The sequence below is a fragment of the Trichosurus vulpecula genome, chromosome 2 (assembly GCF_011100635.1).
Source record: "Trichosurus vulpecula isolate mTriVul1 chromosome 2, mTriVul1.pri, whole genome shotgun sequence".
In the NCBI taxonomy this organism is placed as follows: Eukaryota; Metazoa; Chordata; class Mammalia; order Diprotodontia; family Phalangeridae; genus Trichosurus; species Trichosurus vulpecula.
This window is the reverse complement of record NC_050574.1, coordinates 435,409,930-435,619,929: the sequence shown is the minus strand read 5'-3', so window position 1 is coordinate 435,619,929 and position 210,000 is coordinate 435,409,930. Positions and strand designations below refer to the sequence as shown.

At 38.3% G+C, this 210,000-nt stretch overlaps 4 protein-coding genes and 1 pseudogene across 5 annotated transcripts; 3 read left to right on the top strand and 2 right to left on the bottom strand.

Annotated features, from left to right (window-relative positions):
- Window positions 1–2,947, top strand: part of LOC118837317 — a 5,320-nt pseudogene extending 2,373 nt beyond the window's left edge.
- A 28,797-nt stretch (window positions 2,948–31,744) lies between these two features.
- Window positions 31,745–96,228, top strand: MED14 (mediator complex subunit 14). Its single transcript, XM_036744787.1, has 31 exons — window positions 31,745–31,957; window positions 37,500–37,526; window positions 42,070–42,175; window positions 45,686–45,859; window positions 46,621–46,750; window positions 48,557–48,685; window positions 50,307–50,414; window positions 51,237–51,369; window positions 52,208–52,358; window positions 54,448–54,559; window positions 57,211–57,336; window positions 59,115–59,193; window positions 60,315–60,474; window positions 61,840–62,034; window positions 62,380–62,514; window positions 65,611–65,687; window positions 73,664–73,824; window positions 73,917–74,063; window positions 74,152–74,243; window positions 75,951–76,103; window positions 76,434–76,703; window positions 78,192–78,338; window positions 81,801–81,912; window positions 82,421–82,552; window positions 84,086–84,268; window positions 85,455–85,690; window positions 86,548–86,727; window positions 86,821–86,928; window positions 91,063–91,188; window positions 91,989–92,181; window positions 94,569–96,228. Exons 1-31 carry the CDS (start codon window positions 31,752–31,754, stop codon window positions 94,640–94,642), a joined length of 4,362 nt encoding a protein of 1,453 aa, XP_036600682.1. The 5' UTR covers window positions 31,745–31,751; the 3' UTR covers window positions 94,643–96,228.
- Window positions 96,229–102,664: 6,436 nt separating this feature from the next.
- C2HXorf38 (chromosome 2 CXorf38 homolog) lies at window positions 102,665–126,903 on the top strand. 2 transcript variants are annotated; one of them, XM_036745914.1, is made up of 7 exons: window positions 102,665–102,948; window positions 104,883–105,017; window positions 112,243–112,362; window positions 115,891–116,040; window positions 116,353–116,532; window positions 120,791–120,956; window positions 121,452–126,903. In XM_036745914.1, exons 1-6 carry the CDS (start codon window positions 102,733–102,735, stop codon window positions 120,929–120,931), a joined length of 942 nt encoding a protein of 313 aa, XP_036601809.1. In that variant the 5' UTR covers window positions 102,665–102,732; the 3' UTR covers window positions 120,932–120,956; window positions 121,452–126,903. The 2 variants fall into 2 exon arrangements, with proteins under 2 accessions (XP_036601809.1, XP_036601810.1); XM_036745915.1 differs by having other exon boundaries at window positions 102,694–102,948; window positions 104,889–105,017; window positions 121,452–121,619.
- A 4,315-nt stretch (window positions 126,904–131,218) lies between these two features.
- Window positions 131,219–132,172, bottom strand: MPC1L (mitochondrial pyruvate carrier 1 like). The gene has a single exon (XM_036742529.1). The coding sequence runs from the start codon at window positions 131,872–131,874 to the stop codon at window positions 131,446–131,448; it is 429 nt and encodes a 142-aa protein (XP_036598424.1). The 5' UTR covers window positions 131,875–132,172; the 3' UTR covers window positions 131,219–131,445.
- Window positions 132,173–150,150: 17,978 nt separating this feature from the next.
- On the bottom strand, window positions 150,151–177,357 carry ATP6AP2 (ATPase H+ transporting accessory protein 2). The gene is made up of 9 exons (XM_036745832.1): window positions 177,235–177,357; window positions 167,960–168,090; window positions 163,062–163,193; window positions 161,449–161,544; window positions 160,999–161,136; window positions 159,934–159,987; window positions 157,700–157,849; window positions 152,760–152,879; window positions 150,151–151,406 (listed from the first exon to the last, which is right to left on the bottom strand). Exons 1-9 carry the CDS (start codon window positions 177,269–177,271, stop codon window positions 151,212–151,214), a joined length of 1,053 nt encoding a protein of 350 aa, XP_036601727.1. The 5' UTR covers window positions 177,272–177,357; the 3' UTR covers window positions 150,151–151,211.
- Window positions 177,358–210,000: the final 32,643 nt, after the last annotated feature.

Here is a 210,000-nt window from a genome sequence, read left to right as displayed (position 1 = left end):
CCATTTCAAAGTTTTATAAAAAGAATCATATTTTTAATTCCATTTTTCTTATTATGTGCTTCCTGGCACTTTCCATTAGTTTTACTGCACTTTGGAGAAAAATAAGCCATAAATCCAATTCTGCCTCATTTGCGAACTCTCATCTTAACATTTTTGTGATCCTTTTTCTTTTTAGCAACGAGTGTCAACAGTTACACATGCCATATGCATAAACCTCATGTTAAGAAAAATGGGCAGTCTAAATCTGTTTACCTGGGTGCCCTGGTGAAGAGTGGGGAAAGGGAATAGAGTCTTATATAATCATACTTGAAAGATTTAGGCTAGAAGGGATCACAAAGAGCATTTAGTCTAACCCTCACATTTTAAAAGTGAGGAAACAAGCCCATATACATTAAATGACCCATCTAAGGTCAAACATGCAGCACAGTTGGTACTTGAATTGAGGTCCTCTGATTTCAAAATCTATACTTTTTCTATTGCGGGACATGAATTGGCACATGAATGTCATAGCTTGTCAGCATATATTTCAAGAAATAGGAAGTGAAATCATATCACAAATGATACAAAAGTGCTGCTTCTTGCATTCTTGTTGAAAATAGAAATTACCATTATATCTAGATGCTTCAGTCAGAGGCTGATGATCTGCCCGAGGATCAGTGACCACAAACAAGCAAGGCTCCCTGAATGCTGCCTGGATCCGGTTAGTGAGGGTACTTGGTGTCAAGCGTCCAGCAATAGGTGTGGTGCCAGTGGCAGTGGCAAATTTCAGAACAGCTCGTTGGCCAGTGTTCCTGGATGAGGTGACACTAACATCGGCTGGGTTTTCAATGACAACAATGGCACGAGCTGCCAGCAGAAGTTTTTCCCAAGTTCTATTCAAGTTAATGATGTAGATGTGTTTTAAAAACCTCTCCTACAGAGGCTGTAGAGACTGTTACTGTCTCTTTTAGAGAGAGAACTACTAAGAGATAAAAGTTATCTGTCATTCTTTGTGATACTTCTCCTTATAGAGTCAGTAGTTTTATCTGGAGTCTATAAGGATCTATGAAGAATTTGTGGAGAAGACATACAAAGATGGTGGAGAAAAACTTCTTTCTTGTTAGAATTATAATCACTGTTATTTAGGAAGAAACACTAAAAAATATATTTTTAGGAAAAGTGAGTTTGGACAGAGACTACTAAACCAGAGAATTCTGGGAAGATGGCAGAATAAAACAGGAAATACTGACTCTCCAAAATTCTCTCACAAACAAGATAAAATATCACCTCAAAGGGAACTTTGAGTGGCAGAAATAATTAAAAGTCAGGGTAAAGCAGTTGTCCTCCTAAAGTAACTTGGTAGGACCTTAGGAAAGAGTGGACCTCCAGAAATGGAGGTTTGGCCTGACTGAAATGCAAACACCTTTGGATAGATATTGAAATACAAACACCTCCAGGTGGACAGGGCCGAATCAACAAAAAACCAGCCCCAGATGAGGCTGGGTCTAGCCTCTGCTTCAGGAACTTTCACCTCACTGTCTGTGTGGGGGTCAGACTGCTGAGTAGGGGAAGATTGAAGGACCCTCCCCTATTCCAGAATACCAGACCCAGTTGTGCTGACCAGATGTCCCAGCTATGGGTGAGGAGAAAAAATAAGCCCATTGAAAGCAGTAGCAGAGGGACAGGGAACCTGCTGATTGTTGGCAATTGCAGGAGAGCAGAGTTCCTGGTTTTGGTTCCAGGGCAGAAGGGTAAGCTTAAGTTTGCAGTTCTGGGAGGTATAAAATGGATAATTTTGATTCCATTAAATTAAAAAGGTTTTGTACAAATAAAACCAATGTAGCCAAGACTAGAAGGGAAACAGAAAATTGGGAGAAATTTTTTATAGACGGTTTCTCAGTAAAGGTTTCAAACCTCAAATATATGAAGAACTTAGTCAAATTTATAAGCATATGAGTCATTCCCCAATTGATAAATGGTCAAAGGATATGAACAGGCAGCTTTCCGATGAAGAAATCAAAACAATTGCCTTCTGTGCTGCCCAGAAGAGGGTTCCGTACTGCATTGTTCTCAGTTTATGTTGTAACTTTGAAGGAAAACTTTCACAATCTTCAGAGCCCTAGATGTCTTGCAGATGAAGGAAGAGGATGTCCTCAAATTCCTTGCTGCAGGAACCCATTTGGGTGGCACCAATTTGGACTTCTAGATGAAATAGTATATCTACAAAAGAAAGAGTGATGGCATCTACATCATTAACTTGAATAGAACTTGGGAAAAACTTCTGCTGGCAGCTCGTGCCATTGTTGCCGTTGAAAACCCAGCCGACGTTAGTGTCACCTCATGCAGAAACACTGGCCAGCGAGCTGTTCTGAAATTTGCCACTGCCAGTGGCGCCACATCTATTGCTGGACACTTGACACCAAGTACCCTCACTAACCAGATCCAGGCAGCATTCAGGGAGCCTTGCTTGTTTGTGGTCACCGATCCTCGGGCAGATCATCAGCCTCTAACTGAAGCATCATATGTTAACCTCCCAACTATTGCATTGTGCAACACGGACTCCCCACTTTGCTATGTGGACATTGCCATTCCATGTAACAACAAGGGAGCTCACTCAGTGGGTCTGATGTGGTGGATGCTGGCCCATGAAGTCCTACATATGCATGGTACCATTTCCCGTGAACACCCATGGAAGTTATGCCTGATCTTTACTTCTACAAGGATCCAGAGGAGATTAAAAAGGAAGAGCAGGCCTCAGCTGAAAAGTCAATTTTAAGGTGAATGGACTACACCCGCCCCAGAATTCACCACTACTCAACTGGAGGTAGCTGATTGGTCCAAGGGAGTACAAATGGCATCTGTGCCCATTCATCAGTTCCCTACCAAAGATTGGCCTGTTCAGCCAGCTACCAAGGATCCTAAAGCTCAGGCCACTGAGTGGGTAGGAATTGCCCCAGAATGGTCTTAAGTTTTACCCCAGATGCTCTAAAAGTGTTGGAAAAAATGCTGATGGAAAATAAGCATTGATTTCTTACCAAAAAAAAGAAAACAAAACAATTTATAGTCATAGGAAAAAAGCTCTAAATCATTATTGATTAGAGAAATACAAATTAAAACAACTTTGAGATATCATCTTACACCTATCAGATTAGCTAGAATGATAGAAGGGGAAAGTGACAAATGTTGGAGGGAATGTAGAAAAACTTGCTCACTGTTGGTGGAACGGTGAGCTGATTCAACCATTTTGGAGAACAATCTGGAATTATGCCCAAAGAGTTATAAATCTCTGTATACCCTGTGACCCAGCAATACTGCTTTTAGGTCTGTTTCCCAAGACCATTAGGGAAAAAAGAAAAGAACCTATACGTTCTAAAATGTTTATAGCAGTTCTCTTTATGGTAGCAAAGAACTGGAAATCAAGGGGATGCTTGTCAATTGGAGAATGGCTGAACAAGTTGTGGTATATGATCGTCATGTTATACTACTGTACTATAAGAAATTATGAGCTTGATTATCTTAGAAAAACATGGATAGATTTGAATGAAATAATGAAGAGTGAAATGAGAAGAACCAAGAGAACGCTGTACACAGTAACAGCAATGTTGTTCTAAGAACAACTTTGAACAACTTAGTCATTTTGAGTATTATCAATCTACTACAAAGGACCTATGAAGGAAGATGCTATCCATATCCAGAGAAAGAACTGATAAATAGAAGTATGTATAGAATGGTTTTACACACACACACATACACACACACACACAAACTATGTATATACACACATATGCACATATTTGTGTCTAATGGTAGCCTTCTCTAGGGTGGATTGTTGAGGGAGGGAGAAAAAAAAGTGTATGGCAGAGAACAAAATAAAACTTAGAAGGAAACACAGAAAAGCAGGTTAGCTTTGAAAATGATGTATAGTGTATATTACGTAGTTTTTTTAAGTAAACAGTGTGAAATGGAAATTCATAGTTTTTATTGATTTCTCTTTTTATGTTGTGCTTTGTATAGGAAATGTTCTCTTTTTTGCCTTTTTATATTTAAGTTCAAATGCATATTTTTTTTAAAAGAATGATAGCTTGAAAGAGAAGATGAAAAGATAAGCTGGAGAGAAAGAAGTTGGGAATATTTCTTTATGAGACTATTGTGACCTTTATCTTGTTAAGAGAATAATGAGGATACTTATGAAGAGGTTTTGTTACCCTAAATGAACTGACTGGTGTGGGACTGAGGAAAAGTAATCTGCAGTTACAATGATGGTTTTCAGTGCCTTTTTGTACAGCTAAAATATTCTTAAAATATTATTTAATATTTAATAATTATTTCGTTGTTAATAAATTGTGTATTCAGTAACTTTAATGTTTGTTTAGTCAGTTGGTCAATAACCATTTATTAAGTGCCTACTATGTGCCAGGCACTGTAAGATACAAAAAAATGAAAAAGACAATTTCTTCTCCCAAAGAGCTCACAGTCTAATAGAGGGGATAATATGCAAGCAACTATGTGTAAACAAGCTACATATAGGATAAAGCAGAAATACTCAACAGAGGGAAGGCACTAGAATTAAGGGGCATGGGGAAAGGCTTCCTGTATAAAGTGGGATTTTAATTGGGACTTGAAAGAAGTCAAGGAAGCAAAGAGGTGTAGATGAGGAGGGAGAGCATTTCAAACATGGGGGACAGCCAGTGAAAATGCATGAATCTGGGTGGTGGAGCGCTTTGTTTGAAGAACAGTAAAGAATATAGTATCACTTTATCAAGGGGTACATAGGAGAGATTAGGGTTTCTAATATAGAGATATAAGTAACTCCTTACGGGAAAGGAGGTTTCTTCGGTTTATTAAATAAATATCTGATGTCCTGAGTTGGGGGCTCTGAGCTTAACTGAACAATTTAGACTGATATTGAAACTGTGTTAATTATTAAGGAAATATCACAATATAACTTTACCCTAGAATTAAGGATGATGAGATTAAATGTGGGAGCAAGTTAAGTAGCGGGCTGAGGAATAACCTATAACTGAGGTTGAAAGACTCCACAATCCTTGCTACTACACAAACAAAACAAGTGAAAGAGCTATTTGTAATAATTTGACATATAGTTCTTGAAGAATGCCTCTTGGTAAGTTCTATTTTCTTTTTCTTGTTTGATTTTCCAGTAATTCCTTTCACTTTTTCTATCATGGAAGAATGCATGCACACAAAGTGAAAAATCTTACTACAGGAAATCATTAAAAACAATTCTTTGAAATGTAGCAAAGGAACTTTGGGAGAAATAATTGTCTTTCTACTTGAAATGGTTTGTTTCTCTCCATTCCTCCAGTCAATCAAACAACAAGATGTATTGAGTATATTGTATACCCAGTACTGTTGTGACATAATAGAACACTGTATAAATTATAACAAATAAGAGCATATTACCCATCATTCAAATATCATGGTTTGTGTGCTTAGTTTCCAAATTTTTTATACCCATTTTAGGGAGTTCCACTTCTCTTTGAACCTCTTTGACTCTTCCTTCAACTTCCATATCCAATCAATTGTCAAGGCTTATTGACCCTACCTCCATATTTCTTGTATTCATTTCCTTCCTCCCACTTACGCATCCTCTGCTCTACTTCAGGCCCTGATCACCCTTCATCTGGGCTATTTTAATAGCCTTCTAATTGGTCTCCCTGACCCCAACCGCTTCCTCCCCTGATCTATCCTCCACAGGATAGATTGGCCAAATTGATATTACTAAAATACAGATCTAACTACAGCACCCCACTACTTAGACTTATTCTGACAGCTTCTTATTGCCTCTAAGATAAAAGACAAGTCCCTATGTCTGGCATTTAAAGCCCTCCATAACTTGACTCCTGTTTGATTTTCTAGTCTCATTTCATATTTCACACCTTCAAACACTCTCTCCTATCATCAAACTGGGCTACTAGCTCTTTCCTAAACATAATATCTCCCACCTCAGTGCCCATGTCCTTCATGTCTGGAATGCATTTTCTTCCCACCTTCACCACTTAGAATCTTAAGCTTTCTTCTAAGTGCAGCTCAGGGACCTCCTTCCTACACTAGGCCTTTCCTGAGTCTTCAGTTGTTAGCATTCTCTGCCTCTTGAAAATGCTTCTCTAATAATAAAACTGTTGCTGATCTTGAGTGGGGGCACTCTCTCCCTTTTTCATTAAAGGGTCCATCTATTTTAGATTCACACACACGAGTCAGGTTTAATCTTGGGGGAGTCTGATCACCTAGAAGAGTGATGCTCCATTTATCTCACACTTTGGGTCATCACATTTATCAACTCAGAGCCCAAAATAAAAACTTACTTAAAGCTTAGGATTGGTTCATGTATAAAGGTCTCCTTAAACGACAGAAAGGGAGTACAAAGGAACTCCCTTTGAATTGATGTGCAGCATTAGTCATATGTGGGACAGGTATTTATTTCCTGGTATAATAGGGTTGTCTCATAACACTCACTCCCAATTAATGAAACAAAATGTTCTAAGTTGCAATACCTTCATCAGGTGATTGAGGTGGTTGAGTTTTAGAATCAAAGATTTAAACTAGTTGTGAACAATTCCTAGCATCCTCTTTAATTGATTAATCAAAGGTGCAAACTTGAATGGAAACAGATGACTCAACAGAGTTTTTTCTTGTTGGTTGAAGACAAACGTGCCCTATGGGGATTAAATAAAACAGCATTTTAATAGCAAGTCAACCTAGTTGATGAAGCAGGAGAAGGAATGCCTTGGGGGATGAAGAGAGAGTTTCTGACTGTCCCTGCCTCACTTGACAAGGGAATGGCCTTGCTAACTTCAAAAGGTCAGAAGACTTGGACTTTCCGTCAGCACAGGTAGCTGTGTCCCCAGAAGAGCAATGGCTGATGGTAAAATCTGTAGGTAGATTCACTATGAAAAGGCAGCTTTAGAACTTTGCCAGAGCATCAGCCCTTAGATGAGAGCAGAGAGCCTGTAGCCTGCAAGAGGGAATTTCATGAGGACTCCACAAAAAAAAAGGCTTCCTGTGAGAAACGTGGTTTTGGGGATCACTGGACTTCCTAGGCAGGGCCAAAGTCCTGAGGAAGAATCCTGTGATAATCCCTAGGGAAGGCTGTACAGACCACAGGACTCCCAGAGGAAGACCAAGTGGTAGCCATCCCTTAATCTATGGGGATCACAGAGCCTCCTAGGGGTCAGACCCTAAGGAGGACCCAAGTGACGGCCCCTTAGGATGGCATGAAGAATACAATGCTCCCAAGACAGGGCCGGAAGTCCCATGTGATGTTCCCTTAAGAAGGCCGTGCAGACCACAGGGTTCCCCAAGGGAATCCAGAGTGGTAGCCCTCTTAACACCGCAGTGGGGATCACAGGACACCCCAAGACAAGATCCAGGCGTAAGCCCAGCGAGCTTCCGCTGCCTGTTGCTTCCCTTCACTTGACCCTAGGAAAATCCATGTGATTTGCCCATTCACACCCAAAGAACTCAGGACCAGAGTGGGCAGAGGAAGGCATTTTATTACGCTCCCCGGGAGAGCGGGTGCTCGCGGGAACACTCACACTGATACAGCTGCAGGAGCAGGGGTAATTGTTCCCTCCACTCCTGCTAGAGTCATTGTTAGTTTACAATCTTTGTTTTTTTACATAGTTTTCCTAGGTTATACAGTTTATATAAATAGGATAATAAGGATACAGAAGCAAAAGTGAAGTTAATTAGATTTTCCTTGTCTTAGTTTAGGATTAAACTATATTCTTTTACTTCCCCTACTTTCCCTCTTTAACATATGCAAATGATGCAAATCAGTAGGCCTGGATTCTTGACCAAGACCAGACCCTAGATAAGCTTGAACAGGTTCAAGTGGGTTTGGCCTCTCTAATTCCCTAGACTGCCTTCTCAAAAAGTATGCACATGCGTGCAAGCCTCTGACCTCTCACCTGACCGACCTTGAGGCCTGGTCTCTGCTAAAGCTGGGGTGGGGGAGGGCAGGGAAGCACACCTTTGGTTCTATGGAAACAAAACTCCTCCTCCCATTTCTTACACTTCCAAAACCCGGAGTGGCACATTACCCCTTTACTCCATATGTTCTCTTAGCTTCAGCACAGTCTCTCCAGGGACCTAACATGTGCAAGGGAAGAGTATAGCCCAGGCTTTGGGGAGTATTGAATGTACTTAGGATGCCACATTAGTAAATATTCCTTTCTAGAAGCTAATTGACTCTGACTAATTACTATCAAGTAGTTAATGAACCTTGGGGAGCAGATCAGATGTGAGTTTATGAACAATAGTATTAGACAAACCCAACACTCAGTGTCACTCCTATGCTGAGGAAGAAGTAGTCAGACAATCTCTAGGGACCCCACCTTCTAGCCCAATGGGGGTTGAGAAAGTAGCCCAGAGATTTATGAGGCTTGTCTGTGATAAACATTTAGTGCTTCACACTTGTGGGAACCCACTGGAGAGATTCTCTACCTAGTACTTTTATTACTGGATACACTAATTTTCAGAATCCGCAGCATTTTTTCCTTTTCCTCTTTTAAAGACTGAAATTAAACAATCTATTTTCCAGTGTGTTTCCTTACACATCAGGCCAGTTTCTTCATGGTAATTTTTGCTTGTTTGAATGCTGATATTGATGTATCATTCCACCCATTTGTACATGATCACTCTGTCCCTAGCAGTTCACCTAGGGGACAGTATGGTAACTTGTAAGTATTCAATTTTTTCTTTTTGTTTCTAAACCAACCAAGACTGCTTGTCTGATTGTGAGATACTTCAGGCCCTTAGGATAAGATTTACCTGCTGCCCTAGAGACCTCAAGTAGTCAATCGCAAATCTTTAATTCCACTTGGGATGGGATTTTGGGAATGCTCACATATGCTTGGGACTTACCTAGTCTATTTTCTCTTTTCTTCAATGAGCCTTCTCTTATTGTTGGATGTGCTTGGAATTCCATTCAGATTGTCTTTGCACTGGCAGGGATCAATTAGAGTTATTTCAGATGTCTTTTGAGTAGGAACCTAGAGGAAATCTGCCTGGATTGCCAAGAGGATTTCTTATTATACACGGACCCCTGGAGAAATTTTGGTGTATCCCAAATGACTAGTTCTATGAACTAAGGGAATCATGGGAGAATTTTCACCCAGGATAATTTGGTTTCTTATCAGGTCTTGAATCCCTGAAGGGAAAACTCCATGTGGGAAATTTTGTAGGGACAAGATTTCTTTTTGAGAGAGGAAACTATATTTTATTCTTTTTTTCTCTTCTTTTATTAAGTTTGGTTTGGGGAAGGTCATTTTAAACATGAAGACATACCTTTATTAAGTAATAGGCAACTAGTAGCCATTGACAGACATTGTAAAATGTCCTTTGTTGAGTCTGCATAACTTTGTCTTTGGGGACAAATGTGATTTCTGCATATACATGTGAAATATATAATATCTGCACCAATATATAGTATATATTATACAGTATCAATATGTGTATACCAATATATAATACGTAATATCTGTGTCAATATCAGTGTAACATCTATACTATACTATTTTGAGATTCTTTCCTACGTGACAGTAGGAAACTAAGTAAATATCAAATACTTGAAACTCCCTGGGACTCCAGAAGACTTTTCTGAGAGATTGGAGGAATCCAATCCTGTTCAAAATATACCCTAGACCATTTGTCACAATTTTAATTGGATGTTGGAGAGAGGGGGGAGGAAGGGAGCAATAGGAAACTGGCCAGTGAGGATCTGGTCCTTAGATCATGCAAAGGTATGCTCTTCCTGGCGGGTTATACAGAAGGTGTTAAATATTCTTTGCTGGTTGCCAATCTGACATGACTAGCACCAGCTTCCAGCCATGAGAGACTGAAAGTCTAGTGCTATGTGGTGACAAGGAGTTTTCCAACTGATTTCAGAGCCAGAAAGACAAATGATAGTGTTAGAACAGAATTCACATACAAAAGGATCTGTGTGACCGTCCCACAGCCATTTTTTTTTTTTTTTGGTGATTTTTCCTTCTTGGTGGCAGGCAAATAAAAACCGCTTTGGGCCTCCAAGTTGGGGAAGGAGCAGTGATAGAGGCTGCAACTGCTTTATCTCTCTACTGGGCCATGAACCCCCAATTCAGGTCATCATATCTATAGATACATGGTGTCTCAGTTCCCTTTGTCTTTTGGGTTTATTCTCTCCTAATCTTAGGTGAATTGGTGTCTAGAGATAGCATGGGCCAGGTCATAAGCTTCTGATCTTCAAAAACTTGGGAGAGCCATCAGAAATCCAGAAACTGGGGCTGATAGCAGAGCCTGCTGATAGCCTCACCTGTCAAGTCTGATAAGGAGACAGTCCTAATGAATTAACCCAGTTCAGTAATGAATTGACCCAGAAGCTAAGATGCTGTATTCTACAAGCAAGGAAGCAAATTATCCATTAGCTATGCCACACCCAGAAGTAAAATTGATGAGGATTCCACAAAAAAAAAGGGAAAGGACTCCAGGGCCCAGGAGGTACTTCTTGGCCACATGTGCTCCAATATTATGTGTTTTTCAATATCTTTGTGCTTCAAGCTTGAACCCACTTTCCCCAGGAGACTTGCATATATACAGGTGGGAGAGTGCTCTGCACTGGCAGGTGGGAGGCACACGTTTTGTACCTGCCACCTTAAGTTTCAGCCCATTCTCTACACGTATGAAATATATAATATCTGTGCTAGAAAGGGTATACCTTCAATTTGGAGAGATGTTTTTGTAATGCCTATCTTTGCAATACAGTCTCAGTAAATATCCCTTTGTAAGAGCTAATTGAGGTGTTAGGAAATATCAACTGGTTAATTTATATTGGGGGGCACACGAGATAGGACTCACAAATGATAGTATTAGAAATTATCGTCTCAGCATTGCTCCTAGACTTCTGAGGGGATTAGAAGTAGTCACTACTTTCTGGTCACCCAAGCTGACAGTGGGAATTGGGACCAAGAGCGTGAACCCAGAGGAGATGCTACACTACCCAGAATAAAAATACTTAACACAAAAGGCATAACAGAATAAAAAAATAAGATATAATACCTTATAACTACTATTAGCCTCACCTCAGAGATGAGATTTAAACATCAGAATATGAAGTATTTTGAAGGACTGTTGAATATATAGTTAAGTTTTACTTTGCTCTCTACTGCCTCCCTCAAAGTTCATGCTTTTTGGCAAGCCAAGCCAAGCCACGAATTGGGCTCATTCCTTTGTGACTAGTAATCTCCTTCAATGCAGGAATTCCCCCTTCCACAAGTTCAGCTAGGATCTCCAACTTTGCTATGCTGTACTGCCTTTCTTCATTTATAAACCCCCCAAATGTGATATATTAAAGGAAAATATGTTGATACAAACTACTATCCTTTTCTCTAGAATTTTACCTGATAAGAAGCACTTACCATAGTGAACAGATCAAAAGAGCCCGTGAACCATCTCAGACAGCAAATATTTGATCTCCTTGTCAAGCAGAGAAATATATCAATCAAAGACAATGATCCAGAGAAACAATGAATTCATCTGCAAAACATGACAAAGGGAGATGGCAGAAGATTAGAAACAATATTGCCTTTAAAAAAAACAATAAAGCTTGTATCTAAGGCACTAAAAAAGGCATAAAGTAATACAAAGAAACTTTAAAAAAAGAGATTATGAAGGTAAAAGCAAAAATAAATAGAATGGGAAATGAAATTGAATTGATAAACAAAACCAGGAGTTGACAAATTGAAAAGACCAATACAATTGGCAAATCAAATAAAAAAAATTAAAGAGAAAATACAAATCAGCAAAATTATAAATGAAAGAATAGAGATCACAATACAGAGGAAGAAAAAATGTATTATTAGGAGATAACCCACATAGCTATATTATAACAAATTAGAAAATTTAAAGGAAATAGATGATTAGGTAGTAAAATATAAGCTGCCAAAACTGACAACAGGAAATGAATAATATCAGTAGACCAAATTCAAAGGAAGAATTAAGATGAGTCATGAAAGAATCCAGATGGCTTCATAATGGAATTCATCCAAACATTCAAAAACAAATAATTTCTTTGTTACACAATTTTTTTTGGCAAATATGGATGTAGGTAGTCGTTATTAAATTCTGGCAATTCTTATCATAACTCACACTTGCAGTGATGAATTAGGTCCCAGAGGAAGGGACTCAACTAAATCATGCCCTCAAGATTCTTGGGGTAGTCCTGAGGGGTCGAAGATAGCTTAACACTTCCACACAGGAGACAGCGACAGAGAGAATCTTTCTTTTATAAGTGATGGTGTAGGGAAGAGGAATGATCAAAAGACTACCTAAGGTTTATTGTGTAATTCTAAAGTATCAAGTCCTGTCAGTCCTGAGCTGCATGTTGTCAGTAGGAAGCAAGCAGGGCAACTCTGTGCATGCTTTTTCCCCATCATGCTCATGTAACCCCTTACTGGCAAATGGGGCTGATGGCAAGTAGAGTTTTCTTTCTAGCTGGAAGGACAGACTGAAAAATCACAGGAGATGAAAACCATGTTAGATAGGATGCCACCATGGCCACTGGGGAATTATAAGGAAGGATACTACTACCCCAAACTAAATATAGGCTTGAGTCACTGACCAGCTTAAAGAGTGACCTTCTTGGACAGAATTTGCTGCTGCACTGGGGCCAGGTGAATTTATCCCATTCTACACTTCTCCTCTTACCCCTGACTCATCAATGACTGGCAAACTGGTATTGCTTACCCTTGAGTGTTACTTATTTGCTGTCTGTACTTTTAAAATAGGTTTTGTCTCCAGATAAAGATGAGCTAATTTTCACCGCATGCTGAGGAAATGTTTGCTTTAAATAAGTGTGCCACTTCGTGGGGTCAAGGACAAAGGGGAACCTATGAACAAATAGCCAAATAAGCCAGACTTAACTATGAACTATATTGAAGCTCTCTCTCAATCTCTCTCTCTCTCTCTCTCTCTTTCTCGGTCTCTGTCTCTCTCTGTCTCTCTCCCCTCTAATAAATAATAACACAAATGAATTATTATAGGGCTAATCTTATATCCTGGAACTCTTGAACTCATTGATCATCTCCTTTACTTTCTTGGTTGAGACAAGTTGTATTTTCTAAATATACTATCATTTTACCTGCAAATAATAATGTTTTGGCTTCATTCCCAATGTTAAATCCCCTATTATCTTTTTCTTGTCTTATTTCAATGGCTAGAAGTTTTAGTACTATTATAACTCATACTCATTGTGAGTGTCCTTTATGAAAGTGTGAAAAGGGAACAGGCAGGTTTTCATAAATGATACTCTCCAGTAGGCCACACCCTTATAGTTACATAAATCAATTCCACAAACATTTACTGAACATCTCCTATATCTGTCAGGCATCGTGCTAAGTGACACAGATAAAATGACCAAACAAACACATTTCTGCCCTCAAGGAGCTTATTCTAGTGGTTAAAAACAACAATGATGACATTTATACATATGAATAAATAGTAATGTCTAGGATAGAACACAGGTATAACATGAGAGTATGTCAACAATAGAACAAGGTTTCTAGAGGGCAAAATGGAAGACTACGGAAGAAGGGAAAGATATATTGGGGCAATGGGGTTCACACTCATGAGTGTAAAGGAGCAGGTAGAAGTAGTTTGGGAAGGGAGCTTTGTCCTAGGAAGGCTACAACTCAGAGATTCTGAGCTGAGTCTTAAGGATTCTGTATGGAGCTATTAGAAGGCAAAGAAATGCAATGCCCATCATAGGAACAAAGACGATGTTGACTTGAATATCAATCTCTGAGAAAGAGGTGAATGAAACTTGCCAAAAAATAAGATCCCACCATGTTTACAATTTGTTGACTATAAAACTATTTCATTCAGTAGAACTAAGTGCCACCTTAAAGGCTCTCCTCCAACAAGCTATCTCCCACTCACTTGTAAAAATCATACAAGATTCCTTCAAAGATTCAACAATAGAGGGAAACTTTATTCAACAATTCTCTGATTATGAATATTAAATGGGGCATAATAGTAGGAGACATATGCTCACCAAAGTATTTTGCTACTGTCATAGAGGAGGTATAGTATACAGTACAATGTAAGGATGGATTCCTACGGATGGGGAGGACTTCCTGATGTTCCCACTTGAGAATGATATTATAATAATTGCACCAGTCCCTAGAACATTGCTGAGCCCCTTAAATGAGATCCATAATCATACAAAAAGTTCAGGCTAACAAAAAAAATGAAGTGGAAGAAAAATACTTATTGTCCAGACTTAAATATACAGCTAAATCAATAACGCGTGAATCTGATCAATATAGATCTTAGGCAGATACTACCTAGATGGACAATGAACTGGGACCAAAATTGAATAGGAGGGCTGAGAGTGGGCTGGTTTGTCTTTGAAAAATTACTGAGTGGTTTTTTAAAAAGATAATCTCAAGATTTTCCATGAAACAAAGATCTATCTTTCTAACATCGATATTCTTCCAGCAATAATGCATAGCTATAAGCCTTGAAATATTACAGTCTCCAAAGAATTAAAGTTATAGATCACTCAAAGGACAATGAAGATGTGTATGATGGGCATAACAGACAAAAATATGTCATCAATGAACAATTGTGCCAGAGAAATAACATAAAAGACACCATCAGAGAACTGGGGCCAGTCATGTAGAAAGAATGATGACTAACTTCATTCTTGGAGCACAACAGTATGAAGAAAAGTAGAGGAAGCCCCATAATGGAGGATTTTTGAGTGGATAAGGAAAAAAGAGTCAAATGGTAAGACCTCTGGATTAATTTCTGTCTACACCAGTGGCCACTAAACCATATATAAGGATCCCTGCTGGCCCCATATTGACTTAGAAAATTACATATAACATCTATGCTCTATTAAATATAATTTATTTTATCAAATATTTCTTAATTATATTTTAACCTGGTTCAGCAGCACCATGGCCACCAGGCTGCCTCAGACCTCATGTTTGACACCTCCGGTCTACATCAACAGAGGGAGTATTCCCATTAATGATATTGTGGCTTCATCAAATATCAAGTTACTTGTTAGTGGAAGTGAAAATAAAATTTATACTTAAAACATATGTGTGAAAAAGGAAGCTATAAAACCAATAGCAGTTTACATCAAATGACAACATGAACGCTACATATTAATACCAAGGTAAGGTCGTAGTGCAAAATGTCTATATCAATAATAAAGAGAAAGAGATGATTAATAAACTGAGTCTGTACTTAGAAAACTTTGAAAATGAAGCAACAAGCCAAAAGAAGAAAGAAAAGGAGAAATCATCAAAACCAGAGCAGAATTTAGTGTGTCTGAAAATAAGACATAAAGGAGTTATTAAGTACTTTTCCTACAAACCAAGATGTAAAGAAATCCCTCAGTCAGCTTGATAGAATTATAGGGCATCAGCCAACGGAAGAAGGCAACAGACACCAAAATGGCTACATGAGAAAGGCATCCATTCCCCTTAGGCCAATATAAAAAAGTAAGCTTTCTCCCCTCCTAAGCTCTCCCTCTTCCCAACCATGTTGTGTGAGCTGTGGCCATTCACAAGAGAGCAGGGAGCAGCTCTGAAGTTAAATCTTCACCCTTGCCCTTCTATAGAATATAGAATGTGGGTGAGAAATTCTTCTTCCTACTTCCTCAGTGGTAAGGGCATCTTACATGTAGCCTAAAAGAGCACTGCATCATGAATCCCAATCTTCTGTATAGAAGATGGGGAATTTTGAACTTAAGAGAGAGTACCTTGAATCTGTAGTACTGTTCCCCTGGGGAATCTAACCTATATATGAGAGTTGAAGAGGGCATAGTCCTAAAGAAACATTATCTCCCAAAATTGAAATGGTAAATAAATCTAAGAGCTGTTTTTTTTAAAAAAAATTCTAACAAAATTGATAATAAGCAAACTTAAGTTTTAAAAAGGAAATACCCAAATGGAAATCAATCAGAGATCAAATGAAATCATGACAACTATCAGAGATTTCTATATATAATATTTCTATGTCAATGATTTTAAGAGACAAATTTAGGCTTAACATCAATAAAAACTTCTTAACCATTGGAGCTGTCCAAAAGCAGAATGGGTTATCTCAGGAAATAACGAGTTCCCCTTCAAATGAGATCTTCAAACAGGTCTTAGATAACTGATGACTTGTCAGGATCAAGATCCTTTCATGTAGGGATTGAAAAAGCTGGCAAATGAACACCCTTCCCCCTTTCAACTTCTGAGATTCTGTGTTTGTCTCTCATTCTGGTCCTCAAACTACTATTGCCTTGGGGCAAGTAATAATTTTGAAGAGAAAGATAGAAGGGCATACATCACACATAACATTTAAAAACTTTTCTACAAAAAAAAATACATTTGGAATTAGAAGAGAAATAGTAGCATGAGAAAAAAAATCATCAAAGCAAACAATTCATATGTCCAAGTCTGATATCTAAGATACACAGACAAATGATTCAAATATATAAGAAAGTGGTCAAATGATATGAATAAGCAATTTTTTAAAAAAGGAAATGCAAGCTATCCACCACCAGAAGATAGAATGCTTCAGATGGCCAATAATCATTGAAATGCAAATTCAAGCAACTCTGTGATCTTAACTCACATCTATCAGATTGGCAAAGATGACAAAAGATGAAAATGGAAATGTTGGAAGTACTGTTAGGGGTGCTGCAAATCCATCCAACCATTCTGGAAAACAATTTAGATTATACTAAAAAAAGTCACTAGATTATACATAACTTTGGCCCAAGTATTAATTTCATTACTTCTGCTAAGCACACATCTCAAGGAAATCAAAGACAGGGAAAGGTCCCCTATATACAAAAATATTTATAGCAGCATGTTTTTGTAGCAGCAAAGAACTAGAAGGAAAATGGTTCTTATTGATTGGCCAATGGCTGAATAAAATTATTATTTATGATTATAATGTAATATTATTATACCATGAATAACAAATTTGAAGGATTCGTAAAAACTTGTGAAGATTTATATGACTTGATCCAGAAGCAAGCAAAACCATAACATTTCCCATGATGACCACAATAATATAAAAGAAAGGAACAATGAGAACTCTAGTCAGTGAAGTGAACAGTTGAGACTTCAGAGGACTGATGATTAAGTATATCTTTTGCCTCTTAGCCAAGAAGAAATATTCAATCGATACAGCATCAGTGTCAATTTTCTTTGCTTGACTGTACTTATTCTTTGCAAGGAAGAGTTTTGTTGGCAGGAGAGCATTATCATTAGGAAATGACAGTGTTGCTTTTAAAAAGAACATCAACAAAATATTTTTAAAAATAAAAACGCAAATGTCATATATAATAATATAATGCATGTGCTTAAAATAATAGTTCACCTAGCAAGACCAAAGCAAGCTATATAACAAACATATAAGTGATATACAACATAACACAGATGCAAAGTACCCTTTATGTACACTGAGCACCTTTTGGTCACATGTGTAACCACTTCACCCAACGTACCTTGAGCCTTCTAAGTCAGCATCTCTTTCTAAACCCTCTCCATGCATTTTACAAGTCAAAAAATTGGACTGCTTGCTGTTATTTGAATAAAAGCCTTCATCTCCTGTCTTAGCCTTGCACAGCTTGTCCCCCAAGTCTGAGACTCCCTCCCTCCTCACTTCGGTCTCCTAGAATGCCTGGTGGCCTCCAAAACTCAGCTCAAGCACCACCTCCTAATGAGGCTTTTCCTGCTCTCCCTGGTGCTAGTACCTCCCCACTCTGAAATTACATTTTATTTAGTTAATATGTATTTTGTGCTTTTATGTACATGTCATTTTCCCAGATAGAATGTAATTTCCTCAAGAGAACAAAGTTTCATTTTATTTTTATATCCCCAGTGCCCACCATAATGCCTGGCAAATAGTAGCTGCCAAATAAATGCTTACTGATCTACTGATTGCTTTGGGTTAGTCCTGGGATTATCTTCAAGTGATCTAATATCAATTATGTACAAGTGCTATCCTCAGACTTATTAGCCTATAGTCATATTTTTGGGTTTGGAATTGACTGCAGCTATCTTGTTTTTCTTTTTAAAATTAATTTATTTTTAACATTCATTTTTTAAAAATTATGAGTTCAAATTTTCTCCCTCCCCCACCCTTTTAGAAGGCAAGCAATATATCAATTATACACACGAAGTCATGTAAAAATATTTCCGCATTAAGCACGTTGCCAAAAAATAAAAATAAAAAGCAAGAAACATAAAGTGAAAAAAAAGTACGCTTCAAATTGCAATCAGACTTCATCTCTCTCTGGAGGTGGACAGCATTTGGTATCATGGGTCCTTAGGAATTGTCTTGGATCATTGTATGGATCGGAGTAGCTAAGTCTTTCACAGTTGATCATTCTTACAAAATTGCCATTACTATGTACAATATTCTGGTTCTGCTCACTTCACTTTGCATCAGTTCATGTAAGTATTCCTAGGTTTTTCTGAAATTATCCTGCTCATCATTTCTCATAGCACAACAGTATTCCATCACAATCATACACCACAACTTGTTTAGCCATTCCTTAATTGATGGGCATCCCCTCAATTTCCAATTCTTTGCCACCACAAAAAGAGCTACTATAAATATTTTTGTACATATAGGTCCTTTTCCCATTTCTTTTATCTTTTTGAGATACAGTCTAGTAGTGGCATTGCTGGGTTAAAAGGTAATCATAGTTTTATAGCCCTTTGGGCATTTGTTCTCCGTAATGACTGGAGAACTCCCCCACAACTCCAATAGTGCATTAATGTGGCTGTCATCCTTCTTAAGCTCACTGACTTACAGTCCCAGTCTTGACCTTGTAGATAGAGCAGGCTGGATATTTATATCTCCAGTCTCTGTAGCTAACCTCTGTTCCCTAGGGCTCTCTCTACAACTGAAGCATTAAGCACAATAGAGAACTGGATTCAGCCTTCCTCTCTGTCTAGGCAAACATTCTCTCTACCTTGGTCTGGAACACCTATTTGACTTCCTTAGGTCCTGGGTGAGTAAGGACATAGAGTTTCTTCCTCATATGACTTGTCCCCTTCTAAGCTTTAATCCAGCTCTGACTGTTTCACTACAACTGGTGAATAGGTTCTTTTGGGAGCCAATTTGGCTGACTCTCCATCTGTCTTGTCTTTCTTTTTGCCAGGGAGTCTGACCAACTCCCCTATGAGCAACAGATGGCTGCAACGTATTGTTTTTGGAAGACTCTAATTGTTCTCTGGGGATATTTTATATGCTGGCAAGTTGCCCAGTCTTTCAACTACTTAAGATCAAATGGCTTTCCATTAGGTTTTTACCTTCTGTGTCCTCCTTCCCTCCCCCTCCAACACCAAGATTTTTTTTGGCAGGACTATCCCTATCTATGCTGGAGTTCTTAACAGCCAACTCAAACATTATAACATTGCTTATTCCTCTGAGATTTTCTGAGCTAAAGACATATCTAGACAGTAGGCTTCCTTCAGGCAGTTTTTCAGCCAAAATATGAACTTATTGTGAGTCATCATATCTTTTTCATATTCTAAGACTCCAAACACACATAAACAGGTTAACATTGGACTTAGGAGTTTCCCCCTTCCCTGTGGTCCACTTTTTCACTCTACTCCTCTCAGAATGCAATAAAAATAGCGTATCTGTTACATAACAAATTATGGATTATAAAAAATACAGACATCAAATAAATAAGGAATAAAAAGAGTCACAAGCTCCCAGGGGTAAATGATACCAGTTTGCTAGGCAGCAATAAGGCAGGGAAGGAGAGGAAGTGGAAACTGTATAAATTTACCAGCTCCCATCAGCAGTAAGGGAGGCATAGTCAGGGACACAGCAAGATTCTGGCTAGGTAGATCGCTCTTTACATGGGCCACTGAGACAGACCTGGCTCTGACTGCTCAATATTGTATTAAATGCAGAACAGTAGTGCCCTTCATTTGCAATTGACTCACCACTTGTATATCCACTCCTTAGACCCTTTCCTTTCCTTGGATCTCAAAAGTCCCTGGGTTTCCCTCATCTTATGTTGTTTACACCTAATGATGCACTGGAATCAGCTCATACCAGCTCTCTTGAGAGACAGACTATTAAACTTTCAGTGTATTTATACCTCTGAAATTGGCTAATGCTACAAGCAAGGACTTGATTTATTGTTTTGTCAACCATCTAGAATTAATGGAGAATTATTGGAAAAAATGCTAACAGTGCAAATAAAAGTGTGCCAAGCATACATTCTTTTAGAGCTGGTTTTACCAGTATACCCATGCCAAAGTAATCACTATATTAATTAGTTTAGTCTTGAAATTTCAGCCTTGGTCAGAATAGATCCTTTCAGGGAAGTCTTGAGGTATCACCTCCCTGATGTCATGGTCCTCTTCCAGAATGAAGGACAAACAGAAACCTCTGTGAGTAGAGAAGGAGCTGCCCACTGGGGCCCAAACTTCCAGTTGGGCAACATAATTTTCTTCCTTCCTTCCTTCCTTTTTTCCTTCCTTCCTTCCTTCTTTTCTTCTTTCCTTCCTTCCTTCCTTCCTTTTCTTCCTTTCTCCTTCCTTCCTTCCTTCCTTCCTTCCTTCCTTCCTTCTTTCCTTCCTTCCTTCCTTCCTTCCCTCCTTCCCTCCTTCCTTCCTTCCTCTCTTTCTCTCTGTCCACATAGGGAATCACATCTTTACCTGCTCTGCCCAAAGGGAATGCAGATTTTAATCTCTGAAACTTTTTTCTTCTCTTAAAGACCAGCCTTAACCCAAATCACTCTGGCTCTCATTGTTTGGCCAACAAATAGGTTCTTGGCCAAGCCCTATTTGGTCATTGTTTGGACCCTGATTAGCTCAGAATGAATGTATATAGCGATTGTTTCCATTTTGGCCAGAAACCCTGAGGGTCTTCCCCTCCCAGATCGATGGGTCTATCTATCCATCTATCCATCCATCCATCTATCTGTCTGTCTGTCTGTCTGTCTGTCTATCTATGTATCTGTCTATCAATCTGTCTATCTAGCTATATCTTTTAAGAGGCTATTCTTTGCCTCATTTCTTATTAAGCTTTGATCACTGAATGGGTGTTGCCTTCAGTCAAACTGAGACCTGCTAAAAACCTTAGCTTGAAAAGGCCCAGGTCCCCACTGCATCCTCAGCCATCTCTAGTTGTCCTGATCTATATCTGGCCACTGAACTCAGATGTCTCCAGAAGAGAAAATGAGGCTGGTGACTTTGCACAGCCTTCCCTCACTTAAATCCAATTCACTTGCATATCGTGGCATCACCTCCCTAATGTCATGGTCCTATTTGAGAACAACGGACAAACTGCAGCAGCAATCTACAAAGAAACTCTTCTCTTACAATACCTTAGTAACTGTCTAAGTTTTCTGGTTCTTGTTTGGATATACCTCTACATACCAAGGAAAACTAGGACATTGCTTACATTCTTTCTACTGCTTTCCAGAGATAAAAAAGTAAAAACAAAAAAAAAAGCCCCAAAGCAGTACAAGTTAGTAACACTTACCTTTGAATATATTGAACACAAATCTCATACTTCTTACAGACATCTACTGACACCTTTAACCAATACAATCTATTTCTTACTAGCTTTAGTGAAATCTTGACCTAAGAGTTCAAAATTATCATGCAGTACTTTTATGGCTGTAAGACAAAATACCTTGTTTCCTGGAACCATGGTGTGTGGGATGAGACCACCCCCCAGCAATTAATTAAAAGAGTCAGAGGTCTCTCAAGGTAGAAATAGAAAACTTCTTTATTACGATCTCGTGAGAAAGGGCGTCATCACCACTAGAAGCGAGCTAGTAGGAGAGGCGCAGAACAGGAAGCAGAGCATGATCATATATTCTAGCGCCATGCAGCCCCCTCCCACCACTGACCTTCACTCTCATTGGTGGAGTTCAGGCTCACAATCTCACAAGAAATCTAAACCAGAAACAAGGAAGTGCTAGTTTAGCCAATGCAAGCTCATAAAAACATCTTTATCCTTATTTGGCAAGGCTCATGCTGTGGTGGTAGTGGGGAAGGAGTCGGTCCAGCTACTCTAAGTTCCAGATTCCTGTAAGTCAGGTGATTTCTTAGGCCTAGCTATCAATCAGAAGCCCTGAGCCATGCTGATCCCATTCAATTTACAGAAAGGTTGAGATTTAGATTTCATGAGAGGTCCCCACTATCCCACTCAATGGGATGGATCAGTTACAGTCTGGTACAATACTCTACTATATAGGTCAAAGTGCAATTACTATCTCAAAAATTTTTTTCTCTTTTATTCATTTATTTGTTTGTTTATTTTCAAAAAAAGCTGGGGCAATTTACTTTTTGTCCTGCACAGTTTTCATTTACGATTTCTTGAAATATAGCTCTGAAAAATCGGGCTTTTAAAAGCCCATTGTGATTCAAATGAAGTTACTTGACTAAGCCTTTAAGCCCAAATTACTTTGGCTTTCACTGAGTGGCCAATAATAGCCCCCAGCCCAAGCCTCCAGGGGCTCATTGTTTAGCTTTCCATACCTTATGACGAGTGTAAGTAGCAATTTTTTTCTGTTCTGGCCAGGAACTCTGAAGGTCTTTTCCTCCCAGACTGATACTTTTTACCTTGCCCTTAGTCATTCAATGGAAGTTACCTTGGACAAATGGAGACCTCAGAAAGACCTTAACCTAGAAAGGCCTAGGTTGTCCATTGCATCCCAGGCCATAGCCAGTCATCTTGACTTTTGTCTTGTATCTGGAGGATGACTCTGGAGGAGAGAGGGAGCCTGACAATTTTGTGTAGCTCTGCCTCACTTAAATTGAATTCATGAGCAAGTCAAGACATCACCTTCATGGTGTGCTCTTTTAGAAAGAAGTATGAACAAAAACGACTCTCTCAAACATGGGGTGCCATATGAGGAATTAAGATGGAATCCCCAAGGGTCACACCCTTGTTTCTAGCCCTATATTACTTCTCATAATTCTTTATCATGAAGTTGTTCCCTCTGTCAGTCATGCAAGGAAAATTGAGATGACGACAATTTATTTAGTGTAACAGGTTCACATCTAAGTGCACACTCAGACTCTTATAACTTTGCTTTCGTATGATAGGGGCCTGACCTCTTACATGTCAGAGATTACTTTCATCCTTCTTATAGGAGTCACGCTAATGGGCACCCATGGTACCTCTGTGTCAGAGCTTCTGTATCCGCATTAGTTGGCCCTGGATAACAATGCACGCTGAATCCATGTTTGGTTAGGGCTGCAATCCAGGGTGCTGGTTTTGTCTTTGTATTATCTTAAATTGCAAGGTAGAAACTGGTACCTTAATGCACCACCTGGTGGAGCTGTGAATTTGTCCAACCATTCTGGAAAGCAATCTGGTAGTATGCTCAAAAGCTCTTAAACTGTGGATACCCTTTGACCTTGTGTTATTGCTACTAGGTCTGTGCTCCAAAGAGATCAAGGAAAGAGGAAAAGGACTCATAGGTACAAAAATATTTATAGCAGCTGGTTTTTATGTTGGCAAGGAACTGGAAACTGAGGGGACGCCTAACAACTGGAGAATGGCTGAATGAGTTATGGTACATGAATATGATGGAATACTATTGTGTTGTAAAAAATGAAGGGGATGATGTCAGAGCAAGCTGGGAAGACTTGTATGAAAAATGAAGCAATCAGAATCAAGGGAACAATTTATATGATAGCAACAAGACTGTAAGGATAATCAGCTCTGAAAGACTTAGAAACTAGGATCAATACAACTTTTGTTGTTCAATCATGTCTGACTCTTCATGCCCATTTGGGGTTTTCTTGACAAAGATGCTGGAGTGGTTTGCCATTTCCTTCTTTAGCTCATTTTATAGATGAGGAAACTGGGGCAAACAGGTTAAGTGACTTGCCCAGGATCATATGGCTAGTAAGTGACCGAGGCCCGATTTCAACCCAGGAAGATGATTCCAGGCCCAACTGCCCACAATCAACACCATGATAGTTCCAAAGGACTCCTGATGAAACATGCTACATACCTTCAGACAGAGAGCTGATGAATTCCAAGCATAGACTGAAGCCTCTTTTCTTTTTTTTTTCTTTCTCTCCCTTTTTTTGGTTATGGCTAATGTGGAAGTTTGTTTTACATTTACATATATGTACTCAATGAATTTTGTTTTTCTTGCCTTCTCAGTAAGTGGAGGAAAGATAAGAAGGAGGGAGAGAATTCACAACTGAAAATAAAATAAAACTGAATTAATTTTTTTTTAATTTCAAGATAAAATGGAGTATTTGTAAGTTTTGATAGAGATCCTAAAAGGGTTTTCTTGAACAAGGGTGCTCTGTGTGAAGTTAAAGATGTGCTATTGAGACTTTTTATGGCATGGGCTGATCTGACAGTCACCTTTTGGACCTTGATAAGTCACTCCAATATAGGGCCAATCTAATGTTTATTATTTATCACATACAACAGGCCTTTTGAAGTTTTAATGTACCTTCTGTGTTTTGGGCTACCCTGAATATTCTACATTTCCTTCACATCTTCAATTTGTTGAATATTGCTTCATTCCATTAATGAATCTGTGGCCTCCCCTGTGTGAGTCCTCCTTCTATCGGTTGCATATTCCAATATATCGATGCCCTTTCATCCTTTGTTATTCTTGTTTACCTCTTTACGAAAATTCTCCATAGAGGATCTATCTACCACACAAGAGACCTTCCTCCTGTTTTCTTAGTATTTTATGGATACCAGTGAATACCCACCCAACGTGTCAATCTGTTACCTCTTATTCTTGACACATGACAACCCGACTTCCTTTTTCTGGTCACACACATCATCATTATGTGGCAATTTACCACTTTACATATGTTAATTCATTTGATCACATCTTCGATTTTATACTACCTCTCATACAAGTCACACCTGATAACACGCTGTAGCCTGTTGCCACCCAACTTGCATTTGTCTATTGCCCTTTGAATCATTTGTGGTTATGATTTTTCTAAGCTAGTAGAATCCCATGATTCATAGCCATTGACCATGACTGGGAGAATATTACTGTTAAAAAAGTAGGATTATCTGTCCACTGAAGAATAGCTAAACAAATTGTAATACTCGAATATAATATAATATAATATTTTAGTGCTATAAGAAGGTTTATGTGGATTGATTAAGAATGAAATAAGCAGAATCAGGAAAACAACATACACAATGACTACAATGATGTATATGGAGAGAACAACTAAAACCAGCATTTAAAACTGAATATATTGACCAAGTATGTTCCGGGAGAAAGTTGAGAAACCATATCCTCATAACCTCTTTGCTGAATTGGTAGACCATAAGCTTGAAATGTTGGTTATGTTGCCAGGCAAGACTAGTTTTGCTGATCTGTTTTTCCCTCTTTTATTAATGTTTGTTACAGGTGTTGGGGGAAGAGATAAAGTAATGATATCTTCTGAAATATATTCTGTAAAAATAAAAGATACAAATAAAAATAAGACCCCCCCCCAAAAGACTCTGTGTGTGTGTGTAGTAATGATGGGGTTAGCACAAGATAGGCAAGCCAGCTTAACTCAAGGAGCAAGCCACTCTGAGGGAGAGTCAAACAGTAGCATGTCCCTACTATAAGCAATCTGGGAAAGCAAGGAATAGTTTACCTGTCAAATTTATGGAGAATGGAAGAATTTATGACCAAACAAGCAATAGAGAACATTACAAAATGCAAAGTGGATAATTTTGATTACGTTGAATTGAAAAGTTTTTGTACAGACAAAGCCAATGCAACCAAGATTAGGAGGGAAGCAGAAAACTGGGGAAGAATTTTTACAACCAGTGTCTCTGATAAAGACCTTATTTCTAAAATATATAGAGAACTGAGTTAAATTTATAAGAATACAAGTCATTCCCCAATTGATAAATGGTCAAAGGATATTAAAAAGCAGTTTTCAGAGGAAGAAATTAAAGATATCTATAGTCATACGAAAAAATGCTCTAAATCACTATTGATTTATCAAAACAACTCTTAGGTACCACATCACACCTGTCAGATTAGCTAATATGACAAGAGAGGAAAATTATAAATGCTGGAGAAAATGTGGGACAATTAGAAAAATAACGCATTTTTGGTGGAGTTGTGAACTGATCCAACCATTCTGGAGACCAATTTGGAACTATGCCCAAAAGGCTATAAAACTGTGCATACCCTTTGACCCAGCAATACCACTTCTAGGGCTATATCCCAAAGAGATCATACAAACAGAAAAAGGACCCACATGTACAAAAATGTTTATAGCAGCTCTTTTTATGGTGGCAAAGAACTGAAATTGAAGGGATGCCCATCCATTGGGAAATGGCTGAACAAGTTGTGGTATATGTATGTAATGGAATACTATTGTGCTATAAGAAATGATGAGAAGACAGACTTCAGAAAAACCTGGAAATACTTACATGAACTGATGCTGAGTGAGGAGAGCAGAACTAGGAGAGCATTGTACACAGTTACAGACACATTGTACGATGACTAATGTTGATAGACTTGACTCTTCTCAGCAATGCAAGGTTGTAAGACAACTTCAAAGGACTCATGAAAATGCTTTCCACATCCAAAGTATTACAGATCCTGAATGGAGATTGAAGTGCACTATTTTCTCTCTCTTTTTTGTTTTGTTTCTTCTTTCTCGTGGTTCATTCCATTGGTTACAATTCTTCTTTGCCACATGACTAATGTGAAAATACGTTTAATGTAAATGTATATGTATAGCCTATACTAGATTGCATGACATCTTGGGGAGGGGGGAGGTGGGAGGAGAGGAAGGCAGAGAAAATTGGGAACTCGAAAGCTTGTGGAACTGAATGTTGTAAACTAAAAATAAATTAATCTAATTTTTTTTTTTAAAAGTACCATGTCCCAAGACAGTCAAATCACTAGCACTGCCTCCCCTCAGACCTGGATGGAGATAGTCCAGAAGTCTAAGCCCAAGAGTGCTGGATGAAGCAACACTCTATCCTGTTCTTCTAGCCTGGACCCTACAGCCAACATCAAAGGGAGAAATCTTTGTGGAGAATTCACCCACCATCCTTGCCGTCACCATCATCAACCACTGACCAAGTGCTATCAATGGGGAGATAAGTCCGATCATCAAAGTAAAAGCAATGCCCTCTGCTCTGGCCCTGCCTCCAGCTCAGCTCCCATAGTCATCATTCAGAAGACCAAATCCTGTAGGGAAGAGGCCATGAATCTTCACCAATTACCTATAACTGCCACGCACAGATCAGACAAGCCAGCCTGGCTGAAGCAGCAAAGGCACCCTGAGAGACAGATGGAAAGTGAAATTTTCCAAGGAAGTCAAACACATTTACTACCTCTCCTCAGACCTCAATAAATACAGCCTAGGACCCAGAACTCATGAGAGTAGTTGTCTAAGGGAACTAATTCTTGAGGCGATGCAATCTGGCTGCTTTTTCCAGGGTGTTGCAGCTCCTGCCCCCAAAGCAACCATAACTACTGAAGATCTGGTAAAGACAGTTCTTGCTACCAAAGGCATTGGCATTGTCAAATGGTTCAACATCAGAAACAGACATGATTCTATTACTAAACTTAACTTTGAAGATGATACATTTTTACCATTTGCTTTATTTCTGTGCCCTGAGGGCCATGGCATTTTTCCATGTATCTCTCTTGTTTCTTCCTATTAGAAAGTTAGCTCCTTGAGATCAGGGATTGCCTCACTTTTCTATTTCTTTGCCCAGTGGCCTACATGTGAAATCCAGTCCAACATTCTCCTCCTAGTCTATTTTGATTCCTTTTAAGTTCTCGACCTTTCTATAAAGTAACCTCTAGGTAGCACGAAAATAGAAAAATTGAATCAAAAATAATTTGCAGCTAAATGAAAGAATACAGATATTCTTTAGAGAAAAAAGAAAAGACTTGTAAGAGTTAATTTTGTGATATGCTTCAAACCTGGGAGGATTCATATGTAGTGAGGCAGAGCGAAATGAGAAGAGCCTTGAGAACAATTTATACTATGACTACAACTTATAAAGAGAAACAATGTAGAAAAACTTAAGAACTGATAAATTCAACTATCAACCATGGCTCTGAAGACCTGATAATGAAATATGCTTCCCATCTTTTGACAGAGAAGGGATGGACTAGAAGTGAAGAGTGAGGCATACATTTTCAGAGCTGGCTGATGTGTGGATTTGTTTTGCTTGACCTTAATTATTGATTACCTTTCAGGGTTCTTGTGGGGATTAAAGAGATAATCACTGTAAAGCCCCTAGCACAGTGTTTGACACACAGTGAGCGCTATATAAATGTTAAATGTTATTATCATTATTTTTGTAAGAGGTTTTTATTGGACAGTGGGGAAAGATGAGGGGATGATAATATTGATGAAAAATATCCATAAAGCATTTTTAAAAGTGTATAGAATAGAACAGAAGGAAACAAAGGGAAATAGACAAGTAGGATGTCTCTGGAACTAAGATGCTTAATGTACTATATACTTTTTTTTTTTAAGCCAAGTAGTGTGCAATGGAGATTCACAGCTTCATGTACAATCTTTTCAGTCACTCTCCAATTAATGGTCCTCCTCTTAGTTCTGTGATACAACAAAAAGTGCAGCTATAAATATTTTTGTATGTGTGGGTACTTTCTCTCTCTTAATCTTTTTGAGGTATAAGCCTAATAGTGGTATAAATAGGTCAGAGTGTATGGGCAGGTTAAGGATTTCTTGCGAATAGTTCCAAATTGTTGTCCAGAGCAGCTTGTCCAATCATAGCTCTACCAACAACACATCTTGTACCTGTTCTACCACATCCCTTCTAAAATTGTCACTGTCCCTTTTTGTCATCTTTGCCAGTCTGATGGTATGAAGTAGAAACTCCGAGTTGTTTCCTCTTATTATTAATGATGTGGAGCATTTTTCATATGGTTGTTGATAATTTGCTTTTCCTCTTTTGAGAATTGCCTGTTCAGATCCTTTACCTACTAGAAAATGGTTATTTTTAAAAATATATTTAAATTAGTTCCCTAATGTATCTTGGATATTAGACTTTTGCCAGAGCAATCCCAGCTATTTCCCTTTTGATTTTTAACTACATTGATTTTGTCGTGCAAAAGCTTTTTAACTTTATGCGGTCAAAATTGTCTATTTTGTCTCCCATGATCCTCTCAGTCCTTGATTTGGTCGAGGTTTTTTTCCCTGCCCATAGCTGTGGAAGGTATCTTCTTTTCTGCTCTTCTGATTTGTTTATGACATGACCTTTTAGGTCTGAGTCACATATCCACTTGGGACTTATTATAGGGTATGGTGGGACTAGTTTCTGCCTAACGGCTTTCTAGCAGTTTTTGTCCAACAGTGAGTCTTTACCCCAGTTATTGGGGTACTTCGGTTTATTGGATGGTTTGCTTCAAGATCTTGTGTACCCAATCTGCCCAGCTGATCACCTTCTCTGTGTTTTAGGCAGTACCAGTCTGTTTCGGTGATTACTATCTTGTAAGTATAAATTGAGATGTACCCCCACTTTTCTTATTGTTTCCTTTCAAATATTTGACTGTTTGTTCTTCCAGATGAATTGTCACTTTTTTTCTATTTCTATAAAGTAACTACTTGGCAGCTTGATTGGCATGGTACTGAATAGCTACATTAATTTAGCTAACCCTCAGAATCTCTACATAGTTCTAAGATCCTTTTATACAATTTTCTTAGGGAATGAACAAATCTCTCACATAATGCCTTTGATTAATTCAAGGAAGTGTTGATTGGTTCAACTAAGAAGTGTTCTTACCTAACAATGGTAATTACTTAAAAGTAATACTTAAATTATTTATTATAGCAATTACTTAAAAGTGGTACTTAACAGAAGGAGGTGGAATAATCAATCAGTAAAGTACAAGCCTTTCGCTGAAGTCAATTTGGTTTAATTTTTAACCTCACCTAACTGTACATCTTCCATCAACACAAAACAGTATCCAAACGTGTTTGGCATTTTACAAGTTTATTTGTATGATTAGGCATATCATTTGGATCTACAACGTGCTTCACTTTTTACTGACCGTCCCCAGGCCTGGATTTCTCTACCTCCTCGTTTCTGCCCCGGGCGTCCTTCCAAACCCACCTAAACACCTTAGTGCTAGCACTTCTCCTCTATTGAGGATTATCTTCATTTTGTCTCTCTTGTTTGTACATAGCTGTTTTCATATTGTCTCCCCACTTGAGAGCCCCTTGGAAAAGGGGCTACATTTTGTCTTTCTTTATGTCCCCCAGTTTAGCAAGGTGCTTGGCACACAGGCAGATTGGTAAATGCTTGTTAAGTAACTTGCTTGATTGCTTCTGGGAATGGATCTTTCTCCTTGCTGTCATTAGTTATTAACCATTTTCTGTGACATAGACCACTTTGTAAGTCAGGTGAAGCCTATGAACCCCTTCTCAGAATAACGTTTTTAAATATATTAAAATCAAACACATAGGAAACCAATTAAAGTGAAATGACATCAAAATATTTTTCTTTGTAATGTTTTTTCTCCAATTACACGTGAAAAACAATTTTAACATGTTTTTAAAATTTTTAACTTCCAAATTCTCCCCGGGCGCCCCCCCCCCCCCATTGAGAAAGCAAGCAATTTATCAAAATATTTTTTGAAATTCATGAACCCTTTCGGCAGTCCGGTGAAGCCTACAAACTACTTCTCAGAATAGCGTTTTCAAATGCATAAAATGACATGATACAAAAGAAATCAATTATATTGAAATAAAATTATCAAAATAATTTTGAAAAAAAAAAAAGATCAAGAATCCTTTGAAACGTATGCAGGGACCCAGGTTCTAGGTGAAGTCCAGACCCTCCGGGTCTTTAACAACAATAACGATGCTAGACTTAAGTGGATAGAGGATTTCTTCCTCGGGGTAGGAGAGGCGAGGATGCTAATTCCCCAGAAGGTATCCCCAAAGCCCCGGAGCCAGGGGTCGACACTGCGATACAAAGCACGTCGCGGAGAGGGCTGCCGCAGCGTAGCGGACGGCGGGTCTGCGGCTCTGCGGGAGAAGAGCCGAGCCTGGCTGGCGCTGGCGCTGGCGCTGGCGCTGGCGCACGGGCAGCAGCATCAGACCGCACCTCGGCGTCTTCCGCCGCTTGTCGTCGGGGAGAATAAGAGGGGGAAGGGGAAGGGAGGATGGGGCCATGCGCACTGGGGCTCCGCCAGTTTATTAGCCCAGCTCCAAACCCGCCCCCTTCCCCACCCCCCCCCTTCCCGAAAGGACGCTAGCCAAGCAGCGGCCGCCAAAGAACAGCAGCCCCACGCCCGCCAGACATCCCCTCCCTCCCCGCGCGAGCCCCAGCGCTCAGGCCCCGCCCCCGGCGCCAAGAGAAGACGGACCGCGGGGAAAGCGAGCGCAGGTTGCTGTCGGATGTCTTCCACGAGTTTCCCTTCCGCTCTACAAACCACTTCCGGTTTGCTCCGCCAACATGGAGGCTGAGGCCTCTCGGGCGAGCGGCTTCTGATCGGCGGCGGTGCAACTTCTTCTTCCCGGCTTCTTTTCTCCCCATCCCATCCCCTTTCCGGCTCCCGGGCTCGCTGAATGGGGTCGGAGCCCCCCGCTGTCCGCCCCGGTTCCCACTCGGTTGCCGGGTCGCGTTAGGTAGAAGCGGGGTGGCGACAGGCCGAGCCGAGGCAGCGGCGGCTGCTGCCCCAGCTCCGGGTTCCGAGCGGCGGCGGCGGGCGGGGGAGGGAGGCGGGTCTCCCGAACCTCGTTCTACGGCGCCGCCGCGCGCGAGCCTCCCCCGCGCGAGCCGCCATGGCCCCCGTGCAGCTGGAGAGTCACCAGCTGGTCCCGCCTGGAGGCGGCGGAGGCCCCGCGTCCGCGCCCGCGCCTCCTCCTCCGGGGGCCGCGGTGGCTGCGGCGGCCGCGGCGGCGGCGGCCAGCCCGGGCTACCGGCTCAGCACCCTCATCGAGTTCCTGCTCCACCGGGCCTACGCCGAGCTCATGGTGCTGACGGACTTGTAAGTGCCCCCGCCGTCCCCGGCAGACTCGGGCCGATCTCTGCGGTTGTGATGCTGGGGCTGGAGGGTCTGGGATAGTGCCCGCGCGTGTGCACGGGACCGTCACCGTGGTGCGGGACACGGCAGAAGCATCTCAGATACGTGCTTTGTTATAACTGTAGCGCAGTCGTTTTGCTCCCCCTGCCCAGGCGCCCTGGACCAGAAAGGCGGTCCATCTGTCAGAAGGGTGAGCCTGTCATCTTCTGCCTGATCCATCAGGTACCTGATGTTTTTCAGCACCAGGGTGGAGAAGGAGAAAGAATCTTTCTGACTTTTTCCTTTAAAAAAAATGAGCTTTAAGTTTAGGTAATAGGTATGTTTGTTTACTCAGTGTAGCGGTGTCTAATTATTCAACTTAGAAAATCATAGATTGCGAGCTGGAAGAGACCTTGGAGGTAGGCTATCCCTTTTACAAATGAGGGTCAGAGGTTAAATGACTTGCCCTGAATCACTCATCTAGTAGTCGTTGGAGTTCAGATTTGAACTAAGTACTTCAGGACTGTCCAAGCCCAACTCTTTATCCAAGTACCTGCCTTATGTGCTGGGGGGAAATTTTTTTGAGCGTTTGAGAAGATTCTTGAAGTTTTCCTGAGTTTCACCTACTGAAATTTTATAAAGTAGAGAGCTTAATACTGCCCAACTAGTTATAAAGTAACTTATGCTATAATTTGGGGGATGCAAACAGATTCTGGAATCATAGCATATATTTTAGACTTTTTTTTTCTCTGCACTAATATTCATCTTTATAGGATGGATTTTTAAAAGCTCACTTCTCTTTGGAGATGGCAGAACCGCATTTTATATATCTCTGAATTTTGATTAAGGGTTTTACTCTCTTGTGCATTAGTGGTTTTCGAATTTTATTACATGAGGCATGTGTAAAAATTCTCGAAAGAAAGTTTTGAAATTCCTAAGCAGTGTAGTCCTTGTTGATTTAACCAGAGGTGAAGGACCAGAACTTAGAACAAATATTCCTTCTTAGGTGCCTTACTACTTAGAGGATAAGGTGGTTATGTTCTTGCTTCTGTCTGACACATTAAGGCCCTAGGCAAAATTATGAATTAAAAAGTCTTTGTATTTTAGCTTTCCCTTTAACCCTTATTCTCCTTTTGCCCTGTAACACTTCTTAAAAATTTGATTGGTTGATGATCCTTTATTTGACTCTTTCCTTCCATTACTTTTACCACAGCTTACATTTAAGTGCTCTGTCTCAAGTTGCACAGTGGATGGATGGAAGGTCCTGGGGTCCAGGAAGTCTGAGTTATCTTTGACTCTTAGTGACCCTGAGAAGGTCATATTACTTCCCAAGACCCCAGGAAACTCCTTCCAGACTGTAGAGTGTTAAACGATTGTTGGTTCTCTTAGAAGAGGAAGCTCCCCACAGCCATGAAATTACAAGCCTGGACCAAAAAAAGAATCTCAAATTGTGGAATGAAAAGTTTGGCTTCACATAAAGAACTTTGAGCTATCTGTCATAATCTATTTATAAGGCCATTTGTGAATCCCAGCCTAATACTTTTATTAGGATAAAGGGTCAGAAGGGATTGTTCATAGTCTCTATCTGAGGAAGAGGGCAGTGAATGAATTGATATATCTACGGATACAAGAATGGGTCACTTGGCTGCTTTCAGTCTTTGTCCTGTGGTAAAAAGGGCATTGGATTTGGAGTACAAAGACCTGTCTTTGAATCCCAGGTTTGTTTACTATTTGTATGATCTTTGACAAGTCACTTAACTTCTTTAGGCTTCCATATTTTCACCTATAAAATGACTTGAGGTGATCTTGAGTCCCATTGGGCTCTAATCCTGTGAACGTTTGAGTCCTGAAACTACTTGAATCACAGATTTGGCCTTCTGAACTCCTTTTTCTCCACATCTTTTTGCCAAAGCCCTTCTGAACTCCCTCCTTTCTGCAAATATCCTTGTCAATTTCCTATTCATAATTGCATTTAAATGCTTCAACAGATCTGTGATGTCAGTGTATACTCTTTCTACCAACATAGATCAAATTTGCTCCTCAACATGGCAGATGGCTCTGTAAATTGTTATGACAGAAAGACATTACCTAGTGGCCAGTCTTCTGATGATAAAGCTGTCCAAATTAAATTAGGTTAGTTCTTGAACAGAACTTCTCTCACTTGGCTCTCCTGGAAGACTTTTCAGCTTGATAGGACCTGACTGACAGAGCTCATGCCCTCTGGGAGCAAAGCATAGTTTTAAAGGACCCAGAATCAGCACCATAGTACAATGAAGCATTGCTGGAAGAATAATCCTACTGTGTGTTTCTACAATACTTATCTGCTATCGTGTAAATCATCTCATTTAAAACATCTTGTGATCCAGACCTGTAAAATATTATCTGTATGTAACAGATATGATAATTGAGCCTTAAAGAAGTTAAGTGAGTTGTGTAAAGTCATATGGATAGTCAGAAGATAGTAAAGTCAGAACTAGAACCTATGTCTTTTAATTTAGATATGGAGAGTCTGAATAAGAAGGTGCCTTAGAGGTCATCTAATCCAGTTTCTGCCTAAACAACTCTCCACAGTATCCCTGAAAAGTGGTCATGCAGTTTCCACTTGATGACCTCCAGTGATAGGAAACCTGCTACCGCCCAAGGTTCTAATTTTTAGGGAGTTTTTCTTTAAAATCTACTGTTGCAACATCTATCTATTACTATGTAGTTTTTTCTTCTGGAGAAAAGCAAAATGTCTCATCTTTTTCCAATTGATAATTCATATACTTGGACAGCTATCATATCACCTAACCCTTCTCCAGATTAAGCCTCCCGGTTATTTAAAACTCTTGGTCCTCATATGTAGTCTCCAGTTCCCTCACTGTTCCACATTGTTAATGTCCTTCCTAAAATTTAACACCTAGAACTGAATAAAGTCCTCCATGTGTGGTCTGACCAGGGCAAAATATAGGATGATCATCACATCCTCAGTCAGAACAGTAAGCCTCTCTCGATGTAGGTTACGTTAGTTCTTTTGGCTCCAATGACACCATATTTGCTCTTATTGAGGTCTTTTTAATCTTGGACCTTTTCTTTTCATAGTTTTTCCATATTTCTGTTCTCATTGAAACCTGACTGCCTGTAGAAGATACTGCGCCCTTGACCACTTTTTCTAGTACCAAATGCTCACTGTCATGTTCCCTTGCACCCTGGTTCACAAGTAGTTTAATTTGCTTGTTCCTTACTACCACTCCCAAACCCCTCTCTCTGCCCCCATCTTTCAGCAGCCTCTCCTTTTTGGAGGTGTTCAGTCCATCTTTTATCACCTGATCCAAATCTTTCTCAAAGTCATCTACTGGAGGTTTATTCTCCCTCCTTTCTCAAGTAGTTCAGTACTTGGATCCCAGTCTTCTTCATACTAACCCCTGTCCTCACACTCAGGAGCTGAAACATTGATGTCCTTTAGGATAAACTTTGTAGCGTCATGTTCAACCCCCAGTTTAAGAAGGGCTGAAGGGATCTTAAGTGGAAAAAGTTTAAGAAGCCCTGCAGTTTCGATTTTTACCTTGGCCTCCCATTTCACTAACTTCTTCAAATCCTGTAGTCTACATTTTCACCGTACCTCAGCCATCCTAGCTCTTACGCACTCCATAACTCTTTTCCTCTATTAGCTTGAATTATTAAATTTACTTCTCTGATCATAACTACTGTCGTTCCATCCATTCCATCTCACTCTTCTTAAAAGCCTTGCTCTCAACATCATCCCATCTTTTCTTCCAGTCACTCTAACTTTGGCCTCACATTTTCCCCTTCACAGCTTAGTTAACCATTTTAACTGTATATTCTCTGCTACCTTGAATTCCTTTCCCTTTTGCCCTGTCTCCGATCATGTATTGTCCAAACCCTAATCTTCTCTTGTGCTGTTGGATGCCACTGTCTATTACAGTCCCACCTTAACCCTTTATAAGTCTTTTTATTCTTCTCTGACTCTCTCTGTTATATCCTGCAGTGGCTTTCCCAAACTTTTCTTAAGCTCCTCATATCATCCCTTTTTTCTCTCTCTTTCTCAAAAGGGACCTCATTTTCTACTTTACTGAGAAAATCGAGGCCATCTCCTCCCCCTTTGTTGAAGATGACTTTACCGTTCATCTGCTTCCAGTCCTTGCTTGTGTTTCATAATTAAAAAAAAAAAAGGATGACTTAGTGTGTCTCAATAACAGTTGTCAGTTCTTTCAGTACTGGGATATAGTTCAACCTAATCTGGTAATTCATTTAAGATAGCTAGTTGGTCCCTTATTACCTTGTTCCCAGTCAGTACTTGTGCCATACTGCCTCTTGCCTCAGCTTAAGACTCCATTCCTTGGAACCTGGAGCTCATTTTTTTCACTGTACTTGTTTTCTATATCACCATCCTCTAGGTCTTCCCCATCTCATTTTTCAGTGTGGTTAGCATTCCGTAATTCTGGGACAGGCCATCCCACAACCATAGAAGCATAGAAATTCTATGTCCCTCAGCCTTTGGGCACCTAGGACTTCCTGGGATGTGTGCATGTTGGGGAGGGGAGTAAGAGATGCTGTTGGACAGTGCAATATTGAGACGCAGTATTCTGGCTCTTTCAGATGAATGGCCATGTATGTAAGGAAATAGCAGTCTCAGGCCTAGACCATTGCAGGGAGGGGAAAATACAGAGTGAAAGGAACCTACTGTTGGAGCATCAAATGCAGGATTTAGGGGATTGCCCATGGATTTATCAGATAGGGATTAAATTATATGTGGTTGAGGAGAAAGGGGGGGCGGGGCAGTGATGCTTTTGCTGATTATAGATACTAGAGAGCTACTAAGAAAATCTTAACAAGTTTGGTTTATGTATACATAGTTCTAATTAGTCATTTCTCAGCTGCTTTCATGCCTAATCACTACGAAATACAATAAGTTTTGTAACTGTGTATTAATTAACTTGTCTACCTCCAATTTTATTACAGGAATAAAGTACATTCATAAGCCTTCAGCCTTTTGTGCATTGCGTTTAATAGTCAGTTGACAATATGAATCTGTTCAAAAGTTTAAGAAAATTAGTGGTAACATTACTAAAATCTTTTTCTAGTGAGTGTATTTGTAGTTCCCTTGATGAATTTGGTTCTTGTTCCTATGGGCCTGTTGTTCTTGAGCCTTTGAGCGCTTCAGTGCTGAAAGAAATGTCACACTTTGCAGAGCTTGTGCCACAATGCCTCGCACATAATAGGTGTATTTAATAAATGCTTGTAGATTGATTACTAGCATAAAAAGTGCTTTATGAAGTACTTCGAGTAGAGAAAACAGTCGTTTTTCCTTGGTTTCATACTTGTAAAAATGCTTTTATTGCATGCAGTTTTTTATCTTTGAAAATAAAATCAGGTTATTAGTTAAATTGGACTTTGCAGTGTATAATGACAAGTATTATACTGATGTTTTCTGAAACTTTCAATAATGATATACAATGCTATATTTAAAAGAGTGGAATGTTTGGATTCAAATGTGATATTTATATAATTATTTTTGTTTCCTTAGACTGCCAAGGAAGTCGGACGTGGAAAGGTGAGTTTTAAAGACATCCTTATCTCTATCTCAACTTCAATATACATAGGAATTTGTAAGAATATGTTATGTGAAGAGGAAACCTCAAGAAATGAAACTTTTTTAGCTTCTAGTGTACTCTGTATTGGCTTAGAACTTTCATTCTTTTAACAAATACTTATTGAGTGCCTATAAAATGCTAGAACCTTTGGGACCATGCAAAGATGTGGTACTTTCAGATCACCTTTGTGGAATTATCCGTCACTGTTGAACATGCATCACTTGCTCTGTACTCATTAGATGTCTTCATGGATTGGTAGCTGCTGCTTATTTCTGTGGTTCCTCTGCAGAAAACTTGATTCTTGTAAAGGAATGAAGTTTGAGATGGACATAAATAAGTATTAGCATATGGTCCATTGGTAAAGAATTTAAAATAAATTAGCCCATTTTAAAATCATATTGTAGAATTTCAAATTATCTCCACAGAGAGATTTTAATGAGAGACTTTAGTGACTTCTTAAGGCCCTTCCTCTGAAGTACTGGGGGAATCTTGGAAAACTTTGTCGTAATCGGGGAGTCTTGGAAAGGCACAATTTTAACAGATACTCAGGATTGTTGTTTTGTGGCATATTTTACTGCGAAGCCCTTTGCCACAGCCTATCTCTTACTCATGATGGCTTGTCATTTTGGACCTTTCTGTGCCATAAGTAGTTCTTTCAGACTCTGAACTGGCAGAGAAGGGGCTGCTGACCTGCATTGGTAGACAGAGTTTCCTCACCTGGTGCTCCCTGCACAAATGAAAAGTCTAGGCTAAAAAAAAAATTTACTTCTGGTATACAAGTTGTATCCTTCAGTAGATTGTAAGCTCTTTGAGGGTAGAGACAGCTTTCAGAAATACTGTATTTTAAAATTAGAAGGAACTCCAGCAACCATCATATACACCTCACACCTGAGAGGAATTCCCATTATTCCCAACAAGTAGTCATCCAGCTTCTGCTTAGTGTTTGCGTATTCCCAGCACAATAAATGCCTTTTCAGTCTTTGTTGAATTGAATTTTTAAATTTAAGAATAGAGATTTTGTTTACAGAGGTGCTTTCAGTTACAAGTTATGTCTGTATCCCTTTTACCTTGTGGTTGGTACCCAGCAGGAAAAATAACTTTCCTTGTTTCTGTTAGACACCTGAGCACTGACTTTAATTACAAATGTTTACCTGAATTTGACTCCCCTAAGGAGCTAATCTTGGCATAAAGTCAGGAAAGTCTAGGGCTTTGTATGGGGAGTTGTGAATCGTCTAGTTGTACTAGAGTATGTGGAGGGGGTTGGCATGAGAGAATGGTGGAAAGGGAAGGTGTTGCTATATTATTATGAAAGGCCTTGAATGCCAAGCAAAGGAGTTTTAACTTAGCTTAGACAAAAGAGAGCCCTACCAAAGGATTTTCAGTAGACTTGTTATATAGTCTGACAGTGGTATGAAGGATGGATGAAAATTGATTAAGGAAGCTATTGAAGTAGTTCACATGGGTAATGTGTAATAAAGGTCCTTCTTCTTTAGCAGGACTGAGAAAGTATAAGTAGAAATGAAAAGAGAAATAAAAATATTTTAGAAGTAGAATCAGGGTTCAGTAACTAAAATATTTCTTTCACACTAAAAGGAAACTTTTAGACATTGGCTGGCACCTCCTGTAGAGGCCTTTATAAAAGTTTTATGAGTTGGTAGGAAATCCAAGATGATTAGTTGACTATATTAAATGAATCTGGATTGATCAACTATGATAAATAAGTTAATTCATTTCCAGATGCCTTAGATGAACATTAGTGGACAAGGTCAGCAAGTAAATATAGTGGGGGAATAATGTGTGATGCCTGGAAACCTCTTGAATGGTTTGATCATAAATGTAGCTCAGATTGTTCATTCAGCTGTGCCCGTGCCCATTCCATAAGAACAAGATGTGCACCTAAGTAAACAAACATTCCTTTTGTAGGGTTGGATTTACTTTAGCCACTCATCTTCAGGACATCTCTAAATGACCTTTAGAAGAAAACTTTACATAGTATTATGACTATTTTTTTAAGTTTCTTCAAATTAAGACCCCTTCTCTTTTTGTAGTCTGTTTTTGTAGAACTTTACTTTTAAATATTTGTAAACCCTATTGCAAATACGGATGAATTAGGAGGGTCAGGAACCAACCTTTTTATTAATATGCTTTCCTTCACTCTTGAATCCTTACTCCTTGACCTTCTTAAAAGGGGTCATGAGACAGAAATTGGTTTCTCTGCTTCTCCATTTTTCTGCCTATAGAATTTACAGTACATTACATGTACAGTACTTTATACATATGCAGTATATACTATATATAGCTATTCAACACATATAATCTACTATGTCTGCCAAGTTGATATGTTGGGTATCGTGATATAATCTGTTTATTGATCCAGTCCAATAAATCTGTGTTAAGCACTGACTACTTGCCAGGTACTATGCTGAGCACTGGAAATACAATTAATAAAAAGAAAGACGAATTATGGGTAAAGAGTTACGTGGTAATTTTAAGGTCCCTCTGGTTTAGCCATTGTTGGATTTCCCTAGCAGTGTCACCTTAAAGGGGCGATGTGAGTACAGGATTACCTGGCTTCATGTTTTCGAAAGACTTTGTGGAAAGGTCCAGGTTTTCATGCATTGGAAAGATCCTTTTCATTCTCTTCTTTAGTCTCTTATGAAAAGGTGGCTATTCTCTTCAAGGCCTACCCCCTCTACAGGTATCCTCTTCTCCAGCAAATTTTCCTCATGATTATTTCATAATCCCTTTCCTTCTGCCTACAAACATACCCAAGGTTTCCTCTTCCTTAAAAAGCTCCCAGTAGACCGTCTTATCCCTTTGAGTTGTCTGTCTTTGCTCTCTCTCAACCAGACTCCTAGAAAACACTGTCTACGCTTGTCTCCACTTCCTCCTCTCACTCACTTCTCAGCCCTTTGCAGTCTGACTACTGACCTCATCACTCAAAACTGCCCTCTCAAAGTTATCAGTTGTCTTTTATTTGTTAAATGTAATAGCCTCTTCTCAGTCCTCATCCGTGTTCTTAATAATTCTCAGTTACTCATTTACTCTCAGGCACTACATTCTTGATGAATAATTTCTCCTTTCTGGATTGTTACGACAGTGTTTTCTCTTTGTTGTCCTCTTTGTGGTCTGACTGCTCCTTCTCCTTGGGAGGATCATCATTCATATCTTACTCCTTTGCTGTAGGGGTACTCCAGGGCTCTTGTCTGGGTACTCCTCTCTCCACACTCAGTCTTATCAGGTCCCATGGGTTGATTTATCATTTCTATCCATATGACTCTCAAATCTATATATACTACCCCAGTTGCTTTCTTAAGATGCCTTATTCTTCCATTTCTACCTGCATAATGTCTATAGCAAACTTCCCCTTCTCTGCTCAGACAGCTGCCACCTTAGTTCAGACCTTGATCACCTCTTAACCTGGACTGTTGCTATAATCTTCTAATTGCTCTCACCAAGGCTCTCCTCCACTTCAAACTGTCTTCCTCGAAGCTGCCAAAGTGATTGATTTTCTCAGTGCTCCACCCCCACCCCATGTGTTGAACTTCAGTGGTTCCCTGTCAACTCTAGAATCAGCTAGAAACTCCTGTTTGACATTCTAAGCTCTTCAGGTTCTAGCCCCAACTTGCCTTTTCAGTTCTCTTATATGTTACTCCTCTTCATACACTGTATGGGCCAGTCAAACTGGCCTTTTTATTATTCTTCACATGTCACCCTTGTTCATGACTTTTGCAGGGCTTAGTTGCATGTTTGCATGGGCTTAATTCCCTTCAAGATTCAACTCAAATGCTGCCTTCTAAATGAGACCTTTCCTTAATCCCTCGATTGCTAATAATTCACCTCTATTGTTGATTTGGATCTATTTTGTATATCCTTTGTATATATGTATATGTGTACATGTTTGTCTTTCCCTTTAAACTCCTGGAGGTCAGAGTCTGTTTTTATCTTTGTATCTTTATGGCCTAGTTACATGTAGTAGACATTTAATAAATGTTCAATTGATTGAATCTTTAACTTTAAATAACAAATAAATTAATTAATTAATAATTAACAATAAATTAATAAATAAATAATAATGTTTTGAAAAAGTTATATATAGTTCTGCATTTTTAAATATGGGCTTTTGTTTAGCTAAATTAAACTATTAACAGCTGATTTCACATGTCATTCTATAAAAAAGTTTTTAAAAATTTTAAGCTAAAACTATAACCTGTATTAAAAACAAACATGAAATAATTCTTTAATATGTTTTTTGATTTATTATTTTATTATCTTGTGGTAGAAATTGAGCTTATTGAGGTGATTGTGCTTATGGAAATATGAAATGATAATTGATTGTAGATTTAGACTGAAATGATTATTTACAATCTTTTTGCAAAAGAAATTTTTTTTCTTATGGCTTTAAATGAGGGTGGTGAGATGTTCACACTCAAACCAAACAAGCTATAAAATATCCTTTCTGATAGTTTTTTATTTACTTAGAATTATGCTTTATTTTTATAGGAAAATAGAAATTGTGCAGTTTGCTAGCCGGACCCGTCAACTCTTTGTTCGATTGTTAGCTTTAGTAAAATGGGCTAATAATGCTGGGAAGGTGGAAAAATGTGCGGTAAGTCTTTTTTTCAGAATTTGGTAAAACATTGATTTATGGTATGTTTAAACTAGCTTTAATTTACTTTCTAATTTAAGCTTACCTTTTCATCTTCTGATTAGTTGCAAGAGTCCATGTAATTATTTGAAAAATCTTTTCTGTATTGTAGCATTTAATGCATTCCAATGGAATTTTAACAATTTTTCATGTGTTAATACACATCACTAATAATCATGTCTCATTTCTGCACCAGTGGTGAGCATTATGAATATGTTTGCTTTTTGGATTGAGGTATGATCCTATATTTAGAGACTCTTAAGAGCAATATGATTCAAGGGATGGGAAGTTCTAAAAGAATAGTTTCTAACCTTATAGCTGCTGATAATTCTGATGAGGAAGAATGAGACTGGAGATACAAAGGTGGAATGTAAGAAGAGAGATGGAAAAATAGACCAAGAATAAATACAAAAGGATGTCAGGAACCTCTGAAAAAAGGATTCAAGGGCTGAGTGCTAGAAGGAACTGAGGCCTGGGAGGAAATTGCTTTTAAAAAAATCCCAGCAAAAAATTTTTGAAAACTAGAATAGTAAGGAAGGAGAAATCCCTCTCCTTGAAAGCTAAAAGGCAGAGCTATTCAGATCATTTGTTTATTTTCTGTTTTCAAGAATAATGGTCTTTAAAGTGAAAAGATATTATGAGAGGGTGATTAAAGCCCAAGGTTGGTGAAGAGATAATAAGAGAAGATCTGGTTACTTTGAATGAATTGAAATTTCTTGCCCAAATAAAGATTCAAGACTACCAAAAAAGTGTCCTTCCCCCCTGGGAAATGTGGTCCTGGAGCCCTTTTCAGTAATTGAGAAATTGTGGAGAATTAATAAGAGTTGCCAGAAGCCCAGTGACAGACGAATATTGTCCTGGTTTCCAGAAATTTTAGATAAGTAAACATAACATCAAGCACTGGTAAAATTCTAGAATGGACTATTAAGCATATTTATGAGCACTTAGAAGAGATTATAGTGCCAGTCAAGCATGAGTTCTCTTAAAAACTGTAATGCCAAACTATTGGGAAATTAAGGGAATACCTCAGGTATGGTATATCTTGAGGTAAGAAAAATTTATCAGGTGTCTTATTTTATCCTTGTAAATAAGTTGGAGAAATATGGAATAGCTAGAACAGTTAGACCTGTTTACAGCTGGTTGAAAATAAAAAATATAGAGTAAATAGTGTCTACCTGGAGAGAATCCTGCATTGTAGTGTCATAGTACTGAAAAAGTCAACATTTTTATCTACTTAAAAGAAGCATAGAAAATATGCTAATTATATTTGTGAAGGCCACAAAGCAGGGAAAGTAACTGATCCGATGGATGAACAAATGAAGATTCAAAATGTAAATTGGAACTGGAATCAGAACTATGAAAATTAACAAGGATAAATGCAAACTTTTATATCTAGGCTTTTAAAACATCATTTATAGTAAGTGCAGGGAATACCTGACCTAATAATTCTTTTATTTTTGTTTTGTTTTTATTTTTTTATGACTTAATAATTCTTATGGGAGGAAAAGAACCTGACAGGTTTCCGTTGACATGTCATCACTCCCAGCCCCTCCCAATAAACTCCAGTGGCTCCTGGTTGCTTTTAGAAGCAAATAGGAAATATTTTATCTGGCTTCAAAGCCTTTTATACCCTAGCTCCCTCCTACCTTTCCAGTCTTCTTACACTTTACTTCCTTCCAGGTACTCTTTGATCCAGTGACACTGGCCTCCTGTGTGTTCCAGGAACAAGACACTCCATATCTCTGCCTCCGGTGTTTTCTCTGGCTGTCTCCTGTTCCTGGGACTCTCTTTCCCTCTGCTCTAACTACTCACCTCCCTGGCTTCCTTTAAGTCCCAACTAAAATCTCATCTTCTACAGGAAGCCTCTTTATGCTGTATATAGCTTGGCTTTGTATATATTTGTGTGCTTGTTGTCTCCCCCATGAAATTGTAAGATTTGTGAGAGGAGAGACTATCTTTTGCCTCTTTTTGTATCCCCAGTACTTGGCACAGTGCCTGCCACGTAGTAGGTGCCTAATAAATAACCTCACCCTGTAGTGTTCATGCAGTACTTTACTGTGCTAAAAGTGTTAGAAAGGCCAGAGTCATAATAATGGTCTGTCTGCTGGTCAGACCATACAGCAATAGACCAGAAGTCTCATGATATGGGTTCTAGATCTGTGGTCATGGGCAAATCGTTTAACCTCTGCAAGCCTTCATTTTTTCCAGACTTTAGAAAGGTGATAATACTTGCTTAACTTTAGATTTTTTTGTAAGGTTCAAATAAGGTCACATATGAAAACTTTTTTTAAATTATAAAACACTAAGTGAACTAGAGTGATGGCAACTATAATTCCAGACAGTATTTCAAGAAGGAACTTAAATGTACATCCACAATACAGGGAAGCTTGGTGGAGAAGTAATGGAACTACCGTATTCGAGGAGAGTTTGAAGTAATTAGAGAAGAAATGAAGGAGAGACACTCGTCTTCACAGATCTACAGGGTTTCATGCTGAAGGAGTGATAAGATGTCAAAGAATCAATGGATAGAAGTTGCCAAAAAGGAAGATTTTGGCTCACCATAAGACTGGTCTTAATAGTGGAACATAACCTTTCTTATGAAGTCACAAATTCTTCATCACTAAGTTTAAGTAAAGGCTGGATGACTCTTATCATGAAAGATGTGGAAGGGATTCATTGATTCATAGACTCAAACTTGGAAATGACCCTACATGCCGTTTGGCTCAACCTCTCATCCCATGTAGTCATCCCCAAGATTTTGTTCTTAAATTCTCTTTATCCTTTCCTTGGTGATCTCATTCATTCCAGTGGCTACAGTCATCACTTCTGTGGCTGTTACTCTTTTATCTCTTGTCTTGCTGTTTCTCCTAACTTCAGTCTCATAATCCCTTAAGTTCTCTTGTAACTCTAAAGTACATGAGTTTGGTCCAGATCTACAGAGCAGTGACCAGAAAGTGGCATCAGAGGCAGTAAGTCATGGGCTCAGGTCCCACTCTTCTTCTATACTGACTGTATGACTGTGGGCAAGTCATTTAACTTCTCAGTGCCCTAGACCACAGGCTGGAGAGAAGATAGCACTCTATTGCCAGAGGAAGGTTCTTACCAGGAGCTCCCTCCACTAAAAAAATTACAGGTGAAGTTAAAATAGTATATATTAGCACATATTTTCACCCCCTCAGTATGTGAGAGTAAAAAGTACTAAATTTTATTTAGCATTCTTAACATGGGCATTATTTTTTCTTGTGCGTGTGGTTAAGGAAGGGAAACCAAATGGGAAAGATTTTAAAAGGGTAAGGTAGTGTTAAATGACCTTTCTGTCAACTGTTTTTCCTTTTTTTGTCTTTAAGTTTTGTTGCATTAGAAATATTTTTAATTTCAAGTTTTCATTTATTTTACCTTTAACTTAAGAATGAGTAAATGGTGTGAAGACCAAATTTCCAAGAAGCATAACGTTTATATTTTCCTTTAAAGATGATATCAAGTTTTTTAGATCAACAAGCCATCCTCTTTGTTGACACTGCTGATCGTCTGGCATCATTGGCTAGAGATGCATTGGTCCATGCACGTCTACCCAGTTTTGCTATCCCTTACGCCATTGATGTATTGACCACTGGATCTTATCCACGTCTACCAACATGCATTAGGGTAAGGGTTTTTTAGTGTATTTTTTAAAATATTTTTTCTATAGTGTTTGTTATTTGGTGTTATTGTATTTTGCCAGTACAAATACATTTTTATGTTAAATTAATTGGAACTAAAATATTATAAGTACTTTAAAAATCAGTTATTTTGTGTTGTAGCCTTTTGGGGAGGAGGTGAGGAAATCAAGCATTGGACTGAAAAATAAATACTTAAAATGAAAATGCCGTAAGCTAATTATGTCCATGATTTTTAATGGAATTATCACTTGAGGATATAGTGTTAAAGTATAACTAGAGCATTCACTTTGAAGTAGCTCCAAGAATAGAGTAAGATAAAGCTTGTTTAGGTAAAGTCATACCTCGCTCTTCTTCATTAAAGCTCTAAACCATAGGAGGGTTGGCTCGCATTGGCTTAGATAGCCAGCCAAGAAAACCTGGATTCAAGTCCCCCTTCTTGACTCATACTGGTTATGTGGCCCTGGGCAAATTCTTTCACTATCTCCGGAGGCGACTGCAAGATTCTTAAGTTACAGAGAAGGTGCTGATCTACATTTTAGTTAGTTTCCTCACTTGGAAGTTCCTGACTTTAATGAAAATACCAGTCTAGTTTCTATCTTTATCCCTAACATTAAGCCATAAATTGAGTGTTGATTCTTTTAAAAAAAATAAATTCAAACTAAGAAAACAGTTGGGTTTTTTCAGGTGCATGTAAAAAATAACCCCCAATTTGTGTCTTTCTAAACATGGCTTTTAAATTTTTTTTAGGATAAAATCATTCCTCCTGACCCTATTACCAAAAGTGAGAAACAGACCACTCTTCATCAGCTGAATCAGATTCTTAGACATCGACTAGTAACTACAGATCTCCCTCCTCAGCTGGCAAATCTTACAGTGGGTATGGATCTGATTGTATCTCTTAAAGAGTAGTTTTGTTTAAATGATTTGTTTTTCTCTCCAGCTTGATTTTGAAGTATTTAAAATATTAACATACATTTCATGTACTTATGTGCAATCTGTAAAATTAAAACCAGAGTAGTTTTCTGTTCTAGCCTGGAGTAGCCACTTAAGACTTTCTCACTTTCAAAGTAGTAGAGAATTGTGGAGGGGTGGCAGAAGAAAAAGAGATTGGAGAGACACAGTGTAGGAGAAAACGGGGAATGAGAACAAAGGAGATTCACATAGAAAAAGTATTCTTTTTTCTTGTTTTTCATCAGTAAACAAATACATATTGAATATGTGCTAGATCCTAGGGATATAATGGCAGAATTGTAGCAGCCCCGGCCCTTAAGTTGGAGGAGTTGACACACATGTGCAGCTAAACATAAAGAGAGCAAATACACAGTGACTTGGGAGGGGAATACACTCAAAGCTGAAGTTGAGTGGATGTAGAGAGCAGTGTAGGATACACTAAGAAGGAAGCACGTGAACTGCATCTTCAAGAAAACCACTGGGTCCAAGGCGTGGAGGTGAGTAGGAAGAACATTTCTGTCATGGAGGAGACATCAAGCGCAAAAAGATGAATATATGTGTGAGGAATAGTCAGAAAGCCAGTGTGGCTGAACTGTAGAGTGCATGGAGGAGAGTAATATGGAAAAAGGCTAAAAAAGGTAGGATGGGAGCCAGGTTGAGAAGAAATTTAAATGCCAAGTGGAGGAGTTTTATATTTGATCCCAGAAGAAATAGTCACTGGAATATATCAAGTAAGCTGTAACATGGTCAGATTTGTACACTATGCAGCGCAACAGAAATAAGTGTAAGGTAGAGTCCTTGCCCATTGACCTTTGCAGTCGATTTGGAGAAATGAGACAAAAAACATGAAACAATTAGCATATGCCTATTTGTGTTTTGTTGTCTCATGTGCTCCTTGAGGGCAGAAACTGGTTTTGTGTTTTTGCCTTTGTGGCCTTAGCAGTTAGCATGTACCTGGAACATAGTAAGACCTTATTAATAGCTAGTTGCTTTCTTGCTTAATGAGGCTCTAATATGTGAATGCTGCAAAATTGTAAGTTATGGACTTGATCAGGATGCCTGTCATCTCTCTTTTTTTTGTTTTAGTTTACTGACCTTTGATAAACCCTTTAATCAGTTTTTTCATATACAAAAGGCATGTTCTTATGTACTGGTTTTGAGGTTTAAATTTTTGATCTTCTGATTAATATTATAGACATTTGGAATTACTGTCAAGTCACAGAAATGCATGACATAAAAATAATTAAAAACACACACAAACCCTTTACTTAAAGCTAACTTTAAATTTGGCGTGGAAATATACATAGGTTAAGTAGATGAAAAAATATTTAGCTACTAGAACCAAAATTTAGGCAGGAAATTCCCTACTTCGTTTCTTCGTCTCATCTCTTTATTATTGGTAGAACAGATTTGTCGATTAGAATCCTTTCTCAGATGTCTACTCAGCTTCAGAGTCAACTGATTGACTAATAAATATTGTTTGGTACTACTAAGATATTTACTATTACCTAAGAGCAGAAGCTGACTACTTCTCACACATAACACATGTACCTGAATGAAAAACTAGCCGAAATAGGTGGTATTAGGGTGACATTGGATTCTTTTCAAACAGTTCTCAACTGTATTTTCATTCTTCTCTTGCTTAAATTAAAAAAAAAGTCTAGTCAGCAGCAAGCTAAGGATAATTCTTTTTTTCTTTTATTCTTCTTAAACTGTGACAAAAACTATCCAGCAAATGGTCGGGTAAAGTTTCGAGTGGAAGGAGAATTTGAAGCCACCTTGACAGTAATGGGAGATGATCCTGATGTCCCTTGGCGTCTTCTCAAACTGGAGATTCTGGTTGAGGATAAGGAGACTGGAGGTAAAACCAGAAAAGCTGTTGTTTTGTTAAAGTATTTCATCATTTTTGAGAGAAATATCTTCACTTTTTGAGTTCATGTACTAGGTGACTGCTTCCACAGTATATTTTCCAGAATGCGGAAATTATAGAGGTAAAGCCTCTATAGGTTTTATTCTTATGCTCAACCATGAGTTTAGGCTTCAGAAAACCTGAACCTTCATTAGGATTTTAACCAGGCTTCATTTAGGCAGAAGTACTTCAGTGACAGAGAAATAATTCTTTAATGTATTGCAATCTTGTACATTTCTCCTAGGCTATAAGAGTTAGAGAAAAGGTAGATTCATAATAGCATATTTCTACCAGTGTCTAAAATTTGAACAAATTTAGACAGTCCTAATCTCATACATCCTCTAAGGAAACAAACTTTGTCAAATAAACTCTATAAGCAAACTAAGATTACAGATTAAACTACATTTAGGGGATTCACAAATAGGCTGATTGAGGGGGAAGATTTATATGTCGACAGGGAGTTGGGGACAGTTGCGTCTTCCTCTGCCTCCTTATTTAAGGAATATTTAAGGCTTTAAGTAAATTTTCACATCCCATGGGTCATGTTTTGGTCCCACTAAATAACCTCCCACCTAAGAGAAATGGCACTGACCCTCCTTTAATGTTATTATTTCATGAGTCAAGTTTTGGTCAGGTGAGGTAGATAAATCAAGAATCAGAAATTCCCATTACACCTCAAACATGTACCTTTTTTTTTTTTTTTTTTGGTCTGGACCTATAATTTTCACATCTACACATCAGTAACATGTCGGTAACTTAATCATAGAAAGTTGCTTGGGTCACTTAACTCCGTGACTTACCCATGAGGATATTTCAGTGCCTTTCAGAAGCAGGACTTAGACTCTGGTCTTCCAAGCACCACTGCTGACTTTCTATCTACAGACTACATTGGCATTACTTTTCGTAGAAATATGTTCTATGGAACAATAAAAATTCCTTAGTTCTTTTTTCTGTTTAAACATTTTTGAAGAGTATCATAATTAACTCTTAATGATTCAAATCAAGTGAGAAGATGTATTTTTCTTTTTGGTCTTTCTTGAATTAAAGTACACTGGTTTCCATTGACCATAGATTTAATTTTTGTTCATTTTATTTCATTTCATATAGCATTTATTTCTGTGTCGAGTGTCTATATATTTTTATCACATAGGGTATAGGATGGGGACTGTAGTCTTGTGACTTTATTGGTATAAGGAACTCTCTTTTATTGAAAGAAAAATCTGTAAAGGTTTGGAGACATCATTCTCGTCGACTTTGATGAGAGCAAGTGGATGGTGTGAGGGAAGACAGTTCCATTCTCTTTATTGGTATAAGGAACTCAGATCTTTTACTGTACATAATTCCCTGCAGCTTAGTCCTTGAGTTGCTGAGAGCAGTGAGGGTTTAAGTGACTTGCCCAATGTTGCCTAGCCAGTATGCATGAAAGTCAGGATTTGAACCCAGATCTTTCCAAATCTTCTAAGGCCAGCTTTCTAGCCTCTCTTTTTATCATATACTTGTAAAAATATGCTTTCGCATTTCCATGATTTGTAAAATTGTGATTAATTTTTCTTGTTTCTTCTTCCTAATATAGACGGCCGAGCTTTGGTCCATAGTATGCAGATCAGCTTTATTCATCAGTTGGTCCAGTCTAGGCTCTTTGCTGATGAGAAGCCTCTTCAGGACATGTACAATTGCCTACGTATCCTTTTGAAAATAGAGGCTGGTAGTTCTTGATACAGCTTTCCCGTTCCCTTTTTTTTTCTTAATTTTTAACCATGGTTGGCTATTTACTGTTTTGGTTTTTTTTTTTTCATGCTCAAACATACTGTTATCCCACTATTAAACTAAGATTATACTGGCTTGACAAATATAAAAAAAACCTGTTAATAGAGAATAATGAAAAGTGGCATTAGTGAGTCTGTCTACAATGCATAAATTTCTGTACATTTTTATAGCATAAAAATTGAAATTCTAACATTTTCATAAGGGGGTTAAATGACTTATTGCTATTTAAAGTAAATTCTTATTTAAATTTGTATTGAAATTAGTTTCTCTAATTTCTCAAACTTTTGAAAAGGTAGGAAAAATGGTGACAGTCCTTTCCTGACAGGATAGAGAACAAAGTTGCCAATTTGGTAAAAGGCCAAATAAATGCAAAAGAGTGGCTCTTTCTCAGAGATCTATCTCAAGGGAATGCATTTTCTGCTATCATATTTTATAACTTTTCCTTTGTATACCTGATTTTTTAGATTTGGTGGGGTGGATTGACTCCCATTACTAGGTTGGTTGGTTGGTTTGTTTGTTTTGAGTTACAGGAACAAAAATAGACCCAAGATTTTTCTTCTCTAGTTTTATAATGTAAATCAATGGGATGACGTGATTGAGGCAATGTAAATTGTTTTCTAGCCAGCTTTTCTGTCAGGTGTTTTAAAAATAAGGTTCACCTGTACTTGATAGAAACAAGTAGCGAATGATTTTTGAACAAGAGAGTGTTGCTTACGTTCTTAACTTTGTTTATCAGATTCTTTCTGCTTGTCACTTCAGTTAGAAGTGTTACACTCACAAACTCTAATGCTAATTCGAGAACGTTGGGGTGACCTTGTTCAAGTGGAGAAGTATCATGCTGGAAAGTGCCTCTCGCTCACGGTTTGGAAGTAAGTGAAACTCTTCCCAGCTGCCTTTTGCTATTACTTAGATCACCTTTTTCTACTTCTCATTTCTATTAGATATGTTGCAAAGTGCTGTTCTCACTGTTAAGTGACATTGGATCTCTTCTAGCTCGTGATGCTGTGACTGAGAGCCTGCTGCAAGAGAAATACTTATTACTCGATCATATTTGGCTTGTTCATTTTTCTCAAAAATTTGAGAAACAAAATAATTCTCTTCTCAAACTGGTTTCTTAAAAAGGGGCCATCTTATTTCAACTTGTTATTATTTGACAAGTTTCCTGTCAGTTAATTTTGTTAGTTTGCTGAGCTTTCCTATCTTTAAATACAGGTGTCCCAAAAAACTTAGTGAAGTTTTAAGCTTTAGTAGCTTTTAGTTCTTTTTAATTGCTTAAAACTGCACTAAGGGTTTTGGGACACCCTGTATACCTTTTACAAACGCATAATTAAAATGAATTGTTGTATATGTACATTTGAAATGTTGACATAACTCTAAAACTGCTGTCTCTCACAGAAGGTTGTATGCTGGCAGAGCTTTCCCTTTTTTAGGATTTTGGAACAAGCATCCATTAGACTGCCACTAGCCTTACATCCTTTATCATAATATATAACTGATATTACCCTTTTATTACAAAAGGATGAAAAATGTTAACACAGAGTTTATTTTTTATGTACTTTAAATCATATCTCCATGCTATCCAGAAAAGTCAAGCAAATGCAAATGTAACACGAAACATAGCTTCCAAAAATGCATTGTAATATTGAAGGTTTGTTTCTCAAAACTAACATTAAATTAACATAGTTAACACTTGAGTTTTCTGTTAAGCCAACAGGTTCTTGGAAGAAAAACAGGGATTGCCTCTGTCCACAAGGTCACAATCAAAATTGATGAGAATGATGTCTCCAAACCTTTACAGATTTTTCATGATCCTCCTCTGCCAGCTTCTGACTCCAAATTAGTAGAAAGAGCTACGAAGGTAAGTGTCTGTAACAGGTATTTGTAAGTGAGTATCATTTAACTTATTTTTAGCCTGTTAGCCTTTATCAGAAACTCTTCAACATACCTTTCATAAAGCCATTTAGGAAACTTGCTGCATACTTACTATGTGGGAGACATTGGGAATCTGAAGATGAGAAGTGGCAGTTTTAGATCTCAGGGAATTTGCAGCCTAGAAGGAAGGAGACATGTATAATAGCAATGCCAGGTAGAAATTGCCATTTTGTTTTTTTCTTGTTGAAAACTAATCATTTCAGATTCATTAAAATATCATTTTAAGTATACAAAGATTTTCGTTTCCATTTAACACAAGAAAGAAGGCCCAAGGAAGTGAGTGTCTTACCCACAGTCCTTCAGAGAGGAGGGAGGAGCCTCAACCATCCCCTAAGAAAAAGCAAAAGATAAGGGGAGGGAGAGGGAAAAGGAAACGGAAAGGAGGAGGGGAGAGCAAGTGGATGGTGTGAGGGAAGACAGTTCCATTCAAGCACAGAGCAGAGGCCTAGGATGGCTCACAGGCCTGAGCCCTGCTAGGAAAGGGTCATGCTGCTGGATATGTATGTACACTACCTCCCCCTCAGGAATACTTGTAGAAGGGGAACAGGGAGGGAGGCAGGTGGGTGGGCACCAGTCCCTGAAAAGAGATGGGTTTCCCTGGAACAGATGGGTTTCACAGTAAGTTAAGATGTTTCAGGATTGTAAGAATCTTTGGCCTTGGCCACAACTGAAGATATACTCCTTTGGGGTTTGTGAGCTATGGCCATGACGCTCTTGGAGGTTTCAAGCAGGCTGTCATGGGGGGCTCCCTCAGGCCTGGACACTGACCACAAGGTTGCTGGTGATTAAATTCACACCATCATCCCAGGACTCTTCTTCCATGGTGACATCTGTGGCCTCCCAAGCTGGCAACATTGATGGCTGGGGGCAAGAGGAAAGCATCAGCAGGACGCAGTGCCATGAAGCTGGGGTGCTAGAGGTGGCGGGGAGGAGAGAGGGGGTCAGGGTGGAGAGCAAAGGACTAGAGGTAAATTCCTGTTCTTACAGCTCCCGAGGACCTGAAATTGCCATTTTAAAAAAGGTTTTATAGTTTAAAAAGACAAAAGAGAAGTCACAGAGTATAATGCATAGCTAGTCTTGGAATTAGAAAGATTTAGGTTCAAGTCCACCTGTGACACATAATTGGCTGTGTGATCCTGTACAGGGCACTTAATCTCAGGGCTGCAGACAGTTCTTGAATATAAGTTGCTGGACAGTCACTGATCTGCATTGGTAGGGTCAGTTTTCTCATGGTGAGTTCCTTACAAAGATGAAATCACAGGTCTGGACCAAACATGGTTTAAAAGGCACTCTACAGAAAATGATTTCAGTGTATCCTGACAAGAGCATCCAGGAGCTATATAGGGTCTAGAGTTTCGTCTTTGTGGCTGCTTACTCACACTAATTAAGATGAAACATGGAAAGTAGTCGTAACCAGTTTCCGTGGGCCCCCAATGCTTCATGTTTGGGCCAAACTGGTTGCTAAACTTTAGCAGGGAAGGGACTTACTTCCCTGGAATGACCTCCAGGATTCCACAGCTGTTTCTAACCCACAGTGAGGCAGTGGATGCAAATTCTAGTACAAGTTTAACGTGAGGATTAGTGTCTCCATTTTACAAACAAGAAAACTAAGGTTTGAAAAGGTTGGGCCTTGCTACTATCCTACATTACAGTAGAGCTGGAACTTGAAAGCCTCTTCATACTGATATTTTGTAAGTTCATCTTTTTTATTATATTCTGTAACTGATCATGTTATAAAGTTTTAGATATAATTCATAAACTGAATCTAATTTGCAAATTAAGTTAGCCTTTTCATGTAAGGTGCTTTTATATTCATAGAAATTCGGCTAATTTGCTTCTTTAAAAAATTCTCAAGGAACTCTATAATATTACCTATCAAATGTATTCATTTCAAGGTGGTTATGAGGCTTTAAAAATAAAGATGTAAATAGTTAACTTCAGTGTTTTAAATTCTTTGGGCTTAAGTCCTTTTGTTAACAGAAACCTAGAAAGATGTGTTTTTCTTCTTTTTGCAGATTGATCATTTATCCATAGAAAAACTGTTAATTGACAGTGTACATGCAAGATCTCATCAGAAACTCCAGGAGCTCAAGTCCATTCTTAAAGGTTTCAATGCCAATGAAAATTGTATGTCCTTTTTATTAATATTTGCTCATTCTTTAAAATAAGCCCTTATTTTATGAAACTTCGCATTAAAATGTGACTTCACTTACTTGACTATTTGTATATAGAAGGGTCTGGGCTTTCTTCAAGTAGAAATTTTGTTTTTTGTATATTGGTATCATTTTTATTTAATCAGATATGTTCATAGGCAAAGGGAACTCCTGGATAAGGAGCAGGGCAGGTTGGGACCTTCTTTGCAACATCCAGTCTTAGAGAGTTGCTGAGAACATTCAGAGGCCAAATGTCTTAGCTGGGGTTACCCTGCCCGGCTCGACCAGTGGAGGGACTTGGCCCTGAACTGTACTGGAGACTGTTACAACAGAGACCTGTTTAAAGACCAGTAAACTGGCAGATTAACTCTTGAGTTTTGAGGATAGGGACCATGCCTTGATAATCATTGCGTGCCTCCTTAAGCGCAGTGTCTGGCATATATTTGAATTGAAGCTTTGAGTGTATTTTATTAGATTTTTAAAGGTTCATGAATTTAGATAATATGTAGAGGAAGCTAGCCTGATTTATGATATCTAATTTATTATAAAATACATTTTGTTTTATTGCTTTCAATTACATATAATAACACCAAGTAGAATCCTTAGCTTCCTTCAAGGCTGAGCTCATGGTCAACTTCCTGTAGGAAACCTTTGCTGATATCCATAGTTACTAGTACTCCCTCTCTTCTTATATTATCTTCTGTTTACTTTTTTGCATGTTGGTATCCCCCAGTAGAACACAAGGTTCTTAAGGGCAGGAACTATTTCATATTTGTCTTGGTACTTTAGTGCCCAGGATAGTGCTTTCCATGTAGTAGGCACTTAATAAATGCTTGCTAATAAATAAAATATAATTGAAAGTAGGAGGCTGCATGGTATATTGGAAGAAACACTGGATTTATATATCACAGGACCTGGATTCAGATTTTACCTCTAATAACCTCTCTGGGCCTTAGTTTCCTCAGCTGTAAAATGAAGGGAGATAATCTAGGTGAGCTCCAATGTCCCTTCCAATTCTTGGTCTATGATCTGATGATCCTATAATGAAAAGATTTTATTTAATTTCTTACATCAGATATTTCTTCTGAAGTCCTATTTCCCATTAATTTACTTAGTAAATCCTGTTTTCCTGGTTATCTTGAAAGGATACTACATTCCAGCTGTGTCTGAACTGTCAGCATTTTTTAACTAAATGAGATTTTGATGTTTGTTTCTGATAATAGGAATAGGGAACAATAATAATATGATAATAAGGAAGAGAAGTGGTATTTTGAATCATGTTGAACCAAACTCATTTTTCAAAGCATTTCATATACATTATCTCGTTTCAGTTCATAAACATTTATTAAGTGCCTACTGTATGCAAATGCTTATTGTTGCCCTCAAGGAGCTTAAACTCTAATAGGACAACTACATTATAAATGTTTTATCCTCACAGTTCCCCTCTGAGATAGGTAGCAGATTGCTGTTCCTTTCTGAGGGCCCTGTAGTACAGTGGGCAGAGTGCTGATTAGAGTTAGAGGTCCTTGGTTCAAAGCCCACCTCTCATGGATACTTACCTCTGTATGACCTTGGGCAAGTTATTTAATCTCCCCGGGGGTTTTACTGGATGACCTCTGAGATTGCTTCCAGCTCTAGTTCTGTGATTTTTGCAGTAATTGGTACACAGAAGTACCCAACTTGCCTGTCATCATATAGTTGATTAATTAGTGGCACAACCAGAACTAGAACTCGATCCTCCTGAGACAGGTGTTCTCTCCACTGTACCATGGTTCTAGAGGGCTTAGATCACTAGAACTGTCATTTCATAATATTTTTGCCTATAGTATCTTGGTCTGGCTGGCACTTGGTTTGCATCTGCTTCCTGCCAATATCTCAGAATTTTTGCTATGTCTGATTGGGAGTTAAGGGAAAAGTTAATTGGCCTTTTAGAAACACATTGGATAAGATAGGTAAAGCCTCAGCTCTGGAATATGCATGTAGCTATTGCCTGCATTCCAGTCTCATCTGTGACTTTGAAATGAAGTGTACGTTTAAATTTGAATGTATTTAAAATGAAAGGTTTTGTTTTTAATTGGACTCTTTGAATGTGTACCTGCATCCAGTGACTTCCGATAATTTAGTTTTTATATAGTGTGTTAATATGTAGGCACTATTTAGTTGAGAATGGTGTTATAAAACTTTAGTCCATAAATTAAGGTGTTTAGCTTCTCCTAAATCTCTCTTCTCTGTTCTTCCCTTTGTAATTGGAAGGTGAAGGTAGAAATAGAGAGAAATAACCTCAAAGAGAGAATCTTTTCAAAATTAATATTGTAATAACCACTGAGTGAAGGCTCACTATTATTATTAGGAATATTCAGTTCCTACAAAAGATATTCTTTTCTGTATCTTTTTTTGCTGCAGATTTTGAGACAGTTACATTTAATCACTACTTGAAAATTGCATTCTTCCTATTTATACTAATACTAGCATCCCAAGTTTAACAAATCTTCCTGCTTTGTCCTGGACGTGCATTGTAGACATTAGTTTGTTTTATTATTTTAGACATGGTTTATTTTATTATTTTAGGGTTGAACTTTAATTAAAAATATAGACAGATGTAAATTTTAACCTTTGACTGTTTAGCGTTCATAGAGACTGCCCTTCCAACTCTTGTTGTTCCCGTCTTGGAGCCCTGTAGCCGCTCGGAATGTCTGCATATTTTTGTAGACTTGCACTCTGGAATGTTCCAACTGATGCTTTATGGACTAGGTAGGTTAATAAAATATTACAACCACTCAGCATATAGTTGTTTAACCCATGTCTATTAAAAATGGAAAAGATATGTACATTTTCACAGGTATTTGGTCTTGAGAAAAGTGCCAGCAGTGAAAGAATATGATATATGACAGAAAGAACAACCATGTCTAAATTTTATAGGAGCTGTTGCTTCTGATAATATATTACCACTATGTTTGTTCGGGGTGTCCCTGAAGTATGGACACATAGGAAATCTCATTAACTGTTTCACTGAAGACTCCGTGTTGTTCAGTGACTTCTTTTTCTGGGCTATGTTAAAGGAGAAGCTGTACTCAATGAAAATCACAGATGCAACACACTTGATTGAACACATAAAGAGTGAATGTGCTAAAGTTGACAGCAGTGTGGAGTTTTTGCATTGAGTTCATGTGAATCTTGCAAAGCGCATCAACCTTTGCATCACAAATGATAGAAATCATATTGAAGATGTTATTTGTTAATATTCCAATTAAATAAAATGTTGAAAATTTCATTTCATTTCTTGAAAATATGCATTTTTGCCTATGTGTCCAGACTTTAGGAACACCCTGTAGCGTTTCAGGTTTATTGAAATATTTTAGAAGTTAACATTTTGCTTTAGCATTTATGATTCAAAGTAAGAAGCTAATTGTTTACCTAACAGGTCCTGCCTACAAGCTGTTGGTGATTTTTAAAGAGGGAAATTGTGCTGGAACTGCAGAAGCCTTATTTTATAATTAAACCAAATTCATATCATTTTGATATGAAAATATCTGTGGTAAAACAGTTTAATAATTTTAGGAACTGAAATGTTGCAAAAAAAAAATTAATGAATTTGCTGCTTGCTTTTCCCTTCTGTATAAAATAAGTTTTAGCTTTATAGTCTTTATCCTTAGATCCTCTTAATATAACAGATCAAATTATGTCCTCCAAACAGAGCCAGTGTATTGAATTAAAAGTTGTTGTTTATGTTCACTCATAATGTTCCTTGCCTTGTGACACTAGTGTTATAAAAAAGTTACATTGCATTGATTTTCATAATTTGTAAATGTTAATAATCTTGGAGCCCCAATTTGTTTGTTTTTTTGGGGGGGGGGGGAAGGCAGGGCAGTTTGGGTTAAGTGACTTGCCCAAGGTCACACAGCTAGTACGTGTGTCAAGTGTCTGAGCCTGGATTTGAACTCAGGTCCTCCTGGCTCCAAGGCCCGTGCTCTACTCACTGCGCCATCTAGCTGCCCCATGGAGCCCCAATTTGAATGATCCATGTGTTGTTTTTTAGTGTTAATAGTCCACTTATCAAAAATTTTGAAAATTTTTGTTATGTTGCTGACTTTCAAGATATTATGTGTGCTGGCTAATATATTTAGTACACTAACATTTCCTTGAAAAGATTTCCCCCAAATTAAATTTAACTTGGTGTATAGTTTTACTGAGAGTTAATTTAAGCCTTCTCCACCATTGTTTCCATTCATCACTGTTCCTGCTGCTATTGCAGGGGTAACCTGGGGAAGGAGAACTTTGCTGATTTCTAATCATTGTGGATAGAATTTTACTTGGTTTTAATACTGGCAAAAATTAGACAAACATATTCTGTGATATATGGTCATTTAAACTCTGTGGTTTCTTAATGTTTATTTGAGCTCTTGGTGATTTAAAAAGAAGAGTCTTTTTAAAAATCTATTTTACCTTTTTTTTACTCCATTCTTTTGAAAGGTTTGTGTATAAAAGATTTTATTCATTTAAGCAATTAATGAAAAGCTTCATCCTTTTAGACCAGGCAACTCTGGATGATATAGAGAAATCTGTGAATGATGATATGAAAAGAATCATCCCTTGGATTCAGCAGCTCAAGTAAGTTTATATTTTTAAGACAAATGTGAACTAGCTTTAACTTGATGAGTTGCCTTTTCACATTCTTTTCATTCAGTTTAATCTAAGTGCTTGAAAATATGCTTTTTAATTTATGTTGATGTTGACTAGTATTTTAGCATTTTAATCCAGAATTTTTAAAATTTTATTTAAATGACGTATGTGAATATATTTTTAATATATTGTTGACTTGATACAGTAATTGATAACAAGGTTTTTACTTTGTAGGAGAAAAATTTAGCTAAAATCTCACACGTCTCTCATTATTGAAAAATCTCTTTTTAGAATTTTGACCAAAAAATCAAGTAGCAGAGCCTATTCTTCTAGAAGTAACTTGCTTGTGAATTCATACCGTGGATGGTATCTTGGAACATTCGATGAATTCAGAAGACGTAGACAATGATAAGAATCTATCACATTGAGCAGTCACTAGATAGAAACTTGCTGGATAAGTGGTCATTTGTGAGATGTTTATTCAGAAAAAAACCTCACTTCGTGGAAAAGTCAGCTTTTTTGGTCAAGATGTTATTTACTTGGAAAATCATTTATATGGAATAAGTTCTTGACAATGTCAAGAATTATATATGGGTTCCTTTATGTACACACATACAAATATACCCATTGTATCATTTTGTAAGTCCTTTAGGGAATGCGTGATTGAATTAGAACGATGTTGGAGACCCCTTTGGCAGTCTGGTGAAGCCCTGGACTCCTCAGAGTAATACTTTTAAGTGCATTAAGTAAAACACGTAGGAGTACAAAGGAAACCAACTATGTTGAAATAGAGTTATCAGTATCTTTAGAAGTTCATAGACCCCAGGTTAAAAATTCCTTTCTTAAGAGATTAGTTTGTTTTGCTGCTCTAAGCTGAAAGAAATTCTGTGAACTTCTCTTATTTATCATTTCTGTCTCATAACTAAAATCTATTTCCTTATTTAAAGCTAGTCAAACCACTCTATATATCCCTTTAGTGGTTCTGTGAAATTTACTTTAACTTACTTGATTGGTCGCTTTCGTAATAGGACTGAATTTGTAGTCTTAGTCATACCAGCTTAACCGGAATAGTCTATTTTTCTAATAATTATTTGTTTTTTTAAATTAAGATTTTGGCTTGGGCAGCAACGTTGCAAGCAGTCTATAAAACATCTCCCTATAATGTGCAGTGAAACTTTGCAACTTTCTAATTATTCAACTCATCCTGTTGGAAACCTTTCAAAGAATAAACTGTTCATCAAACTCACTCGTCTCCCACAGTATTACATTGTAAGTAACTAAATGGAACTTCTCTGATAAATCTTTTTAGGGTTCATTAAGTCTGTCATTTCCCTGGCTTCTTTATTACTTTGGTGTGAATATTACTTTTCTGCAAAGGAAATACCATTATCCTTTAAAAGGTTATTTTCTTTAGTTACCAAGACTGAGAAAATTCACTTGATGGCCCAGCAGTTTAAATATGGTGTACCATGATTAATTGGACATTGATCCTGTTTATGATTCTCTTCTTTTCTGCTTTTAAAAGATCTTAATTTGGTTAATATGCTTCAGGATCATTTTTAAAATTTTATCTAGCATAATTTTTAAAAAATTTTTAAGGAGTATATTAGATTTCAAATAAGATGATTCTGCGGTCAGCAGTATTCCTATGGCTTTTACATTTTGTTTATCCAGTCATATGCCAAATGGAATGAAACTATGGTTTTCTATTTCTTTTCTTTTCTTTTGAGTGTTGGACTTGATTTGTGATAGTATATTTGTTTATAAATAGCACAATACTATATACAGGAACACTAGTACTGTTCTCCAATTTTATCACCTAAATTAAACATTTATTAAAAATAATCATAGGAGCATAGATTTAGGGCTAGAAGGGACCTCAGAGGTCATCTAGTCCTACCTCTCCTTTTACAGATAAGGAAACTGAGGCCCAGAGAACTTAAGTGGCTTGTCCAGGGCCATACAACTAGTAAGTATCTAAGGCAGGATTTGAAAATAGTTCTTTGTGACTTAGTACAAGGTGAAAAAAGACTATGGAAACATGACTTAGAAAGATGAGAGGGTAGGTAGGCTATTGTTTTTGCAGTGTGTTAATACTCTGAATTCTTTATTGAGCTAAAATTGGTCAGATACATAGGTATTCTGGCCAGAATAGCTTCTGCAGTCAATGCACAGGGCCTTCTCCAGTGGAATTAATTTTGCAACCACTAAGGTGACCCTTCTTTACATTTTTCTAGGGTAAGGGAATAAGAATTTGAGGTGAGCAGTGCCAGTATGATGTGGTTTCTTATCTGGCTATCAGTCAGTGTGTTAGCATCTTGAACACCTCTTGCTTTTAGTATATACTAGTGTTTGCTTCTAACTTTGGTAAATTTTATGTCTATTTTTGCTTTTCTCACCCCATCTGCTGGGTTTTGATTCTGACAGATTTAGTGGCATGCATTTTTGTATTATCAAAAAGGAACATTCATTTTGAAATGACTGACTAATATAGGGTCCTGCTTTGGATTTTCATTTCATAGCTCTACTTGAAATTGAAATTAGGAAGAGTAAGGAAAGCACCTCATTCCATAAGTTGTTTTAATTGTTAATGTTGAATTTTCTGGGTCTGAGATTTTATTTATTAATGTTTAGGTGGTAGAGATGTTCGAAGTTCCTAGTAGCCCCACAGAGCTGGAGTACAAGTATCATTTTCTCTCTGTGAGCTTGGCAGAAGGAGATGAGAGTCCAGCCACAGCCTTGTTACTACAGCAATTCAAAACTAATATTGAAGAGCGGCTGCTGGACCCAAAGGCTGGGAAACAAGTAAGAGCAGGTGTCAAGCGCAAGGTAAGGGAATTTGGCCTTGTCAAGAACCTGTCAGTGTAGATGTTTTATGGAACTAGCCAACCCTAACTTTTGAAAGAATTACCTGGAATTTATGAGGGCTAGACAGAAGTTTGATTCATATAAAAATGGTACATTGTCTTAAATACTTGTACTTTAGATTATTTTATGACTCACTGAGAAACCAGAAGCCAACTTGATAGATACAATATTGTCATGTATGTCATTCTAAATGTTTTGTAGCAGATGTCTTTTAAAACCAAACTGTTGTATAGTAGCTTAGAAAATTGCCTTAAAGCTTTTTTCAAACGAACTTTTGTTTACTTGTACTCTTTACTTCAATTTCAGTTATCCGGTGACCCAAACCCTACAGAGCCCAAGAAACCCAAACAATCAGGAGAAATGTGTGCCTTCAATAAAGTTCTGGCTCACTTTGTGGCTGTGTGCGACACAAACATGCCATTCATAGGACTTCGTATGGAGGTAAGGTTTTTAACAGTTTGATTTGTCATCTTTTCCCCTTCCCTGCTTTAGGATAAATCTTTTCAAGGCTAAACGGTTCCCTCTAAGGAAACTGAGATGTTCGTAAATCCTTTTTTTGGTTCCTTTTGTTAGGAAATTACAGCAAGTTTTGGAGTATGTGTGTGATTTTTGTGACAAAATAAAGAGCAAATGTTTAGCCTCCTGACATCTTTTGCTTATCACCTTGACATTGTTTGTATGTGTGAAGACGTTCTTAATAGGAGAAGGCCAGCATTCTTGCTAGCCGAAGACAGATTTGAGTTTTAATTATGTTCTCTTGAGCAGGTTACTTATTTTTGACAGAGAAATGGTAGGACACAGATTTTCTTGTAGTGGGTGTAATCAGTATGGTGTGAGGGACACTAGAGTGCTGGGCTTGAAGTCAGAAGGACCTACATTCTAATCCTGCCTCCTGCTCTTAGTAGGTGTGTAATGTTGGGCAAATCATTTAACCTCTCTCTACCTCAGTTTCCTCATCTGTAAAATGAGGGAGCTAGACTTGATAACTTCTAGGGCCCCTCAGCTCTAAATCTGTGATCCTCTGATCACTTAGCCTGCTTAGAACACTAGGAATGCTGACATTCTGTCATGAAGGAAGGCCTAGAAAAATGGCAGGTACACTTGAGATAAGATAATTTGACTGCAACTTTGTAGCACCATAAAAGGTCTCAAGTGACTGGCTAGAATCTGTAGCATATCCCGTCCAGGGTGAGCCAAGAGGCTGGAAGAGGAAGTCCTTGACACACACAGCACGTTGTCCTAGTGCTCATTGAAGCCCGGGAAATAAATGGCAGAAGGGGCAGCCTCTCCTTTCCCTTCACCACCCCCACCCCAATGCCCACACATTGTGAATTGGGAACCTCCCTCTCTGAAAACTAGAGGAAGGCATGCTCTCTATTGGAAGGAAACACTGAGAGCTTCAAAATGCAGAACAAGTCATTGAGTCTGCTGCAGATTGTGGTGGAGGTGAATAGAGATCACTGGAGCTTTTGGAGCACTTGTAGGCTAAAAAATGGAGAAAAAGATGAAGGAATTTAGAAGGGGTAACCTTGGGTCACCATTTCTCTTCTCCCTTCTGTCTCAGCACTAGCTGTGGCTTAGGACCTGGAGCCATGTTCCATTCAAGCTGCTGAAAAGAATGCAGCTACATTGTTAGCTGACTTTGTGCTTCTCCATCTTTTCATGCAGTTAGTTGAATTAGCAATGTGAATTGATACATGTTATTTAAGAGAGAGAGAGAGAGAGAGAGAGAGAGAGAGAGAGAGAGAGAGAGAGAGAGAGAGAGAGAGAGTGTGTGTGTGTGTGTGTGTGTGTGTGTGTGTGTGTGTGTGTGTATGTGTGTGTGTGTGTGAGAGTGAGAGAGAGAGAGAGAGAGAAGGTAATTTTCCTTGACTTGCAAGGAATTCCCTATGGGGGACCTAACAGAGTGGGTGAAATTTTTCAGTGAGGCTCTCCTCATATCTTGGCACCTTCTTCTCAGCACCCAGTTCCCTCATTTCACCCAAACTGCCTGCTTTTTTTTTCTCCATCACACTCCTATCCCTGTGGTGTAAGGTGTTTAGCTGAGTGCTAAGATGGAAGCAGCTGGGTCACACAGAGGATAGACTGCTGGTCCTACAGTCAGGAATACTCATCTTCCTGAGTTAAGACACTTACCAGCTGTGTGACCCTGGGCAAGTCACTTAACCCTGTTTGCCTCAGTTTCCTCATCTGTAAAAGGAGCTAAAGAAGGAAATGGGAAACCACTCCAATGTCTTTGCTAAGAAAACCCCAGATTGGGTCATGAATAGTCAGACACTACTGAAATGACTGAAAAACAAGATAGAAGCATTAGGGTTGTTTGACTGAAGTAACTCATCGTGATGGCTGATATAGGCTTAACCATTGTGGTAGGAGGTACTATTCACATTTTAGAGGAGCTTATTAATGAAATGTGAGTTAATACTTTTATATTATAAAAGATTTGGATTTCATTTTTGTCCTTTTACCACCCAGATAAATAATCTTTGGATTTGGATAGAAACATCTCTTAGCCTCATGCAATACTCTAACCTACAAAAATGTCAGTGAGCAGCTTTTAATAACTGCTTCTGGTGGATTACACTAGTAAACCTGGGTAGTTCCAGGGTCACTTCAGACAGGAATCCATAGTTTCAGGTATGAAACTATATGTTAAGTGCTCTAGATATATTCATCCTTTTTCAACTACAAATATCTGTATTCAGTTGGGTAAGATGTCTGATCAAATAAAGACAGTTGAGAAGCTGTCTTATTTATTTCTGTTTCATTTGGTAGAAATTTGTGTCTTGTGAAGAAGTTACAAGCTAGTTGGTATTGTTAGGGGTTAGAAATGAGATAAGGATAGAGTAATGATAGAACCCTCTCATAGAATTCTGTATGCCTTATCTCTCAAAAGTCTTAGTGCAACTTTCAGCTTTAATCGTTAAGAATAGTTTTAATAACATAACTGCACTTGGACTTTTGGGACGTTTCTGTGTTTACACACAGAGATGTATACAGACATATGCACATGCACACGCTCAGTAGAGCCTCTTTACAAACCTCACAGAATCAGTTGCATAATCAGATTCACCTTTTGTTTTGCCAAAGATGGTTACCCAACATGATCAACAACTCTATTTGCCAGACCTGGCTCTGAATGACTTTTGGCTTTTTTTTTTTTAAGTAAATTCCTTTCTTAGGGAGATTAAAGTTTGACTCTCATCTTTGAGAATATTCAAAAGAATGTGTTATATTCTCTGAAATAGTTTCATACTTTTTTGAGGATGGTTACATCATTGGAACAAATACACCCATAGAACTGCTTGGAAGGGGATGACATGAATGAATGAGAAAAAACAAAACTTAGACATCTGCTCATTTAGATGTGTAAGTTCTTCTATGTATGATTATTTTATAGTTAATATCTTCTAATCTGCGTGCAATTTCTCATTTTAAAAGTGTTACTAAAAACTAATATCACCATACCAAAAGAAATGAGACTTGTGGGAATCCATAAAAGGTTTTGTATAACTTGACTGAATTTTTCTCTTTTAGTTATGTAATATGGAGATTCCACATCAAGGAGTACAAGTAGAAGGAGATGGTTTCAGCCATGCTATTCGTTTATTAAAGTAAGAATATTTTAATGGATTTCATTTTCTGAAACAAGTGCAGTTATACTTCCCCTAAAGAATTACTAAAAAAAAAAAACCCTAAGGAAATAGAATTCTTTTTCTGTGTAAGAGGCGTAATTATAAATACTTGTTTTAAATTTGTTTTACATATTGATTCATTATTTACTGTCTATCACTTACTTCACAAAATCATTGAATAGGGATTAGCTGGGTGGGTGAATGGGACCAGTTGTGGTGAGGTCTTGTTGCTGCCTTAAAAGAATTTCCCTCAGTACTTTCGTGCCCGGAGGATTGCTGCTGTCACACTAAATGCTTTCATATAGCATAGGGTATTGTATGGTTATATTATCGCTCCCACTGCTGACCCAGGACAAGTCCTTTAACCTGTCAGGGTTCCAGGCTTGTGCTGAGCTGTGCTGATAGAGGAAGTTCCCCACAGGAGACTTTCCTATACAGTTAAATCACAGGTCCAGCCCCTGTCCCCTCTTGATATATTAGGAAATGGGGCTACTTATTCATTATGTAGTATTCATTGTGTAGTACTGAATTATTTTTCTAGTTTTTGCTTTGCAGTATAAATCACCACAATGCTCAAGCTATTGAATTCATTATAATTTGCCCCAAGATTCTCTGTGAGTTCTTACTCTTTTTGTGTATAATTATGGAAAGACCTTATTCCCATTATCTGTGTTGCTATGACTTCCAGGCCAGTTCTCTAGTTTGAAATGTGCAGGATTGAGTTTTTTCTACTCTGGCCAGCATAGATATGGACATTCCCTCAGATACTCTGGCTTCCCACTTCCTTGGGCTCCTTAGGTCACATGATCTTTACCTTAACCACATGTAGTAACACCCTTTATCCCACCATTTCATGATTAAGAATTCCTAAATTCTTTTATCCAGCCATTAATGAAGATGCCCCAAAGCTGCCTATACTTCTTGCTTACTTCTTCTCTCCTCACTTCTCAGCCCACTGTAATCTGATTCATGACCTCTTCAGTCATCTGAAAATGCTCTTTCTTGAGTCGCCGATGCTTTTTTAAAGGACCAGTTTGATGATCTCTTCTCTATCCTCACCCTTCTCGAGCTCTCTGTGGGTACTGTTGATCACCCGCTCCTCCTCTGTGCTTTTTCCTCTGGGTTTAGAGACAGTGCTTTCTTTTGGTTCTCCTACCTGTCTGATTGATCCTTCCCAGCCTTTATTACTGACCCTTAACTACTGTGGGCATGTGCTGATATTCTGTCCTCCTTTCTTTCTAAACTCTCTTGGTGATAACCATGGATTCAGTTATCAGTTATTATCTTTATGCAGTGACTCCCAGACATATATATATATATATATATCTCCTCACCCAGCCTCTCCCCTAAACTCCAGTCCTCTATTTGCCTATTGGACATTTCTGTGACTAAAATAGACATCATTATCTTATCCCCCAAACCCACTCCTTTTCCAGGCACCCCAGTATCCTTCCAGTCCCCCAACTTCTCAAGCTTGAAGTCGTTCTTGACTCTTCACTCTTCCTGTTTGCACAACATTGTCTTTTATACTCCCACCGCTACCAACCCCGTAGCATCTGTCCCCTTCACCACAGAGGTACCACCCTGGTTCATTTTCTCATAGCTACGGGCCTGGACGCTTGTTCAATTGACTGTAACCTCTTTAAGGGCAGGAACTGTTTGATTTTTGTCCTTGTGTCCTCACCACCTAGCACAGTGGCTTACAGATATTTGATGTTTGTTGCTAGACATTATGGGCTTACTTTTTTTAACTTGTGTGTTCCCTCCATCCCCCAATCAGAAAATATTTATAGTAATTAATATACCTGAGAAAGAAAGATTAGGCTAAGGAGACTTAGCTTTCCATTTCCTTGCTCCACCTCTGCCACCCAAAATCCCATCTGAATTTTCAAGAATATCCAAGTGTGGCCTCCATTTTAATGTTTTGCCACAGCTTTCAGATTTGTGAAGAGTTTGTGACAGTGACTTCTGAGGTGCCTTGCAGGTGTAAATCTGTGATCACAAGTGTAAGGAGTGGCAGGTGGCAAGTTAGTGAAAACTTTCTGACTTTTTGAAGTGGGTGGTTATTAAGAGAATTTGAGCAGATTGAGAAGGGAGCAGGAAGGGCATGTAAAGAAGTAGTCATTACAGAATGAACAAAAGCACTGAGGCTGGAAAGGGCAGGATACATACAAAGAATAACAGTTTGACTAGGCCTGTGGCTTACATAGAAATGTTTCATAGTATGAATTGGAGCTTGAAAGGTATGAGGTGGTACCAGGAGAGGCTTTGAGTGCTAGCCTAAGTAGTTTTGAACTTTACTTGACAGGCAATAAAGACTCATTGAAGGACTTTTTTCTTTTTAAAAAAAAGTTTATTTTCATTTTTTAAAATCAAAAAACATTTTACAAAATTAATCTGATCCACCTACTAACACCTATATTGATCAAGTAATTTTCCAAAAGGAAAGAAAAAGAAAGCCCCAAGTACATGTATAGCCCAGCAAAACAAATTCCCGCATTTGCCATGTCCTACTATGTCTCTTTCTATAGTTTCATGAATGGGGAACCTGCGGCCTCAAGGCCCCATGTGGCCTTCTAGGTCCTTGGGTACAGTCCTTTGAATGAGTCCAAGTTTTACATACCAGATCCTTTTATCGAGAGGATTTGTTCTGTGAAGTTTGGATTCAATCAAAGGACCGCAGCTGAGGACCCAGAGGACCACATATGGCCTTGAGGCCGCAGGGTCCCTAGCCCTGGTGTAGGTTCATCGTCCCTCTGTTAAGAGGTGAGTGTTGTGTTTCATCTTCACTGTTTTAGACTCAGTTACACATTGTGTTGATCAGAGTTCTAAAGTCTTTCAAGGTTGTTTTTCTCTATAATGTTGTCATTGTTTAAATTTTTCTGCTCACTTCACTGCATCAGTTCTTAGTGATCATCCTAGTTTCCTCTGGAGCTGGCCATTTCACTTTTTTTAATGGTAGAATAACATTTCGTTACACTGATATACCACAGTGTCTTTAGTCATTTCCCAATAGGAGGATGCCTGATATTCCTTAGTTTCCAATCTTTGGTTTACCTTGAAAAGAGCTGCTATAGATACATTGTACGTATTGGTGCTTTTCCTCTTTCTTTTGGAGTATTGGCCCAGTACTGATATAATTGGATCAAAGGATGTGTTCAGTTTGGTGACTTTTTAGACGTAATAGTTCCACATGGCTTTCCCAAATGGCTGGAACCCATCCACTATTCCACCAACCAGGTACTAGTGTAGCTGCAGGTGTTTTCCTGCAGCTCCTCCAACAATTGTCATTTTCTTATTTTGTCATCTTTGCTAGTCTGTCTGATAGGAGAGGGGCAACCTCACAGTTGTTTTCATTTTCCTTTACTGCAGTTATTAATGATTTAGAGTATCTTTTATTCATGAGACTGTTGATAGCTTTGATTTATCCCTTTGAAAACTACCTGTTCATATCCTTTGATCATTTTTGTGGTTAGGTAATAAAGTGGATAGAGCACTGAAGCCAGAGTCCCCTCAGTTTAAATGCGGTCTCTGATTAGCTTTGTGGACCCTGAGGCAAACCCCAGTTTTCTCATCTGTAAGATCAGAATAATAATAGCACCTATACCTCAGGGTTATTGTGAGAATAAAGATAATATTTGTAAATCAAGTATGTAAATGCTAGCTATTATTATTTATCAGATGGGGAATGACTCTTAGTTTTATAAAGTTGAATCTGTTTTTTATATGTCTTCAATATGAATGAAACCTTTATCAAAGAAACTTACTCAAAGAATTTTTTTTGCCCCGGGTTACTGGTCTTTCTTCTGACTTTTGTTAAATTTGTGTGATCCTCTCTATCACTTGTTTAGTCACAAACTTTTCCCCATCCATAGATCCAAAAATAATTACCTTACTCTAATTTGTTTGTGATGTTTCTTTTTGGTTTAAGTCATATTGATTTGGAGTTTATCTTGGTGTACAGTTTTATATGTTGGTCTGATTTCTGCAGATGACTGTCCATTTTCCCAAGCAGTTTTTGTCAGATATTCAATACTTCCTGTAATAATTCCAGTCTTAGAGTTTTTCAAACACCGCTACTGTGTTTGATGATTTCTGCTTTGTAATAGGATATACTGAAAGAATCCCTTCACACTTTTTTTCATTGTTCCCCTTGAGATTCTAGACCTTTTGTTTTTTCATATGAATTTAGTTCTTTTTTCTAAGTCTTTACAAGTCTTTTGGGAGTTTGAAACAGCACTGAATAAATTAATTTAGAAGGGATTGTTATCTTTTATTATGTTGGTTCATCTTACCCTTGAGTAGTATTTCTCTGATTTTTAGGTCTATACTCATTTCTGCAAATAATATTTTATAGTTAGAGTCATACAGTCCCTGGGTGTATCCTAGTAGATATATTCCCAAATATTTCATAGCTTCTGTTAGTTATTTTGAATGGAATTTCCCTTTTGATCTCTTCCTGCTGGGTTTTGATTATCATATATAGGAATGTTTATTTTATATCTTGCAACTTTGCTGAAACTATTAATATTTTAGTTTTCTCTCTAGGGTTCTTTAAGTACATCATCATATCATCTTCAAAAAAGTAGTCATTTTACTTCCTCTTTGCTTATGCTTATTTCTTCCATTTCTTTTTAATAATGATATAATAGCTAGCATTTCTGTAATACTTTAAGGTTTGCAAAAGACTTTACACATATCTTATTTTATCCTCACAACAACCCTAGGAAGCAGGTGCAATTGTCGCCATTTTACAGGTGAAAAAACTAAGGCACAAAGGTTAAAAGATTTGCCCAGGGTCACAGAGCTAATAAGTGTCTGGGGCAGAATCTAGCTCTAATGCTCTGTCCACTCTGCCACCTAAATTTTTTTTTAAGCTACCCTTTTCTTATTTCTATAGCTAGCATTTTTAGCACCATTAAATAGCAATCGTGATAATGGACATCTGAAGGTTTTTGACCAGAATGAAGATATGATGTTATTATTGCATGCTGAAAATTAATTTAATAGTGTTACAAGGGATTGTAGAGGACAAAAATTAGAGGCAGGAAGTCCTGTTAGGGGCTATTGCATTGTGTAGTTCCTATGAGTAGAAAAGAGCACCTATACTAGAGTGGTAGCTATAGAAGTTGAAATGAAGGATAGATGAAGGAAACACCATTGACTGTATCAGTGGGACTTGGTAACTGTTTTTGCTATAAGAGGAAAGGGAGAGGGGAAAAGTCAAAAGTTTGTTCCAAAAGACAAAATCTTAGCACCACAAGTAGTGAAACCAGGCAGAGGAGTTCTAGAGGCAAAGATGCTGTAAGTTTCATTTTGTAGTCCTTTTCTTTGTAAAAATCTCAAGGTCACAAGATGTTAGAGTTGGAATGGACCTCAAAGGCCATCTAGTCCAAATTCTTGTACCTAACCAAGAACTTGGTCTTGTAGCATCTTTCCAGGCCATCTGACCTCCACTTAATGGACACAAGTAAGAGTTCTAGCTCCTCACAGTAATCGATTTAGGAAGTATTTGTATGGCACTTCATATTTTCCGGAATTGTTATTTTCATTTAAAATTTTGTTCTAAAATATGGAAACGTATTAGAAACACCTGTTGTTCAGATGCTGCTTTCCCATACAAAAGCTAGTATAAATAGAGAATGCATGGAAACGACTGTCTTAATATGATGTGTGGATAATTTTCAATTACATATTTAGTAGCTGTTAACAAACTAGTGTTAAGCCTTCAAAATTATTGCTACTAGCTTAGTTTCTAAAAGAAATGGCTGTTTACAGATTTAGCTAATATATTGTTCAAGAGACCTAGAAAGACTTTTATGAGCCAGTGCAGTGAAGTGAGCAGAACCAGGAGAACAATTTATACAGTAACAATACTGTAGAGACAAACAACTTTGAAAGAGTTAAGAAGTCTAATCAACACAATGATGAACCATGATTCCAGAGGATCCGTGATGAAGCATGTTACCCACTTCTGACACAGAGGTGAAAAAAAAAGGGGTGCATATTGAGATGTAGGGGTTTTTTTTGGACATGGCCAATTTAGCCATGTTTTTGTTTGACTCCATGTGTTTAATACAGATGTTTGGGGAGAGGGGGAATTTTTTTTTTTTTAGTGAGGAGAATGAAAAGGAGAGAGAATAGATTTATTAACTGAAAAAAATTAAGGGGGGGAATAAAGAAGATAACCTTGGCAGTGAGGGGAGGATGAATTTTGGAGTGGAGACTTGAGATGGAGAACAACAAGAAGGTTGTTAACATAGTCAAGGCAGGAGAAGATGAGGACCTATACCATGGAAGAAGTTGTGTGAATGGAGAAAAAAGATGATACATTATGAAAGTAAAAACAGGATTCGGTAGTTGGAGTGAGTGCAAATGAGAATGACGCAGAGGTTTGTCACCTCAGTGACACCCAGGCCTGGGTAACTGAGAGGATGCCAGTAACCCAGACAGTAATAGGAAAGTGGGGGAAAGAAGAGGATTAGGGGTAAAGATAGTGAATTCTGTTTTGGATATGTTGAGTTCAAAGTGTCTTATCAGATGTTTTGAGATATCTAAAAGGCAGTTTGTGATGCAAGACTAGTTTAGAAGATAGATTAGGATTAATATATAGATCTGGGAATCATATGCATAAAGATGATAATTAAACTGATGGGAACTGATGAATCAAGCAAGAGAGTCTAGAGGGAGAAGAGAAGAGGTCCCAAGACAATCTTTGGGGACCTTCATGGTTAGTAGACTTAATCAGTATGAAGATAGATAGAAGGAGACTGAGAAGGAGTAGTCATCCAAGGTAGAAGAGAACCAGGAGAGAACAAGATCAGGAAAACCTCTAGAGAAGGGAGTATCCAGGAGAAGAGCGTTCAAGACACCAGGTTAACAGAATCCTTTTGCTTTATGTTGTAATAGGAGTCACTAGAGGGCAGCTAGCTGAGGCAGTGGATAGAGTGCTGGTCTTGGAGTCAGGAAGACTCATCTTCATGAGCTCAAATCTAGGCTCAGACACTTAGTAGGTTTGTGATCCTAGGCAATCACTTCACTATGTTTGCCTCAGTTTCCTCATCTGTAAAATGAGCTGGAGAAGGAAATGGCAAACCATTCCAGCATCTTTGCCAAGAAAACACCAGCTGGGGTCATGAAGAGTCAGATATGACTGAATAACAAGAGGAAACACTAGGCCCCAAAAGGGACCTTAGAAGTCAACCAGTTCAGGGGTTTTTAACTTTTTTGTGTCATGGGCTCCTCAGAATGTTTTTAAATGCATAAAATATTAATACATAGGATTACAAAGGGAACCAGTATTGAAATATAGGTAACAAAATATGGAAAAAGAAAAAGTTTACGAAGTTCACGTTAAGAACCTGTCATCTAGTTTTGTTTTTCCACCCAGCCCTGCTCCTTATTTTTCACATGAGGAAACAGACTCGGAGAGGTGAAAGAAGTTGTGCATTAGCAATAGATAATGGGCAGAGCCGTGCTGTGAGTCCAGTCTTCTGAATCCAAATCCAGTGGACTTTCCACTTAACCATCGTCCCTGTGCTCTGACTTTTATAGTGACAGTATGTAATCAAAACTCGTTTTCACAGCTCATTAAAGGAATGCCTTTATAGTTTAGTTACCCTTAGCATTCATTACTATGAGCATTTTTTTAGTTGAGCTTATTGGAAAGTATTTCCTAATTAGTCACTATTTCCATGGGAATGAGCCTTATACCATATTAAATTACTGGTTAGGACTCATGTCTCTTTGCAAAATTTAGGGTCATAATCAAGGATTTTACTAATGCTGAATGGTTAAATGATGCTGCTAGGTACCTTTTATTTTTTTTGGTGACAAGTAGCTTATAGTGCTCTGACAACTGAAGCTGCTTTTAAGCCTACTAAAATGTACACATTTTGCTTTTGTTTGTATATGATGTTACATGTACACTCCATATGTTATTTTTTCATCATCAGAATACCTCCATGTAAAGGCACGAGTGAAGAAACCCAGAAGGCTCTAGATCGAGCTCTTCTCGATTGCACTTTCCGATTGCAAGGTAGAAACAACCGTACATGGGTGGCAGAATTGGTGTTTGCAAATTGTCCCCTTAGTAGCACTTCTACCAGAGAACAAGGTAAGGTGTTCCATATATTTTGTATGAATTTCAATAAATTCGTCAACTTTGGTTTGCCGATTACCAACCATTTTTTACTCTTAATATCTCAGGACCAACAAGGCATGTTTACTTGACATATGAAAATTTATTGTCTGAACCTGTTGGTGGTCGAAAAGTTGTGGAGATGTTCCTTAATGACTGGAATAGTATTGCACGGTTATATGAATGTGTGTTAGAGTTTGCACGGTCTCTACCAGGTAAGTAAGATTTTTCTAATTCTTTTTAGCTTATTTTTGTTTTTGTGTATAACATAATCTCATTTCCTTTTCTCTCCCTGCCCACTAGACATACCTGCACATCTAAATATTTTCTCAGAAGTTCGTGTCTATAATTATCGCAAGCTCATCTTATGCTATGGAACCACCAAGGGAAGCTCAGTGAGTGATCAAATCCCTGTTATTGTAGCTGTGGGTTTTTGCATGAGTTGAGAAGGCAGAAAATCTAAAGTTTATTTCTTATAGTGGGAAAATTACAAATATAAGAAAGACACCTGAGGTTTACCTGCCTATGGACAAGTGACTTAACCTCTTTGGAAATTAATTTCCTCCTCTGTAAAACGAGTGGGTTGGACTAGATGGCCCTTTGACACCTCATCTTTAGACCGATAATCCTGTGACCTTTTTTGATATAAAAAATCACTTACTTATAAAGGATATAAACTTTGATTTAAAAAAATAAAATTCACAAGGTATAAAATGCTGTATTTCAAGTACTTTCTTTACCTAATTAGTGCCAAAAATGTTTCTCCTTAGCTTTTTAATTTAGAATACTTAATAAAATATGTGACTGAATAGTGTTGCCCAAGATATCAGTGTTTCCTTAAGTTTGTATGGATCCTTTCAGCAAGTAATTGTAGTAGTAGCAGTAATAATAATAATAGCTAATGCCGATGTGGTGCTTTAAGGATTGCAAAACAATAAAAAAAAATCTTATTTGATCATCCCAACAACTCTGGGAGTTAAGTACTGTCATTGTCCCTATTTTTAAAGTAACTAAAGCTTAGGGACATTGAATGACTTTGTGAAGGTCACACAACTATTACATTTAGGAAGCAGGATTTGAATCCAGGTCTGTCCTGACTCCCAAGTCCAGCCCTCCTTCTGTACTACATTGCTTTTCATTTCTGCTTTCGAGTGGGAAAAAATTAAATTCATTAGGCAGAGGGAATAGTTTTATGTTGTTAATTGTATATATATGCCTATTTCCATTGGGTATGTATCACTTTTTCATCTTTTCTGTTTACCTTTTGACTTATTTCAGTTTTACAAACATCAATTCAGTAACCTTCAATTCAGGAAGCAGGCAAGACTTAAAAAGTTTTAAAGTAACTATTATAGAGGAAGTTTGAGGACTTTATGGTTATTAATAACCTATAAATGTCCAAAACAGTGGTGTTTTGTTTTTAAAGTTCTGACACTAAGCATATTTGATGAAATCTTGTAGAATTGATGAAAATACTGCTGCTATTTTAACTAAGGGGGCATTTTTTTTTGTCCTTAAAATTTTTAATTTTTTCCATACATAAACTTAAGGCTAGATATTTTTCATTAAAGTTCAGTGTCCCCAGGTCTTGGTGGTCTTTCTAAACATGAAAGGATGGGTTTTTAGATATTCAAGGAAATCTAATATTAACCAGATGGGCATGTCTTATGACATAATCAGTAAAATCCCTTGGTTTAAATGCTCTCTGATCCTTTAGAGTGACACTGAAAAGATTGTTTCAGTTCAGAAGGGAAGCTGGTCAAGCTCAAATACTATTTTAGACGTAACATTGGATAGCAGATCTGTCTTTGGTGCATTCTGACCACAGCAGTCGTTTTTCCTCAGCAAAATTTGGCTGTCTCAGAAGTTGATTTGTTAATTTCACCCCCTGTCCTGACTTACAAAGGAAAGGACTTAAGCCCTCTTATCTTCATGTCTTCCTTAGTTTTTTACTGAGAATTCGTTCAGCATTAGAAAACCATGACTCCTACATATAGATATCAGGTTTTCTGCATTTCTCCTCGTTTTTGCTATGGCTTTTCTTTAGCCTAATCTAAATGAGCACTTCTTAGGTTCTGAAATTTGTGTTCTTTGTTATTTAGATTAGCATTCAGTGGAACTCGTCACATCAGAAATTTAATATTTCATTGGGAACCGTTGGTCCAAACTCAGGTTGCAGTAACTGTCACAATACTATCCTCCATCAGCTCCAGGAGATGTTCAACAAAACCCCAAATGTGGTCCAGTTATTACAGGTAACCAATATAACTTCCTGGGATTGAACAAAAGTCAGGGTTGTATGCAAAATTGTTCTTAAGCTCAAGAGGAATACATTTAGCATTTGGAGTCTATTTGAGAACTTTTTTGTTTTAAAACAGCACCAGGTGCTTGATTTGTTTGATGTCCCATCATGTATTTTAGATACTGTCAAAGGAGAATTTAGGTGGATAGCATCAGAAAGGCCCTTAGAAATAGTGCTTCCATCTTCCTAGAGTGAAATCTGAAGGTGGCAAATGCCATATACTGAATGCCAGTGTATGTGCTGATGATCATTTAACTTTTCTAAATGTATTTTTCTCTTATAGGTACTTTTTGATACTCAAGCTCCATTAAATGCCATCAATAAACTCCCAACTGTGCCAATGTTAGGCCTGACACAACGGACTAATACTGCTTACCAGTGCTTTTCAATTCTGCCTCAGTCATCCACTCACATCAGGCTGGCTTTTAGGAATATGTATTGTATTGACATATACTGCCGGAGTAGGGGGGTTGTGGCAATACGTGATGGAGCCTACAGTCTTTTTGACAACAGTAAGATAGTTGAAGGTTTTTATCCAGCACCAGGACTGAAGGTAATAGTCTTAAGTGTCCTAGCATATTAAATATGTGAGAAAACATTAAAATGTGCCCTGAAACATTCATTTGTAGAAGAAAATAATTTATTAAATTTTTTTTTTCTAAAAAGCCTATTGAAATATTATTCCATCTGCTTAATTCATCTGTTCTGTGACTTCATTCTAGGAACAAAGTTGCTAAAGATAATGGGAATTTGTTAAAGTTACATGTGTTATATCCTTAATTTCTCTTTTATCTGATTAGGGAATGGCATTGAAAAGAATGGTGCTTCTTATTAGAATACTTTAGAAGGCATTCAACCTACCTTCCTGGTAACTTATACCAGGAAGGTAGATTTTATTTAGGTGGGTTGGATTTGATTCAACAAGCCTTTAACAAGTACTTATTATATTCTAGTGCAGCATGGTCTAGTGGCTAATCCTGGGGCCAGGAAAAAGACCTAGATTCTATTTGTACCTCTGATACCTGCTGGTTGTGTGACTGGACAGGTCGCTTAATTTTCAGTGATTTCAGACAACTAAGACTGTGTGTTGTAGAGAAGGAACCAACTGCATTGGTAGAGGGGGCTCCTTTATTCAGGAGCTCTCTGTATCTTTGAAGTCATGACTCCAGCACTATCTCTATCCCTTTTTGTTAGGTATTGGGGCTACAAAGACAAAAAAGAAATAGTTCTTGCCATCAAGGAAACTTGCAATCTACTGGAAAAGGTTTATTGAAATCCAGTTTTGTCCTATTTGAAAACTAATTCCTCTTGGGGGTCTCAGGAAAGATGTTAGAAGCTTTGGAAGTCATGCCCAGTATGGCCTGCTGTCATAAAACTTTAACATCTACTGGTTCTAGTCGGGCCAACTATGATGGATAAAAAGAAGGAGAATATCACCTAACAGTGTTGTTCCACTGTCCCTCTATTTTATACTCTCACTCAGAATTTTTAAAGTTACTCATAGGTTCATATGTTGTTAGGGCTAGAAGGATCTTTAAAGATCATCTAACCCAATCATTTTACATATTAGGCAATTTAGGTTACCTAGGTAAGGTAACCCCAGCCTAGGGTACACTTAGATCTCAGTTACGTGACCTGCCCAAGGACAACTAGCTTAGTTAGTGGCAAGCACTTGTGGGCTAGGCCTAGGAGTTTTTCAAGTCTGAAAATAGTTAAATACTTAAATTGCCAAAACAATTTTTTTCATTTCTGAGCAAGACGATAATATGGAAACATTTGTGTGGTTGTACTAGCATACACTTAAAAGCTTTCTAATCAGGATTTTCTACTCTTCAAGTGTTAATAATAACTGTATGCCTTTTGGTGATTAGACTTTTCTGCCACCAGTCCTGAGGGTATCTGTTTCAGGTTATGGATTTGATGTAAGAAAGGCTTCCCCTTTGGGCCTAGGATAGCTAATCAAGTCTCTTTTGGCTGATTTTTAAATATTTTAAAAATAAATGCAAAACATTTTAAACACTGCATTTATGTGTGTCCGCAGACATTCTTGAACATGTTTGTTGATAGCAATCAAGATGCTCGAAGAAGATCTGTAAATGAAGATGACAATCCCCCATCTCCAATAGGGGGTGATATGATGGATTCTTTAATATCACAGCTACAGCCCCAGCCACCACCCCAACAACAGGCAAGTATGCTAATGGTTTAGAAATGTATTATACACATGTAATCTAATTTTGTCCCTGAAAACCAGTCTTATTTGAGTAGGAGCTTGAATATATCACATAACATTAAAGCTTAAAAAAACCTTACTGTTACTTTGTATGGGATTGGCTCACCATAAGATAGTAAATTGCAAATTCTAAGCCTGTACATCAGTTAGGAATATTTCCTCTCATCAGAAGTTTGTTTCAGGTATACAAGTGGCCTCATAGTACAGCGTTTTTTACTTGTAGATACCACAGGCAGGGTACTATTTATGTCTGGTTAGACAAGCTTGACACTTGGTGCAGAATCAGAAATCAAATGCCCAGCCATCTTTCCAGAAGGGACATTCTTAACAGATGCAATTCCCAGAGGATCCCTCTGCTTCCAGGTGCTCCCTTTGTGGTGTTTCCAGGCATTGGTTACCTTAACCTGCCTACTTGACCCTGAGTTGAAAACAGCTCGAAAGAGAAGTATCTTCTTACACTTATATAGAACAGGGAGATTGTCTATGGAGGGAGCTTCAGCTAGTAAGATGTGGTGCTGAGGCTTTAGACATGAAGAAGCATCCGGGTATTGCTGTTTTAGGCTATGTCCTGCTAGTTGCCTGCATTGCTTTACCTCTGTTTAAATAATAGAACTAGAGAGGACGGATGGGTCACGTAAGGGTTTTTTCAGAATGGGGCAGGCATGACAGGAGAGAAGCAGCCAGCAAACAAGGTTGAAGATAAGCTGAGAGAGCAGGGATGATGGAGGGGACAATCTGCCAGAAAAGATGGGAAAGAATGAAATCAGCTGTGCCCATAGAGAGATTTACCTTGGTAAGAAGGATCGCCCCGTCATGGACGACAGAAATGAAGGCAAAGGTGTTGGCAGAAGGTGTCTGAGTGATGTAAGAGGAGGGGAAAAGAGAGGGAGGACTTAGTTGAGGAATAAATAAATAAATTTGTGGTAGGCGCAGTTGTGATTGTCTCCAGCTTCATTCAGCAGCGTGTGTGGAGGAGTGAAGGCAGCAGCTGATGGGAGTGATCCAAGGCTGAGACTTGACAGGGCAAGAACAGTAATTTGAGTAATCAGTCCTTTGAGGAAGGATAGTGTAGAGTTGAACTAGTTCACTAGCAACCAACATGGGGAAAAGAGGAAAGTGTTCGCTAGTAGGATTCAAAGAGTGTAATTACTGGATAGCGGCCACATAATGTGATTCATTTTCCTCTGTGGAAGAGACCCACAGAAAACTAGAGGGGGGTTGGAGTCAGGGACACAGCCCAGAAAGGGAGGCTACTCTGTCCCAGGTAATCTAATTTGTAGATGCTTCCTCTCCTTAAAGCAACTTCTTTGGGAATAGTAGTAGTGGTTTTGGATAGTGCCTTATCTCCTTTAAATCACTAGCTTACAAGGTTAATGATCTCACCTTTTATTTTGACCAAAGGATTGAAAGAAAAGTATGGAAGAGCAATAGCAAGAGAAAACATAGAAGCCCTGTGATGCTGTAGAGTCTGTGTTTCAGTGCATACCTCTGTTTGGAGTGACACCTTAGACTTTTATAATATTAAGTACGTTGTGTTTAATAATAATAGAGGCATCGTGGTATAATATGGTATTGTCCAAAGTATGGTCTGTGGACCCAGAAGGTTTTCCTGGGACCCTTTGAAGGGTCCTTGAGATCTGAACTATTTTCCTACTAATACTAAGACATTATTTGCCTATTAAAATACTCCTCCCTTTTCCATCCACATATCTGTATGCAGCCAGAATTTTGTTCTTATACTTGAACCAAAATAACATATCACAGCAGATTGAAAATAAGCAAATCAAGCCAGACATTAAAACATATGTAAAAGATTTACAAAAATATATGAAACAATTCCGTTCTCACTATTTTTCTTGTTTTAGAATATTGTTTTTCATATTATTATTTATATTAACATGTAATGCATTTGTTATTTTAATGGATTAATCTTAAGATTTTGTTTGTTTTATACTGCAAATATAGCAAATATCATCAGATGTAACCCAGATAAACAAGCTGTTTGGAGTCCTCAGTAATTTTTAAGAGTATAGAGGTCCTAAGAACATGTTTGAAAACTGCTGGTGTAGTGAATAGAAAGCTGTCCTCAGGGGCAGGAAGATTTGGTTCAAGCCTTGCCTCTCACATATGTATTGACTCTGTGACCTTAGACAAGTCATTTAACCTTCCTGTCTTCTATAAGCAACTCTTTAAAACTGTCCTGATCTTCATTGGCAAGAGTTTCCTCATCCAGGAATTCCCCATTTCAGTGAAACCACAGGTCTAGACCCTAGCCTTATTCTATGTAATAACAGTTACTTTTTTTAAAAAAGAAAGAAGGAAGAGGGGAAAAATGTTACCAATTTCAGGTTAAAGAATTAGAACCATGATTGAGGAGCAGAGGTTAAAAAAATTATAATGCTTTGGAAATATGTTAAATTATCTTAATTTGAAGTAGCACTATTAGTAGTACCAGAAAGGTAGATAAATATTCTGTTAGCTGAGAATGATTCCGTATGTACATTTGTTTTTGAGCTAGTGAAAATGAAGTTACAGAGCTAGAAGAAGATTGTCAAGATAAGAAGAACAGTGAGTTTTAAATGATCTTAGTAGCCATCTAGTAAATCCATACATAAACCTCACAACATCCAGTCTGCTTGAATATCTCCATTGAGGGGGAGATATTCCTCCATCCTGTTCGAAGAGCTCTAATTGTTAGAAAATTTTTCTTGAAATCAAACCTAAATTTGCTTCTCTTCAACTCTTCCTTGCCCCTGTTTATGCCCGATGAGACCTCTGAGCAATTTTAATCCCTCTTCCACATAATTCAAATAGTTGAGGCAGCTATCATATCCCACCCCACGCCCCCAACCCCAGATCGGTCTTCTCTTCTCCAGGCTAAATATCCCCAGATCTTTCAGTTGATCTTCCTATGACATGATGGATCCTGTGGTACAGACTCAAGACTGCTTACCCTCTTGGTTGGCTTCCTTGTACGTTCTTCATCTTATCAATGTCCTTCTTAAAATGGGCCACCTAGAATAAATTACAGTTCTGTAGATAGTCCAAGGATTAGGTTGGAAGGGGAGAAATAGAACTTAGTCAAGAGAAGGAGGGTGGGGGAAGGGGAAGTCTCTGTTGTACTCGGGATGATAGACATTGTAGCCATGTAAGAGTCAAATCAAAAAAAATAAATAGGCTTCATGATGATGTGTAGGACTATCCTTTTCCCCTCCCATTTAAGAAGGGGGATTTTTTTTTTCTTTGAAACTTTAGTTTGAAAGGTTTTTACAAATCTGAAAGGGAATTTTTAAGTAATTGTTCGTTTGGAGTTAATATTAATTAGTTGTACGGCTTCATATTTGCGTGTGCTTTTCACCGATTAGGCCTGAGTTTTATGCCAACTTTTATTTTTCAATTTTATTTTTAAACTTTTAGCCGTTTCCAAAGCAGCCAGGGTCATCAGGAGCTTATCCTCTTACTTCACCACCTACATCTTATCATAGTACTGTCAACCAGTCTCCTTCCATGATGCACACACAATCCCCGGGTAAGATATCGCTCGTTGTATTGTTATATTTTCTCTTCAGGTAATTTTGTTAGAGGCAATCAGTGCATTGGTAAGCAGTAAACTAGCTTTTAGTATTATTTTTTTGTTATTTGTCACCCAAGTGTCTTCCTCCTGCTAATTGATCTGCTCTCTTTCTTTGCCTCATTTATTTAAGCTCTATTCCTTATATCATTGTTATGTGAATATTTAAAACATATACATATATAATGATCATCCACTGGAGTAGTACTCACATGTGACAGTTAATCTTCTGTACCGGCCCAGCAGTGGACAGGTGGCCAGAAAACCAGTTTGGGATGAGGCTTGCCACCGGAAAATTGGCTACCAGGGATGTATGTGTTCTTTTTTTAATTACCACAGACATTCGGTAATCTATAAGGATCATATGGAGCAAGTAGCTACACTAATAAAATGATACATCTCTTTAATTATTGAAATATATGTACTATGTTGAAAACTTATCAGTGATTAATTTTCCCTTGATTAGGAAATCTGCATGCTGCCAGTTCACCTAGTGGTGCTTTGAGAGCTCCATCACCAGCATCGTTTGTTCCAACTCCTCCCCCTTCCTCACATGGAATCTCTATAGGACCAGGGGCCAGCTTTGCCAGTCCACATGGTAAGTCCTCATATAGAAACCAGTGATAAAAGTAAAAGATTTTTCTGAAATAATGCATTTAGGAACAAATTCAGACTGATAGAGAAAGCCAGAAAAGAACTAAACTTGGTATATTTGTAGGAGACAATTTATGATCCCATTTTTAAAAAAATGTCTTTTTAAGAATATTTACAGGTCAGCTAGGTGTCGCAATGAGTAGAACACTGGCCCTGGAGTCACGAGGACCTGAGTTCAAATGTGCCCTCAGACACGTGACACATGTACTAGCTGTGTGACCTTGGGGCAAATCACTTAACCCCAATTGCCCTGCCCTCTCCCCTCCAAAAGAAAAAAAAAAGAAATAAGACTATTTACAAGAAGATGACATCTTTTCAGATTCAACCAATATATGCATTTGTTTTACTTGACTACTTACTTGTAACAAAAGAGGGCTTTTATTTTGTGCTGAAGAGTTGTGGAAATGATGGGAGTAGAGAGTTAGTGATAGTGATATCCAAAAAAGAGAAAATAAAGAGCATCAATAAAACATTTAGAAAATACACAGAAGACAGCCAAAGGAAGATAAGGAGACAGACTTGTAAGCTGTAATGTATTACACATCCATGGTTTCATATAGAAGCCTCTTTTTCTGTTCTTTTTTTTTAAGGAAATTTCATGTTTATTGAAGTTTGTCAAGTTCATAATAAAGAAATAATTAAATCCATATCATTCAGAAAGACACTTTTGCCACATCATATCTAATCACATTAGCAAATCTAATGTTTGCCAAATGAAGAAAATCTTAGTCATCCTTTTTTTCAGTTTTGTCAGTTTTTTCTTGGTATAATAAAACATATCCAAGAAAACTATTGGCTCAATATTAGCGGATTAGTCAACAGTTACTTATTGAGCACCTGCTATATACATAACATGTACTAGTGGAAAAAGAACTGAACAAAGAGTACAAAGACATCTAGTCCCAACCCTCCCATTTCTTTGCTATGTAACTTTGAATAAGTCGTTTAGACTCTCCTCAGCTTCACAAGGTAGTTATATGGATCAAAAGACCTATATCTAAAAGCACTTTGTAAATCTAAAGTAACTGTAAGTATTATGGTATATGCTAGGTGGTATAAAGGATAGAAACGAATATAAAATGAGGTCCCTAGTCCCCTGGACCCCATTTTAATGTGTTCTTTAGGTCTAGTGAGTTAATTTTGTAAGGCATTGATATTATTGCATAAAGCATTTGCTTAGGTAAATTGTACCCTTTCTCAGTCTATATGATGGTGGTGAAACCAGATGTTAGTCCATCTGGTAAATTACATATAATAGATTCTGAAGTGGCATGCTAGGATGTAGTTGTCTTCAATTGAAATGTCATTTTAAAGGAAAAAAATAAAATTGGGTAGCCATTAATATCTTTGCTCTGAAAAGAAAACATTAAGGATCATCATGGGTGTTGAGCCAGGAATAGATTTCAATTTTTTTAACCTTTTGTTTGTACACTTTCTCAGCATAATGGAAATAGGAATAACTTTGCAATTTATACAGGTACCATTGATCCTAGTTCACCGTATACTATGGTGTCACCAAGTGGAAGAGCAGGAAATTGGCCAGGATCTCCTCAAGTGTCTGGTCCCTCACCAGCAACACGAATGCCTGGAATGTCACCAGCCAATCCATCGCTACATTCTCCTGTTCCAGATGCTTCTCATTCCCCTCGGGCTGGAACAAGTAAATCTCATCCCATTATTTTGCATAGATTAATGTCTTTTGTTAATATTATCTTTTTGGCTCTCATACTAATCAATTGAATACACTATGTCCTTACATTTAAAAGAATTTAAATATGATATCAAAAGTTTATTAGTCTTGACCCCATGTAGTCACTTCTTTTTATAAAGAGTTTCTGATAAATTATTTTTAAGTCATTCTATATTCATCTGAAAATTTGAAGATCAAAAGAGATCAGTACTATCTGATGATATATTCCCCTAAAAGACTGACCCATCCATGCTTTTCTGTTGTTGTTCATTCGTATCTGGTGCTCATAGTGCCTGTTGGGATTTTCTTGTCAGAGATATTGCAGCAGTTTGCCATTTCCTTCTCTAGCTCATTTCGGAGATGAGGAAAGGAAGGGCAGCAGGGTTAAGTGACTTGCCCAGGGTCACACAGTAAGTGTCTGAGGCCAGATTTGAAATCAGGAAGGTGAGTCTTTCTCACTGTAGGTCTGGCACTCTGTCCACTGTGCCACTTAGCTGCCCTATCCATGTCTTTCAGAAGTTTTTCCAAAATATTCATTACTTGGTGGCTAGGTTTCCCTTAATGAGCTGAGTCTTTGTGACCTTGAACGTCACTTCTCTCTGAACCTCATTTTGCTCATGTGTAGTAAAACTAGATGGCCCAAGGTCCCTTCCATCCCTAAATCTCATGAAATTCTATGAGCCTTTGCACTTATTTATCATTATGTTTATACTGACTGCAGTCAGTTTGAAACAGGTTTAGTGGTAATGTTGTGATATTCAAGATCATAAATTAAAAATCTTAGTGTGGTGGGCCATCTTTTTAAAAAGATTACTTAGTAACAGCCTGTTAGTCATATAATAAATAGGTTAATAACAGTAGCTGTTTATCAGCAACCGTTTGGGAACTCTTTTTAATTCAATAGAGTCAAAGTCTCAGATTTTAAACTTGTTTTTATAATTCTAGAGTTTTGGTTGTGGTATTGTCCTAACTTTACAGATTTGCAGTCAGACTGAACCTGGTCTAACGCCATTAAAGTGTACAGAATGGGTTACTCAACCAGAAACACCCACAGTTTGTTTTTTAAATGGGAAAGATTGTAAAGTTGAAAATAGGGAGAAATAAATTAATATAAAATTGTCATTGAGAATTGAAATTAATAAATTTTTTTCAAAAGGTTCTCAAACAATGCCAACCAACATGCCTCCGCCTCGTAAGCTACCTCAGCGCTCTTGGGCTGCATCCATACCTACCATCCTCACTCACAGTGCCTTGAATATTTTACTTTTGCCCTCTCCTACTCCGGGACTTGTACCTGGCCTGGCTGGTAGTTACCTGTGCTCCCCACTTGAGCGATTCCTCGGATCAGTTATCATGAGAAGACATCTTCAAAGGATTATTCAACAAGAAACGGTATTTAGTTCTTTATGTATAATTTCACAAGCAAATTGATTTTGAAAGGAAATATTCTAAATTGTAGAATGTGGTATTTTCCTTCCCACAGCAAAACTAAAGTGATTTCCCTAATGTTACTAAGCTAGTCAAATTCAAGTACTCTTCCCTTAATATTACCATGATGAATGGGTTTTATTTATGTTGTGTTTTTGATAATGGGTTTTGCTTATTATTTATTTGTTTTCTGATGCATGGTGTCATACTTCAGCTTTTTATAGTTCCTATATCACAGATGTCATCTTCAAACTTGAAGAAGTGCTTAACGAGACATCCCTACAAATTCTGCCACTAAGCCTTATTAAAATATGTGTGTTTGCTTTTTGAAGACTTTCAAGATTCTAACAATCTATATATCTGTAGAAATTCCATAATTTTAAGTCAAATAAGTAATGTCAACTAAGATTGATAGTACTTTTTACATGACTAAACATTCTTGGGGAATGGTTACCAGGCACCTTTGATTGTAAAACTTTCAAATAATACATATGATTAAATTTATGTGAAATTTGTGGCCCAGTCATTACCAATATTTTTTATTCAAAGGGAACAAACTATTTTAAAAGAGCTGTCATTTAATTGCAGCCATTTTAGTAATAACTATTCACATTTTCAAAATGTTTTATGAGAAATTGAGATGTTAAAGTAGTCTTGGCTTCTCATAGACATTAGTAACTGCTTATCAAGCTCCTTATTTTGAATATAGTTCTCAGCTTATTGCATGGTCTTCTTTTCTGGCCTCTAGTCTCAGTACTATTCAGTTCTCCTATAGTCTCCCGAATATGTTAATAATTATATATATTGTTTGGATTTTGTAGCTACAGCTAATAAACTCCAATGAACCTGGAGTAATAATGTTTAAGACTGATGCCCTTAAGTGCAGAGTCGCTCTCAGCCCCAAGACCAACCAGACTCTTCAGCTAAAAGTAACACCTGAAAATGCAGGACAGTGGAAACCAGATGAACTTCAAGTTTTGGAGAAATTCTTTGAAACAAGGGTATCTATTTAGGTTCAATAAATTATGAATTTTTGAAAATGAAATGTTAATTCATGTCAGAATGAAAAATAATTGCTTCTTTTATTTCTTTAGGTTGCAGGACCACCATTTAAAGCCAATACACTAATAGCCTTCACCAAGCTGTTAGGCGCCCCGACACATATCCTCAGGGACTGTGTGCACATCATGAAACTGGAGCTGGTGAGTTGTAAGGAAAGAAGCAGTGATGCTGAACATACCACATACATGCATACACACATACATACACATATGTAGGTATATGCATATAAGCAAAAACATGATGAATAAAAGCAGTAGGTCTGCTTTCTATTTCTGCGATTATTCGTCATTTACCTTTCTGCCTCCTTTCTTTTTTTACCTAGAAGTATTTTACAGCTAAAAATAGGAACGTGGATTATTTGGCTAAATTGACTTTATTGTGAGCCTAGTTAGCATATAACTTCCTCAGGGAATTGTGGGAGGGAGTGAAGGACTAGTGCTGTGCTTTATGGTGAGGGGGGCAGGTGCTGCAGTGGGGAAAAGACAGGCTTGGAGAAGGATGGGTCCCAATCCTGCTTCCGATGGATGCTTAATACCTTTCTGACCTAGGCCAGCACTTAACCTCCCTGAGCCTCAGCTTCCTTGTCTTTAAAATGGGGGGGGGGGGGAATGGAGAGGTGAACCAGATGACCTGCTTCCTTTTAAGTCTGACTCTAATTCAGTCAGGGACCCCTGGAGGGGAGAGGTAGCTTTGCAGACTACTCGTTACTTCATACTAGCGCATCACAAGCACTTTCTTCAGACGAGTTGAAAGGCAGTGGATATCGTGATCATTTAGCAACATCATGAAAAAGAAGGTGACTGCATCTTAGGAAATAGGAAACAGCGGGTTACGTGACAAGTGCAGCAGGCATCTCACAATCAACCTGTGTGTGGTCAGTATTGACTAGTTAGAGCAGAAGTAAAGTAAGGAAGAATAAAGATAGAGTTATAGCAGCTCCATTCTGACCTGTCTGATTTGGCTGTTGACTTTGGAAAAAAATGGGAAATGAATAAAAAGAAAGTGGTTGATCATATCTTAGAGAAGTTAACTGACGCTAGTGATGGCATTACAATCGTGAGGCTCAGGAGAGGAAGCGCTTCATCTCTTTGCCAAGCAGAGAATCCAGGGGCAGCCCACATTTGTCATAGAAGCTTTTTTTTCCAGAGTGTTAGAAGGTAGATTGATAGAAGATGACAGTGTCACTTTTCCAAACAGTAGAAAGCACTTGAGGAAATAGTGAAGCTTCACAGATCTTGGTGTGAGAATTATTAAAGCAGGATCTTCAGAGAGCACTCCTGACTGAGACCATAGGGAAGATGGCAGCCCTGTTGGCAGGACTCTGTGACTCAGTGCTTGTGGAATCACCACCTTTAAATTCTCAAATCTCTAGTAATGGATCAACTTTATGAGGAAGTGACAATGACAGTGATGGTGCTTCATTGAGCTTTGAACTTGGAGTCAGGAAAGCTGTAGTCAAGGTCTGTTTTTGCCACTAGCTAACTCTGATTTTGTGACTCTACTTCCCTGGACCTCAGCTTTCTGTTGGGTAAGTCTTAGCTCTGGTGCCAAGCACGTAGTTGTCTCTTAAAGAGTGGCAGATGAGATATTCTCAATTACCTTTTGGTTTTAACAATCTGTGTCTAAATTACCGTGTGACACAATTTTAAAGATATTCAGGAATCTACTGCTAAGATAGCTCTAAGAGGGGAGGACTGAAATAATGGAAAAGATCGCATAAATTTTTTTAGAGTGATCCAGAAGAGATAACTGTGGGTCCGTATATCTACTTCAATAAACATTTATGAAGTGCTTACTATGTACTTCCTCTTTTCTATAAAATCTAGAAATCTGTACGTGAGAAGGGAATAAGGCAGCCTCTTTCTTACCAATAATTTTTTTTTGGAAACTATATCTTTATGGTCACACTGAAAAGTGTAAAAACATGAGTCCTACTGTAGAATTTCTAAATTCAGTGTGGTAGAACAAAATGAAGCCTTGAAGGCTCACCTCAAAAACATATGGTTAAATGGTAGAATCTTGTGTAACATGTGAAATGGCATAATTTAAATGGGAGAGGCTTTGAGGAATTATTCTGTGACGTAGCTACAATGGATTTTGTCCAGTGCATACGAGTATTGCCCAAGTGCAGCAAAAAGCAGGGAGATATGTGTTCAACAGTGTCACAGAAGATATCTTGCAAAAAATCCATTTAAAAGGATTCCCTAGGTGTGCCCATTGATTGGGGAATGGCCAAACAAAATATTTTACGTGAATGTAATAAAATACTATTGAGCTATAAGAAATTATGAGAGAGTTATTTTCAGAGAAATTTAGGAAGACTTATGAGCTGATGCAGAGTAAAGTGAGAACTGGGGGAACCATCTATGTTATAGCAGCATTGTGACAAGGAACAATTTTGACGTCAGAACTCTGATCAATGCAGTAATCAACCATATTTCCAGAGGGTAGATGATGAAAAATGATACCGTCTCCTGATAGCAAAATGATGCGCTAAATATACAAAACAGACACGTTTTAGGACAGGGCCAGCATGTGATTTGTTTTGCATAACCGTGTGTACTTGTTGCACGTATGTTTTGTTGTTGTTTTTTCCTCGGGTAGGAGGAAAAAAAATGAATGATAATTGAAAAATATAATTACAAATTTTTTTAAAGGATTCTTTATCAAATGCAAGGTTGTCTGAAAATTTTTACATCTGATACTGTGCATTGATCATCACAACACTATTCTAACTGAAATCTATAGAAGGGAGTTTGTCTAACCATCCACACCGAAAAAAACAAAGTGAATGAAAATGGAGATAGCCATATCTATGACATTCTGATGGACAAATAGCCTGTTTGGCTCTTCCATCAATGTGTATATTAATATTTTGGATAGATGCTGCAGCTGGACAGTGAGCTGAGCCCAGAGTCGAAAAAGACCTTATTTGGGAAATTAACATAATATTTTCAGTATTCTCAAACTGCTCACTACTGCAGAAGCCCACCTCTTTTTCCTGATGATGTGTGTGGCTCCTCATGAGAATCAAAATGATAAGTTAACCATACCACAATAGACTCTTAGGCATGTAAGTAGGCTACAGGATTTTAATAGTGATGACTTACTTGTGAGCAGTTATAAATGACACCTTGGAGGACATGCATGACTGGAAATGGAAATAAACTAGTCATGTAGTGAGAATTCAAGCCACAAATGGATAGTGCAGGTGCTACATTGGTACTCTAGAGATAGCAAAAGAACTGGAAGAAGGCATCTAAGTTGTTTGTTGGGTAGGTCTTTTGTAGTGCATTTTATATAAATACACGGACAAGGATTGCACAGTATTAGAAGGTCTGGAGGGGTGGTGACCTGCACAAGATAGGAAGTACTTATGTTAATGTGGTCATAGATTCATGTATCTAAGGGCATTTTTTAAAAACCTTTGATTCAAGGTTCCATGTGGCAAAGTCTTAGTCTTAAATGTTTTGAATCACAATGGAATACTTGACATAAAGATAGGAAAACAGAGGGCAAGCCTGATCAACATGCAGTAGGAATGTGGGCTATTAAAAAGCTCGAAAGAGGTGAATATACAACAAATTAAAGGAACTACTATTTAATACAGTAGATAGAAAACTCTGGCATGAACTATGGCATGAGTGGTATAGGATGGAGAGATGATAAGTAATAGTTTAACAGACTGATGAATGATGGACCTCTGAGAATCCTGTTGAGGGTAAAAGTCCAGTGAATAAGGCTAGACAAACTCTAAGCCCATGTTCTTTTTTAGGGTTAGAGAGGGAATACTGGGCTAGATGGGATGTCAGTCTGACTAAGCATGTTACTTTTTGTTTATATTGGTGAAGAAAAGCAACTTTCTTTTCATTGGAGCTTTGGGAAGTCTTAGAGCAATTAACCATTGTTAAAATTTTCATAATTTTCCTTTTTTGAGATAGTGATTCGCACATCTTAAGTTTCCCTGACCAAGTTTTCGGACTAGCTGTTGGACCTCCTGATCAAGATGTACTGTTTAGTTGACTAGGGAAGTAATGTGGAGAAAAATAACCATCTCAAGATTTTATTTCTGGGCTTGAAGTAGATAAGATAATTATATATAAATCTACAATTAAGTTCTCAAATGATAAATTCATAAAAATATAGAAAATAACTGATATTTTTGTGATCTTGTAATAATGTTTGAAGTAGTCTGGAAGTTTAGAACATCTAATGCCAAATTGAGATACCATACATAGCCTTATCAATTACTTTCTTTTTATTTCTAAATATAGTTCCCTGATCAAGCTACACAATTGAAATGGAATGTGCAATTCTGTCTCACAATCCCTCCCAGTGCACCACCTATTGCACCTCCTGGGACACCTGCTGTAGTGCTCAAATCCAAAATGCTGTTTTTTGTAAGTATTATCCAGTATCTGAATTCAAAGTGATTTAGAGGTAAATGAGGCATTTTTGTGGTGACTGCGTAAGTTCATGTGTCTTATATAAAACAATCATGTATTGCCAAATTATAGGGCTAGTTTTCTCTGCTTTGAAATCTTGAATTTCATGTATCAGGTCCAGATTATTCAATCGATAAGTTGTATTTGATCCTCTGTTTCTTTACCTTGACCTATTCAATCTTTGCAGTCTGTCTTGTATCACCATGACTGTACTGAAATAGCTTTCTAAAGTCACAGTCTTCTTATTTCCAAATCCCTCTCCTCTAATTACACTCTATTCCTTGCACATTCCCACCCTTCCATTGGCTTCCTCATTTGTCATTTTTATGCATCACACACACACTTTTTTTTTTAATTTCCTATTCTTTCCTCAGAACTTCTAGTCCTGTATTTCCAGATGCCTCCTGGATAACTCCACCAGAATACCCTGGCAGCTCAAGTAGTTTTACTTGTCTTACAATTAGATTTTAAGCTATTGGAGAGCAGATGTGTCATGTGTATTTTTGTATCCCCAGTACCTCTCACTGAATGTTAGAATAGACCCACAGAAATTAATTATTTTGCAGCCAGGTATGGGGAGAGAAAGTTGAGTCTAAAGCAAACTACCTTGGCAAGAAAGTAAAGAATTCAAGTGTCCATACTATATCTCATTTCTATATACAGTAATGGCAGCTTTTTAAAATTTGGACGTTTACTCTCTTCTACCTCGTTAAATGTTTTAATTCTTTGTTTTGTGTGCGTTGTATTGCCCACAGCTTCAGCTAACTCAGAAGACGTCAGTACCTCCCCAGGAACCTGTCAGCATTATTGTTCCAATTATTTACGACATGGCTTCAGGTACAACACAACAGGCAGACATTCCCCGACAGCAAAATTCTTCTGTTGCTGCACCCATGATGGTTAGCAACATTCTAAAGAGGTTTGCAGAGATGAATCCACCGCGACAAGGTACATGACCGGTTAGATGGTATTGTGTTACATGGGTCTTAAGATTCTGATGAGAAAGCGCCCTCCTCCTCACTTCTCTTTGTTGTGACCCCCTTAATGTCTGCTTTCACTTTATCTCCTTCCTCACTTGTTATTTTTGTTCATTTCTCTGCTGCCAAGATTTTACTTTTGTTCATGATTTAATAATGGGACTGTCCCCATTGCTACTACCAGAAAGTTATATGTATAGCACGTGTTGCCAGAGGACTGTAGTTAGGACAACAAAATTCTCCATAGTCCTGCTTCCCCCAGCATTGATACTTGCTCTGTAACTCACAAAGTTGAAATGCATGTTTCTTTATCATATTTCATGGCTGATGAATAACAAATTAATAGAATTATCTTTAAAAGTTCTGTATATTCAAATGTTTTGTGAAGAATAAAAGCTGATACAACTAGCCACCACTGCTGTATGGGCTTCTTATGTAAGTGTCAGGTTGGGTGCAAGTGAACATTTTCACCAAGTGCTCAGTGAAGCTCTCAAACCTAACATTTTCAAGGAAACCAGAATGTTATTAAATGTCAAACCCCTCTGATTTTTACTTTATATGGTAGCATGCAATTTAAAATTTTTGACTTTTCTGGCAATATTAAATTTTGTTTAAAAAAATTTTTTTTAATTCAGAAGGGGGAACTTTCCTCCATTTGGCTCATCCCAAAGAAGATTCTCTTTAATCTGAATAGGATAGCAATTTACAGTTTGAAATGAAGTGAAATTGTTCTTCAAAAAGATTATATTCAATATATTTTCAGTTAAAAGTTACTTATCGAAAAATTTCTAGGAGTAAGAATCATAGAAGAAATTATACTTTATTACTTATCAGTTTTTTTTTTCAATGTGATGGAAAAATTGTGGTTTCCCATGTTATGCATGCTCATGACTAAGGGATTGAGAAAAGGTATTTTTTCATTTCAGAAGTAACCACAGTAATTCCTTCTTACCTCTTAAATTTTAATTGAATTAGGACTTATAAGAAATACAGTAGCAGTAGGGAGAGTTATGCTTTGTTTATTGCAATACTTCCTCAACTTTCATATTGCTATCTTCATTTCTTCCTTTGGCTTCTCACCTCTTTGGGCGAAAAGTAGAATTCTTCAAGAATCAAGGTTGAATGCCATCAGAGTCTTTGACCTAACAATTTTCATTTTTCACAGGCTGATGAGTGGCATTACTATATTTTGCTGAATTTTAAATTATACTTCCTGAGGTGGGGAGGGGAGGGGGGGCAGGGGTAATGATTTCAACCTGTATTAACTGAGCAAGCTTTTTCACCTAGAGTGATGACTTTTCAGTGAACTACAAAAAAATTATACACTAGGAATCATGAAGATAAATGGAAGATAGAAATTCTTGGTCTTTAGAAATTGCTTGCATTATTCTGGAGGGGAATTTTTAAAAACATAATTTAAACTTTCACATTCCAATTAACTTTATCTAGTTTTCCATTTCTATGGATTAAAGATTAAGTTAAAAGTAACCAAAAATCATTGTCTTAGTAGTACAGTAACCATATCTAATGCTTGATTCCAATTTCTTCCAGGGTGTTATGTGTGTGAAAGTAGACTATTCTGTATAAATAGCTTCACTCTAACCTATTGTATTATCATATATGTAACTGACCAAATTTAGATCTGGGAGACTGGCAGTTTCTGATTTGTTTTTGGCCAGAGCAAGTCAGGGAGGTGAGGGTGCAGAAAAACATTAAACATGTCCCAGCCTCAAAACATTTCTTGAATTTGCATTTTTAATTAAAATCCCTTCTCAGATGCTTTTAATGGATGTAACACTTTAATTGAAGAAATCTCAGTTTTGATACAAAGACTTCACTTAGTAGAGAATATTTATGTATCTTTAAAACTACTGTGACTGAGAAGGATGGCTACTTACCTAAATTTTATTGAAAATCCTGGTGGATTTCCTAGGCAATGCTAGTAGACTTTAAAGAAAATTTTGCATCAAGCAAGTTGATGTTGTAGTTAAGGTATCAACATTTAAGATAAATAACCCTTGTATTTGCTAGGTTCAAAGGATAGAAACAAGTACAGCCTTAAAATCTAACTTCTATTAACGCCTAGTTGAGGTTTTACTATACAAAATTTTGAGTGTTGATGACATTACTCATACCTTTAAAAATTAAAACCCTAGATGTGAATTGACTAGAAATTTCATCCAAACCCCAGATATTGCCTTGTAGCTGATACCTATAATCTGGGCAATTAAAAATTAAGTTTCTTTAATTTTCCAATTTCTTATTACTTACAAGTAAAACACTCCCCCCACCACCAGTTGTGTTAAGATCCTCTTTCCTATGTTGCGAATAGCTAATTAACATTTTTCTCTGTTACAGGTGAATGCACAATATTCCCAGCTGTTCGTGATTTAATGGCTAATCTTACACTGCCCCCTGGTGGGCGTCCATAGACACTATTGTTTTTAAACAAGGCTGAAAAATGAAACAAAACAACAAAAAAAAATCTGAACTAAGCCTTCAGTTTAAAAAAGGAAAAGGACATTTTGACATGATTTGTTTTTTTTAAAGAGATAAATATACTAAACTGGCAAAAAAAATCCTTTCAGGGATGCACTTCTTTCATCAAAATGCGCATCAACCTTTTTGTACAGTGATCTTGTCTAGTGTGTTTAAATGGGACACATTTCAAACTAGATTATATAGGTCAGTGTCAGCTTGCCAGTAATAGATTTAATATTCTGTTTTATACTACAAGAATTATGAAAAACGCCAAACTTGTTTATTTAATTGTTTTCTTATGTTTTGGGTGTAATAGTCCTTTTTTTTTTTTTAAGGCAGGTCTGTCATTTTGAATACTGTAAAACTGTGATAAACTTTATATTGAAGCTGTATTTTAATATGACCGCTTTGAATCCTTACATGAAAATGTTCTGGGATTTGTTATAAACATATCCCAAGGAAGCAATATTTAATAAAACTAGGTTAAAAAAATAATAATAGTACTAATGTGTGTGTATAAACTCTACATAAACTCAGTTCCTCCCGTGACCTTTAACTTGGTGGGAGCATTTATTTGCAATAATATATGACTGAAGCTTGACTGCAAATACTTGATTTTGTATACTTTGGAGTTGAGCCAGTTTCGAACCTTCATGGCTTCTCATAGTTTATCTTCACTAAATCATGGCTTTTTTTTGTAGGACCTGAGTGGGTAGAACACATATTGTGAGTGCTACATATGACCATGGTTTGTATCATTGAGAAAATGGAAAATTTCCCATTGGATAAAACTAGTTCACAAGATATTTTGCCATGGCATCAGTGGGTAATACTCTATTTCTAAAATCAAGAAATAGCATTAAGATGTTGCAGCCTTGGAAGAAATTTCCATTATTTCACTCAGACAGCCGCCTCTTGAATCCGTTTGTGCTCTTGCCATGATGTGGTAGTGAGTAAATAGTCATTTACTTTTTTGACTAACTTGAGAATTTATCTGAAAGGAGGGAGAACTTCTGGTGGTTTGACATAGGGGAAATTTAGAAATGGTATTATGCTGAGTTAACTAATCAACATAAGATCCTCCTGTATATTTTTTAATAATTTGTCTAATTCTGCTTTTTAAATTACATAGGTTGATTGGGCCTCCATCGCTACTAAATACCCAAATTCCAGCATGCTACCTGTTGTAACTCACATTTCATGAAAAATATAGTTCCCATCAGTTTCTTCTCACTCTTTTTGATCTCCATTAAGTTCTGAATCAGATTCAAGACCTTTCCTTTGTCTTCCTTCTAAGGCTTCTTTTACTTTCGCCTCCTGATATTGCTGTGCTTCTCACCCAGCCTTGAGGCTATTATGGAACCTTCTTCTGGTGATTTATATTTTCCTTTATTTAATTCTTCTTTTAACTTCATTTTCCTTCGGTTTTCTCTCATCTTTAAAATGGTGGTAACATCAGTTTGAGGATGCAGGATACCAACATTGGATTAATTCTGTTCTCTTGGGTTTAGTCTTACACATATGTTCCCATGGGCACAAAAAGGTTTGGTTTTTTAAATTTTTTTTAATTTTGTGACTTCTAGCACAGTATTATTTTTACTGTTTTAAGTACTCTTATAAAAATACTATTTTTCCTTTTAAATATGTGACTTTAAAAGGCCATAGATCATTCTTAAATGTGATGTTACCATATCTATATGCCATGGTTTTTTTTTTACAGTGCAGCAATCTGATTTTATAATGTAAATCAAAGGACAATTTACTTCACAAAAGTTTCCTTTACAGTAATCTTTGCTGGACTCCATCTCTTCCAAGGAGGGATACTTTCAAAATAAAAGCTCATGAATTTAGGCTTGTAAATTCTGTGATGAGAAAATGCAGGGGGTCCTGAGCTTTTTGCTCCTGCTGAGTGACAAGAGTGGCAGCAGCCAGCATGGGCTTTCCTGATGGTAGATAGACATTAGGGGTGGCGAAAGCCTTTGGCCTTAATTCACATTCCCTTACAATACAATTTTAATGCTATCTAATACTGAACAAAAATGGTACCTCAAATTTCAGATAATTAACACTTTTCATGTATTTATTTTTGCTGAAGATGCTTTGGGCAGTAGCCTGGTTTATTTTAGGTGTGTAGTAACTTCCTTGAAATGAAATTTAAATTTCTCATAACTAAAATGTTACTGCATTTTAAAATATCTGCTAAAATTCTAGGATTGATTTTAATATTTTAAGAAACAGAGAGACCTTTAAATAATAGAGGCTGAACTCTGCTTGTTTGACAGCTCCTGAGCCAAATAAAGGCATAAACATAAATATCTGCTGAGCAACCATTTAAATTTTTTTCTGATTCTATAAATCTTTAGTATTTATTACATTTAGCATTTAAATTAATGCAGTTAAAGCAGTGGCAAGGAGGTTTCAGTAATAGAAAATGTATTTGTTCTGTAAGTGATGGGGGAAAATGTTCCATGGATATAGTTTCATAATGGGACCTTGCCAAATTATAGTGTGGTTCACATCACATATTATAGATTTAGAATGAAAAATTACCTTAGAAGCCATCTAGTCCAGCCAGCTCATTTTGCAGCTGAGGAAACTGAGGCACAGAAAGATGGAATGACTTGCCAGAGGTCAGATTCAGGTAAGTGGCAGAGGTGAAATTTAACCAGGGCCTCTGACTCCAAATCCATTACTCTATATAAAGGCTGCATTAATACCTTGCTTAAATGGATTCATCAAGTACCCATTTATACTTTCATCAGTACAGTTATTATGCTGAAGGTGAAGAATGACTATTCTAATTGCGTTTATAAATTATAAGCATAGTATTGGCTATATTAGTGCTAATAAAAATAAATTGGACTAGCCTGAGGATAGTTGTCAGGATCAGATTGTATAACCTACATAAAGTTCTCTGTAAACTTAAAAAGGATATATACATCAGCTATTCTGTGTCTGTACAAAAGGCTTAGTGTTACCAACAGTGGGTTTCCCTTTTGCTGTTCAGTTTCCACAGATGGAGACATTATTGGAATCCAGTGTTATACACAAAGAAGAGAAACAGTGTAAATTACGTAAGGGGTTTTATGGCTAGTTGGCAAAGTTGCAGATTAATACAACTCTTACAACAGTCAAGGCACAGTTGTGAGACTGTAACAACTTAGTTTTTTCCTAGGCTGTGCTTGATTTGATATTTTCTGAGAATTCAAGGAGCTGTCAACAGAAAAAGGAGCTAACATAGTGTGAAGAAGCTTTGCTATGTAGTAGGAGTCAAAAGAAGGAACATTTCGTTACATTTTTTAAAAAAGCACCTGTGGTATTGGTATGCTCTATCAATGTGAAAAGCATAAAAAAAAAAATCTGTGCCCAAAATGAACATGGAATGGAATTGGAAATTAGACACCAAAAGTGAAAATTGTTCCCTATGAATTCTTCTTCCCTCATGCTCCGAAATCCCCCACCCATTTTCATTTGCTAATGGAGAATGGATTTCATGGAATGGATTCATTATGAGGGTATAGTGTATGTAGAGTGTCAGGCTTGGAGTTAGGGAGATAGTCTTCCTGAGTTCAAATCTGGCCTCAGATACTTACTAACCATATGACCCTGGGCTACTCACTTAACCCTGTTTACCTGAATTCCTCCTCTATAAGATGAACTGGAGAAAGAAATGGCAAACCACTCCAGTATATTTGCCAAGAAAACCACAAATGGGGTCACTGGAAGACGACTAAACAACAAAGTCAAGGGTGTACGAGGAGTGAGATTCCTTAAAGTTTTCTATGAAGTGCCTTTGTACCACCCAGTTGGTTTAAAAAATTTTCAAAAATATCTAGGAAAACCACACACAAAAATATTTAGCTCGATATATGTGTTTGTTTAGAGATAAGAGCCAGATAATGACCAAAAAAAAGACTTCTGGACAGTCTTAGGGACAGTCTCAGGTACTTTAGAGACATCTTATTATTTTAGACACAATTTTAATGAACTTGATTACTGACTTTGAGGCCCATGCAATTAGAAGCTTAACTTAAAAGGGAAGTTCTCCCCCCCCCAAAAAAAAAACAACCTGATAGCCTGACAATAAGTAAAAAGGAAAAAATTTTGTTTTTTTTAAGAGGCCTGGGACCACTTAGTATTGCTAAGGATGAGGCAAATTGTGCCACTTTCCTCAACAGCCCAGGAAAAAGGCATGGAGAGAAATTGTTTATTGAATTTCTCATGTACGAGCTACCAAGCTCGTTGCCCTCAGGGAGCTGAAATATCTACTATATGCGAGGCACTCTGTCCTCAAGAAGCTTAGATTCTGAAAAAGAGATACACCATTAACACAGATAAGTAATACTGTATTATCTGAGGGGAGAAACCTCCTCAGCAGGAGGTGACACTTGAGCTAAGCCCTGAAGGAAGCTAAGGATTCTAAGAAATGAAGAGGGAGACGGTTCCAGACAGAATCCAGACTGTGTAGGCACCTCAAGAGGAGGCAAAATGTGGGATTTGGGGAGTAGGTAGTGGCAATAGGTAATGTGAGTTTGTGAAGGGATGATACGGAATAAAGCTGGATTTGAGCCAGAGCTTTAAATGCCAATCAGGATTTTAACCCAGAGGTAACAGGAGCCACTTAAGGTTTTCATTGAGCAGGGAAGTGGCATGATCAGACCTGTGCCTTAGGACAGTTATTTTGGCTGTTATAAAGCAGATGGACTAAAGAAGAGACAAAGTAGGAAGACTTATTGGCAGGGGTAGGTGGAGTGCATCAGTGAGAAGTACTGAAGCTCTACATTAGAGCGATGACCACATCATAGAGGATAGATGTGAGAAGAAAAAAGTGACAAGACTTGGTAACTAACCAGATATGGAGGGTGATGGAGAGTCAAAAATAATTCTAGGTGTCAGCAGAAACCGGAAAGTTACGAGCGGCAGGTTTAGGAGAAGGAATATGAGTTCCATTTAGAGCATGTTCTAGATGCTAATGCAACACCCCGGTAGAGATGTCCAGAAGACAAAAGACACTGTGTAACTGGCATTCTGAAACATTTGAGAGTCATCTGCAGTCGTAATTGAAACAGTAGACATTGATGGTTTCACTAAGAGAAAAAAATTTCCAGGAATGTTTAAGTCTTGGGGATAGGAGACTGATGGTTGATCCAGCAAATGAGTAATTCAGGGCCTCCTGAGACTGATTAGGTGGAGAGGATTGAGGTGGGGAATGGGTCAAAGGCATAGGCAGAAACAGAGAGGGGGATAGCATGTGGCTTCTAAAGAGAAAAAGAGCCAGTTGGCTGGAATGGGAGGGACATGTAGTAAATTGTAAGCACCAACACTTTAGATGAGAAAATATTTCCCAGATACATTGTATGCTGCCTGGTCTCATACATGGGACACAAATCATAACTTCTTGATAATGTGTATTCATTGCAAATTTACTGTGATAGCCTACTGAAGGTCAAGTGACCCCAAATTGCTTTACTTTTTTTGAGTCTCTGTATCTTTATAGTTACGCATTTCTTTCCCTTGTGATTTATTGTTTTTGCTACTGTTGGTGCATAGGCCTCTACAATGTCCTCTCCCTCCTTTGCTTCTAATTTGGTATAAACTTAACCCTTTTAGAAGTGTGTCATAAAAAAAAAGAAGCTCTAAATGAGGGAGGTGCTGCCGAGTGAAAACACATGTGCTTTACTACAAGGTCTTTATGACATTTAGAGGCAATGTGGGATACAAAAACTTAGTCAAAAGAGATGATTTTAATAAATGCACCTTACTGTCCATGTCACCTTGGGCAAGGCACAAACCAAGCTCAGAATCATACAGACTTAGAGAAATCTGTGGAAGGAATTTTCAAGAACATTTAGTCAAATCCTCTCATTTTACAGATAACACATTGCCTTAAGGTGTTTATCTGTAAAATGGGGATGATAATACTTGCTATCTCATAAGTGAACAAATAAGCTAATGTAAAAAGTATGCTATAGTATAGAGAACATAGAAGTCTGTAAGTAGAGTAGCTACCCCAGGGGCAGCCTTCCAGGCTCTTCATTTGCTATCCCACTGACGAAGCATTGAAGCATCACTGTATCCAGTGGGAGAAGAAAGAGACATAAGCATGAAAACCAGTGATCTTGGCAGATGTGTTGACAGAAAGTGGCTATTAGAGCAATCACTGAACTGAAGAAAGTGATCCCAGGCACTGCACCAGAGACTAGAGCTTAGTCTTTCTAAGGTACAGGGAAGATTGGGATAGGTAGACAGAAGTGGGCATTACAAACCGAATAGCATCTTTGTATCATTAATACAATTAGTACCCAATTGTCTTTTGCCATGGGATGTTGGAATGCCCAAGAAAACACATGGAAAATCTTCAAATCAGTATTAAGGGCTTATAAGTCAAGCACTGGGCTAGGTGCTGGAGACAGAAATGAACCGTTTGTTTCAATCTAAGCCTTTTTAAACCACACTTACCAAGACACCCCCCCACCAACCCCAAGGTTCTTTCACCAAAACCATTTCGCTGCGGCAACAGTCATTTCTGACTTTGTGACTCCATTTGGGGTTTTCTTGGCAAAGAGACTGGAGTGATTTGCCATTTACTTCTCCAGCGCATTTTTACAGATGATGAACTGAGGCAAACTTGGTCAGGGTCACATAGCTATTAAGTGTCTGAGGCCGGATTCAAACTTGGGAAGATGTCTCAACTCCAGACCCAGCACTATCCATTCCACCATCTAGCTGCCCCTGTTGAGGGAGAAATGATCCCCAGGGATGTAGGAATCCCAAACCAAGGTTCCCAGCTCACCTGGAATGAATTTGTGGACCCAAGCATTCTTTAAGTCAAGGAGGCAAAGATTTATTACACTTTACGTAAATAAAGCAGGCAAGAGTTCTTAGGGAACCTGCAACCATACAGGGCTACAGGGAAAGTTTAAGTACAAGATTTAGGGATGAACCCTGTCAATTAGGTGTTTTGGGGTGGGATTAGGGAGTGGTTTAGGCACGATTAAGGGGTGGTCAGTTCTTAACATGCACTTTTTGTATCTACAGCCCGGGTATCTTACCCAGAGTTCACTGGGAAATAGCCCAAGGCAGGGCTACCTGTGGGTGTGGTTTTGACCGTGAAATGTCACTAAGTCACCAGAAGTTCAGGGCTGACTGGGAGTATCTAGGTGGACTCCATCACCTGTCTTGTTAGACAAGATTAAGGGAGTATACATTTGACTGTCTAGGATACATGTTAGACTCAGTGTATCATCTGGAAATGAATCTATAATTGGGCATAGCTGCTTACTGAGGAAGGAGCCGAGATAACTTTGGGGCACGCTGTCCTTTAACTAGAGAGAGAGAGAGACTGCCTGGGCCAATGTTTTGAAGCTAAGGAGAGGTGATTTTAGAACTGGAGTTCAGACACAGGCACCCAAGCAGAGGCTAAAGAGAAATGTGATGTTAGAATTAGGGTCCAAGCACAAGCATCCCATCACCCCAAACCACAAAGGTGATGTTCATGTTGAAATCCACAAAGCCACGGGGTAGTGAGTAGCACATTCTTTTTCTTTTGCTGAGATGGAGGACAGTGGCATATTGCACAAACCTGAACTGCCCATAGGCTGGTTCTGCTGAACTGCTTCCCCCAATCCCCTACCCCTTAATCTTTATCCCTGCGGAAAGGAGGAGATAATGGAAAAATCCAACAAAAACAAAAGTGTGGTTTTTTGGGGGGACGGAGAAGCACAACAAAATCTTCCCACGGAGGCTGGCCCGAGCGTGGTCCAGGAGCCCCGCTGCTCCTCCAACCACTGGTACGGCGCGCGCAGACTACCAGAGGGGCAGAGGGCGGGGAATGGGGCGCGCCACCGGACCTCCGGAACTGGGTGAAGCTAGAGAAGGGAGGAACCGAGAAGCAGACCCGGAGCTCGCGAGTTAGGTGCCGAATGACTCCTCCCCATTCCCTCCTGGCCAAAAGGGCGAGCATGCGCACAGTCCCTCGGTGCCACTCCCAGGACGCCGCTTGGGCTGGCCCGCTCTGGGATCTTCTGGGGCTTCCGCGCAGATGGTGCTTTCGGAGCTGGCCTCGCGGCTCAACAGTACCGAGTACAAGAACTGGGTCAAGGCGGGACACTGCCTGCTGCTGCTGCGGGCCTGCCTGCAGGGCTTCATCCGCGCCGAGGTGGATGCCTTCCACCAGCGCATCCTGTCCGGGGCCCCCAGCCTGGGCCCCCGCGCCTCCTGCAGCGGAGGCGTGCGCTGCACCCCCCGTGCTCGGCAGGTGAGAAGAGCGTCCTGGGGCGGCGTGCTGGGCGCCATCTCCCCCCTCCCCTCCCCCTCCCCCTCCCACCCTGGCCGCCTTCTCTTCCCGTTCGCACCCTTTGTCCTTAGGACTTCCCCTAGGGACGTCCCCAGTTTTTCTGGGCCTCCGACCGAGCAGAGTTGGCCAGAGGTGAGGGACTCAGACATCACTTCCACCGCCAGAGACCGAGCTGTCCTTGGAAGCAAAGGAACTTGAAAGAATTCCGAGCCCCTCTTTCCCAGTTTTCCCCCACGGGCCACCTACAGCCACCCCGCGCCTTGGTTTCTCATAATTGTACATCATCTCAGCTCCCACGGACTCAATCAGATCTTCTTACTTAACCCTAACCTTTCTCCCAACCTCCAGACTCGCATCAACTGCCTCTTGGACATCTCGACCTGGATGTCCCATAGACATCTTAAAACTCAGCATGTTCAGAACTAAACACTCTCCTTCCTCAACCTTCCTTCTAACTTTACTGTTACTGCGGAGGCCACCACTATCATCCTGGCCACTCAGGTTCACAACCTAGGGGTCCATCCTTGAATCCCCTCACAGATTTGACCATATCACCCTCTATTCAGTAAAGTGCCGTGGCTCCCCGTCACCTCCAGAATAAAATGTATCCTCTCTTTGACATTCAGAGCCCTTCATAACCGGCCCCCTTTCTGCCTTCCCAGTCTTAGAACTTACTCCCCCCACACAGATACATGGAGTACTCTGCTATCCCGTGACACCGACTGCTTTGTTGCTTCTCACAGGACACTCCATTTCCAGACTGGGCATTTTCACCCGCTCTCCCCCATGCCTGGACTACTCTTTCTCCTCATTTCTGTCTCCTGGCTTCTTTCAAGTCAGCTAAAATCCCACCAAGAAAATTGTTCCAGTTCCCCTTCATGCTAGTGCCTCTGTCTGCTGATTAGCTCACATTTCCTCTACGAATCCTATTTGTCCCTAGTTTGTATGTCTCCCCCATTAAACAGTGAGCTTCTTGAGGGGACTCGCTATCTTCTGCCTTTATTGGTACACTCAAGGCTTAGCCAGCATACCTGCCATGTAGTAAGATGCTTAATAAGTGCTTATCTCCTATCATACCTTGTAAAGTCCTAGGACAGAGTCCCAAGTGCCGTGCTCCTTTGTCTTACTTGGTAGGCCTACTTGTCAGCTGGGGTAGGTGGCCAGTGCAGGGGTGGGAAACCTGTGGGCCTTCTAGGTCCTTGGGTGCCGCCTTTTGACTGAGTCCAAGTTTTACAAAACAAATCCTTAATAAGGGGATTTGTTCTGCGAAGTTTGGATTCAGTCAAAGGGCCACACTTGAGGACCCAGAGGACCACATGTGGCTCCTACCCCTGTGCCAGTGACACTCCCCCCTACCCCCATGTGTGAGACACTTGGGGATTGGGCGGAAATCCCGTGGACTACCTAGCCCAGCATTATATAGGTAAATTTTTTGTCAGGGACTGCTCATGTGGGACTTGGTTTTTAATGAATTGAATGTCAGGTGCTAAAATGCAGCCAGTCTTCCCCCCCCCCCCAAACTGGTTTCTCAGCTGTTTGCTAAGCTAATGCTTATGTGGTAAAAGAACACTGGATCTGGAGTCAGAGAACCTGGGTCCAAATCCAAGCTCTGCCTTTCCTATGTGAGCCTTTCCGTGTGAGCAAGAGACAACCCCCAGGCTTCATTTTCTTAATCTCTAAAATAAGGAGGTTGGACTAGATGACGTCTAAGGCCCCTTCCAGCTATAACTATGACCTTCATGAACCACACTGAAAAGTGAAAGCAAAGACTTGCCAAGTCCACAAGCATTTATTAAGTACCTATCACATGTCAGTCACTGCCAAGCCAGCACTCTGCATCCGGAATTACTTAGAACTCCGTATACCACTTTCCTTCCTCCCCTTATGCCTTTTAGTTTCAGCCTCAATGTGAGTTGTGTGCAGAATGGAAAAAGGAGATTTTGAAACATCACACCAACAGAAATGGAGACATCTACTGGGGAAATTGCAAGCCTGAGCGCTGGCCTTTTGACCCCTGGGAACTGGCAAAGGTAATTTCTTATCTAATACTTTTTTCATAGGGACCTGTATTAAAGTAGCATCAGAGAGCAAAAGGTGTGACCCAAATATAGCGCTGTGGGAGCCCAGAGATGGAGTACAGGTGGGATTCAATTCAATCAATCCGTAAACATTTATTAAGCATCTACTATGTGCCAGGCACTGTGTTCAACAAGCATTTGTTAAGCCTCTTATGTACCAGGCACAGTGCTAGGAGCTGGGAATATGAAGACAAAAACAAGTCCCCAGCCTCAAGGAACTTACATTCTGTTCTGGGGATACAAAAAGTAACTAAGTGGACATGTGATAGATAGTAAATGGAAGACGGATGGAGAGAGTTGGGTAGGTAGATACTTATCTAATAAATACAAGTAATGGAGAGGGTGGAGGACAGACATTAACATCTGGAGTAGTAACGAAGGACCTTGAATTGAGTTGTGAAGGGAGCTTAGTGTTCCAAGAGGCACAGGAGAAGATCGGAGCACTCCAGGTATGGGGGAGAATTCGTGAAAAGGCCCCTAAGTGGGAGATGGGATGTTGTGTACTGGGCCGGTGGGCCACTCTAGCTGAAATGAAAAACGTAATTAGCCTGAAGACAGACTGGAACTAGATTATGAGGGGCTTTAAAATGCCAAAAGGCATTTTGTCCTAGAAGGCATAGGAACAGCTGGATCTTCTGAGGAGTCATGTGATCTGGACAGACCCATACTTGAGGAATATCAACCTGGCATCAGTGCAGAGGATGGATTAAGGAGGACAGAGGTGAGCAAAGTAGATTAGGAGGTTTCTGCAAGTAGTCTAGGTGAGAAGTAATTAGGGCCTGAATTATGTTGGTTATGGTGTGTGCACAGGGAAGGAGATGGATGGGTAGAAGAATGCAAGAGATGTTGCAGAGGCCACATTTTGGCAACTGATTGGATATGGTGAAGAGTCAAAGATGACTCTGAGGTTGCAAACTTGGTTGGGTGGAAGAGCAGTGATGCCCTTTAAAAATGAAAGGGAAGAGTTTAGGGAGGACAGAGATTGGGTTCAATTTGGGGACATGCTGAGTTTGAGGTGATTCTGGGATTGCAGTGACTCATATACCTAGGGGGCAAGTGGAGATCTAGAACTCAGAAGAGAAGGCAGGGTTAGATATGTAGATCTGGTAGTCATCTGCTAGTTGAACTTATGAAGCATGGAGAAAGAAGAAAAGATCTAGAACCCAACCTTGAGGAACACCCACACATAGGGGACTGGAGATAGATGATGATTATGCAAAGGACACTGGGAAGAATCTGTCAGAGAGGTGGAAGTGCTGTTGTTTGTCATTATAACTTAGAAAATGAATTGATAATGAAACACTTAATTGCTAGGCACTGTGCTAAATTCTGGGGATGCAAGTAAAAGCAAACAAGACAGTCCTTCTCCTCAAGGAATGTACATTCTAGTAGAAGAAGATATGGTGGCCAGGGAGGAGTGTTTAGAACAGGAAAAGTCCTAGACAGTAGTAACTGGAGTCCCAGGACAATTAACTGACACTTCCTTTCCAGAAATGGTAGTGTTGATTGGATTTCCGTTCTCAGGGCTAGAATTGGAATGGAGTGAAGGAGGAGATGGTAGAGAAGTAGCCTGGTAGGTCTGAGTCTGGGCAAGAGAAAGTGAAATGTTCACAAGTCAGAAACCTGTGGTAGAAGAGGTGGGAACCTGAGTTCCAGTTTGAAAGAGGAATGGCCGGGAAGATGGCCTAAGGAGGAATGGATGGTCACCAGCATCAGGTGCTGCAAAGAGGTCAAGAAAGTTGAGTGTTACCATGACATCAAGAAAGAGGAACACTGAGAATAAATCATTGATAACAAGACATCTTTGGTGATCTTGAGTGAGCTGTTTCAGTTGAATGGTAGAACTGTAAACCATATTTCAAGAGGCTGAAAACTGAGTGGGAGGTAAAGGAATGAAGTACTATCTCTCACAGGGGCCCCTTTCTCTCCCCTGTCCCAGGCCCTCATTATCTCACACCTAGACTACTGCAGCAGCCTGCTGGTTGGTCTCCTTGCCTCAATGTTTTCCCTGCTCCAGTCAACCCACCCCCTCAGCTGTCAAATTGATCTTCCTAAAGCTCAGTTCTCACCATGTCTCCCCCCATTCAATAAATTTCAGTGGCTCCCTATCACTTCCAGGATCAAATATAAAATTCTAAATAAAATAAATATTTAAAAAATTCATTCAAAACCTTTCACAACTTGGCTCATTTCTGCCTTAACAGACTTCTTAGATCTTACTCCCTCCCCTGCTCCACTAGGCCCTCCTTCAAGAACTCTGCAATCTAGGGACACTGTTCCTTGCCCAACTCTCCCATCTCCAGAATCTGGGCATTTTCAGTAACTGTTTGTTCTCCAGGCCTGGAATATTGTGCCTCCTCATCTCTGCCTCCAGACTTCCTTGGCTTCCTTTAAAATCCCATCTTCTACAAGAAAGCTTTCCCCTACTTACTAGTACCTGCTTTCTACTGATTATCTCTAATTTATCCTACATATATATTGTCTTGTGCAGTTGTTTTCATGTTGTATCCCCTTTAGACTTCAGACTCCTTGAGAGCAGGAACTGTCTTTTGCCTTTCTTTGAGTCCCCAGCATTTAGTACAGTTCCTAGCACATAGTAGGTATTCAATAAATGCTTACTGACTGGCTGAGTGAATAGCTGCGGTCCCCAGAACATTCTGGAAGCCTGTGTTTTAGAAACTAACGTCAATTTCCCTCCAGAGTTACATCAGGATCACTCTCCTCTCCTGAAATCTGGAGACCCCTTAGGGCACTGACTGGGAATGGAACAGGGCTAGGAACAACCAGTGTGAATCTCAGAGTTTTGGGGCCATGACAAATGGAAAGAACCCCAGGACTGAGAAGGTATTGTGGGTTCTCTCCCACATCCTCAAATGAGCAGAAACTGTTATCAGCACCCTGAGTTATTCCACTGACCCAAGAAGAAACTTCTGATGGGTTTTATAGAGGCAGGTGGGGAAGAAATAAAGAACAGAAGGTAGGGTGATGGGCTTCCAGAAAATGCTCCACAAATAAAAACTGTTTAGGTCTAGTCAAATTGGCCGGCACCAACCATTACTGGAAAACAGGAAGATGAAATTTACCATAAGGGTTAATTTGGTAACCCTAAGCAGTGGCCTTGCAAAATAACGGTGCTTTTTGTAATAGCAAAAAACTAGAAGTGAAATGGGGTGGTACCCATTGATTAGGGAACGGATAAACCACTTACGGTTTATGAATGTGATTCCTCTTTGTTTCATTGGACCCACACACAAAGGACCAAGCACCTTCCAACTCTAAAATGATGTGGTTTTGTGAAGGTGATGGACTCTCATTGCATCATATTAATACAAAAAGACAAGGAGCTCAGGGAAATGTGGGAAGGTTTGTATGAAATGATTCAGACTGAAATAAACAGAACCAACAAGACTATTTGGTGGTCATATGTTATGATCACGAAAATACAAAGAATAATACAAAAAGACATCATAAGATCAGCATATTCAGATCAATCTTGATTGATAAGGATTGAAGCATGCCTCCAGTCTCTCAGTTGAAAGGTGGTAAGCTATAGGAACAGAAAGAGGCATTGCTATTAGGTATGGTAAGCATTTCAGTTTGTTTTTCTTAACTATACCTCTTTGTTATGAGGGAGGGATTATTAAGGAACAGTGTCAACTCATATAGAAACCATCCCTTGCCTTTAATTTTCCAGGTTTCTTATGGTGGCGCTCCAGTCTCATCCAGCAGTGCAGATAACAATCACCACTATTTATCCTGTGTCCCTTATCAGTGTTCTTCTGATGAGTAATCCTAGATGACTCCAGAGGACCTTTCTAGCTTTCAATCATCCTCTGTTCCTCTTGTAAATCCTTCACAGGCCATTCACCCTGTGTGCTAGGGACCTTCACCTGGATCTTCAGTGGAGCTGGCAGGCTGTCCAGCCTTCACTTTCATCATGTGAGCAGCGCAACTTCTTCTCTAGTCACATGTCCCTCTGATCTTTATGCTGCTTATTCTGTTCACTTCTTAATTGGTAATAGACTGAAGCCTTCTCAGACCCATCTGTATGTACCACAACATTACTCTTTGGGTGGTCACCCCTTAAGTTCAGACACTTCAGAGTCGGTGGCTGTTCCCATGATTTGTATCCACATCGCATCCCTGGAGAAACACCGATGTTAAAAAGACAAGCCTTTGTTTCAAAGAGAAGTTTGGGATCATTAAAAGCACTGTAAGGTTTCCCAGATTTAAGCCAGCCTTCCTTCCTCCTCTTAATCAGTTGTGGGCGCAATTCATTGTCCATCTTTAGTTTTTGTCTAGGATATGTTCTGATAAATGTACAACTGTCATATCTGGACAATAGGCATTCCTCTCTGGTCCCATATGGATAGTGATTATATATCTCCCTCAGGTGGCTCTATAATGTTCTGGGGCTTGATGCAACCAGCACAATGTCATCAGCTGCCAGGAGCATCTGAGATATCTTACCATCTAGAGCAGAGGTTCTTAATTTCTTTTATGTCATAGATCTCTTGGTATCTTTGGAAATCTGGGTACCCCTTCTCAGAAGAATATTTTTAAATAATTGAAGTGGTTAGTGAAAATAAAGACGTGTTGGTGTTTTCCCCGTCTAAGTTTATGGGACTTCTGAAATCTATCCATGGATCCCATGACATGGAAGTCAGTTTAAGAACCACTGATCTGGAGAGCAAGTCCCTCTTCCATTTAGATTCAGTTATGGACATCTTCCATGGCAGCAGAAAATACTTTCAGTACACAGACATCTTCTGTGACATGCCTTTCTTCATATTAATAATCAGAGGACTTTAGAACAAAGTAGTTGGTTGTAGTACAGTGGGAAGAGGGCTAAATTTAGCCAGAGGACCTGGATTTGAATCCTGGTTCTCCCTTTTACTGTCTTCAGCCTCATTTTCCTGAGGACATTCTGCTACATAATGTCCAAAGTCATTTCTGGGTGTGACTATGAGCCTGTAATCTCTGATTATATTTTAATATCTTCATAGTAATCTTACATGATTGTGACCAATGCATGGGAGCCACCTTGTTGGAAAAGAGTCTTTGAGGCAATGTTTTACTCTAGCAGATCAATAATAAACAAGAAAGAAAGTAGGATCTTATATGCTCTATAGTACCTTTCAGTCATTTGTGTGATAGTAAAGATGGAGAGTCTACTGGTCTCCTACTGAACATTGCTTGGGAAAACCTGCCTGTTTCCCTTCTCAGAGCTTCGAGAATGGCCTGAGTGCATGTGAGGGCATCATTCTATCATAAGATCTTTGCAGAGATAAGCTGGCTATTGATGCTGCGGTTATTGCCGTTTTCTTAAGGCTCCTTTTTCAGTAACTCCATGGTTTTCCCCTCAAGTGTGTTTTATCCTTTCCTTCCTTTTTTAGGTATCTTGAGAAGTGCAGGTTTTCACCTCTAGCACAGATCCCTCCTGGGTGTACACGGTCTAGCCTAGCCACTCTGCCCATGTTGTTTTCTTAGCTCCTTTTCTACTTCCTCACACAGGAACCACATGTTAAAAGTAGACACGATGTAGCTACACAGCATTATGGAGAAGAATGTTTAGAGAAATAGTGTTTTTGTCCCCTTTCCAATTTTATTGTTAACTGCTTTCCATATAATCTGGCATGCTTGTGTTTCATGCCAAGTTTTTCTATAAGCTTGTTCCTTGCTTCGCTGTTTTGTGAACTGATACTGCACATAACTTTCCACCATCTTCCTCTATAAGATTTTAGAAGAGTTTACAGCCCGTGCCAGTATTGCCCTTGGCTGCCCTTTCTCTTCCCCTGGCAAAGGGATCAAGTATTTGCTGATAAAACAGTTTGCAGGTTCTTTGGTGTCTTCCTTGTGGTAATTGATTCACATCAGTTTTCCTTAGGAAAAGCTGATAGTCTGTGAACTCAAATAAAAGGAGACGATAAGACTTAAATACACAATAAAACATGATTGAATTGGCAGGAAGAAATGAGGAAAAAATATAGCAGTCAAGTCTGAGGACCACTACTACCATGGGCTAGAGAATCTGTGTGAAATTCCTAGATTCTCTCTTTTCCTATTACATTGAGTGTGGTTTTAAGGAGAAAAAAAACTGATGTATGGAGTGAAGGGAAGAGAAGCTAGGCCAGGTTAGTAAGAAAGAAGCTATTTTACACTGCATAATAGTGCTTTAAAATTATATATTTTCAAAAATTAAATATATGAATATGTTTTTAAAATTATATATATGTGTATATATATATACATATATATATTAAAGCTTAAACCTGCATAAAATTTTGGAGACACTACCATATGTGTATATGTGTATTTATTTTAAAATATGCAGTAATCTAAGGGAGATTTTATACACATACATGCATACATACCCCCACACATTTTGATGCAATGGTTTTCACTGTTTTCTTGGTATCATTTTTTCTCTAACTATAAGGGTATGTGATTTTTTTCCCTAAGGGTTTGCTATCCTCTCCTCTTTCAGATAGCTTGACAATTGATCCTTCAGAGTTGTGTTAGCTTTAGCATAGACAACTTCTATGTGTACGTGGTCTAGCCTAGCTACTCATCCCAATTTTGTTTTCATTAGTAGAATACATATATAGATACATGTGGGTATATGTACATATGTATGTATAATCTTTCTTAGACTTCTATCTTCCCCTGTCTGTGTTACATTGAGTCCTGAGCTGTGGAGGGTTGTGTTGTGTAGATGTTTGCTTTACTTATCTCCCAGAGACCATGTCTGTTTGGAGCACTAACTGTGTTTTATAAAGCTTCTACTTTAAAAGCACAACCACTTGTATGAGAAAACTTCCCTACCATTAGAACTTGTGAAATGCTAGCACATGTTACCAGGAGGAGTTACGGAGGACCCTTAAAGACCTTTGAAAACAGGACAGATACCAAATTTCACAGGTTAGCTTACTTGGGGTAAGAAGAACAGATTGGATAAACCCTCCCTTTGAAGTTTCTTTCAGAAAGTTCTGTGATTATTTAGAACCCTGCTGCGCAACTTGTACTTAAGATTCACTAGAAATCTGATTCAGGCAAATTTTTGTTGGTTATTTAAGACTAAAAAAACCTTGGTTGTTATCCTTAGGGAAATGTAGATACGATGAATGATTTGCAATTTCCTAAAGCAAATGAAAATTTTGTGGGCTGTGTGATACAGGCTTTTATGCCCAGGGGATTGGCAGACAAAAAAGGACCTGAGGAATGTGATGCAGTTGCTCTTCTAAGTCTTATCAACTCCTGTGATCACTTCAGGATTGATCGAAAAAAAGTCATAGAGGTAAGAGCTTCCAGGGACTTCTAAACACTTAAGTTGTCTGATTTTAAGTTTTAAGCCAGCCATGAATACCGGTGAACTTGTTATTTTAGTAGTGACCTTCACAGGAAAATATCAGTATAAATAAGTGTGGGAAATCTTTTTCCTATTGAGAACCTCTGATTTATAGGGAAAAAAAATCAAGGACTATAAAAATAAAGTAACTTAATTCAATTTTTGATGAGTTTGGGGGGTTCAGAGGTGTTTGTTTTACTTTTAAAGGGATATAAAAATGTAAAATGCTCTACTTTTAAAATTAAGAATAGGTAAAATAAAAACTATTCAATAAACAGAACAATTTTTTAAAGATCACATTTCCCCACACCCTAACATATGCTCTGTTTGTGACATAGTAGCCTATTTGCTCTTCCCATAATTTAAAATTGTGTCACCGTTCAACTATGACTTTTTAAAAAATTATAATAATTATTCCTTAACTATACTGGGGAAAAGGGTATGAGAAAAAGGATAAAACCATTGTTTCCAGTGGAGAGGACTGCAGCTAGAAATGGATAGGATAGCAAAAATGGAGAAAAACAGACTTGCTCAATTTTATTTTCTATGTTTTCTGAGCCAAACAGCATGTGCTTTGAACTAGATAGAATAGTACTAAAATGGTTAAATAAGGAGTCGAAGTAATTTGAGTCCAGGTCATTAGATCCAGATGACCCTTGTCCCAGCATACTTAAAGAACTGACAGCTCTGATTGCTGAGCTGTCAGTGATCTTCAATAGATCATAAAGAATGGATGAGGTGCGACAGGACTAGAAAAGGGAAAATTTCCCAATTTTCTAAAAACTGAAGACAACTGAGTCTGCAAACTATAGGCCTATGAGTTTGAATTCTATTCCTATAAAATTCTAGAATATATTATTTAAACAATGATTAGTAAACAGCTAGAAAAAGTGCTGATCACTGTCAGTATGGTTTCTTCAAAAAAAAGGGGGGGGGGGCTATGCCCAACTAACCTCATTTACTGCCACATTTTTAGACTAAATCAGGGGAATTGGTAGCTAACGTTTACCTAGATTCCAGCAACCACAAGAACAAAATGTCTTGTGTCCGCAAATTAGAGTGTGAGCTCCTTGAAAGTAAAGACTGTCTTACTTTTTCTGTTTCTATCCCTACTACTTGACATGTAGCAAGAACTTAATACAGGCATTTTCATTCATTAATAATATTTGACAAAGTCTATCCTGCCAGTCTTGTATAGAAAAGATGGAAGAAGGTGAGCTGTACAGTAATATATTCAGATAGATTCGAAATGATTTTGAATAATTGCACACAAAGGCTATTTATTAATGGGGGACTAACTTAGAACCAATTTCTCAACAAGTATGTGTTAAGTGCCTCCTATATGTTAGGCACTGAAAATGTAAATACAAAAAATGAAGGAATCTCTACTCACAAGAAGCTGACATTCTGATATGGGAGACAACAGGTACAAACAAAAATATATACAGTATGAATATAAAGTAGATAAATAAATAGAAATGTATAATAAGTAGTTTATACACAGTAGTTTGGGAGGGAAGTCTCTAGCATTTGGGGGAACTAGAAAGGGTTTCATGCAGAACATGGTGCTTAAGTTTTATTTTAAAGAGACTCTGAAGCAGGGTTAAGAAAGGAGTGCATTCTAGGCATGAAGACAGAAAATACAGAGTACTCTGTGTGAGGAACAGAGAGAACGCCAGTTTGGTTAAATCACAGAGGACAAGTCAGGGAGTAATGTCCAATGAAGAGGGAAATAAACATTTACAAAGCACCTACTATGAGACAGGCACTGAGCTAAAAACTTTACAAATAGGATCTCATCTGATCCTCAAAACAACGTTTCTAGGTAGGTGCTATCATTATCCTCATTTACAGTTGAGGAAACTGAGGCAAAAAGAGGTTATGTGACATCCTAGTAAGTGCCAGAGGCCAGATTTGAACTGCTATCTGCCTGACTCCAGGCCCAGCGCTGTATTCACTGAGCAAGTTAGTTGCCTCTGTGAGGCTACCTCAGTGAAGCTGGAAAGAGAGATTGGGACTAGGTTTGTCAAGAGCATTAAAAGATAAATGAGAGTTTATATTTTATCCTAGAAACAAAAGGGGAGCTATTTGTATTAAAATGAATAGGACAAGTATAGGCTGTGACACTAATCTCGTTCAGAGACGACAAGGACCTGAATTAAGGTTAGTGAAGGAGCTCGATTCAGGAGAGGCAGTGGAGGTATTGATAGGAAGATCAAGTAACTAATTGGATATGTGGGCTTGAGGAGGGTGAGGAATACAGGAAAATGCCACGGTTGAGAATCTGAGACACGGGGATACTGGTGGTAACTTTCGGCAGAAATGGGTTAGCTTGGAAGAGGGGAAGGTGTGGGGGTCAAGGTGATGAGTTCAGTTTTGCACATGTTGCATTCGTACATTTGTCTTAGCAACAGACAATTTGAAACATACAATAGATGATTGATGAATCAGAAATGACGCTCAGGGGAGAGGTGCTAGATATATAGATCTCTGAGTAATCTGCATAGACATGGTAATTAAACCCATGAGAGCTGATGAGGTTGCCAAGAGAGTAAGACCATCTCATGTGATGATCTCCAAGCATCTGACTTTGGCCCTGTACTGCTCTCCTTTTTATCAGTAACTGGCAGGTCTCTCAGATTTGCAGATAACACAAAAGCTGGGAGAGAGAGCTAACATATTGAATGACAACCAGGGAAAATAAAGATCTTTTTTTTTTAGCTAACAATAGCCCAAATGTAACAAGGTTAAGTTTGATACTAATAAATGGAAAGTCGCACACCTGGGTTCAAAAAATCAACTTTACAAATAGAAGATGAGGGAATCTTGGCTAGATAATAGCAGTTAACGTGAAAAAGACTTTTGGTGGGCTGAGGCAAGGGTGCAATACGGCAACCCAAAAAACTAATGCAAACTTTATAGTACTTTAAGAGAAACAAAGGGTCCAGAGTAAGGGAGGTGATGGTCCTGCTTTATTTTACCCTGCTCAGACCACATCAGGAGTGTTCCAAGTCTGCATTTCACGTTTTCAGAGGGTCATTCATTGATAAGCAGGAAAGCATGCAGAAAAAGGATAGTGAGGAGCCTCGAGTTCATACCTCGGGAAAATCAGTTGGAGGAACTGGGAATGTTTAGCCTGGGAAAGAGGGAAGAGAAGACTTAAGGTAACGTGATAGTTCTCCTCAATTATACGTAGGGTTTACATGCAGAAAAGGAATTAGGCATTGTTCTGTTTGATGTAACAAGCTGAACTCAGCACAGTTGTGAAACTCAAAGGAACCAAGTTCCATTTTCATGTAAGGGAAAACTTCCTAACAACTGGAACTACTAAGAAATGAAGAGGACCGATTTGAGAGGTAGTATATTCCACAGAATGTTGAAGATGTAGAGGCATCTCCAGTCGAGTGTGAATTCAGTTAGGTGGTCTTTAAGGACATATACAAACTTGAAGATTCTATGATTCCTTCTTGTTTTTAGATAATTAAATGTCGTAATGAAATCATGCACTCTTCAGAAATGAAAGTCTCTTCTACATGGCTGCAAGATTTTCAGAAGAAGATTCAAAGTTTTTTGAATGAATTCAGGAATATCCCAGAGATTGCAGCCACAAGTGCCAGAGTAGAACAGGTAAAAACTTCTGACGAATATATGATACATGGGACAAAGAAAAAAACTTTGCAGACATCTGGAGTTTGGATCTTAAAGGGTTTAACTCAACTCAATTTTAGGATTTTGATATGAAAAAAGAAAGTTTTCCTGATAGGTTCATGTATGACCTGAAATCCTCCTATACTTAGATGCTTTTTTTTCTACTGTCAAAATGATATCAATACAGCCCCAATTAACAGCTTTTAATCGTAATTCTTATTGAACGATTTTAAAAGGCTATGTTTTGGATATGAATGAATTAATATATGTTTCTTTTATGCAACCAAATAGCTACTGACATCTGACTGGGCTGTCCATATCCCTGGGGAGGATCAGTTGGATGGGCCTGAAAGTGAAACCAGAATTCACCTTAGTGAAAGTGAAATCAATGAAATAGAAATGGAATTATTAAGGGAAAAACTTCAAGAGAATTATCTTCAAGCAGAAGAGCAAGCAGTATCACCTGAAGAGGTAAAAAACATATATCGTGTGTAAAAATTCTTTTAAAAAATCCATTAGGAGAAATTAGTAGTCCAAGGCATAATGAATATTTCCTTTTCTGGTTTATAAACCAAATAATTGTTAGAAATAAATATTTTGTAAATACAGATTAATATATCTTTTAAAAAGTATGAGTGCTAGTTACTATGTCAAAAGTATGTCAATCAGTAAACATTTAAGTGCTAACTGTATGCCAGGCACTATGCTGAGTGTTGAGTATACAAAAAGAGGCAAAAGATAATACCTGCCCTCAGGGAACTCAGTCTCATAGGGAGAAAACAGGCAAATAAATATGTACAAAAAAAACTACCGTTATTTCACTGCATAATTATTGCAGATTTTATGCCAGTTTTTTTTTGCAAAAAAGTGGGTGTGACAATTTTGTGAAGCTTTTAAAAACATTTTTGTGCTGGTATTACTTAAAAATCATTTATTAATAAACTGTCTTTGATGCAAGATTAGGATGCACAGAATACTTGTGAATATATGTTAAAATTGAATATTGATGATGTGCATGCACTGAGAATTTTAGGCTCATGGCTGACAATGCACAAGAGATAAATGCATATCCATATGCCACTGGTGAATACATTGCTGCTGTTTCCCTTTTAAGTGGCATGACAAACAGAATTATACCATGTGATGATTACACAATGAAAAGTTATATACCAGTTTTTGGACCAGGAGGAAAAAACCCCCACAAACAGGGTGCAACTATCATGCAGTGAAATACAGATTTGTGTGTGTGTGTGTGTGTGTGTACATATACATATATAATGTATATGCATATATACAGAATAAATAGGAAATAAATGAAAGTGGACACTAGAATTAAGAAGGGTTAGGAAAGGCTTCCTGCAGAAGATGAGCTTTTAGCTGGGACTTTAAGGAAGCCAATTAGCAAAGATAGGAGGGAGAGCATACCAGGGATGGGGTAATAGCCAGAGCTAAGAGATGGAGTGTCTTTGGAACAGTCAGGAGATCAAGGTCATTAGACTGAAGAGTACATATCAGAGTGTAAGGTGTAAGGAGACTGGAAAGGTAGGAGAAGAGAAAGTTGAGGCACTTATTGTTGATGGCCTTTCAAGAAGTTTAGCCACAAAGGGCAAAAGACACATAGTACAGTAGTTAGGGGTAGAGAGATAAAGTGAGGGTTTTGGGGGAAGACTTGGGCATGCTTGTAGGCAATAGTTGAGGAAACTGAGGCAGAGGTTAAGTGACTTGCCCAAGGTCACACAACTAGTTAGTGTCAGACCAGATTTGAACTCATCGCCCTGATTCCAGGCCCAGCACTATCTATTGCATAATCACCTGCCTCCAAAACAGACACTAGGTAAGTTAAAACGTGGTGGAGAATCTCCAGAGTAGCCGAGATTCTGAAAATAAAAGATAACTCAAAAATAAAGAAATACAATAAGGAGAAAATTCAGCAGAAGAGATGCAAAAGACAACTTTGGATCAAACACAAGGAAGAGTTCTTAATACTAATTATGTGTTATTATTTACTCAATGACTATTTACTGACAGTAAATATTTAAAATCTTACGACTCCCTGTTCTACTTTTGGGTTAGACTGGATGGCCACTGAGGTCCCTTCCAATCTCAAATTCTGTGGTTCTGTTAATGGGTATTAGACTTTAAAGCAGAGATTCTTAACCTGGGGTATCTAAACTTGGTTTAAAAATTTTTTTTGGTAGAATAATTGGTTTCTATTTATAGCTTTCTGAATTTTAAAACATTCTTTATTTTATATTTTATAACATGCTTTATTTTAAGAATCTTAAAATATTATTTTGAGAAGTAGTCCACAGGCTTTACCAAATTGCCAGAGGGGTTCCATGACACACAAAAAAACCAATTAAGAAACTCTTAGAATTTTATTATTTTTAATCACAAATCAGTTTTATATTTAATCAAGAAGGAAGATGCTATTTACCAGATCTTCTGTTTTTCTAGCACAGCTTTAATTTTGCCTTGCTATTTTAAAATGACTTGAGTCAGCATTGATTTTCCTTTCAAGTCCCTTTGTTGCAAAGCCCTGATGACAGAGGTGAAAGGTACCTTACCCCTCCTAGCAGCAGTGGAATGCCAATCCGGTTAGAGCTAGAAGAGTCCATCCTGAGACATTCTTATCTCCACTGCCATCGCCACCATATTTTCTCATTTCTCTCCTAAGTCACCTACACTCAATTTTCATGCTCTGTAACTAAAAGAAAATGATAGCAGAGCCAGAAGAGTAGGCAGGGCCCTAGTCCTGAAATACTACAAAAATAGAGTTTTCCCTCACTATAATTCCATATGTTTGCCATTCATTGTAGTATAGAGCCAATAACTTTTTTCCCCTTACATTTAACAATCCAAAGCTATATTTTGTTCAGTACAGGTAATAGGAGTGGAATGACTCGGGACCGACTTAAAACTGGTCCGTTAGGAAGATGAGAGTGACGCTGGCACTTTAAATGTATAGTGGTATGTGAATAGAATGCGTGAAGACTCCCCAAGGACAGCAAAGGACACTGTGGCAGCCATAGTTCATAATCTCCTTTTATTTTCTATGGTCTGCCTGAGCCTTAACGATACTAAGATTATAAAAAGGGGGCTATGTTAAAATATACAGCACATGTATACAAATGATAGATATTTCCAGCAAAAGAGCTGAATGGCATCAGCAGCTGTTCAGGCTGTGTTTGGATCAAGTGACATCAGAATGCAGCTTCAGGCTTAGCAGAGCATCACGATGGGGGGGGGGGGGGCGGGGCTGGAGCCATAGGGCATCTTTCACATGATCCTTCAACATGTGAAGATGCTCACCGCTCTCATTATTTGGACTTTTTAATAAATTCAACTAAAATCCTCTCGTAGAAGAAAAACTAAATGCCTTGGTGTTCCCTGCTGTAACTCAGAAGCAGGCAGTCTGAGGTTAAGAAAATGAATGATAAAGCTTACGCCCCACCTGACAGAGAAGTGATGGACTAAAGGTGCAGGATGAGACACCTTCAGACAGCCAGTGTGTAGATTTGCCTTGCTTGACTCTGCTTATTTGTTACAAGGGAAGGCATTGTGGGGGCTTGGACTAGGAAGAAAATGGGAGTGGGGGGGGATGGTGATGTGATACCAAGGAAGAAAAGAGGATCAGTTAAAAAAAATCTTTTTAATGAAGAGAAGAGCAAGTTCAGAGGAAAAACATCTATGTTATATATAAAACATGTTATATATAATAACATATATATTACTACATATTTTAATAAAAAGTTATATCTGTAATATATTATATTACTACATATTTTAATAAAGTTGTATATCTGTAATAGATATAGTTCTTGTTTTTTACTTTGAATGGGAAATGACCATGTTTGTTGTATGTTTGTCAAGCTTAGAATAGCTAAAAATTAAAATCCAGAAAAAAATGGGGTGGTCTCCCCACCAACAAAAGCACAATACTTTAGGCATGGGTAAGGGGAAGTGTCTCCTCGAAATTATGTTTGAGGGCTTTAAGTAGAAACTACTACATGTGCAAGGCTACAGTGAAGATCAAATGAGATCAGATCTGTAAAATGCTCTGGCGAGTATAAATCTCTATATTAATATTAAATATTAATCTACACGGACAAGTATATTACATTCAACTGAGATGATGCAGTATATACCAGGCAGAATGTTCAGGGCAACCAGGTGATGCAGGTGGATAGAATGCTGATCCTGGAGTCCGGATGACTCCTCTTCTTGATTCAAATCTGTCCTCAGACACTTACTAGCTGTGTGACCCTGGACAAGTCACTTAACCCTATTTGCCTCAGTTCCTCATCTGTAAAATGAGCCGGAGAAGGAAGCGGCAAAACATCTTGGTACCTTTGCCAAGAAAACCCCCAAAGGGTTCATGAATGGTCAGACACAACTGAAATGAACAATAGGAAGTATGTTATAATAACGGCAAAGTATCCAGGACAAAAGAGCTAATGATAATTCCGTGGTACTCAGCGCTGGTTGTATCACATTTGGAGTATTGAGTTCAGTACTGACTGTGACATTTTAAGAGGTGTATTGACAAGAGAGACTAGAAAGGCAAGGGGAACTGACACCTTGTCGTAAGACATACAGCCGAGATAACTAGAGAGATAGATGATTACCTGCCACAAGATAACTTCCCTCACCCCCAGGGCCGGGCTTTAAAATGAAAAGCTTGTGATCATTCTCAATGTTAATATTTTGTTTAATTTCACTATTGTAGATCATTAGAAACGTAGAGGCGATGAAGATCTTCCTAAGAAACAACAAGGATCTTAGAATTAGTTTTGAAGAAGAAATACAAAAGTTGGAAGATCTTAATCTACAGTATCAAAAAAAGTGTACAAAGGAACCTGGAAAATAGATGCTTGAACTGGTGGAAGTTGAAGGTGAGTTTTAATGCATACATTTGAACTAAGAGACAAGAGTTGTCTTTTGTCTAATTTCTTCTTATGGGGGGAGTATTAGGGTGATTTAAGGATTTAAATAATATTTGGATGTTAGGATTTAAATGATGTATGTTACTGCTGGAAGATGACTTTGTAAGAAAGAATAGGCTACGTCCTCGATTTGGCTCAAGTAATGGTTTCTTAACTATAAAAAGCAAATTGATGTATGACAAAACTCAGCTATTCTTATACAAAACGCTATCGTTTTACTTTTAAGAGAATTAACTTTATATCCGTAATAGATTTAATGGGGGTGGGGTTCATCCTCAAAATAATAAAGATGTCTGTTTCTTACGTAACTGTAGTAGGAACAACTGACAATTTTATGAAATATTTGTTATTATTCTGTGAAAACAGCCCATAAAAGTAACCTTTAGTTTTTGCCTGCTCTTTTCTTTGAAAAATTAATTTAAAGATCTTGTTCTTTTATTTCAGGTATTTCTTTAGTTAAAATGAAATATGTTATCCAAAGATCATCTTGATTCCAGTCTTGTTATCGAGGCAGCAAGGTGGAGCTGTGCCTGGAACTAGGAGGACCCGAGTTCAAATTTGGCCTCAGACACTTACTAGCCGTGTGACTCTAGGCAAGGCATTTAACCTCTGTTTGCTTCAGTTTCCTCGACTGTAAAATGGGGATAACAGCACCTACCTTTCAGGATTGTTGTGAAGATCAAATGAGGTATTTGTATAGTGCTTTGCACACGGTGGATGCTTATTCCCTTTCTTCCTTCATTACTGGAAACTTTTATTCAAGGAGGAAGAGTGTATATAATAGCAAATGGAAGTATTCTTTATAGTAGCGAGGGATTTTTTCTTTGTGATTTCTTTCTTTGTGATTAAAAGTTTGGGTGTTCTTTCTTCTCCACATATCAAATTTTTTTATAAGTTCTCATACTACAGCTTTCTCCTACCCAATAGTTATTTTCTTATGAAAAAGAAAAAGGTTGGGCTCTTCTCTGTTCTTGAGAGAGCTATAGAAAGAAACTCTGCAAGGTTAGCTTTATGCTATGTCTGCTGCCACAGTATTGCTGTTTCTTACTGTCTTGGTCTCAAATTCCTAAAATTAGAATGGGTTAGATATAAAAAATGGGTTCATGATTAAAATTCAGATATGTCATGTGGATGCTGCCCCCAAAACCTTTGCAGTTATTACAAAAATCAAGCTAAATTGCTTAGTATGGCAGGAGTAAGCCCAGCTAGTGAGAATGGGCCTAGCAAGAGGGCTAAAAGGAGGAGGTGCTACAGAACTACAAAAACAGAGTAAAGTGCCAAACCAGGTAAAGTGTACTCAGGAGATCCATTTAAGAGGCAAAACAATTTTGGGGATGCTAAGGGTTAAATTCTCAAAATAGCTAAAGGGGGAGGGGAGGATATCAAACACTTGGGGAAAGTCTCAGGCCATTTATTATAGCCAGAAAAAGGCAACCAAGATGTTACTCCCAACCCATTTGCCTACTTTTCTATCTCTACAACATTTTGGGGAGAATAACCTGCACACACATTGAAGGAATCCTTGCTGCAGGCTTGAGAAGTGAACAAGCAAGCACTGGCAGAAAGTATTCTATAGCAAATTAAATCTTTACAGACTAAAACTGACTGAAAGTTATAGAGGAAAAAAAGATGCCACTCTATTAATTGTTAAAAAGCATTTGACCCAGTACAGCAAAACACTGCCTTAAAGACTCTTCCAACGCAGTGGGCCTATGCATTTATCAAATCATTAGGCAGCTAAGTGGTTCTGTGGATAGAGTGCTGGACCTGGAGTCACTTAGACCTGAGTTCAGACTTGACCTCACTAGGCAAGACACCTAACCTCTGTTTGCCTGTTTCCTCCACTATAAAATGGGGGTGATCATAGCACCTCTCTCCCAGGGTAGTTGTAAGGATAAGATGAGATTTTCGTAAAACTCTTAGCACAGTGCCTGACATCACAAAAATTTCTTGGAAAGATGTAACAACAAAGATACTGTTTAATGACCCTCTTCTGTTCGATACTATTAAGCCCTGGAACTCTGCGGAACCCACTAAATGAAATCCATGTCCATATTCAGCCAAAAGTTCAGCCTAACTGTACACACTGGAAAACCCAAGTAGCTGAATAATGTCTGTTTTCCAAACTATGATTCAGACGACCCATCCAGCCAGTCCATCAGTACAAATTTTGGGGGGGAAAATAAGCTGTATGTAAAAGAAATTCAGTTTCATGTACAATCCTTTTTCTATTCTTAATATACAGAAATGTTTATTTTACTGTTTTGTTAAATTCATAATATAGCCACACACACGTCTTGAACACACTGCAAATAGATAATGTATTAGGCCCAGAAACAGGAGGAAATCAGGCTGGTTTGCCTTGAGACAATTAGGCAGGCTTTTAATGACCCCAAGCTTCTCCCTTAAACAAAGGCCTATCTTTTTAATATCATCCTCTTCCGCTGATGTCTTATGGCTGAGTTATGGAATACCAGTCTGGAAAATTGAAAGTTAGAGGTCATCCAAAGAACAACAAATGACAAGAGGCACGCTGCAGATGTTAGTAGGCTGTAAAGCAGTGCCAACAAGGAACTGCATTATGCAGAGGAGAAATGGTATAAATGATGTCATCAGAAAGACACATGAGCTGGGCTGGAAGAAAAAAAAGCAAGGTGGCATCTACGGACAAGCTTTGTGTTCCTTTGGTATCCACATGATGTCTAAAGAACCCTCCAGCACGTTGGGTAGATCCACTTTGTAGAATTTATGGGAAGATCTGGACAGAATGAAAAGGGACGGATGGGCTGCGATAGATCTGCGCTGTTGGAGAATCCACATCAGGTGAGATCACAGATCCACTGAAGTATATCAATGTTAGATTTTTTTCCTTCCCAAATGAAAGCTTGTTTTTTGTTTGTTTGGTTTTTTTTGTAATTTTCTTTTGACACATTGAACACATCCTAACGAATATCTTGCATATCTACTCTAACAGAAAGGATGGATGTGTCCTTTAACTTTGACAGTATAGTACTAATATTGATGGCTGTATTTCATCATTTTGTTGCCTCCTTGTACTGCAAAAGCCTTAACAAGAATAGGACAAATGAGTCACAGGGTGCTGAAATGGGGGTGGGGAGAGTGAAGGGGAGGGAGCCCAATTCCTCCCAGCAGCAAGTGCACATCCCCTTTTCCTCCAAAGTAGAATTGTTCCCAGGGTCCCAGGATGTCACCTCTCTCCCAGGGCTTGCCTTCCTCTCTGTGCCCCAAGGATAGGAAACTGTCAGGCCCCTACTGACCTTCACATCTGCAATGGGACTTATCCTCCATTGGTCCCCAACCCCAGGTGCACGCTCTAGCCTGTACACATACACACCCCTGCCCTGTGTTTTGATGACCATTTCTGTTTAGGCCCTGCTTGCTTCATTCTGCTTCACTTCATACAAGTCTTACCATGCTTCTCATAATTCTTCATAAAACAGCTGTGCCTAAACTTAAATGTGAGTATGTGAAAATACTGGTTGAAACTAATCCTTGCTACTGAATTTCAAGTGAAAAATTTAAACATACTCATAGAAATTTAAACCCATCATTGCCTGACAGCTGACCTTAAAAGAAGACAGGAAAACCTTGTTCAAATAAAAATGGTTAAAGTTGATGGGAGAATATACTAATGGTAATACTTTTTGACCCTTCACAGTTAAGAATTTTGATTTTTTTTTTTAATCTGTGACTCAAAGTGCATTTTCATGGGCTGTCATTATTTGAAGTTCCACTTCTTTAGGTCTAAAATATTTTGCACCAAAAATGTCACCTTTTCCTAATTTATCTAGCAGTCCACAAATATTGTATGCCGTGCTATATATCATATTGCAGGGAAGATTTGTTTCAAATTTCCCTAATCACAGACTAACCTCCAAGAGTAGGAAGGCCAGACAGAGTGAATAGCAGTATCTTTTTGGTCCTCTTAAGACAACAGTACAGGACTGGCCACCATCTTACTCATTTATATTTAGAAGCCAGTGTGAAAATGTAGTCCTTGACTCTTTCAACTATCCATACAAAGTTGAACACATCTCACAGAATTGGGATGGCAGAGTTTTTAGTCTTTTTTTTTTGTTGAACGAATGCATTTTACTATAGAGAATATCTGGATGTGTCTTTATATCTTCTTCCCAACTCTAGTTCTTTTCCCACATGCTGCTTCATCTCTGGTCTTTCACTTTCTTAGGACTTTAATAGCAAAATATAAAAGACCTTCCTCTTCTACAAGCCCAGCTAAAGGAATAATAATTTGAGCTTTGGAAAGAGGCTTCAGGAACCTAGGTCCTTCACCCTGTGTTCAACAAAAGGTCTTGGATCTGATATGCTATTTAATTTCTATACTCCACCCAATTTAGGCCTTAATAAATAAAAGCTTCCATATTATGTCTTTGGGGACAGCTTCACCTTTAGACTTTTGCAATATGTGCTTTTTTAAAAAATATACTTGTTGAATAAGCATCTTCACTCTGGCATTCTCAAATCACTGTTCTTGACATTGGCAGCATTAAAATTATCAAACTGAAATAGAAAGTGAGAGGAAACAAGAATTCAAACTGTACATACAAAATGAGTCCACCCTGGAGAAGATATCATAGCAGTTATCTACCAACAATATTCTTGGGCATTTCCCCATGATTTTAAGAAGATATGAAGACTGATCTGTTGGAAAGGCATTGCTGGGCCAGCCTTCTGCCCCCACGGGAGTCCCCCAGCCTCCTCTTTGAAAAAGAGAGTTTAAAGTATGGAAATCTATAGTTTGGAAATTTGGAAGAAATAAATTACTGTTTAATAGTACTGCTGTTCAGCTGAGAGCAGTTTTCATTTTTTCAGTTCTCTTTCTTGTTAGTTAAGTTAGGCTTGAGCTTCCTTAAGATTCTCAATGAAGTCATGCTACAAAAGACAAAATAGCCAGATTCTGGGAAACAATCTATGTGTATGAGTGCCAGCTGTTTAGGAACAGCCCTAGCAACCTATAGCAATTTAGTTTGTTAAAGGTTATATAGACCCATGGGCAATTCACAGCATCTTAAACTCGCAGGAGCAGAGGATTTACTTATTTTTGGGAAACTGTAAGGTTAACTGTCCAAATAAATAATAAAACCTATCAAATCACTTAATATTAAAGGGCAATGTGGTATAGTAGATAAAGTCTAGAAGTAAGAAAGAGCAATGTTTAATCCTCTGATGTTTAACTAATACACTTGCTGATCTGTATCTGTGAAGCAGAGTGCATAGAGCACTGGACTTGAAGTCAGGTAGGACCCAGGTGACAAATGATACCTCAGAGAGTAGCTGTGGGCAACTGACTTAATTTCTCTGTGTGTCAGCTTCCACATCTGTAAACGGAGGGGGCTGGATGAGAGGGCCTGTAAGGTCCCTTCCAGCTCTAAATATGCACTCTTATAAACTTCACCAATGATCCATTACACAGGTCTGGACCAAAAAATAAAGAAAGGAAGGAAGGATTGGGAAGCTGGTGAGCATCGGCAGTATGTTGAGCAACAAAGAGCCAGATCCATCTGTCTGGCACGCTGCAAGTTAGATGTAGGGCACAGTTAAACATTACAGCTTGTTTTCATTATTTCCATTAAAAATTTTGCCCTCTAAATTGAAAAAAAATGAGCGGAAATGACTCCTCCCCATTTCCAGGCTAATAGAAGTCCAGCCATTTTGAAATGTTTTGGTAGGCAATGACCTTTTAATGAAATATGATTCAAGATGGTTTTTTATGAAGCATGCTGTGTTCTAAAAAATACATTTGACTTGAGCAGTAAAGAAATATATTAATTTCCAGTAACATGGCATTTAGTGGAATAGGAAAATGTCCTTGTAGTTTCATATTAAAAATAATCTTGAAATAAATTGTGTCTCACAAAGTTTCTGGTCCTTTTAGTACTTTCAGAATGGGTTTTTGTTCACTGAATTTTAGCTCAAGTATCTCATATGCTAAGGGGATGCTGCCGTTTATCAATTCATCAGCTATACTCAGTGGCACCATATACACCAGCTGTTCTTTTAAGCATACAGTGAGGTCAGAGGCTCAAAAGAAATTTTATGTACTTTTCTTTATATTAGTCTTTCAGCCCCCCAGTCTTCTAAATAAATAGTAATCAAAAAAGGTAGTATGGGATAGGAGAAAGCATTGAGTTTAGAGCCAGGACCTGGGATTTAATCCTGCTTCTACATGGGCCTCCTCATGAGTAAAATGTGGGGGTTGGACTGGATAATCTCTTAATTTCCCTCCCAACTCTCAAATCTTATTATCCCATAATTTATATTAAAACCCAAATATATTTAATGGGAGAGAGATCTGTAGTCTCTTTACCTAAAGGAATGGGAGTTCATTCAAAAGTTACATAAAGATCACTTTGCAGTGGGCCTTAAAAATTTTAAATTTATCTGCAAAATATAAAACACTAATCTCTCAATTGTTAATGTAGATAATTTACAGAATATAGGACCTCTGCCCATCACTAGGGAGCCAAGTCCCAGAACTACTGGGAAGACAGGCCAATGGTAGCTAAATAGTGCAGAGGATAGAGTGCTGGGCCTAAATTCAGGAAAACCTGAGTTTAAATGAAGCCTCAGACACTTACTTGGGTGACCTGGGGGAAGTCACTTAAACTGTCTGCCTCAATTTCCTCAACTGTTAAATGGATATTATACTAGCACCTACCTTTCACAGGATTGTTGTGAGAATATTTGTAAAGTGCTTAGCATAATGCTTGGCATGTAATAAATGCTTACTCCCCTCATCCCCAATATGTAAGTGGAAGAAAGATATTGGCAAGTAGAACGTGTGAATGAATTACAAAATCAAATATTTGAGCATCGTCTGTTTTGTATTATTCTTACCCTTTCTTCTCCCCATTAATGTAGACCATTTGGAACTGGTATTTGCTAAGTTTTTAAAACTCCCTAATATGGGAGTGGAGAAATAGACTGTGTGAGTGAATTACAAAATCAAATGCTTAGGTATTATCTTCTTGTATTACTCTTAACCTTTCTTCTCTATTTTCCTCTCCATTAATCTAGGCAATTTGGAATTGGTATTGTATCATTTTGCTAAGTTTTAAAACAAGTGGATTAATAAACAGTACATCTTCTTGAAAATAACGTAAACTTGGAAACTATTCTATACCTCTCTTCATGTGAAGTGTATAAAAGTTTACTTATCATACCCTTCCCTACATAAGATGTTAGGGCACACAAATATTTTTGAGATTCTTTCGTCTTATCTTTTTAAAGTTAGGGAAGTATTTATTATCTGTTTTGACAGTTTAATTTCTCCACAACAATTACTCTTGGATTCCCTTTCAACTCACGCTCCCCATGAGACCAATCTTGGTAAAGCAACTGATGTTAACTAGAAATCTGTCCATTTTTGGGACAGAATGTGAAGCCTCAATTATGAATAAATGGTTTAACATTACAGTAACTGTTGGGAAGGGAGAGGTTTTTCTTTAATTGTTAAATCCTGGTTTCTCGAAAGACAGTGTTCCATCAAGAAAATAGCAGTGAGCTATTTTGATGATAAAAGTTGTAGATCACTCATGGGTACAGATGTACGAGGGGGAAAAAAGCGTGGTTATTGGACTGAGGTTTTTATTCCAAAGATTCTTAGCCTTTTATGTGTCATGTACTTCTTTGGTTATCTGGAGAAGCCTATGGACCCCTTCTCTGAATAACATTTCTAAATAAGTGAAGGAAATGATAAAATGATAAAAAGTTAGTAAAAATCAGTATGTAACCTTTTCCCATGCCACCCCCACTAAGATCTCTGTGGACCCCATCTTAGGAACCCCTGTTCTAATCCACTGATTGCTTTCCAAGTAGTCTTATTTATCTCATCAAAAGCCTAAAGGAGGGGTTCAAATTGGCAGAAAAACTTGTTCTATATTTTTCTGGCATGGAATAGAGGCAAGCTGAACTAGGATGGTTTATCTTGCTTGTATCTAACATGACCAATAATTATTGAGGGAACTAAAATTTACCTATTAAGAGGCCTGGCCCTAGGAAACGCACTGAGACTAACTCAGTCAAGAATAACAAGGTTTTATTAATTATTGCTTTGTGACATTTCTGTGGGAAGGAAACACTTAGGTCTTATGAAACTACTGTTTTAATTAGAATTACTCCCTATGATTACAGCTGCAAAAAGAAGCTTCATGAATTTGCTGAATCTACAGAATATAAAAGAATCACTGTCAAGAACAAAGAGAAATTTCACAGCCACAAATTCTGCAGTCTGCAAGATCTTCATATTGATAACACCTACCACATGAGGCTGATAATCTAGCCCTAACAGTTCTTATTTAAAAACTGTACCCACCCAAAGCTCCTATATTTTGGCAGAATGCATAAAATAGAAAAAGTCTGCTTTTAAATATACAATCTTTGTTTAGATGTAAAATTTAATTAATTTGTAGGAGTGGAGGGAGTAGGAATAGAAGAAGTATGGTAGTTTTATATGTACATATTCTAATTATAAATGAATGCCTTTTTCAATTTTTCTGAAAGCTGACTTTGGGCTTTAATGCATTAGGAAATGTCACAAGAAATCTCTCCCTCAACCTCATGAAGCCTTCCTTGACAGCCCCACTGTTTATACTTCAGCTTATCACAGAAAGATCATAGATTTTAGTCCTTTTCAGGACTTTGCAGTCATCTTGTTTCAACCACTTATTTTACTGAAAAGAAAACCAAAGTCCATTCAAATCCAGGCACCCAGGGCCTCCAATTCCAAAGGCAGCCAGCCTACCTTATACCTTGTATTACACCCACTTACTCACCATAGGAAGAGATTAAATCCTAGTCATCTCTAGGTCCTTTACCACATTTCCTGTTCAGAATACAATGCTTCACACAGAGGCAATAAAAATTTATAAGGATATATTAATCCCAGCTAAGCATTGAGTAAAGCAACTGTATAGGTCAAAGGTATGTACTGTTAGGGTACTTAGAAAGATTTAGACTTTACAAACGTTCACAGGGCAGCAATGAATTGACAAAAACTAGGAAGCAAAAAGCTGTTTTTAATGAGATAGGTCTATGCAGTACCCTCAAATTACCCACGTACCAACATCCCTAAGGACTACAAAAGGTTGCCAACCACAATGTAGCCTATTCGTCTCTCTTCAAGCAGGACTAAATCTAACCAGATTCTGCAAACTGCCAACTACTCCCCTAAACCCAAAAGAATAATAGTTCAATGGACCCATCTGTTTACTCTCCTGGAAGGAGGACTGACTGAAACCACTCTGGATGTTCTGTGGAGTCCCTGGTTAAGGCATTTCAGGGTCTCACTTTCCTTCCATTAAAGCAGCGCATCTCCACTTTTTCCACTGTGTTTTAAATCTTTGGTTTAAACAAAACATTGGCGGAACGCTTGCTGCCAAATCCTTAAAATGATTAGTTTTAATGTTTATTATTATCAAACAACACCAAGGTTCATTAAAAAAAATTATGTGGTTTAAAGGTTCCTTGCAATGATTTGAGAAACACTGCATCAAAGTGTCTTAACATTAAGTTTTCTCTCGGTGCATTTTTTTTTTTTTAGCTTATCCCTTCATGTAAAAAAATAATCTGGTTTTGAAGGTTCTGTGAAGGCGTCTGTGCCTATGCCCAGGTTCTAGCCTTGAAAAAGACGCTAGTAATTCCATCTGGGTGTCTGGTGGGGTGTGGGGGTGGCATGGGAGTGTCAGAGTTGAGCTGATCTTTAAGGTCCCATCCAGTTCTAAAGTCTAATCTACTAATAGGGATATTTTTTATGAAAAATTTTAATTTTTTAGAATATTTTCCTAATCGTGTGTGTGTGTGACAGTCCCCTTCCCCTCTCCTTTCAGGCAGTCTGGTGAAGCCCACGGCCCCCTTCCCAAAATATATCTACCCCCGTAAATCGTTATTCCGCAATTTCAATTAGTGCAAATGAAGCCGCATCCAGGTTCACCACGGCTCGGAACCACCTGCGCTCTCGAGTTCTGGAATCCCGTTAGGAAACCACCCAAAAGCTAATCGTTCTAACCGCAAATCTTTAAATTGGGTTACCTGCTTTCAACCTCTTTGCCAACTCCCTGTGCGGAGACGGCGTCCTCTTTATAGGAAATTATAATGATGATGCCAATAACGTTTTCAGACATAAAAATAACCACGACTCGACTTGGCTTTCCTTTTTTTTTTTTTTAATTAACTAATAACGTGTTACGGACTGAAGATGGAAGAAGAAGCCTCCTGGGAAAACCCAAGAGAGTCTCAGGAACGGCTTTGGGTTTGTTTTTTAAAGTCAGTCCTACACAAATTTCTAATCTCTCTCTTTTTCCATTAAAAAAAAAAAGCTTTAAAAAATACGGGGGTTTTGTTGAAATACAGCCAGACGCGAGGAGGTTCAAGGCGCTCTTCTCCGGGCGGGAGCGGCCTACTGCGCGGATGCAGGTGCGGGTGCAGGAGCGGGCGCCGGCAGGGCCGCCGTCCCCGGCGCGAGCGCGGGAGGGCAGGTGCACACGGGCGGCTGCGGGTACAGGCCCCGCTGGTACTGCACGTAGCGCCTCGCCTGCAGGCTCTGCGCCACCACGTTGGTGCCGTGGCACGACATGAGCAGCCAGTTGCGCGGCTGCACGCGGTAGGCGAAGCGCATGAAGGCCAGCGAGTAGAGGATGAGCGCCAGCGTCATGCGGCCGCTGATGATCTCGGGCGACGCCTTCATGTCCTTGAAGGCGGCCAGCGGCAGGCCCCAGTTGGCCACGGGGCCCCAGAAGTGCGTGCTCCTCACGTAGTCCTGGAACTCTTTGGTGCGGAAGTACGCCTTGGCCTTCTGGAGGAGCACCCCGATAATGGCCTGAAGCATCTTCTTTTCCCTTTCCCTCCTCCTAGGCCTTCTTCTCCCCCACTCGGGGGCGGGGACCGAGCCCAAGTCTGCGGGAGGGAAAGGCTGGCCGCCGGCTGCCTTGGTTCGAGGGTTCACAACGGGCCCCCTCCCCCGAGGCTGCTGATGCCGCCTCCGCCGCCGGGCCGTTAGCGGTCCGAGCCCCACAACGATCCAGAGAAGCGCTGCTCCCTGGCTCGCGCCCGGCGAGGGAGGGGGAGCGCGGGAGGGAGACGTCCGGCCAGCGCCTCGCGGCCTCCGAACTTTCCCTCTTCCCGCGTGTGGCGGCGTCAGGCAAGGTGCGCGCGCAGCCTCAAAGGTGCCCGTGGTGGGTGGGGGGAGGGGAAGGGAAGCGGGGCGAGGTTCGCTGCGTTTGTGAACGTAAATTGGAAACTCTACGGTCTCTGGGAAACCACAGCGCCACCTTCCGAGAGAGGGCCCCAAGGGGAAAAGAGCCGAGCCCGGGTGGGAGTGGGGGTGGAGGAATTGGAGGACCTGCCCAGCACCCAGGCTGAGCCTTCCTTCCCTTGAAGGGTTTGACTTCCACAATTTAAATAAAAATTGAAATACAAAAATATATTCACACGCCATGTGAATATATTTTAGTTATACAAATATATATCATTTTATATAAATATATTTAAAGAAGAGCCAAGCAGGGTGACATTAGAGGATTTTCAAAACTCCCAGACAGAATCTTCCCTTGAAGAGATGGACTTCCACAATTTAAATAAAAATTAAAATAAATTCATACATTATGTAAATATATTTTCTATATGCAAATATATATAGTTTTACATAAATATATTTAAAGAAAAGAGTCAAGCAGGGTGAGATTAGAGGATTTTCAAAACACCCAGACGGAATCTTCCCTTGAAGAGATGGACCTCCACAATTAAAATTTTTTAAGTTTCAGATAAATTTAAATTATATGTGCATATTTAATAAATATATGTATATTTATGTATAGGCATATTTCTAAATATGTGTATATTTATATTTATATATAAATATGCATATTTAATAAAATACATTTATCTAAACATGACTTTTATATAAATATATTTCTAAATTTCATATAACCAAAAACTATCTTAGGCAAATATATTTTCTATTGTTTATATAAATGTTATGGAAATATATTTTGTGCAGCTATATACTTTACATAAATATATTTAAATAAAAAAGTAGAGCAGGCTGACATGAGAAGTCTTTCAGAACACTGAAATTGAATCTTCCCTTGAAGGAGTGGATCCTCGTAATTTAAATTTTAACTTTTAAAACTTTTTGAATAAAAATATAAAAGGTACGTGTAATATGTCGTTTGAATAAAAAATATGTCATTTGAATGTATGTTTATGTAAATATATTTATATAAATCATTTATGTAAATGTTTTGCCTACATATATGAATTATTTTCAATAAATGTAAACTATTTAAACCAGTGAAATAATATTTTAATTATTCTAATTAGTTTTACATTTTAAATTTTAAATTAATTTTTAAAAATTTATTTTATGTTTAAAAAAATAGGTTGCAGCTTAAATTTAGTTATCTTAATGGCTAAGGAGGGAAGTGGGAGAGAAATTAATGTTTGTTTACTGAAAACAGAAGTTTAAAATTTAACTGCCTTTTAGACATTTCAAAGTGAATACTGACTGAATGTCCAGTAATCATCTCAAACTCCATATGTCCCAAACAGAATTCATTATCTTTACTAGCTTCAGAACTTCTCTATTACCATAGAAGGCACTACTTTTCTCTCCACCAGGCTAGGTGGAAACCTTGGTGTCATCCTGGATTCCTCACTCTTTCACCATGTATTGCCAGATCTTGTCATTTCTAGCTTCACAACATCCCTTCTATGGCCCCTTTTCTCTATAGTAGAGTCCTCTCTTACCTGAACTATGACAATAGACTTCTTGTTTGGTCTCCCTGTCTCACGTTCCTCCCCACCACTCCAATCCATGCTCACTCAAATGCCAAGTTGATTTTTCTAAAGCTAGGTCATTCTCCTGCTCAGTGACCAGTAGTCTGCTTTGCATTTAAAAATCTTCATACTCTAACCTTTCCAATATTCATCACCATATTTATTCCTTTGTATTGGCTGTGTGCCTAGAACATTCTGCCCTGTCACCTCTGGCTTTTAGTTTCTATGGCTTCCTCTAAAACCTGTTCAAAAGGAAGCCCTTCTCATTCCCACCTCCTCCCTACCCCAAGCTGCTAATCACCTTCCCCCTGAGGTTGCCTTCATCTACTCTCTCTATATCTTATATTTGTTATTGGTCAATTCTGTCACATCCAACACTTCATGACCCCATTTGGGGTTTTCTTGGCAAAGATACTAGAGTGGTTTGCCATTTCTTCCTCCAGCTCAGTTTACAGGAAACTGAGGCAAGCAGGGTGAAATGAATTGCCCAAGGTCACACACCCAGCACTTTATCCACGGTGCCATCTAGCTACCCTATATATCTTATATGTGTCTAGTTGTTTACACGTTGCCCTCCATTCAAATGTACAGTCCTTGAGGGAAGAGATTGGTCTCTGCCTTTTTCCCCCCTTTCTTGTATCTGCTTTGTAGCCACTTAAGAAATGTTTTTTGACTACTTGATTAATTGAGCTTGACCCATAATTAGAAATGCAGCCAGTCTGTTACAGATATGCACAAGGGATACTGTCTTTTGTGTTATTTCTGACGTGTATAGGTTTTAGACCATCTCCATACCTTCCCCGGCTTTGCAGTTGCTTTTTATTTTCCCCCTTCCCACAGCTAATCAATCATTGCTCTGTAATGCAGAGTGTAAGCAGCGATGATTGATTTTTCTTATAAAACTACTTTTTTACCTTGACCAGATTTGGTGATGAGATTCCTGAACCATATATAAAATTGCAGTGCGCTTTATTGTCTTTGGCAATATTTGCTACCATTTCGATGTGCATTATTAAAACCAGTGTCACTAGTATGGCAAAAGCTTTGCACATGCTTAAGGACCAAACTGTCACAAGCTTTCTTCCTCTCTCTGAATTACACTTAGTCTAGGAACAAGGTAGCAATTTTTACATGTGCTTGAATAAATGCTGAGGAATGCTTTTTCTTCGCATTGGTCAAATTGAGTTTTTGTTTTTATTTTTTCACCATCACATTTTTTTTTTGCCTTTTGAAGAAGTCTTCATCGTCCTGTCTCCTTCCTTTAATATTAATTGTGGGTTTGAAAATGATGAATTCCTTCCATACTTAAACATAAAGGTAGGGGCTGGATCTGTGATCTCATTGGCACCGTGAACTCACAGGCGAGGAAATTCCCTTCACCAATACAGATTGGCATCTTCTCTGAAATTTATAATCCAAAAAGTCACACAGCCAGTATGAATTAGAGACAAGACTGGACTCATGTCTTCCTGGCTGGCTCTCTATTCACTATCTCTTTGTACTTAAAAATAAATGTTCTATAAATTTTTCCCTTACTCATTCCAAATAGCATAATATTTTAACGCAAATTGCAAAATGCATGGTTTACCCCCTGCTCAAGAGCAAGGAGCCATTTTCTTTTAATCTTACTATTAAGATGTTTACCAAACAGGATCTTATTAGATGTAGGTAAAACTCAAAATAGTGATTACACTTGGGAACATAGGTTACCTAGGGATAGGGATAGAAATTAGACTTGAAACTCCTTCAGGGCAGGAACTGTTTCTTTCTTTGAATAACTAATGATTGAATCCTCTGGCATGTAGTAAGTGCAGTAACTGCTTGTAGACTGTCTTGTGTATGTTTGAAAGTTAATTCAGAAGATTTTGGTCAGCCAGGGTATACTTATTTGTAGTTTACCACAAACTCACATGCTGAGGGGCATGGGGTATAATTAAGTACCCCTGTCCATAAGGTGTTTAATCAGTCATCCTCAGCCTTGTGACGGGCTTGATTTTATGTGGTATTATCTAATTCTTACCATTTGATTTTTTCTTTGTATTTATGCATAATCTTCCATCCTACAGACTAATGACTCTTTGAGGAGAGGGACACTCTGCATATAGTAGATGTTCAACAAATATTTATTGATTGAAGTACAGATTGAAATATCTGAAGTGACAAGATAAACGTATACCAATAAGACTCTATATAGTTAATTATGCAGTATAGAGAAGTAGTTCAAAGGTACTCAAAGGGAGAGAGAGCATGAGCTAAAGTTATTGTTGTCATTCAGTCACTTTTCAGTCGTGTCCAACTCTCTGTGAAACTTTTCTCGGCAGAGATCCCAGAGTGGTTCGCCATTTCCTTTTCCAGCTCATTATACACATGAGGAAACTGAGGCAAGGGTTAAGTGACTTGTCCAGGATCACACAGCTAGTACGTATCTGAAGCCATTTGAACTCAGGTCTCCCTGACTCCAGGCCCAGTGCTCTATCCACTGTGCCAATTAGTTGCCAGCTAAAGTTATACATTCATAAATTCATTCATTCAGCAAATATTCATCAGGGAAGGCTTCCCAGTAATATGATACATCTGAGCCAAGAAAGTTGGTTAGGATATGGATTAAAGAAGAGAAATGATGAGGTGGCAAATTCCAGGGATTAAGCTAATTGTTGGGGGAGGGAGGTTGAGACTGTGATAATAGTTGGAGCGCTTAGAGAAGAGTATTCATATATGGCAAGGGGCTGTAGTTGTATGGGGCTGCAAGGGAGGCAGAACAGATATCTCTATCTCTTTACCATTAGTTAGTAAATGAAACCTCAAAATTCACAGGAATATAATTGTTTCTCTTTCCTATTTTGAAAAAAATATTAATAAACATTTCTGAACAATACCCAATAAATACTAAATGGAGGCTTTAGGTTTTTTAAAAGTCTATTAAATATGAGTTTATTGGAAAAATAATTTCAAATCAAGTTCAAAATATATCCTCCCAAAGGTTCAATAAAGAAGAAAAATGATAAAAATCATACCTAAAAATGTCAAATGACACTCTTTAAGAATTGAACAGTTGTGCTTTAGGAATTGCTGATGTTCTTTGTTTTTGAAGAGGACCAAAGACATCACAAGGAGATATTTTGACTTGCATTTAAATTGGATTTAAGTGAAGCAGACAGTGACACAAAGTTGTCAGATTCACCCTCTCTTCCAGTCATTGAAGTCCAGGGGCAAGACAAAAAGTCAAGATGACTGGTGATAGCCTGGGATACAGTGGATGATCATGGTGCCTTCGACGTCTGACCAAGCTCTGCTTCAGCCACCTGCGTGGCCATTGGAATAAATGCCCATTCCCCAGGAAGAAGTCTTCACATCCTTGGGATACATATTCCCTCACTCACTGACAGGTTTGAAACCTTTCAGTTGCCCACAACCTGGTTTAGCTGTCTCTGACAGACTTCCCCAAACACTTGCATCTGTAGGCACTTGGTCATATAGTTTCCAGCATTGTTATTCCACTAGAATGTGATCTCCTAGATTTCAGGAACCATGTTTGCCTTTTTAAAAAAATCTCTCCTGGTATAGTAACTGGAATATTCATAGGTGCTCAACAAATGTTTGACTGACAGTATAAATATTTGTAGACTATTAAAATCTATTTATATCCCATTCTTTTCTCTTTTGGGGGAGTGCGACCCCACAGATTCTCTTTTTAATTTAAAAATAATTTTTAATAATATCTTTTGTTTATAAACTACCTAAAAATTCCCCCATTATCAGTTTCTTACCTACTCCTACAGAGCTATCTCACATAACAAAGAATTTTTTAAAGGAAAAGAGGAAGAAAAAAATCTGCACTGAAAAAATCTAACAATATAAGCCATATTTCATACCTATGAACATCCCTACCTCCTGCAGCTAAATTATTAAACCAAATACATATCTTTAAAAAAAAAACGAAGAGACTTTAAAAAAAAAAACCTTTTTTCCTTTGGTTCCAAATTTTCTAACCCCCCCCCCCCACTCTACCCAATGAGAAGGCAAGAAAAATAAAATCTATTATAAATATGTATAGTCATGCATTTGTTCAATTTTCACATTAGCTATGTCTCCCATTCTGCTGAAAGAAAAAAGCAAGAAATAGAAAAAGGGAGAAAATGCTTCAGTCTTTACTCTGAGACCATCCACTCTTTATCTAGAAGTATGTTTCATCATGTAGAGGAGAGACAGAGGCATTTTTCATTATGAGTCCTTTGGAATTGTGATTGATTATTGTGCTGATCATAGTTACTAAGTCTCTCAGAGTTGATTATCTTTACAATATAGTTACTCTAGCACAGACCAACATCTTACACTGTATACCAAAATAAAGTCCAAATGGGTACACGATTTAGATATAAAAGCTGATGCTATAAGTAAATTAGGAAGCAAGGAATAGTTTACCTGTTAGATCTATGGAGAACAGAGGAATCCATGACCAAACAAGAGTTAGAGAACATTGTGAAATGCAAAATGGATAATTTTGATTACAATATGGTGGTTCTGCTCACTTCACTTTGCATTAGTTCATGTAAGTCTTCCCAAGTTTTTCTGAAACCATCCCCTGTGTTATTTCATACACCATAATAGATTTCCTTCACATTCATATATTACAACTTGTTCAATCATTCCCCAATCAATGGGCATCTCTTCAGTTTCCAGTTCTACTACAAAAACAGCTTCTATAATTTTTATTTTTACATATGGGTCCTTTACCTCCTTCTTTGCTCTCCCTGGGGTACAGCGCTTGTAGAGATATTGCAGAGTCACAGGGCATGCGCAATTTACTAGAGTTTTGGTTATAGTTCCAAATTGCTTTCTAGGATGGCTGGACTACTTCATAGCACCAACAGTGCCCCGCCCATGTGCCTGCTTTTCCTAAAACACTTCCACTATTTCTCATATTCCTTTTTTGTTATCTTAGCCAATCTGATAGAAATGAGGTGGTACCTTGGAGCCATTTTAATATGCATTTCTCTAATAATGAGTGATTTAGAGCATTTTGTCTCATGGCTGTTGACAGCTTTGATTTCTTTCCCTGACCATTTATCAATTGGGAAATTGCTCTTATTCTTGTAAATTTGACTCCGTTCCCTATATATTTGACAAATGAGACCTTTATCAGAGAAACGGCTGCAAAGATTCCCACCCTACTCCTCCCAGTTTCCTTCTTTCCTTCTAATTTTAGCTACGTTGGTTTCATTAGTCTGAAAACTTTCTAATTTTATATAATCAAAATTATCCATTTTGCTTCCTGTGAACCTTCCTTATCTCTTGTTTGGTCATGAACTCTTCCCCATCCATAGACCTTACAGGTTGTTTTTTCCCTGCTCCACTAATTTACTTATGCTGTAACCCTTTATGTCTAAATCATGCATCCATTTTGAGCTTATCTTCGTAGACAGTGTGAGATGTTGGTCTTTGTCTGGTTTATGCCAGACTGCTTTCCAGTTCTCCCAACAGTTTTTGTCAAATAGTGCATTCTTGCGCCAACAGCTTAGATCTTTGGCTTTACAAATCAATCAGTTCCTTTGTTCATTTATTTTTGTGCATTGTGTACTTAATCTTTTCCATTCTTTGACCAACCTCTCTATTTCTTACACAGACTCAAATTGTTTTGGTAATTAAGACTTTATAATATAGTTTGGGTCCTGGTACTGCAGGGCACCCCTTCTTCTCATTTTTCCCCATTTTCTTCCTTTGATATTCTTGAGCTTTTGTTTCTCTATTTGAATTGTGTTACTATTTCTTCCAGTTCTTTAAAAATAATTCTTTGATAGTTTGATTGGTATGGCATTGAATAAGCAAGCTAATTTAGGTAGTTTAGTCATTTATATTATATTGACTTGGCCAACCCATGAGCAATTAATGTTTCTCCATTTACTTAGATCTGTCTTTATTTGTATGAAGACTGTCTTGTAATTGTGTTCATATAGTACCTGTGTGCTGAACTCAGTTACTGTTAGAAGTTCTGCAGGTTCAGAGCCACTGAATTGCTTGACTACCCTTTCATTTTCTTTTCCTTCCCAGGTTATTGCACAGCAGACCTTTGTGTGAGGCTGAAGGTTAGAAATGAGTTCTCCCTCTGCTCTTGGGCTCAGAGCCACACAACAAAGTTTCTGTAATTTGTTCCTTGCTCAGGATACAGATAGGGCCCCTCTCCCTTGTGACTGCAAGTGCTCCTCTCTGCCCAGGAATGGTAACCAGGCCTGGCTAACGGGTTGCAGAGCTGCCACAAAGCACCCTGTTCCCATTCCCAGTCCTGGATCAGGGGTCACTTGGAATCTCTTTCTTCCCCAGTTCTTCCAGCTCTGGTGATGAGTCAAAGCCCTGTTACCATCCCCACCACTGCCACTACCACCACCCTTGCTGCTGCCACACACAACTCCTGCATCCACAGACCTATCTTTCTAAGCTGGGCTGGGCTGGAAAAACAACTCATTGTGGCTTTTCCTTAGCTTTCCTAGTCAGAATTTGGTATAGTGTATGTGGTTGTGGAAGAACAATGTTGGGAGAGCTAAGTAAAAACGCCGACTTCCATTTCACCATCTTGACTCTACCCTTTTCTCCTTTTCTTTTCCCCTTTAGGTTGTTTTACCAGGTTAAGTCTGCATCGCTGTGTTAACTAATTTTTCTTGGGTCAAGTTGTTGATGGTACAAAGATAGGTCCATTCAGAAATTCTTAAAATTTCAAGAGTATCATTTACTTTATATGCAATCATTATGACTTGGGCCCATGGTTATAGCTGTTCATGCTGTTCCATGATCAGAATAAGTGGTAATTATTGACTACAATTCTTCATATCCTGGAAAACATATTTGGACTAAAAGTTTCTAATGCCCATGACTAGCTGTTACTTGATTCACTCATAATTTTAAGAAAATTGGATTTGGTGAGAGACATTGATGGACAGATAACTTTATTTTATTTTGAGACAATTTAATTTTATTTGGTTTTACCTGTAATTTCATTGACATGACATCCAGAATCTTCCTTCTTAGAAATAAAGAGAACAAAACAGCAAAGAAAACAAAAACCAGTGCCAAATGATTCCTGTAAGAATACAGTATAGACAAACACCACTATACGTGGAATCTCAAACCTTCCATAAACAGACTATCCCACCAATTTGAGTCTTCTCCCTCAATGTCAGTGGCAGATTATGCTGTGCAACCGACTTTCCTGCCTTTCACACAAATCCTGACATCATGATTTATGTTCTTGAACAAATTAGACTTAATTTAAGAGAGGGTTGTCAGCAACAGGTGTAATAATCTTGGCAGAACATCCATTTTAATTAATTGCCTTCTGACTAATATAGCTAGGAAGATGTTGGTGCTACCTACCCTGTAAGGATCAGTGCTGTCGTGTAATTAATTTTTTTCTTAGCCCTGAACTTAAAATCTCATCAGTTTTAAATTACAAAGGCTTTGACTTACTTCATATTTCATCACAACAATCTAGCTTCCATGGCAATGTTTCCATAAGGAACTTTAAAAAAGAAAAATTAATCTTAACTACATTGCAGCATTTTAGATCTCAACTACCTAACTAGCAATATTGTATATAAAATTAATATCTGACTGACAAGAATCTAAAGTTAAGGACCTTCAAGGAAAGGTACAGGAGAGGCATATATTAACAAAGAGAAAGCATATCTCACACCCAGTTAACATACACCATAAAAAAGTTTTATGATAGTTTTTTTTCTTTCCTATGGAGTTGAAAATCAGGTTCATGATATCTTGCAGTGAAGAGACAAAAGGAGGATAAAAGTTATCCACATTAAGGGGTTTGAACAACCTTGCAAGACTGCAAGATACATCTTGAGTCCTGACCTGTATTTCTAGCACTGGATCAGCATGTCTATGAAATACTTGGCTAAAAGCAAAACAAAAAACCTGGATGTCCCTTCTAGGACGTCTTTTCTTTTCTTTTTTTTTATTAGTTACTTTATTCATTTTTAGTTTTCAACATACACTTCCATAGTTTTAAATTTTCTTCTCCTCCCTCCCCCCTCCTCCCCAAGACAGCCTGCAATCTGATGTAGGCTCTACATATACATTCCTATTAAGCATATTTTCACATTAGTCATGTTGTATAGAAGAATTGTAACTAATGGGAGAAACCATGAGAAAGAAAACAAAACAAAACAAAAAAAGAAAATAGTCTGCTTCACTCTGCATTCAGACTCCATAGTTCTTTCTCTGGATGTGGGTGGTATTTTCCATCATGAGTCTTTTGGAATTGTTTTAGGTCCTCGCATTGCTGAGAAGGGCTAAGTCTATCAAAATCAGTCATCGCACACTGAGGCTGTTACTGTGTACAGTGTTGTCCTGGTTCTGCTCACTTCACTCAACATCAGTTCATACAAGTCTTTCCAGTTTTTTCTGAAGTCCATTTGCTCATCATTTTTTATAGCACCATAGTATTCTATTACATTCCTATACCACCACTTATTCAGCCATTCCCCAATTGATGGGCATCCCCTCAATTTCCAGTTCTTGGCCACCACAAAGAGAGCTGCTATAAATATTTTTGTACATGTGGGTCCTTTTCCCATTTTTATGATCTCTTTGGGATACAGCCCTAGAAGTGGTATTGCTGGGTCAAAGGGTATGCACATTTTTATAGCCCTTTGGATATAGTTCCAAATTGCTCTCCAGAATGGTTGGATCAGCTCACAGCTCCACCAACAACAAATTAGTATTCCAACTTTACCACATCTTCTCCAGCATTTATCAGTTTCCTGTTTTGTCATGTTAGCCAATTTGATAGGTGTGGTGTGGTACCTAAGAGTTATTTTGATTTGCCTCTCTCTAATCATAATGATTTAGAGCATTTTTTCATATGACTATAGATAACTTTAATTTCTTCCTCTGAAAACTGCCTGTTCATATCCTTTGACCATTTCTCAATTGGGTAATGACTTGTATTCTTATAAATTTGACTCAGTTCTCTATATATTTTAGAAATGAGGCCTTTATCAGAGACACCAGCTGTAAAAATTCTTTCTCAGTTTTTTACTTCCCTCCTGATCTTGGTTGCATTGGCTTTGTTTGTGCAAAACCTTTTCAATTTAATGTAATCAAAATTATCCATTTTGCATTTCATAATGTTCTCCACCTGTTGTTTGGTCATAAATTCCTCCATTCTCCATAAATCTGACAGATAAACTATTCCTTGCTCCCCTAATTTGTTTACAGTATTAGCCTTTATATCTAAATCATGTACCTTCTAGGACTCCTAACCGTTTATCCAAAACGAAATTTATTTTTACTCCTGACCCTTGCCTGTGGCTCCACCATTCATCCTTTCTCATTTTGAAACTGGTATTTTTATTTCTTCCTTTTCCCTCACTTTTCATATCTAATCAGTTCTCTAGTCCAGTCAATTCCACCTTCATAAACCCCTCTTGCATGCATCCCCTTCTCTTTTGCTACTGCCAGAATCCTTGTTCAAGCCCTCATTTTACCCTCCTGGACAATGTAAACAGTCTCTTTGCATCCACTCATTTTCTTATCCTATCTGTCTTTCTTACCATTTCTAGACTTGAGGATTCACTGGGACAGCTGTTTAGAGAGTTCTATCTTTAAAGCAGCATAGTTTTATACTTCTTATGCCAAGCTGTTAATTCTTTTTTCAATGCTTTCTTCTACAGCTCTCATGTCTTTTAATTTTTTTCTCTAGCATTCTCATTTCATTGCTTAAAAAACATTTTTGATCCTATTTTTAAAAAAAACTCTTCCTTACTCCTTCTGGGAATTCTAATTGAGTTTGTTCTCAAGCTAAGTTTTTCCTTGAGGCTTTGCATGGGTTGAAGTCATTGTCTCCTTTTGAGTTTCTGTCTTGAGTGTTTCTGTGACCACACTAGTTTTTTAGGATGGGATTTTTTTTTGTTTTCTTACTCTTCCAGTCTACTTCCTGACTTCAGACTTGATGTCAAAGCTGGTGTCTGCACACTTCTGGAGGGCAGGCCTAGGACTGGTCCTCTCGCTGTTTCCTTGGGATGTTGAGTATTGTGTTATCTCAGAATTTCAGGAAGAGCTCAGGCTGAGGACCTGTAACCTCTCAGAGCTCCCACAGGGGTCTGATCCAGGGCAGAGTCTGACCTCTGCAAGTTCCTCACCTGGGTTTCCATTTGAGTCACAGTAGCCTCCTGGGGGACTTAGCCGCTGTAATCCAGCTGGGAAGCTCTGCCACTTCAGAGTGACAGAACTGCAGGCTCCCTTTTGGCCTGCGTTTATCGCACTGGTTATATCTCTTCAGGCTGAAGATTAGGCTTGAAGCTGGAACTGAGGGGTCTGAGCCACAGTGTGGCTGCTATTGAGTTCTGAATTTCCTTCTCTCTCAGCTAAGGCCTGTGTTGGCTTCTTAGCCCTCCTCAGTCCACCCTGGATCTATGACTCAGGACTGAGTAGTGAGTGCCAAAGCTGCCAGTTGGCACCTGCTCCTGAACCCTGCAAGAGGCTGCAGTGCCCAGGAATGGGTCAGATTTGGGGGTGGGGAAGCCTATGGCATGGGCCTGGGACCTCCTCTTGTCCTGGTGCACAGTCTCACCCTGGGTACTGGAGTGTTTCATACATTCTGCTGGACAGACCAGTCAGTGTACATAGACCTCTCTCGATTGCAATCTGGGTATGCAAAATGACTCACAGTGACTTTTTCTTGTATTTCCCCATCAGGTTTCAGTCTAGTTGTCCTTCATACTTAAAGAAGACCAAAATGACATCACAGTTGCAAGGTCAAGGACCAGTGTATCCAAGTGTGGCTGATCAGACCAATATGAATTTGAAAGGCTCTACCACAGATCGGGTACAGATAGTCCGTATCAACATTTGGAATGGAGATGTCTCTAAATTTGCTCATCTTATGTTTCTTTTGAGCTACTGCAATTCTGCTTTGCTCATAGAGCACAGCACCTTCTTCGGTGCTGGGCGGTCCTGTGCCAGTGTCTCCCATGTCTCAAAATTGATTCCAAAGTTCTTCAGAGAGACCTCGAGAGTGTCCTTGTATCACCTCTTCTGACCTCCATGTCAGCACTTGCTTTCTGTGTTTTCCATAAAATATTCTTTTAGGCAAATGTACATTTGGCATTTGAACAATGTGGCCAGCCCACTGGCATTCTCTGCAGTAGAGTTTGAATGCTTGGCAGTTCCAGCTGAGAAAGGACTTCAGTGTTTGGTACCTCATCTTGCCAGGTGATCTTCAGAATCTTCAGTTTCCTGGCATGGCGCTGGTAAACAGTTCAGGTTCAGCAACACTCTGTGGACCTTCAGTTTGGTAAGCAGCCTAATACCTCTTCTCTCCCATACTTTCCTTTGGAGCTTCCCAAACGCTGGCGATGTGCGCCTCAACCTCACCATCTATGTGTACATCCCTGGAAAGTATACTGCTAAGGTAAGGGAAATTAAAATTCCTCCACATGCTGTAAACCATGGTTCCACATATGGATGGGGTGGTGCTTGCTGGTGGAGAACTTCTGTTATCTTGTGTTGTCAGGTCAAAATGAGCACAAATGGTAGAGAATTGATCCATGTGCTAGATTCAGTCAAGTGCATTTTCTAGGTCTAGTTGGGGGACTTCACTATAATGCTTCCTGCTACTCCACCATCTCAGCTCTGCCTTTCCCAGTACTGTTAATGATTCAAAGCCACTCACAGTTAAAGATCATATTTTAATATCAGCATTCTCACTATGACGCAATACTCAAACGAATCACTAATGTTATCAATTTGGGATTTTCCTTCCAACGATGCAGACCACAACCCATCCCTACCCATCCCCTGCTTATTCTGACAGTCAGTAGCATTCATTAAACACTTAATATATGTCAGGTACTGTGCTAAGTCCTGGGGATACAAAGAAAGGAAAAAACATGGTGCCTGTCCTCAAGAAGCTTAGATTTTAACAAGGGAGACAATATATAAAAAGTACTTATATACATATCATATATGTATAATGTATATGTATATATATATATAATGCAAATGGAAATACATATGATCCATATAAAATGTGTGTGTGTGGGTATATGGCTGTGTGTATTACATGGAAGGTAATGTCAGAACAAAGACAGTAGTAGTGGAAGGAACTGGGAATAGCCTCTTATAGAAGGTAGGATTTGAACTGAATCTTAAAGAAACCAGGAGTGTCAAGAGACAGAATTTAAGAGGGGGGGACATTCCACTATAGGAAACAGACAGGGAAAAGGCTTGGAATCAGGAGATAGCATCATGTGGAAAGAAGTAGGCCTGTATCTCTGGGTCATAGAATATACAGAGGGGAGTAAAATGTAAGGAGACTTAGAAAGGTAGGATGGGGCCTGGTAATGAAGGACTTTAAAAAGGAAGATTTTATATTTGGTCCTGGAGGCAATAGTCACTATAGATTATTGAGTAGAGAGGTATGAGATGATCAGAACTCCACTTCAAGAGAATCACTTTGGCAGCTGAGTGGAAGAAGGTTGGATCTTGGTCCAGTTACTTTCCTTTTCTGGACCTTAGTTTACTAATGTATTAAAATACATATATATTATATACATTATATATTATATGCATACTAATAGATAAGCTCTAGAGGCTGTGCATCTAAATGCCTATCAACATCTTAGCAATAGAGGCATTCATCCACTTGACTTTTCCTGTGTGAATGGCTAGGCCAAACTCTTTTGAATGGTTATGGGTCTCTTCCAGGAGACTCTCCAGTGTTCTAGGGCTTGATGGAATTTGAAAGGAGGATTTCACAACCATTAGGGAATCCCTCTTCAACTTGGATTCTCTGCTGGATCTCCTCCTGTAAAATGGGCTTAATAATTATATTATTTACATATTAAATGTTATAAAAATATGTAAAATGGGCACTTAACTTCTAGGGTTGCAAGACCAATTGAGAAATATTTATAAAGTGCTTAGCACAGTACCTAGCACATAGTAGGCACTTAATAAATGCTTGTTCCCTTCCTTTCTCCTTCTCCAATCACAGTGACAAACATCTTTGGTAAGCTAATTCCTCCTTCTATGTCACATCTGGTAGGTATGATAAAAACTGAACAAGTTTCTGTTGCTACATCTTACAGGTGGCAAAGTCTTTAAACAAAGTAAATATATTTTCCTAATGTAAATAATGACTGGGATCTCCTCTACATATTTCAGTAAATTATATAATGGTAAATACATGTGTATACATGTTCACACACACGTTCTCTTTTGAACTATCACTTGTGAAAGCCTGCCTTTTCTCGAATACCATCAATGAGGATTCCTTCAGTGAGTGTGCTGATTCTTCTCATAAAAACATTTTTAATAAATGGGGAAAGTAGATATATAAGGCAACAATTGTTGGTGTTCATTTTGTGTTTGTTTTTTCAATATTTGTAGGGTTTGAATTCTATTTCTCCTGTTTTTGGTATCTTTTTCTCCAGCTATCTTGTGAATCAATTTTTCAACATCTTCATAATTGTGTTATACATATTTCCTCTATCTACAGGTGGTCTAATACAGCTGTTTTCCCCATCTTTGTACCTTTTAGTGCCATTTACACTTCTTCTAAAAGCCTATCCAAGATTCTCATTCTAGAATCAACAAAGAGTGGCTTCACTGTCCTAGATGGGGAAGCTACTTTGTTATAAAAATTGTCACAGATCTTTTCCATTTTTTCCTGTTTGTTGCCTTCTTTATATTTTGTTCTTAAAATCCCCTTGGTATGATTTTGCTTAGTTGGATCTCTCATCAAGCTTTCTTTACACTAGTTTTACCCTACATTGCTTCTCTTTATTCTACAAAGTGCTAATCCTTTGTAATCATCCATTATCAGTCATCATAATAGATCTAGGTCCCAATTAGTGCAAATAAGTCTTATGAAGCAGTAGCATTATCCAAATCAGGGCCTATTTCCATCGGACCAGAATAAATTACCATATTTTCCATAACTTTGAATAGTATTTAGTCGCATACATGTGACCACCTCACTGGATAATTATTCACAGGCATTGGGCATTACAAATGAGTTGATATTCTAAACTAATCTTGCTGTTAGTTTCTATCTCCCAGCTTGACAAATAGGTCGTTTGCTGATTAATATCTTGTGTTCTTGTAAAATCAATTGATTTACACCAGTTAACCTCTGTACGAAATTGTTATAGTCAATGTCTTTCCTTTCACTATAGATTTTATCATAATTTCTTTAAATAAATCAGGACTGTTGTTAAAATTGGACACCATGTATTTTCTTATTTTTATTCTTCCTTCTTGCTTTGTGTTCATTTTAATTTTTGCTCCAACAGTTGGTAGTCAGACTGTGCAGAGAGCTGATTCAGTAATGACGCCCACATCATAACAACTCATTTCCAGTTGGCTAAAATATAATCGATTTCATTTTTGTAATGCTCATGATGTCCAGAGTCTACCGACTTTTTTCCTTCTAAGTATTCAGGACAAAGGCATAAGGCAGTCATTAGCTTTTCATTTCTTATTCCTGATCACAGGATCGCCCATATTTTCCAATGTATTTCTCACTGGTTTTTTCTATTCCAATCTTTGCATTGCTTTTGCTGGATATCAAAATATATGTTGGATTTAAATTGCAAGTTACTGAGTTCATGGAGTTTCTTTTCCTTCTTTGCAAAAGATTATTTGTAGAGAAGCTGAAATTACATTCACAGCGGCATTTTTTGCAAATGTGTATCAGTAGTACAATATATGATCAAATGTCTGATGATTAAATGTTGCTTTGGGCACAGAATAAACTGATCCCGATAATCCCTTTGTATTTCAAGGAGGACCCCGAGTCACCTTTCTATTTAGGTGCAACTTCCCTTATTCTAGTTTTGCATACAGTAAGAATGTCAAGATTAATACAGTAATATTTCTCTAGTAATACACTCATTCATTGGTCAGTTAACATTTAGAGCATGAATAGCCAAGTTAAAGTTTATCGACCACCTGAAAACTGATTCTTAGAACCATCTGTTTTTCTGCCAATTTCATTGCAGAAGCAGAAAACCCCATGTGATATTTTGTATTTTCATTTCAAGGGTTGTTGTAGTCAAGGAATTTATCACCAAGTAGCCAGCTTCCTGATAATTAGCTTCTCTAGATTTAAAAGTAGGCTGGCCCTCAGAAACCATCTATTGCTGAGCCTGTAGGCTCTTCCAGCATAGTAACAGAGTTTGTATATCACTGACTAGCACATCTCTGAGGGCCTAAAGTCACCTTCATGGACATAACAAGGCATTAGAGTAACTGCAGAGTAACAGTTAACCCTGAAAATGGGTGGTGCCACGGGCCATCTCTGAGCAGGATCCCCTTGAGGGCAGGCCACCACTATCCAATGACATATTCACAATGACATAGCAAAGAAGTGTTCTAATGTACAAATCTGTTTCACCTTTTTCAACCATGACGACTTCACTTCTCTTATTTCTTTTTCTTTTTCTCAAAAAGCACAAATGCTGATACTTGGCTTTTAGGTCATCAGTAAAATATTAATCTGTGTCTAAAGAAGAATAACCACACACCACTGATTCTTACCTTCAAAGTCTATACCCATCTTGTGTGTTGTTGTTCAGTCATTTCATGGTCCCACTTGGGCTTCTCTTTGCAAAGATACTGGAGTGGTTTACTATTTCCTTCTCCAGTACATTTTACAGATGAGGAAACTAAGGCAAACAGGGCGAAGTGACCTGCCCAGGATCACACAGCTAGTGACTGTCAGAGGCCAGATCTGAATTTGGATCTTCCTGACTCCAAGTCTGGTGTTCTATCCTCTGCACCACCTAGCTGCCCCAATTTATTGCTACATTCACTTAAAAAAAAATTCTATTGTATATTTTATGTATTCAGCAAAAAAAAAAATTTTATAAAAAGAACTAAAATGCTTTTATTTATATTCATGCCAATGTAAGCAATGTCAGTACTCCAATGGGCTTGTTATTTCATTATTTTGAATGTTTCTTCTGGTGAAGCAGACCAAAATCCACCACACTTGCCTATCTTCCCCAAAATCCTCTCGTGTAAGGTTTGACAAATGTAAATCCAATGTACTAAGGGCCTTCCATACTTTTTCCTGATATTGTAAGCATACATGGAACCTGAGGCCTGTCCATCATTTATCCCTCACTCTCACCACACAATCTATCTTTATTTTTTATCACGTGTCTTTGATGTTAGTAATATTTTTAAAAAGGTAAATTTTAAAAGAGTACATGTATTTTCTGAAATGTACTGAAAAACAATTTTTCTGAGAAACTTACTTATTTCATTTCATATAATATAAAATCAATTGGATTTAGTGAATGACTAACACATATTTGCGATCCTTATTAATTTTTATTTATTTCAGTCACTTATAAGCTTGATAACATTGGTCCACATCAAAAAGTAGGAATCATCCATTTAGCATTCTGTAGAATGAAATTGTAACATCAACCTTACCAGCTAATATAGGAGCTGAAAAACAAACATTAAAATAAAAAATGGATTTTCAACTCAAGCCATTCCCAAAAGTACCACCATACAGAAATGTGTGTCTGTGTGCATAACTGTAAGAATTCACAATACCATATGCTGACAGATGAGAGTATTTCAGAGTTGGCAGGAACCGAAATGACATTTAGTCCAACCCCCTCATTTTACACAAGGGGAAACTGAGGCCCAAAGAGGTTAGTAACTCCTCCAGTGTCACATAGCTAGACATGGGATGAGGTGGAATTAGAACCCTGGTCTACTGGGTCCAGTCCAGTCAAATACTCTACATGTTTCCTTTTCTAGGTCTTAACCACCTCTTAATAGATCACTAAACTTTCAGAAGAGGTTAAAAAAACAGGCATCCTCATACGGGTATATTTTTCTAAAACTATGTATACAAGCATTTCTCCCATTTTAGGACTTTTGTAGATCATAAAAACCTTCAACCAGTAACTGTGTGAGATATTTACATCACCTTAAGACATTCACAAGTATTTCATAATACATAGCAATCTAAAGATGATTTTCTACCGATACCATTAAAGAACTCAGCAAAAAATTTCTAATATACTTTCAGTGCATTTGTTTCACATAGATGAGCAACACAGGCTAACATTTATAAATATTTAAAGTATTTCCAGTGCATATTTCCAAATTTAAAATGGAATGAAATTATTTTAATGCCACTGTAATAACATAGCAGAGTGAAGGATTTGTTGTCACATTTTCACTTAAATATTACCCACTTTGAAAAATGGTTACAAGTACACACAAAATAGAAAACAAATCTTCTCTTTTAATACATTTTAAATACAATATCCACTTTAAACCATACCAAAAGACTTATCTTAATACAACATGGATGGTTTCCATATTCTTTTGTTAGGATGGCACAGAAAAAGGTTAATCCATTCGGATCTTTTGATTTGTCATCCTATAAATAATACTATCGTATCCAGGATCCATGTTCCACAAACCATAGGAGATGATGATCACAGCTAAGGCTAAGCCCAGCATTATCCAAAGAATTATGTTGAAGACTACGGCGTAATTTACGTTGTACGTATAGGCAAGATTGTACGGATTTCCTGGATTGCTCTATAATTAAGTAGAAAAAAAAAGGAAGAAAAGATTTGAACACAGAAAGTTACCTCATTGTAGTTAGACAAATTATAACATGTCAGGAAGGCACAGGCAACATAGTGCTGCTAGGAATGTTAGGTCTTGTCTCCCAAAGAAATTTCCATTTTACATAAATCAAATTTCACATCTGTACTAATTAGGAAGTGGTATTAATGTAATTTGAAGTACATTAAAATCAGTGACATTATCTTCATTCTCCACTCACCAAATCCATTAAATTTTTTTTAAAAATAAAGAGAAGAAACTTTCTACATAATAAAGAAGTCTAGCATCATTTGTAAAAGGATTCTATCACAATTCAGCCAAATGCCTGAGGGATGAACTCACAGCTCACCTTAAAGAACCATGACTGACTAGCAAGGAGGTGTGGTTTGGAAAGGGAATTTCAGACATAAGGCATCAACCTGAAAGGTATTGTTTTTCTGTCTGGTTCCCTGAGTCGCAAAGACTTTCCTAAGCCATTAGCAGACACGACTTGTTAACATTTAAAAAACTACAAATTAATAAATAAGAGTGCTCAGCCTTAAAATTCTCTTTGGAACTCAAGTACATGTATCAGGCAACTCTGGGCTATCTCCTCTAATCTCCTTAATTTCACTTCCTAACAGAACTGGATAGGGAGAAAATTGTGGGTGGACATGGGGAAGATTACGTATATGGATGAGTATGTATCTGACTTTATTCAAAAGTCATATACATATCAACAATTCACTGTTTTGAATGACCTACATTACCATTCTTCTACATGAGTATTTAGAGGGTACTAAGGAATACACTAAAGAAAATGGGTATTTCAAATTATGTTTCTATACTCGAGTCTTAAAAATGAAGGAGTCATATCCAAAGATAGTAAGTCTCCAAGAAAAAATATACACATTTTCACCATTAATTTCTAATATTGTAATTACATAGCAATACATAGTATATGTATTAGCATAGTATGAGCATCACCTTACTGCTTCTGAACTGACCCTGAACCTTTCATTCCTGACCCTAACCCATAAGGAAAAATCAAGCGTTTACCAAACCAAAATCTGATTCCAACCAAAAGCAGACATGGTTCAAAATCATTCAGCAGCTATACTTGAATGAGGTTTCAAATTTTCTCAGTGGGAGGTTACAAATAACAAAACATAATTTAATTGTAATCAGTTTGGATTCAATGCATTTAGTGCAGAAACTTCAAAGCAAATTATGATTTGGTTAGAAAAAAAATATGTATGTGTATATATATATATATATATGTGTGTGTGTGTACACACACACACATATATCTTGATTCTAAAGCAGTATATAAAATGCACTTACATTTTGTTTTGCCTGGAGAATAGAACGTGTCTTTCTCACAAGGGGAGAGTCAAATGACTTTACCGTTACTACTTCCACTACTGCATTTCCACCATAAAGGTCATACATCTCATCTGCAAACTAAGAAAGATTACTTATTTTACTATCAAAGTTAAAAAGAAATGTATAAAAGAATTTGAGAGTAGAGGGCACTGTGAAGCAAAACTGGTTAACTACAAAGTTGAGGTTGGAAGGGGAGAAAAATGAAATAGGGTAGAGGGACTGGAGGTTATAATAAGGGTGAAGAAAAGTACAGAAAAGGGAAAGGCACAAGAAGGAGAGAGAATGATAGGTTGTGGTAAGATACAGGAATGTCAAGAGTTTTTGATCACAGAGGTTGAAAACTTATAGGTTTATAGGTATTAGATCCAGAACAAGATTCCCCCTATGTGTGGCTGAGGTGGAGTAAAGGCATAAGGTCTCAGAATTTGAAGAGAAGGAGGAAATCAGAGGTTAGAGTATTGGAGGCATCAATGTAAATGATAAAGTCCCCTTGCAGAAGGGCACAAGTCAGGAAAGGGAGGAAGATGGTGAACCAAATACTAAACTCTGAGAAAGGTGGAAGAATGACTAGGGACCAATGGTCACAACCACCATGACCTGTATTGGGTAATATATTTTGAGAGAGTAAATTTTCAAAGGAGAGGTTGCTGAGTGATAGTGGCAAAAGGAGAGTCTGAATATGGCGATGGGGAATGAGGAGCATTCCAACTCCCCTCTTAGCACTTACAGGGAACAGGAGCACAATAGGGGATAGGGATAGGAGAAGGTGCAGCCAGTGTTAGAGAGGATGGCCAGGGATGTCATGTCATCTGGAAAAGCCAGGCACTCTGTAAATGCCAGACAGAAGAACTATGAGAGGAAAAGGTACAAAAGGGAAATTTTTTAGAACAATTATTTCTCTTTGACACCAACATTCCTGGAGTCTAAGACCCTGAAGGAGTTTCTCCAAGTCTATTTTCATCTACCATCACTGCTAAAATAACTGATTTAAATAATCCACTGAAATAGCACTATGCTCAAATAATTGCTCAAGATTAAAGACAACAAAATAACGGAGGAAAAAGTACTATCAAATAAAAGGCTAGCAACAGCTCCTCTCCTATCTACCCCAGATGTCTTCTAACATGAAGACAATTTTTTATGTTCTGGTTTTAATTTTGTACATCTACCCTTTGACATTTTTAACATTTATACTTTTCTGATTATTTGAGAATTTTGAATTTTAAATTTTTAAAACTGGGGGCAGAATTCACTAGCCATCTCCTTCTTTCCTTGGTTAATATGAGTGGTCAATTGGAACTTTCCCCTTAAGGATCATTTTGCTGCATCTGGTAAATATTATCTTCTCACCATATTAAATGGAGTGATAATTATTTTTCTATTATTCTCTGACCCACTCATCATCTAAATATTATTTAGTTCCCATTTAAGTCTATTTCTTTTGCTCAAATTCCCCTTATTGATTTTAACCTCTCTTGTTACAGTTTTTAAAGAATGCATTTAAACATTTCTGCCTATAGGTTTTTTTAAATGACCTAGCACAAGATTAGATTTTGTACAAGTTCCATATGATAATGAAAAACAAGTATATTCTTGAAGATTCCTATTCATTAATAACTAACGGCTAGCATATCGAATGTTTCCAATGTTTTGTTCAAATACATAATTTCTTTCTTATTTTCAAAATAGTGTAATAGGGTTAAGGTAGTGACCATGGGAGTTAGGAAAACCTGGGTTTTCAAATCCCACCTAAGATATTTATAAGCTATGTGACTCCAGACAAACTACTTAATTTCTCTGTGCCTCAGTTTCCTCTTCTGTAAAATGAAGGTATTAGACTCAAAAACCTCTAAGGTCTTTCCCAGCTATAAATCTATCATGCAATGATATACCTGTTAGATATACTTAAGTCTAAACATAGCATATTGAAATCTCCTTCAATTACTGTTTAACTATTTAGCCTTTTTCAATTCAGTTAGCTTCTCTAATAAGTCAGTTTGCCGTTCAGCACATAAATATGTTACAGTGGATTGAGAGCTGGCCTTGTAGCCAGGAAGACCTGAGTTCAAAAGTCTCTGCCATATCCTGGACCAATCATTTAACCTTTCAGTATTCTAAGCAACTCTTTAAAATTACAAGTTGCAGAGAAAGTACCAATATGCACTGGAAGAGAAAGTTTTCTTATCTAGGAGTTCCCTTTACCACAGATCCAGCAGATTTAGTCTGTTTGATTGAGAGCAGGATGGCATGGTGGGTAGAGAGATGACTCCAAGTCAGGAAAGACCTGATTCAAGTGTTACTTCTGGCTTTGTAACCCTGGGCAAATTACATAATTTTTCATTGCTTCTGGCAACTCCAAGCCTCTAAGTTAAAGACAGGATGCCAATCTACACTGGAAGAGAAAATTTCCTTACTGGTAGTTCCCTTTACCAATGAAATCATAAGTACAGGAAAAGAAGTCATTTTTTATGGTAGAGGGGACAGAATCAAGATGAGGAGTGAGGAGAGTCAACATTTCTGCCTAGCTTTCCCAATACAGTTCCTCTACAACCTAGAAAATGCACCAAACTGAATTTTGACCAAGAAAGCCAGGAAAAAGTGAATCATTTTTCCAACAAAGGGCAGCTTAGGAAGACAGACAGGTCTGTGAACAGTGGGGTGGGGGCTGGCTGGAACAATAAAAATCACACAAGATTTGGCAGCCACCACCTAAAAGAATATACAGTGTGGAATAGGCTATTATAGAAGGCAAAGGATTTAGGACCACAACCAAGAATAACCTATCTTGCAAAACTAAATATTATTCTATTGGGGGGGGGGGGTTGGGACAGGGAGGGAAAAGGGGAAAGAACTAATAGCATTCAAGCACTCCTGATGAAAAGACCAGAGCTGCATAGAAAATCTGATGGTTAAACACAGGATGTAAGAGAAGCATAAAAAGGTAAATATGAGGGAGAATCATGAGGGACTAAAGAAGATAAAACGGTTTACATTTCTACATGCAACCCCTTAGAATAGGGCTCTCTCAGAGAGAGTTTAATTGGGAGGACAGAGGGCCTGGGTGTGATTCTATTATGCTGGAATGACCTCAAATTAAGAATGGGAGGATTAGACTCTAACCATTAGGGGAATGCACTGGGGGCTGAGAAAAGGGAGAAGGAAAAAAAATGGAAAAAATTACCTCATATAAATAGGGCATGAAAGGATAAATTTATACAATGAAGGGAGCAGGAGCAACTCTTGAACCTCAATCCTATCTAAACTGGTTCATGGAGTGAGGAATAAGCATACACCCACACAGCTGAGTACAGAAAGTCATTGTACACAACAGGAAAATGGGAGAGAAAGGGGTTAAGAGAAAGAGAGAGAGAGGGAAATAAGAGGAAGGGCAGATTAAGGGAGGCAGTGGTCAGAAATAAAACAGATTCTTGAGGAGACAGGGTAATAAAGAAAAGAATAAGAAAATAGGATGGAGGGAAATATATGGTTAATAATCATAACTGTGAATGTGAATGGGATGAACTCACCCACAAAATGGAAAAAGATAAAGAGGATAGCAGAATGGACGAAAAACTAGAATCCAACAATATGTTGTTTACAAGAAACACACTTGAAACTGAAAGATACATATAGAATTAAAATAGGGAGCTGGAGAAGAATCTGTTATGCTTCAGCTTAAGTAAAAAAGGTAGCAATAGTAATCATGATCTCAGAACAAAAACAAAAGTAAAAATAAACCCAATTAAAAGAGTTAATAAATTATATTTTGTCAACATGACAATGAATTAACATACTGAACAGAGATCCATCAAAGAGTAGAGCATCTAAACTCTTAAAGAAAGGGTTAAATGAGTTATAGGATGAAATAGACAGTAAAACTATACTCATGGGAGACCTTATCTTATGCCTCCCAGAGCTCAATAAATCTAGCCATAAAATAAACAAGGAGGAAGTTAATTAAGGAGATGTATAGAATTTCAGAAAAGTTAAATATGATAGGCTGCTGAAAAATATTGGGAAGAATGGGAATAGAAAGGAGTATACCTATTTCCCAGCCCTCCATGGCACCTTCACAAAAATCACATTCAATAAAGAGTCCTGGAGGCATAAATTTGAAATTTATGGGAAACTAAATAATGCTAAAAAAAAATGGATGGATCAAAGAACAAATCATAAAAACAATTAACAATTTCATTCAAAATAATGACAACAATGAGACAAGATATCAAAATTTGTGGGATATAGCCAAAGCAGTAGTACTTACAGGGAAATTATATCTAAATGCTTACATCAATAAAAGAAAGGAAATACCAATGAATTGGGCATGCAAGTAAGAAAACTAGAATAACAAAAACCTCCAGCTAAACACCAAAATAGAAACCTTGAAAATCAAAGGAAAGATGTACAAAGCAGAAAATAACGATTAAACTAATACAACTAGGAGCTGTTTTTTTTTGAAGAAAACTAATTAAATAAATCATTAGCTAATTTGACTTTAAAAAAAGAAAGAAAACCAAGTTACCAGTATCAAAAATGAAAAAAAAAAGTGAATTCACAACCAATGAAGAAGAAATATTTATATTATAATATGAAGAAACAATTATTAGGAACTGCTTTGCCCAACTATATGCCAATAAAACCGACGATCTAAATGAAATGGATGCTTAATATAAAAATATAAATTCCCTGTATTAAAATGAGAGGAAATAGAACACTTAAATAACCCTATCTTAGAAAAAGAAATGGAACAATTCATAAATGAACTCCTTAAGAAAACTATCCCAGGACCAGATGGATTTACATTATCTATGGTACTTTAAGCATAAAGTACTTTCTTTGTTTATTTCTCTTGGTACTATTTTTATCAGTGTCTCAGTTTCATATATTGATAAAATCACCTTTTGTAGACAGTCAGTAAGGATCTGTGAGGCATCTTTGAATTGCTGAGAATCTTCTCCATAGCGTTTTCCAATTTCATCCAAGCCTGCCAGCTCCAGAGAATACAGGTCAGGAGAATGATCTTTGGCTAGATGCTTATGTCGGGACAACTTAGGAAAAGGTTACAGAACAAATAAAATTGCAAATATATTCACTTAAAATTTTATGTCAAACTAAACTTCCTACGTAACTGAGCTAAGTCAGATGCAACTATACTCAACTGAGCAAATTCCCAACTAGTTCCCTGGATGAGTATCATATTACAGTCATGACATCAAGAGTCTGACAAAAGTAGTAAGAACTCTTAATTAAATCTAAGGGGAGTCATGATAATTTCTAGACATATAATAAACATTCTCTGGTCATTTAAATGCTATCTTCGACTGCCACTGCCTGCTTCCTACATTAAAAAAAAAGCTAACACACACAATATGCTAAGTAGATTATTATCTAGCTAAATAAACAGCTGAACGGACACATTTTCTGCCATGAGGTCTGGGTGAACGAAGGCAATATTACAGGCTGAATGTCCCCCGCAGCAGCACCACTGTCTTTTCCAAATTCCCACAACTAAACACCAGTGGAGATTTGGAAAAGAAGTGCAGATTTCTACTTTGATCAATTTGAATCATGACTGAGATAGAAAAATGTATCTACGCATTAAAGTAAAAACCAAATCACTAAAAAGCTTAGAAGCAGGTTGCTGATTCAGATGACATAATGATGAAACGAATAAAAGTCAACATTCGTTCGAATCGCTCCACCTGCCTCTACCCAATAACTGCTGTGCCTGTGTGCAAACACAATTCTCTTGAATATCTCATAACAGTAGACTGTTAAATAGAGTCCCAAAAGCCTTTTGCTGTGTTCAGCTTTAATAACTTCAGAAGTGTAAGTGCTACAAACCATAAAAAACGGAATTTGGAAGTTTAATTATTGAAACTTCTTTGCACCAAAATTCTGTAGATTATGAATGATAGGTTTTTCATTTTAATAAGGTTGCCATTACACATTACAAGTTTCATATTTCTGGATGACACTTTTTTAGACCCATGGATTAGGCTAGGATTTTAAATGCAATTCTGTCAATCACTGAGCAATACATGAAAGTTTTTTACAAAGTTCAAAAATCAACTAGAGTGAGATGTATCACATAAGATGGTGGTTAAGATGAATTTAACAAGAAATACATTAAGATTTTAAAAATTTAAATAACTAGCCCTTCAAATATTTTTTGTATGTTTGTAGCATTTATACTTAAGTTATGAAAGCTTAAAATTGCTCTAAGACTTTTGGGACATGGTGTATGTGTGTGTGTGTGTGCAGGCGCGCGTGCACGTGCACACGCGTGCATGCACAATAGTCATTCAAGAGAACAGAATAGGATTAAGAGAGTACTTGGTAATTGTATTATCTCTAATTTTGCCACTGATTTGCTGTGAAAACAAAAACAAGATTTGGTTCCTTTGTCCTCATGTTCATATAAGTGGCACCATGGTGTCATAATGGTGGAAGATCACTGCCTTAGTCACTTCTAAATTATAGAGGGGTTGCCTAGCTGCTTTGCCAAACTACCCACTCGGGTCGTTATAAGAATTTGGGAAAAAGAAAAAGAATCAAAAGCATGCAAACTGCTGCTGAAGTCAAAGTAGGAGAAATGTATACCCTGACCTCACTGCTAAAAATCTAGCAGACAAGCTATTTGGTTGAGATATACACCTAAACATATGAGAGGTAACATGGCATAGTGTATAGAGAGCTGGTCTTAGAGCCTACATTTGAGTTCTACCACTTGATACATACTGGTTTTGTAGCCCAAGTAAAATCAATTTTAACCTCTGTGTCTCAGGCACAGTTTAGTTCCTAACTGGGAGTTCTCTAGACCGATGAAATCACAGGGACAGTTAAAAAAATACATAAACACACATAAATACATGACATTAATGATATATATTAATATGGTATAATGCATATGCAAATTCTATGCAAAATGTATGCTAACTTCAAATATAAAACCAATGACAGTTTTGATGGGATTTTATTAGGTATGTTAAATCACGTATTTCAATCAGTTTTCCTAATCGTTCACCACCAATCTTTTAGAGACTTTCTTGAAAAACTACCTTCTGAAACATGAAGTGAAAAACTGGGTATTTTAAAAAATTTTCTTTTAATATCAAAGTTGCCTGCTTACCAAAGCTGAAATATCATGCAGAATCTGTAGCTCAGAAAGAAATAGCAAATCAACCTAGAACACCAAAATAAAATTGGTATTAGTTTTCATTTTAGCAGAAAATGTGTCAACTGAGACTCATGTTTCTTATTTAATAAGGAAAAAATGTATATACATATATACATAAATATATATTTATGTATACACACACACAAATATAGCCTTAACCCACTGTAAATTTTTGTTCTCTAGAACAGATTGCAAATAACCAAAATTAGTAATGTCAGCATAATCAAAGCAGGGATGGATCTGTATAATGATCTTTTACAGAATATATCCCTTAAAGATACTTTTCAAATGCACAGTAAACATTCTAAGTAAAACGAATGATCTAAATATTATGATTAAAAATCACATCACTCCAAAACTCCCAAACGCACCAAGATACCAGAATAGGCCAAATTTGCTGTCTTGTTACAATATGAGAAGCAATATGTTGTAGGAGGGAGAGCTGGCATCAGAACCAGGAACACCTGGGTTCAAATCTTGCCTCTGACACATACTAGCTGTGTGATCCCAGGTCTCTCAGTACTTTAGGCAACTTTCTAATCGTCTATAAGTTGCATAGAAAGTGCTAATCTGAATTCAGTTAGAAGGCTTTTTCTCCACAGAGTTCCCTATAAAAGTGAAATCACAGGTTCAGCCTATATCTCTGTATCACAATGCCCCAAGTCTTCACTTCCCCTTTGCCAATTTTTAAACAGTTACATGAAGGATGCTGGCTGTGTTTAGACCTAAGAGGCATGGTATGCATATGTGAATATAACGTAGCTGAGGCTTGAGTCAGATAGCTGGCTGGCTTGGTAGATAAAGCTAAGAAGGGGCTGTACTTAGACTGTCCCCATTGCTGTAATATCCTGAATGAACTACAAAAATATGGCAACCAGTGGCAAGAAAAGATGGCCACTACAACCTCAAACTTTAAAGACAGATGACAACCTTCATACCTGAATGTGACGCTAATGACTATAACCAAAGTTCTGAAGAGAGAACACTGTTCATCCATTGTCTTTCAGTGCCACTTACGTCATTGTTCCTGCTCAGAGAGTTAAGGGGCAGAGAGCTAAGAATGGAGTTATCCTGGAACAGGCGATTGCGAAGCTGCCGAAGAGTGACTGAAAGGTCTTCAAATACGGCGTTTGCTTTTCCCACCATATACACTCTCTGAAACAACACCACCACATTTAAAGCTCATCCACACACGGCAGATTCATTGCAATATATACATGGTACAAGTAACAGCAGCTGTTTTTAGTTTACAATCAAGGTAGAAAAGTCTGAGATTTCTTAATGATAAAGTCCGTATTTTTGTTAAACAGATGACAGAAATTTGATTTTTTCTATACAGACTTTACTTATGGGGTGTCTGTTGAGGATTGTCAAGTTTATGATCAAAATAATTTTTGAAAATATGAAGATAAAAAACAAGTTTGAAAATAGAAGGCAATTTTTGTTTTTTAAAAGTGTATCACTTACTTCCTCACTGGGAGCCAACTGCAAAACGACAGGTGTTTCCTCAGAAAAAAACGTATGGATAGAATTTGCAACACTGTCAAGACTGAAAGGAACGGCCTAGGATACAAGAGCAATATTTTATTTTAAAATTTTTACCAAAAGAGAGAAAAATAATTTAGATAAGAATCTTAAAAGGCTATTATTAGGATGATTATTGCTTTTGTGAAACTTCTATCTATATAAGCAAGTATATTATCTGTAGAAACTCAAGAGTCCCAAGTCACTACTTCCTTAGGAAATGCTATTAACTCACAGACTTAGCGCTAGAAGGGGTCTGAGAAGTCAAGTCTAATCCCCTCCTTTTACAGATTAGGATAATTGAGATCCTGAGAAGATAAGTGATATTCACAGAAGAACACAGCTGGTAAGTGTCTGAGATGGGATATAAATATAGGTCCCCTCGACTCCAAATTCAGCTGTTCTACGATTCTAATCAATCAACAAGCAACCACCAAAGGATTACTAAGGACATTTACTATTTTCTCCCAACCAGGGAGGCCCAAAGATCAAAAAAGTTCAAAAGTGGCAAAATATGACACTGATCCCAAATGGACAGTCATTCCCCAATCAAGGCTGGTAAAATTTGTGAGTCCAGTGCAGGACTTCTCTCCACCTAATGAAGATTACAACCACAATCTGAACATCACAGGATCACAGGTCTAGAGCTGGGAGGTCATCACCTCATCAACTTCCTCATTTTACAGATGATGCAACTAAGGTCTGGAGAGGTTTTGCTCCAGGTCACAGAGCAGGGATTTGAATTCAGATCCTCTGACTTCAGTACTCTTTAGCAGTCTATAAATTAGATTTTTACGGTTGCCTGAGGCTTGAAGAGGTGACTTCTCCGTGCCACACAGCAAATATCAAATAAAATGGATCCCACTGATTAGGTCTTCCATTCTATCTACCATGTAATTCTGCCTCTCTACGTTCAATGTAAACCAAATGAAATTTAATTTTTTCTCTAATCCAAGATGCAATATAATTTTAAAAGGGGAAGATGAGTGTAAGTATCTTTTAAAAGCATTCAGTCACAACCAGCTTCCTTCAGCCTACCACAACATCTAAAGATTCAGGTTTATGTTCCTCTTGAAGCTTGAGAGTTCCCTCTATCACACCCTCTTGGCAGCTTCTTTTTGAACTCATTTCCTGAGGCTGAAAAAATTACTAAACAACACATACAAAAATGTATGGAGGCAAAATTCTAACCAGAGTGATTGATGGGCAATGTCTCCCAAAAGACAAAATGAATGTTTCACCAGCTCTTCTCCCTGACTTCTTTAGGGCCTATTCCTTGAAAATGAGGGGAGAATTTTTCCTGTCCATACAATGAAAGGCTATCCTGCCCTCAATGACATAAGATGCAAGAAATCTGGAGCTCATCAAGTTTATTGATAATTTATGTAATTTTTTTCTTTATGAAAAAGAGGATAAACTCCTCATATTAATCAACTTATTAAAATAACATAAGGAAATAGCTATATGCTAAAAAGTCACACACAACAAACCAAATAAAAGCACCTAGTGACCATTTATAAAATAACACTCAAAAATCCATCTTCTGAAATACTCACATTCTCAAGAGGGTATGAAACAACACCATTCTTGAGTAAACCCAAACTGTCCACTCCCTTCACTGTCACCAAAACAGTAGCTCGAGGACGATGGAATAAGTTGCCCACAGCAAGTCCAGGCCATGAAAGATCCTAAATATTTAAAAGTATAAAATAAGGCTTAATTTTCAACATTGGCAAGTTCCCTCAAAAACACCTTAGAAAAAATAGGAGTAATTACGGGGTTAGCAGTGGAAGTAAAATTTTCAGAAAATCCACACTGTATATTCCAATCACACAAGGCCCTTATATAAAGAGATGCTACTTGAGTTTTATCATCACCTTCTTGTTTCTTGTCCACCTTCCCTAGAAACTAAAATATTAAGAGGAAAAAGAGGGGGCAGTCTGATCTCCAAGATAAAGAAAAATTTGCAAATGTTAATTAATACATTAATTAAAGGATTTTCAAATTCTAAATCATAACTTTATTCTCTAAGTGAAAATATTCTCTTTCCCCTCAAACTGATGTTTTAGTCATTCCCTTTCAATGGAAAAAACATGGTAGACACAGACTACATTGTATTACTTACAATGGAATTGTTATATTGATTGTAACTGTACATGAGAAGCAACAGACAAGGCATATATGAGAACTTTCTCTTGCTCTCTAAATTCACGGGAATTTAGAGAGCAAAAGCCTCCCAATACATTAGGTAGAATTCTATGAACAATTCATGGGAGAACACATATGAGGATAGAATGAAAAGGTACTGGGGTTTCTAAATCAGTGGAAGGAAAACTTCCACTGAGAAAATCACCTCTGATAGTATTAAATAATGATAATAAATTTGAAAAGCAAATAAATAAAAGAATAAAATCATTCAAATAAATTCTTTTTAGACTAAGAGCCCTGTTAAAAAAAAAAACAACCCTAAAGATAGCTAATATAGCTTAGAAGCTTCAATATTTTTAGTGATTTTTTTAGTCAAGTTAGAAAATGTATAACCATAGATTTGCCCTTAAACATGTGCTACCACTTTCCTTAAATGGGTATCAAAGAACAGATACCTGGAATTAAAGGTGTTAAATTTGTCAAATATGACTGGCAACAGAGATGAAAAAGAAGGGACTTTGAGGGCAGGAAGGTGTATTTTTAAGCCTATGAAAATAGGTAGTTACAGCTTTGCAGTATAAATACCAATACATAGGACAGCAACACAGGTGTTACACCCACAATTATATTCTGTAGCCTGCTCATATCTTCCATGCACCTCCATATTGCCCTATATGTGATACTCATCTTTCACTTTTTGGAAGCAGTGGTATTCCCTGTCTCGCTGCCACAGAACACTAATAAAATGTTAACACTGCAAAGCTAGATGTGATGGATACTGCTGTGCTGTAAGACAGGATGTACAGGTTGGTTTTAGAAAACATGGAAAGACTTGCATGAAATAATGCAGAGTGAAATGAGCAGAGCCAAGAGAACATTGTGCACAGTAACAGGTATACTGTTCAAAGAGTAACTATGAATGACTGCTCTATTCTGCATAATATGAATATTCAAACCAACTACAAAGGACTTATAAAGGAAAATGCTATCCACCTCCGGAGAAAGAACTGATATACGTATGTGTGTGTGTATGTATGTATGTATGTATGTATGTATGTATGTATGTATGCCGGGCACCAGCTGCCTCAGGGTCCCTCATTAGGGTGCCAGTTGCCGCCAGCGGCTGTGGTGCCGCTGTAGTGCTGACGTGGCCGGAGATGGCTGAATGCCTGGAGAGTGAAAAGAAAAACACAAAACACAAACATGGGCCACGCAGGAGAGTAAAGAACAGCTCCGTTTGTTTAACTGAGGGACAGGGCTTATATACCTTTCAGGCAAGCAGAATCAACAAATCCATGTGTGAGGCATTTGCATAATGCACCGACTTCCTCGTGCTTTTGTTCCCATTTAGCACGTGTGTGTACCCTGGGGGTTTTGGAGAGAGCTGTCATCCAGAGCAGCAATGTATGCTGAGGTAGGGGGTGGAGATCTTATCCCAGAATGGACTTTCTCAGAGCTGGCCCTCTACATATATATATATATAGATACATATACACACATATATGTATGTATATACACATATATATATATATACTCACAAACATACATATATATGCCTATATATATATGTACTGTATGGTTCCACATATATGTCTAGATTAACTGTTGGCCTCTAACTCGAGGTTGGGAGGGAGACAACTTGGAACTCAAAATGTAACAAATACACAAATCAATGGAAAGCTGGGTCTTTGCTTTCATGTAAAGTATGGGGTCAGTAAAAAGGGCTTAGTAATTTCCTAAAATTGATCTAGCCTGCTCTCCCCACTTTTCAACTCTATGCCCAGCTCATTTTCCATTTGTACTCTCTCTCCCAAATACCAATACGGTAGACAAGTTCTCTAGGATTTCCATTCAAATGCATGTTGAAATCTGAGCAACAGTCTTCATCCACTTGGTCTTTCCTATGTGAATGGACGTGCCAAACTCCTTTGAGTAATTACATCTTCTCCTCGAGGCTCAGCAATGTCTTTGGGGCTCAAGCGACATAATCAGTATGGTATCATCCACAAACAGGAAGATCTGGAGGACCTGACCAACCACAAGAAATCCCTCCTTAACCTGGACTCTGCTGAGTCTCCTCTTAACAGCGCATACATATTCCTCCTTTATGCTTCACCTGATGTTTATTATTGGAGGGTCACTAAATGGGTTATTTCTCTTACTGTATCCTCCAAGGAATGTTGAAAGAACACGATGCAGACAAGAGATTTTGTACACGTGCTTGTAAGGCAGCATGTTGTTCTAATTGATCAAATGATTTTTTTGTAATCAACAGTACAATCAGATCTTACATCCTCCTTTAGTTAATTCTGAAATGACAATGATTTGATTCACTGTTGAATACTGTTTGTCAAAGTCTGCTTACTCACTACTAGTGCCCTCATCAAAGATGCTCTCAGTTTGTGTATATGCAACACTCACAAATTTGTACAGTTGAGATGGCACGAACGTAGACCAGCACTTCTTTGTTTTCTTGGTCTCCTTGTTGGGGAACATTCATAAGGTTCAAGCTTTCCCCCACACTTTGGTATCTTCCCCTCCCCTCGGTTACCTTGAATATTGGTCCCTGGATATATCACCTCTAACATGGATATCTATACTTGTTTCAATCTGGCTGCTTTTGCCATCTTTTACTCTTTTTAGGGCCATTTCTTCCTCCTCTATATGACTTCAAGGAATGTGATGTAAGTGTGGTTCTTCTACTATCCGTGATAGAGAAAACAGTTTGTTGAAATAGATTTATAAATCTTTTTTTAAAAAAACAAAAAAGTCAACAAGCATGTATTAACTGCATACTTCATGCCAGGTACTGGAAGAGGGCAGTGTCTGGGGAGAACTTATGTTATTTTGAATCTGAATGAGATATTTATGGGACATGTAGTTCAAGATGCCCAATAGGCAGCCAGTGATGCAAAAATGAACAAAGGGTCAGTTATACAGATCTGAGAATCATCTGCATAAAGGTGACTAATGAGCCCATGGAAGCTGATGAGAAACCAAGCAAGGCTGTATAGAGAGAGAAGAGAGGAGGGCCTAAGACAGCCCTGGGAGGCACTCCACAGTTAATAGATGTGACCTGGAAGAGGATCCATTTTTCTTCCATTTGTAGTAGTACACTTTTCAGTTTCACCATTGAATTTGAATGTCCTTGAGATGACTTGCCTTTGCTGGATAGCTTGCCAAACTTTCTTTAAACTGGTTTTAAAAAACCTCCACTGCTTCTCTCTGCTTTAAAAGATGATCATCAATCACCCTCTTTCATAAGATTTTACAGAGGAGTCTATATTTTAGCCTTGTCATTGGCAGCCATTTCTGTTTGCTAACTAATGTACTTTCTGGCTCTTTCAGTATTCCTGTTATGAAAATTAACTTACACTAGCTTAACTTGTAGATGAAACTATCCATTGGTGTTGATGTCTATTGTCCATTTCCCACTTCTGATCTTCAACAACTTATTTAAATAATTCAAGGTTAAATCTTTTTAATCATATACTATATATTTTTCTTTTTCCTTTTTTCTAAATTTTGATCTTAGCTCTGACAAATCAGGTCTGATTGCACTTGGTTGCTGACTCAGGGATAAGTCTCACATCAATAATAAGGATTTTCCTGCTGCTAATCAAATATATATGTATATATATGTAGTAACCATATAAGACCAAACATAATTCCCTAATGAACAAGTGACAAAAAAAAACCAGCTTTTAAAAGAATTACAAATTATTAGCAACCATCTGAAAGACTGATTTCACTTCAAAAGCAAACTGGAAATGATGCAATGATGGAAAGAGGCAATGTTCTAGGGGCTGCAGACAAACAGGCACACAAATAACCAAACTGCAAGGCCTATGGATGGTAAGTCAGATATAGCTTTTAAAAATCTATCATAAACAACTTTAAAACAACAAAACCAGTTAAACGTACATTCAATTGCAACATTTATTAAGCATTTTACATAAGTAAGGCATTGGCAGAGGATATACAAAAACAAAAGTAACACATTCACAATTATTAGCAATTTTGAAAATTAGCTCCAACATCTCTAATTCACCAATTACTCCACATCCCATTCAATTTTCTTTTGTAGATGTAGCCTCTTTTATAGGCACGACCAAAAATAATATTATTTGACAACAAAGCCAAACCAAGTTTTCCAGAATCTGCTTCACAACTTACAAAGTAATATTCCTATGTACGTAATCTGAACAGAAGCCACATAACCAAATGCTAATGAATGGACTGATTTTTAATAAAAAGCAACAAAGTGACTTTAAATAGTTTCAAGTGTTTTTGAAGGTATACGTACTTCTTCCACAGAAAAGCCCATGGACAATGCAGCCACATCCGGAATTCGATCTCCAGGTATTGGCCATTTCCCATCTCGGAAAACAACAGATTCTGGTGATCTTAACACACTGAACTCATTCCCCAATACACCTAAAAAAGAGACACAAAAGTTTCGTTTAATTACAGTTTAAATACCAGCAAATTTCCCACCTTTACTTCCAAAGTTAGACTAAAGTAGACAACTTGTGAGAGTTCAACAGATGTGGATTAGCTGCAATCTTTACAGACTCTTTGGGGTATTGCAGAGGATCCAGAAAAGTGTTCATTATGCTCAAATTCTCCACATTCTCAAATTGTCTTCATAATGCTAATCCCTACTACCTGTACTAAAATTCTCATAGTAGGAAACCACAAGTTGCCTTCCACATACCTCCCTTCCCCTCTCCTGAGGAGCCTAGTCAACCATGAGATCTGGCTTATTGATACTCCATACTGGATTCTTTACTGCCACCATTTTTCTTCCTTTCCTAGATTCCCTAACAACTATGTCCTCTAAAGGGGAAAAATACAGGTTTTCTTGATTTACCCTCTCTCTACTCCTTTTCCCCAGCTCCTCGAAGGAGCACACTACTACAAATGCATTTTAAAGGTATGTGTTACAAAGCTACTACAGAGGAAACAGACACATATGGGTAAGGATTGAAAGGCAGACATGCCTAGGAGTATGTTCCCTAAGAACAAAAGATTCAATGTAGGAAAAGGTATTTTGGGAGTAGGATATTTTAGGGTAAAGTAGAACTATGTGGCACACATACACATGTATATACACATAATGTACCTATACATATATATAAATACACTTTTTTTGTACTGTACTTGTGATTTCAATGGTGCATGGATCCTCTGGAAGATAATTTTTACTACCGATGCATGTATGTTCTGAGAGACCAAGCTGCCCTGGTCACTGAGCAATTAATTGATTTGTCCAGGAGTGGATCTGAATGCAGGTTTTCCTGATTTTGATGGCTCCTTAATCTAGACTTATCATACCACTTTTTTAGTTTAACAATTACGTTAAAATAACATAAACTGAAGTATTGAGAAGATTGAGGGGAACTGCCCAGATTGCAAAGGTACAAACAGCTCAGGCTTACTTTCAGGTTCCTGCTACATGGAAAGTGGTTCCTAGTCCACAGAAAGTCTAGCCATGCTTGGTATGACAGAAGCAGACTTAAAAAAAAAAGCCACCTTAATAATAAACATGTTAATAGAGTTAGAATAGTAAATGGATTGTGGTGGTACCAACAGTAAATATAAAACCCGAGAATGGTGTTTATACCAACAGAAAATGGTATAAACTTAAACACAGTACACTCATTAAAGCAAGAATTTCTAGAATTTTGGGGGATATAAAACTAGAAACTAAGCAGTAGAGGCAAGAGACCAGTGAGAATATATATCTGGTGCTTACTGAACATAGTTAAAGAATGACAGAAGGGATATATGATTTGAGGGACTTGCCTACTCATCCATCATTTCAGTGTTATGACTGTTATAAAATATCTCATCTCAGCTTTGCAGATATATCCAATTAATGTTCAAACCTACAAAATTTTGGCCATACTTTAGAATAAGATATGAGATGACAGTATAAAAATCAGTACTAATGAGAATAGGAACAGGTCACATTTTCCACTATTATTTAAAATTTATCTGCAGAGTTCTTTGAGGCTTAGTCTAATTTCTTTTAATCAGTTCTACCAGGTTTGTCTGCGATCATGATTCCTACGGAAATCCGTTTTGGATGCAACCACACAAGTACAACCTTGTTCAACTTAGTATCCTAAGCAGAAGACGGTGAAGACTCATATCCACTACAGATGGACAGACAGCCTGCTGAGATCACTCATCAGTCCATGTCTTGACAGGTACCACAATGGACAATGAATGGGCTCAAGGATGACTAGGAGGAGGCAAATAAGCTAGATGATGATAATTGTAGCTAATATTTACATAGCACTTAAATGGGCCAGGCACTGCGCTAAGCGCTTTACATTCATAGTTGTATGATGCTTTCAAAGATGCCTAGCTGCTCCCCCCCCACCCAAAAGCCCATCTTGTTTTACATCGATAGTTTGCTCATGATGCCATCTATACGCAGATGGTTATAATTCATAAAATACCCTCATCTCAACAGAATCAGAATTTCAGGTTACTTGAAAAACAACGGAAAGATGGCAGGTCCAAATAAGACACTACATACTGCTTACTGTTACTTGTTCCTAAGGAAATGGTAGGATATATATGACCAGAATGGCCAGCTTGAATGCTACACTGATGTTCAAAAAATTATTAAAAGTAGCAGCAGAAAACTGCTAGTGCAGTGGGCACATCAGCAAGGTAAAATTAACAGAAAGATACCCATAAGATTACAATCTATACCTTAATGGAGAAATTACACCTCTTAGCCCAATCACCTTTCAACTCAAGCATCTATTTACCTAATGGTGTTTTGTTCACCTAGAACCTGCTTTTCTAAAAGATTTCAACTCCATGACTGACTGCCTAGGTCCAGCACATTCCTTTGTGTCATACTGTAATGAAACAGATTTCACTCTGCAAAACACGTTGCCCAGTATATGTTAGTTAATAAATCACAAAAGCTACTGGGCAGCTAGATGATACAGTGAACAGAGTGCTAGGCCTGGAGTCAGGAAGACCTGAGTTCAAACACAGCCAAGTCACTTAATCCTGTTTATCTCAATTTCCTCAGCTACAGAAAGGAGATAATAATGGTGCTGCCGTTGCCCCAGGGTGGTTGTGCGTATGGAACAAGATGATATTTGTAACACGCCCAGCACAGCGCCTGGCATACAGTAGGCATTATATAAATGCTAGCTATTATTATGCTAGTTAGGCTCCTCATCAGCCTTCTTGGTGCCAAAGCGCACACTGACTCAAATTAAGCTTGCAATCCACTAAAACCACAAGATCTTTTCCCCCAATAAACAGCTCGCTGTCCAGCCACGTCTCCCCCATCTTGTATTTGAAAAACTGATTTTTGTGAACAAGTGTTAGATTTACATTTATTCTTATTAAATTTCGTCTTACTCAATTTGACCAATCTGTCCTAGCCTAGTCTAGGCAATATCTCTCAGCTTTTAATCTGCAAATATGATAAGCATGCTATCTATGCACTCACCTTCCAAGTCACTGATAAAAATGTTAATTTCCACCACACTAAGGACATCTATCAATGCTGATGAAAAACTAAATTTTTTTTTCTTTGGGGCCAAGCCTTTTAACCAGTTCTAAATCCACCTAACTACAGGACTGCCTAGCTCACATTTCTCCATCTTTCCATAAAAATTACATGAAATGATAAATAACTGAGGGTGGAACCAAGATGGCAGAGTAGCAGGGAGCAGTGCCTGTAGCTTCCCAGCTGGCTGACAGTGGTTGAATCCACTGACACCAACAGTCTGCAGTGGCTCAGACCCAGATCCACAGGAGAAACTTGCAGAGCTCAGACTGGGAAAGTAGCGACCAAATTTTGCCCTGGATCAGATCACTGCGGGAAAGTTTGCAGGTCCCTAGCCTGGGCTATGCCTGAAATATTAAAATAACGCAACACTTAATAATCCAAGAAAGAAACAATAAGACTAGCCCGAATTTTCCCTCCAGAAGTGCACAGAGCCCAGTCCTAATATCATATTTATTGACTGACAGAGTCTTGCAAGTACACCCCCCAGTTAGTGGGCCTTAACTTTCAGTGATTATCTAAATTTTAGCAAAGGAGATGGAGAGAAAACACGTAAAGATAATTTTCAACATTCATTTTTTGAAAGATTTTGAGTTCCACATTTTTCTCTTTCCCTTCTTCCTTTCCCTCTCCCCAAGATGGCAATCTGATAGAGGTTATACAAGAGCATTTTATTCCTATTATGTGCCAAGCACTGTGCTAAGTGCGTCACAAATATTATCTGATGTTATTCTTTTGTTCCCAAGCTGTCTTTTTCTTTGAAGCTTTGCTCGTAAGATATTATTTTAGGTTTGTGTTTGGAATATTGCTGTCATTCTAATAGCTTGTTATGGTAGGATTCTTCTTTTTGTTTGCTCATTCTTCCAGCCCACTTCCTGAATGCAGACTTGATGTTAATATGACAAAAAAGGAAAATGTTGGATGTTTGAGGGGATGTGGGAAAAATGGGACACTAATGCATTGTTGGTGGAGTTGTGAACTGTTCCAACCATTCTGGAGAGCAATTTGGAACTATGCCCAAAGGGCTATAAAACTGTGCATACCATTTTCAGCAATACCACTGCTAGGTCTATATCCCAAAGACATCCAAAAACAGGAAAAAGGACCTATTTGTATGAAAATATTTATAGCGGCTCTTTTCGTGGTGGCTAAGAATTGGAAATCAAAGGGATGCCCATCAATTAGGGAATGGCTAAACAAGCTGTGGTATATGACTGTAATGGAATATTACTATGCTGTAAGAAATAAGTAAGATGATTTTGGAAAAACTTGGAAAGACTTACATGAATTGATGCATACTGAAGTGAACAAAACCAAGAGAAAGTTGTACACAGTAACAGCAATACTGTTCAATGAAGAACTGTGAATGACTTAGCTATTCTTAGCAATACAGTGATCTAAGACATCCCCAAAGAACCGATGACAAAATATATTATTTGCCTCCAGAAAAAGAACTGATATTGATTGAATACAGACTAAAGCATGCTATTTTTCACTTTCTTTCATTTTGCACATGTATAATCAGAAATAGATTATATATCTGATTGCTTTCTGTCTCAGGGAGGGGAAAGGGAAGGAAGAAACAGAATTTGGGACTCAAAACTTTAAATAAAAATGTTAAAAATGTAAAAAGAAAAAGGTTGGAGAAGGATAGGTAAATTTGAGAATCATCAGCACAGAAATGATAATTAAAACCATGGGAGCTGATGACATCACCAAGTGAGGTAATACATAGGGCGAAGAAGGCCCAGGACAAAAGAGGGCCCTGAGTGACACTTATGGTTAGAGGGTGATCTAGAGGAGGATGCAGCACAAGAAACAGAGGAGTAGTCAGATAGGTACCAGGAGAGAGTGGTGTCCTGCAAATCGAGAGAAGAGACTGTCAAGAAGCTGAGTGATCAACAGTGTCAAGGGCTACAGAGGTCAAGGAGAATGAGGATCGAGAAGAAGTCAAAAAGCCCGTTGGATTTGACAATCAACACACCATTGTTAACTTTGGAGAGAATAGTTTCCCTGGAGTGATAAGGATTCTGCAGGAGGGAAAAGTGGAGGTACCTATAGTAAATGGCCTTTTCAAGAAACTTAGCCACAAAGGGCAGAATGGATACAGGAGGACAGTTAGTCAGACAGAAAGATTGAAGGAGGGGTTTTTGAGAATGGGCCCTTTTCTCTGTATCATACTTTCTTGCTCTTGAATCAGGCTCCCTTTTTCTATTCAAACACTGCTGACAAAGTGGTTATCGTTAAGTATAGATCTGACCATATCACCCCCCTGCATTTAAAGCCCTAAAAAAAACTGACTCCAACCTACCTTTTCAGCTTTATTAAATCTTATTTCATACACTCTGTGATTTAGCCAAATTAGTCACATGGCTACTCCTGTAATATATTCCACTCACCACCTCCATGCCTCGAATGCATATCCCTCTCCAACTTCCTCTCTTAGAACTCTTCAAAGCTCAGGTCAAATGCCACCTCCTGTATGAAGCCTTTCCTGATTCACCAAATTCCTTAACCTATTTTATTTGTTATACACTTATATATGTATGTTATTTCATCCAAGAGATAAACTTGTCTGTTTCATTTTTGTCTTTGTATCACCAGCATCTAGTACACGTCGGTGCTTAATAAATGCTTGCTGACAATCTGAATTTTAATATTTCTGACACTATTCTTAAAGTACTACAGAATGCTTTCGTATTCATCCTGTTACCTGCTCTTGATTCCATCTCCTTTTGATGTTTTTCAAAAAGCTAAGTTAATTAGAGAGTTCCCAGGGCATCCATTTATGGTCTCTTTAGACAAGTCCCTGTTTTTTGTAGTCTCTTCTTCCTTAATACATTATGATCGGATTTCTATTCACAGCATCCTTAGACAATACTATGGTGAAGGTGTGGCACTTATCCTGGATGTTTACCAATGGCAGAGAAAGGAAAATGGCACAAAGAAAGCCCTTAATAAATACTTTTTCTTCATTACTATCACCATCACTTTTAATGCCTTTCTTTTCATTGTAATTTGCAGCAACCAGGGCAGAGACAACATGTCAAAAAGTTTTCTTACCTACCTTTTGCCACTCTTGGAATACCACAAAAAGTAGCAGAGACAATTAAATGATGTCATGAACAGATAACACGCAGATAAATGTCCATCTTGTTTACTTAGTCTTATCTTTTCTCTATAATTATCAACCTTTATACCTTTCTTGGGGGAATATCCCCATAACTAGATTTCAGGCTCAAATCCTTCCTATTGCTACCACAACTCCCAGAAGCTTCTTTTGGTTCTTATGAGTTACACAGATCTTCAGGGGCTAGAATTTCAATTTTAAAAATTCTTAGAAACACAATCTCATAGCTGAAAAGGATGTTATTAGTTATTAAATCTAATTTCCTATCCAAAGCAGGCTTCCCTTCTATTACATTTATTACATTACTGACTAGTCATCTAGCCTCTACTTTTGGATGTCTCCAGTGACAGCTCACTACTTAAGACACTCAGTTCAAGACACTCTGTTCCACTGTTAAGAGAGTTACAATTGCTAGAAAGTCATTTCTTATATTTATTTCTATGAGCTGACCTTGGTAATATTTATCTATCATGTCCTAATTCTGACCTTTAAAGCAACATCAAACTCATCTAATCCTTCTTCCACATATCTAAAGATGGCAAATTTCTGCTATATCTTTATCTCTTCTTTAGACAAAGAATCTAGTTCTTTCGACCATGCCTTGACCTTATGCTTTATTGAATTCTACCTTGTCAGAAATACTAGAAGAAAATAACTACTTATTTTTTTTTCAAAGAAGGAAGATGGCCTCCTTAAAGATATTTCTCACTAAAACACACACAGTCACAGGGAAAAACAGTATGATTTAATGTCAGCTGACAAGCACAACCATGACAAAAGTTGATTAAACCAGTTTCTTGGGCTGTGGGTGCTGGATTAAACTAGTAAGAAAATACCAATACATTTTCACAAAACGTATACAAAACACAATTTTACAAACAACCTATGCCAAATTCCTCCTACTATAAAAAGTATGGTACTAACCATAACACTAGAATTAGAACACAGAATTAAGGGAGCATTAAATTCCACTGGCTTGAGGACAGTGTGGTGGAAAGCTCACAGTGGATCCTGAGAAAGAGCTTCTCTGCCATTTAAACCTGTGTGACCTTGGACAAAGGTCACTGAGACCATGTCTCAGTACCCTCATCTATAAAATAAGGTAATTAGAATATCTATTCAGATACCTTCGAACTCTAAATTTACTAAACATGTCTAAAGGCCACTTCAAGCTTATACATACACTACAAATTTTAGACACTGAAGTTTTCAAAATAAATATCTTTCTGAACAAAAAAAAAGCAACAAAAAGTCTGGAACTTTATTAAAAATACAAGTTTTGGGGGAAAAATAGGGCCTAACTAGGGTCAGACTGCAGGTGTTTTCTTTATCAACACAGAATAGGATAACTGAGGGTGTTATATATTGGAAAAATGTCACTGGTGCTCTCCTGCAGAGGCCAAGGCACAGTAAGGTAATCTCTTCACTCCTGAAGAAAGCATGCTATGTGCCATATTGTGCACAAACGTAAAAAACGGATTTACTGAATTTCACAGGATCATATTAAGAGTTAACAATTTAAGATACTACAGCTTCAGTTGTAATTCCATCGTAATATGAAGGGTTGGATTAAATCTATACATATCTTCTACATAATTTATATGTTGTCTCCCCAATTAAAATGCACTCTCCTTGAGGGCAGTTAGAAGTCTTGTTCTCCCCGGGGCTACGTAATTGACACGGGCTGACCTACAGGCTGGATGGGCTCCCCACAGGACTAGACACGTGCATCGATCAGGCATCTCCGCCCTAACAGGCAGGCACAGAGAGAGGAGACAGGATGGACCGACAACTCTCCCACATTGGGGAGACGGGGGGAGGGCGATGGATTTGCCTTTAGGAGCTGTCTTATTAAACAGTAGCAAGCAGCTCCTTTTCTCAAGCCGTTTATATACTAACTAGGCAACCACCCCGATGCCTCCGCCTCCTCCTCCTCCTCCCCCTCCTCCTCCTCCAGGTAGGCTGTTAAACACCCCCAGCCCCTGGCTTCCACCGCAGGATCGTCACGGGAGTCGTCTTCATCTCCTCCTCCTTGGAACCCACGAAGTGGGATCTGGGAGCGAGGCTGGGGACCCGGGGGGAGGGGGTGGATCTGGGAGCGAGGCTGGGGACCCGTGGGGAGGGGGTGGATCTGGGAGCGAGGCTGGGGACCCGGTGGGAGGGGGGGTGGATCTGGGAGCGAGGCTGGGGACCCGGAGGGAGGGGGGTGGATCTGGGAGCGAGGCTGGGGACCCGGGGGGAGGGGGGTGGATCTGGGAGCGAGGCTGGGGACCCGGGGGGAGGGGGGTGGATCTGGAGGCGAGGCTGGGGACCCGGGGGGAGGGGGTGGATCTGGGAGCGAGGCTGGGGACCCGGAGGGAGGGGGTGGATCTGGAAGCGAGGCTGGGGATGGGAGGGGGAGAGGCGTGGGATATGAAAGCGAGGCTGGGGAAGGGAGGGGGGCGTGGCGATTGGAAGCGGCTGGGACCAAGTCACGAGACTCTTGTCAGATTCCTCCCCCCCCCAACCTTAGACCCCTCCCAGCGATGACAGCACTGCGGCACCAGAATGCAGAGCCACTTCCACCTTTTCCCTCAGCCGAAGGACCAATGGATTCCCCGCCCTACCCCCACCCCCGGCTCTTCCTTCGACACAGTCCTACTCCCCGCACCCTCCACAGGTTCCCCTATCTATCTACAAGGTCCTCGCTCCCAGGTTCCTTCATCCGCCCCCCCCCCCCCCACTCCCTGCCTCTTTCCTTCAGGCTCCATCTATACTCCTATTCCGTCTTCTTCTATCTACTCTGTTCTTTCCCCTCCCCCTCTCCCTTCTCGCTCCCGGGTCTGCGGGAGCCCAGACATCCAGAGGCACAGGGTGGCCAGGAGCACCCGCAGGTTCCCCACAACGACCCGGGGCTCCTTACCGGGAAGGAGCAAGGCCAGAAGGGCGAGCGCAGCCATGGTCACAAACCGGCAGCGGCGGCAGCAACAGCGCGAGCAGTCACCGCAGCCGCAGCCTCCGAGCCGAAGAGGAAAGGAGAATGACGTTTCCTAGGCCCCGCCCCCCCTTTCTCTGCTTTTTTGCCTCTTCGCACAGCCCCCCCCCAGCTGATTCCGCCGCCACCCTCTCCACCAATCAGCTGTAAAAACCCGCCTCCCTGTGGAGGCGCAGCTTCCGTTGGGTCGGGAACGGGGGCGGGACCTCGGGTGACTGACGGAAAAGACCGGCCAATGCGAGGGAGGAGCTGGTTTTTTCTGGGGAAGGCACGCCCCTATGCTGATCTGCAGTCACTGGGCCCTGGGTGGTAGAGCCGGCCTCGGGGAAGCTGGGGTGGGTGCAAAGGATTGATTGTGTCTCGAATGCCTTCGTCTCTCTGTCTTCTTGTCGCAGACTCATTTCTCTACCTCCCATCCCCCGTCAATTCCGTTATGTAATTCAGCAAGCAAATGCTAACCAGGTTTAGCTAAATGCAGAAGGATTGAAACAGTCCAGGCTCTCACTGCGGGGTGGGGGAGGGGAGAGAGCTGAGCCGAGCAGGTTTAGTGCGTGGTGGTGGAGGGCGGGGTGCATTCAACCCCTCATTTGTTTGACAACCTTAATTTAACCTGGGGTGTCCTCCTTGACCCCTACACTCCCCCACCTCGCTGTCCCATATCCAGTCTTTGCCTAAACTTGTCGGTTTGACCTTCGTAAGATCTTCCCAAAACGCCCCCTTCTCTTCTCTGATACTGCCACCCCCCTCGCCTTAGGCTTGGACGATTGCAACAGCCTGGGCCTCCCGTGTCTCCCCACTCCGGTCCGAGGGATCTTTCTAAAGCACAGGTCTGACCTTGTGTCAACTCCTCCCCCCGCCCCCCACTCCCTCCGGTTCCAGCTCCCTATCATCTCCAGGATCAAATAGAAAATCCTCTGTTTGATATTCAAAGACCTTCATAACCGCGTCCCTCCCCTCCCCCACCTTTCCAGGCTTCTTACACATTAACACCATATAGTACTGGGCTCCTAAGGGCTTGAAGATATTCCTTCTCTAGTGACAGATACAGTGAACTGCGGAGAGCTGAACAAAGTAATGCCCATCTCCATAGCTGTGCTGACCTTGTCAAGCCGTAGACCCTAGGCCTAGGGTGAGTGGCACTGGGCTGTAAACCTTGCCAATGTTTTTTTTTTTTTTCCTCTATTCCTGTGGCTGAGATTAGGCAGTAGTTTATCTTCGAGGAGTTCAGTATTCAAGCCTGAAAGAGGACTCCCTCCCTCCTAAGGGCATTGGTGTGAGCTACTATATGGATGACATAGTGTTGATCAGCCCTTGGTGGCAGACTCCCTAAATCAGCCCATAGAGGGGGGGAATCAACCCTAAGAAAATCCAGGGTCTAATCTGCTTAAGTTTTAGGGAATACAGTGGGTGGAAAAAACCCAGAGGATTCCAGGCACAGTTTGGAATAAAATTATTGACCCTTTCCCACAATCTAAGAAAGAATCCCAGAGACTTAACTGGATTCTTAGGTTTTGGAAAACCAGTACTCCCAACCTGGATATCCTGATGGCCCCCATTACCAAGATACTCACAAGCCTGTCTTTCAAGTGGAGTCCAGAACAGGCTACATCCCTGGAAAATGTAAAGCAGGCTGTCCAGCAGCCTATTCCCTTGGGCCCTTATTATCTTGCAAGGCCCGTTTCTGGAGGTCTCTGTCCATAAAGACTAGGCTGGGTAAAGCCTTTGGCAGGCCCCAAGGGATGACTTAAATAAGCCACTATTAGGTATCCAAGATCCTCAAAGCAGCCATTCACCACATTGCTTTCGAAAAGCATGTATAATTCTTAAGGGATGGGAGGGAGGGTACTCAATTTGGTACTCAAAATTTTAAAAAATAAATGTTAAAATTTTTTGAAATGTAATTGGGAAATATTTAACAAAATAAATAAAAATATATTTTAAAAAAAGAACAAAAAGCAGTTGCTTGCCTCTTACTAGGGCCTAATTGCTACTGAATAGATAACACTGGTCATTACAATCACTCTTTGTCCGGAGTTACCTAGTATGGGTTGGGTGACAACAAGATGGTTCCTTTAGTAAGACGGGTAGTCTGCAGGAGGCTTCTATTGCTAAATGGAAATGATATGTTAGAAATCACAAACAGGCGAAGGCTAAGAGAGACTGAGATCCCTGGATCAGGCCTTGAAACCCTGCCTTTTCTGCTGGGCTCCCACCTGTAAAAACTTAGTTTCTGAGGAGCACCATTTTGTCTGATTCACTGATTATCTCATCTGTCACAAGAGAGGCTTGCAAACGAGACTTCAACAGCCACTGTCTGGTAACAGGAGATATTCTAGGGAATAGGGGTACTAACAAGTCCTTCCATTGGCTGAGCTCCAGGCTGTATGGCTGGCATATGAGAGACCCCTGAAGAATAAGGAAGAGAAGATCTTCATCTATACTAGTTCCTGGGTAGTGGCCATGGGTCTATCCAAGTAGTCTGGGGCCTGGAGAATACAGGACTGGACAATTAAAGATAAATATCTTTGGAATCAGGACGCCTTGGGGTCAAACCAATAGAGGAATTTTGCTGATGCCTCCCTCTGCATACAGTTGTTTGTGGAACTTGTCGGCACCCATCAGAAATATATGTTCAAGCCTACATTGGATTGCATGCTGTCTTGGGGGGAAGGGGGAAGGAGAGGGACGGAGAGAAAATTTGGAACCCCAAAACTTGTGGAACTGTATGTTGTAAACTAAAAGTAAAAAATAAATTTATATTTAAAAAAAGAAAGTCAGGAAAAATGATGGTTATATCACATACCACTCCTCGGTGGCAAGGCCCTAACGAACTTCTAGTGGACTTTCCACCATTTAAATGACAGTCCTGTCATGTATAGTGTTGAGGGAGGGAGAAAGGAAAAACAAAAACAAACAAAGCAACAACAAAACCAACCAAAATGTGGAGAGCAATGTCAGAAATTCTTGGCCTTTTCTACCTCTTTTGGAAGGACCAAGCCTCACAGGAGAGTCCTCCTAGCATGGAGAGCAGTAAGGTAAAAGTGGAGAACAGAAACAAACCAAAATGTACAGGAATACAAAAGCCAGAAATCTTAAGCCTTTCTTTCTTCCTTCAAAAAAACTAAGTCTCGAAGTCTCACAGTCGGGTCCACGTGATAGGCAATGCTACATCTTTGAAATTCACAGTGGGTCTCCTAATACAAAGTGGTGATAAACCAGAACAGTGCCAAGAACATCAGAACCACAATACAGAATATAACGCCTATGGCATAATTGAAGATTTCTCCTCCTGATGTGAGGTGGTGATGATGAGCAGGAGCAGCCCCAGCAATATCATCTTTCCTTTGAAGGACTTCTGGCTTTTGTATTTCTCTACATTTGGCTTTTCTTTTGTTTCTGTTCTCCCCCTTTACCTTAGTACTGCCTGTGCTAGGAAGACTCTCCTGTAAGAGTCTTGAGACTTAGTCCTTCCAAAGGAGGGAGGATGGGCACTTCTGGGACAGACAGTTTTTCATCCTTCTGTAAAGTGGCTAAGAAGTCAATAAACCTCTTGCATGCAACCTATTCCAAAATATAAATTGATACTGAGGCTCTCCTAGTACCACCAATCACTCAGTATTTCCTGGCCCACCTGCCCAAACTTCCCCTCCTTGAAAGCTCCATCATGAGATTGATACAAAATCTCTACCCCCTTAGAGGCCTCTGTATAGGAGTGACCCCTTTTTTTCTATAGTGGCTAAATAAGGACTTTCCCTCATCCTTATGCAGTGACTCGGGATTACCACCAAGTCAACTAAGGCATTCCCTTTCTTCCAAGGAAAAACATACTCACCAGTTATACAGGAACAGTTTCACCTCTCTCATGCTATTAGAAAGCAAGATACCTCCCAACAATACCACCTCTTGTTCTGCCAACTGATTTCTAGGAAGGAGTTCTTTGAACCATCCCAAAGGAGAGGAAGTCTACCAACCGCAGGGCACTTGAACCACTTCTCCAGAGTATGTAGAGTCTTGTGAGGGGACAAGGACCTTGAGGCCAAGGCAATTCTGTGCTGGGGAAGGAACACGAAGGGCTGGAGAGGATCAGCTAGAACTATGCTCTAAAATAGTCCATTCTTAACAGGAATCCATTCTTCCTGGAGACTGGATCCAAGAAACCACTGGACAAAGAAGCTCTTCCCCTTTCCAGGATAGTATCAATTTGTCACGGTCATGGCTTTTGGGAGGTTGGGCAGTCAAATGCTTAATGATGCTCCTGTTTGTCGGTTAGGACTCTCTGCAATTGAAAAATGTAAAAGCCCTTTCCAATAAGACTAGAGGCCATTGCCACACCCATTAATCGATGCAATTTTAGAAATGCTTGCTATTGCAAATAGTCAAGGAAAACAATTTGGTGGAATAAACACAGGCAAAAAGGAAAAAAAGAGACCACATTTTGAAGACTGTATAATGGTTTACTTAGAGAACTCCAGAAACTTTGAAATTCATTGAAACAGTGAATAACTCCAGAAAAGTAGCAGGATATAAAATAAACCCAATTAACAGACTTCCTATACATTACTACCCCCTGTCTTGTTGTGCTGGAAGGACTTGCATAGCTCAATGAAACTATGAGCTATGCTACGCAGGGTTACCCAAGATGGAGAGGTCATAGTGGAGACCTCATGTACAGGAGAGTGTAAAAGCTGGCTAGAAGCTTAACATAAAAAATATCTAAAGACCTTGGCAACCGGTCCCATTACTTCAGGACAAATAGAAAGAGAAGAAACAGGAGCAGCGTCAGATCTTGTGTTCTTGGGCTCAAAGGTCACTGCGGGTGGTGACTGCAGTTATGAAATTCAAAGACGCTTGCTCCTTGGAAGGAAAGTTATGGCCAATCTGGACAGCATGCTGAAAAGCGGAAACATCTTGCTGATAAAGGTCCGTTTTTCCAGTAGTAATGTGTGGCTGTGAGAGGCAAACTATAAGGAAAGCGGAGCGCACTCTCGAATTGCAGTGCTGAAAACTTCTGGGAGTCCCTTGGACAGCAAGGAGGTCAAGTCAGTCAATACTTAAAGAAATCAATTTAGGCTATTCATTGGAAGGTCAAATACTGAAGCTGACGCCCAAATACTTTGGCTACACAAATGAGAAGACAGGACTCATTGGAAAAGACCTTGGTGTCGGGAAAGATTGAAGGTAAAAGGAAAAGAGGACGGCGGAGGATGAAATGGATAGATAGTGTCATAGAAACAAAGAACATGAGCTTGGACAGACTTGGAGAGATAGTGGAGGGTAGAAGGGCCTGGTATGAAGCCGATGGGACTGAACGACTGAACAACGTGTGTTATCAACAAAACCCAGGAGGAAGAGATAGAGAAATTCCTTTCAAAATAATTACAGAATATGTTATGTATTCTTATATGTTATATATACAGAAGTCCATCTACCAAGGCGGCTAGGTGGCACAGCAAAGAGCATAGGACCTGAAGTCAGGAAGACCCAAGTTCAAATTTAGCCTCCGACATTTGCCAGCTGTGTGATCCCAGACACTTTCCTCATCTGTAAAATGGGCACAATAGAAACTATCTGCCAGGGTATTGTGAAGATATAATGAGATAATATTTGTAAAGCACCTTGCAAAACTTAAAGTACTGTATCAATGCTAGCCATTTTTACATAACATATATATATATATAATTATAAAACACTTTTTTTAAAGCAGGTGTAAATAGTTGGAGACATAATTGCTCAGGTCGGGTCATGCTAATATAATAAAAATGACATTTCCTTAGTTAATTTATTGATCCAGTGCCACACTAAAACAACCAAAGGATAGGTTTATGGAACCAGAAAAAAAGTACCTTCAAATTCATCTGGAAAAGCAAAAGGTAAAAGAATGTCAAAGGAAATTAAAAAAATAAGAAGAAAGGGAGCATAGTAGTCCCAGATTCCAAACTATATTACAAAGCAGTGATCATCAAAACTATTTGGTACTGATTTAAAAATAGCAAAGCCGATTAGTAGAACAGATTAGGTACAAAAAATCCAGAAGTAAATCAACATAATAGCATAATATTTGATCAACCTAAAGACCCCAACTACTTGTATTAAGAATTCACTATTGGATAAAAACTATTAGGAAAACTTGAAAGGAATCTGGTAGAAATTAAGTTAAAATCAGCATCTTAGACCGTTTACCACCATAAGCTCCAAATGGACATAGGACCTAGATAGAAAAGGTCATATCATCAACAAATTAGAAGAGCAAGTAAGGAGATAGTCTTCACAACTATTGATAAATGGAGAGTTTTTGACTAAACAAGACATACAGAGGATCACAGAAAACAGAAGGGACAATTTTTTTGGGGCATATAATTGAAAGTTTATTGTGCAAACAAAACAGATGCAAACAGAAGAGAAACAGTTAACTGAAAAATGTTTTTAGCAAAATCATCTGATAAAAACCTTACATATACATATATATACATATATGTATATATACATATATATGTCATTGATTCAAAGCTATAATAGATGAATGGTCAAAGCATATGATCAGGCAGTTCTTAAAACAATAAAGACAAGCTATCCACAATGACATTAAAAAATGCTCCAAACCATTAGTAGTTAGATAAATGGGTGGCTGGAAAGCAGGGACTTGTGTGAACTCTCCCCCAGGTCCCTCCAAACACCAATAAAAAATGGCTCTGAACAAATTCTAGAGCTGCAGAACCCACGAAATAACAGAGGGAAGCAGGGCTCCAGCCCCAGAAACCCTGGATGGTCACAGGGAAGGGTCTATCCCATGGAGCTGGGAGCACAGCGGAGCAGAGCCCAGCATGAGCCATACCAGGACCAATCAGACTGGGAGCCAGGCAGAACAGGCCACAGGGGCCTGAATCATTGAGCTGTGGCCGTTACCAGACTTCTCAACCCACAAATGCCAAAGACAACAGAGAAGGTTAGTATTAGTGGGTAGAACTGCTAGAACCCCCAGCCCCGGGGGCATGGAAGTGGTGCAGCTCTGGGGCTGCTTCCAGCAGCAGTTGCTTCTGGCCCCAGGCCCACCAGGTGGGAGGAATTAAGTGGCGGATCAGAGCTGGAGTGCAGAGCCTGCTTGGACCTGAGTTGCAGTTCAGGTTGGCAGTTCTTGGAGGGGGAGGAGTGCTGGTGTGGAAGAGCTTGCTGTGTAAAAGTAGCTCTGAAAACAGCAGCACAAGGCCCCTAAAGCTTAGGACAAAGTACTCTTTTTTTTTTGGTTTGTTTTTTTTTTTTTGGAGGGGTGAAGGAAGGGCAATTGGGGTCAAGTGACTTGCCCAAGGTCACACAGCTAGTAAGTGTGTCAAGTGTCTGAGGCCAGATTTGAACTCAGGTCCTCCTGACTCCAGGGCTGGTGCTCTACTCACTGTGCCACCTAGCTGCCCCCGAGGTACTCTCTACTCTACAAGTGGTCATACCTTTACAAAAAGCTCAAGGGTCAAGTAGTTGTCTGGGAATACGAAAAGGCAGCAAAAACAGACCCAGATTCAGAATCAGACTTTGGAATCTTTTTTTGGTGACAAAGAAGAGCAAAATATACAGCCAGAAGATGTCTACAAAGTCAAAGAGCCTACATCAATGAAACTATGAGCTATGCTATGCAGGGTTGCCCAAGATGGATAGGTCATAGTGGAGACCTCATGTACAGGAGAGTGTAAAAGCTGGCTAGAAGCTTAACATAAAAAATATCTAAAGACCTTGGCAACTGGTCCCATTACTTCAGGACAAATAGAAAGAGAAGAAATAGGAGCAGCGTCAGATCTTGTATTCTTGGGCTCAAAGGTCACTGCTGGTGGTGACTGCAGTTATGAAATTCAAAGACACTTGCTCCTTGGAAGGAAAGTTATGGCAAATCTGGACAGCATACTGAAAATGAAATCATATGTACAAAATACTTATAGCAGTACTTTTCATTTTAGCAAAAAATTGGAAACTAAGGTGATGTCCATCAATTAGAGAATACAGTATATGAATGTAATAGAACATTATTATTCAGTAAAGAAATGATAAAGGGAAAAATCAAAAAAACTAAGAAAATTTATATGAATTGATACAGAGTGAGTGAGAAGAAGTGGAAGAACCATTTACAAGACTACAACATTATAAAGGAAAAGAATTGTGAAAGTATGAATTGTGAAAAATATGAATTGGTCTTAGGCCATGGAAGAGCTCAAAAAGGATTTGGAAAAGCAAGTTAGACAAGTAGAGGAAAAATTGGGAAGAGAAATAAGAGTGATGCAAAAAAATCATGAACAACAAGTCAATGACTTGCTAAAGGAGACCCAAAAAATACTAAAGAAAATAACACCTTAAAAAATAGACTAACTCAAATGGCAAAAGTGCTCCAAAAAGCCAATGAGGAGAAGAATGCCTTGAAAGGCAGAATTAGCCAAATGGAAAAGGAGGTCCAAAAGACCACTGAAGAAAATACTACCTTAAAAATTCGTTTGGAGCAAGTGGAAGCTAGTGGCTTTATGAGAAATCAAGATATTATAAAACAGAACCAAAGGAATGAAAAAAATGGAAGACAATGTGAAATATCTCATTGGAAAAACCACTGACCTGGAAAATAGATCCAGGAGAGATAATTTAAAAATTATTGGACTGCCTGAAAGCCGTGATCGAAAAAAGAGCGTAGATCTCATCTTTCAAGAAATTATCAAGGAAAACTGCCCTGATATTGAAAGAATCCATTGATCGCCTCCTGAAAAAGATCCCAAAAAGAAAACTCCTAGGAATATTGTCACCAAATTCCAGAGCTCCCAGATCAAGGAGAAAATACTGTAAGCAGTCAGAAAGAAGCAATTTGAGTATTGTGGAAACACAATCAGGATAATACAAGATCTAGCAGCTTCTAAATTAAGGGATCGAAGGGCTTGGAATATGATATTCCAGAGGCCAATGGAGCTAGGATTAAAACCAGGAATCACCTACCCAGCAAAACTGAGTATCATGCTCCAAGGCAAAATATGGATTTTCAATAAAATGGGGGACTTTCAAGCTTTCTCAGTGTAAAGATCAGAGCTGAATAGAAAATTTGACTTTCAAACACAGGAATCAAGAGAAGCATGAAAAGGTAATCAAGAAAGAGAAATCATAAGGGACTTACTAAAGTTGAACTGTTTTGTTTACATTCCTACATGAAAAGATGATGTGTGTAATTCATGAGACCTCAGTATTAGGGTAGCTGAAGGGAATATACATACATACATACACACACCCACACCCACCCACACACACACACACACACACATATACACACACACACATAGAGGGCACAGGGTGAGTTGAATATGAAGGGATGATGTCTAAAAAAATAGAATCAAATTAAGGGATGAGAGAGGAATGTATTGAGAGAAAGAGAAAGAGAGAGATAGAATGGGGTGAATTATCTCACATAAAAGTGGCAAGAAAAATCAGTTGTGTAGGAAGGGAAGAGGGGGCAGGTGAGGGAGAATGAGTGAATCTCACTCTCATCGGATTTGACTTGAGGAGGGAATAACATACACATTCAATTGGGTATCTTACCCCACATGAAAGTAGGGGGAAGGGGATAAAAAAGGGGGGACAGTAGAAGGGAGGAGAGAGAGGGTGAAGAATTAATCAAAAGCAAACACTTTTGGAAAAGGACAGGGTCAAAGGAGAAAATTGAATAAAGTGGGACAGGATAAGAGGGAGGGAAATACAGTTAGTCTTTCACAACATGACGATTTATTGGAATGTTTTGCATAATGATACGCATGTGGCCTATGTTGAATTGCTTGCCTTCTTAGTGAGAGTGGGTGGGGAGGGAGGAGGGGAGAGAATTTGGAACTCATAGTTTTAAAAGCAGATGCTCAAAAAAGAAAAGGTTGTTTTTGCATGCAATAGGAAAATAAAATATACAGGGAGTGGAGCATAGAAATCTATCTTGTCCTATGAGAACGTAAGGGGAAAAGGATGGTGGGAGAGGGGAAGGGGGGTGATAGAAAGGAGGGCTGACTGGGGAATGGGGCAATCAGAATATATGACATCTTGGAGTGGGAGGGAGGGTAGAAATGGGGAGAAAATTTGTAACTCAAAATCTTGTGGAAATCAATGCTGAAAACTAAAAAATATCAAATAAAAATAAATAGTTAGATAAATGTAAATTTAAGCAACTCTGATGTTTCACATCATGTTAACAAAGATGACAAAAAAAGCCAAATGAGACGTCTTGGAAGCGCTGTTGGAAGACAGGCATGCTAAGGGCCTGTTGGTTGTACTGTGAACTGGTCCAACAATTCTGGAAAGTAATTTGTAACTATACCCCCACACATATCCTTTACTAATGATACAACTACTAGGATTTTACCCAAAAAAGATCAAAGAGGGAAAGGAATCATATGTACAAAATACTTATAGCAGTACTTTTCATTTTAGCAAAAAATTGGAAACTAAGGTGATGTCCATCAATTAGAGAATACAGTATATGAATGTAATAGAACATTATTATTCAGTAAAGAAATGATAAAGGGAAAAATCAAAAAAAACTAAGAAAATTTATATGAATTGATACAGAGTGAAGTGAGAAGAAGTGGAAGAACCATTTACAAGACTACAACATTATAAAGGAAAAGAATTGTGAAAGATTTAAGAATTGTGATCAAAGCAATGACTAATCATAACTCCAGAAGACAGATGATGGATGAAGTATGTCTCTAACATCTTGGCAGAGAAAGTGTAGACTAGAAGAATGAAATGAGATGTAAATTTGCAGTTACTGCCAACATGTAGATTTGTTATAAAGTAGAACATTTATTTCTTTTTTGGAATAAAAGGACTTAGGGAGGCAGTTGGGGACATAAACATTGATACAAAAGAAGGGAGAAAAGAAAAGAATTAATCCTTAAAAACAGAGAAAGGAGAATAGAAAGAAGTTTAGAAGAAGATACAAATGGGACAATGTTGTAACTACCATGTAAAATTTGAAACATATATGTGTATAATACATATTTACATATACATATGCATATATATGATCCTCAAGCTATACATAGATTCAGATTTTTTTCTTTTTCTGTACTTCTTTGAATAAGGAAAAGTTCATGGTTGTTGATATTTGTCAAATTCATAATAATAAAAAGGAAAATTTAAATAAGGGGAAAAGAGATAATCAGGGAAACTAAATTATGTTTAAGAGTGCCATAGATGATTAAACATAATACTAAAAATATATTCACTGAATGTCATATTATCTAAGTACTTAGAGAAGAAATTAATAAAATTACAGGAATAAATTAAAAGCAAAACAATAATTTCGGTGACTTCAATATGCCCTTTTCAGGCCTAGGCAAATCTAACAGAAAGATAATGAAGACGGTAAGTAACAATGCAATTCTAGAAAAAAATGTATATGATAGACCTCTGGCTATTTTATTTAGTTACTTTAGTGGAAGTCATAAGGTATACCCCTATTTCTCAGCTTTGCATGGCACCTTTATAGAAACTGACCATGTACTAGGACTAAATAATTCAAATCAATTCATAAAAGTAAAAATATTAAATATATCATTTATAGACAACAACGTACTAAAATTATAACTATTCAAGAGGATTTCAAGAAAGGGTTCAGATATAACTGTTGACTAAATAACATTTTCCTAAAAATATGCATTCATGAGGACTGTTTTACTTTCCTATGTTCATCTCCAGTGGATCATAATTCCTAGCACATAGCAGGTCTTTCATATTTTTTCATTAATTTGTTTTCTAGCTCTATAAAATAATTCTTTCACAGCTTAAAGGGTATGCACTAAATAAGTAAATTAATTTAGTTAGAATTGTCATTTTTATTACATTAGCTCAGCCTACCCATGAGCCCTTAATATATCTTCAATTGCTTAGATTTGTCTTTGTGTGAAAAATGTTTTGTAATTGTATGGTTTCTGTGATTGTCTTGGCAGGTAGACTTCTGAATATTTTTTAAAATAGAAATTTCTCTTTCTATCTTTTTGTGCTGTTTTTTCATGATAATATATATAGAAATGACATAATTCATTTTATATCTTGTAATTTTGCTTAAGATGTTCATTTTTTTTCAACTAGTTTTTAATTGATTCTCTTGGGTTCTCTAAGTAAACCATTATATCATCTGCAAAAAATGACAGTTTTTCTTTACTTCTTGCCTATTCTTATTCCTTCAATTTCTTTTTCTGTTATAGCTATAGCTAGGATTTCAAGGATAATATTCAATAATAGTGCTGATAATGGGCATCCTTGCTTCACTCCTGATCTTATTGCGAAGGCATCTGATTTATCCTTATTATAGATCATACTTCCTCTTGTTTTAGATAGATACTATTTATCTTTTTAAGAAAAGCTACATTGTTTACTATGTTTTCTAGTGTTTTTAACAGAAGTAGGTATTTTGTTTTGTCAAAGCCTTTTCTGCGCCTACTGAAATAATCTTGTGGATTTTTGATTATTGATATAGCCAATTATGCTTATGGTTTTCCTATATTGAACCAGCCCTGTATTCCTAGCATAAATCCCTCCTGCTCCTAGTGTATGATCTTTGTGATATATTGCTGTAGTCTCCTTTGACATTTTATTTAAAATTTTTGCATCAATATTCATGAGGGAAATTTAGCTTATAATTTTCTTTCTCTGTTTTTGCTCTCCTTTTAAGTATTAAAACTATATTTGTGACACAAGGAATTTGGTAGAATTCCTTCTTTACTTATTTTTTCAAATACTTTATAGTATTAGAATTCATTGTTTTTCAAATGTTTGATACAATTCTCTTGTAAATCCATCTGTTCCTGGGGATTTTTTCTTAAGGGGCTCATTTATGGCTTGGTCAATTTCTTTTTCTAAAATAAGATTATTTAAGCATTCTATTTCTTCTTTTGTTAATCTGGGCAATTTATATTTTTGTAAATATTTATCCATTTCAATTAGATTGTCAGGTTTATTGGCACATAATAGGGGAAAAATAGCTCCTAATAATTGCTTTCATTTCATCTTCATTGGTACTTTAATTTTTGATACTGGCAATTTGGTTTTCTTCTTTCTTTTAAAAAAAATCAGATTAGCCAATGGTTTATCTCTTTTGTTGTCTCCCCCCCCCCAAAAAAAAACTAGCTTCCAGTTTTATTTACTAGTTCAATTTTTTTTTTTACTTTCAGTTTTTTAAAATCTTATTTGATTTTCAGGATTTCTATCTTGGGAATTTTTAATTCCCAAATTAGGAAAAGGAAATTTTTTTATTTGTTCTTTTTCTAGTTTATTTTAGTTGCATGCCCAATTCATTGATCTCTTTTTTCTTCTTTTTTATTGATATAAGAATTTACAGATATAAATATCCCCTCAATACTGCTTTGGCTGCAATTCCCCAAATTTTGGTATGTTTTCTCAGTGTTGCTATTATCTTTAATGAAATTATTTATTATTTCTATGACTTGTCATTTGACCCACTCATTCTTCAGGATTAGGTTATTCCATTTCCTATTAATTTTTTGTCTATGTTTCCAAGAATCATATCATTTTTATTCTACCATGGTCCCAAAAGGGTGCATTTAATATTTCTGCTTGAATTCATTTGGTTGTGAGGATTTTGTGCCCTAATACATGGTCAATTTTTGTGAAGGTACCATTGACAGCTGAGAAAAATGTATATACCCTTCTATTCCATTCAATTTTCTCCAGACATCTATCATATCTAAATTTCTAAAGTACAATTCATCTACTTAATTCCTTTATCTATTTTGTTGTTAGATGTATCTAATAATGAGAGAGAAAAATTGAGGGCCCCCCTTAGTATAGTTTTACTATTTCCTTCTATAACTCACTTAGTTTTTTCTTTAAGAATTTGGATGTTTGGGCAGCTAGGTGGCACAGTGAGTAGGGCAGTGGAGTCAGGAGGACCTGAGTTCAAGTATGACCTCAGACATTTGACACATTTACTAGCTGTGTGACCTTGGGCAAATCACTTAACCCCAATTGCTCTGCCTTCCCTCCTCCAAAAAAAAAAAAAGAGAATTTGGATGATCTGCCATTTGGTGCATATGTTTAATATTGATATTGGCTCATTGTCTGTGGTATCTTTTTAGCAAAATGTTGTTTTCCTGTTTTCTCTTAATTAGATCTACTTTTGTTTATGCTTTGTCTGATATAATTCTAAGGAATCCCTTTATACTTACCCTTTCTAGTGTTTTTAATAAGAACGAGTGTTGTGTTTTATCAAGAGCTTTTTCTTCATCTATTGATTTAATCATATGATTTTTGTTACTTTTGTTACTGATATAATCAATTATGTTAATAGTTTTCCTTATGTTGGACCATCCCTGCATTGCTTGTATTAATCCCACTTGGTCACAATGTATAATCTTTGTAATATATTGTTGTAGTCTCCTAGCTAGTATTTTATTTAGGATTTTTGCATCTAGATTCATTAATGAATTGGTCTATAATTTTCTTCCTCTGTTTTTACTCTTCCTGGTTTAGGTATCAGTATCCTGTTTGTTTCATTAAAAGCAGTTTGGTAGGACTCCTTCTTTGCCTATTATTCCAAATAATTCATTTAATATTAGAATTAGTTGATCTTTAAATGGTTGGTAGAATTCACTTGTAAATATATAGCGTCCCAATGTTTTTTCCTTAGGAAGCTCATTTATGGCATGTTCAATTTCTTTTTCTAAAATAGGTTTATTTAGGTATTCCATTTCCTCCTCTGCTAATCAAGGCAGTTTGTATTTTTGTAAATATTCTTCCATTTCACTTAAATTTTTAAATTTATTGGCATATAACTGGGTAAAATAACTCCTTAAAAATTTCTTTGATTTCATCTTCATTAGTAGTATGTTTAGCTTTATCATTTTTAAACTAGTGATTTGGTTTTCTTCTCTTTTTTAAAAAATCATATTAACCAATTGTTTATCTATTTTATTGTTTTTTCATAAAACCAACTCCTAGTTTTGTTTATTAATTCAATGATTTTCTTTATACTTAGTTTTATTGCTCACATCTTTAATTTTTAAGATTTCCAATTCAAGGTTTAATTGGGAATTTTTAATTTGTTCTCAATCTGAATTTTTCATTAAGGGTTTGCTTTTAGATGTTTTTCTATCATTATCTTCGGAGTTTCTGTCTTGAGTTTTCCTATTATCAGAGTAGCTTTTTATGGTCAGGTTCTTTTTGTTGTTGTTTATTCATTTTCCAGCCTATTTCTTGACTCTTAACTTTATGTTAGAGTTAGGTTCTGCTCACCTTGGGGGTGGCGGGGGGTGGAGCGGGGGAAGTTCACTGTCCCAAGCTTTAGGCTTTTTTGCCTTGCTGTTTTCACAACTAATTCTGGGGGTCTGTAAATTTTCAATGCCTCTGTGATGATATGATGGGGGAAATGTGAGCTCACCATTTTCCTTCCAGAGAAGACTCTGGTCATTATCCAGGAAAAGCCCCTGTTCCCTTGCTTTGTAAGCATTCCTTTTCTGCCCTGGAACTGGTACCATTGATTAGGGCCCCTGCTCTTTCTCTGCCCTCAGAACCAGGGCCCTTGCTCCCTTGTGACCACAAGTGCTCTTCTCCACCCCTTCCTGCTCAAGAACTGGAACCTGGAAGTGGTAATGGAGCTGCCAAATGGTGGCCAATCTTGCACCCAGAGCCTGCACAGGGGTCACCTGTTGCTGTTGCTGCCGCTATCACCACTGCAACCTCCAAGGCCCCCTACCTGATGTGACTGCTGCACTGCATTCTGGGTCAGCCCCCATCCCAGCATCACAGACCTCTCTTTCTGATCTCCTAAGTTGTCTTGGGCTGGAAAAATGTCTTAACTTGACCTTTTGTTGGCTATGCCACTCCAGAATTCTATTTGATGCATTATTTTAAAGTTGTTTGGAGGGGAATATTTGGAGAGTTTGTCTGGAATGCTCCCTCTAGACTCCACCATCTTGGCTTCCCCTCCATTCCTTTTTAGAAAAAATCTTATGAACCCATGTCAAATGTAATTTATTCAGTACATGCAATAGAAAAATATATTCCTTTTTAATTCATCCTCATCCCTTTTATTTATTTTTGGGTTTTGCATGTGTGTATTTGAGATTAGAAGGAAAATGAATGTTGAGACTTCATGATTTCATCAGCATAGGGTACTCCCAGGTAAGAAATTCTCTCCACCAATTCAGATGGATAACTGTCCTTCAACTTAAGAGTCTTAGCGAGTTAAATGGGAGATTAAGTGAAGTGCCCATGATAACAGCCCATATTATGTGTCAGAGGTGGGAGTTGAACCAAGATGTCCCAGACTCTGACCAGTTATTCTTTAACCACTATAACACTTTGCCTTTCCCTGGTACCTTTTAGTATGATGTTCTATAATGCTCCACAACCCCCGCCCCCAATCTTTGCACACCCCAAGTATACACCACTGATGGAGAGTTAGGCCTCTTAAAGGAATAGTCAGAAAATTGTTTATGTAGTTGAAGTCTTGGGCTGACAATACAGAATTTCAGCCAGGACATCTGCAAATTTTTATTGGTTGCCAAAAGTGGGTGCTAGATCATGCTGTCTTTTAAAAAATATACATGCACACACACAAATCAATATTGTCCTCAGAGACACTGTACCATAAATTTAATTACATAATAAAGAAAATGAATTGTCATATTTTCTAATCCGTATTGCTAAGATTGTTAGGATAGGCCTACTACAGCTAGTAATCTTAAACTGTGCTTAGTCCAGACAAATGAAGTGACTGCATGCTGTGGTTTTAAACATATCTGTGAAAACAAGTGAATTTTGTATGTGTAATATTTTACAGTAAGGTTACATTTTATTACAAAATCAAATGTTTTCCATAAATACAAATATATGTCTGATCCCATTACTGCAAATATATAAGAGCTTAAAATATACATAGGTAAGCAAGTCTGCCTTAGTTTGGATTACATTCAATTTCAGAATGGGATGAATATTGTTACAAAAACTCATATAAAAGTTGACAATCCTGACAAATAAAAGAACATTTACAACTGCCTGGCCTTGATAGAGGGCACAGAGCCACCTTAACAGATAGACTGAAGTACTGGACTGCCACAATTTGTACAGAAATTGAGCCTAGGTATTAGGGAGTTGTGTCCCTAAACAGCATACACAGTATCTGCCCAAAGGTGAGAAAGTGGAGGCCAAAGAGGGTAGACAATTCTCATCCTTTCATTCCAAGTAGGAATTACTACCCATCTGGCAAGAAGGTGAACCTCTTTCTTTTGTCAGATTACCCACTAGACATGGTGGAGGCAGGGGAACCTCCTTGATTCTAATTATGTATATATTATATAACACATATCAGTGTGGAAACTCCCCTCACCCAAGGTAGAGTCTATAACTTAGTAGGTGAATATTACAGTTTCCTAAAGTTTAGTGAAGTGGTGACATCCCATATCAGAGATGGGATTTGACCTTACATCTTTCCGACCCTGAGTCCAATACTGTATCACACAAAGTATTTCTCCTTCCCCTCCTTTCCTTTTTTTTCCTTCTCCTCTCCTCCCCTCCCTTCTCCTCTCTCTTGTTTCCTTCCTTCTCTCACATTCACTATTTTTCATTTTTCTTTCATTATCTCTCTTCGCCCATTTCCCTACTTCATTCTATTTTCCCTCTCCCATGTCTGACTTTCTGTCTCTATCTTTGTATCTGGATAGAAGAGCATATTTGAAAATAATGCTTTTGTTGAAATATTTTTAAATTTCATATTAAAGCAACAGTGATTTTACTCCATTATTTCCAATCCCTGATCTGTTTGGGGAGGGGGTGGGAAGCAGACATAGGATGGCACTGGCTTGGCTTTGCTAGTGGAAACATGTGAATTAGTTGTTGATTCTTCCACTAAATTGTTGCCAGGCTTAGATTTGAATGAGAGTCAGGATTTGAAGCCAGGTTTGTTGGCCCATTCACTGACTGCCATGTGACTTTTGGCAAGTAGCTGAAAATGAAAACCAGTTTTTCTTTAATCTATAAAATATATATAAGACTTGCCGTGATTATTCTACAAAATAATTATAAGGATGAAATAAAATTTTATTTATCTATATATATATGTACATGCACATATATGTGTATGTAAGTATATATAAAATAAATACATATACATACACACACACAGAGCTAGGTGGCACAATGGATAGAGTGGTAGCCCTGGAGTCAGGATGACTCATCTCCCTGAGTTCAAATATGTATGGCCTCAGATACTTACTAGCTGTGTGACCCTGGGCAAGTCACTTAACCCTGGTTGCCTCAGTTTCTTCATCTGTAAAATGAGTTGGAGAAGGAAATGGCAAACTGCACCAGTATCTCTGCCAAGAAAACCCCAAATGGAGTCATGAAGAGTCAGACACAACTGAAAAGTGACTGGGGGAAAATATACATACACACACATATATATGTATATGTTTATCTTTTATAAACTAGGTAGCTTTATATAAAATGAGTTTTATACCATCATTTATTATCAAACCTAAATATTCTCAAAATGAAGAAAGAAAAATCAAATAAATATCTGATGACTAGATGGCATTGATAGCCACTATCTTGGTCCTTAGCAGCAAGGGCGATCACTTTGGCAGTTAGGCACCTCCATCCTATTGCGCTGAAGTGGCCAGGAAGGGCAGAACCCTCTATGGTTCACAAGAGTGCATTATCATCTATCTCACAACTCTGCCTCCCTTTTTGGGAAGTACCAACTTACTAGCTAAGGTGTGTGAAATATAGTGTATCTGTCCTTGAGAATGAGTTCTTGAGTCTCCCTCTCTGACAAATCCCACCTCTTCCCCAAGCTTTTTATATTTTATGAAGCTATACCTATATGAACTTGTAATAATGGAATTGGCTCTCTGCATGGACAAAACATGTTTAACTGCACCAAATATTTAACTCTTGGCATAAAATCAATAAAAGCAATTAACCAATACCTAATAACAATAAAACAATGCACAATACAATGTTTACTCCTCAGCTTCTTCTGTACTCTAGAGATCTCCAGACACTACACAAGTTGCTTTGGACCCAGGAGTTCTAGGAAATGCTTGCTCCTCTTTTCTGAGCCTGCAGGGCCTCTCCTGCATGTAATCAAGGAAGTGCATAAAATATTGCACATGTAAGGAGGATGACATGTGCTGTGTTGTTTTGTCCATGAAGGTTGTGCACGCACATGGGTCCGTCTAGATGTGGCATGCAGGGAGGTGAGAATAGATATCTCTAAAGTCTTTTCCTCCCACCCTTTTCCAAGAGAGACTTTGATTCTTGCCTAGAGGAGAAGCAGGAGGTTGGGGCCAGAAGTTGGCTATTCTACCTTCTTCAGAAAGAGGGGGTATTGGGATAAAATTATACCTATCTGCTTCCTTAAAAATTGTTAGTCTAGGAGAAGTAATTTTTGAGTTCATGCCAAACTCTTTATCACTGTATTAATGTGAAAGGAAGGCCCCAAGCTATATGTCCAAGGCTTTGACTCCCTTTCCACTAAAGACCACTTCCACAATGAACACCCATAGAAAATAACAAGCCATTTGTTCAAGTCATTAGTGAAATGGAAATCAGAGAAAATATACATATGAAAACATATGCCAGATAAAACAGATTGAATGAGCTCTCCCACTGGGAGTGAGATAACTCACTTTAACCAAGAGAGAGAGTTTCACCCCAGGGGAAATTCCCTGAAATCTCTCCTATAACAAGCTGAGAATAGTGATCAAAGTGCCAGCTCCTCCGCAAGTCAGCTTCTTCCCAAAGTCTTTCTCTCCTTTCAGGGACCTGAAGAGAATTTGGCATGGTACATCTTCTCTCTTGAATCTGGAAGCCTGAAAAATGGACCTCTCTTCTCTCCAACTCTGCCCCATTCCTGCTTCACTTAGGTGCAGGGCATTGAATAAACAGTTTTCCCCAACGAAGATAAAGTCTCATGCAGTTGGCTTTAGAGTCAAGGGTTACACTCAGTTACCACTAGAGGCTCTATTCACGCTTCCAAGAGGTCTAGTCACTAGGGTCTCAGGACCTCCACCACCAGTAGAAAACTCAGTGTCTGGTGCAAATTGGAACTCTTAAAAGCCGGATCTAACTCTAACCTTAACCCTAATCCTAACCCTAATTTGGCAGAGACCTCCAAATAATTATTGCCTTAGCTAGCTTACTGCTTATGGACCTGGGACAGCAAAGATAAGGACAAGACACAGACAAATAGTCTCTCCTCTAATCACTCTTTTATGCTCCTCCCCATTCTCTGATCTGGAGACTTTTAGTTCTTACTTCCAGTAGCTGGGAGTAAGTCACATCCCCTCTGTCCCTCTAAGTACATTGATCTTGCTTGCCGTGCCCCTCTTCTACAGCTACATTGATTCACTTCTTGTGGCACACTTTCTTTTCCATCCCCTGCCAAATCTTCACTGCTATTGGAAGGAAGGTCAGGAGGGTCAGAGAGAGCACCAAAGAAGTACTACACATGGATGGCACGTGCAGGGGACTCTTGGGAATTTTCTGTCAATTGGGAGCAATAGCCTGACCACACACATTCTGGTGTCCAAAAGAAAGTTGAATGTAAGTGAGATGCAAGATCAGTTCAGGGTTATATACTGGAAATATGAAGGATTCTTTAGTGAATCACACACAAAAATACTTAGAGACTCTTTAGAAATTTTCAGATACCTTATGGGAAGGTAGGGCCAGTTTATTCTCATTCAAAAAAACCTTATGGTCCACATTTCTTGACTTCTTAATATCTAAATTTAGGAATCCCATGGGGAAATACAGTATTGATATTTGCATTAATATAGTAAGCCTGTAATTTGAGTCTCCTAACTCTAGGAGAAAAATCATTTCAGTAATGTTCATACCAGCATGATTTTTTTTTTGTCTAAAATTGTGATTTTATGCTCTCACTAAGGAAATTCCGTCCACCAATGCAGATCAGCAACTCTCCAGAAACTAACTTATAATTTTAGAGAAATGTTTAGAGTATATAGAGGTCAAGTGACTAGTTGTAGTGGTAACCAGGGTGGGGCTTTTTGCTGTTCTTCTCTTAAGTACCTTTAATAATTCTGGCCTTTGTTTGAATGGGGCTGGTAAAGTGGGATCTTGTGTTGGAATGTTTCTCAGCACTAAGACAATTGGGAGTCATTTACTGGAAAACCCTGTATATGGTGGTACTAGGATTAACTAACTTTCCCATATCCTAAATGGGACTTTTCACTGCTCTTTGTTTGAGTGCTTAGAGCACTGAGGTAATCAAGCGCCCCAGGGCCCTGAGCCAGGTATATAAGATCCGAGGTTGGTGTTTGACTTTTGGGGCTCACTCGTGGAAAGAGTGTTGAGACTCTGGGCAAGCTGTTGTAACTGCCCCCTGGCTTTGCTAACCCAGACTCATTGGTGCGTCTCTTTTTGGTAACTATGTATTTGATGTCTTGATTAGACAAAATGTCTGTTGAATATTTTATTTGATCTGTTGATATTTCCAGTTTGTAATTTCAGTTTGTACTTCACACTGTAGCTGGTATCAGGTCTCAGTGACTCGCTCTGGAAATCAGAACAAATGCACTTTTGTTTATTTATGAATTCTTGTTCCTTTTTACAAACTCTTGACATTTTCTAAGCTCCATAATAGAAAAAAAATATTCTCTTTTAATCCTTTGTTACTAATTAGTTGTTGGCAACAGGACATCTTGATTTATTGTCTAGAATAGTTGTTCTTAAACTGTAGGTCAAGTAACTGAATTTGGGGGTCCTGAAAAATTTGGCAACAGTAAAAATTTCCTGAGCAGCAATGACCAAAATATTCGTATCAAATATTCCTCTAAGATTTAACTTCTACCAGCCACAGTATGCTTCAAAGGAAAACCAAGCAGAATACTCATAGCTGTAGTAAGGGTGGGATAACCTCAACCGGAGAGCTGTGACTTGCCCAAGGATACAGAGTAAATGGCAGATCTGGGATTTAAACACAAGTTGACTCCAAGATCAGCATGTTTTCCACACACTAAATCTTTCAGATAAATAGTCATGACTTCATGTCCCTTGGTCACTTGGACAAGTTTCTAGGGGTGTCAAGCCACTATGGCTTTCTCTACATTTCCCCACTCAATCCTTTGGAAAAGTATAAAATATTATGTTGACGCCCTGGACGTATCAATACTGCTGTAACCAGTAATTAAGAAGAGTTGCTTAGAGCAGTGTCATTGAGTTCAAAATTATTCATGTCATTATGCCTGTTAACTTTGCTTTGTTTCATGAGGACAGATGGCTTCCAACGACCAGCCAGGTATCTCATGAATACACAGGGGCAAAGATGCCTCAGGGCAAAACCCATAAACATTCTATGAGATACCATTCCAAGTACATGTCCTGACATTGGCAGTCCAGTAACAATAATTATTTGCACAGTGACAGCAGCATTATTTTCCATCTGTTTTGCACTTTCCCCTCAAAATCACAACAGATGCTTCTAGCTGTGACAGCTTTCACTATGGAATACATATGACTAAGTCAAGGGCTTAAGTAATAGCAGAATTCTTGGCAGGGCGGAGCCAAGATGGCAGCTGGAAAGCAGGGACTAGCGTGAGCTCCCTGCTGAGCCCCTCCAAAAACCTATAAAAAATGGCTCTGAACCAATTCTAGAACTGCAGAACCCAGAAAATAGCAGAGGGAAGCAGGGCTCCAGCCTAGGACAACCTGGATGGTCTCTGGGTGAGGTCTATCCCGGACAGAGCTGGGAGCGGAGCAGAGCGGAGCGGAGCAGAGCCCAGCGTGGGAGGCGTGGACCAACCAGACCAGGAGCCAGGAGGAGCGGGTCCTAGCGCCCTGAATCAGTGAGCTGCAGCAGTCACCAGACTTCTCAACCCACAAACACCAAAGACAACAGGGAAGGTTAGTGGGAAAAGCTGCTGGGGACAGAGTTTAAAAAGGAGTTTGTGGTTCGGCCACCACCCCGGGGGCAGAGGAGGTGGGGCAGCTACAGAACTACAGCTGCCGTTGCTTCTGGCCCCAGGCCCACCTGGTGGGAGGAATTAAGTGGTGGATCAGAGCAGGAGTGAAGAGCCTGCTGAAGATCTAAGTCCAGTCCGGGTTGGGGGTTCTTAGGGAGGGAGGAGTGCTGGTGTGGCAGAGCTGGCGCATCCCCCCAGGCTTGGAACATAGTTCTCTTAACTCTACAAACAGTCATACCCCGCTGAAAAACTCAAGGGTCAAGTTAGTTGTCTGCGAATGTGGCCAGGCAGTGAAAACGCACCCAGATTCAGTCTCAGACTCTGGAATCTTTCTTTGGTGACAAAGAAGACCAAAACATACAGCCTAAAGAAGTCAACAAAGTCAAAGAGCCTACACTAAAAGCCTCCAAGAAAAACATGAACTGGTCTCAGGCCATGGAAGAGCTCAAAAAGGATTTGGAAAAGCAAGTTAGAGAAGTAGAGGAAAACTTGGGAAGAGAAATGAGAAGGATGTGAGAAAACCATGAAAAACAAGTCAATGACTTGCTAAAGGAGACCCAAAAAAATACTGAAAAATATACTGAAGAAAACAACACCTTAAAAAATAGACTAAATCAAATGGCAAAAGAGCTCCAAAAAGCCAATGAGGAGAAGAATGCCTTGAAAGGCAGAATTAGCCAAATGGAAAAGGAGGTCCAAAAGACCACCAAAGAAAATACTACCTTAAAAATTAGACTGGAGCAAGTGGAAGCTGGTGACTTTATGAGAAATCAAGATATTATAAAACAGAACCAAAAGAATGAAAAAATAGAAGACAATGTGAAATATCTCATTGGAAAAAACACTGACCTGGAAAATAGATCCAGGAGAGATAATTTAAAAATTATTGGACTACCTGAAAGCCACGATCAAAAAAAGAGCCTAGATATCATCTTTCAAGAAATTATGAAGGAGAACCACCCTGATATTCTAGAGCCACAGGGCAAAATAGAAATTGAAAGAATCCATCGATCACCTCCTCAAATAGATCCCAAAAAGAAATCTCCTAGGAATATTGTTGCCAAATTCCAGAGCTCCCAGATCAAGGAGAAAATATTGCAAGCAGCCAGAAAGAAACAATTTGAGTATTGTGGAAACACAATCAGAATAACCTAAGATCTAGCAGCTTCTACATTAAGAGATCGAAGGGCTTGGAATACGATATTCTGGAGGTCAATGGAGCTAGGTTTAAAACCAAGAATCACCTACCCAGCAAAACTGAGTATCATGCTCCAAGGCAAAATATGGATTTTCAATAAAATAGAGGACTTTCAAGCTTTCTCAGTGAAAAGACCAGAGCTGAATAGAATATTTGACTTTCAAACACAAGAATCAAGAGAAGCATGAAAAGGTAATCAAGAAAAAGAACAAGAAAAAGAAATTGCAAGGGACTTACTAAAGTTGAACTGTTTTGTTTACATTCCTACATGGAAAGATGATGTGTATGATTCATGAGACCTCCGTGTTAGGGTAGCTGAAGGGAATATGCATATATATATATACATATATATATCTTTATGTATATATATGTATATGTGAGTGTGTATGTATATATATATATGAACGTGTATATATATATATATATATATATATAGAGAGAGAGAGAGAGAGAGAGGGAGGGAGGCAGGGAGAGAGAGAGAGAGAGAGAGAGACAGAGAGAGAGGGAGGGAGGGAGGGCACAGGGTGAGTTGAAGATGAAGGGAAGATATCTGAAAGAAATAAAATCAAATTAAGGGATGAGAAAGGAATATATTGAGAGAGGGAGATAGGGAGAGATAGAATGGGGTAAATTATCTTGCATAAAAGTGGAAAGAAAAAGCAGTTCTGTAGGAAGAGAAGAGAAGGCAGGTGAGGGGGAATGAGTGAATCTTGCTTTCATCAAATTTGACCTGAGGAGGGAATGCCATACATACTCATTTAGGTATCTTACCCCACAGGAAAAAAGGAGAAAGAAGATAAAAAAAGGGGGGGACGATAGAAGGGAGGGCAGATGGGGGTGGAAGTAATCAAAAACAAATGCTTTCGAAAGGGAACAGGGCCAAGGGAGAAAATTCAATAAAGGGGGATAGGTTAGGAAGGAGCAAAATATAGTTAGTCTTTCACAACATGAGTATTGTGGAAGGGTTATACATAATGATATGCATGTGGCCTATGTTGAATTGCTTGATTTCTTAGGGAGGGTGAGTGGGAAGGGAAGAAGGGAGAGAATTTGGAACTCAAAGTTTTAAAAACAGATGTTCAAAAACAACAAAAAGAAGTTTTTGCATGCAACTAGAAAATAAGATACACAGGCAATGGGGTGTCGAAATTTATCTTGCCCTACAAGAAAGGAAGGGAAAAGGGGATGGGAGGGGAGTGGGGTGACAGAAGGGAGGCTGACTGGGGAACAGGGCAACCAGAATATATGCCATCTTGGAGAAGGGGGGAGGGTAGAAATGAGGAGAAAATTTGTAATTCAAACTCTTGTGAAAATCAATGCTGAAAACTAAATAAATAAAAAAAATAAAGTAAAAAAAAAAGAAAAAAGAAAAAAAATAGCAGAATTCTTAGTCAAGAAAATCACATGGCCCCCTTTTGGTCCTTGCTAATGATGTTGGCATAAAAGGACTCCTAGAATCTTGGATAATGTATATACCTCTTGCTGGCCCTGAAAATAGGTTTGGAATTCAGGAACCCTGAGTTGTGAGACTAAATTTATTGCTGATTCTCTTGGTATTATGTGAACCTTGGAGAAGGTTTTTGTTGATATAAAATGGATACAATTAAACCTTTCAGGAGCTGGGTCAAGTCTCAATTACTCAAAGAATCAGAATCTTAGAAATAGAAGGGACTCCAGTGGTCCATGAATCCAAACCATAGCAGAAAGGAGTCTCCACTGCAACATATCCAATAAGCCCTCAGTATTTAGTCTTTGCTTGAGACTTCTGTGAAGTGGAGCCCATCATCCCGCACCCCCACCCAGGCAGCCCATTTCAGCTTGAGGCAACTCAGATTATTCCAATTCCATATCTATGTTTCTCAAATAGAGGAGAGAAGTTAGTCAGTTACTCCAACAGCCTTTATCCACTGTGTACAAATCCTTACCTTACTGCAAGGGGAGGTGAATAACTAGGGGATAGACTATAAAAATGCAAATCCTATGAAGTAATGTGGAATTGTTAGAAGATAAGATGATAGTTTAAGTCTTGAAACTTCCAGTTTGGAAAATGCTCTTAATAGTAATTAGTGACAGGGGATAACTAATAAGAGTAATTAATAATAGTAATTAATGAGATGGGTTAGCAAATACAATGAAAATACAAGAAAATGAACTACATGTTGCAGTTGAGTTAATGAGTAAAATAAGTTTTGTTTAAAGCTTAGGTTTATTGTATGCCCAAAGGGCTATAAAAATGTCTGTACCCTTTTACCCAGCAACATCACTTCTAGGGCTGTATCCCAAAGAGATCACACAAGGGGGAAAAGGGCCTGTATGTACAAAAATATTTATAGCAGCAATTTTTGTGGAGGCAAAGAATTGTAAGTCAAGGAGATGCCCATCAATTGGGGAATGGCTAAACAAATTGTGGTATATGAATATAATGGAATGAGGAACAGACGGACTTCAGAAAAACCTGGAAAGACTTATATGATCTGATGCTGAGTGAGGGGAGCAGAACCAGGAGAACATTATACATGACTACAGAAACACGGTATCTGTGATGACTAACTTTGATAGACTTGGCTCTTCTCAGCAATACAAGGTTCTAAGACAACTCCAGAGGACTCATGATGGAAAAAGCTGTTCACATCCAGAGAAAGAACTATGGAGTCTGAATGCAGATTGAGGCAAACTATTTGCTTTCTCTTTTTTTCTTTCTTTTTTGGTTTTGTTTCTTCTTTCTCATTCTTCATTCCATTGGTTATAATTCTTCTTCACAACTTGACTATTGTATAAATAAGTTTAATGTGAAGGTATATGTAGAACCTATATTGGATTACGTGCCATCTTGAGGAAGGTGAAGGGGGAGGAGAGGAAGGGGGAGAAAATTTGGAACCCAAAAACTTGTGGAACTGAGTGTTGCAAACTAAAAATAAAAAATAAATTTAAAAAAAACTTAGGTTCATCATTATGTATACTAACAGCAATATTGTATAACTGTGAATGACTTGGCTATTCTCAGCAATGCAATGATCCAAGACAATTCTGAAGGACTTCGTGATGAAAAATCCTCTCCATCTCCGGAGAAAGAACTGAAGGAGTCTGATTGCAGATGGAAGCATTTTTTTTTTTTTACTTTCTTTATTTTTCTTGTTTTTTTTTTTTGTCTGTGTTTTCTTTCACAGCATGACTAACATGGAAATATGTTTTGCTTGACTGTACAAGTATAACCTATATCATCGTTGCCTTTTCAGTGGGGGGTGGGAGGGGGAAGAGGGAAGGAGGAAAGGAGAGAATCTGAACTCAAAAATTTTTAAAAAAACAAAAGTTAAAAATTGTTTTTTACATGTAATTGGGAGAAAAACAAAATATTAAAAAACTTAGGTTCAAAATCACTTAAATCAAAAGGAATATGGCAATGTGGAATGTAGAGGAGGTTGGCAACGTGGAGAAAGCAGAGACAAAAAACCTCACAAAATCCACTTCATCTTGATTAACGATTTTTTTTTTTTGGACTCACCAGTGGACACTCAACATTCTTCTACCTCCATCTTGTGGTCAAATGTAAAACTGCAGCATATCTAGTGCTCTTTCTTTTCTCTGAATTTCTAGAGAATACATCCTTTCAAGTCTTTCCTCATCCTTCTGTGATAAGGAAGACACGCAACTTAATTATATTCAGCACCAAGTGCTTATGATGAGCTGGGAACTTGGGGATACAGAGACACAAAACAGGTCCGTTTTCCCTGGTTTAACTTGGTAGATCCAGGTCGTAGGTCTTCTTTATGATAGAACCCGTAAAACATTTCACTCTCCCTTCCCCTAGGTCAGGAGTGCGTTAAGGCATAACTAGTGGGAATGCAATGGTGTGAATGAAAATGCATTCCTTGAGCCTCCTTTCCCTCTGTGAATGCCACTTCTCTGCTGTTGTCTATTGGCATCATTCCCTCTATTAACACACAGTTCCAGTATTTCTCTGAAGTAATATTATGTATATTCTCCAACAGTCAGTAAAGTCATTTACTAATTCTTTCAACCAACAAACATTTATTAAGCAATGCAGGGCATCCTGCTAGATGTTATAGGGAGAGATAAAAAATTTAAATAAGAAAACCTTCCTCTTGGAGTTTATACTCTAGTAGGGTTTGAGACCAAAACATAGATAATTGTAATATCCATTCTTTCATGAATGCATTAGAGAGCTAGCAAAACAAAGTGCCATGCAAGGTTTGAAAGAGAAGGTGCTTCCAGGATCAGGGAAGACTTTGCAAATTGGCCTTTAGAGGATTGTTAGGTAAAGAGGGAATGGGAAGACATTCTAAGCGAAGAGAACAGTGTGAGAAAAGGCATTAAGCCATGGAAATCAGACAATCATGGGGGTGGGGGCAGAGAGTGGTACAGTATGGCTAGAGTTTAAAGAGTATGTGGAAGGGGATTAATATGAGATAAAGCTGGGAGGGTAGTGGTAGATTGTAGGAGGTTTTGAATGCCAGGTAAAGGAATTTGAACTTTACCTGATAGGCAATAGGAAGCCAATGAGGACTTTTGAGCAGAGGAGTGATACATTGATTCATTTTGTATGAATATCTTATATATAGGATATTAAAACAATATCAGACTAGGTCTCTGGGGACAGAGGAAATTGTTCTGAAACAGTCTCTAGGCATCCTGGGATTTGTAATTCTAGAGATAGCCGACTTTTCTTTCACAAAAGGGTGGGGATCTGTTGTGAAGTCTGAGTTGGAGGGCCAAATTTCTGGTGTGAACTTTTTGAATCCCTCTAAGGGACAATGGTCATAGACACAAAGATGAGAGGGTGACTGGAAGTGAAGAGAAAAAAAAAAGTGAAGCAGATGTTTTATTGTATTTTTATTTATTTTGGACTATTTCCCAATTCTATTTTTAGACTATTTATTTTTAATTTTCATGTTCAGTTCCAAATTCTCTCCCTCTCTCCACCTTTCCCTCACTCATCCAGAAGGCAAGAAATATCTATTATACATGTGAAGTCCTGCAAAACTTATTTCCACATGGGGGAGATAGTGTCGGACATGCCTGAGATCCACGAAGGCAGCTGGCATTTTCATCCACCAGAGGCAGACAGGAAAGCTGTGATCAGAATGTTGGGCTTGCCTGATTGCTGGTGAACTTTCCTCTGGCTGAAAGTGCAGGCAGTTGGTGAAGTATCTCTATTTTCCCCTGCCCCTTTTTCCTTTCCATCTGATAAGATAGATATTTAAATCCAGAACTTTTCTTTTAAGTTTCTTAGTTGCCAATTTAAGTAGTCCTTTAAAGACAGTTTTCTCTAGATAAAGGAAAGACTGATTTCAGGTACTTTTGATGCATCTGTGTCTTTAATTGCATACAGGTAATGCATCCAGGGACTATCTAGAAACAAGCAGAATTTAATAGATCTGAATCTTGAAATATTAGGGATGTCCTTAACTGGGAACTTGATGAGCTGTGTATATGGGAATGAATTTAATGGTGATAATTTTTAATTTTTTTCTTTTTTTTAAAAAAAATTAATTCATTTTAAACTTAAATACAAAATGATAAAAAAAAACCATTTCCATGTATATAGCAAAGCATAAAAGAGGATTCAATATAAAACCATAAATTTCCATTTCAGACTGTTTACTTTAAAAAAAACAACTATGTAATAAATACTACCCATTGTTTTCAAATCTACCCTGCTTTTCTGTGCTTCCTTCTGAGTTTTCTTTTGTTCTGTGCTGTGCACTTTTAATTTTTTTCTCCCTCTCTCCCCACCTTGCCCTAGAGAAGGATACCGTTAAACACAAATATATCTAAGACTTTACTATACATATTTCTATTTGTTAATTCTTTCTCTGGAGGTGGATAGCCTCATCCTTCATAGGTGGAAATCTTTGCATGTTTTTCTAAAATCGACCAGCTCATCATTTTTTATATCACAGTTTGATTCCATCACAATCATATACCACAACTTGTGTAGCCATTCCCCAATTTAAGGGTATCTATCATTGTAGCCAATCTGATAAGTGTAAGGGGATATCTCAAAGTGGTTTTAATTTGCATTTCTCTAAGCAATAGTAGTTTAGAACATTTTATATATGTGTGTGTATATGTGTATGTGTGTGTATAAATATATGGATATAGATTAGATATAGATAAAGATTTTTAGCTTTATGGAAAAACTGCCTTTTCAAATCTTTTGGCTGTTTATCAGTTGGGGAATGGCTTACATTCTTATAAATTTGACAAAGTTCTTTATATATTTGAGAAATGAGACTTTTATCTGAGAGTCTGTCTATGAAAATTTCCCCCCAATTTTCTGCTTTCCTTCTAATTTTGGCTACATTGGTTTTATTTGTATAAGAACTGTTTAATTTAATGTAATAAAAATAATCCATTTTACATCTCACAATGCTCTCTATCTCTTGTTTCTTCATAGATTGTTCTCCTGTCCATGAGTATGATAGGTAAAATGTTCTATGTTCTTCTAATTTTTTTTTGTGATATCTCGCTTTGTGTCTAGGTCATTTATTCATTTTGAAATTACCTGAGCACATGGTTTAAGATACTAATCTATGCCCAATTTCTGCTAGATTGCTTTCTAGCTTTCCTAACAATTTTTACCTAACAATGAATTCTTATCCCCTAAACTTAAATCTTTAGTTTGTCAAACACAAAGTTACTATAATCATTTGCTGTTGTGTATTGTATGTCTACTGTGTTTCACTGATCTACCTTTCTCTTTCTTAGCCAGTACCAAATAGTTTTGATATTTACTGCTTTATAATATAGGTTGAGGTCCGGTACTCCCTCCCTCTTTACATATTTTGTTCATTAGTTTCTCTGGAATTTTTGACCTTTTTTTCCCAAATGAATTGTTATTATTTTTTCTAACTCAGTAAAATAAATGTTAAGTAATTTCATTGGGATGGCTTTGAATAAATAGATTATTTAGGTAAAATTGTCATTTTTGTCATGTTGGCTCTGCTTACCCATGAACAATTAATATTTCTCCAAATATTTAAATCTAACTTTATTTGTATAATGAGTGTTTTATAATTATGTTTATGTAGTTCCAGGGTCTATTTTGGCAAGTATACTCTCATGTATACAATTATTTTAAAGGGTCTAAAACAATATTTAATAATATTGGTGACACATTGTGTAGTTTCCTTGTTTATCTCTTTTATTTAAATCTATTTTAGCTTTAACTTTGTCTAAGATCATGATCGCTACACCTGCTACACAGCAGCTGAGGTATCATAAATTCTACTCCAGCCCTTTATTTTAACTCTGTGTGCATCTCTCATTTTTAATTGCATTTCTTGTAAGCAACATATTGTTGAATTCAGATTTTTAATCCATTCTGTTGTTTCCATTTTGTGGGAAAATTCATTCCATTTACATTCAAAGTTATAATTACTGCATCCTATTTTTCCTCACTGTCCTTTTCACACTATTTACCCTATCCATTCTCAGGCATCTAATTTACTTCTAACCACTACCTTGCTCTGCTATTCCTTAATCTATGTACCCCTCTAAGAGTTTCTCCCTTATCTTACCCCCTTGCCCTCTTGTTTCTTTATAAATTTAGAAGACTTTTACCCTTCTAGATGTATAGATTGTTTTCTCTTTAACCCAGTTCTGATGAGAGCAAGGTTCCAGCATTACCAGCCCTCTACTCCCACATGCTTTTTCTGTATCAGTTCTTCCTTTCACACCTCCTTTGTATGAAATAAGTGCTGCTTTTCACCTCTTTGTACCCAGTTCTGTGTTTTAGAATCACGCCATGTTCAGCCCAAGCCTTTCTTTTAAACTACCCAAGTAATGATGACAGTCATAAGAGTACTGGTAACATTTTTACACATAAGAAGTAAACACTTTGACCTTATTGAGTTACTTATGATTGGTCTTCAATATTCACCTTACATTTCTCTGGTGTCTGATATGTTGAATTTTCCATTAAGTTCTTGTCTTTTTGTCACCAATGCCTAAAAGTCTTTCAGTTCATTAAATTTTTTTTTTTTTGTTCAGGATTATACTTAACTTTGCTAGGTAAGTTACTTTTCGTTGTAACTCCAGCTCTTTTGCTCTTCAAAGATCTGTGGTCTTTTAATGTAGAAGCTGTTAGGTCTTGTGTGATCCTAATTGTAGTTCCACAGTATTTAAATTGTTTTTTTTTTTCTTGATACTTAGAATATTTTCTTCTTACCCTGGGACTTGGCTATGATATTTCTGTAAGTTTTCCTCCTAGGATCTCTTTCAGGTGGTAATCAATAGATTTTCTCCACTTTTGCTTTACCTTCTTGATCTAGAACTTCAGGAAAACTTTCCTTAATAATCTCTTATAATATTATATCAAGATTCTTTTTTTTTAATTGTAGCTTTCAGATAGCCCAACAATTCTTATATTGTCTCTCCTTGATCTGTTCTCCAGATCAGTTGTTTTTCTGAGATGTTTAATATTCTCTTCTATTTTTTCATTCTTTTGATTTTGTTTTATTATTTCTTGTTGTCTTATAATGTCATTAGTTTTCCCTTGTCCAATTCTAGTTTTCAAGGAGTTATTTTCTT

What these genes read in the sequence shown, in the direction of transcription:
- ATP6AP2 (XM_036745832.1), bottom strand. Translation starts at nt 177,271, where the DNA reads ATGGCTGCGCTCGCCCTTCTGGCCTTGCTCCTTCCCG. An exon ending in TTTCATACCCTCTTGAGAAT is followed by an intron (nt 161,545 to 163,061) that starts GTGAGTATTTCA and finishes CTTGTATCCTAG; the next exon opens with GCCGTTCCTTTCAGTCTTGA. An exon ending in TTCTCCAGGCAAAACAAAAT is followed by an intron (nt 151,407 to 152,759) that starts GTAAGTGCATTT and finishes ACTTAATTATAG; the next exon opens with AGCAATCCAGGAAATCCGTA.
- MPC1L (XM_036742529.1), bottom strand. Translation starts at nt 131,874, where the DNA reads ATGCTTCAGGCCATTATCGGGGTGCTCCTCCAGAAGGCCAAGGCGTAC.
- C2HXorf38 (XM_036745914.1), top strand. Translation starts at nt 102,733, where the DNA reads ATGGTGCTTTCGGAGCTGGCCTCGCGGCTCAACAGTACCGAGTACAAG. An exon ending in ATCGAAAAAAAGTCATAGAG is followed by an intron (nt 112,363 to 115,890) that starts GTAAGAGCTTCC and finishes TCTTGTTTTTAG; the next exon opens with ATAATTAAATGTCGTAATGA. An exon ending in CAAGTGCCAGAGTAGAACAG is followed by an intron (nt 116,041 to 116,352) that starts GTAAAAACTTCT and finishes GCAACCAAATAG; the next exon opens with CTACTGACATCTGACTGGGC.
- MED14 (XM_036744787.1), top strand. Translation starts at nt 31,752, where the DNA reads ATGGCCCCCGTGCAGCTGGAGAGTCACCAGCTGGTCCCGCCTGGAGGC. An exon ending in TAGTAGAAAGAGCTACGAAG is followed by an intron (nt 52,359 to 54,447) that starts GTAAGTGTCTGT and finishes TTCTTTTTGCAG; the next exon opens with ATTGATCATTTATCCATAGA. An exon ending in ACTGATGCTTTATGGACTAG is followed by an intron (nt 57,337 to 59,114) that starts GTAGGTTAATAA and finishes TCATCCTTTTAG; the next exon opens with ACCAGGCAACTCTGGATGAT.